This window comes from Phyllobates terribilis, unplaced genomic scaffold, assembly GCF_046119375.1.
Source record: "Phyllobates terribilis strain yellow unplaced genomic scaffold, ASM4611937v1 Scaffold_5__5_contigs__length_657084704, whole genome shotgun sequence".
NCBI classification, from domain to species: Eukaryota; Metazoa; Chordata; class Amphibia; order Anura; family Dendrobatidae; genus Phyllobates; species Phyllobates terribilis.
The window spans coordinates 238,613,784-238,902,141 of record NW_027362765.1 but is presented as its reverse complement, the minus strand read 5'-3'; the positions used below and the strand labels follow the sequence as shown (position 1 = coordinate 238,902,141).

Here is a 288,358-nt window from a genome sequence, read left to right as displayed (position 1 = left end):
ATTAAAACAAATAAAGCTATACTCACCCCCGAGGCCCCGGCGTGGCTGCAGCGCTGCTTCCTGGCTGGTTCCCGGCTTCCGGCAAATCGCGAGACAGAGTGGTGAAGGGCCTGCGGTCACATGACTGTGACGTCACCGCAGGTCCTCAAGCGATGCCGGCATTCAGAGAAAAGCCTTCGGAAAGGTGAATATAAACTTTATTTGTTATTTTATTCTTTTTTACAGGTACAATGGTACCGAGGTCGGGATGAGAGTCTCCTCTCCTCCAGAACTGGGTACCATCCGCACATAGAGACGCATAGAAGCCGCTTGTAAAAATGTACAGTCGCGGTTTCTATGCGTCTCAATGCAAGTCAATGGCGGGAGTTCCGCTGCGCTTCCGCAAAATTAAATGACATGCTGTGGATTTTTGTACGCAGCATAAACGCTGCGGAAAAATCCCTAGCATGAGCATAGAACATGCGGAATCCCCTTGGGGACCATGGGGTGCGGATTACCTAGCGTTTCACAAGCGTTTATGCTGCGGAAATTCCGCAGCATAAACGCTTGAAAAACGCTACGTGGGCACCCAGCCTAAAAAAGCGTGTAAAAAAATGCAAGTAGCCTAATTTACCTAACAGGTGCAGAAATGGTGCAGAAAATCTGCAACATCAAAAGCTCATCATGGGAACGTAGCCTTAGTTTTAATCCAAGTAGAAGAATTCACAATGCAGTCATGCTGATCAAATATACAGTCATGACTGAAAGTGTTGGCACCCTTGAAATTGTTACAGAAAATTAAGTATTTCTCCCAGATAATTGCTGCAATTATACATATTTAGTTATACACATGTTTATATTCTTTGTGTGTATTGGAACAACACAAAAAAACTGAGAAAAAAGGGTAAATTGGACACAATTTCACACAAAACCTCAAAATTGTTGGCAACTTAATATAATATTTGGTTGCACGCGCTTTGGAATAAATAACTGCAATCAATCGCTTCCTATAACCATCAACAAGCTTCTTACACCTCTCAACTGATATTTTGGACCACTCTTCTTTTGCAAACTGCTCCAGGTCTCTCATATTTGAAAGATACCTTCTCCCAACAGCAGTTTCATGTCGGAATGGCCTGGACATTTCTTTGATAGTTGAGGCCCCGCTGGGTAGCATGCATCACTATGTTTGACACCTTACCAACGACCTTGTTGACGACTCAGACACAGAAACTCATAGGCGTGCATCGTTATACAGATCGTTACGGGTCGCTGCATCGTTGCTGCGTCGTTGGGAAGATCAGACTGTTTGACATCTCACCAGCGACCACATAGCGACGCAGCAACGATCCCTGACAGGTCGTATCATTGTCGGGATCGCTGTAGCGTCGCTTAGTGTGACAGGGCCTTAAGATCTCTCCAGAGGTGCTCAAGGTCTAGGTAAATTGTGGGTCTAGGTACACAATTTTTGCTTGCATAGTAATCTGTAAAATAGTATTACCCACATACAGTGAGGAAAATAAGTATTTGATACACTGCCAACTTTGCAAGTTTTCCCACCTACAAAGAATGGAGAGGTCTGTTATTGTTATCGCAGGTACACTTCAACTGTGAGAGACAGAATCTGAAAAGAAAAAACAGAAAATCACATTGTATGATTTTTAAATAATTAAATGGCAACACCTACCAACCAGCAAAAATTCTGGCTCTCACAGACCTGTTAGTCTTTCTTTAAGAAGCCCTCCCACTCTGCACTCATTACATGTATTAATTGCACCTGTCTGAACTCGTGACCTATATAAAAGACACCGGTCCACACAATCAATCACACTCCTACCTTTCCATCAAGGCCAAGACCAAAGAGCTGTCTAAAGACACCAGGGGCAAAATTGTAGACCAGCACAAGGCTAGAATGGGCTACAGGACAATAGGCAAGCAGCTTGGTGAGAAGGCAACAACTGTTGGCACAATTATTAGAAAATGAAAGATGCATAAGATGATCTTCCTCGGTCTGGGGCTCCAGGCAGGATCTTGCCTCTTGGGGTAAGGATGATTCTGAGAAAGGTCAGGAATCAGCCCAGAACTACATGGAAGGACCTGGTCAATGACCTGAAGAAAGCTGGGACCCACAGTCTCAAACTTTACTGTTAGTAACACACTACGCAGTCATGGATTAAAATCCTGCAGGACAAGCAAGGTCTCCCTGCTCACGTCAGCACATGTCCAGGCCAGTTTGAAGTTCGCCAATGACTATCTGGATGATTCAGAGAAGGCATGAGAGAAGGTGATGTGGTCAGATAAAACCAAAATATAACTTTTTGGTATCAACTTCACTTGCCGTGTTTGGAGGAAGAAGATGGATGAGTACAATGCCAAGAACGCCATGCCAACTGTGAAGCATGATGGGGGAAACATCATACTTTGGGGTACTTTTCTGTAAAGGGACAGGACGACAGCACCGTATTGAAGGGAGGATGGATGGGGTCATGTATCGCGAGATTTGGCCAACAACCTCTTTCAGTAAGAGCTTTGAAGATGGGTCGTGGCTGGGTCTTTCAACATGACAATGACCCAAAACACACAGCCAGGGCAACTGAGTTGCTCTGTAAGAAGCATTTCAGGGTCCTGGAGTGGCCTAGCCAGTCTCCAGACCTGAACCCAAGAGAAAATCTTTGGAGGGAACTGAAACTCAATGTTGCCCAGTGACAGCCCTGAAACCTGAAATATCTGGAGATCGGTATGGAGGAGTGAGACAAAATCCCTGCTGCACTATGTGCAAATTTGGTCAAGAATTACAGGAAACGTCTGACCTCTGTAATTGCAAACAAAGGTTTCTGTGCCAAATATTAAGTTCTGTTTTTCTATTGTATCAAATACTTATTTCATGCAATAAAATGCAAATTAATTATGTAAAAATCATACAATGTGATTTTCTTGATTTTTTTAAGATTCTGTCTCTTACAGTTGAAGTGTACATACGATAAAAATTACAGACCTCTCCATTCTTTGTAGTTGGGAAAACTTGCAAAATCGGCAGTGTATCAAATACTTATTTTCCCCACTGTATAACAACACAAAATTAGAACTTGGAAATGGTACACTACATTATACTGGTAGTGGAAAAAAGAGAACCACCGAATGATAGGTCCAATCATACAAAGGATTAAATAAATCACTTTATTTATGTAAGGGTAACAAGTGGCACTACATGCAAAGAGAAAGTCGCATTGTAGAGTCCAAAACACAGAAATAAATACAGAGTAAAATTACATGATGAGCTGCATAATAAACATAATGGTAATGCAACAGGTACAAGTATTAGAAATATATATATATATAGAACGAGTCCCCCAAGCATCCCCTAAGAATCTAGGAGAAAGAGCAGAAGTATGCTCAAGGATACAGAACAAGAAAATGGACAACCAATATATATAGAAGTACTATGTGTACTGTAATACTGACCATATCTATATCAAATATCCAATATATACGTACAAGCAATACCAAAGGGACAACATACAATCAATTGGAAGAATATGTATGGGAGAAAGATGTGTAGCGTACCTGTGTAAACAGCAGCCAGTGTGAGTGGCACTCTGCGGCAAACCCCGACGCGCGTTTCGGACACCACGTCCTTCGTCAGGGGGTACCGTCCATATGAACCACCATGTATTTAAGGGGGATGTGACCAATTGTGAGTCATGACATATTTGATTAATGTGACCCGTAATCGGAATCACATGGGGACGCGTGCGCCCGGCTGTATGCCGGTGGATGGAGACAGGAGGCGTTAGTGATGCGCGCATGCGCCGTCAGGAGGAACCGGAAGCCGCGGGCGCCGCGTCATGCATCAGCTGACACCGGGTCAAAAAAGGCCCGAGTCACATGATACATAGAGACGCGCGCACCACAGCTACCCGGAACACAGACAGGGCATGCGCGCGACGCCGGCCAGATCCCCATAGCAACTAACGCGTCATGAAAGGAAGCTACCGTATGGGATACACAGTGACTGGAGACGAACCAGACCAGCGTAAGAAAGATCAAAAAACGGCGTTGTGATGCAGGAGATCCACCAGAAAAAGGAAAAGGGAAAGTATGGAATAACACAGGGGAAATGAGCAGGGGGAATGAAAGATGTGGACAAGATAAATAACACAATGAATAAGGAGAGAGCAAAAATGTGAGTAAGATGCGCACAAGCAATGACCAAAGAATAAGCAACGTGAAGATAAGGAAGGTGAAGATAAATTAGTGGTGTATATGAATATATGTGAATAATAAGGAAGGAAGGAAAGGAAGGAAGGGGGAGAAGAAAAAGAGAGAAGCAAAAGAAAGATAACAAGATCGATAATAATATAAATAAAAAGCAACGTACACGTATAAATAAGGTGTATGAGTGTAAATAAAAGACCACTCAAAAGAGTGGAATGATAAGTGACAAATGTGACGTGAGAAAATATATATATATAAGAGCCACAGGATTAAATATATAAATAAATATAATATATCAATATAACACTAAATAAATACATATCATATGTTAAAAACGTAAAATGTTAAAATATATTGTACATTTTATATACTGTGACAATGTGTAGGATCATGTGGAAGTGAACATTAAAAAGAGGACAGAAAAAAAACGGAAAGAGAGGGAAAAGAAGGAAGAGAGGGAGAAGGGGGGGGGAGAGGGGAGGAGAGAAGGGATATAATAAATCAAAATAGCAATAGATAAATACATATCGTATGTTAAAATCATAAAAGATAAAAATATATTGCACATTTGAATACTGTGACATTGTGTAAAAACGTATAAAAGTAATCATTCTGAAGTGATCAAAGGGTAACATAATATAAGAAAGGACAGAAGGAAGGAGTGGGGGGGGGGAGAAAGAGAGGAAAAGGGAAGGGGGGGGAAAGAAGAGGGGACAAAAACAAGATAGGGGAAGAGAATACAAATGGAACGTGGTGGCAAAATTGGTCTTCAGTTCAGGTCCATCAAGACGCGAAGTCCCAGTCTGGCATAGCAACAAGGATCACATCACTAAAAACTAAAAGAGATAATAGAGAGAAAAAATTAAAACCAAATAAAATCAAATAAAAACATAAGCACAACATTGGTTCAAGGACTATGTGGATCACAGGAATGGGACATAACTGATGTTTTCGTTTAACCCGTACGGACACACTGTTTTTAGTGTCCAGATCCAACGTGTTTCGAGTTGGGCCAACAACTTACTGATTTTTCCCCCTCTAATATTTGGTATAATCATGTCAATCCCAATAACTTTAAGTAATGAAGCATCACATCCATGGAACTGCTTAAAATGTCTTGGTAATGTTTTCAAGAGGGATAGATCATTAATTTCCTTCGCTGCCACAATGCCCAGAACATGTTCACGTACCCTTACCTTTAATTGGCGGGTTGTTAACCCCACATAGATCAGTGAGCACGGGCATGTGGCATAATATATTACAGCCGTGGAGGTACATGTAATCTGTTGATGGATATTATATTCTGTAAGACCATCTGAGCTGTAAAATCTATCAGATCTCCCCACGTTAGGACAAGCCACGCATTTCCCACAGGGACGACAACCATTGTATATTTTTGCTCTAGATAGTCACATGTCACCAAAATGGTGTCTGTGTCTATGTGGAGCCCATCAATTTTCTTATTGACATATTGAAAAGGAGATTCCTGGAAAGAGGGTACAGTCATCGTTCTATTAAAAGGGCATTTAATAGGGCCAGACATACTTCTAGACATTTGGCACTGTACTCTAAGAAAATGAATGCGTCAGATAAAACTGTCAGATTTATCACCCAACATCATGGACAGATTAATCTGATGCGCCATTTTCTGGATAAATCATGGCCCATTTTATTATCGGATCCAGTCCTCTCTAAATATTTAAGTCCAAAACCTACCATTACTTTCCGCAGGTCACGTAATTTACGTGACGACCTAGTGAAAAGTCATTATATAAATGCATCTACATCATTTCTATCTAGAGCAAAAATATACAATGGTTGTCGTCCCTGTGGGAAATGCGTGGCTTGTCCTAACGTGGGGAGATCTGATAGATTTTACAGCTCAGATGGTCTTACAGAATATAATATCCATCAACAGATTACATGTACCTCCACGGCTGTAATATATTATGCCACATGCCCGTGCTCACTGATCTATGTGGGGTTAACAACCCGCCAATTAAAGGTAAGGGTACGTGAACATGTTCTGGGCATTGTGGCAGCGAAGGAAATTAATGATCTATCCCTCTTGAAAACATTACCAAGACATTTTAAGCAGTTCCATGGATGTGATGCTTCATTACTTAAAGTTATTGGGATTGACATGATTATACCAAATATTAGAGGGGGAAAAATCAGTAAGTTGTTGGCCCAACTCGAAACACGTTGGATCTGGACACTAAAAACAGTGTGTCCGTACGGGTTAAACGAAAACATCAGTTATGTCCCATTCCTGTGATCCACATAGTCCTTGAACCAATGTTGTGCTTATGTTTTTATTTGATTTTATTTGGTTTTAATTTTTTCTCTCTATTATCTCTTTTAGTTTTTAGTGATGTGATCCTTGTTGCTATGCCAGACTGGGACTTCGCGTCTTGATGGACCTGAACTGAAGACCAATTTTGCCACCACGTTCCATTTGTATTCTCTTCCCCTATCTTGTTTTTGTCCCCTCTTCTTTCCCCCCCCCTTCCCTTTTCCTCTCTTTCTCCCCCCCCCCACTCCTTCCTTCTGTCCTTTCTTATATTATGTTACCCTTTGATCACTTCAGAATGATTACTTTTATACGTTTTTACACAATGTCACAGTATTCAAATGTGCAATATATTTTTATCTTTTATGATTTTAACATACGATATGTATTTATCTATTGCTATTTTGATTTATTATATCCCTTCTCTCCTCCCCTCTCCCCCCCCCCTTCTCCCTCTCTTCCTTCTTTTCCCTCTCTTTCCGTTTTTTTTCTGTCCTCTTTTTAATGTTCACTTCCACATGATCCTACACATTGTCACAGTATATAAAATGTACAATATATTTTAACATTTTACGTTTTTAACATATGATATGTATTTATTTAGTGTTATATTGATATATTATATTTATTTATATATTTAATCCTGTGGCTCTTATATATATATATTTTCTCACGTCACATTTGTCACTTATCATTCCACTCTTTTGAGTGGTCTTTTATTTACACTCATACACCTTATTTATACGTGTACGTTGCTTTTTATTTATATTATTATCGATCTTGTTATCCTTCTTTTTCTTCTCTCTTTTTCTTCTCCCCCTTCCTTCCTTTCCTTCCTTCCTTATTATTCACATATATTCATATACACCACTAATTTATCTTCACCTTCCTTATCTTCACGTTGCTTATTCTTTGGTCATTGCTTGTGCGCATCTTACTCACATTTTTGCTATCTCTCCTTATTCATTGTGTTATTTATCTTGTCCACATCTTTCATTCCCCCTGCTCATTTCCCCTGTGTTATTCCATACTTTCCCTTTTCCTTTTTCTGGTGGATCTCCTGCATCACAACGCCGTTTTTTGATCTTTCTTACGCTGGTCTGGTTCGTCTCCAGTCACTGTGTATCCCATACGGTAGCTTCCTTTCATGATGCGTTAGTTGCTATGGGGATCTGGCCGGCGTCGCGCGCATGCCCTGTCTGTGTTCCGGGTAGCTGTGGTGCGCGCGTCTCTATGTATCATGTGACTCGGGCCTTTTTTGACCCGGTGTCAGCTGATGCATGACGCGGCGCCCGCGGCTTCCGGTTCCTCCTGACAGCGCATGCGCGCATCACTAACGCCTCCTGTCTCCATCCACCGGCATACAGCCGGGCACACGCGTCCCCATGTGATTCCGATTACGGGTCACATTAATCAAATATGTCATGACTCACAATTGGTCACATCCCCCTTAAATACATGGTGGTTCATATGGACGGTACCCCCTGACGAAGGACGTGGTGTCCGAAACGCGCGTCGGGGTTTGCCGCAGAGTGCCACTCACACTGGCTGCTGTTTACACAGGTACGCTACACATCTTTCTCCCATACATATTCTTCCAATTGATTGTATGTTGTCCCTTTGGTATTGCTTGTACGTATATATTGGATATTTGATATAGATATGGTCAGTATTACAGTACACATAGTACTTCTATATATATTGGTTGTCCATTTTCTTGTTCTGTATCCTTGAGCATACTTCTGCTCTTTCTCCTAGATTCTTAGGGGATGCTTGGGGGACTCGTTCTATATATATATATATTTCTAATACTTGTACCTGTTGCATTACCATTATGTTTATTATGCAGCTCATCATGTAATTTTACTCTGTATTTATTTCTGTGTTTTGGACTCTACAATGCGGCTTTCTCTTTGCATGTAGTGCCACTTGTTACCTTTACATAAATAAAGTGATTTATTTAATCCTTTGTATGATTGGACCTATCATTCGGTGGTTCTCTTTTTTCCATGTGTGTTACCGAATGGTCTGCCATTCCTTATTGGTCCATACACTAAGCACTTGACATAAGTTTGACCAGGCCAACCTACAGGTGATAGTATGGTCTGTGTCCTGTGCTTTAAGATTCAGTGTTTTCTGTCTCTCCATTATACTGGTAGTGTATAGGGTAGCAGAAACAATATAAAACATTCAGGTTAGGCTGGTTTCACACCAGCTCTTTATTTACATCCATACGGGGATGTCAAAAAAGATCGAAAGAACAGAGTGTAGCAGACTCTGACGCTTTCGTTCTTGTCACCATTGATTCTCAATGGTGACAAACACGAGTGGAGGTGCCACTGTTCGGCTCTGCTATGCAGCGCAGTTTTCATTTTGACAACCTGAAAAAAGCTGCATGCAAGGTTTTTAGGGCTGTGAAAATTACTAGCCCCCCCGGATGGAATCGTCAGCCATCACTATGTTAGTGAATGACTGGTGAGTCCACTTTTCACACTAACGCTAAACAAACGATTCAGCACATCATAGCATTAATGTGAAACTGGTCTTACCTGAGTTGAGTTGCAAGAAGTCCAGCGGTGTAGGTTTTCTTGCAACTGCTGCAGTGAACCTATTCATTTTTATGGGATCCCCATGACCCCGTGACCCATGTGGTGCCACCAATGTCGCCCCCGCCTAACAGGATTTAGAGAGCTTTTCAGACAAACGCTTTACAGCAGCCACGTAGGCCACATAGGCTAAACAAAATGGACTGGAAGGTACCCAATTGAATTGCATGTGAAAGTGATCTATACAAGGGTCTGCAAGATAAGCTTCAATAATCAATGAACAAACTATTAGCGCTACCATATATAAATTATCACCGCAATACCACGTGGTGATTACGTTTTCATAAACCAGGACGTCAGCTGTGCACATCGGTGTACTAATCCAGCCATCTGTGACACCGTGCGCAACCTTTGCATACATTCAAGAGGTTCCTGCTTCTGCTGTATCTTAAATGCAGCTATTATTTTATATTCGGACTTAGTTAATCCTTTGAAAGGCAGTGGAAGTAAGTTATCAGTGAGACTCACTGCACAATATAGCTGCTGCAATAATCCTGGGTATCACCCGAGTACGGACCTATATTGCATGGAATCTGGTCCAGTCATGTTTGTTATCTTTGGAGTGTCATCTGTTACTCCCTGACCATTTTGATATATAAAATGCATTAATGTTGCATATCTATACCATATGCTTACCTGTGACCAATCTAGGTTGTACAGGCGATTATTACTGATTCATAAAGTGTCCATTTTAGCCAAACTGCGAATAGTTTATTCACCATAGCAGAGTGGTAACCATGATAAACAGCGGGTTACTAGGTGCGCGTGTGCCCCTAGTAACCCGCTGTTTATCATGGTTACCAGCCTGCTCCTGCTTCAGCAGGCTGGTAACCAGGAGCAGGACATCGTGGAAAGATTCTTTCCACGATGTCGCTGCTCCCCTGATCGTTGGTGAGCCTGCCTGTTTGACAGCTCACCAGTGACCACATAGCGACGCAGCAACGATCCCTGACAGGTCATATCGTTGTCGGGATCGCTGTAGCGTCGCTGAAGTGTGACGGGGCATTAACAAGTGCTACTTTTTATCTACCATACTTTAGACAAGCTTTAACAATTACCTATTGTGAATCATGGAGCCTGTGGTATTTATACACAATGCTGATATCACTCAGTCTAATCCTATCTGTAATAATATCAGATAAGTGCAGCAAACTGATTTGTACAGACCAAGAAGTGGCGGCAATTATTAAATGTACGAAAACCAGTGCACTCCATGATTTTATGTAATTTTTTTAATACAGATACTGACATGTAAAATGAAAAACAACATCAGCAAAAACACTACCAGAATTACCATTTTTTCCCTTTTTTACCCCACACAAATCAAGCCCTTACATAGCTCCATAGAAAGACAAATGAAGTTAAGAGGCAGTGATGAAAAAAGACAATTACGTACTTATTTTTGAAAATCGGAATATGTAGTATAACATTAAAAAAATAATTATTTGTTATCTCTGTAACTGTACTGACCCACAGAATAAAGTAACGTTGCAAAATTTACAACATGAAAAATCAGTGGCGGTATTGCTGTTTTTCCCAACCCCCTCAGAAAGAGTTAATAAATTAATCTGTAAGTTATGTGTATCCCGAAATGGTGGCACCAAAAGCTACAACTTGTCCCGCAATAAACAAGGCCCATACAGCTACATCAATGGCAAAAAGTTCTAGCTATTGAAATATGAAGAAATGACAAAAAAAAAATACTCGACCACCCCCTAAAATGAACCGAGCGGCAGGTCAGACATGGGTGCAGCCGCTTCATTCATTTCAATGGGAGTTCCAGCTATTTCCGCAACTCCCAGTCAAATGAATTGAGTGGCTGTACATGTCTGACCAGCAGCTCTGTTCATTTCATAGGGCGGTTAGAGTTACGGGGCCCCTGTTCTCAGGATCAGTGGGAGTTCTACTTCTGGGACCCCACACTGATCACAAGAATGAGGCCCCTGTAAATCTCATCGCCCCCTGAAAAGAGCGGAGCAGCTGATTGGGCATACGTGCAGTCGCTCGATTGAAAGGGCCAGCTCACACGGCAGATTTTCAAGCAGAATTTTGGGGCAGACAGGTCCTTTCTTGGCACGACAGCGGCTAAAACCCACCGTTCCGCAATCCTCATCGCTGTCTCCCACAGAGATGATTGGGAGGCATGAAGGAAGCTGCTGTCATGGACATTCAGAGGAATGTCGGTGTGGCTGTCCGCACCAAACTTCTGCTTGAAGATCCGCCATGTGAACTGGCCCTAATAATTATCCCATATTTTGGGTATAGGAGATAAGTATTAGGTTACTAGAATATCCCCTATAAGACAGGCAACTGTACCTTATTGCAGTCAGACAGGCAGCAGTCAGGGTTGAACTTAGTAGTATTTAGTAGTTTGCAGGCAGGCTGCAGACAGAGATGGCCTCCAACTTCACACTGCACGAGCAGGGAGGGGGGCACAAGTAGAGTAGCGCGTGGGTGGGCGAAAGGGAGGTCTGATGGGCGAATGGGAGGTCGGACGGGCGGGCGCATGCACGCAAATGATCACTTTCGGGCCTTCAACTATTGCATATAATGTGCCGCAAGTGGTGGCAGCTTAGGAACTGAGAGTAGGCCGCCAGCATCTATCATCACTAATGTCAGATGTGGCTGGCCCTCTCTGCTGCGGCCATACAATGTACACTGCTCAAAAAAATAAAGGGAACACTCAAATAACACATCCTAGATCTGAATGAATGAAATATTCTCATTGAATACTTTGTTCTGTACAAAGTTGAATGTGCTGACAACAAAATCACACAAAAATCATCAATGGAAATCAAATTTATTAACCAATGGAGGCCTGGATTTGGAGTCACCCCCAAAATTAAAGTGTAAAAACACACAGGCTTATCCAACTTTGATGTAATATCCTTAAAACAAGTCAAAATGAGGCTCAGTATTGTGTGTGGCCTCCACGTGCCTGTATGATCTCCCTACAACGCCTGGGCATGCTCCTGATGAGGTTGCGGATGGTCTCCTGTGGGATCTCCTCCCAGACCTGGACTAAAGCATCCACCAACTCCTGGACAGTGTGTGGTGCAACGTGATGTTGGTGGATGGAGCGAGACATGATGTCCCAGATATGCTCAATCGGATTCAGGTCTGGGGAACGGGCGGGCCAGTCCATAGCTTCAATGCCTTCATCTTGCAGGAACTGCTGACACACTCCAGCCACATGAGGTCTGGCATTGTCCTGCATTAAGAGGAACCCAGGGCCAACCGCACCAGCATATGGTCTCACAAGGGGTCTGAGGATCTCATCTCGTTACCTAATGGCAGTCAGGCAACCTCTGGCGAGCACATGGAGGGCTGTGCGGCCCTCCAAAGAAATGCCACTCCACACCATTACTGACCCACTGCCAAACCGGTCATTCTGAAGGATGTTGCAGGCAGCAGATCGCTCTCCACGGCGTCTCCAGACTCTGTTACGTCTGTCACATGTGCTCAGTGTGAACCTGCTTTCATCTGTGAAGAGCACAGGGCGCCAGTGGCGACTTTGCCAATCCTGGTGTTCTGTGGCAAATGCCAAGTGTCCTGCACGGTGTTGGGCTGTGAGCACAACCCCCATCTGTGGACGTCGGGCCCTCATACCACCCTCATGGAGTCCGTTTCTAACCGTTTGTGCAGACACATGCACATTTGTGCCCTGCTGGAGGTCATTTTGCAGGGCTCTGGCAGTGCTCCTCCAGTTCCTCCTTGCACACAGGCAGAGGTAGCGGTCCTGCTGCTTGGTTGTTGCCCACCTACGGCCCCCTCCACGTCTCCTGGTGTACTGGCCTGTCTCCTGGTAGCACCTCCAGCCACTGGACACTATGCTGACAGACACAGCAAACCTTCTTGCACAGCTCGCATTGATGTGCCATCCTGGATGAGCTGCACTACCTGAGCTATTTCTGTGAGTTGTAGAGTCCGTCTCATGCTACCACGAGTGTCAAAGCACAACCAACATTCAAAAGTGACCAAAACATCAGCCAGAAAGCATTGGTACTGAGATGTAGTCTGTGTTCCCCACCTGCAGAACCACTCCTTTATTGAGGATGTCTTGATAATTGCCAATAATTTCCATCTATTGTCTATTCCATTTTTACAACAGCATGTGAAATTGATTGTCAATCAGTGTTGTTTCCTAAGTGGACAGTTTGATTTCACAGAAGTTTGATTTACTTGGAGTTATATTCTGTTGTTTAAGTGTTTCCTTTATTTTTTTGAGCAGTGTAAGTAGCTGTGGCTGTGAGTGAATGGGGCCCCGGGGCTTAATCAAGCAAAGTAATTAGCCCGGGCCCCAGCATGCCACACAGTCTGCCAGGCTGTTTATACAGTGGCTCCGCAGTGTGTCTCATCCAGTCTGGGCCCCCCTCTTTGCTTCTGCTCATCGGGTCCCATACACCAGTAATGCCCTGATGACGGCTCTTGCTGTTTGCCTAGGGATACGTCCAGTAGTTCTTTTATGACAGGTCACAGATGCTAAGTACATACAGTGAGGGAAATAATTATTTGATCCCTTGATGTTTTTGTAAGTTTGCCCAATGACAAAGACATGAACAGTCTATAATTTTAAGGGTAGGTTAATTTTAACATTGAGAGAATATCCAAAAAAAATCAAGAAAATCACATTGTATAAATTAGATAAATTTATTTGCATTTTGCAGTGAAAAATAAGTATTTGATCCCTCTGGCAAACAACACTTAATAATTGGTGGCAAAACCCTTGTTGGCAAGCACAGCAGTCAGACGTTTTTTGTAGTTGATGATGAGGTTTGCGCACATGTCAGGACTCAGGAGGAATTTTGGTTCACTCCTCTTTGCAGATCATCTCTAAATCATTAAGATTTTGAGGCTGTCACTTGGCAACTCGGAGCTTCAACTTCCTCCATAAGTTTTCTATGGCATTAAGGTCTGGAGACTGGCTAGGCCACTCCATTACCTTAATGTGCTTCTTTTTGAGCCACAAAAATAAACGCGCAAAAACAAAACATTCCTCTGTCCGTAAAGGGATTGTCCAGCCTTAAGGTTCAAGCTCCCGGTGTTGGGAGCGGTCAGGTGTGTGACAACAAGTATGCGATTTGCATACATGCGGTCACGTGCCGACTAAACATGCACGGCCTCGCCCAACAGAAGTGCATTGAGAGAGGCAGGACACGTCTAGTTGGAATGTGGTCAGAAGTATGCAAATCACATACTTGCAGTTCCCGGCGCTGGCAAATCCTGACAGCATGCACTGTGCATGCTGTGAGGATTCACAAGTCTACAGTCTACAGTCACATAGAATGACTGCAAACTTGAACCCCAAGCTTGGACAACTCCTTTAAAGAGGATCTTTCACCTATTTGGGCATGTTAAACTGGTTATATCAGGGAATTGAAATTAGAAAATTAAAACTATGTTTTACTTAGCTATTATTCCGTGTTGTAGCCAGTTTACATGCTAAAAACTAGTAAAAGGATCTGATTCATGCCCAAATGAAATCGGATCCTGGATTATTAAAGGGGTTTCACAGTCAAAAATGAGAAGTCTGCAGTCACTCTGTGACTACAGATTTGTGACTCCTCACAGTGCATGTTCTTTTAAGTTTATTGTCCTCGTAACTGCAGGAATGTTTTAGTGAAAAACAAACTGTGCAGACAAGATGTAATTCATGCTCTTCGCAGTCTGGGCAGCATGAATCAGATGATAGGTTCCCTTTAAGGAACATAAACAAAGACTAGAGAATGTTATAAAATAAAGAAATAACCGTGGGCATTATGTGCTATTCATCATTCACATGGATGTTGCAGATGATCACTGGCATCAGTGGTAATGCTCATATGTATAGCATGTGATTGCTGAAGTCAGTGGCTGGCTACACTGATAAGGTGACTAGCAGAAAAAATCTCCGAGCTGTTGGACCACCAGAAAGACAGCACTGGAGCAATGGGAGAATTAACTGGAAAGGAATGGTTATTTCTTGAGTTTTACTAATAGATCTTTATAACATTCTCCCATGTTGGCAAAGTTTCTTAAAATCACAGAAAACCTCTTTAATGTATGTTCCCACGTTTCATTGTTATGGCATTTTTTTGCCCGGGAGACTGTGTGGATGATGTAGGGACGCAAGAAAGATGGCATCGCAAGAAGAAAGGAGGCGCCGGACCAAGACGAGTGACACCCCTCAGACCGGACCACCCCCCAGGTCAGTACAATAAAAGCTCTTTTTCTTGTCTTGCAGGTCAGATCGGGGGCTTATATACAGCATTATAGAATGCTGAAAGTTGGTGTCGTATCTCGTATCAGTGACAGGTTCGCTTTAAAGAGAACTTGTCATCAGGTCAAAAGTGACCAGTTTTTTTTCTTCATTTATTCCCACTGCTCCCCTGAGTATTCCATTTTTTTTCCTTTAAATCCACCATACAGTTATAGAGATTTTTGCCTTTTTATTTAGTGCTAATTTTCATGGACTTTACAAGGGGGAGTGGCCCACAGGATTGTCCGGGGGAGTGTTTTTAGGTTGCTCTGCATAATTGCCCCGTGAGCCACACCCCCTTGTAAAGACCATAAAAATTAGCACTGAATAAAACAATTCATATCCCTGGAACCATATTGCACACTTAAAAAAAAAATCAGAATACTTAGGGGAGCAACCGGAATAAAATAAGAGCAAAAACTGATCACTTTTGACCTGATGACAGGTCCTCTTTAAGGGAGATGAGCTACAGTACTGTGAGAGGTGGCAGCGCCACGTTGGCCAAGCTGAGCCAGGAAAAATAGATGCTTGTTTGGCCAATAGTTATCTGCTATTTATGGCCAATAGAGTTGGTGCAAATCGATTTCCAAGACCTGGTCCATCATCAACCTCGGTGATCTGTGGCCACTGGATGGGAGCCCTGGGTGACACCTCCTACCTCCTGGCTTTCACAGCTCTGCTTTTCATTAGCCGGCCTCACATGACATTTAGTTGTTGCATGATATATATGTGTCATTGTTGCCAGGCCAGCTAATCAAAAGAAGAGCCAAGGATGCTGGGAATTTAGACAGTTTCTCAGAGCTCCTGTCCAGTGGTCACAAACTAATGTGACCAATGGACCAGGTCCTGTGAATCGATTCACACCAACTCTAGCAGGAACCATTTATGGAACCTAGAATAAAAACAAAATTAGCAAATACCCTGCAGTAAGTGAATAGTAATAGTACATGTAAATGACTTAGGGTACTTAGATGACACTATTTTAATCAAAAGAGCATAAAAACCGTCCCACTGCGGCAAGGTGTACCCGATCCGGATTGTTCTATCCCGAGTATTCCACCTATGTGCCGGCGGCCTCAATAGATGGGGACAGAGCAGACCCCAGACCTAACTGCTTGGCATCTGCCTGTGGAAAGCTCCTTTCAATGGATTCACATCTAGCAAGAACCATGTTTGTCTGGGTTTCCTCCCACACTCCAAAGACATCCTGATAGGGAATGTAGGGTGTGAGCCCAAATGGGGACAGTGATAATGTCTGTAACACACTATGGAATAGCGCTATATAAGGCCACGTTCACACGTTCAGTATTTGGTCGGTATTTTACCTCAGTATGTGTAAGCCAAAACCAGGAGTGGGTGATGAATACAGAAGTGGTGACGTGTTTCTATTATACTTTTCCTCTGATTATTCCTCACCTGGTTTTGGCTTACAAATACTGAGGTAAAAAACTCTCCAAATACTGATAGTGTGAACGTGGCCTGAGTAAAATAGCTGTAAGAGCTGTGACTGCCGCCATATTCTGTCACCCAACTTTCCCAGGAACAGATCTATTTATTAGTGATGTAGTAATATATAATCTCCTAGCCCGGCCTCAGACAGGCAGTCATACACAAAGTCCACAGAAGCTAAGGTCTGCAGGACTGACCGCGCTGACTCCCACCTCCCTCCACTCCTCCAAGCTCCCAGCAGCCCCCGCTCTCGTGTACCGGCATGCATTGCGCACGGTGTCCCGTCTACGCTCTCTGGTTTGGGACTCCCTCACTGTAGGAAGATGGCGGCGGAGCGGCAGTCGGGAGCGACGATGGAGGAGAATAAGGAGAACGAGCGGCCGGTAGCAGGAGGGAAGACCGCTGCGCTAGGGGACACGCTGGGACTGGAGAGTATCCTGAGGCCGGGACGTGAGAGCGGCCGGGACCGCGGGAGGGTGCGGGAGCTGAAGGCTGACGTGTCAGTGCAGCAGTGGGACAGTATGCAGCACCGGGGCTCCTGGCTGAGGCCTGCTGTGCGGAGCCATGGCTGCTGCCCGGCCCTAGACATGTATGTAGACATTAGTGAAGAGCTGCAGGGCAGAGGGGGAATCCTGTACACAGCTGACTGTGACATCTGCTCCCATAGGGATATTCCTTAGGTTTAATGTATTCTTTATAGTAAAAAGTTATCCCCTCTCCACAGTACAGGGAGTAGTTTGCTGATAGCTGAATGTCCGACCACTGGGACCCCAGAGATCCTGAGATCGGGGCTCTGCAGGCCAATGCTGGATGGAGCAGAGCACACGTGTTTGACCTCGGAGTACAGCACTTGATTATTTCTGTAAGTCCAATAGACAATGAATGGGACGGAGGTCAAGCATGCCCCCCACTGCTCCAGTATTGTCTCACCGCTTGCCTGAGGGCTCTGCTGTTTCAGAAGAAGACATGCTGGTGACAACAAATAAAATAAGTTGGGATTTCTAGATAAATGTAATATTTTGTCTGGGGGGTATCGGACAAAAGACCCCCAAATGGTTACTAAAGAGATCCAGTTAGCTCTCCTGACGGGACTGTTTGTGAATTTTGTGTTTTCTTACTGAAATTCTGTGCATGGTATGTTAGAAGTCTTCCTTTGCCGTTCCTCTGTTCGGATAGGGACACACTGCGTCTGTCAGGCACGTGCAATTAAGAGTAGAGATGGGAGAATTGATTTGTAAAGATGGGGTAATCTGTGACATCTGGACGGGAGCCCTGCGAATTTCCTTACCTCCTGGCATTCCCAACTCCTCTTTTGATTAGCGTGGGGTGGTGAGACGCACACATGCTGTTGTGCCAGCCTGTCCAAGGAAAAGAGTGCCGCAAGGTAGGGAGATCTTCAGGGCTCCCGTCCATCGGTCACAGATTACCGAACTGGCAAATATGTTAATTAAATATAGTATATTATTCATTGTCTAATACTGTAAAGCAGAGGTGCGCTGGACAACTAATGTGTACATAGAGCAAGATCTGATATGGCAGTTATATATGGAGGAGACAGATTTAATGATGAGACCTTTGGTTCCTCCTTTATATGAATACCCTTAACGCAACCTACAGTCCTGCAAATTATTAAGGAATCCCAGCAGCAGCATGGCATGCGTCATGGAGACTTCCAGAGATACAGGTAAGAATGCCTCCTCCACAATTATGGGGCAGACTTATTTTACCGCCATGAGATTTTCCTCTCTTAAACTTATTATGAAGAATTGCTGTACATCCTTAGAGATAAGTGCTAAATTAAGTTGCCAATGTAAGCCGAGTGATTTCTTTTGCTACATTATCATTATTTTATTTTTTATTATTGACTAGAATAATCTGAAATTAATGATTGGCAGCTTTATATTTTAGGCTTTGGAAGGGACTCAGGATTCATGATTAAAGATCACTGTATGTTACTGCTGCATTGCAGCATTGGGCAATTGCGACCCATAAGGTATTGCGAAAGCATAAAAAAAAAAAAAAAAAATTGCAACTTGATTTTTGTTGTCACGATACATTGAAAGTCACAGTTCGACTCCCTCCATTCACTTACAGTATGCTGCGATGTAGTAGCTGCACATCCTGTGTAATGGCCTAGGTTGCCCTGTGACTTTAGCCTTAGGAGAAAAAAAATAGAGATTGGGTGCCTGTTTTTAACTGGAATGTCTGACCTGTCCACAGCTGCTCCTAAGAAATGTCTGGACAAGTGTGTCTTAGCCTTGTGGTTGAGCGATGTTCACACTGAGCTTTTAGTGGAATTCAAAAATCATGAGTTTTTCAAGCAAAACTGCTAAAGGAAAATATCTTGTTTTGGGGCATATTTGGAGAAGTATTTTTTCCTGAAGCATTCTTAGTAGCCCTTTGATTGGATGACGTTAAGGTTGGAGAGATTTCCTTCAGGATCCTCTTCAAAGAAGTGGCATGCACTTTTTTTATTCCCCCCCCCTACAAGTGCTTTTCAAAACCTCTTCTGAAAAAAAGGCTAAAAAAAACTATGAACAGTGAAATGGATTTCCCATAAAAATGAATTAGAAGAACTGTCCAAAAGTTTAAGTAATGTTTTTAGGGGGATTTTGGTGAGGATCCGATTTGGAAAAACTCAGTGTAAGCATACCCTGAGGCCACGGCTCTACTATCAGTATCTGGTCAGTATTTTTTCTCAGGAGTGGAAGACAAAACCAGGTGAGGAATAATCAGAGAAAAGGTATAATAGAAACAAGTCACCAATTCTGCATTTATCACCCACTCCTGGTTTTGTCTCCCACACCTGAGAAAAAATACTGACCAAATACTGATAGTGGGGCCGTGGCCTAACAGAGGATTGCCAGAGATAGGCTGTGTGCCCACGTAGCGTTTTTCAAGCGTTTATGCTGCGGAATTTCTGCAGCATAAACGCTTGTGAAACGCTAGGTAATCCGCACCCCATGGTCCCCAAGGGGATTCCGCATGTTCTATGCACATGCTGCGGATTTTTCCGCAGCGTTTATGCTGCGTACAAAAATCCGCAGCATGTCATTTAATTTTGCGGAAGCGCAGCGGAACTTCCGCCATTGACTTGCATTGAGACGCATAGAAACCGCGACTGTACATTTTTACAAGCGGCTTCTATGCGTCTCTATGTGCGGATGGTACCCAGTTCTGGAGGAGAGGAGACTCTCATCCAGACCTGGGTACCATTGTACCTGTAAAAAAAGAATAAAATAACAAATAAAGTTTATATTCACCTGTCCGGCGGCTTCTCTCTGAATGCCGGCATCGCTTGAGGACCTGCGGTGACGTCACAGTCATGTGACCGCAGGCCCTTCACCGCTCTGTCTCGCGAGATGCCGGCATCCAGGAGCCAGACAGGAAGCAGCGCTGCAGCCACGCCGGGGCCTCGGGGGTGAGTATAGCTTTATTTGTTTTCATTTTTACGGTCACACTGTATAAATCCATGCTGTTTGCATGGATTTATACAGTGTGACCTAGTTGTCAAGCACTTTCCAAGTGATGCTATCGCCTGGAAAGCGCTTGTCAATCTGCATGCAGAAACGCATGTGGATCCGCATGTATTCTGCAGGAAAATCGCATGCACAATCTGCATGTGTTTTTTTCTGCCAGGGAGATGCAGAAATGCTGCAGAAATTTTCTGCTTCATTTCTGCATCGTGGACACATAGCCATAGGTTCCACATACACATTAGATATCTATCAGACAAACGATCGTTCACCTGACCACTCTTTCCTGACTCTCCCAATCAACAGGAAGGCTCAGCTTGGCTGAGTGCTCCCATATTCCCTCTGAGAGAGAGCCGCTGCCAGGGAGAATAAAGGATTGGCCTTTGGAATTCCAATGTGCCGATCCTTCTCTTCCCCTGCCTTATCTGTAGGTGAAAGGTCAGGGAACCCCCATACTTTAGACTGTCAGCTGTTATCGGCAAGTTACATAGGTTGAAAAAGACCTAGGTCCATCAAGTTCAACCTTTCACCACCAATTTGGCCGACTTAAGTCTAACGTGTATGTGGGCCGGGGCTGAGTCAGTCAAATCAATAGTGGCCAGCTGACTAATACGTCATTACTTCTTATGATGGAAAAGCTCTTTTAATAAAACAAGAGTTCACATTAGATAAGTATGAGCCAGTGCTGGCCCTGGTAAAAAATAATTCTGAAACCAACAATATTAAATTGGATTCCTAAAGGTTTTATGTCCCACTACCTGTGAGTGATGTGGGTTTTGTTTGTACTTTTTAGGGGCTACTGTTCACGTCGCTTGAGACGTCTGAGAAAAACTCTTAGTTTTAAGATGGGAAACAGACACAAATTTACTGGAAAAAAAGTGACTGTAGAGATGCTATCTGATAACAGGTATGTTCCACGTTTCCTATCAGCCAGGTCTCCTGCTTTATTTCTGATATCATGGACATATAGCAGCTGTATGTTGTGCACAATGATTCTATATATTTGCCCAGTGATCGGAGACGAATCCATATCCACCGCAGAGATATCCCATATACAGTGGTGGCCAAAAGTATTGGCACCCCTGCAATTCTGTCAGACAATACTCAGTTTCTTCCTGAAAATGATTGCAATCACAAATTCTTTGGTATTATTTTCTTCATTTAATTTGCTTGCAAGGAAAAAACACAAAAGAGAATGAAGCAAAAATCAAATCATTGATCATTTCACACAAAACTCCAAAAATGGGCCAGACAAAAGTATTGGCACCATCAGCCTAAGGCTGTGTGCCCACGTAGCATTTTTCAAGCGTATATGCTGCGGAATTTCCGCAGCGTAAACGCTTGAAAAACGCATGTATATCCGCACCCCATGTTCCCCAATGGGATTCCGCAAGTTCTATGCACATGCTACGGATTTTTCCGCAGCGTTTATGCGGCGTTCAAAAATCCGCAGCATGTCATTTAATTTTGCGTTTCCGCAAGCGGAATTGCCTTTGTCCAATGCATAAAAAACGCAAGGCAATTCCGCATGTGGAAAACGCGTGATAAACGCGCGAAAAATGCGCGATAAACGCGTGCGGAACTCCGCATGCGTTTTTCCGGGAGAGGACTTGCATTTATGCAGCAGAAATTTTCTGCTTCATAAATGCAACGTGGGCACATAGCCTAATACTTGGTTGCACAACCTTTAGCCAAAATAACTGCGAACAACCGCTTCCGGTAACCATCAATGAGTTTCTTACAATGCTCTGCTGCAATTGTAGACCATTCTTCTTTGGCAAACTGCTCCAGGTCCCTGATATTTGAAGGGTGCCTTCTCCAAGCTGCCATTTTGAGATCTCTCCACAGGTGTTCTATGGGATTCAGGTCTGGACTCATTGCTGGCCACCTTAGAAGTCTCCAGTGCTTTCTCTCAAACCATTTTATAGTGCTTTTGGAAGTGTGTTTTGGGTCATTGTCCTTCTGGAAGACCCATGACCTCTGAGGGAGACCCAGCTTTCTCACACTGGGCCCTACATTATGCTGCAAAATTTGTTGGTAGTCTTCAGACTTCATAATGCCATGCACACCGTCAAGCAGTCCAGTGCCAGAGGCAGAAAAGCAACCCCAAAACATCAGGGAACCTCCACCATGTTTGACTGTAGGGACCGTGTTCTTTTCTTTGAATGCCTTTTTTTTTTTTTTCCTGTACACTCTGTTGATGCTTTTTCCCAAAAAGCTCTACTTTTGTCTCATCTGACCAGAAAACATTCTTCCAAATCGTTTTAGGCTTTCTCAGGTAAGTTTTGGCAAACTCCAGCCTGGCTTTTTTATGTCTCGGGGTAAGAAGTGGGGTCTTCCTGGGTATCCTACCATACAGTCCCTTTTCATTCAGACGCCGACGGATAGTACGGGTTGACAATGTTGTACCCTCGGACTGCAGGGCAGCTTGAACTTGTTTGGATGTTAGTCGAGGTTCTTTATCTACCATCCGCACAATCTTGCGTTGAAATCTCTCGTCAATTTTTCTTTTCCGTCCACATCTAGGGAGGTTAGCCACAGTGCCATGGGCTTTAAACTTCTTGATGACACTGCGCACGGAAGACACAGGAACATTCAGGTCTTTGGAGATGGACTTGTAGCCTTGAGATTGCTCATGCTTCCTCACAATTTGGTTTCACAAGTCCTCAGACAGTTCTTTGGTCTTCTTTCTTTTCTCCATGCTCAATGTGGTACACACAAGGACACAGGACAGAGGTTGAGTCAACTTTAATCCATGTTAACTGGCTGCAAGTGTGATTTAGTTATTGCCAACACCTGTTAGGTGCCACAGGTAAGTTACAGGTGCTGTTAATTACACGAATTAGAGAAGCATCACATGATTTTTCAAACAGTGCCAATACTTTTGTCCACCCCCTTTTTTAGATTTGGTGTGGAATTATATCCAATTTGGCTTTAGGACAATTCTTTTTGTGTTTTTTCATTGAAGACAAATTAAATGAAGATAATACCAAAGAATTTGTGATTGCAATCATTTTCGGCCACCACTGTATCCAAGAAATCCAAGTTGTTCTTCAGAATATTCTTCTGTAACATAGTTAGTTTCTTGCAGGTATCTACTGCTCATTTTGATGGATGCGGAGAGAGCTTGGAGCTATGCCATGCAGCTTAAAATGGAGGCCAATACTGAACCTCGTAAACGTTTTCACTTGGTATCCCGGCTGCGAAAGGCGGTAAAGCATGGAGAGGAGCTGGAGCGGCTGTGTGAAAGTGATCGTGTTGATGCAAAAACAAAGCTGGAAGCTCAGGTACCACCAGATGTACCAGTGTAGTGAAAGAATAACTGCTCTGTTGGGAAGTACTTGACTTGTTAGAAGCGCTCAGACGAGTGCACTTCCTGTGCTGCTGGGATTTGTTGTGGAGTTTTTTACATCTTAAGTTTTATCTTTTTCTCCTGTTCGTCTTACTTTAACAATTTTCTTACTGGATTTTACAAAAATATACAAATGCAAAACTTTCGCTTTGAATGATGATAAAAGATTACATAACGTTAAATAGCTATCTACCGTATTTTTCGGACCATAAGACGCACCTAGGTTTTAGAGGAGGAAAATAGAAAAAAAAAATTAAGCAAAAAATGTGGTCATGATGCCCTGTTAAGGGGGAGGGGGTCTGCTGCTGACACTGTTATAGGGGTAATATCCCCCAATTCTGTTAATACTCCTCATCCTGGTATGTATAGCCCCCCCCCCCCCCCTCCCCCCATCCTCATCCTTCATCCCTGTATGCATGGCTCCCTCTCATCCCCGTCACGCTGCACAGAAAAAAAATAATTATAGTCACCTCTTCTCTCCTCCAGCGCTGTGTGCCGGAATAGTCACTGCTCCCCACGCCGGGACTGTGTGCGTGGGGAGCAGTGACCATTCATTCTCCCTAATAGCACGCGGCTCCTGCTGCGGTCAGCGTGCCCGCTATTAAAGGCCATGAATATTCACCACACCCATGGGAGTGGTGAATATTCATGGCCTTTAATAGCGGGCACACTGACCACCAAGCGCAGCAGGAGCCGCGCTGCGGCTACAGTGTGCGCGCTATTAGGGAGAATGAATGGTCACTGCTCCCCACGCACACAGTCCCGGTGTGGGGAGCAGTGACTATTCCGGCACAGAGCGGGACACGGCGCTGGAGGAGAGAGGAGGTAACTGATTTTTTTTATTTTTTTTTCTGTGCAGCGTGACTGGGATCAGGGAGTGCCAAGCATAACAGGATGAGGGAGGCCATACATACTAGGAGACGTGCTGCGGGCACAGTGTGCCTGTAATTAAGGAAAATTTAATATTCACATGGGCGTGGGGAGCAGTGAATATTCATTTTCTTTAGTAGCGGGCACAGTGTAGGCTGCAGCAGGCAGCTGCTACCTCCTGTGCCCCGCTACTCCGCGACTGTCGCTTCCTCCCTATCACCCACAGCCACAGTATTTATGTATATCGGACTATAAGATGCACCCCCCACTTTTCTCCAAAAATTTTGGAGGTATAAAGTGCGTCTTATAGTCCGAAAAATACGGTACTTAATATAGCAGCAGATCATTTTATGCTTTCTTTTAATAAAATAAAGTAAAATGACAAAATATGTAGAAGGAAAAAAAACTATAACGCAAAAGGAAGGTTGGGATAGGAAACAGTAGGGGCAATAATGTTTCCTTATAATGACAGAACATCGCTCATCTGTGAGCGCATATGATCCAGGGCGACAATATTTTGGTGAATTTACTATGTTTATCTGTTAAAATGCTGGGGAGTTTTTCGTTTTAACCCCTTCACGCCACTGCCAATTTTTGTGTGTTTACGTTTTTTCCTCCCCTTCTTCCCAGAGCCATAACTCTGTCCACATTGACATATGAGGGTTTGTTTTTTTGAAGAACAAGTTGTACTTTTGAATGACACCATTCATTTTACCACATAGTGTATTGAAAAATGGGAAACAAATTCCAAGTGCGGTGAAATTGTGAAAAAAAAAAAACCCCAAAAAAAAACGCAATTCCCACATTTGTTTTCTGAGAATTGTTTGTAAGGTGTACATTTTGCGGTAAAACTGACCCAGCAATATGTTTCTCCTCATCAATAGGATTACGGCAATGCCAAATATGTCCAGGTTTTTTTTTTTGTTTTTATTTTAGTGGTAGAAAAAATATCAGAAATTTGTCCAAAACACTTTTTGGGGTTGTGTCGCAATTTTCTCAGACTCGTAAAAATTTTATTTTTCGTCTGATGTAGCTGTATGATGGATTATTTTTTGCGGGGCATAACAACTTTTTTATTAATATCCATTTGGCATAGATTTTTTTGTGGAATTGCAAAAAAATATAATTTTGGCGTTCTTGATTTTTTTTTTTTTTTGATCGGGTTAATTGTTTTTATTATAGCGATAGTGCCATTTATTACATGGCGCTTTACATGTGAAAAAGGGGTATACGTAGCAAATACATTTACAATAATCTTGAACAAAACGAGTCAGCGACTGGTACAGGAGGAGAGAGGACCCTGCCCGCAAGGTCTCACAATCTACAAGAGATGGGTGATGCAGTGGTATGGTGGAACGATGGTTACTGCAGGTTGTACGCTTTTCGGAAGAGGTGGGTCTTCAGGTTCCTTTTAAAGGTTTCTACGGTAGGCGAGAGTCTGATATGTTGGGGTAGAGAGTTCCAGAGTAGGGGGGATGCACGGGCGAAATCTTGTATGCGATTGTGGGAGGAGATAAGGGGGGAGTAGAGAAGAAGATCTTGTGAGGATCGGAGGTTGCATGCAGGTAAGTACCGGGGACTAGGTCACAGATGTATGGAGGAGACATGTTGTGAATGGCTTTGTATGCCAAGGTTAGGGTTTTGAGCTGGAGTCTCTGGGTAATAGGGGAGCCAGTGAAGGGATTGACAGAGGGTGATGCCAGGGGGTAGCGGGGGGACAGGTGGATTAGTCGGGCAGCAGAGTTTAGGATAGATTGGAGGAGTGCGAGAGTGTTAGAAGGGAGGCCACAGAGCAGGAGGTTGCAGTAGTCGAGGCGGGAGATGAGGGCGTGCACTAGTGTTTTTTGCAGAGTCTTTGCTGAGGAATGTGCGGATCCGGGAAATATTTGAGTGGGAGTCGGCAGGAAGTGGATGGAGAAGAGCAGGGGCCTTAGGACTGTACCTTGGGGGACACCGACAGATAGAGGGCGAGATGAGGAGGTGGTGTGTGAGTGGGAGACGCTGAATGTCCGGTCTGTTGGGTATGAAGAGATCCAAGATAGGGCCAAGTCTGTGATGCCAAGAGATGAGAGAGTCTGTAGTAAGAGGGAATGGTCCACTGTGTCGTAGGCAGATTACAGGTCGAGGAGGACAGTAGTGTCGCTTGGATTTGGCAGTTAGTAGGTCGTTGGTGACTTTAGTCAGGGCAGTTTCAGTGAAGTGGTGCAGTCGGAAGCCTGATTGTAAGTGGTCGAAGAAAGAGTGGGAGGACAGTTCAAGGTGGACATGTTGTTCCAGTAGTTTTGAAGCATAGGGGAGGAGTGATATGGGGCGATAGCTAAACAGAGAGGATGGGTCGAGGGAGGGCTTTTTTAGGATGGATGTGAGGCATGTCTGAAACATGAGGGGAAGACACCAGTTGTTAATGACAGGTTGAAGAGTTGGGTTAGGGTGGGAATGAAGACTGTGGTAAGTTTAGGGATTAGGTGGGATCTGATTGGGTCAAGTTCACAGGTGGTGTGGTGTGATTTGGAGAGTTAAGGGGGAAACTTGATCTTCTGTAATGGTGGAGAAGCTGGTTTTGGAGGAGGAAGGTTGGGTAGATATGAGATGGGGTTGTGGGGACTTAAGGCAAAAGCTTTGTCTGATGCTGTCAGTCTTCTGCTTGAAGAATGAGGCAAAGTCTTCGGCTGAGATGAGAGGGAGGAGGTGCTGGGGGACGGAGGAGAGAATTGAAAGTGTTGAATAGCTGTTTGGGGTTGTGAGACAGGGATGATATGAGAGATGAGTAAGTTTGTTTTGCTGCAGTGAGTGTGGACTTGAAAATAGTAAGGGATTGTTTGAATGCGATGAAGTGCTCATTGAAGCGGGACCTTTTCATCTCCGCTCAGCAACCCTGGAGGCCTGTCACAGTCCTTTTAGTCAGTTGGTGTGCCAGGGTTGTCTATTGATTGTGCGAGCTTTTGTGTGTGAGAGGGGCGACCGAATCGAGAGCTGCAGCTGTTGTGGTGTTATGTAAAGCAGCAGTAATGGCTGCATCGTGTAAGGAACTTATGTCTGTAAGAGGGAGAAGGGATTCAAAGAGTGAGTGTAGGTCAAGGTGTTTGAGATTTCTGCGAGGGTGTGTACGTTTGTGGAGTGGGGATTGTGGACCTGGAGAGGAGAGGGAAGAGAATGTAAGTAGGCTGTGGTCAGATAGAGGGAGAGGTGAGTTAGAGAGGTTAGATAGGCAACAGAGGCGGGTGAAGATGAGGTCCAGTGTGTGGCCATCTTTGTGGGATGTGGTGTGACACCTTAGCCCGTCTAATTAATGACGAGCTGTGGTGTGCCTTACACCACAAACCTTACTCCAGTCCTTACCTGGAATAAGATTTATGAAGAGGCGCACACCACTTTTCACACCTTTCACTGACTCTTTAACCTGTTAGGATTAAGATTTGTAGGTGTCACTTTGGCATATCCAACAGATATTTTATATGTTCTGGAATGGTACAATTTTAATGATGATTGTTTTCCTGGCCAGCATCAATTCTCAAGGTGACACCAGGGCAGTGCTGTTATGATCCAGATGTATTTTTCAGGCCCAAAGCATGTAAATGGATCCCAGCATGATGGAGAATAGGAAACATCACAGTTAATGATAAAAGTTTGGATGTCTGAGGTTTCTTTTCTTCCTTTGCAGGCCTACAGTGCATATCTTAATGGCATGCTGCAGTTTGAGCTGCAACAGTGGCAAGAGGCCATGAAAGCCTTCAACAAGTGCAAGTGAGTGCCGTTGGGGTCTGTCTGGAGGGCATATTTCTGGAAAGACTAATAAATCTCATCTTTATTTTTTTTTTTGTATTTTTCATAGAACCATCTATGAGAAATTGGCCAGTGCTTTCACAGAGGAGCAGTCTGTGCTGTACAACCAAAGAGTAGATGAGATATCGCCAAACATTCGCTATTGTGCCTACAACATTGGTAAGTGGTAAGGTTTCCTACATGTCACATGTAGGGCAGGATGTGAGAGTCATGGAATCCATTCTGATTAACATGATGACCTTAAATATTTTAGGGGATAAGACAGCTATGAATGAATTAATGCAAATGAGGCTGCGTGGTGGAGGTGCGGAAGGATTGCTGGCAGAGAAGCTGGAGGTATGTTTTTTTTTTTAATGTCCCTAATAAAGGAAATATTTTATTAAAGGTATTTTCAGGACTTGTATATTAATGACTTACCATCAGTGTCTTATCTGCAGGGTTCTGACACCCGGCACACACACTGATCAGCGGTTTACAGCTTTCACTTCTGGTCATACACAGTGTACAGAGCCAGAGCAGCACAGTTCTGCACACTGTGTAGTGGTCGTACTCGAGTGCTGCAGCTAAGCTCTTACTTTACTGTACCCAAGAGCAGCCACTAAGCAGTGTATTGAGCTGTACTATTATGGCTCTGTACACTATTCATTCAGCCAGCGCTGAAGCTGCTAGCAACTGATCATTGGTGTACCTGGTGTCAGATTTCCACCAACCTGATATTGATTACCTAGGTCCTGGACAAGCCCTTTAATTTAAATTTAAAAAAAATACTGAACTGCAATACATTCCTATAGTTGTCAGGGCAGTGGACCTCTTAATTGGACTAGAATGACAACTGCAGTCAGATTTCTTGCTGTGGGCATTACGTTCATTTTATTTTCAGTAATAGCTTTCCATATATCCACTTAAAGGGGCTATTTGCATACTCTTGCAACACAATTGGCAATTACTTACCCCCTGCAGATCCAGTGCTGCCTCTTCATTGCTGCTCCCCATCTTTGTTAACATATCAGCAATTATGATGTTAGGACTACAGCAAGTGACCGCTGCAGCCAATCACTGGTCTCAGCAATGATGCTGATGTAGATTGCCCAAAAAATGCTTAACCCAGTGATTGGCTGCCGCATTCATGTGCTTGTAGTCATGACGTCACTGCTGTTTCCATGTAAAGAAAGACTGGGGCAGCAGCAGTGAGACAGCGCTGGAGCTGCAGCAGTTAAGTAATACTGATTGTAATACTTTTGCCCAGAGAGCGCCTATGCATTCATAACATTTATAGGTGGAAAAGCTCTTTAAAATTTGTAACCATTACCGAATGTTCCTACAGGCTCTTTTGGGTGTAAAAATCCAATGTGTTTTTTTATGAAAAATCCACGTCGGCAACCATGCATTTTTTTTTAGGGAGTTTTAAGTTCTGATGTGGTTTTTTTTTTTTTTTTTTGCTTGTTTTTTACTTGGCTTGTTTGAGGGATCCACATCAAAATAGTGACCTGTGATTTATTTTTTTTTCTTTTTCAAGGCTTTGTTAGACAAAAAAATATAACTGTGTGAACAGCAGTGTGGATTTCCCATTCAAGTCATCATGAAGCTAGTTTAAAAAGTATTTGAGGTGGCTTTGCATGTAGATTTTGGAGCACATCTTTCATAGTCCACATAAAAACCCCTCAGTTTTAACTTACCTGTTGGGTATGTCCACACTGGGCTTTTTGAAAACATTGATTTGTTAAAATTTTGTTTATGGGGTGTTTTGGTCTCTTATTGATATAGGTACATTTTCCAGTTTAAAACAATAGGGAAGTGTAAGAGTACTTGCAAATTATGTAGCAGAGTCTTCTCCAAAGTCCTTATAAAAACTACTTGTGGTATTTTATGGATTAAAGTACATCTGTCTACTTATTAAGAGGATTATTAGATTATCCTTATAAGGATATATGTCATAAGGGATCTCCCCTCCTTGAGACCACCTCTCTGTCCTGGAATGGAGACCTGTCCTAGGAGAACTGTTATTGTTGATGGAGTCAAATTATTCTTGTTACCTGGATGACCATTTATTGGAATGACTACAGCTATTTGCCAAGGATTTTGGGAGTGGGATGTCTAATGAGACAACGTCTGTAATAATGCAGCATTCTTATGAGTGCAGTAATCACCAAAATCCTTGCCATTCAATAGGCTTGAGATTAGTGTGATTGAGTGTAATTAATGGAGATGTTTTGTCAGCGAGCTCTTAAGTCCTCATACACATTAGACTAGACTAATGTCAGCCTAACCCACAGATAACGACTGATTTGGCCAACAGTCAGGAGAGAGAGGTGCCAGCCAAACCATCGATCGGCCGACAGCCACCTAATGTGTTTGGGGGGCTACTTTACTCATGTTACAGAAGGTGAGACCTATGAAAGAGGTGACACAATGTAGTTTGGTGTTAAGATGAGATTTGATTAGATTAACTGGACCTTGCTGTATCCGGATATAGTGTATATGGACCGAGACTGCAGCTGTAGAAGGGATGCAAGGACTGTATCTTGGGTAAAAGGGAGGTTATGTAATATTGGAAGACCACAATGGTCGTAGGGCCATACATTTGATGTCTGAGGATGAGAGTACCTGGAATTGGACGCAATGATCCGCCCTGTCATAGGCAATGGCTAGGTCAAGAAGGATGAGCAGGTTGTTCTCCAACCATTAGGTCATCAGCATCTGTAGTGATGGAGGTTGGTTACTATTTTAGCTAGCCTGCATGAGACTGAGGGTGCAAGAGAGGTGATTTCCTTTATTGCTGTTACATGTGGTAATAGGACAATGTATTAGGTTCTAGGTAAATGTCAGGATGTGTAGTGAGTTGAGGCTATGCATTTCAGGTCTCTCTCTCCTGCAATGCTCCTCTAATGTGTGTTGTACACGCAGAACACTGTAAATTGAAAATCACAAACCATTGTATACAATGTCACATATGACAATAATCATTTGTGAGGAATTACATGTCCAACCCAAGGAAATCCCTGCAGCAGAGAGCACTCTTGTGTTTGAGCTGTGACTATTCGACTATATAGCGGTGACGTAGAGCTATGAATGTACCCGTGTATCCTGATGACTGAGTGTCCAGGTTATGTATAGGAAAATAACTGAGTGATCCTATATTGATGTCTCATCATACTATTGTTTTGCAGACTCTTATCTCACAGACAAGGGCAAAACAAGCTGCTACCATGAGTGAGGTGGAATGGCGAGGGCGTACTATTCCTGTGAAAATTGATAAAGTGCGAATTTTCCTCCTTGGACTGGCAGACACAGAAGCTGCAATTTCACAGGTAAGGATAACAGACAGCATTAGAAAAATGCCAAAATATATTTTAAATTGTGACAGACTATTTTTAAAAAGAAACCGCAAAAGGGAAGCTATGGATTGTATTAACTACACCACTCCTGGTAATTTATTGTTCTATCAGTTTCTTAGAAGCAAAGTGGCCATTAATATGGTAGGCTGTAAAATGGCTGTCTATCTTTGCCGGTCTATCACATTCTGAGCGTTAATCCCCTGTAGTTTGGTAACGTTTCTGGTAGATGTCTAATGTTTATAGCAGCGTTCCCCAGCCTGTTGCAAAACTACAACTCCCATCATGATAAGCTGAACACTGTCAGTGCATGATGTGATGTCCCATCCCTATATCTTCTAAAAGCATATGACTATCATAAAGGGGTGTACTACTTACTGTAGAGTCCAGCTATTGTATAACTATGGCTCAGCATGCAGTGACAGCCGTAGGTGGCGGAGTTTGTAGTCTATTGTTTCCCTCAGGATCTGCTGTCTGGGGAGATTCAAGACACCCTCCTACACCAATGATTTTCTGGGCCCATCTGAAATCAGGTGTCTCGGACACAGTGTGTATGGCTGTCTTAATAGTAGGTTCATCGTTGGCATTTCAGGGCATTACATGAATGCATATTTGAAAAGCCAGCAGGTTACATGCCACTTATGGCCGCTGCACTGGAAATGTATGGCAGAACACCTCTTCCCTTGGTGATAATTACTTATAAGACAAGCTGGTCTGACATCTATTTAACCCCTTCCCGACATGGCCAATTTCCTTTTTTTTTCTTTTTTTTTTTTTTTCTTTTTCATTTTTTTCCTCCCAATCTTCCAGGAGTCATAACTTTTTTATTTTTCTGCTCACATACACATGTGAGGGCCTGTTTTTTTGCAGGATGAGTTGTACTTTTGAATGACATAATTCATTTTACCACACAGTGTACAGCAAAACGGGGGAAAAAATTCCAGTGCGTTAAAATTGCGAGAGTTGTTTTTGGGAATTGTTTTTACAGCCTACATTGTGTGGTAAAATTGACCTTTCAATATGATTCTCCTCATCAGTGTGACTCTGATGATGCCAAACTTGCCCTGTGTGGGTTTGTTTGTTTGTTTGTTTGTTTTTAGTATTTTAATGATGAAAAAAAAATCAGAAATTTGACAAATTTCTAATACTCTTAACGCTTTCATTTTTTGGTCAATATAGCGGTTTGAAGGCCAGATTGTTTTTATTGATACCATTTTGGGATAGCTATCACATTTTTTATCGCTTTTTGTTTTTTCTCTTATTGTAGTGAGAGAAAAAAATGCAATTTTAGCATTTGGTTTATGCTTTTCTGCACAGTATTTACTCACTATTATTTTTATATTTTGATAGATTTGACTTTTCTGGACGCGTCGATACCTCATGTATTTTCTCTAACCACCCTCCACGACAGCACGACAGGAGGATGACTCCCCACCCAAATAGGGACAGGAAACACAAAGCGGTCAAATAGCCTTTCCCACACCCTTTCTCCAGTGTTTTTCCTGTCCCTATAGGGCAGGGTTCCCCAACTCCAGTCCTCAAGGCCCACCAACAGGTCATGTTTTCAGGATTTCCTTAGTATTGCACAGGTGATAATTCCATCATCAGCACAGGCAATAGTTACATCACCTGTGCAATACTAAGGAAATCCTGAAAACATGACCTGTTGGTGGGCCTTGAGGACTGGAGTTGGGGAACCCTGCTATAGGGCATGTGGAGGTCCTCCTGTGGTGCTCTGCGGCCGGTGGCAGAGCCTACGGTATACTTGAAACTCTGGCTGGCAGTGGAGGACAATTACTGAACTTTCCTCCTTGTTTGCAAGGTCTAAGAAGCTTTCAGTATATGTATAATGCATTGCAATGCTGTTACATTCCAATGTATTATACCTGCAAACAGAGTAAAAAAAATTATAAAAAAAATGACACTAATAAATATACTTTTATTTAAAAAGCCAAAAATAAATAAACCAAAAAAATACACATTTGGTATTGCCGCTTCCAGAACAACCCAATCTATAAGTGTCACACTAGTTAACCCCTTCAGTGAACGCCGTAACTATGCTTTTTCATCATTCTGCTTGAAAAAAAGTGGAACAAAACTCTATCAAAAAGACGAATGTATGGTATCTCTGTAAACATCATCTTGTCCCGCAAAAAAACAAGCCGCCATACAGCTCCATCAGCGGAAAAATAAAAGTTATACCTCTCAGAATAAAGTGATGCAAAAATGTTTTTTTTTTCTATAAAAGTTTGTGTAAAAGCACAAAAACATAAAAAATTACACAAATGAGGTATCGCTGTAATTGTACTGACTCGAAGACTAAAGCTGCCTTATCACATTTACCACATGCAAAACAGCATAAAAAAAAAACCCATAAAACAATTCCTGAAATGTTGGTTTTTGTTCATTTTGCCGCCCCAAAAATCTGAATAGAAAGCGATCAAAAAATGTCATGTTCCCTAAAATAGTATCAATAAAAATGTCAACTTGTCCCGACAAAAACCCTCACATGACTCTTGTTGGTAGAAATATAGGAAAGTTATAGCTCTCAAAATATGGCGACAGCAGCCGAACATAAAAACCTGATATAAATTTGTAATCGCACCGACCCGAAGAATAAAGTCGCCTAATCGCTTATACCGCACGAGGAGCGGTCTCCCAGAAATCGCAGTAAGGCTCGGCTCACATTTATCCTGCGCTAAGCGCTTACATCAGGGTTTCTGTGTAAATCTCTGAAATACTTGATTCAGACGGAAACCCCAATGGAATCTGGGGCTAAAACAAAATTTTTATGGTAAAAATTGTATTACTTTTTCTTCACTGCCCAGTGTTATAAATTTCTGTGTCACACTCTTGGTGTCAATATGATCACTGCACCCCTAGATTAATTCATTGGGGGATGTAGTTTGTAAAATGGGGTCACTTATGGGAGATTCTGTTGTTCTGGGGCTCTCCCCAGTGGGTCATGGCACCCGCAAACCATAACAGTAAAATCTGCACTATAATATGGCACTCCTTCCCTTCTGAGCTTTGCACTGTGCCTCAAAAGTAGATCCAGATTACATATAGGGTATTGGCGCACTCAGGAGAAATTGCATAACAAACTGTGAGGTCCATTTTCTCCTAGTAGTCTTTATAAAAATTAAAAATTTGGGGCTAAAACAACATTTTAGTGATTAAAAATGTAATTCTTCTTAACCAATGGTATAAAATTCTGTGAGGCACATGTGGTGTCAATATGCTCACTGCACCCCTAGATGAATTCATTGAGCGGTGTAGTTTGTAAAATATCACCTATGGGGGGGGGGGTCTGCTGTTCTGGCACCTCAGGGGCTCTGCCAATGTGACATGGCACCCTCACACCATTCCAGCAAACTCTGAACTCCAATATGGTGCTTCTTCCCTTCTGAGCTTTGTACTGTGCCTCAAAAGTAGTTTTCGACCACATATGGGGTAATAAGGTACTCAGGAGAAAATAGACCTCAAAATTTGTTGTGCAATTTCTCCTATTACCCTTGTGAAAATAAAAAATCTGGTGCTGGAAGATCATTTTTGTGGAAAAATGTGTTTTTGTTTTTTTTCTTTCACGGCTCTGTTATAAACTTGTGTGACGCACATGGGAGTTCAAAATGCTCACCACACATCTAGAAAGTTAATGTTCATTTTCTTCCTTCTACATTGCTTAGGTTCCTGTAAAGTACCTGAAGGATTAATAAACTTCTTGAATGTGGTTTTGAGAACCTTGAGGGCTGCAGTTTTTAGAATAGTGTAACTTTTGGGTATTTTCCGTCATAGTTTGAATATTGTGAAATTTTCCAAATTTTTGCCAAATTTACTAGTTTTTCACAAATAAATGCAAGTCATATTGAATTTTTTTTACCACTATCATGAAGTACAATATGTAACGAAAAAACATTCTCATAATCAGTGGGATCCGTTGAAACGTTCCAGAGTTATTACCTCAAAGTGACACTGGTCAGATTTATAAAATGAGTCCCTGTCCTTAAGGGATTAAAGTGGCAAGCCGTAAATGTACAATTTTCGCTAGGAAGCTTTCATCCTCCCGTAGGAAACCACTATGCCAGGGATGCACTGATAAGGACGTTAAAGAGCAACAGCCTTCCTTAACCACTTTACTGCCTGTGCCGTATTTGTACGCACAAGGCTGCTGAGCCCTCACTTAACCGGGCACATGTCAGCTGATTCTTACATGGAATCACGATTCACCCGCGGCTGTTAACATGTTAAATGCCGCTGTCAATCTCTGACAGCGGCATTTAACATCGCCGCGCCGGAAGCGCGTCACTTACCCCGCCCATCGGTGACCCTGTCAATTGATCGCAGGTCACCGATGCTTGGGCATGACAACCCTGGGTCTGCAGCAGATTCCAATGGTTGTCATGAGCTGATCGCTATGAGCGCCACCTAGTGGTCGGCGCTCATAGCACAGGACCATTTCTGCTACACAGAGGTGATCAGACAAATGCTGCTTCTAGTCTCCTATGGAGACTATAGAAGCAAGCAAAAAGTGAAAAAAAAAAAATGTTTTTAAAAAAAAAATATATAATAGTTTAAATCACCCCCCTTTCACCCCGTTCAAAATAAAATAATTTAAAAAAAAACTACACATATTTGGTACCGCCGCGTTCAGAATCGCCCAATCTATCAATATAAAAAAAGAATTAATCCGATCGGTAAACGGCGTAACGAGAAAAAAATTCTAAACACTAGAATTACGTTTTTTGGTTGGTGCAACATTGCAATAAAATGCAATAACGGGCGATCAAAACATCGGATCTACCCCAATATGGTATTAATAAAAACTTCAGCTCGGCTTGCAAAAAATAAGCCCTTACCCAGCCCCAGATCCCCGAAAAATGGAGACGCTACGGATCTTGGAAAATGGCGCCTTTTTTTTTTTTTAAGCAAACTTTGGAATTTTTTTTTCACCACTTAAATAAAAAAAGAACCTATACATGTTTGGTATCTATGAACTCATAATGACCTGGAGAATAATAATGGCAGGTCAGTTTTAGCATTCAGTGAACGTGGTAAAAAAAACATCTGTGGTATTGCACTTTTTTTGCAATTTCACCGCACTTGGAATTGTTTTCCCGTACACAATATGGTAAAACTAGTAATGGCGTTGAAAAGTACAACTCGTCCCGCAAAAAATAAGCCCTCACATGGCCATATTGACCAAAAAGTAAAAACGCTAGGGCTCTGGGAACAAGCGGAGCAAAAAACGAAAATGCAAAAAACAGAAAATCCCAGGGTTGCAAAGGGATTAAGGGAATCTGTCAGCAGGTTTTTGCTACCTCATCTGAGAGCAGCCTGACATAGGCAAAGACAAGCTGAATCCAACGATGTATCAACGATTTCTGGGTGCTGCCGATCTGACACAATAAGGGCTCTTTCACACGTCAGTATTTCCGGTACGTGTGGTGACAGTTTCCACACGTACCGGAGACACTGGCACACGTAGACCCATTCAAATGAATGGGTCTGCGCACATGTCAGTGTGTTTCCATGGCCCGTGTGATCCACATGTAGACATGTCCGTTTTTAGCCAGCAGCACGGATCACACGGAACCATTCAAGTCAATGGCTCCGTGTTAACACGTACAGCACACGGATGCCATTTGTGTGACACGTACCGGAGTTTGGGAATCAGCGATACAGTTAGCACTGTTCCCAAGTGCCAGGTGCTGAACGCTGCCCTCATCATTGTCCCCTGGTGGTGCTGCGATCTGCACTAGCAGGGGATAATAATGAGTCGTAGTTTGCTCCCTGTGTCTCAACGTGGAAAATTAAGAATAAAATAAAAAAATCCATATACTCACAATGCCCCGCTGTAATCCATACGACCGATCAGCAAAGGTGCCAGGGAGAATGTCTCCTGCAGTGAGCGGGCCCTGGAGCTGCGCTCAGTGAGCGGTGTCCTGTCACTCACTGAGCGCAGCGGAGGTCCGGGGCCGCTCGCTCCAGAAGTCATTCTCCCTGGCTCCTCTGCTGAGTGGTCGCATGGATTACAGCGGGGGACACTTAGGACAGTGAGTATATGATTTTTTTTTATTCTTATTTTTACAGGTTGAGACACCGGGAGCAGACTACAACTCATCGTGATCCCCTGCTGGTGCTGATCGCAGCGCTGGCAGGGGACAATGATGAGGGCAGCGTTCAGCATCCGGCGCTTGGGAACAGCGTTACCTGTACACTGATTACCAAACTCCGGTACATGTGCTCCTGATGTGGCACACGGTTGCCACCCAGGTGGACACGGATACCTCCAGTACGGGTTATTCTGGTACTGGAAATATCCGGACGTGTGAAACAGCCCTAAGTGTTTTTAGATTTAGCATGAAGCAGAGCTCAGACGCTGACCACATCAGGCTCTCCGTGTACAAAGTCCTTAGACAGTGAGCTCCCTTTCACAGGAGGATGAGCGTGGGACCAAGGCTCACAGACCAGCTAATCACAGCAATGATAAGCTACTAGTGCTAAAACAATAATTGTGGAGCTTGATAAGAGGCATTGCTGAAATCTGTGTTTTAACTCCTACTTCATGCCGTCTTTAGATCACACAGCAAAAATCTGCTGGCAGATTCTCTTCAATGGGAGAAATTAAGGAGATGGTTTGCCAAAAGATTCAATCTTCTCTGGCCTACTTTTCCCAATCCGCATCCCGGGCTCCTTCGGGGGCTAAGGAGAGAAAAATTAGTCTAGAAGAGGATTCGGACTCAGACTCTCAGGGAGATCGTATATCTGTTCCCGAAGAATTGCTGGAAGATGGAGAATTAACCTCAACCCTGGACTTGGCCCTGAAGAACAAGAAATATTATTTCTTATCTAAAGATATGGAGGAACTCCTTACAGCAGTAAGGAATACTTTGGAAGTGGAAGAAACGAAGGCCACTCAGACGGTTCAGGGACGAAATGTTCAGTGGGCTCAGATCAAAAAAAAAGATGGTATTTCCTATACACGAAAATATTCAAAGTCTGATCTTGGATGAGTGGGAATTCCCTGAGAAACGATAATTTCAATATAGGCACTCCCAGAGAGGATGTACTAGCTCCCCTGCCTCTTCTGCAGAAGGCCACAGAATTCCTGCAGATGCGTCGGCGGAGTTGGTGAGATGTTAAGTTCTGTCAAACTCCTTGAGGTGAGCACTCTGAAATTGTGGAATGGAGATGTGGTTTCCAAAGTTAAGCTTTGTTCCATTCCTTTCCGAGGAGAATACATGTTCGGCCCGGCACTAGATGATTTACTAGAAAAGGCCTCAGATAAAAATAAATCTTGCCCGAACTGAAACTCCAGAAGGAAATCCTTTTATCCACTACAGAAGCAGCCCCTTCAATACAGAGGGAAGGAAAAATCGGGATGATTGAGTTACCCCAAAGGGGGACAAGCAGACACCTTTTTTCGCTCAGAACCAGTGACAGGATAAACAATGATGCCAGAATGGTAGTGGGCCAGATCTCTGGATTCTTCCCCCAGTGGCTGACTATTTGTTCAAATCAGTGGATCCTGAAATCTGCCAGAGGAGGAGTAAGAATAGAGTTCTCCTCCTATCCCCCGCAAAGCATGAAAGTAACTCTCCTTTCTTCCCAGGAACTATGAAATGCCCTGATGTGCTGTTTCCTGGATTTGCTCTCTTCTGGAGTAATCTCTCCAGTTCCAGAGCGAACAAGGGAGCGGTCATTATTCCCAGCTATTCCTTGTAAGAAAACCAAGCAGAGTTTACCAATACATCACCTACAGAATGTTCATGATGGAGTCCATAAAATTTACCGTCCCCCTGATAGGGGAGAACTTTGTTATTGCAACCATCAACTTACAAGACTCCTATTATCATGTTCCCATCCATCCAGCCTACTGGAAATTCTTAACATTTGCGGTTACCCAAGGAAGGCAGATGGTAAACTTCCAGTTTCAATGTTCTGCTGCTCAGAATATTAGCATCTAGTGGTTACAAAGATCATGGCGGAAGTAGAAGCATTCTTCAGAAAGCAGGACATCTGCATCGTTACTTTTCTCGATGATTTCCTGCTCGTGGCCCCATCTGTACCGCTTCTCAGGGAACACCTGCAGAGAACTATTCAGATTGACATCCCTAGGGTGGCTGGTGAAGCCTCACAAATCAGACTTGGTCCCTTCCACCAAGTAAACCTTCATAGGTATCCTGTTGGACTCTTGAGATCCAAAATAGCTTACTTACAGAGCCAGAGGACAGCGTCCTTAAGATTTCACATGTCAGTCCTGGGTTCCATGACGTCAAGCATTCAGGCGGTGGCCTGGTCACAAGCCCATGTCAGAGTTCTGCAAACCTACATCCTTTCAAGCTGGGACGAATCCCGGAAATTTTTGAGCAAGAAGATCCCTGTGCCTGATCGAGTAAAGTCCTCTCTCACCTGGTAACTCAGTCCAAGAAATATAGAGAAAGTAGTCTCCTGGATTCAGAATCCTCTGACAATGATAACAGGGGATGCCAGCCAAAGAGAATGGGAAGCTATGATCTCCCAAACTTCTTTCCAGGGGATCTGGATATAAAAAATCAGCTGGCGATCCTCCAACTTCAGGGAGCTTAAAGGTAGTAGAGGAAGCCCGCAGGTCAGCAACGTCCATAGTACAGGGGACCCATGTAAAGGTTTATTCTGACAACATGACCGCATTAGTTCACCTCCGCCATCAGGGGAGCACAAAGTACAAAGATATAAAGTCAGTCTCAATAAGAATTTTCTCTTGGGTAGAGGAACATCTCCTTTCTATATCAGTGCTTAAAGGCTTGCCAACGTCCAAGCTGACTTTTTGAGCAGGAAGGATGTACATCCAGGCGAATGGAGTCTAGATATGAGGACTTTCCAAATGATAACCAAAAGATGGGGCCATCCAGAAGTATACTTATTTGCAGGCCATCAGAATGCAAAGTTAGATAGGCAATGCATTTCCACAAATTTCGGTCTGGCTACTTGGCTTCTGAGTTTGCGATCCTAAAAGTTAGGGGCCTCTCAGGTAAAGTCATACATACCTTTCAAAAAAGTAGCAAACAGACAACAAATGCCATTTATGGCAAGATGTGAAAGACCTTTTGTATCATGATGTGGCTCTAGTCCTCCGGACCACCTTTATCTGGACATTGTCCAGATCCTAGATTTCCACAAGATTGTATGGAAAAAGGCCTAAAACTTAGTGCCCTCAAATTTGAGGTTTCAGCCTTAAACTCATTCTTTGATCAAAGCTTGGATTAGGGAGATTCATGACTGCAGCCTCCTGTGTACACCTGAGATTGACCAGCCTAATCCCATCCTGGGATCTGAATATCGTCCTTAAAGGGCTAACACTGCCTCCATTTGAACAAATATCCTCAATAGACCTAGATAAACGATCCTGGAAAAAAGCCTTCCAGGTAGCAATTACAACAGCCAGGAGAGTTGGTGAACTTCAGGCCCTCTCTATCAGGGAACCCGATCTGAAGGTTCTAGAATACAGTTATTTTCCATCTGGACCCATCTTTTTTGCCCAAAGTGACCTTGGAGTTCCACAGGTCTCAAGAAATTGTTTTTTTCCTTTTTTCAAAATCCAGCAAATGATAGAGAAAAGGAGTTTCATTCCTTAGATGTACAAAGAGGGGACCTTCACTACCTTCAACGATCGGGATCTCTTTGTTCAGCTCTACAGTCAAAACAATGGGAAGAAGACATCAAAAGGTACCATTGCCAATTGGATTAAGAGAGCAATTTGCAAAGCGTATGGAAACAAGACTCTTTTGCCCACAGAAAAACTTACAACTCAATCCACTACGGCTGTATCTGTCTCCTGGACTGAAAGAACAAGCTCTTCAATTGAGCAGATCTGCAGAGCCGCTACCTGGTCCTTGGCCCATACCTTCTCTAAACTTTATAGACTAGACTTAATGTCCATTAAAGATTTGGCCTTTGTGAGAAAAGTTCTCCAGGCTGTTGTCCCTCACTGACATTATTCGTTGGTATTTCTCCTGTGGTGCTGTCGTGGAGGGTGATTAGAGAAAATAGAATTAGACTTACCGGTCATTTTGGTTTCTAAGAAACCTCTACGACTGCATAGGTAATTTCCACCGTTCTGTTTCTTTCTTGTATTACTTTAATTCGTTGTTTAATATACCATGGTGGTCCTTTAGAAAAACACTGGAGAAAGAGAGTGTGGGAGGGGACTATTTGACCTCTTTGTTTCCTGTCCATATTAGGGTGGGGAGTCATCCTCCTGTGGTGCTGTCATAGAGGGTTCTTAGAATTAGACTTGCCTGATAATTCAGTTTCTATTTTATTACTTTTACTGGGGAAAAAGAGGGTTACATAGGGTGAAAAAAGACCTAGGTCCATTAAGTTTAATTTTCTTCCACCAATTATACATTTTGTCACTAATTTAACTATAACCCACAATATTATTATTGCCGAGGAAATCATCCAGCCCTTTTTTAAAAGCTTGATTTAAACTTTTGTTTGTTTTTCATATATTTTTTTTAAACTTTTTTTTTTTTTTTTTTTTTTCTTTTTACTGTATTTATTAGCCCCCCCTAAGGAAATTTAGAACCTGCGATAGTGTGATCGCTTGTACTATACACAGCAATACTACAGTTTTTCTGCATATAGTAAAAATCATGGTCTCCTTTTTGAAGCCCGGCTACAGGCTTGTTTTCAAGCGAGCTCCATAATGACCGGCATGGCAGATCTTCAACAGACCTCCCTCCCCAGCTGTCAAAGCAACCAATCGGCGCCCTGCGATCACATTTGGGGAGCACCGATGGGTGCATAGAATGACACGCCAGTGTGCTGTTAGAGACCATGAGACACTCCACCTGTGGCTGTTACAGGGCAGTCCTGGATGTAAGGACTCATGCACACAACTGATTTTCTCATCCAAGTGCTATCCGTGGGTTTCACAGATAGGATATTCTATGGGACTGTGCATGTCTGATTTTTTTTTTTTTTTTTTTTTCTCTCCCCTTGGAACGAGTGGTCTGTGGGAAAAATCGGAGACTTTTCTGATTTTTCATCCGAGCGTAGGATATCAAAATCTGCCATGCAAGTCTATGAATCAGTGAAGAAAAAAAAAAAAAAATGGACCGCTCTCTGATAACATCTGATTATGGTGTGGTCCTATTTTGCAGGCTGACAGAATGGAGGAGGAGGAGGAGAAGCCTTTTTTTTCTCTCCACATCCGAGAAAAACTAGGATTAGATTAATCAGCCCATTTTTCTCAGATGTGGAGAAAACGGTTGTGTAGCCCTACTGTAGCAGCCATTACCTGCCGGGTGTAGGACGAGGCCACTCCATACACTTGGTACCGACTTGCTCCGTACATCTAAGGCGGATGTCGGTAAGGTCTTAAAGAATGATTCTTTTGTGGGACTGCCTCTTTAAAAGGGGTTATACAGGACTATTCTGAATGACCTATTCTTAGAATAGATCAATATGGTAGTCCTGGACAACCCCTTTAAGCACAATAGAAATTATCAGTCATGGGTTATACACTGTCCCTCACTTTATTGTTAAAGTTACTGAGATGATATCTTTTATAAAAATAAAATCTAGTGAGTGATGCTTTTTTACATTGTCCTATCAATGGTTTACATGGATGATCTCTAGGTGTGTGATGATTCCCAGACAAAATGGTTGAACATTGCTTGCCGGTGGTTTAATATACATTTATTTCTGTCTATATGTTGTAGCCTCCTGAATACTGTGACGTTCTTAAAGACTCACACCCACTGCGTTACATAAAATGTCTTGTATAAATCTTCATTTCTACTTTTTCTGACTACATAATGTTTTTCTAGCACTTAGCTGCATATTCGCCCATATGCAATCACAGTAATCATTGCAGCGGTGACCCCGGTTTGTTTACTGACTTGATCATGGCCCCATAGTAGAATAATATAAAATAAAGCAAAACATACGATTTAAATAGAAGCACTTTCAGGTCCGCAGCATAATACATTAACTGTGGTATGTGGCCACTCTTACATGGTCACTCATGAATTAAACCCGTCCTGTCTGCTCTGAACAATTCATTACGTAGTAAGTGCACACATTAAGGAAAAGCATAAAACCACTTAATTCCTTTCTTTCCCTTAGATGGAGGATATTTGTTATAGCTGAGAGCATTAATGTGTGCTTTACATATGACACTCCTGTCTATAAGCTCACATGTGGATGTTACCATAGCAGTGTGGGGTCCTGCTGAAGGCCCCTGTCGCCACTATTTCTGTGGTTCTGATATTCCTTCATAAGAGATCAAATTATCAATATTACAAAAATTAATAAAGGAAATAAAATTGAATCACTCCTTATTTTCCACATCCCAAAAAACAAATTTAAAGAAAACGCATATTCTGTATTGCAACATCCGTAAGAGTCCGATCCATGGGAGTTAATGTTCAAAAGTGAAACCTTGCATCATTCATTCATGTAAGCAGAATCAGAGGGGCCCCAATGATTATAATGGGGTCTGTCTTGTGTCCATTTTTTGGAACAGAACAAAATGTCAGCCTTTTTTCCATTCCAAAATTGAACTCGGACGTACCCTATTATAATCATTGGGGGTCCTTTGCTTCATTTTGCAAAACTGATGCTTTGGCTAACTTTTCCATGTCTGTTTTTTAAAACGGAACAAACAAATAGTGCAAATACAGACATGCTTTGCTTATATAGCGCCAACATATTTCACAGTGCTTTACAGATAGTCATCATAACTGTCCACATTGGGGCTCACAATCTAAATTCCCTATCAGTATCCCTTTGGAGTGTGGGAAGAAACCCACGCAAAGAACATACACACTTATTACGGGTGTTGTCCTTGGTGGGATTTGAATCCAGAGCCCCAGTGCTGCAAAACAACAATGCTAACCACTGAGCCACCATGCACTTAGCCTACCAGTCTGTAAGATAACAATTAGTAATGGAGGGGAAAGAAGTGTTAACCCTTTCAAGACATATGGGGAGTCACATCATATGTTTTGTCCCTAGGCTCACAAGCAGAGCTGCTTCTTTCCGGGCTGATGGCTGATTTATTTAGCCATCATCTGCCTCTAACTCCTGGTGGAGCGGAGCTCTGCCTGTGGCTTTTAACATGTTAAATGCCGCTGTCAAATCTCTGACAGCAGCATTTAACACGCAATGGCAATGGGTGTGTCATGCCATGTGCCCATCAGCACGCCCGAGACATGATCGCGGAGCACCGATGAGTTTTCATGACAGTCGGGGGTCTGCTGAAGACCCCCATGCCTGTCATTACGATACTCCTATGAGATCCTGATTTTAGCTATGCATAGTAGTGCTGATGCCATGTATAGAGAAAGCAATTGGAAGATCGCAGCTCCAAGTCCTATAAGGGGACTAACAAATACAGTAAAAAGTGAGAAAAGGTTTTTAAAAATATTTTAAAAAATATATAGAAGTTTGCCCCTTTAAAAAAAATAAATAAAAAAAAATACACATATTTAGAAATGTCCAATCTATCAAAATCTACAGGCTACAGGCTGATCCAACTTTGATGTAATGTCCTTAAAACAAGTCAAAATGAGGCTTAGTATTGTGTGTGGCCTCCACGTGCCTGTATGACCTCCCTACAACACCTGGGCATGCTCCTGATGAGGTTGCGGATGGTCTCCTGTGGGATCTCCTCCCAGACCTGGACTAAAGCATCCGCCAACTCCTGGACAGTCTGTGGTGCAACGTGATGTTGGTGGATGGAGCGAGACATGGTGTCCCAAATGTGCTCAATCGGATTCAGGTCTGGGGAACGGGCGGACCAGTCCATAGCTTCAATGCCTTCATCTTGCAGGAACTGCTGACACACTCCAGCCATATGAGGTCTGGCATTGTCCTGCATTAGGAGGAACCCAGGATCAACCACACCAGCATATGGTCTCACAAGGGGTCTGAGGCTCTCCTCTCGGTACCTAATGGCAGTCAGGCTACCTCTGGCGAGCACATGGAGGGCTGTGTTTCCCTCCAAAGAAATGCCACCCCACACCATTACTGACCCAGTGCCAAACCGATCATGCTGAAGGATGTTGCAGGCAGCAGATCGCTCTCCACGGCGTCTCCAGACTGTCACGTCTGTCACATGTGCTCAGTGTGAACCTGCTTTCATATGTGAAGAGCACAGGGCGCCAGTGGCGACTTTGCCAATCCTGGTGTTCTGTGGCAAATGCCAAGCGTCCTGGACTGTGTTGAGCTGTGAGCACAACCCCCATCTATGGACGTCGGGCCCTCATACCACCCTCATGGAGTCGGTTTCTAACCGCTTGTGCAGACAAATGCACATTTGTGCCCTGCTGGAGGTCATTTTGCAGGGCTCTGGCAGTGCTTCTCCTGTTCCTTCTTGCACAAAGGTGGAGGTAGCGGTCCTGCTGCTGGGTTGCTGCCCTCCTATGGCCTCCTCCACGTCTCCTGGTGTACTGGCCTGTCTCCTGGTAGCGTCTCCAGCCTCTGGACACTACGCTGACAGATACAGCAAACCTTGCCACAGCTCGCATTGATGTGCCATCCTGGAGGAGATCCCAGAGGAGACCATCCGCAACCTCATCAGGAGCATGCACAGGCATGTAGGGAGGTCATACAGGCACGTGGAGGCCACACACAATACTGAGCCTCATTTTGACTTGTTTTAAGGACATTACATCAAAGTTGGATCAGCCTGTAGTGTGTTTTTCCACTTTAATTTTGGGGGTGACTCCAAATCCAGGCTTCCATTGGTTAACAAATTTGATTTCCATTGATGATTTTTGTGTGATTTTGTTGTCAGCCCATTCAACTTTGTACAGAACAAAGTATTCAATGAGAATATTTCATTCATTCAGATCTAGGATGTGTTATTTGAGTGTTCCCTTTATTTTTTCAAGGTGTGTATATATATATATATATATATATATATATATATATATATATATATATATATATATATATATATATATATATATATATTATAGAGAGAGATTGCTTTCGTCGGTGTTTTTTTTTTAATGTTAAAAGTTAATAAAAATTTCAAACTGCGTAGATACTTTGAATAATTTGTTCCATAAATATTACAAACTTTGGCTGCCTCTTGTATATGTTTTTTGTCTACCTAATCATTCCTAGTCTAGATAACCACCCACTACTATGCTTACTTAAAGTGGTTCTAGTTCTTCAATGGATAAAATTTACATAGTGCTTGTAGAAACAGCAACTTTCAATTTACCTCTTATTAAAAATCCTCTCTGTTCTCAAGAACGGAGGAAATTTTACTTCCATAGTGTACTGCTTGTTGCCAAGTTAACCAGCCACCATGCAATCTCAGAGTATTTACCGCATGTTTTTATGCTATAGAGCAGGGGTGCACAACCTTTTTTGGTCCAAGGGCCCCATTGTCATACTGAACTAATACAGGGGCCACACTAAAACTTAGAGGTATTATCTTCTGTGACATTTGTCATGTCGAAAGTATATACCATAAATGTCTTGGGTACAAATTCAATTTACAGGACTCTTATCTCCCCCAAACAGTACTATAAGGCTGTGTGCCCACAGTGAGCTTTGATACTGCAATTTTGAGCGAAAATACGCAGTGTCTTATAGTTCCAGCAAAGTGGATGTGATTTATTGAAATCTCATGGCCCTTGTGTTTTTTTTTTTTCTTCTTCTCTGTGACTGACTTGCAAGTGCATGTTTCAAATGCACAACATGTCAATTTCTCTTTCAAGGTCGCTGAGTTTTATGGTGGATTTTCCCCATCGAAATGCATTAGATGTGCAAAATCTGTAGGTAAAAAAAAAAACACATGTAATCCACACATGACTATATCAATAAAGTTTTGTCAAAGGCAGTGTCAAAAACGCTATAAAAACACTGGATGCTAGATATGTCGGTAATGTAAGCTTTACCAGTAACACTAGATTTTTGGAGTTGCCAAAAGAATCTGGCTAGGGAAAGTCTATCCTGTGATCCAGTCTGGGGTTTATACACCTATTAGCAGTTGGGTTAGCGCCGCAGTGTGGAGTGTGTTGAGACTGGAAAAAAGCAGAGTGTTGGTTACTTTGCTCTGCGAAGAATGGTGTCCTGGAGCCAAACAGGTGTTTGGTGAACACGTTTAATACAAGTGTGAGCTGCTGCTGGGAATTCAGAGGGTAGTGATGCTGCTATATTTCTCTCTTCCTTCTGCTTGAAGTAAAGCACTGTTTATGCTATCCTTTGATACTGAAGGAAGGCTGTTTTAGTTTTGGAGCCATAAAGTTTATGATGGACCATAAACTACATGCTGTTTTGATATAAAACCCTGTGCCACATGTATTTAAGTGGCTACCCCAAGAGCGTGAACCCCTACATAAGGATACTCATTGAACGTTGTTCTTTTCCTTTTAGGCTGAAGATGAAGAGGCTAAAGAACGGTTGTTTGAGTCTGTCCTAAGTGAATGTAGAGACGCTATCCAGAGTGTGCGGGAGGAACTGAAAACAGAACAGGTATTGTGCATGATCATCTTCCGGTCATCTAAGGACAATGGGTGGGTTTTAATAAGTCTTGTATCTTTATCTCATACATTACATGCATTGTGCTTTCAGAGGCAGAGAGATGCTGTAATGGATGGAGACATGGGCAAAGTTTCCAATCTGCAGTACTTGCACAGGTATGTGAAGGTAGTTGTGTTTTTATAGGTACATCATAGTGATGCAGTTGAGTGATAAATGATGGACACCTGAGTAGCATTTGATATTAGATCCGCCAACATCGGTGTATGTGGTTCAGCACCAATCAGGAATGAAGAGTGATACAGTTGTATTTCTTTTAGATGCAGCTAAAGTATCATTTACGATCTTTAAAGTGAACCGAGCAGCATGTATCAGATGCTGGATACAGTATTTCAGCCATATATGGTTAACTCTGAAATACTTTGGCGTTTCAGAGTAAAACATAGTTTAATAGCTGCCTGGCTGTAGATTGGTCGGAGAGGCAGGTCTTTGGCGCCTTCTCTCCCTATACCCACACGCAGGAAGGAGCCTGTCACTCCAGGTCGACTGGCAGGGAGAAGCTGCCTGTCCGACTAAGCTCCAGTGTGACCATCCCCGCCAGCTATCAATATATGTTTTTTCCATAAATGCTGCAAAGTTTCAGCGTTTATACAAATCTGGTTGAAATCTCACAGCCAGTGCCCGATCCACGGTCTGCTTGTATCAGCTGTTAGGTTCCCTTTGATGTACTTCTAACCTTTCCATCATTCCTTACACAATATCACAGGAACTAGTAGGAGATAGAAGTGCACTGTATTAATGATATATTATGGAACCAGGACTATGTTGGAATTAAAAGAAGCCATTACTGCTAACCGTGTCTTCAGCTGTAGTAATACTGTTTAGGTTTCTCAGGTTTTGCTAATAGGTATACTTTACTATAGACATGAAACCCTTGTGTTATTTTCTTCTTGGCCACTTTTTTAGAAAGCTGTTACTTTTATAACGGTACATATAATAATGTACATAATCACAAATTAGAGGGAAATAAAACTTAAAGGGGTTGTGTCATCATAAAAGGGTAAAATTGCTTAGTGCTTGTAAAATCCAGCAGGTTTGCAATTTATATCTAATTAAAAATCCTCTGTTTTCAAGAACAGGGGGATGTTTAATTGTATAGTTTACTGCTCATTGCCTAGGTCACCCGCCTTCTGTACAGTCTGTCAGCGGTGACCTGTTCCCTCTGTAACAAGTGTGTGTGCGAGTACGTGCACAAATTCTTTTCTCCTGAGTTTGGAAGAACTGCTCTGAAGTTGGTTGATCACTGGACCTGGCCATCTTCCCTGTCCCTGCACTCCTGATGCTGCATAGGCCATGCTGCCTCTGCTCTGACATGGGCGAGTGCTGCAAGTCCAAACTGTCAATCATTTAAGAGCAAACAGGAATCCGGGGGGCAGAGGAGCTGGGCACTCCTGAAGGAGGATCCTGCGAGCAACCCTTTTACCTTCATTAATAGACCAATTCAGTAAAACCATATTGACATGGATCCTGGATGATGACCGTTTAACACGAGCTTCAGAGGATGTCCCATTGAAAAGAACAAAGATGGCTATAATAGTGGTGTAATTTTTCATTTTAAATTGAACCTTCTGCCAGATGGGAACTCCAGTCTGAATCTCTTCTCTTCGCAGTTACCTGTCCTACATCAAGCTTTCGACAGCCATCCAGCGCAATGAAAGCATGGCCAGTGCCCTGCAAAAGGCACTGCTCTGCCAACCTCAGGCTGAAGAGGATGGCAAGAGAACTCCACGTCCCCAGGACCTCATTAGGCTTTATGATATCATCCTGCAGGTAAGTAACTGAGCATAACACGAATGCATGCCTTTCTGTGCTAAGCATTGAATAAAAATAGGCTATACCTTCCTGTCACCAGTTTCTGTACAGATGCAGGCATAGCCATGGTTATGGACTACAGAGGCTGTGTGTGGTTTGATCTTGCAGACATGTGTTAGTCTCTTCCTTCTGTCTCCTACTTTTTAACAGAAGAGGAGGCAGACAGAAAAAGGGAACCATACGAGTACTGCATCCAACTACAAAGTAACCGAGGCAGCTAAAATCCATATTATATGATAATGGGGTTATGCTGCAGAAAAACCTGGGCATGAGGAGCAGAAACTGTGCTCCAGTGATGGCAATAAAGCCCATCATCTCCTTCATGCTGTTTTTCTATTACAGAATCTGGCTGAGCTGACACAGCTACCAGGCTTGGAGGAAGACCAAAGCTTCCAGAAGGAGATTGTCCTTAAGACCCTAGTGTACAAAGCATACAGGTATGTGTGCTGAGGTCATGAGGACTCTTGAACTAATACTGAATCTATGTAGAAGTCATTTGGATATATAATATGTTGCTGTATGTCACTATGGCTCTTCTGGCAGGTGTTTCTTCATTGCTCAGTCCTATGTCCTGGTGAAGAAGTGGAGTGAGGCCCTGGTGCTATATGACCGGGTGCTGAAATATGCAAAGGAAGTCAAAGCTCAGGCTGGAACGAAGAAAAGCAATTTCAAGGTAATCCTTCTGACCCTTAGGAAAATCAATCAGAATAAAAGTAATATATTACAGAGACCTGAAAAATGTAAGCATCTTTTGGGGGGAAATCGGTGTTGTACCAACAGATTTTCAGTAAACTAAGGCTGTGGTCTGGTTAATTTGTGTGTAGGGATGGCTGCACCTTACTATGGTAAATTTTGTGATTCCAGGAACTGCCGGATGTTCAGGAGCTGATCAAGCAGGTGAATGCAGAGAAGTACTCCCTGCAGGCTGCAGCCATTCTTGGTGAGTTTTGGCTTTCAGAATGCAGTTATCTTTAATCATATTTTTTTATTTAAATTTCAAATACCATAACTTTTTTTGTTTGTTTTCTGCTGAAGTAGACAAATGAGGATTTGTTTTTTGCAAGTCAGTTGTATGTTTTAGGGCAGAGTCAGACAGCCATATAGATTGGCCAGTGGCTTTCCCGACCCAAGTGAGACAACTGCAACTATTTCTATGCAGTCGTCCTTCTCAGGTCAGAGCTGTGGGTCAGTCCGTGCACTGCGTTCCGATCCCGCTCCAATTTATACGGTCATCTGACTCTGCCCATAGTAGTAGCTATACATTTTTAGTAGTAATTATAATTTTTCTGGGGGTGGATTAGATTTGTACAATTTTTTTTTTTTTGTTTTTCTACTGTTGTCCAATAAAAACACCTTTTTACAGAATCTATTTTGTGTTGCTGCACTCAAACACCTCTTAGATTTTTTTTCCGTTAAGCTGAGTGATGGTTTGCATTTTTGCTCAGAGACCCCCCCCCCCTCTGTGAGGCAGAAGAGAGGCAATCTGGTTTACTTGAGCCATCCAGTTACTGATGACCCATCCTCTTTAATGAATAATTACAATGGGAATCTCCGGAGTGTTTCTTTAACATTGGATCCTCCCTTGTTGTTTATCTAAGCAATAATCTCATTCTTTTCCTCAGAGCCATTTGAAGTTCCCTTTTCTCAGTGTATTAGTTGATGTGTTTTTTTTTTTTCTTTCTTCTAGATACAAACGACATTACCGAGGAGGTTTCACCCTCCCAGACTAAAGAAAACAAGGTAGGTTGTTGTATTTCAGCTGCCAAGAACAGAATCAAACTGCTAAAAAAAAAACAAGTTTGAAGCCAGTCTAAACCACCTCTAGACTTGTATAATATAAAGTGCAGCCCCTGATCATCTACTTACTCCAGAGTTGCTTTTTTGGAGACATCCCTGCTGCTAAAGTGTGTGTCTGATTATGACTAGTGTAACATTGTAATGAACTGCCCAAGAGACTAAACAGACAGTGTGGCTGATTCATCATAATTTTTATGCAAGAAAGTGTTGAAAAAACTTTGAAAAGTCACAGAGTTGTGCAAAAATATTATGACTTTGCAAAAATTGTAATCTGCTACGCCAAACTGGGGAATGGACAGGGAGCAACCACGCCCCCCTATCCAATTCCTCAAAAATGCCTTTGTTTTGTATGGCAGCAATGCTACTCTAGTCTTTGACTGGAGTAGCGTTTCTGAAGCTGTGCACGTAAGCGCACTCCACTCGGAATATAAGCCAAATTCAATGTGGCATGCATGCGTTACACCAGTATTGATGTATCGGCCTCAGTGTTTTCTGCACAGACTCTTGAATAGCTCATTGCATCACCGTTAAGAAGGGCTGGCTTCAGTTGCTGCCTAGCAGAATTGTGGTAGATCACTGCATTTTTGCAATATTTACTGTGCTATACCTACACGTAACAAACTAGTGGATGGGACTGACCCCAGTACTGATTCTCATTTTGTTCTATATTGCAGCCTCTCTTGGACCGTTTAGACAACTTCTGCCTTGACCCATCTCTTGTGACTAAACATGCCCGCCTAGTGCCCTTCCCCCCAGACTTCCATCCCATACCTTGTAAGCCACTCTTCTTTGATCTGGCCTTAAATCATGTTGCGCTGCCATCTCTGGAAGACAAGCTGGAGCAGAAGGCAAAGAGCGGATTGACGGGTTATATCAAAGGCATCTTTGGTTTCCGAAGTTAATGAGATAGAGAAAAGTGGAGGGTGGTTACTGCTTACGTGTCAGCGGCATAGTTTATACTCTGTGAAACGCACTTCGTGGAGTTGAAGTTTTGCCCTGAGCTGGTTGTAACGATTACTCTGTGTTTTCTAGAGATCAATAAATTCCTTTTAATTTATTGTGATAATGGTCCTTTCTGTATTGACCAATATTGGGAGAATTTGTTTTCAGTTTCACATCAGCTCTGTTTTTGGAGCAGACAAAATATCATTTACATTGTATAAAAAGTGGACCTGTTACCAAGACTGCAAATAAATGCTCATTTTAGTTAATCTACTTAACGTTTTTGGAGCTTTTTACTTTATTGTCCATATTTTAAAATTTGGGCTCTTTCACACTCTCCTTTTTTGTGTTCTGGTGTTTTAAAATGCATAAAAACACACATTTTAAGGGTGCTTTTGGTGGTGTATTTTGTGCATGCATTTTTTTTTCCTTCCTTTTTTCAATTCCAACAGCAAAACATATAGGGAAAAAAATATTCAGAGCATGTAGAGTCTTTTAAAAAATGGCCCAAACCAAAATGCGTTGTAGGTAATGTCTTTTATGTTGCACTATACAGTAACATCTGGATTTCTGGCTTCAAAAATTGCAATACAAAATAATTATATGGGATATTTCATTACCCAAGACACTGTTAACGAGACAAAATACCAAAAGCTATTGCATTTATTACACACGAGTCGCATTAGGGGGAATGCATTATTTTCATGAATGAATTCTCTCAAAAACTAGAACAAGTTCAGCAAAAATCCATTCAATAAACTTTGGCTGGGATCCACAGACTTGTATAGGAGATTCTCATCTGAGACTTGGAAGAGATTAGTTCATTCTCCGATTGTCTGTGTGAAAAAAAACACCCATCTGAATAGCCCTATTTGATTACATTGGCCAATGTGCTATCCGACTTACTTGGATAGCACAATTCCTTTTATATACGCTTGTGTGAACGAGCCCTTAGTAATTTCACTCAGACTGGTTGCTAGTATATCCAATCTGTGCTAAGTATTGACGAGTTGTGCGTTCACATTAATTGCACCAGTGTTCAGCAGAATGATTCCTGACATCCTCCTCTGACTCCTTGCATTGATAAGATGTTTACATCTATAGGATCCTATTTTACTGCCTTCTTTCCTGTGAATAACGTTGACACCACCGTGGAAGAAACAAACCGCCCTTCCAGGACCCCCCCCAAGTAAATACCCGCTCACTTGATTTTATGCTGCACCCAAAGGTCTAATTTCCATCCATGGAAGCTCCAATTCTGAACGCTCAAGTGTCTGTAATAAAGAGATCATACAGTCTATGAATACAGGAGGCACTCTGTGTAACAGTATGTGTGCGAAATATGTCCAATATGTGAGTCTGTGGTGCTGTTTCGTGTCTTCTCATATTAAAGGGGTTGTCCACTGCTCGGCAGTCCATTCTCAATCCCTTTGTTTTAGAGTGAAGGAACACCATGAGAAGGGGTTGCCCGAGTTGTGGACAATCCCATTAAGTTGGTGGGAAACTCTTTTGGAATGAAGGATCAATTATTTGTGATGGGTGTTTAAGCAGTATTCCCTCAACACAAATGTAGAAGGGCTAAGTCTGACTCTTATGTATTCTGCACTAGGAAAACTGTTTACACTATTTTATGATAAAACTACCATTGACCAGATGGCGATGTAGCCAATTATGTCAGCTAATTTGGTTCTGCTACATCTGTGCCAGTACTGATAATTGGGTTACTACAGGCAGAAGAATCGGTGTAGAAGAGGCAGAGGGCTCGGCTGCTGACGGTGCGTGCTGGCATTCACTTCTCTCAATGAGTCACTGTTTCATCTGGGTTGAACTTTAGGAGTAATTTCATGCTAATGCCTTAATGAGAGGTAAAATATCTTTTTTTAGCCAAATACCACACCTGAGGTGCACCCATTCGGCAGACTTTTTTACATTATGTATTAGTTACACCTTAATGATGTTTTGGTGGTTTTCAGACATTTGTACACCTGCTCAGTAAAGTATATTCTAGGCCCTATATGATCACTGACCTATATAATGACTGGGCATATTGTAACCAATATGACGGAATAAGTACACACAGTACATTTTTCTTGTGTCACTAGTGGTAAGAATTTGCTTTTGCCGCTTGATATGAGTTATGCCTGATCCAGTGCATTGGCGATTGCCTCTTTCCCCTCTCACATTCTCAGTCTCTTTATGTATAGAGTTGCCTATTTACAAGACTGGCTGCTTTTTTCAGTGCCGCCATGTCTGGAATTACTGGTAACTTCCAATATAAACAATTACCACATTTTTCTAATTTCATACATGTTGTATTTAGGGTGCATTCACTCACAACTGCATTTTACATCCTGTGTTGGGGCCACAATGCCCGGCCCAAATACAGTTCTCCTAATGTGAACCTGAAAAAACTTCTGCATAGACTTAGTTTAGTTAAGTGAAGATTTTACAAAGAAAAAACTTACAAAAACTGCATCAAGATTGTAATGAATGGACAAGGCTCCAGATATTTCTGCGTTGCTTTAAGCACATGGCTAGTTATGTATGGTAAATGCTCTCCTATTAGTAAGAGTACCTGCAACGCATAATGAAATACGAGCAAAATATGCAGTTTTTGTAGGTTCTAGTAGGTGGGGCATGATGATATATCTAATGCTAGGTATTCATTTAATGCTAGGAATGTGTTGTAGCAAGCGGCATTTTTTAGCAATATGCAGGATGCGGTCACGGACACACAGGATTTCAGGCCGAGCTCGGTATGCGAGTGTAGAATGTCTTTGTACAACAGGCTGAGAACTGCCTTCACCTACACAGTGACTACAGCGATCCACAACAGTCTCCGGGACACTTTATACAAAGGCACTGTTGAGACTCATTCTGCTCATGCCTAAGTAAACAGAAGTCACTCCGGAAAGTCAAGTGTTTTCACAATAATCTTTATTATTTTCTGGGACTACGCCCTCACATTGCATAACTCGCCCTACCTGTGAGTAAATGTGAGGAGGTTGTTTGAATTGGTTATGTCACACTCTGACACACTGAACGTCCCTATTTCATGGAGTTATTGAAACATGAGTGATAATTATATCACATGCATGCCCAACCTGAAAATCTTTGTGGCACACACTTCTCTTTGAGGTGTCACATAAATATATGGGGGTGAGGTCATGTGAGTAAATCAGTTCTTGGGTGATCCATTGGTCGACACTGTACCTATAGGTGGAGAAGTGTTTTTCAGCTTAGGCCACAGCCCCACTATCAGTATTTGGTCAGTATTTTTTCTCAGGAGTGGGAGCCAAAACCAGGAGGTGATAAATGCAGAATTGGTGACTTGTTTCTATTGTACCTTTTCTCTGATTGTTCCTCATCTGGTTTTGCCTCTCACTCCTAAGAAAAAATACTGACCAAATACTGCAAATGGGACCGTGGCGTTAAAGGGACTGTCAGCACAGAACGACTGTTCAAACTAAGTCCCGCCGCTTGGTGCTCCACAGCGGGTTCAATCATTTAACTACGCCTTCCCAACTTCTTGCTTTACCTCAGTCTCCACCCCCTCTACTCTGATTGACAGCTCTGGCTTCATAGAGACAGAGAGAGCTGGAAAACAAGCAGGTGGGAAGGTGTACTTAAATGATTGGCCCCGCCTTGAAGCATTGCGCGCCTGTACTTGGTTTGAACAGTCATTCTGTGCGGATAGTCCCTTTTAAGAGAAGTTAAACATTCAATCATTTTTTTTTTGTTTTTTAAATGCACTTTAGTTACCTGCACGTCCCAAAATACGGTTGAGAAGTGTACAGCTTGGAAGGTAGCAATGCATGTATGGGTTCAATAAGAACTTTGTTAAATCCGTACTCCGTTCTGGATGTGCACACTACTCTACTGTGTTTTGAGTGATCGGTTGGGTTCCCAGGACACGACTCCCTACTGATCTGCAGGTAATTAGTGCATATATATATAAAATTAAAAGAAAAAAAGTTAAATGTTTAGTTACTATTTTTGAGCGGTGTTAAAGTCTTGTACTTAGCTGTTTTAGGCAATCCCACAGAGAATGAATGGCACTGCAGTGCACATGTTCGGCCACTGTTCCAGTCAGACTCTGTTCTCTGGATCATTAAGGGTCCCAGTGGTCAGAAACCCTCTGATCGGCAAGTTATGAATTATCCTATGGATCCATGATTATGTGTAAACATAGGAAGTCTGTTCATTAACCTACAAAGTGGCTCGGTCCTTAAGGGGTTAAGCTGTTGAGCCTCAAGCTCTAGTGATGTCATGGGGAAAATTTTGTGTACTTGATCTGTACTGCATGATCTGACTACAGGCAGATTATATTGATAGCAGTGTATTTCTATGTACAATGTCTGTATTTGTATTCTAGAGGGAGAATAAGAGATTGCTAAAAAATAATGATGAAAAACACTTGATAATGAAAAAAAAATTGGCATTTTTAATGAGGTTTAATCATCACAAATCAGCAAATAACAGACATATTTGATGTCCCAGTAATCGTAACGACCTGCACAACACGATTTATGGGGATCAGTAAATTGCATAAAAAAATGGCGTGGTTGATACTTTTTATAGCTTTAATAGAGAAAAAATAATAAAACTAATAATGAGGCCATGTTCACACGTAGAGTAAATGCTGCTTTTTTTCTGCAGGAGTCCGCATCACACAACGCAATAACAATCTTCTCTGATTACTGTGCATTCGCTGCATTTCTTTTATGCTTTTTACCGCTTATTTGATGCGATTTTGGTGCAGATATGAAGCGGAGTTTTGAACGCTTTTTTTTAAAAGTACAGAAAAGCTTTAATTCTGCACTTAAAAATGTAACGGCATTTTTTCCTCATGCTTTCTTTTTTTTTTTTCAGAAGAAGCCTGTAGAGAAAAAATGCACCGAGACTGCAGAATTCAGCAGAGTCTTCAGATCATGAAATCACATCCACTGTGCTTTGAAATGTATACCTTGTTCACAAGTAGGGAAAATGCTGCATATTTTCAGCTGCTTTTTTTTTTTTTTTTTTTGCACTAAAATTCTGCTGTTTAACTGTCCAAACAAAGTGGATGTAATTTCATGAGAACTGCGCCTATTTTGGTGCTTTTTGCTCTCTTGTCTTCTATATGGAGCCAAATAAAACGCTTGTAAAAAAAAAAAAATGCAGTTACCATATTTTTCGGACTATATAACGTACCCCAAATTTTGGGTGGAAAATAGAAAAAAAAAATAAAAAAAAAAATGAGGGTCCGTCTTATAATAATAATAGTTTTTATTTTTATAGCGCCAACATATTCCGCAGCACTCTACAAATTTTAGGGGGGACATATACAGACAATACAGAATAAGCATATCTCATATCGAAAGGAGTGAGGGCCCTGCTCGCAAGCTTACAGTCTATGAGGAAATAGGGGAGACACAAAAGGTAAAAAGTACATATATTGTATAATGCAGCCTTGATATACTAAATAGGATAAATAATAATACATGGACTGGTCGCCAGCCAGTATGTGTACAGTCCTGACAGAGGCTATTAAGTGCATGGTTGGTATGAACCTGAAGTTGAAGATTTTAATATGGGGGAAAACTGGGACGGACAGATAGTGTGTTTAGGCGATACGCCAGTCTAAAGAAATGTGTTTTTAGGGTTCGCTTGAAACAGTGGGTATTGGGAATTAATCGAACTGTCCTGGGTAGTGCATTCCAAAGATTTGGCGCAGCACGCAAGAAATCTTGGAGACGGGAGTGGGAAGTTCGGATTATGGAGGATTTTAGTTTTAAGTCATTTGCAGAACGGAGGGCACGTGTAGGGTGGTAGATTGAGACAAGAGAGGAGATGTAGGGGGGTACTGAAGCATGGCTTTGTGAGTAAGCGTGATAAGTTTAAATTGAACTCTATATTGGATGGGCAACCAATGCAATGACTGGCACAGGGAAGAGGCATCGGTGTAGCGGTTGGCGAGGAATATGATCCTGGCTGCTGCGTTAAGGACGGATTGGAGAGGGGAGAGTTTAGTAAGAGGGAGACCGATTAGTAGAGAGTTGCAATAGTCAAGACGAGAATGAATAAGAGCTACAGTAAGAGTTTTTGCCGAGTCAAAGGTGAGAAAAGTCCTGATTCTTGGGATGTTTTTGAGGTGTAGATGACATGAACGAGCGAGTGATTTGATGTGAGGAGTGAAGGAAAGATCTGAATCAAAAATGACCCCAAGACAGCGGGCTTGTTGCTGGGGAGTAATGGTTGAGCCACAAACGGAAATGGCAATATCGGGCACAGGTAGGTTAGTGGAGGGAGGAAAGACGAGTAGTTCAGTTTTTGAAAGATTCAGTTTTAGGCAGAGGGAGGACATAATGTTAGACACAGCAGAAAGACAATCACTGGTCTTTTGTAGTAATGTAGGGGTGATGTCTGGAGCAGAGGTGTATAATTGGGTGTCATCAGCATAGAGATGGTACTGAAAACCTAATCTGCTGATAGTTTGTCCAATAGGAGCAATGTATAAGGAGAAAAGAAGGGGGCCTAGGACTGATCCTTGAGGAACCCCGACAGTAAGGGGAAGTAGGGAGGAGAAGGAGCCGGCAAAAGACACAGAGAAGGAGCGGTCAGAGAGATAGGAGGAGAACCTGGAGAGAACAGTGTCCTTGAGGCCAATAGTGCGGAGCATAGTGAGGAGGAGCTGGTGATCCACAGTGTCGAATGCTGCAGAGAGATCCAGGAGAATCCGCAGGGAGTAGTGACCATTAGATTTAGCTGTTAGTAAATCATTAGAGACTTTAGTGAGGGCAGTTTCAATAGAATGTAAAGAGCGGAAACCAGATTGTAAAGGGTCAAGAAGAGAGTTGTCTGAGAGAGAGATTAGACTGGAGTGGACCAGGTGTTCCAGGAGTTTAGAGATAAAGGGAAGATTGGAAACAGGTCTGTAGTTGGCCATGCAGTTCTGGTCAAGGGATGGTTTTTTAAGTGATGGTTGTATGCTGGCGTGTTTAACAGAAGAGGGAAAGATACCAGATGAGAGGGAGATGTTGAAAATTTTAGTTAGGTGAGTGGTGACAGCTGGAGAAAGGGACTGAAGGAGATGTGAGGGAATAGGGTCACTGGTGCAGGTGGTAGGGCGAGAAGATGCAAGGAGCCTGATCACTTCATCTTCCGTGACTGGTTCAAAGTCAGAAAATGAGCAAGATACAATGTGGCGGGGGAGAGCATGCATAACATTTGGGGATTGGGAGAAGATTTCGTGTCGGATATGGATATTTTCTTTGAAATAATTGGCCAGATCGTCAGCGCTGAGGTCGGTGGTCGGGGCCTGTGGTGTTTGATTGAGGAGAGAATGAAACGTGTCAGAGTCGTTTAGGATTATTGGATAATGAGATGATGAGGTTGTTAAAGTAGGTTTGTTTGGAGAGGTGAAGGGCAGAGTTATATGTTTTCAGCATAAATTTATAATGGAGGAAATCTTTGGGCAGATTAGATTTTCTCCACAGCCTTTCAGCGCACCTGGAGCACCTCTGGAGAAGACGTGTTTGAGGCGTGTGCCAGTGTTGTCGCCGTCTATGCTGAATTTTTCTTTGTGTAGGAGGTGCGACTTCATACAGGGCGCATAGCATTATTTTGTTATAATGCTTCAATGCAGAGTCGGGACATGAGAGGGAGGAGATTGGGGCCAATGATGATTGCAACCTTTTTATAAATTTCTGGGTGTTAATGGCGCGTAAATTTCTATAAGTGTGGACGGTGGGGGTGTCTTGAGTAGAGTCACAGTTCTTGACAGAGAATGAAAGAAGATTATGGTCAGAGAGTGGAAGGGGAGAGTCAGTAAAGTCATGTACTGAGCAAAGCCGGGAGAAGATCAGGTCCAATGTTTTCCCGTCTTCATGTGTAGGAGAATTAGCAAGCTGTGAAAGGCCGAAGGAGGAGATTAGTGATAAAAGATGCGTGGCAGATGGGGAAAGAGAATCACCAATTGGGATGTTAAAATCTCCCATGATTATCGTGGGGACGTCGCAGGATAGAAAATTTGGAAGCGAGGCAGCAAAATAATCCAGGAATTGACGGGGGGGACCTGGAGGGCGATAGACAACCGCCACTCGCAGGGAGAAGGGCCGGTAGAGTCTGACTGTGTGGGCCTCAAAAGACGGGAAGATAAGGGAGGGTACTGGGGGGATAACCTGAAAAGTACATTTTGTTGAAAGAAGCAGACCAACACCTCCCCCCGATCTGTTGTCAGGTCACGGGGTATGAGAGAAATGTAGGCCACCATAGGAGAGAGCTGCAGCGGCGGTGGTGTTCGACTGCTGGATCCAGGTTTCAATGAGAGCCAGAAGGTTGAGGGAATTAGAGAGGAAAAAGTCATGGATGTAAGAGAGTTTATTACATGCTGAGTGTACATTCCAAAGGGCACAGTTGAATGAGGCAGAAGATATGCAGGGAATATTGAGATTAGCAGGGTTTCTGAATGTAACAGGGAAAGAGTTAGTGTTATTATTACTGGAGGGTCCTGGGTTGGGAGAAATATCACCTGCGACTAAGAGAAGGAAGATACAGAGAGTGAGCAGATGGTTGAGTGATTTGTGAGAGCGTTTCCTGTGTTGTATGGTGGGAATGAATGGATCTGTGTGGTATAACATTGTGAAGAGAGCATGACAGCTGTACATAGGAGAAGAGAGGAGAGAGGGGTTAATATGGATGAAGTGTGTAGAATTTGTGGGAGAACGGTGAATGTGGATGATTGTAGCAGCAAGAATACAAATGGCACAAATACAAATGGTGAATACTGTTTGCAAAACAGATGGCCTGAAAGCAAGTTTGTTTAATTGTCTTGCATGTCGTACCTGTCTCCTGCCCTGTCCAACTGCCATATCTAACTGCCAATGCACTTTGATAACCTATGGCACTTCGATAAAGTATGCATAAATGCTATATGCATAAATGCCCCCGCATAAATGCTGCCCCTTGACTATCTCTCAATATATAGGGACGTATCTGCTTAGATCTACACAGATTTAACTCGTTAGCAATCAATCAACTAGCTTAAGACAACAGGAGACAATAAAACTGCAGAAAAAAAAAACAGACTGGCAACTCAACATGGATCATAAACTGTTACTTTAAGGTCATCACACTTACTTTATCATGGATTAAACTATGTAGATGAGTGAGATATATATACCAGTGATTAGCTGCAGAGCATTGCAAGTAACAGGGAGATAATGTAGATTTCAGCAGAAAAATCACGGAGCAGAGGAGTGAGATGTATATACCTGAAAGAAGAGAAGAGAGATGAATATTAGAACTGCCATATCTAACTGCCAATGCACTTTGATAACCTATGGCACTTCGATAAAGTATGCATAAATGCTATATGCATAAATGCCCCCGCATAAATGCTGCCCCTTGACTATCTCTCAATATATAGGGACGTATCTGCTTAGATCTACACAGATTTAACTCGTTAGCAATCAATCAACTAGCTTAAGACAACAGGAGACAATAAAACTGCAGAAAAAAAAAGCAGACTGGCAATTCAACATGGATCATAAACTGTTAAAGCAAGTGTGATGACCTTAAAGTATCATGGATTAAACTATGTAGATGAGTGAGATGTATATACCAGTGATTAGCTGCAGAGCATTGCAAGTAACAGGGAGATAATGTAGATTTCAGCAGAAAAATCACGGAGCAGAGGAGTGAGATGTATATACCTGAAAGAAGAGAAGAGAGATGAATATTAGAACTGCCATATCTAACTGCCAATGCACTTTGATAACCTATGGCACTTCGATAAAGTATGCATAAATGCTATATGCATAAATGCCCCCGCATAAATGCTGCCCCTTGACTATCTCTCAATATATAGGGACGTATCTGCTTAGATCTACACAGATTTAACTCGTTAGCAATCAATCAACTAGCTTAAGACAACAGGAGACAATAAAACTGCAGAAAAAAAAAACAGACTGGCAACTCAACATGGATCATAAACTGTTACTTTAAGGTCATCACACTTACTTTATCATGGATTAAACTATGTAGATGAGTGAGATATATATACCAGTGATTAGCTGCAGAGCATTGCAAGTAACAGGGAGATAATGTAGATTTCAGCAGAAAAATCACGGAGCAGAGGAGTGAGATGTATATACCTGAAAGAAGAGAAGAGAGATGAATATTAGAACTGCCATATCTAACTGCCAATGCACTTTGATAACCTATGGCACTTCGATAAAGTATGCATAAATGCTATATGCATAAATGCCCCCGCATAAATGCTGCCCCTTGACTATCTCTCAATATATAGGGACGTATCTGCTTAGATCTACACAGATTTAACTCGTTAGCAATCAATCAACTAGCTGAAGACAACAGGAGACAATAAAACTGCAGAAAAAAAAAACAGACTGGCAACTCAACATGGATCATAAACTGTTAAAGTAAGTGTGATGACCTTAACACCTTAAGCCCCGAGGGTGGTTTGCACGTTAATGACCAGGTCAATTTTTACAATTCTGATCACTGTCATTTTATGAGGTAATTACTCTGGAACGCTTCAACGGATTCCCCTGATTCTGAGATTGTTTTTTCGTGACATATTGTACTTCATGATTGTGGAGAAATTTCTTCGATATCACTTGCGTTTATTTGTGAAAAAAACGGAAATTTGGCGAAAATTTTGAAAATTTTGCAATTTTCAAAATTTTAATTTTTAAGCCCTGAAATCAGAGAGATATGTCACACAAAAGAGTTAATAAATAACATTTCCCACATGTCTACTTTACATCAGCACAATTTTGGAACCAAAATTTTTTTTTGTTAGGGAGCTATAAGGGTTAAAAGTTGACCAGCGATTTCTCATTTTTCCAACAAAATTTACAAAACCATTTTTTTAGGGACCACATCACATTTGAAGTCACTTTGAGAGGTCTTTATGACAGAAAATACCCAAAAGTGACACCATTCTAAAAACTGCACTCCTCAAGGTGCTCAAAACCACATTCAAGAACTTTATTAACCCTTCAGGTGCTTCACAGGAATTTTTGGAATGTGGAAGAAAAAAATGAACATTTAACTTTTTTCACAAAATTGTTACTTTAGACACAATTTTTTTATTTTCACAGGGGTAACAAGAAAAAATGGACCCCAAAATTTGTTGTGCAATTTCCCCTGGGCACGCAGATACCCAATATTTGGGGAAAAAACACTGTTTGGGCGCACGGCAGGGCTCGGAAGGGAAGGAGCGCCATTTGACTTTTTGATTGTAAAATTTGCTTGAATAATTAGCGGACGCCATGTTGTGTTTGGAGAGCCCCTGTGTGCCCAAACTTTGGAGCTCCCCCACAAGTGACCCAATTTTGGAAACTAGACCCCCCAAGGCACCTTTCTAGATGCATAGTGAGCACTTGGAACCCCCAGGTGCTTCACAAATTGATTGGTAAAAATGAAAAAGTGAAAAAAAAGACACTTTTTCATTTTTACGAATCAATTTGTGAAGCACCTGGGGGTTCCAAGTGCTCACTATGCATCTAGATAGGTGTCTTGGGGGGTCTAGTTTCCAAAATGGGGTCACTTGTGGGTGAGCTCCAATGTTTGGGCACACAGGGACTCTCCAAATGCAACATGGGATCCGCTAACAAATTGAATGGAAAATCGGCTCAAATTGTTAGCGGACACCACGTTGCATTTGGAGAGCCCCTCTGTGCCCAAACTTTGGAGCTCCCCCACAAGTGACCCCATTTTGGAAACTAGACCCCCAAGGCACCTTTCTAGATGCATAGTGAGCACTTGGAACCCCCAGGTGCTTCACAAATTGATTCTTAAAAATGAAAAAGTGAAAAAAAAAAACACTTTTTCATTTTTATGAATCAATTTGTGAAGCACCTGGGGTTCCAAGTGCTCACTATGCATCTAGATAGGTGCCTTGGGGGGTCTAGTTTCCAAAATGGGGTCACTTGTGGGGGAGCTCCAATGTTTGGGCACACAGGGACTCTCCAAATGCAACATGGTATCCGCTAACAAATTGAATGGAAAATCGGCTCAAATTGTTAGCGGACACTACGTTGCGTTTGGAGAGCCCCTCTGTGCCCAAACTTTGGAGCTCCCCCACAAGTGACCCCATTTTGGAAACTAGACCCCCCAAGGCACCTTTCTAGATGCATAGTGAGCACTTGGAACCCCCAGGTGCTTCACAAATTGATTCGTAAAAATGAAAAAGTGAAAAAAAAAACACTTTTTCATTTTTATGAATCAATTTGTGAAGCACCTGGGGGTTCCAAGTGCTCACTATGCATCTAGATAGGTGCCTTGGGGGGTCTAGTTTCCAAAATGGGGTCACTTGTGGGGGAGCTCCAAAGTTTGGGCACACAGGGGCTCTCCAAACGCAACATGGCGTCCGCTAACAATTTGAGCCGATTTTCCATTCAATTTGTTAGCGGACACCATGTCGCGTTTGGAGAGCCCGTGATGTGCCTAAACAGTGGAGCTCCCCCACAAGTGTCCCCATTTTGGAAACTATACCCTTGAAGGATTTTATTAAGGTATATAGTGAACATTTTGAACCCATAGGTACTGCACAGAATTTGTTTACATTAGGTCATCATATTGAATAAGTTGTCATTATTCTTGAGCGCAAGTGCTCGCTACTTGAGTTTGCATCGGGTACTCAGGTATGCACCATATACAGCGTGTGCTCGAGTGACATGCTCGAGTCCCTGCTCCGCATGTTTCACGGTTATTAGACACCCAAAAAAAAAACATGCGGGAATCGCTCGTGCATGGCAGGCAATCCCCGTAAAGTTTTTTTGGCCGCGAAGCATATGAGGCAGAGACTCGAGCATGTCACTCAAATACCCACGATACTCAATGCATAACAGAGCACCCGATGCAAACTCAAGTAGCGAGCACTTGCGCTCAACACTAGTCGCCATATCGTCATCTTTTTTCTTACTTTTGAAAAAAATCCCAACCCCAGCCCTAACCCTAGCACAACCCTAACCATAGCACAACCCTAGCCCCAGCACAACCCTAGCCCCAAACCCAGCCCTAACCCTAGCCCAATCCTAACCCAAGAGTTTATTTTTGACGCCGTTCCTTGTGCGGTATAAGTGATTAGACGACTTTATTCTTCAGGTCGGTGTGATTACAGCAATGCCAGAATCATATGGGGTTTTTATGACTGACAGCTGTCACACACTAAAAGACGCATTTTTTGTAAAATCTAGTTTTTGCATCGCCATATTTTGAGAGCTATAATTTTTCCAGATTTTGGCAGACAGTCATGTGACGGCTCGTTTTTTGCGGGATGACTTGACGTTGTTATTGGTGCCATTTTCAGGCACGTGACATTTTTTGATCGCTTTCTATTCCGATTTTTGGGAGGCAGAATAAACAAAAAACAACAATTCAGGAATTTTTTTTTTTTTATTCTGTTCCGCGTGTGGTAAAATTGATGAGGTAGCTTTATTCTTCGGGTCAGTACGTTTACAGCGGTACCACATTTGTATCATTTTTCTATGTTTTGGCGCTTATACACAATAAAAGCTATTTTATAGAAAAAAAATATTTTTTAGCATCGCTTTATTCTGAGAGCTATAACTTTTTTATTTTTCGGCTGATGGAGCTGCATGGCGGCTTGTTTTTTGTGGGACGAGATGACGTTTTCAGCGGTACCATTTTTATTTATATGCGTCTTTTTGATCGCGTGTTATTCCACTTTTTGTTTGGCGGTATGGTGATAAAGCATTGTTTTTTGCTTCGTTTTTTTTTTTTTACCGTGTTCACTGAAGGGGTTAACTAGTGGGACAGTTTTATAGGTCAGGTTGTTCCAGATGCGGCGGTACCAAATATGTGTACTTTTATTGTTTGTTTGTTTTTTTTTATAATAATATTTATTGATGGGTACATTATATTTTTATTTTTGGTGGATTATTTTTTTTATTTTTGCAATTTTTTTTTTCCATTTTCAGACAGTTTATACACTTTTTTACTTTGTCCCACTCTGGGACTTTCACTTTTTTTTCTCTGATCGCCTGCATGGCACAGGAATGGAGCCATCCAGGCTATCAACGGTGCACAGTGTGAAGATTGTTTGGAGATGCACTGCGCATGTCCAAACAATCTTCCTGCTGTCTGGTGACCCGGATGTTGTCATGATGACATCAGGTCGTCATGGCAACACCCGGGAAGCCTTTGCAGACTGCGCTGGAAGCCGGAAGAGGAGGTGAGTATCGGCGATCACCTCCCCTTGCCCCCGCAATGCCGCGATCGGCTGCGATCGACTTCGATCGCAGCATCGCGGGGGTTAATGTGCTGGGAGCAGTGCAGGACCGCTCCCTGCACATAGTACCGGGTGTCAGCTGTGACAATCAGCTGACACCCGGCGGCGATCGCGCCCGCACAGCCTGTGTGCGCGCGCGATCGCCATGACGTACTAATACGGGTCTGGCTCTTAAGTCCCAGGGCACAGACGCGTATTAGTACGTCAGATGTTGCTAAGGGGTTAAAGTATCATGGATTAAACTATGTAGATGAGTGAGATGTATATACCAGTGATTAGCTGCAGAGCATTGCAAGTAACAGGGAGATAATGTAGATTTCAGCAGAAAAATCACGGAGCAGAGGAGTGAGATGTATATACCTGAAAGAAGAGAAGAGAGATGAATATTAGAACTGCCATATCTAACTGCCAATGCACTTTGATAACCTATGGCACTTCGATAAAGTATGCATAAATGCTATATGCATAAATGCCCCCGCATAAATGCTGCCCCTTGACTATCTCTCAATATATAGGGACGTATCTGCTTAGATCTACACAGATTTAACTCGTTAGCAATCAATCAACTAGCTTAAGACAACAGGAGACAATAAAACTGCAGAAAAAAAAAGCAGACTGGCAATTCAACATGGATCATAAACTGTTAAAGCAAGTGTGATGACCTTAAAGTATCATGGATTAAACTATGTAGATGAGTGAGATGTATATACCAGTGATTAGCTGCAGAGCATTGCAAGTAACAGGGAGATAATGTAGATTTCAGCAGAAAAATCACGGAGCAGAGGAGTGAGATGTATATACCTGAAAGAAGAGAAGAGAGATGAATATTAGAACTGCCATATCTAACTGCCAATGCACTTTGATAACCTATGGCACTTCGATAAAGTATGCATAAATGCTATATGCATAAATGCCCCCGCATAAATGCTGCCCCTTGACTATCTCTCAATATATAGGGACGTATCTGCTTAGATCTACACAGATTTAACTCGTTAGCAATCAATCAACTAGCTTAAGACAACAGGAGACAATAAAACTGCAGAAAAAAAAAACAGACTGGCAACTCAACATGGATCATAAACTGTTAAAGTAAGTGTGATGACCTTAAAGTATCATGGATTAAACTATGTAGATGAGTGAGATGTATATACCAGTGATTAGCTGCAGAGCATTGCAAGTAACAGGGAGATAATGTAGATTTCAGCAGAAAAATCACAGAGCAGAGGAGTGAGATGTATATACCTGAAAGAAGAGAAGAGAGATGAATATTAGAACTGCCATATCTAACTGCCAATGCACTTTGATAAACTATGGCACTTCGATAAAGTATGCATAAATGCTATATGCATAAAAAGTCACCGCCCCTCTGACCTCTCCTCCTGCTAGGGGAGAAAGAAATGGTAAATTGGCGTGGATTGGGGTGGGGCCAGGGTCGTGGCCAAAATTTGCTGCAGCGCGCTATGTACACCATATGATCTGTCCCTCTTTCTGATCTTCAAAAGTTGGGAGGTATGCCTTTGGATGTATGGGAAACCAGAGAGCTTTTCAGGAGGAAGTCTCTCCATGACACGCCAATATTTTTTGTCCTGACAACATGGGTATCTCCTAGAGTTTTGGCCCCTTACTAAAAACCAGAACGGCCATTTTACTTCATTCTTACCCGGGACGTCAGACGCATGCACTTCTCGCTGCGTGGAAGAATCACATTTAATTTCCGGGGAGCCGCCCCCCCCCGCCCCCCCACAGAATCTGAGACCATCACCTCGTGGTTTTGCTATTATTTACCCCTTTTATTTTAATAACTGTTTTATGCATATATGTAAATTGTCTCTTTTATAATATCTTGTATATCTTTTGTAAACACTGCCCACTTTCGGGAGTAAATCATTATTATTTACCAGCTTTGTTCTTCTTGTCCTATGTCGAGCAAACACGTTCCTCACCCGCGATCGGTGGTGGCATCATACTGTGTATTTATGTGATATTGTGGTTTGAGGGTGGCTGGATGGAGGTATATATACGTTCCTGGAAGGAACTGGTGGTATATATACGTCCTGTCACATCACGTGCCACAATAGTTGACATAAATTAGAGCAGCTGCGCCCTGTTGCTTATCCTCGGTCAATACCGTGTTTGACCAGCAGGATAAGGGGGCGCCAGAGGGCTGCAAGGTTTGACCAAGTGTGTTTTCCTGACAATTAGTGGCAGCGGTGGGATCCTCACCTACTGTAACCTCACCCATCCCTTGTAGATTGTGAGCCCTCGCGGGCAGGGTCCTCGCTCCTCCTGTACCAGTCGCTGTCACATTGTGTTCAAGATTATTGTAATTGTTCTTGTATTATACCCCTTTTTATAGTCTGAATAGGTATCTTATCCAGGGGGGGTGGTGGAGCGGGGGGTCACAGGTGGCAGGGTCCCTCGGAAAACCGGTAGAAGTGGAGGAATACTGCGGACCCGGGGTGCTCCAGCAGAGGGGAATTGCGGTGGTGGTGGAGTAGGATCGCAGGGCCCTCTTTTCCCTCCCTCAGGAACCCAGTGGCGACAGCAGAAGAGGTGAGATGCTGCGGGGCTGGTGTCTGGCTGTCGGCAGTGAGGGAGAGTAGCCATTTTCCTTTAGATCACGGATTCAGGAAGATGGCCATTGCCACCGGAAAAGCAGGGCACGCCGCTCTGCCTCACCGCTTACAGCCAGACACCGGCCCCCCAGCATCTCGCCGCTTCTGCTGCCGCCGGGTTCCTGAGGAAGGGAACGGGAGGGCCCTGCTTCCTACGATCCCACTCCACCACCACTGCAACTCCCCAGTATGTTCGGACCACGAGACTCACACCCCCCCATTTTCCTCCCAAATTCGGTGGGAAAAAAGTCACCGCCCCTCTGACCTCTCCTCCTGCTAGGGGAGAAAGAACTGGTGGATTGGGGTGGGGCCAGGGTCGTGGCCAAAATTTGCTGCGGCGCGCTATGTACACCATATGATCTGTCCCTCTTTCTGATCTTCAAAAGTTGGGAGGTATGCCTTTGGATGTATGGGAAACCAGAGAGCTTTTCAGGAGGAAGTCTCTCTATGACACGCCAATATTTTTTGTCCTGATCGCAGCTTTTTTTGGCATCTTTGGCCACTCACTTTTTTTGGTTACTGTTTTTTTTTTTATTGTATTGAATAAACTATTGCACAACTTCTGAAACCTTCTAAAGAATGATCAGGTCACTTCTTTCAACTGCTTCGCATGTTTGGAAACCTGATGAAGCTGTTAAAAGAAGCTCCAATGACTGAACATATAACTGACTACATTACATTGCAGTGCATATGTTCATTCTTGTTAGCTTTTAATTTAGTGCTTTCTCAGGCAGGTTACAGAGTGGATTCACCTGAAAGAGATGTCGTGTGCACATAACTTAAGTATGACACCTTATTATGAACTTGAGCTGAAGTTCACTAACAGTTCTGCAAGGAATTCTACAAATTTTGAAAATCTTTTTCACAATGCAGTTGTGTCCATAGGTAGCCAATATACGCCCACCAACCATCCCAACCACAACGTTGTGAAACAATAGGGATAACTGTATATAGAAATATTCTAGCCACTAAGCCCCAGGCATTCTTCTTCCTTCTTCTACTGAAAAGCCTATTCAGATATATATAGATCCTAAGTTTATTTAGTTAAAGCTTGTGCTGAGCTTTTCCATGGAGTTCTGTGGTTATTGCTATGTTCTTGACAATTGCTGTGCATGAAAAAATGTTGGGGATTCTGATCAAGGCCTCCAACTTTTTTATGCTATAAAATTGATTTAAAGACTTTTGCACTACATTTTTGTGCAAAATAATTGCAGCCTTTTTACCTCTTGCCACTTTTCAAAAGTCTTAAGGAAGGATAGGGTGTAGCCGTTCCACCCCATGGCAAAGGTTACTTTTACGTGCAATTTTTTGGCTTTAACATGACTCTTTACTTTACATTTTACTAAATTTTAAGAAGCCTCATATTGATTCATGAATTACCAAGTTCAAAGAAGCCCTCCCATCAAAGTTTTTATCCTCTTAATATATTGCAATCATATTATATAGCATTGTGTACTTACAATTGCTAATTTTGTCTTTCCACCCAGTTAATTCTTCTCTTTTCTCTGCTCTATGTAGAAACAGTCATTTTTCCATGCATGAGTCATTCCCCTCTTAAACTCCTGACCCAGCTGCTCCGCTCCTCCCCCATGCCAGGGACTTTTGCAGCTGTGGCACCCCATGGGTCCGGTTGCCACAGTGGCATTGCCTCTCTCACAAAGGGTGATGCCATGCCTGGAAGCAGGGGTCCCCTAATCAGGTACACCAGCATACAACACTTTCCTGGCTCCAGACCAGAAAGGGGAGCCCCTCCACTTAGCAACTGGAATCTGGAGGCGGGGTTAGTAAGAGTTAGTGGAGAGGAGTTGAAGACAGGACAGCAACGAGGAAAGACCTGGGGAGTGGAGCTGTATGCCAGCTCACCCCAGAGGAGAGAAGCGCAGAAGAACCGGACACCGGAGTCCGAGGTTGTGGGGCGCTGAAGGCCCAGAAGCAGAAACCGGAGGGCAGGAGACTGCAGGTCTCCTGGCCCCATCAGACGCCCGGCGACACAGCAGCACCATAGGGCCCAGCACCGCCACGTGGGGAGCGACACATAAGGAAGGCCCGAGCTGCCTGCCATACGGGTGAGGAACAGACGTTTTACTCCGGGACGAGGGCCGCAGCATAGCTACAAGCAGCAGGGCCAAAGAGGTTAGTGTAGAGAGAAGGCTTACAACTTCACCTGGCGAGGTGGATCCCCAACTTGCTTCCAGGCCGCCCGGACCTCTACTACCAGCTAGTACCCGTGCCTTGGTCTGCTTAACAACCGCAAGTAAAGATGAGAGGAAACTGACATTAAGTTGTGTCCTAGAATTATTGCTGCACCATCAGCAGCCCTGCACTACACAGCAACAGCAACATCTACCCTATATAATCACTACATCTTGCCCTGGGGCTAATCTCTATCTCTAGCTCTCTCTAGCTATCTCTCTCTAGCTCTGTCTGTAGCTCTCTCTCTGTCTGTAGCGCTCTCTGTCTGTAGCTCTCTCTCTCTGTCTACTGTATAGCGCTCTCTGTTTATAGCGCTCTCTCTGTCTCTCTCTGTCTATAGCGCTCTATATCTATCTCTCCTGCATTAGGAGGAACCCAGGACCAACCGCACCAGCATATGGTCTCACAAGGGGTCTGAGGATCTCATCTCGGTACCTAATGGCAGTCAGGCTACCTCTGGCGAGCACATGGAGGGCTGTGCGGCCCTCCAACGAAATGCCACCCCACACTATTACTGACCCACTGCCAAACCGGTCATGCTGAAGGATGTTGCAGGCAGCAGATCGCTCTCCACGGCGTCTCCAGACTCTGTCACGTCTGTCACATGTGCTCAGTGTGAACCTCCTTTCAACTGTGAAGAGCACAGGGCGCCAGTGGCGACTTTGCCAATCCTGGTGTTCTGTGGCAAATGCCAAGTGTCCTGCACGGTGTTGGGCTGTGAGCACAACCCCCATCTGTGGACGTCGGGCCCTCATACCACCGTCATGGAGTCGGTTTCTAATCGTTTGTGCAGACACATGCACATTTGTGGCCTGCTGGAGGTCATTTTGCCGGGCTCTGGCAGTGCTCCTCCTGTTCCTCCTTGCACAAAGGTGGAGGTAGCGGTCCTGCTGCTGGGTTGTTGCCCTCCTACGGCCCCCTCCATGTCTCCTGGTGTACTGGCCTGTCTGGACACTACGCTGACAGACACACAGCTTGCCACAGCTCACATTGACGTAACATCCTGGATGAGCTGCACTACCTGAGCAACTTCTGTGGGTTGTAGAGTCCGTCTCATGCTACCACAAGTGTGAAAGCACAACCAACATTCAAAAGTGTCCAAAACATCAGCCAGAAAGCATTGGTACTGAGATGTGGTATGTGGTCCCCACCTGCAGAACCACTCCTTTATTGAGTGTGTCTTAATAATAATTTCCATCTATGGTCTATTCCATTTGCACAACAGCATGTGAAATTGATTGTCAATCAGTGTTGCTTCCTAAGTGGACAGTTTGATTTCACAGAAGTTTGATTAACTTGGAGTTATATTCCGTTGTTTAAGTGTTCCCTTTATTTTTTTGAGCAGTGTATATATACAGTACAGACCAAAAGTTTGGACACACCTCATTTAAAGATTTTTCTGTATTTTCATGACTATGAAAATTGTACATTCACACTGAAGGCATCAAAACTATGAATTAACACATGTGGAATTATATACTTAACAAAAAAGTGTGAAACAACTGAAAATATGTCTTATATTCTAGGTTCTTCAAAGTAGCCACCTTTTGCTTTGATGACTGCTTTGCACACTCTTGGCATTCTCTTGATGAGCTTCAAGAGGTAGTCACCGGAAATGGTCTTCCAACAATCTTGAAGAAGTTCCCAGAGATGCTTAGCACTTGTTGGCCCTTTTGCCTTCACTCTGCGGTCCAGCTCACCCCAAACCATTTCGATTGGGTTCAGGTCTGGTGACTGTGGAGGCCAGGTCATCTGGCGTAGCACCCCATCACTCTCCTTCTTGGTCAAATAGCCCTTACACAGCCTGAAGGTGTGTTTGGGGTCATTGTCCTGTTGAAAAATAAATGATGGTCCAACTAAACGCAAACCGGATGGAATAGCATGCCGCTGCAAGATGCTGTGGTAGCCATGCTGGTTCAGTATGCCTTCAATTTTGAATAAATCCCCAACAGTGTCACCAGCAAAGCACCCCCACACCATCACACCTCCTCCTCCATGCTTCACGGTGGGAACCAGACATGTAGAGTCCATCCGTTCACTTTTTCTGCGTTGCACAAAGACACGGTGGTTGGAACCAAAGATCTCAAATTTGAACTCATCAGACCAAAGCACAGATTTCCACTGGTCTAATGTCCATTCCTTGTGTTCTTTAGCCCAAACAAGTCTCTTCTGCTTGTTGCCTGTCCTTAGCAGTGGTTTCCTAGCAGCTATTTTACCATGAAGGCCTGCTGCACAAAGTCTCCTCTTAACTGTTGTTGAAGAGATGTGTCTGCTGCTAGAACTCTGTGTGGCATTGACCTGGTCTCTAATCTGAGCTGCTGTTAACCTGCGATTTCTGAGGCTGATGACTCGGATAAACTTATCCTCAGAAGCAGAGGTGACTCTTGGTCTTCCTTTCCTGGGGCAATCCTCATGTGAGCCAGTTTCTTTGTAGCGCTTGATGGTTTTTGCAACTGCACTTGGGGACACTTTCAACGTTTTCCCTATTTTTCGGAGTGACTGACCTTCATTTCTTAAAGTAATGATGGCCACTCGTTTTTCTTTACTTAGAATTCGTATTATGGCAAGAAAAAAGCAGCTAACAGTCTATTCAGTAGGACTATCAGCTGTGTATCCACCAGACTTCTGCACAACACAACTGATGGTCTCAACCCCATTTATAAGGCAAGAAATCCCACTTATTAAACCTGACAGGGCACACCTGTGAAGTGAAAACCATTTCCGGTGACTACCTCTTGAAGTTCATCAAGAGAATGCCAAGAGTGTGCAAAGCAGTCATCAAAGCAAAAGGTGGCTACTTTGAAGAACTTAGAATATAAGACATATTTTCAGCTGTTTCACACTTTTTTGTTAAGTATATAATTCCACATGTGTTAATTCATAGTTTTGATGCCTTCAGTGTGAATGCACAATTTTCGTAGTCATGAAAATACAGAAAAATCTTTAAATGAGAAGGTGTGTCCAAACTTTTGGTCTGTACTGTATATACATATATATACACACATATATACATATACACTCATATATACAGTGGGAAAAATAAGTATTTGATACACTGCCGATTTTGCAAGTTTTCTCACCTACAAAGAATGGAGAGGTCTGTAATTTTTATTGTAGGTACATTTTACCTGTGAGAGACAGAATCTAATGCAGAAAATCACATTGTATGATTTTTAAATATTTCATGCAATAAAATGCAATTTCATTAAGTATTTGATCACCTACCAACCAGCAAGAATTCTGGCTCTCACAGACCTGTTAGTTTTTCCTTAAGAAGTCCCCCTACTCTGCACTCATTACCTGCATTAATTGTGCCTGTTTTAACTTGTTACCTGTATAAAAGACACCTGTCCGCACACTCAATTCAATCACTCACTCCAACCTCTCCAACATGGCTGTATAAAAAATATTTTTAAAAAATCGCTCGTTAGGCTTCAAAGGAAATCTGTCACACTCCTCACAATAGCCAGGACATTCCCAGCTGCAATCTTGTAGGCACTGAAATTAAATGTGAAATATCGGAAGTTCTATAATTCCGATTGTGATGGGACACATATTTTTAGCGGTGGGACTAACTAGCCGGTGAGCTGTAACGCAACGCATTCCTTAGTGAACAAGGGATCTTGTGGGAAGGAACATTTTTGTGATAATCTAAGACCCTTAGGTACAAGCTTTTCAGCTATATAACATCTTAGAAACATAATATCAATATGATTTACAATCTCAGTCTTACACTTGTTTTCATACTCTGAAAAGAGTTTGGACATTTGTTGCTTGTCTACTTCATTTAAAGGTTGAGAATTAGTGTCAGTATTCAATGATATGCTATTGTTTGGGAGACCCAAAATTTCTGATATAAGGAGTTCCCTGTGACACTCCCGATTAGTATTAAAAAAAAATTCCATGTTGGTCTAAATTGTAGAAAATACAATATAGATTCAGACCATAACCATTAATGAAACACAATTTAGATATTGATAATCAAATGGTCCCGTAGGACCCGGTGCTCTATACAATAATAATGCAGCAATTAGCAAGAAGATAATGGATGACCAGGGTGATTGAGCAAAAGGGTTAATAGAAGATCTTAAAAAATTTTAATTTGTCAGATCACAATCTAACCAATGATGAGGCTCTACTACTTGAATGGGTCTGTCTTTTTGCCCTAATTCTCCAACTAATGTGTTCTCCCTTTATCTTAATGATTTTTTAAAAAACTAACCATACAACGACACTTCTTATTGAAAGAGAGAAGAAAAAAGGTTATAACTTCACCCCCAAAAAACCCACAAAACCCTCCCCTTATAAGCAATTCAGATGTTGAACCTGTACACGTAGACGTATATGGGCATCCGAGCAAATTTTATCCGTTACATCATAAAGGCCCCCACATTGAAACATTCCAACAACTCATCTTAAAGGATATCCGGTCCTTTGAGCATTTGAAGATTAGGGATAATTTGAGTCTCGGTGAGAGACGAGCCGTCACTTCACTTAGGGAGAATCAAAATCTCATCATAAAAAGTGCAGATAAAGGGGGTGGTGTAGTATTGATGAATAGAGGTTGGTATCTTGGGGAGGGAAGAAGGATCCTGAATGACCATGATTACTATGAAATGTTGTCGCATGACCCATCCGTTTCTATATTTTTTAAATATAAAGAACTTGTAAAAACTGCATATGCTAATCGTCTCCTAAACGAAAAAGAGAAGAAGTTCCTAGATATAACACAATGCAGGGTTCCCTTCTTTTACTTCCTCCCCAAGATACACAAAAGTCCTACTAACCCCCCCGGCCGTCCAATCATCTCGGGCATTGGTTCTATTACCAGCAACCTTTATCATTATGTTGACCTTTTACTTCAAAAATACGTTCTCAAACTTGATTCATATTTAAGAGATTCTTCCCAATTGATCAAACTCCTAAGAAGTCTCCCCCCATGAACAATTGTCTTCTTTTGACTCTTGATGTTAGTGCCCTTTACAGCAACATATCCCATGAATTGAGGTTAAAAGCAGTCGAACATTTTTTGCTGGCTGATAATATCCCAATAGAACAAAATAATTTTCTTAAGACGTCCATTATGTTTATACTGAACAATAACGTGTTCACGTTTGAAGGGGTGGTCTACCGTCAGTTGAAGGGCTGTGCGATGGGGACGAGATTCGCCTCTAGTTACGCTAATCTGTTTATGGGGGGTTTTGAGTCCGTCTTCATCGCCCTATGGTGGCGAGCCATGTGTTTATTTATTGTCGTTATATAGACGATTTATTCTTCTTATGGAGGGGCACAAGTGAGAGTGCACTTAAATTTGTGGATGAGCTTAATTCCAACTCGTGGGGTTTATCTTTCACAGAAGCCATTTCTGAAACTGCCCTCCAATTTTTGGCCTGATGGTGCAGTTTGATACTATGGGAAGATTGTTCACATCAACCTTTTTCAAACCAGTGGATGTCAATAGTTAGCTGAGGTTTGATAGTGGACATCTCCCAAAGTGGATCACTATTGTCCCGTATAGACAATATTGGAGGGTCCGCAAAAACTGTACTAAAGATTCTGAATTCTTCGTAGAATCAAAAATATTGTGGAAACGATTTATACCGAAGGGTTACCCCAAAAGACTACTAAATGATGCTTTCCCTAGGACTAGAGTTTTCACCCAGGATATTTGCATTGATAGGATAAAATCACCCACTGGTAAAAATAAAGTGGCTTCAGAATTGGCTAGATGGAGTATGGTTAACAATCCAGAGTCACAGTTCAAAACATTCTGAATAAGTTTTGGTTCATTTGAAGGATGATCCAATTTAGGGCCATTTATACCCAACAAACCAAGTATCATCTATAGAAAGAATAAAAATCTACGAAGTTTAATTGCACCTAGTAATACATCCCTGAAGTCAAAAACTCAGTTACCGCAGGATAGTTTCCGGTTGGGTTGCCATCCTTGCAACACGCCAAAGTGTTTATGTTGTCAAGCCATTTAGAATGCCACCCAAAAGATTTTTTCATCACAGACTACAGGAAAAAAAAATTATATTAAATATGACATGACTTGTCAATCAACACATATAATCTACTTATTGTAGTGTACATGTGACCTTCAGTATGTGGGCAGGACGATACAAACCATGCATGCACGTCTTAATAAACATAGACATAACATCTGAATAGGTTATCAATTACATAGTTTATCTAAACACTTCAGTATCGTCCATCAAAAGGATCCAGGAGTTATGAGGCTTACAATTATTGATCATGTACCAGATACTGTGTCAGACCGATTGGCGAGTTTAATTAATAAGGAGAGTTTTTGGATTTTTAAACTTGGCACGTTAGCCCCTGAAGGTTTGAATTTGGCCTTTGAAAATGTGGTTAGATCCTAGTGACTCCGTCTTTTCTCTTCCCCTAGACTTATTGGTGATTTTATCCTTTATTCTCCCTTTTCATCATCATTTTTATCATCATTGTTATATTTGGAATGCGTCACAATATATAATATTTCATCTTTGTGTTTTTAATATTAATATTAATATTGTTAATTTCAATATTTTTTATCAATATGTATTGCTATATTCTGTGACTTATCCATTTTGTTCTTTAATTCTGAACTCATGTGATTGTTGTCCAGGTGCTCACATTAGAAGTGCATGCACACTAGCACATGAAGGGTTCTTTGAACCCATGATTAACTAATTTGCCTGTGAACCAATCATTGTGAAACTTTGCCTATAAATGTTTTTCTTGTGTTCATATCCTTGTACCACCTGATGAAGATAGTTTGGCTATTGAAACGCGTTGTGGAGAGGGCTTATCAAATGTTTTAGCCCCATTTCTGTCTTTTAGTGATCAATACAGTGCTCCAGAGACAGCTCTTGTTTTTCCTTCAATTTGCCATGTTTGGTCTCTAAAGAGAGGTAAAATCGCAATAAAAAAATATGGCATTCTTTGCTACCTTCTGTGATCAACCAGCGATGAGTTATCGCAGAAACTAGAAATTCAATAAAACCATGAAGGGCGGAGACCAGCCCATGCGTGGTCATCACAGGGGAGTGTGTGGGCAGGGCCCCCCTTCGGCATAAAAGATCAAGCCGAATATGGGTCTACGCTCGTGCCGTGAGATACATGTTTGTGTAAGCAGGGGTCCCGTTCCGTAACGGCCAGACTGTAGTGCTTCCCTCCAGCTATACTGAATCGTCTCTGTGATCGGTCTAGTAAGTGTCTTCTGTTAATCCCTTTTATTTTGTGTAACTGTATATGTTGTATTGTCTTGTCCCCCTTTGAAAAATCTTTTGTGAAAAATCCCCACGAAGCCATATACGCTACCTGAAAGCAGGCATCCAATCAGGCCTGTGGTGGATTTTCTATAAAAAAAAAAACAACAAATCTGCTTGGTGGTGGCAGCGAATAATCTTATTGGTTTACCGTGAAGCTGGCAGTGACCGTACGGGGGCATATACACATATTCGATGCATTGGAATTCAGAGGTGTGTACGCCATACACTCACTGTCGCTTGCCGATAGCTACGTAGTGAGTAATCGGGATCGTGCATGTCCATAATCCCTGACAAATTGGGGGCAAGCGGTGGAATATTGTATAATAACCCCCGATGTCGTCCTGACAATGGCCAAGACCAAAGAGCTGTCTAAGGACACCAGGGGACAAAATTGTAGACCTGCACACTGCTGAGATGGGCTACAGGACAATAGGCAAGCAGCTTGTTGAGAAGGCAACAACTGCTGGCACAATTATTAGAAAATGAAATCACAAGATGACTGTCAATCTTCCTCGGTCTGGGGCTCCATGCAGGATCTCGCCTCAAGGGGTAAGGATGATTCTGAGAAAGGTGAGGAATCAGCCCAGAACCACATGGGAGGATCTGGTCAATGACCTGAAGAGAGCTGGGGCCACAGTCTGAAACATTACCTTTAGTAACACACTACGCAGATATGGATTAAAATCCTGCAGGGCACGCAAGGTCCCCTGCTCATGCCAGCACATGTCCAGGCCCATTTGAAGTTTGCCAATGACCAACTGGATGATCCAGAGGGGACATGGGAGAAGGTAATGTGGTCAGATGAGACCAAAATAGAACTGTTTGGTATCAACTTCACTCGTCGTGTTTGGAGGAAGAAGAAGGATGAGTGCAACCCCAAGAACACAGTTCCAACCGTGAAGCATGGTGGGGGAAACATTATTCTTTCAGGGTGCTTTTTGCAAAGGGGACAGGACGACTGCACCGTATTGAGGGAGGATAATTGGAGTCATGTATCGTGAGATTTTGTCGAACAATCTCCTTCTCTCAGTAAGAGCATTGAAGATGGGTTATTGCTGGGTCTTCCAGCATGACAATGACCTTAAACACAGAGCCAGGGCAACTAAGGAGTAGCTCTGTAAGAAGCATTTCAAGGTCCTGGAGTGGCCTAGCCGGTCTCCAGCCCTGAACCCAATAGAAAATCTTTGGAGGGAGCTGAAACTCAATGTTGCCCAGCAACAAGCCCCGAAACCTAAAAGATCTAGAGAAGATTTGTATGGAGGAGTGGGCCAAAATCCCTGCTGCAGTGTATGCAAACGTGGTCAAGAACTACAGGAAACATCTGACCTGTGTAATTGCAAACAAAGGTTTCTGTACCAAATATTATGGTTTTTTTTTATTGTATCAAATCTCTCGATTCTTTGTAGGTGGGAAAACTTGCAAAATCGTCAGTGTATCAAATACTTATTTTTCCCGGATATAGATTATATAACATTATACTGCGTATATATATATATATATATATATATATATATATATATATATATATATATATATATATATATATAACCACACACATATATGTATAACTTACATAGTCTCCTCTCATTATATATATTGCCGTCCCTTATTACACCGCGCTCTCTCTTGTACAACACAGTTCCTTACATAGTCAGTTATTTATAGCACCCTGTTCTTTATTATATGCCATCCTCTCTTGTTAGATATACAGTGGCATGTAAAAAGTTTGGCAGCCCTGGTCAAAATCACTGTTATTGTGAACAGTTAAGCAAGTTGAAGATGAAATGATCTCTAAAAGGCCTTAAGTTAGAGATGACACATTTCCTTTGCATTTTAGGCAAAAAAATATATTTTTTTCATCTTTTACATTTTAAAAATTACAAAAAGGAAAATGGGCCGCAAGTTTGAGCACCCATGGAGATTTTTGTGTGTTCAGATAACTTTGACCAAGGTTTCAGACCTTAATTAGCCTGTTAGGGTTATGGCTTGTTCACTATCATCGTTAGGAAAGGCCAGGTGATGCAAATTTCCCAGCTTTATAAAAACCCAGCGTCCTCTAACCTTGTGCCAAATAAACAGTAGCCATGGGTTCTTCTAAGCAGCTGCCTAGCATGCGGAAAATAAAAATGATGGAGACCCACAAAGCAGGAAGAAGGCTATAAGAAGACAGCAAAGCATTTTCAAGTTGCCCTTTCCTCAGTTCGAAATGTAATTAAGAAATGGTAGTATACAGAAACAGTGGAGGTCAAGATAAGGTCTGGAAAACCATTCACAATTTCAGTAATAAACGGAGGGCGCTATAAATAACACAAATAGCAAGAATATGCTATGTTAGGGACAGCACTGTATATAACAGCAGAGGACGCTTTATAATAAGGGACCGCCCCATACATAACTAGAGAGGATGGTATGTAATGAGGGACAGTGTTATACATAATAAAAGAGGAAACTATGTAACTAAGGCACTATACATAATAAGTGAATACGCCATATACTAAGGGACAGTGCTATACATAATAAGGCTACATTCCTGTATCCATGTGCAGTGTTGGTGTGCTGCCTGCTTTTACAAATGTATTGAGCATGTCCTATTCTGAGCCTCAAAATCGGATAAGAACAGGACAATCTCTGACCCTCATGGATCTCCTTCTCAGTTCCGCGATTTTCACAAATGTGTGAATAGATTTATAAAACTCTATGAGTCTGTGTGTCGTGTGATAAAATCTGGCAGCACATGGACATATCACAGAAATGTGAGAATGCAGCCTAAGGGATATTACAAAAACAGTAGTGTATCAAATAATAGCAGTCCAATATGACTAACCAGATTAATCACTGTTTTTGGTATAAATGATATTACCACATGTCAAACAATTTACCAGTTGGCACAGTAGATTCTAAGAAAACCAACACACTCAGCATCCATGATCTGCATGTTTTTGAGTCTGTGTATGTGAATAATTAATTGAAAGGGAGTGTGTTCAAAATAATAGCAGCGTGGAGTTCAATTAGTGAGATCAATCATTCTGTGAAGAAACAGGTGTGAATCAGGTGGCCCTTATTTAAGGGTGAAGCCAGCACATGTTGTAAATGCATTTCTCCTTGAAAGCCTGAGGAATATGGGTTGTTCGAGACATTGTTCAGTGTACAGTGTACTTTGATGAAAAAGTTGATTGGAGAGGGTAAAACTTATAAAGAAGTGCAGACAATGCTAGGCTGTTCAGCTAAAATGATCTCCAATGCTTTTAAATAGAAAGCAAAACCTGATGAAAGTAAAATTATTCTTTTTGAGTTCAAGTGCCGCAGAAAGTTCGTCAGACGACCCCCAAACTCTGCATACAAGCCATGGTACACTCTGAAGACAGTGAAGCATGGTGTTGCAAGCATAGGCGGATTATAATGAGGGCAATATTGGCTACCGCCCGGGGCCCTGAGGCTCCAGGGGGCTCATGAATTGCTCCCATTATAATGCGCATTTTTTTCGGTCACCGCCGCGCTGGCAAAGGTTTAGATGATCACCGCTGCGGGCCCGCAGCTGTAAGCGGTTTGAATCATACTGTGTCGCCCCGCCCTGCCAGTGCCACATGACGCTCCCATCTGGCCGCCACGGCTGTATATTCACTAGCACGGGCGTGCAGTTTAAATGCTGTTGGTACCACCCAGCCTGACGTCATGTGGCAGGGCGGTCCCAACATCATTTAAATTTCCCGCCGGCGCTAGTGCATATACAGGGCTGCGTGATGCAGCCAGCATGTCTGTGAGTGGCTGTTTTGAACTTTAGGACCGCCCTGCCACATGACGTCAAGCAGGGCGGTCCCAAAGTTCAAAGCAGCCACTCACAGACACGCTGCATCACGCAGCCGCTCCCATCCGGCCAGCTGCAGATCCACCGGGTCGGGCAGTTTGAATGATGCTGGGACCGCCCTGCCACATGATGTCAGGCAGGGCCCAGCTTACACAGGGGCGCGGCATACAGGCAGACAGTGGTGGGGGGGCCCCGGACCGCTCCCCCAGCAGCGGTGCACGGCCGCTACTTCTTCTTCGGCCAGGCCAGCACTGCACCAGTTAACTTCCCTGTGCTGGCCCGGCCGCGTCACAGCTAGGAGACACGGCCCTGTGCGCGGCCGTGTCTCCTAGCTGTGACGTCACGCAGTGCGCGCCTGGCCTGCACTGCTGCAGCCTGCATTGGAGAGGAGCAGGAGGACTGGAGCGGAGAGGAGCAGGAGGACTGGAGCCAAGCTGGGGGAAGGTGAGTATGTGAAAGTGAGTGAGAGTGAGTGAGTGTGTGTGTGCAGGCAGACATAATTGTGTGATGTCTGTTTATATGTATTTTTGTGTTTCAAATGTGTTTATGCGTGTATGTGTGTGTATGTCTGTATATGTTTGTGTGTGTGCGTGACTGCGTGCAGCCTCCTGCTGAGTATAGATGGCGCCGTGCGGCCTCCTGCTGTCTCTGGGGGGGGCGTCGTACGGCCTCCCGCTGTGTATAGATGGCGCCATGCGGCCTCCCGCTGTGTATAGATGGCGCCGTGCGGCCTCCCGCAGTGTATAGATGGCGCCGTGCAGCCTCCCGCTGTGTATAGATGGCGCCGTGCGGCCTCCCGCTGTGTATAGATGGCGCCGTGCGGCCTCCCGCTGTGTATAGACCGCGCCGTGAGGCCTCCCGCTGTGTATAGACGGCGCCGTGCGGCCTCCCGCTGTGTATAGACAGCGCCGTGCGGCCCCACGCTGTGTATAGACGGCGCCGTGCGGCCCCCCGCTGTGTATAGACGGTGCCGTGCGGCCCCCACTGTGTATAGATGGCGCCGTGCGGCCTCCCGCTGTGTATAGACGGCGCCGTGCGGCCTACCGCTGTGTATACAGTAGACGGCGCCGTGTGGCCCCCCGCTGTGTATAGATGGCGCCGTGCGGCCCCCCGCTGTGTATCGATGGCGCCGTGGGGCCTCCCGCTGTGTATAGATGGCGCCGTGCGGCCTCCCGCTGTGTATAGATGGCGCCGTGCAGCCTCCCGCTGTGTATAGATGGCGCCGTGCGGCCTCCCGCTGTATATAGATGGCACCGTGCGGTCTCCCGCTGTGTATAGATGGCTACGTGTGCTCCATATTGAGTCATACAATTAATGTAAGGCTATGTGCCCACGATGCAGAAATGCTCCGGATTTTTTTTTGAACGTTTCTGCATCTCCCTGGCAGAAAAAACGCATGCGGATTGTACATGCGTTTTTCCTGCCAGGGACAAGCGGAAGTGAAGCGTTCTTCACATGCATTTCTGCATGTGGGTTGACAAGCGCTTTCCAAGCGATTTTAGCATCACTTGGAAAGTGCTTGACAACTTGGTCACACTATATAAATCCATGCAACCAGCATGGATTTATATAGTGTGACCGTAAAAGAATGGTAAAAAATAAATATATAATTACCTTCTGATGGCCTGCCGACGTCAGCGGTCGCGTGACCCGTCACATGACTAAATGACGTCACGGCAGGTCCTTTTCAGACCATTGCGAGCTGCCAGCAAGCCAGGACGCATCGGATAAAGACACCGGGGGCCATCAGAAGGTAAGTATAATATTTATTTTTTATTTTATTCTTTTTTTACAGGTTCTATGGTACCCGGGTCCGGAGGAGAGTCTCCTGTCCTCCACACCCGGGTACCATCCGCACATTGAAACACATGGATTCTGCATGTACAGATGCAGTGATGCGGATTCCATGCGTTCCAATGCAAGTCAATGGCGGCGAAAACGCAGCGCTTCCGTAAAATAATTGGTAATGCTGCGGATTTTTCCGCAATGATAATCCGCAGCGGAAATTTCCGCAGCATGTGCACAGCACATGCGGATTATCATTGGGGAACATGGCAGACCTTCTACCAAGCGTTTTTTAAGTGTTTCTGCAGCGGAATTGCCACTGCAGAAACGCTTAAAAAACGCATAGTGGGCACACAGCCTAAAAAAAATTATTATAATTAATATTGTGTCAAATTAATTTCACGTGAACTATCCCATGATCTATCACAGGGGATCATGTGACATGTGATACATCACGTGTGTGTGTGGGGGGGGGCCGCGCCTTCTAAATTGCTACTCTTAATCCACCCCTGGTTGCAAGCATCATGATATGGGCATGTTTCTCTTGGTGCCGGACCTATTTACCGCATACCAGGGATCATGGCCCAGGTTGCATATATTAAAATGCTTGAAGAGGTCATATTGCCTTTTCTGAAGAGGATATGCCCTTGAAATGGGTGTTTCAATGAGACAACGACCATAAACACACCAGTAAACTAGCAAAATCTTGGTTCCAGTCCAACAAAATTGAAGTTATGGAGTGGCCAGCCCAATCCCCAGACCTTAATCCGATAGAACACTTGTGGGGTAACATCAAAAATGCAGATTCTTAGGCAAAGCCAACATATGCCAAAAAATTGTGATATGTAGTCAAAGCATCCTGGGCTGGAATAACAGTTGACAGGTGGCAGAAGTTGGTTGACTCTATGCAATATACAGTAGATGTGAAGCAGTTCTAAAAAACTGGTGGGTATACAACTAAATATTAGGTTAGTGATTCACAGGAATGCTAAATCCTCAAAGAAAGAGGACGTATTGTGAGTTTGTAAAGACAAATGCAGACACTGCTATTTTTTAGACCAGCACAATATTCATTTTTTGTTATTTCCTGTAAAGTAGTTAAAATTATATACATTTCTCTTCATGTTTTGAATTAGAAAACAGTGTGCAATGTTCCCAATGAATGGAAATAAAAACTAGTATAACGATTTTGTGCTTAACTCATGTTTTTGAACACACTGCTATTATTTTGAACACTACTGTAACATTATCACTCCAAATCACAGTTCAGATACAGAACAATATTTACATCCAGTGACCGCTGACGTTTTGTCTAATTAGAGTGTTTTTTTGTTGCTTCTTCTCCATCTGGTCAGACCTTCATGTCAACATCTTCCAGGCAAAACTCATCTCGACACGATATTCCCCGCATCCCTGAAAATAACAAGGTCACATATATTGTATACATACATACATACATACATACATACATGTGTCTCCCTCGCACTGCACCCTTGACTAAATATAGGTACTCCACCATTAATATGCTTTTAGCCACGCACCAATCAAAATATAAGGTGATAAGCAGCACTGTGCCCCCCATTAACTATGATCTCCACCGCTCAATAAACATAAATGATTCAGTCTCTGTGATTCTTCCCAATTAACTATATGGCTATGTGCACACGGAAAATATACAAGGTTTTATAGTACAAGCAAAGTGAATGAAAGTCCTGAAGTCTCATGCACACGTTCCTTATTTTTTCCTTGCAGATTAAAATCTCCAGTATATCAATTCTTGCAGTGTATTTCAACCACACTAATGAGTGGGGAAAAACACGCAACAAAAGCATGTAAAAAATGTGACAAAAAAATGAATTTTAGGCAGCGTTCTTCCTGTCAACACATTAGTATATGCAGCAAAATTGTCTGCTGCAAATATTAAATGTGTGCACAAAGCCTTAGTCCTTGTCCTGTGTCCCCCCCCCATTCATTAGAAGTCCTTTATAGCATCATAATGAATTTGGGGGTAGGAGAAGACATCAGGTACTTAACATCCTCCGCCACCTCCCAATTCTTTGATTGCATATTCTCCCACCTTTCAATTCATTACAAAGTGTCCTATGCACCTTTCCCCCTCCTCTTCCACTCCCCAATAAATTGCAAGTTCCTGATAGTGCCATAACGAATTGTGGGATGGGGAGGACATCAGGGACTTAGCACCATCCTCCACCACCCAATTCATTTTACATCCATATCTTATGTCCTCTTCCACCTCCCCCTGCTCATAAGTCCATTATAAGTCCCCCTTAGTCCCATATCAATCCCCACCCTCTATTGTCCTCTCCACCACCCCCAGTTCCATATCAATCCTCACCCCCTATTGTCCTCTCCACCACCCCCTCATTGTCCTCTCCGCCACATACCTCATTGTCCTCTCTCTTCCACACCCCCCATTGTCCTCTCTCTCCCCCACCCCCTTCATTGTCCTCTCTCCCCCACCCCCTTCATTGTCCTCTCTCTCCCCCATCCTCTTCAGTATCCTCTCCCCCCCATCCTTCATTGTCCTCTCCCCATCCCCCTCATTGTCTTCTCCCCCACATCCCTCATTGTCCTCTCTCCACCCCCCCATTGTCCTCTCTCTGCCACCCCCTCATTTTCCACTCCCCCATGTCCCTCATTTTCTTCTCTTCCCACCCTTCTCATTGTCCTCTCCCCTACATCCCTCATTGTCCTCTACCCACCCCCCTCATTGTCCTCTCCCTCACATCTCTTATTGTCCTCTCCCTCACTCCTCTCATTGTCCTCTCCATCACTCCCCTCATTGTCCTCTCCCCCACATGCCTCATTGTCCTCTCCCCCACACCCTGATCTCCCTCATTGTCCTCTCCGTAGTGGATTGGGGAAAAAAACACACTCACCTCTCTGTCTGTTCCTCCAAGGTATCACTTCTTTCTTCTTCGCCGGCAACTTTCTAAATGACACAGGCGTGCAGCATGTGACATCATCAAGCCTCCTGTGCCACAGAGAAAGCACCGGGCAGGAGCCTGAGGACGGATTCCTGTGGCTCCACTACAATTTTTTCCTGTAGGCAGCGGGGTTGCAGGATCGCTCCCTGCCCGGCCCACCGCATATGATGAGGACAATCTGGCCATGGGCCCCCCAGTGCCTTGGGCTCTGAGCAACATGCCAGATTGCCCTCATTATTACCGCCCTGCAAGGGACCCCCTCCAACTCCGGTCCCTGGTGCAGCTGCGCCAGCTGTATGTCTGCCGCTGAATAGTAATGCCCTCCCTTATTGAATCCACTACTGTTAGTACTGGTTTGGCACCTGCCAGCAGAGTGGTTGGTGTAAGCCGGATTAAATCTTTGGAGGAATATTTGATTATGGAATTTTTTACCGTGGCACTTTTTGTGTTTTGGATATATATTTGTCATCAGTTATCTATTTCCAATCTGTGACTGTATTCACAAAATTTTTTAGACTCGTGACTATCATAGCTGGGGTGAAGGTGGGACATTGGTTCTACCCTTCCTCCATTACAAAGATTGGGTGTGGTTAGTATCATATACATTTAAGGACAAGTGACACAAGGTATTTATGCCAGACTCTACAGGGCGTGAGCTGGTATCAGGCAGTCTTTGTTTTAGAGTAGAAGCGTCTTAGAAAGAGCCGGCTTGTCTGTTTGGTTTCTGGGAGAGTCAAAAGCATTGCAGTAACTCGGTATACCAGGAGAGGACAGGAGAACAAGCTAAAATTTGTGTCCACTGTCTATAGGTTTCAAAGAAATCTATTTTTCTTGCATTGATTTAAATGCAATGTATCACCTGTATTATTTTTTAATAATGAAAACCATATAAACACAGTACATTATTTTTTCCTATTTTTTTTTTAAGCTGCAGAATTTGTTATTCTATGATTATGCCTTTTGCCGTAGCTTCTGCTAACAGCATTTAGAAATATGCTATACACCAGCAACATGGATCATAGTCCTCAATAGACAGGATCTGACTCATTGACTGCTATGGGGGAGCATTATAGACGTGATCTGGGCGGAGGTCATTGTGCTGGGAGGGTTGTGATAATCACCAATTGTGAATGGTACATGTTATGATGTCTACCTATGGGCCATGATAAGGAGATGATTACTGAAAAGTCTAATCAGTCTAATAATAAGTTTAATTGCCAGAGTGAAATTTGCAAGATTTTAGTTTGTTTTAAATGCAGATATCAATGTGGAAAATTAAAATTTATGCAATGACCAATTTTCTTTAACATCGATAATAGATTACCTCTTATTTCAATTAGCACTATTACCTAATAGTTTCCTATTTTAAGTGGTCCACAGTAGCTGTCCAAGCAACTTTCCAAGTAGCTTCAAAAGGCAGAGATGTCCCAATTCATTACTGTGTCCAACAGTCTTGTGATCCCTATTGCGATGCTTGCAAATTGCTCTGAGGACTGCAAGTCAACGGCGCGCATAGTACAGTGCCTCCAAAGTACTTCACAGATGTTCCTCCCCTTTGTCTTTGATTGACACTCTGTTTCAGGGCTCCATTCCTTTTAGTTTGAAGAGAGGAGAACAGCAACTGAACTGTAGGCAGGGCAACATATCTGCTGGGTTGGAATAAGAGAGAACCTGTGAAACAGACATGCCCTGCCGTGACTGCAATGGTAAGAAAACAAGTGGGAGGCGTCCCCAGCGGCTGGAAGGTGAATAGCTTGAGAAGTAAAACTTCATTCACTCTCTATCAAAATGTCGAGGACAGAGCTCAGCTTTTTCCAGTAGCCCCGTAGAGAATAAATGCAGTAGCCTTTGAATATGCGCACTGCTGCTCCATTCTAATGTTGATAAAAGTACTGCGTTGTGCTGAACGGTCAAGATCTCAGCTGTCAGAACCCCACTGATCAATGAGTTATTACTTGTCCTGTAGATAAGTGATAACGTCATTTCACTGGACAAACCCTTTTAATGTACGGCCCCAACTTTGTGTCAACAATTTTAGGTTGGCCTCTCCTGTTTCAGCATGACTGTCTCCTTGTGCACAAATGCATAAAAATGAATTTGATATAGAGAATATAGAGTTACCTGCACAGAGTCCTGACTATAAACCCATCGGACAGCTTTATGATAAATTGGAATTCCAACATTTAGCCAGTTTCTTCTATCATTGCAGAGCAAAAATTCCCACAGACACTACAAAATCGAATGGAAAGGTTTCTTAGGAGTCTGGAGGCTTTTATAGATGAAAATGGGAACCCAATTCTAAAATAACTCCTATGGTTTTGGAATAAGATGTGCAACAAGCTCAGATAGTTATGAAGGTTGGGTGTCCGCATAATTTTGTCCATACATTGTACATCTAGAACATAAATTTGACTTGCAACTATTTAGCATATGATTAGTTATGCAGATTCTTGTCATGTCACTGCATTGTTACTATTTTGCTCCTGGTGGTGGAAAAATCTTTTTCTTCCGGTATACTACAAATTACAACCTGTTCTCACATTCCTCAATAGCTCAGGGTGTTATTAGGTTTATTTCCAAGCGAAAGGTCACTGGTTCAAATCGAGGAGCAGCCATGAAGAAGATTTCACGAGAAAAGAGAAACAGCATCATCCAGCTCATTGATAGCAGTCTCTCGGCCATGAAAATTTCCAAACTGCATCATGTGAGTGCCATGACGGTTGGAAGAATATGAAATGAAGTTAGTCCATCCATTCAAAAGCAAACAGGTGGACGTCCAGGCAAAATAGTGTAGTCAACAAGTTGGTTCATCACAAGGTCTATCAGTTGGTTGCTCATATGCTTCGTAATAATGAGATCAAGATGTCCATGCAAGCATCGTGTGACGCACATTACACAAGTCTGGAATGGTGGCCCAAAAAATGGTGAAGAAGCCTTGACTTCAATGTCGCCATAAGCAGCGTTGGCTCGAGTTTGCAAAAAGTATGAAAAGTGGACAGTGACAGTAGAACATTGGAAATTGGTGATTTAGAGCTACGGGGCGAAAGTCAATAGACTAGGCTCTGATGGGTGCCAATGGGTCTGAAAGAAACAAGGAGAAAAGAGGCTAACTCGAGTACTATGGATATGAAAAGGACAACATAGTGTTCCAGCAGGACAACGAACCGAAGCATACATCGAGATTGGCGAATAAATAGTTCAATGAAAATGAAATAGAGGTGCTGGATTACATCACATAGTCCCCAGACCTCAACCCCATCGAACACTTGTGGGTAGAAATTAAGAAAAAGCTGTATACATACACAAGTGAGTCAACCAGTATGCACCATCTTTGGGAATGTGTAGAAGAGATCTGGGATTAGAGTTCGGTCAAGACATGCTTGAATCTGATTGAGAGCATGCCCAGAAGGATTCAGGCAGTGTTGAAAGCCAAAGGTGGATTTACAAAATAATACAAATTAAAATTTTTATTTTTATTTTTTTAATATTTAATTTTTATTGAAAGTTTTGACATAAAGTAAAATTCAACACAAACAAAAATGACAACCCAAGTGCCAGGCTTGGTAAGTGATGGGACTAATGGTAAAAGAAATACATACTAAACAATTCTATTCAATGAACAAAGCGGTTGAAATATGGTAACGTAGAATGATACTAAAAAGAACATAGAAAGAAAAAGCCATCATCTGAGAAGTGAATAATATTACTGGTGTCTATCCTAACTAGAAATATGGAGCTGGCCTACATTATCTTTGAGATCCTCCAAAATATACCAAGCAGTATTAATGAAAGGAGTTACAGTATTTTTTTTCTTCTTGAAAACAGAACTTCAGAATAAATTGTTTCTACTTCAAGAGAAAATTTCCTGCTTGCGAATCTAAATTACTGAATGCGTCTCTCTTTTCAAATCTCCATGCAATGTTTCATTTGAACTCATAATTCTGGGATGGAGGGAAAAGCGCGTTCCAGCCAGAGTTTACGAATTATTATTTTTTGCTAGAAGCATTAAAGTATATATCAATCTTGGAGGACCCTTTAATTGGTTGGTTTTGATACCCGATCTGTACCAGTAGTGTAAAGGGGCTAATTGGGGAGATAAAAAGTAGTTAGAGCCCCAGAGTATAACAGTAATATCTGAAACCAATTTTCAGAAGGAAGCTATCTTGAGGCAATGCCATAGACCATGGAATAGGTTGGACTTGGAGAGGTGACACTTGGGACAAACGGGTAATGTATCAAAGTGAGAGACTTTTGTTGGTATATTAAGGGCATAAATTGTCCTGTGCATAATTTTAAATTGTGTTTCTCTCCACAATTCAGAAATAATAATTTTCCTAAATAAAAGCCCAGCCCACTCTTACTTTGGTAGCAATATCAACATCAACTAGCTGCGACTTCTAGTATTTATAGAAGGTGTCTTTGTATATCCCCTACAAGTTAGGTTTCATCAATGCATAAAGTGTTGATATTGAGTGGGTATGTATTGGAGATAATAAGATGGAGTCTAGCTCATTTTGTTTCACTTCTAAAGTAACCTCTCGTAAGTTGGCCATTATGGAGAGTCTGATTTGTTCAAACTGCAGATAATGGGACTGGGCATGCTTTATATTGTCCTAAATTTTCAGTACATGTCATCCATCTAGGCTCATTTGGGTGGAGAAGGTGGTAGTAGTGATGAGCGAGCACTAAAATGCTTGGGTACTCGTTGCTCGGGTCGAGCAAATTGGAGTACTCGGGTGCTCGACCCGAGCAACGAGCCCAATGTAAGTCTATGGGAAACTCGAGCATTTTTCAGGCGGCTCCCCCCGGCCATCTGCAGAGGGCCTAAAAATTGCCCAAATCGATGGGAACAGTGCTCAAATGACATGGGAACAGCATGGGGAAGACCCCTGGAAGCACCTCTGACTCCCAGATCACTGCTGTCAGCAATGTGGTCAGAGTATTACACCACTTTTACGGAATCACAATAAAACATACAAAAACGAAACCAAAATGGATTTTCCTGGGAAATATGTTAAGGAACATCCTTTCCAGGGTAATGACTTGTATATAAGGCAAAATAAATAACCAAAAACAAAAATACTCCTCCACAACTTGGGCTATGTTCACACGTAGCGTTTTTGATGCGTTTTTGCACTTTTGAATTGCTTTCAACCAAAACAAATGCATTCACCAGGAAATGTCATTTTAACATTTTACAACCTTATCTGGCCATGTGGTGTGTGACACATCATCAGACACATGCATACAGTGCTGAAAAGACATGGGAACAGCATGGGGAAGACCTCTGGAAGCATCTCAGACTTGCAACAATCACCGTCCACGTCCTTGTCCCACTGCAGCGTTCAGTTGTCCCTACCCCATTCCTTGGAATGCAAGCGCAAGTATGCAGGCAGCCACCCACCCACAGGCTGCAATACTATACTGCCAAATTTTTGACAGCTGCTTGTACTTTAAATGTGGCCTTTTAACCTCGTGGAGGCGGAAGCTTTTCACAACCTCATGCCGGCAGCAGCCGGGTGTCCATACTCGGTCCCCAGCCGCCACTATATTTCCCGGTATCGCCTCCGCCTTCCACAAGCACGGGTCCCACAACATTACAAGTGCCCTCCCCAGTGCACTTACTGAGAAGGACTGCCTAACCACAAACACGTGGACAGGTGAATGTGGCCCGGGACGGTACGGAGCCAGTCCACAACTTTTTTTGCTGAGAGTTGTATTTAGCTCGGTGAAAGGACTGGCATAGAGAGAAACCGTATCTACCCTGCGTGTCATTTCTCCCAGGAAGTCCTCTAAAGCTGCTTGCACTTGAAATGTGGCCTGAACATTACTGCTGGTACTTTTCTGTGGGAATTTGCTTGCCTCCTACCAGCCTGGAATATTTCCAGCAAACTATGGTATGATGCCATGGTATTAGCACTGCCCCCAGTACCAGTAGTGAAGCCATCCCCAATTTCCTTCTCAGGAATTTTATTTGGTAGACTGAGTGGCTGCCCAAATACATTTTCTCACAAAGGAGCTGAAGATAGAGTGGCAGTAGGTGCAAGTTTCTCCAGCCTGTTAGATATTAGAGGGTGAACGGCAGCACATTGGATCAGTGGTTAGCACTGAAGCTTTGCAGCGGTGGGATCCTGAGTTCAAATCCCCACAAGGACAACATCTGCATGGACTTTGTATGTTCTCCCTGTGTTTGTGTGTGTTTCCTCCTCAGTAAAAAAGCAGCCATAGAGTGTCCGGGAACCTTCCCACACACTTTTCTTAGCCAGGACTGCTTCTCGGCAGGGTTGGACGGTCCCACCAGAGAATCCTCTGGTGTTCCTTGGCTTCTAGCACATGAGAGTTCATGATAGCACTAACTTTGCAGTTGCTATGGGGCTCTTGAGCGGGTGAGAAAGGTTAGCCCTCAGAATCAAATCCTCTGGTGGGCACAATGTTTTTCAATCCGAAACAGCTTCTCAGTGGGAGTTGTATTTCACCACAGCAATATTCTTTAGCTCGGTGAAAGGACTGCCATAGAGGGAAACCGTATGTACCCCGGCTGTCATTTCTCCATCACCAGGTTCCGCCCATTGTCACACACGACCATGCCTGGCTGTATGTTCAGTGGTGAGAGACACAGATCAGGCTGCTGTGCTACAGCTTTCAACAACTCTGCAGCACTGGGCGGTTTGTCAATTAAGCATTAAGCATGTTATCTTCAGCACAGCCTGTTGCCGCTTGGCCAAGGCAGTGCTGCAGTGCTGTCAGCTTGTGACTGATGTGATCATTTCGGAGATGGAGGAGGAGGTGCATGAGCTGAACAATGTGATTACATTGAGGTTAAATTGGTGACGCTGTTTTTTATACTAAAGATAGATCCTATTGTTTTGGGTTTTTTTACGCTATTTTTTAAGACAAATGCATTCACCGGGAAATGTCATTTTAACATTTTACAATCTTATCTGGCAATGTGGTGTGTGACACATCATCAGACACATCCTTTTTTATTTATGATGGAGGGACTCTGAAAGTCATAAAGCCTATTTTTACAGGGACATCAGGCGGCCCTTCCTAGTGAATGCAAGGGCTGGCAAAAATTTGGAGGCACTTCAATGCCCCTTGAAAGAGACGTGGAGGAGGGCCTCATAAAAAAAATGTTCCCATTAGAAAGGAGCGGGCCTCCTATACTTGTAATGCCCATGCACTAAGTGTATGGGCTGACAAACATTTAGCCCTGGGGGGTATACATGAACATACTGCATAAAAAATTTTTTTCACGGGCATTATAAACACCCTTTAAAAAAATTATGGGGGTGTTGCATCACGGACCACGGTCACCCTGGTGATATGGTGGTGGAGGATGAGAAGAAGGAGGAGGACAAGCACAAATAGACAAAATCAGGAAGCGTATACCCATGTGTGAGTGTAAAAAGGTGCATGGGAATACACCTCCCAAGAAAAGATACTGGATTTGAGTTTATGTTACGCTGCTATCATTCGGTGGTGTTGAGAAGTCCGGCCCAATCCAGCCCTTGTTCATTTTTATAAGAGTCTTCCTGTCAGCATTTTCAGTTGACAGACGGATGCGCTTATCAGTTATAATTCCACCAGCAGCACTAAAAACCCGCTCTGATAAAATGCTGGCGGCAGGGCAGGCCAGGACCTCCAAGGCATAGAGAGCCAGTTCATTCCACGTATCCAGCTTGGATACCCAATAATTATAAGGCACAGAGGAATCACGGAGGACGTTGGTACGGTCGGCAACGTACTCCCTCAGCATCTTCCCAAACTTTGCACTCCTTGTGAGAGTACCCCGCGCCTCAGGGCCTGTGCAATGGGAGGGTCTGAGAAAACTCTCCCAGAACTTTGACAGTGTTCCCCTGCTTCTGCTGGATTGAAGTTGTGTCTTTCTCACCTGTACTCCTTGGTTGTCCAACGAAATGTGCCCTCTGCCGCCAGCGTTTTCAGATAGGAATTTTTTTAATAGTTCCGCAACAAGGGCCTTCTGGTACTGCCCAATTTTTGTAGACCTGTCCGCCTCAGGAATAAGAGATATAAAGTTCTCCTTGTAGCGTGGGTCTAGAAGTGTCACCAACCAGTAATGCCTGTCACCCAAAATTTTGAGAACGCGAGGGTCATGGGAAAGGCAGTGTAACATAAACTCAGCCATGCATGCCAGACTACTAACAGGCAAGACTTCCGTGTCCTCACCAAGAGGATGACTGACTATGCTCTCCTCCTCCTCCTCCTCTCTGTCCTCTGGCCATCCACGCTGAACAGACGGTATGACAGCTGTGCAGGTAGTACCGTCTATAGTGCATGAAACTAGCTCTTGTCCTTCCTCCTCCTCCTCTTCCTCATTGTCACCCAATCCACGTTGGGATGAGATGAGGCTTGGCTCTGTGTAATCACCCTGTATGGTTCCTTGCTCCATTTCATCGTGTTCCGCCTGCAATGCATCCTCTTTGATTGTGAGCAGAGAGCGTTTCAGAGAAGAAGGATGGTGACGCTAATTATGGCGTCATCGCCGCTCACCATCTTGGTGGAGTCCTCAAAGTTTTGGAGGATGGTACATATGTCTGACATCCATGTCCACTCCTGAGGTCTTATGTGTGGAGTCAGAACTGAATACCGACAGCCTTGTTGATGCTGGTACTCAACAACTGCCCTCTTCTGCTCACAAATCCTTCCCAACATCTGCAGTGTAGAGTTCCAATGCGTGGGGACATCACACACCAGTCTGTGAGCCGGAAGCTGCAAATGCTGCTGAAACACAGCAAGGGTGGCGGAAGCTGTAGCTGACTTTCTAAAATGGGCACACAGGCGGTGTAATTTAACAAGAAGATCTGGCAGCTCCGGGTAGGATTTGAGAAACCGCTGAACCACAAGGTTAAGCACATGGGCCAGGCATGGTACGTGTGTGAGCTCGCCTCGCCTCAGAGCCGCCACCAGGTTCCGGCCATTGTCACACATGACCATGCCTGGCTGTAGGTTCAGCAGTGTGAGCCACAGATCTGCCTGCTCTTTCAGAGCTGTCCACAACTCTTCAGCATTGTGCGGTTTTTCACCTAAGCATATTATCTTCAGCACAGCCTGTTGCCGCTTGGCCGAGGCAGTGCTGCAGTGCTTCCAGCTTGTGACTGATGTGGTCATTTCGGAGATGAGAAGGAGGATGAGGAGAATGAGGTGCAGGAGCTGTAGACCGTGGGGGCAACCCTGATTGACCTAGGGCCCGCAATCCTTGGCGTCGGGAGGACGTGTTCCGTCCCAAGGTCCGACTGGGTTCCGGCTTCCACTATGTTAACCCAGTGTGCCGTCAGCGAGATGTACCATCCCTGCCCACAAGCACTTGTCCACGTGTCCATGGTTAGGTGGACTTTACCGGTAACTGCGTTGTTGAGAGCACGGCTGTTTTGGGACACGTGCTTGTGTAATGCGGGGACGGCACACTGGGAGAAATAGTGGCAGCTGGGGACCGAGTACCAAGGGACGGCCGCCGCCATCAGGTTGCGGAATGCTTCCGTCTCCACGAGCCTAAAAGGCAACATTTCAAGCGCAAGCAGTCATGAAATGTAAGAATTTAGTAGTGTGGCCTGTGGGACGTTGGCTGCATATTTGCGCTTGCGTTCCAAGGACTGGGGTATGGACAACTGAATGCTGCGCTGGGACAAGGACATGGACGTGCTTCCTGATGCTGCTACTTGAGAGTGTGCAATGCCAGGTGCAGGGCAGGAGGCGTCTTCGCATGCACCATGGACAGGGGATTGGCTTGCATGCACAACAGCGGAAGAAGCAATGGTGCCACCCGCAGACACTGTTCCTGGACCCTGGGGTTCGGCCCACTAAGTCAGGGGGCTTTGCTGCCATGTGCCTGATCATGCTTGTGGTTGTCAGGCTGGTCGTTTTGCCACCCCTGTTGATGCTGGCCTGGCAGGTGGTGCAAATTACCTTTTTGGGGTTATCGGCAGAGTCTTTAAAAAACAACCAGACTCGGGAAGACCTAACAGTTGTACTGGCAACTTCCTTCGTGTTGGTGTTCCGGGGAACAGTTGCCTGCCTTCTGTCTGCAGCCACCACACTGCTTCTTCCTGCCTGTTGGGGCGCTCTGCCTCCCTCCCCCTGTGTGCTGCTGTCCTCGCTCAGCATGTCCTCCTGCCAGGTTGGGTCAGTTACTATATCATCCACCACCTCGTCTTCCACTTCCGCACCCTGGTCCTCCTCCCGACTTTCTGGCAATTGTGTCTCATCATCGTCCACCTCTTGTGACACTTTCCCACCGTCGCCTTCGTGTGACTGTGGCTGCTCAAATATTTGGGCATCGCTACACGTGATCTCCTCTTGCCCCGCTTCAAGTGGACCGGGCAAGAGGCCCGAATCTATAAATGGAAAAGTGAACAGCTCTTCAAAGTGTCCAAGTGTGGGAACAGTTGTCTCTGGGTACTCGGCATGGTGGGAGGAAGGAGGATCAGGGTGAGGAATATGCGGTCCAGACTCACGGCTACTGAGACTTGACCATGTGGAAGACAGGGTGGTGGTGGTGGTGGCTAAGTGACTGGAAGCATTATCCGCTATCCAACCAACAACCTTTTGACACTGCTCTGGGTTCAATAGTGGTGTGCTGCGGTCCCCTAGAAATTGGGACAGGAAGGTCAGGCGAGAAGATGTGGGTGTTTGTTGTGGCACAAATTTGGCTTGCCCACGGCCTTGTCCTCGGCCTCTGCATGCACCATTACCATCACGTCCAGTTCCCCGTCCCTTGCCATGTGCCTTGCCCATTTTAAATGGAGGACAGTATCTTCCACGCGCACTACAAATGTCTGAGTTTGGCGCGAGATTATATGTGATCCATGTGATAGAGAAAACAGAGTTTTAAATACCTGGCCTGTAGGTAAGTAGTTTGAACTGCAAACTGGTGTGAATTGCTTCAATGACACACTAAAGGAAATTTTTAATGGAGGCCAGAAATGGCAGTATTTTCTGACAACATATATGTGATACGCTTGACTGAGAAAACAGAGTTTTACATAGCTGGATTTCTAGCTCTCTAATATGGAAAGGACCTTGCTGTATTCTGCTGTGCCAACAAGCAAATGGCGCAGAAAAAATGGTGTTCTCTGGATTACTTTTTAAGCAAATAATGAGAATTAAGATCCAAAGAAAAGTATTCCTGGCCCCTGAGACCTGGGCCTTTGTACAGAAATATCTAACAGCAGCAGAAGGCAGAATTGGAATGGAGCCTCTTGTGCTATATGCACTGCAGTCTGCTATATACACTGCCTGCCTATACACCCTGCCTGCCTGATATCTCTGCAGATAGATTAGTCCTCAGAAGGACTGTTTGTTAAGATGGATATGTGTAATGTAAGGTTTTTCTCCCTACACTACCTAATACACAAGCAAATCTGTCCCTGACGCAGCAGCACCTCTCCCAAAATATGCAAATGGCGCAGAAAAACGGTGTTCTCTGGATTGCTTTTTAAGCAAATAATGAGGATTAAGATCCAAAGAAAAGTATTCCTGGCCCCTGAGACCTGGGCTTTTGTATAGAAATATCTAACAGCAGCAGAAGGCAGAATTGGAATGGAGCCTCTTGTGCTATATGCACTGCAGTCTGCTATATACACCGCCTGCCTATACACCCTGCCTGCCTGATATCTCTGCAGATGGATTAGTCCTCAGAAGGACTGTTTGTTAAGATGGATATGTGTAATTTACGGTTTTTCTCCCTACACTACCCAATACACGATCAAATCTCTCCCTGACACAGCAGCAGCTCTCCCTACACTGTCTGATCCGGAGTGACTGTGACGAGCATGGCGGCGCCAGGTCTGATATAGATCTGATGACGCTGTGCGGCCAGCCAATCACTGTAATGCCCACAACCAACATGGCTACGGCATTACAGTGCATGGCAGGCAATCCCTGCATGTTCATTGGCTCTCTAAAGAGCGCCAAACATGCAGGGAGGGGACCCGAGTTCCCGCCCGAGCAACCCGGAAATACTCGGCGAGCACCGAGCAGTAGCGAGCATGCTCACTCATCACTAGGTGGGAGATATCATTTATGCCAGCCTGACGTCATGCTGAGAACAGTTTATTTTCCATGCCCAAATTTAGGTTTGGACCAAATGGGAAGGTGTTTAAAAGCTCTAAATGAGAAACCTTACTTTTTCCTCACTGCTTTCCATTTGGATATTGCATCTTTAAATATTATTGAGTGTTTGAGCATAGGAGGTAGGAGTTGATATGGAAAATTTACATTTTTAGGAGCAAAATTGTAACAATGCAGTGACGTGTCAAGAATCTGCATAACTAATCATAAGCAAAATAGTTGCAAATCAAATTTCTCTATGAGATAGCCAAGATAATTGTCTATAAAATGATGGTAGTCTCACGTTTGAAACAGTAGTGGATGATGAGATATGGAGCCTGAAAATCAAAAGTTCAAAACATTGTTAACCTTTTGCTCATCAGCGTAATTATATAATACTGTTTTACCGTTGCTGAGTAAAAAAGATATGGGGTGATCATGTTAAAGGGGGTAGTGCCAAACCTGTATATAGACTGTGATCACTTGAATGGGTCTGAATTGCAAACAAATCCAAATGGAATTAGGCCCTTTTATTTACGGTGATTGTGCCCCAGTATGTCAGTTTGGCAGAATTAGTAGCACCAAATAGGAGCCAAGGTTCTCTAGTCTTAGATATATTTCACTGGCGTCACAATTAATTTATTTTACATTATAATATATATGAAATTAGTTCATTATTGTGCATGAGAACAGTCATAATGCATTTCTCCTGTATTGGAGAGTATATATCCTGGATCTAGTGCCTTGGTAACAGAACAAAATGTTAATTAGCAAGAGAAACTGAATTTGTTTTCGTAATTGCAAATTGACCATTAATAAGTCTGGCAGTGAAATTTTGGATTATATGGAGATAAGGCCAAAAAAGGTAATAGGTATTTGAGGTTCACCCACCCAGATGGGCGTTTGAAGGTTTCAACACACATTCCAGGAGTGAATCGCTAAGACGCAACTTGTGAGTCAAACAGATTCTTTAGCTGTTCGTCACTCGGTGGACAACCCTCATGAACAAGTGCACAAACCTGATGAGCGAGTACTGTAACTAGACCACTGATAATATACCCACTTGGTTTCCTGTGATTGTGGCTTTTGCAGATTTTTGATATTGTATTATGCTATATCCTTTGATACCGGCCAAAAGTGACCAATTTTTATTAACCATCAGCAACTCTGGGTTAGGTGTCAGTGTAAATTTGCCAGTCTTAGCCATTGAGCTCTTTTACAAGAACTCGTCAGAAAATTTAGGTTCAAGTGGTGCACTAGGTCAGTGAAAATATGGATGATCTGTTCACTGGTCAAGAATTATCCTGCACTCTGTGCACTTGCAGTTTCATGTACCTAAAGATTTAGATCCCCAGTTCACCAAATGATATTTGCCTGAATTATGGTGTAAAACAGTTTGATATTTCGCAAAACTTTTGAGCAGCTCTTTGAAAAGTGTGCAGAATTTAGGTAGAAGGGGGCATGACTGAGTGCGGCAGACAAATTTATCATAATTTATGCCAAAAAGAAGTGTAAATTGCAAACCGAAATCTATTCCAGTTTCTGGCTGGAGTACATTTCTTATGATGGTGCACAGCAACTGAAAGATGCATCCAATTCATTAAGAGGTGCATGCCAGCACGCTAGTCTACATTCTGCGCCAGGCACTACCTTGTAGTTCTTGTGTAGCGCCCCGAGGGTTCGGTTGCTACAGGGGTATTGCACCTCAACCAGAGGTGTGGTATTCCACTCCGAGGTAAGGATGGAGTATGGACCAGGGCTCAGTTAGCTGCATACACCACACACACCCCATTTCCGGGGGACAGCTCTACGGTGCTCCCATTTATATATTTATGTAGGCACATCTGACTATGTCCCTGGCTGGAGTGGGGAGGGGGGAGGAAAACCCAGTGGTGTAGGAGCAGATAGGGGTTGGGTTCTAAGCATAGGTAGGAGCTCATTGGGTGCAGGTCACCTGAGCTCACACACAGAGGAGGAGGTATAAAAGGTGGGCACCATCTTAGTTCTGGGACAAGTTCAGTGGAGAAGTGACAGGGAGCAGAGGCTCTGTAGGAGCTCTGCTCAGAGGCAGGCCTAGAGAAAAGGCCAGGGCCAGAGAGGAGGAAGGAAGGAGAAGTAGGCCTGGAGAAGAGGCCGAGGGAAGGGGGAGAAGAAGGAACAGGAAAGAAGGAGAAGAGACAGAGAAGTAGAGAGGCTCAGGAACAAGAAGGCAGAAGGGACCCTAAGAGCCCGTGAGATATCGGGTGAAGGGTCAGGCAGAATAAGGGTACCGGATCCCAAGTTGGTGGAGGTAAATAATCCCTCAGCCAAAGACCGGAGGTCGTGATCATCTCTTGGTGCGACCCCCCGCCAAACCTGCTAGGAAGGCACCATATAGGATAGCGGGAAACGGGGCCCACATTTGCCCGCATAGATCCGCGGCAGCTGAACAGAAGTTTGGTCACTGGTGGGGCATGAGCCAGAGAAAGGACAGAAGGGAGTCCTGTGCCATACTCCTGAATTGCCTGAGGGTTGACCGAGCCCCTCACCTGGTGGACGCAGCACGGCTTGGGCAGTCATTACCGGCGGAAGTGACTTGGATATCAACTGTGAGTAAAAGACCCTGGACTGCAACACGTTGTCTCTGTGTTTCTTACCACGCCAGCACTAACGGTACTGGGACGCCCTGCACCACAACCCCCACCATCTACGCTCACTGCCCTGAGGCTACACTCCTCCCGTGGGGAGTTATACTATTCTCTGCTGCACCCACAACACCAGCCTCAGCGGTCTGCCCTGCAGCGGCGGTTCACTCTGACCGCAATCCACGGGTGGTGTAGTCGGACATTTAAAACCCTACAAATAGACTGCCACAACGTTTGGTCTGACCACCCTGAGCCACGGACCGGGTTGCCACTACTACCCCCAATATTGCCCTGTTGCCCGGCTCTGAGTGCCCCACGGCCCAGGGGGCGAGTCACTTGCATGTGCTGAAATAGCCCTAACCACAGATTAGATGATGGAAACTCGGACCCATGCTGCCTGAAAGGCTGTCGAGCACTTCACATTCCTCCTAAAGAACCGGACAGAGCAGAGTGCAAATTACCTACAGAAGGGAAAGTGTGCTGAAATAGAAAGAGATCCAAGAGTGAGTAAAACAAAATACAAAACAAAGGACAAAGAATGTACTGTTAGATAATATGATGCATACTTCCTAAAAAGAAATAGAAGATAGGTGCAGAGTAAAGAACATAAACAGCAAAGAGATATACCCTAGCTGGTCTTTCATTGACTGGCTTAAACTACAGCAGTATGGCTGGACATCCAAATGAGACGGTCACCAACAGGAAATACCAACCGGGGAAAAGTATATAACGCCACACCCGAAAGATGATCTCTGGTATGTGGTAAATAGGTCCGGCACCATAGCAAGAGAAACATGCCCATATCATGATGCTTGCACCACCATGCTTAACTGTCTTCAAAGTGTACTGTGGCTTGAATGCAGAGTTTGGGGGTCGTCTAGCGAACTGTCTGCGGCCCTTGGACCAAAAAAGAACAATTTTACTTTCATTAGTGCACAAAATGTTTCTCCATTTCTCTTTAGGTCAGATGATGTGTTCTTTGGCAAATTGTATTTGCGGCGCCCCGCGGGTTCGGTCGCTACAGAGGTATTGCATCTCAACCAGATGTGCAATATCTCACTTCCAGGTAAGGATGGAGTGTGGATCAGGACCCTGACACCTGCATGCATTACACCACATTTCCGGGGGGCAGGGTGACCGATATGCTCCAAGTAGAGCACGACAGTCCCTGTCCCTGGCTGGAGTGGGGGGAGGGAACACCGAGGAAGGGGGAACCCTGTAGTGCAGGAGCAGGGAGAGAGCAGTTCCTGGGTGCACCTAGAAGGAGGTATAAAAGGTGGGCACCATCTTAGAGACAGAGAGAGAAGTTGAGTTCAGACAGTGATGAAGAGGGAGCAGGAGGTGGGAGCAGAGGCTCTGCATGGGCTGTGCTCCACAGGCAGGCCTAAGAGAAAGGCCGGAGCCTGGAGGAAGCAGAAGGAAGGAGAGGGAAGGAAGAGGAGCGGAGGAGGCTCCAGGAACAAGGAACGAAGGGACCCCAGGGGTGTGGACCGGCGAGTCATCACCGCACGCCCGAATCTACCTGCGTAGAAGGGTCAGGCCAAAGGGGAAGAGCGGTCCCCAAAACTAGTGGAGACGGGGAACTACCCTCAGCTAGAAACCGGAGGCTGTGACATTTCACGTGGCGCAGCCCCTCGCTACACCCGCTAGGAAGGAACCATATAGGGTTAGGAAAACTGGCGCCAAGGTTTACCAGAGAAGGCCCGAGGCAGCTGGACAGATGCGAGGTCACTGGCGGGGTATGACAGGCCATAGAAAGGACACACAAAGGGGGTACTGTGAAACGCTTCAAAGTTATCTGGGAGTAGGCTGAGCCCCTCACCTGGTGAGCAGAGTGCGACGAGGGACGTTATGACCAGCTGTAGTAACGTGGATAAAGAACTGTGAGTAAATACCCTGGACTGCATTACAGATCTCTGTGTCGTTACTGCTGCTCCCGCGCACCATCACCCCAAACATCCACACTTGCTGCCCTGAGGCTACACTCCTCCCATGGGGAGTTATACTATCCCCTGCTGCACTCCCAACACCAGCCTCAGCGGTCTGCCCTGCAGCGGCGGTTCATTCTGACCGCAATCCACGGGTGGTGTAGTCGGACATTTAAAACCCTACAAATAGGCTGCCACAACGTTTGGTCTGACCACCCTGAGCCACGGACCGGGTTGCCACTACTACCCCCAATATTGCCCTGTTGCCCGGCTCTGAGTGCCCCACGGCCCAGGGGGCGAGTCACTTGCATGTGCTGAAATAGCCCTAACCACAGATTAGATGATGGAAACTCGGACCCATGCTGCCTGAAAGGCTGTCGAGCACTTCACATTCCTCCTAAAGAACCGGACAGAGCAGAGTGCAAATTACCTACAGAAGGGAAAGTGTGCTGAAATAGAAAGAGATCCAAGAGTGAGTAAAACAAAATACAAAACAAAGGACAAAGAATGTACTGTTAGATAATATGATGCGGGTGGCGTAGTCGGACATTCGGTATAGAGACCGCCATTTCAGTTGACCACCCTGAGCCACGGGACTGGGTCCCCGCCACACGAGGACTACAACCCCCAGCATCCGCAACGGGTCCGGTTCCGGGTATCCCCACACACGCGCGGCCCAGGGAGCGCGTCATATCCGCTTCAATACATGTCTTATTTTTAACAGTGGGACTTTGCGGGGACATCTTGCTAAGAGATTAGCTTCAAACAGGCGTCTTCTAACTGTCACAGTACGCACAGGTAACTTGAGACTGTCTTCCATTTTCTTCCACATCTCTATGGGTTTTGCTTTCCATTTTAAAGCATTGGAGATCATTTTAGCTGAACAGCCTATCATTGTCTGCACTTCTTTATAAGTTTTACCCTCTCCAATCAACTTTTTAATCAAAGTACGCTGTTCTTCTGAACAATGTCTCAAATGACCCATATTTCTTGTGCTTTCAAGGAGAAATGCATGTACAACATGAGCTGGCTTCACCCTTAAATAAGGGCCATATGATTCACACCTGTTTCTTCACAGAATGATTGACCTCACTAATTCAACTCCACAAAGCTGTTAATATTTGAACACACTCCCTTTCAATTCATAATTCAAATACACAGACTCAAAACCATGCAGATCATGAATGCCGAGTCTGTTGGTTTTCTTAGAATCTACTGCACCAACTGGTAAATTGTTTGACATGTGGTAATATCATTTATACCAAAAACAGTGATTAATCTGGTTAGTCATATTGACTGCTATTATTTTGAACACTACTGTAAATGGTTTGTCAACACATGCTTGAGCCAGCCCCTGCTGCCTCTGATGAGTTGCCATAGCCGCCAGACACCACCATCTCGGTACTCCTGTGAAGCCAAAACAGCAAAATGAGAATTTTGTTAAAACTTAACTTTTAATAAATGTTGCGGAATAAATTAAAAAAATGGCATGTCTCAAAATAGACAAAACAAAATCAACACCACACACCTAAAATTGTTCATGACCTATCTAGTGAATGATTGATCTGGGAAAAATGGAGGAAAACTCAGCACGTCTAATTTGCACAGATACAGAAAGGTGCGCAACCTGACCATTGCTCAATGAAACAATAATTGCGCAAAGATCCTTCTACAATAGAAGATATTATTGAAACAATTGCGGCCCATAACATTTATGAACATAACTACGCTCTTAAAACCAATAATATTGCAAAATACAAAAAAAAAATTGGTCTCTCTGGAATAGAAAATTTGGCACAACTTTGATCTAATTGTTTAGCAGTACCACCTCTCAGGCAGTAGATAAGCTTATAGGTATCATCTAAACATCAGAATTTAGTTGTATTTGTTGAGTATAATATTTACCGGTCAATTGTTTGAACATTAAGTAGTTGACCCCCTATTTTTCTTTCCCTCTTTGTCTGTTTTCCTGTTTCCTTCCCCCTTTCCGCCTCATCCATCCCTGTTATTTTGTTCATACCTTTATCTCAACTACCTAGACTTCTTTTTCCTACACTCCCAACCCTGTTGTTTTGTAGTTAATAATAATTTTTAACAGTTATGTTTGAAAATCTATTTTGTTATTGGTAAACCCCAAAAAAATAATTGGAAACAATAATTCAATCTTACTGGCCATAGTAATCATCATGAGCAGAAGGTCCATTGGGAGCTTTGTGGAAGATGATGAATGAGAAAATAATCCGATCCCTAGTTCACCCTATGTCACTACAATGTTGCTTTCTTGCCCCCTTGTTATATTTCCCATCCTGACAAAGGCAGTTCCTGGGTGTATTCCTGTCAATATGAAACCATAATTTTTCTGTACTATCTTCTAATGCATTTCTGGTCCATTAATAGACAACCCCTGCTTAATTACTTCAGTTAAATCATTAAGTAGAGGTTGTCCAGTCGTGGACCAGCCTTTTAAGAGCATATTTATAGGCGGTTTTAAGTACCTGATCTAGATAGCACCTTGCTTGCAACCTCACATATCAAAAGACTGGTGGGCAAATTCTCAGAGCAAAAACATCTAAGATGTAAATATTACCCTTTTGGAATGCCCTTCTAGAGTGGGCATGGGTGATGGCTTTCACACCTGTGTAGGACATGTCGATGCTGTCTGTTTGTGACAGACCACTGTTTTCCATAGTCCACTGGGGTTCTTAGATATCAAAATATACAAAAAAGGTAATTCATATTTATTGGTTTCAAAACTGAACCGTAGGCATGTGAGGCTTTCAATGTATCATGCAAAGGCTATGCCTGTCCTTTTCTAAATGACGCTTATATATCTGGCCCACATCTCTATCTCTACCTTTGTCTCCACATTGTTGTCAACCATGAAGACGCAGGTCACCGCCCACCAGCCCTAAAGCAGATTTGCAGTCAGTGCTGGAACGTGCTTACAACTGCCGCTCACTGTGTAATGAGCGGTGACTGTAGCCACGTCAGACGCGTCTCTATAACTGAAAGCCATCTGCTCCTGGGGGGAAGAAAGTTAATTTTCTCCCGGGACTAACACTTTCAGTACGGCAGTTGAGCAACTTTCTAACCCAATCTACTTGCAGATTAACAGCGTTATCTGACGGGACAGGTTTTTTCTTTTAATTTAAAAAAATAAACATTACATGTTTGGTATCGCCTGAGAATCATGTTGTCTAGTCCATTTCACCACACAATAAGCACCATAAAAGCAAAACCTAAAAACATTCTCAGCATGAAATATTCACACTGGTGATTATATTGGTGGCAATGTTGTCTATATAATGTGACGTATGATCTTCCTTTAACGTATCATTTTCATCTATTTGTTGCATACTAATACTATATAAAAAGCTACTGTAAATTGACCTTTTTTTTACGAGCTACAGTTTTTTTCTTGGACTTAAATTATACTATGAAAGGTTAATGGAAAGAACACTCTTTGGAGCCATTAGCTGAGTATAATTGACAGGACTTTTTTGAATTATTGGTAAAGCTAAAAACATTGTCAGATTTCTGTTTTGTTTTTTGTTTTTGCTTTTCTTCACCATTTCACTTCACGTGGGTTTTTTTTTCCTTATTTTTCAATACATATAATGGAAAAATGAATGTCATTAAAAACTTCATCTCTTAATAAAGTTGTTATAGACCCAGTCTACGTACGGGAACTCTTACCTCTCTATGTACCAGATTAGATGTATGTTATGTATTTGTGTCTTGAAGAATCAAATAAAAATGATGTTGAAAAAAAAAACAAAAAACGTCATCTCTCTCCAAAATACAGAAAAACCCCTCCAGTGGCTATGTCGACGTAAAAATAAAAAAGTTCTGACTCTTGGAAAAACGGGAAGAAAAAAACGAAAGCGCAAAAATAAACATTTCTTGCGACAGGAAGAAGTTAAAAATACTAATGAACTTTTTCCTGTATGTTTTATTTATATAGCATGTTATTGGAGCATATTTCAATTTGGGCTCACCTAATACATTACCCAGTAATTTCCATTCATACTTGTTTTTTTCTGGTTTTAAGCAAATAAACCTCTAAAAGGTATATGCACACAGACATTTTCTGAGGAAAATAATAAAACACTAGTAGTTGAGGCCATGTTCCCAATAAAGTGAAGTGCTGCATTTTTTCTGCTGCGTTTTTTTTTTTTTTTTTTTACTGAAAATCTGCTCCATTTAATAGTTTAAGAAAAGTGGATGTCATTTCCTAAAAGGTCATGCCCATCGTGAGTTTAAAGATGCTCCATTTTTGTGTGTTGTTGTCATCATAGGCTTCTATGGGGAGCCTGAAAAAATGCATGTAAATGTAGTTGACTTTTAAAGTTGAGAATCCCCTTGTTTTTGCACTAAAAATCACATAAAAATGTATAAAAAAAGTGCATAAAAAACATCAAAAACACAAAAAAGAATTTGTATTGCTAGGGCATATTTTGGTGTGGATACCTGCAGAAAACATGCTGACAAAAAGCAGCAGAAAAATTGCAGCATTTACACTAAGTCTGAATACGGTATGAGTCAAAAAAGCTCAAAAACACTATGGTGGTGTCTTTGTGGCCTTATTGAGCCTTCTCATTGAGTTCAATTAAAGAGTACGGAGCAGCTTCATAGCGGAAAATGTCTGAAAAATGGTCAGGTCACTCCATTTACACTGTTAGCATTGTAGAAAAACTGAAGCTAATTAAAAATTCTTAAAAAAAATGAACATAGGAAAAGCAAGCTGTTTTTCAATAGAAATTAATAGGAAGAGTCTTTCAAGCATTTTTTCAAGCGTGTTGTGGAGCGGACCCACTCCAAGAGACTCCTCAAAAAGCTCCTTCTGAGCATAACCTTAGTAATTGTCTATTGCCAGAAAGTGAACAACATAATAGAGGTGTTAAAAAAAACAACAATATTCCATAATCCTTGATTCCTCCACAACTCCTCCTCCAGTTGAAGGTGGGCATGTACTTGTGAGTGATGTCACCCACTACGCCTCCCTGTTCCATTCACTTTCTCAGGGCTTGTGCACATGACCCATTTTCTCATACGAGTGTTATACATGCTTTTTTCGGATAGCACTCATACCTATGATATTCTATAGGCTTTTGCACATGTCCCACTTTTTCCTAAGACCAAGTGATCAGCGGAAAAAATCGGAGACATGTCCCATTTTGATCTGAGTGTTGGATCATAATCAGCAATGCAAGTCTGTGGGTCTGTGAAAAAAATCGGACTCAACTCGGATGACATATACACCATTTACTGACAGTAGTAAGATTTCTTGTAGTGGCGCATGGCATGAAAGTTCGGACAAATTCATTAGGTGCACACCTTTTAATAAATTGGTGCCTTTACTCCAGCATGCTCTTAATCGACAGGCATGCAAAACTCTAGGCTTGATGAATCAGGGCCAAAGTGTATGGTCACACTGGTCGAATAGGTGGCAAATTTTCCAATTTTATTGCAAAACCAGGGTAAGACTTTCAAAATTTGAGTGGCTCTGTGATTTCCACAGCCTAAATCTGCAGCATTTTCACAATGAAATTCACACAATTTGGAAATGCAATATGTGAATGTATCCTCGGACCACTGCTCTCCCCCCACCCCTGAACAGACAATTATTATTTAGCTTTTACATCATATGCTGTAAAATGATGGTCTACCGATGTGTGGTTAAATTTCTCCTACGTTTTAAGATTTAGGTTTGTTGTCAGTGAATAAGAACATTTTTCTTTATACCCATAATGTTAAAATTCAGGACAGACCTAAAAACATCTAATACATAATTAAAATACAAAGAAGAGGACTCCCCCCACCTGATGACAGTAAACTGCTCATATCAACAAAGTTACTTTTTTTTTTTTTCAGTAATTTTCTCATTTTACTTCATTCAGATGGTTGATGTCTGTCCCTCTGTAAATGACAATACTACCAGGCAGACATAAGTAAAAGTATTAGAATACCTGAGCATTGCATTCATATGTGTTTGTTGAACACACCTTTCTGAAAAAGCCACAGCCACCACTTTTCTAACACTTTTTCAGAAGATTTTGGAATGTGGCTGCAAGGACCTGCATCACTTCATCCAGAGAGTTAGAGAGGTCAGGCACTTATGCTAGGAAGTAAGGCTGGGCACGCAGTCAGCATTCCAGTTCATCAAGTATTTGATGAGATTGATGTGAGGGTGTTGTGCAAATGGGTGAAGTCGGTCCACGCCAGACTTTGCAACTCTATGTCTTGGATCTCACTGCGTGTATAGAAAAGTATATTTTTGTTGAATAAAGAGAGTGTAAACCATACTCTAGAATATTACTGTACACTTACATGAGCATTGGGTTACATTACCATTGGCATTTTTTGCATTGGAAAAAAAAGCATAGTGGCAAAAAATACTGCAGGATTAGTTGCGGAAATGCCGTGCATTGCAAAGGGTGAAATCTGCAGTCATATAAACAGCTATGCTGTGGATTTCCAATAGGATTGTATTAAATCTAATTACAATTCTGTAATAGGCAGCAGAAAATCTGCATATTCAACGCGTTGAATGTACTTGTACTCGCTGAGGATATTGTTAAAGGAGAACCGAATAAATATACGGTAAATATATCTATACAGACACATACAGTAAAGACCAAAAGTTTGGACACACCTTCTCATTTAAAGATTTTTCTGTATTTTCTTGACTATGGAAATTGTACATTCACACTGAAGGCATCAAAACTATGAATTAACACATGTGGAATTATATACTTAACAAAAAAGTGTAAAACAACTGAAAATATGTCTCATATTCTAGGTTCTTCAAAGTAGCCACATTTTGCTTTGATGACTCTTTGCCCACTCTTGGCATTCTCTTGATGAGCTTCAAGAGGTAGTCACCGGAAATGGTCTTCCAACAATCTTGAAGGAGTTACCAGAGATGCTTAGCACTTGTTGGCCCTTTTGCCTTCACTCTGCGGTCCAGCTCACCCCAAACCATCTCGATTGGGTTCAGGTCTGGTGACGGTGGAGGCCAGGTCATCTGGCGTAGCACCCCATCACTCTCCTTCTTGGTCAAATAGCCCTTACACAGCCTGGAGGTGTATTTGGGGTCATTGTCCTGTTGAAAAATAAATGATGGTCCAACTAAACGCAAACCGGATAGAATAGCATGCCACTGCAAGATGCTGTGGTAGTCTTGCTGGTTCAGTATGCCTTCAATTTTGAATAAATCTCCAACAGTGTCACCAGCAAAGCACCCCCACACCATCACACCTCCTCCTCCATGCTTCACGGTGGGAACCAGGCATGTAGAGTCCATCCGTTCACCTTTTCTGCGTTGCACAAAGGCACGGTGGTTGGAACCAAAGACCTCAAATTTAGACTCATCAGACCAAAGCACAGATTTCCATTGGTCTAATGTCAATTTCGTGTGTTCTTTAGCCCAAACAAGTCTCTTTTGCTTGTTGCCTGTCCTTAGCAGTGGTTTCCTAGGAGCTATTTTACCATGAAGGTCTGCTGCACAAAGCCTCCTCTTAACTGTTGTTGAAGAGATGTGTCTGCTGCTAGAACTCTGTGTGGCATTGACCTGGTCTCTAATCTGAGCTGCTGTTAACCTGCGATTTCTGAGGCTGGTGACTCGACTAAACTTATCCTCAGAAGCAGAGGTGACTCTTGGTCTTCCTTTCCTGTCCTGGGGCGGTCCACATGTGAGCCAGTTTCTTTGTAGCACTTGATGGTTTTTGCAACTGCACTTGGGGACACTTTCAAAGTTTTCCCAATTTTTCGGACTGACTGACCTTCATTTCTTAAAGTAATGATGGCCACTCGTTTTTCTTTACTTAGCTGCTTTTTTCTTGCCATAATACAAATTCTAACAGTCTATTCAGTAGGACTATCAGCTGTGTATCCACCTGACTTCTGCACAACACAACTGATGGTCCCAACCCCATTTATAAGGCAAGAGATCCCACTTATTAAACCTGACAGGGCACACCTGTGAAGTGAAAACCATTTCCGGTGACTACCTCTTGAAGCTCATCAACAGAATGCCAAGAGTGTGCAAAGCATTCATCAAAGCAAAAGGTGGCTACTTTGAAGAACCTAGAATATAAGACATATTTTCAGTTGTTTCACACTTTTTTGTTAAGTATAGAATTCCACATGTGTTAATTCATAGTTTTGATGCCTTCAGTGTGAATGTACAATTTTCATAGTCAGGAAAATACAGAAAAATCTTTAAATGAGAAGGTGTGTCCAAACTTTTGGTCTGTACTGTATATCAGACTATTTCTGTGCTCATCTGGAAAGAAAGACAACTTTAGAAAAAAAAGCTCAAATGGAGTTCATTGGAACTCCATTTGAGTCACAGCAATCAAACAAAACTCCGGCAGTGTGAACATGGCCTAAGCCTTACTCCAATCTGTACAGCATTGCCAAGTACTGGTAGAGTTCCCTGAATTATAATATCTATATTTATTACAACATGCCAACATATTTAATAGTAAAAAGAAATTTGAACACTTATCTGAACTCTTTCCAGAGAACAGAACTGTGAAATGCCATGTTAGAATGGAGCTGTGGCTGTGCATTCATGTACAGTGGCTATAAAAGGTTTACACCCCTCTATTAAAATGCCAGGTTTTTGCCATTTAAAAAAGTCATACCAAAAATAATAATTTCAGAACTTTTTCCACCTTTAATGTCACCTATAATCTGTACAAATTCAATGAGTAACAAACTGAAATCATTTTGAGGGAGAAATTAAAAATAACAAAATTAAATTAAAGTGGTTGCATAAGTGTGAACACGCTCTTATATAATAATTGGGGTTGTGGTTGTGTTCAGAATTTGCCAATCACATTTAGGCTAGGGTCACACGAGTGTATATTTTCTCATCCGAGAGAATAGGGTTAATTATGCAAATCACACTCTGAGAATTAGAAGAAAATGGAGAAATTTTTTTTCCCATCCCCGCCACAGCACCATAGAGAGAGAGTGGATCCACTCCCAAGAACAAGAAACCTACAGATTTAAAAGGCAGAGCCTCATTTCCTGCTTCAGTGGTTTCCTGTCCTTGAACGCAGACCTGCAGTCCCTAGTGTTGCTAGAAATATTCAGTGTTTACTTGGCTCCAGGTCGCAGGGAGTGGATTCAGGGGGTAGGTTGGAGCAGTCGCAGGGGTTCTCAGTGAACACCCAGCTGAGACGCTGCTCGGAGAGATGCGACGCGCAGTGGTCCCTTTCCCGACGACGGCAGTGATGCGTTTCCGGAGCAGTACGCGCGTGCATGCGCTGAGGGGGAGAAGATAGTGACCTAGCGCTGGAAAATCTGACGTCACTTCCAGGGGACGCAGCCTAGGGGGCGCAGCCATCCCAGAGGAGGGAGATCTGAAAAAGGGCACAGAAGCAAAGCACCTTCAGTGTTATAGGAGAGTGGATTTCCTATACCACTCCTTGCCTGCAGTATGGAAGAGGAAAGCCAGGCCAGGGATCCTGTTAAGGAAGCAGACCCTCCATACATTGTAGCTCCTGTCTATTGGGGTGGATTAGTCAAATACTCTACTGGTTTCAGGGCTAATGCTGTCTCCCCGTAAATGCATTTTTTACAGAACAAACCTAGGAAACCTAGGCACAGAATCAAACAAAGAATAAAGTATATGCACTTTGTAAAGCCAAATTATTACTGTCATATGATAAAAAGTTGTGTCAACATTGCATTAAAAAAACAATGGCAGAAGAATCCTCATCCCTCATTCCCTCATGAAGAACTTGAAAGTGATAATTAAAACAGAGGTCAGGAATTCACTTAAGGGACTTAGGAGTAGAACCCCTTATATTCTAACTGAGAAACAGAATGGTTTTGAGGATACATGTTACGTCGAGAACTTGGAAGATGGAGAATTAGAAAGATTCTATTCAGATGTTTTATCTTCGTTCTCCTCAGATGATAATGAAGACCATCCTTGTTTTCCAGCAGAAGATATGGATAAATTAGTAAAGGCGATAATGGCCACAATAAAAATAGAGGATGTTAAGGAACTCAAAAATATACAGGATGTAATGTTTGGGGGGTTGGAGGTGCAAAAGCAGAAATACTTTCTAGTGCATAAAAACGTGTCCTTCCTAATAAAGAAGGAATGGAAGAAGCCTGATAAAAAAAAGTCCTTAATTCTGAATAGGGTTAAAAGAAAATACCCCTTTGAATCCGATATTTGTAACTGTTGGGGTAAGGCCACCGAAATTTATGCAGCCATTTTGCATGTATCTCGCAAGTTGGCTTTGCCCTTTGATGACACGGGCCTTCTGAATGATTCTCTGGATAAAAGGGCAGAAAGCTTCCGCAAGAGGGCCCGGGAGTCATGTGCAGCAGAATTCAAACCAAACAGTGCAGCGGCATGTACAGCAAGATCTCTAATGTATGACTAGATCAGCTTCAATCTCAGATTAAAAATAAATATCCGCATGATCAGATTTTAGCCAGTTTTCCAACTATCCAAAAAGTGACTGACTTTTTAGCAGATGCTTCTGCCGATGCAGTAAGGCTTACGGCCGGCTCGTGCTCCTTATCTAATTCCGCACGCCAGGTTCTTTGGTTGAAAAATTGGCCAGGGGATCTTCAATCTGAAAGTAGGCTATGTGGCGTTCCTTTGCAGGCCAGCCCTGGATGAGATCCTGGCAAAAGCAGCAGACACCAAGAAAGAGTTCCCCGCTAATTCCTTTCAGAGAAGATCCTTTCATCCACTGGGAAGGAGACAGTTTGTGTCAACAAAGACCAGAGATCTGAGATGGAATGTCCCATGGGGGCCAAGGGGAAAAGCTTCCTTTCCTGCAGATCCCTTGAAAAGATCCGGAAGAAAATGATGCCAGGGCCAGACCCCAGGTAGGTGGAAGACTGAAAATGTTTCTTCTTGCCTGGTTAAAAAACTCAAGAAACAAATGTATTTTATATACCATAGGTCAGAGTTTGAAGCTATAATTCAGCTCCCGGCCGCCAGAAAGATTCTTAGTTACAGAAATCCAGTCCTCAAAAGCAGGTCAACAGTCGTTAGATCAGGAAGTCTGGTCTTTGGGCAGATTCCGAAATCATAAAAAGGGAGAGGATTCTACTGTTCTCTCTTTCTATGGAGAAAGTCAGACCTCCCTTTAAGAGCTTTTGTGAACCTTAAAGATTTAAATCGCTGTTTAAAGGTCAAACATTTCAAAATGGAAACAGTAGGAACGACGGTAAACCTTATTTTTACAAAATGCTACATGGCAATATTGGATCTCCAAGATGCATATTACCACATACCTAACCTTCAGAAACATCAGAAATTTCTAAAGGTGGCAGTAAATATCCAGGGGAACTGACTTCATTTTCAGTTTCAGGCTCTTCCCTTCGGGTTGTCCATGGCCCCAAGAGTGTTCACAAAAATAATTGCGGAGATGTCAGCCCATATCAGAGAAAGAGACATATTGTTCATTCCATATTTAGACTCCTTTCTGATAGCTGGAAAGACAAGGTTAGACTGCAGTCAGACAGTAAAATATGAATCCTAGCTTTCTTAGGATGGCTGATAAATGTGAAGAAATTAAGGGTGATTCCAGACCAGAGGCAAGTTTTTACTGGGAATCCTTCTGGATTCGTGCAAACAGAGATCCTTTCTTCCAGAAGAAAAAGTAGCCAAAATAACTCTGGATAATTTTTCTGGAAAAAAATCTTTCCAGCCTGATCAGGAACCAGATAATCTCACTGAGGGGTGGTATGTCCATCCTATGTGTCAGAATCACAGGTCAATGCTGAGATTTCAAACCTAGGAGGCAGGTTATTTAAAGACTGGAGGCAGACAGAGGGGATGGATAATCCTAAACAGGGAGGAGAAGATGCATTACAAAGTCCTGCCCCTGTGTTCCAAAATCTAATTAACAGAAAACTTCAAATAGTGATTAAAGAACAACAACAAAGTGGATGTCATCACCAAAGGTATCAATTTAACCTGTAAACAGTGCCATTACAACCCATGTCTTTACTTTACATTAAAAAATTGTGACAGGTTCTCTTTAAATTTGGCCAACAGTGACATTACCTGGACATCCCCCAAAAATTGAGGACAACAATGATTGGTCTGGTAGACTGCCAGCAGGCCTACAGCAACATTAAAGGAGCTTCAGGAATTTCTGGCAAGTACTAGTTGTGTACTGCATGTACCAAACAAATCCTGTATCCTTCATATGTCTGGCCTGTGGGCTGGATGGCAAGTAAAATAAAGAAAACATGTAACCTGGTATATTTTGCTAAACCCTACATCAAGTCTGCCAAAAGCTTATAGGAAATGTGTTATGGTCTAATGAGACCAAGGTTGAACTTTTTGACCATAATTCCAAAAGGTATGTTTGGTGCAAAGCCAACACTGTTCGTCACCAAAAGAACAGCATACCCATAGTGAAGCATGGTAGAGGCAGCATTATGCTTTGGGGCTATTTTTTGGCAGCTGAAACTGCAGCTTTAGTCAGGGTGGTGGGAATTGTTAACAATTCCAAATATCTGTCAATATTATAACAAAATATTCAAGCCTCTGCTAAAAAGCTACAGATGAAGAGGAATTTCACCTTTCAGCACGACAACAACCCTAAGCGTACCTCCAAATCAATAAAAGAATGGCTTTGTCAAAATAAAATTAACGTTTTGGAAAGGCCCAGTCAGATCCCAGACCTGAATCCAAATGAAAACCTGTGGATTGATCTGAAGAAAGCTGAACATAGGAGATATCCTCTGACAGATTTGGAGCGCTACTGCAAGGAAGAGTGGGCAAAGATTGTCAATTATAGATGTGCCTTGGTAATAGACTCCTTCTCAAAAAGACTGAATTCTCTCTTAACTTCAAAGGATACTCTTTATGTTTCAATTTAATAATGCAGCCTATGGGTGAAATGAAAGGTGGAAAAAGTTCTTCTTAGTATGATATTTTTATATGGCAAAAACCTGACATTATAACAGGGGTGTGTAGACTTTTTATGTCCACAGTATACTGCGAATATGTCAAGAAGAAAACATTAAACATTGTCATGATGTCAAACTAGAAAAAGTAGGGAAAGGAAAAAATGGGAATGGAGACATCTGCTGTGTTTTGCCAGATACCTTAACAGTATGTACCATTATTTGATTAGAATTACAAAAACTACACTACCGTTCAAAAGTTTGGGGTCACCCAGACAATTTTGTGCTTTCCATGAAAACTCCTACTTTTATTTATCAAATGAGTTGCAAAATGAGTAGAAAATATAGTCCAGACATTGACAAGGTTAGAAATAATGATTTTTATTTCAAAGAATAATTTTCTCCTTCAAACTTTGCTTTCATCAAAGAATGCTCCCTTTGCAGCAATTCCAGAATTGCAGACCTTTGGCATTCTAGCTGTTAATTTGCTGAGGTAATCTTGAGAAATTTCACCCCATGCTTCATGAAGACCCTCCCACAAGTTGGATTGGCTTGATGGGCACTTTTTGCGTACCATACGGTCAAGCTGCTCCCACAACAGCTCAATGGGGTTGAGATCTGGTGACTGCGCTGGCCACTCCATTACAGATAGAATACCAGCTGCCTGCTTCTTCCCTAAATAGTTCATGCATAATTTGGAGGTGTGCTTTGGGTCATTGTCCTGTTGTAGGATGAAGCTGGCTCCAATCAAGCGCTGTCCACAGGGTATGGTATGGCGTTGCAAAATGGAGTGATAGCCTTCCTTATTCAAAATCCCATTTACCTTGTACAAATCTCCCACTTTACCAGCACCAAAGCAACGCCAGACTACATTACCTCCACCATGCTTGACAGATGGCGTCAGGCACTCTTCCAGCATCTTTTCAGTTGTTATTCGTCTTACAAATGTTCTTCTGTGTGATCCAAACACCTCAAACTTTGATTCGTCTGTCCATAAAACTTTTTTCCAATCTTCCTCTGTCCAATGTCTGTGTTCTTTTGCCCATATTAATCTTTTCATTTTATTAGCCAGTCTCAGATATGGCTTTTCTTTGCCACTTTGCCCTGAAGGCCAGCATCCCGGAGTCGCCTCTTCACTGTAGACGTTGACACTGGCGTTTTGCATGTACTATTTAATGAAGCTGCCAGTTGAGGAGCTGTGAGGCGTCGATTTCTCAAACTAGAGACTCTAATGTACTTGTCTTGTTGCTCAGTTGTGCAGCGGGGCCTCACACTTCTCTTTCTACTCTGGTTAGAGCCTGTTTGTGCTCTCCTCTGAAGGGAGTAGTACACACCGTTGTAGGAAATCTTCAATTTCTTGGCAATTTCACAAATGGAATAGCCTTCATTTCTAAGAACAAGAATAGACTGTCGAGTTTCACATGAAAGTTCTTTTTCTGGCCATTTTGAGAGTTTCATGGAACAAACAAATGTAATGCTCCAGATTCTCAACTAGGTCAAAGGAAGGTCAATTTTATAGCTTCTCAAATCAGCCAAATTGTTTTCAGCTGAGCTAACATACTTGTGCAAGGGTTTTCTAGGGTTTTCTAAACATCCATTAGCCTTCTTACACAGTTAGCAAACACAATGTACCATTAAAACACTGGAGTGGTGGTTGTTGGAAATGGGCCTCTATACACCTATGTAGATATAGCAATAAAAACAAGACATTTGCAGCTAGAATAGTCATTTACCACATTAACAATGTATAGAGTGTATTTCTGATTCATTTAATGTTAGCTTCATTGAAAAAAAAAATGCTTTTCCTTCAAAAATAATGAAATTTCTAAATGACCCCAAACTTTTGAACGGTAGTGTATATTATAATCCCTGCAAATCCATCCAATAAACCACATACAAAAGAGCATGAAAAAAATCAGCCATGACTTTGTAGATCAGTCATAACTTAGAAGGTACATTATTGCATATTTCAACTCCTATTTTCTAAGGTATGCTTTTTGAGTACCCAGTAAACAATCTGGAAATTGTTAATATTGTTTTTATTACACTTCAAATCTGTAGCTTGTTTTGTAGAACATAACACAGTGTATCTGTCAGAGAACAATGATAATTTAGCTATTGTACGAGAATTATTGCCTAGTACAGGTGGCTTGCCCGGTTAGCAATGAGAAATGTGCTCTTTCAATAGCAAAAATATAGGAGAATTTAGCATTTGGTAAAGACAACATAAGGCTAAATTCACACATATACATTGCTCTAACTATTGTGAGACCGAAGGACTCACTGTGGACTCTAACTGACCTCCATTCCAGCAGTATTAGCATTTTTCAGATGTTCACAAAAGCGTGGTCTGCCACACTTTTGTGCATGTTTTTCTGCAAATGACTAAGGGCTTATTTAGAAGTAAGTTTCGTATGTATGCTGTGTTTTTCTCACTGCCAAGATGGAGGCCAATTCTTAAGACTTTGTCAGCATCCTTTTGGAATCCTTTTTCTTGGGGAGGCTGATGAAAAAGCAGACACAGTGCTCAGTGGAGAGTACTGTATATGTATCAACCTACCCTTTGCCAGTATAGTACAAATTTGACATTATTCTTGATCTCAGATTCTATAGAAAAGTCTCAAAGTCTAAAATGAGATCTTTTGGGCCAATTCTCGATCCAAGTAAATTTTTCTTTTAAATCCTAATCCTGTTCCATCAGAACTTTCACATGAGCTGACGTTGTACGTGTTATGCCTTCGATCTCCCCAATCTGCTCCATAACATTTTGCATATCATCTCTAACAGTCATTATATCCAAGCAAACATTTCCTAGTTGCATTTTGAGAGTATTTATTGAGGTGTTTGTAAATCTAACAGTGGCAAGTATTTCCTCAAGTATTTTAATCCCCTTCCCAGACTAATACAGAGGGTGCAAGTAAAGCACACAGACTATTATGCAAATGTGTATGCTATACCTACCATAGCAGTCATCATATTCTTCTGAAGGAACTGAGTGTCTTAGTTGTGTAGAAATAAAAGTCTCACCACCCTTTGAACTGAAATTTGTAGATCTTGCCCTTACTTTTTCTATTTGCAGTTAAGATTCCTTTGTGCCGGGCACACGTTCATCATTGGCTCTTTTGACAGACATTGAAAGTCAGCAAATTAATCTTCAGTTCACATCCATTCCAATAAATATATTTCTCCTTGCACTCTCTTAGCAAAGAATACTGTAGACTGCTTTGATCAACCTTGTAGCTCTTCAAGCCACGCAGCCAGTTACTTTTATAACCCTTACAGAGATTGTTCGGCCTTAGGATACAAGTCTGTAGTCACTCTATTTGTCTGCAGACTTGTGAATCCTCACATCTCGCACACTGCACGCTGTCAGGATTCTCCGGTGCCTGCAAAGGCAGCTGCGAGCACGTGACTGCAAGTATGTGATTTGCATACACGTGGTCATGTTCCGACTAAATGGGTGTGGCCTCGCTCAATGCAAGTGTATAGAGTGAGGCCGGACAAGACTAGTTGGAATGTGGCTAGAAGTATAGAAGTTGTGACGCACCCCCTGGGTAGTGTGTGCACGTGTGTGGGTTACCCGGAGCCGGGTCTCTGGGGGTTGTAGTCTCTGTGGCGGTGACCCGGTCCGTGACTCAGGGCGGTCAAATCAGTGGCAGTTTTTTATATGTTTTAGGTTAATGTCCGACTACGCCACCCGTGGATTGCGGCTATTATGAACCGCCGCTGCGAGGCAGTCCACTGAGGCTGATGGTGTGTGCAGCTGAGATAGTATAACTCCCCACGGAAAGAGTGTAGCCTCAGGGCAGTGAGTGTGGATGATGAGAGTGATGGTGCACGGGTGAAGCAGGAACGACTCAGAGTCTTTGCAGTGCAGTTCAGGGTCTTTACTGATGATGATAAGGCAGACCCTCCCGGGACTACAGGCTAGCATAAGGGGCCTGGTCAGTCTGTGAACAAACAGGAGTTCCCCTGGCCAGGTGGAGTTGTAGGCCTCCCCGTCTATCTGTACTCTTCCTGGCTACCTTACTGTAAGCGAGCGGAAGTAGCCCACGTCCCTGAGTATACCGTGTGGTGCTCACCCGTATGGCTGGTGACTTGGACCCTCTGGTAGCTTCCGCTCCTCGATGGCGGTACCGGTCCCTTGTGTGTGACTGAGCCTCCGGGCTTCCTATGGCCAGAGGACCTGAAATCCCCTGCCGGCTGGTTTTTGCTGCTGGATATACAAGTCCTCACAGCCTCGGACTCCTGTGTCCGGACGTAGTGTCTTCAGCCAGGACGAGCAATATCTGCTTCTAGTCCCTCCCACTTGCTCTCAGACGTAATATTTCTATTACTGTGGTAACCAGACCCCTGAGGTGCCACAGTTGCATACTTGCAATCACATGACCACCCGCTCCCGGGGTCGGCACCAGAAGATCCTCACAGCGTGCAGTGCGTGCTACTGCCGACTTGTAGCCCAAGGCCAGACAACCCCTTTAAGTAACTGGATCAGAAAATCAGTTTCTCCTTTCAGAGGGTAAAATTGATTGCGCTCCAGTGCACACTACTCAGCAAAACCGTATCCGGTCACTGGGTCCATTGATGTTGGCCATCAGCACTTCCTACCACAGCATCCCCATCCCCAATAATAAATAAAAACCTAAATAACAAATACCAAGACCAATAATACCGGCATACATTGGTTGTAAAGTGGTAGTTCTGCAGACTAACAGATTGCAGTACAGATCACTCCAGCAATCAGCAGTGAGACCCTCCAGCAAGCAAATATTTATAGTGACCAGATTGGAGGTGATAACTAAGTTTAGACTGATATTTCTTTTGTCTGGTGCTGATGTATTATACAATGCTAGGCTATAGATATGCCACATGTCCTGTTGCTTTCAGCACTTGCTGCTTGCCGTAGGCCCTGTAGTACCTTGTTATACACTGTACTGTACTAAGGGTCCCGCAGCCATTTCCTCTTGGGATCAATGCAGCACTTCCTCCCAGCTAATATACACACTCGTGGTGCTACTGGGTGTTCCTAGCTGTCACCTATTTTTAACCGGCCTCCTGTGCTGTGAAGTTCACCTGAGTCACCACACCCTTGTCCTGCCCCCTTCCATTCTCCGTGCTCTGAAGAAATACCAATCATTTTTTCCAAATTCTGCCGTACTGCATGTTTTCCTTTCTGGGCCTGGAGAAAGAAGGTGGAGGGAGAGGATTCCTCAGGGCAGTAACTCCACTCCACACCTAGAAACAGGTATAAAGAGTGAACTAAACTACAGAGTCCATCCAAAACCACCGCGGTCATAGCTGTACTTATGCTGCTGTGTGTATCTATAGAGCTGGGATTACATATTGTAACTTAATGTAGATCTGGAAGGATAAGTCCCATTGGCCGGGACATATTCACTGCAGATCAACTGTGGCAAAACTAAGGCTGGGGCTATATGGCGACTTTGGTAGTGACACAGGATAGATGGTCAAAAATCACTGTCTGGCACTGCTAGATTGCAGCACAATGCAGCTAATGGGGTCTCATTGCGACCCACAAGGTACCAAAACGGCGACAAGCAAGTAACAAAAAGGTGGAAACAATTGGATTTTTTTCGCAACTTGCTTATCGCACTCACATCACTTTGCAATACAATTCACCTTCTCCATTGCACTGTGGTCTAGCAGCAGCATGTAGTAATTTTTGGCCGCGCAATGTGATGGTGTAGCCTCTGCCTAAATTATGCAGATTTTGCTGTGGATCCTGTTGCAGATTTACTGCATATTACACCCTTCATGATGCAAAGGTGAAGTCCATAGTAAATAATTGACATGTCAAAACCACTGCGATGGTCAATGTATACTGTGGACTTGGATTTTCTCTGCAGCGTGTGAAAATTTTGTCAAATCTCAGGCACAATGCTGGTTTCATAATACACAACACACTTTCTGTCTAGAAAATCGACACTGAAAATGCATTGCATATATGACCATGTGAACGTATCCGAAAGGTAGAATACTGGGTTAAAAAACATATCAGAAGTGTCAAAGTAGCCTTTGAACATAAAAAAAGGAGGTTTCAATTCACCGACAGCAAGGAGGGATTTAGAAAATGGCTAGGGAAAAAGTTTAAAGAAGCACTCCTATCAAAGTTTGTATCCTCTTAATATATTGCAGCCATCATATTATATAGCACTGTGTGCTTACAATTGCTCATTTTTGCCTTTCTACCCAGCTAATTATCCTCTTTTCCATTAGGTCTATGACATCACATGATTAAAAACAGACTAGCTGAATCCTTCTAAGCTCTATGTAGACTTTGCAGTGATGTAGAATTGTAGTTCTAATGATCACTCATGCAGGGAAAAAAACTTCCTGTTTCTACATAGAGCTTACAAGTATTCAGCTAGTGTGAGTTTAATCATGTGATGTCATAGACCTAATGGAAAAGAGAAGAATTAACTGGGTAAAAAGGCAAAATGAGCAATTGTAAGTACACAGTGCTATGTAATATGATGATTGCAATATATTAAGGGGATAAAATCTTTGACAGGAGGAGTGCTTCTTTAATGAAAACTTGCAATAGTACAATTGTAAACGGAAGATCATTTTTCCGAGGGTAAACCACAGATCCCTGCAGGTGTTTATGTCAAATAATAATTTGGGTTGAACTAGAATATACACAATGGGATTTAATGGTTGAAAATACACATCTATCATGATGTTTAGTCATGTGCACTGCCAGTCTGAGTCATCTGCATTACCAGTCTTTCTTCAATGAACCTTGTACTATGGTCTGGTAAAAAGACATTGATGGGGGAAGCAGCAATGCAGAATAATTCACAATACATTGATGATTATTACTATTAGTATTATTATTAGAAAAGCAAAATATGTAGATCAGATTTTTTTTCTTCATTTCCAAACTCACAAACTAGTTCTGAATTAGCATAGTTTGTGACTGAAACTACCACTCCTGCCATTTCATCAGTATTACCTTCATCATAAATATTTCATCACAGAGGAGGGATATATTTTCCGGAATGAATAAGGCTAATAAGAATGCAGTATAAGTGTGGAGTTTCCATTTGCTCTCATTGAAAGCAGTTCTCCACCCAAATACAGGGATACAATTTATCATGTTTCTGTCCTTGGGTTACAATGTATTTCACTTGTTAGAGCGGTAGTTAGTGATTCAGTGCTTATCTTTCTACAGTAACTATGGCTTTAGTCATAGTCAGCCATACAATGACATGTAGAATATCAATGAATAAAATGCATGCTGAAGTAAACTACATAAACTAATGTCAAAGGGTCAGTTGTTAGGTATGATGTGGAATGTAAGTGCCTAATACAGCGTAAGACCTGGTTCATGTTGGAATATACAACAGCTGCAGGCTTATGTTGGAGAGACTATGCAGAGCAGACAGCTGATTGCTCTGTGTTAATTGCTGTAGCTTGTTGATTTGTGTGTGGTTCCCCTGTAAACTCTACTGTATAGCCCTTTTGGTTTTCTTTGTGTCAGGTTTTTCCATGTTTCCTACATGTTGCTGATCATAATGAATATAATGGTTGCTGTATGTCCCAAGTAAGACTACTGTATTCATTCTCCCACAATGTCTGAGTGCTGATAATTCTGCTGAAAGCAGAAATCTGCAACAGTTCACACTTCAGTTCAGAGCCTTGTTGGAGATCTTGTCTGAATTTTTAATGCCAAGATTAATACATAGCTTTATTCCTGCTGTTAAAATCCTTATAAAACTATAAAAAATCAGTTTGGATCCGTCACTGGGCTGTAGCTTCCACTATGAACACAACCGTTGAAACATGCACATGGCTGTATTACAATTCACACTGGTAATATGGTGCCAGAAGAAGGCACACAAAGTATCTAGATTGTTGCATATTTAGTGCCACAAACTGGAAACTCTAATACTACCATATTTGTGGCAGAAAGTGCCAGGTCATCCTTCTTCCCAATGAAGGGAATAGGATAATGGCTGACTGTTTAATGACACCTTGAGTCTATTCTAAGTAATCTGTAAAGTGAGTTATGCTCCAAATACCAGTAACTTCTTCTAATAATATTATATGAATAATAAGAACAGTCTTGAACTGGGTGCTGAGAGCCCACCAGTAACCTTCACTGTGAGGGCCACTGATCAGCTACATGTGAATATTACATTACCCTCATTCACACATTTATCCATGCAGCTATATAATAATAAATTTGGTAGCTTGTTAAATGACTGATGAGATTGTCTGTACCTAGTGAATCTAGTGTTTTGTGCCAACTACTGCTCGTTCAGGGGGTGGGATGCTCACGCCTCCGATGTGGCCCACCAGGGGATTCACCTGTTCCCCGATGGGCCAGTCCAAGTCTGAATAAGAAGGTTTCTATGTCTTTTCAAGATGCAAGGGTGTTCCTGCACCTCCACACACTGCAGTGGTTTTTGAGAATTATGCTGCCCAGTGTCAGTGTTGTACAGGCATTACGGTAGGTAACATGTTTTGTACTCTGTTTTATGATTACAATAGGAGAAAAAGTATTTTACTATATTTTATGGACACTGTGTTTGGTACAATTTATGGTAAGACATTTTATAAGCTCTGCATAGTTATACCATATAACTAAAATTCAGCCTTGTTGGCTCATTATTGTTTAACTAATTATGTAATCACAATACTACCATTCACATTTAACGTTTCTAATGTGTTAAAACTAATATACCTAAGGAGTTTAAAGGGTTTTCTACCCGAGACAGCTTTCTTGGAAACACAATGACTACAGCCCCACTGAAGATGCAACTCTTTTAGCCAGAATGAAGCACTGCATTAAAAAGAGCACCTCCCAAAAGTAGAACACCCATCTCGTGTGTATTAGTTAGGTGGGCCCTTTCTCGTAATCATCACACTCTCAGGGACACTTTTAACCCTTTTGTTTTTTCCAATCTTGATAGTTGTGTAATGGAAGACATTGGTGCCATTCCGCTATGATATATCACCAATGTCCAATCTTTGGGGTCCTGCCAATCTCTAGAACACTATGGCACCATCAAAGTGTCCTGCCATTTTTTTCATTTGCTTTTGGCTTTTCAAAGTTTACAGACAGTTGTAAGGCCAGCCATTATAGTCAATGGTTGTACATGCAGCTACAAGGAAAAAGCCAACTAGAGTCGATAATCTACGATGTAGCAGGACACTTTTCCAAAACCACTGCTCCCTCATTCTACTGATTGCTAAAGGTTAGACCAAGGCCAATTGAACACAGGGGGCATATCCTAAAGTTATCTTTTGATAAGACAGCCTCATTATGATTAATTTTTGGCTTTGTAATCCTTAAGGATTATTGGCTGTCAATTTTTAGCTAAGCTGTCCAAAAAAAATGTAATGGTTGAGAAACCTGTTTAAGAAATCATCTCTGCCTACAGGACAGCCAATTGCAAATGCAAAAAAAAATCAAGTGTGCAATAGGCTGCCATAAATCTAAAACTTTACTAATAGCCCCTCATTAGACACATAACCATTTTTATTTTACATCTTCATTTCCAAAACATACGTAATTCTCCTCCTAAATATGTCATGAATAGTATTGACAATATGCTCTTAAAATGAGACACTCTCCCTGGGTGGGGACATCTTTCTGTCCTACGCAACTGGTTTAGCAAGTTAGATGCACATTCTGCTCTCATTGCCTAGGCTAGAAGTTTTGGGAGGAGCCTGCTGTTTCTGTACTGTCCTGTCTTACATACCTCTTCTTCTCTGCTTGTCACTGTCAGGTTCTCAGGTGCAGCGAACACTCGGACAAAGGCTCCAGGACCACAGGGAGGGACAGCAAAGGGGGCAAGAGCAGCACCATGTTCAAGGGACAAAGCAAGTCACCTACCAAGTCACCCACCAAGTCACCAAACAAGTCGCCTTCAAAGTATAGCAAGTGAGTCTGGGATGCAGGGTGGTTATCCAAATTGTATAAGTCGTGATGGCGGCGAACCTCATTGCAATAGGCCTGTGATCGGTCCTGATTAACTCCCAACCACTGATGTTCTGCATTCTACCGCTGGTCTGGTATTGGCATCTGTTTCCTATAGGCAATCAATTCTGGAATCCACATTTTATTTTATGTATTTATTCATATTATTATTAATTATTATTATTATACGTTTAGAATGAAGTTGACATTGCTTTTCATGATGACATACATATATATGTAGCAAAACTAGGTTTGTTATTTGGCATAACTGATTGTGAGATAGCAAAGTGATGTCTGCGGTTTCATATAGGACCGTATACCTACTACATAATCTCTTTATCCTAGTACACAGATGAGAACGGCATATTCAGCTGCTATATTTTTGTTATTCTTCTCACGATTCAGAAGATGATTTCAATATTGCAAAAAAAACAAAAAACAATAATAATTATAATGCAGAAGTGAATTACAAAAAGTGTCACTTATAATCGTTCTGATCAATAGAAGACTACGAAACTTCAGAAAAGAACTGCACCAAAACAAATTTTCCCAAATAGTTCAGATCTTTTACTTAAACGTCAGAATGGAATCTTATAGAAACAAGTCAAAATTTATGAACTGTCCGAAGCAAAGGGGTTAATCCAAAGGGCTGCTGTGATTCAGGACAGTATTGGGGTGTTGTCTGAATGGAATGGTAAAGGTGACACTGAAATTAGGCGGTGACAGGAATGCTGGGAAGAACCAGAATAGCAGGTAGACAATGAATCAAAGCCAGCAACACCCACCCAGTCTCCAATATTCAACCTGTTTGAGGAGCTTGGACCACATAACCTTCTTATTATATATACTGTATCAGAGTATCACTGTTAATCATTTGCTACAATGGTATCTAAACAATCTGCTGTGAGCCAAATCTCTCTTATAACCTAATATTATGTTACAGTGTATCAGGAGGCAGAATGTAAGCCAGACTGTTTAGCTCAGGATTGTCTAGAATGACTACTGTTGCCAATTTAGCTTTGGAAAGTACACAGTCTATAGGGGCATTCAGCCTTTGGATATCACAAGAATGCTGCTATTCACTGTCAGCAAACAGAGATCTTGGCAATGGAGAAGAATTTAAATATAAATGATATTAAAGATTTCCAGAATATCTCATGCTACAATAAGCAAGCTCAATTCTCAGAAACCCCTTTTGTGGACTCAAAACCCAAATCCGTTAAGAGCGGATGACTTCCGTGTTACAACTCTTTTCAATGGAGCCCGGTACATTGAATGGCCGACTCTAATCCACATTAACGGATTAGAAAAGGATATGCACTTAGTTTACCAGAACGGGCAGAAGGATCCAGGCTGCACACAGCGTTTTCCGATCCTGCGCTAAGACCAATTAGGCAAAACAACTGATACGCTGGATGACTGGGAACGATCCCATATTAATTCATGGGATCAGTTCCTGTTTTGGTTGCTCTCCAAAGTTTCTGTACCATGCCAGAGAACAAAACACCAGATGGCCGCACGAATGGAAGAGAGGCCTAAAAGTAAGGCTTGACATGATAAACCAAAAAGTGCTTTCTTTGAAACAAAGAAATGAAGAGGGGTTGGTTCCAGCTACTGAGCGGCTCCGTCAAAGCTCAGTGGAGTGTGTTCGAAACACGTTGCCTTTTTGCTCATGCAATATGGAATCTATTTTTAATGTACACTAATAAATAATTATTTTTTAAAAGAGCTGGAACAAACCCCTCTTCATTTCTTGGATTCATCATGTTTGGCCATAACAGAATTCTGTGCACCTACATGCCTTGAGCCAAAACGGTGAGCTGGTTTTCCAAATCCTTCTTTGCACTTGTTTTCTTTGAAAGGCATAGCCATTATGTACTGGACCCTGGTGCAACAGCTAAACCTTGGTCTGCCACCTAAACACCAATGACATCACGGAGCATTGTATCTAGTGACAGCAGATATAGAGTGTATAAACATAGTACATCATATTCATTTATATAGTGAAGAAGTGCTGCCTAACATGACCTCCTTATAGACCTAAACTCTCTATGTGAATGGAAGGATTAATGGACCTGCTTGGAAAATTACACCCTATCTAATAAATAACCATCTAATCTCCCAAGAGTCGGACAGACACGCAGTACTGTATCAGCTGCTGCAGGGAAAATAAATAGCCATTCAGTGCAGTACAACATTTTCTGGGTTTGCCAAAATGCTAGCTGCTGATTCTTGGTGGCTCCAAAAAGTGCCCTAGCTTAAAAAAGGGTGGTCTACTCCCCATGACATTTTTATGGTCCTATGTAAAAGGATAACCCCTTAGATGCTATTTATGGGTTCGGTAATTTTATTTTTTGTTTTATACAGCTACATTTTTTACATCGGTAATATGACCTTAGCTTCCACTGGAATGGACATGCTGGGATTTTCAGTTCTGTAATACGTTGAGGGCCACTACCTGTCATAGACTTCCTTGAGTAACGTAGGAGGCATCTAGAGATACCATGTAAACACACTTTATTCCACAATTAAAGATTTTTTTATTAGGGTGTGTTTGTATGCTGCAGATTCCTGAGCAAGGTTGGGGCAATAAAGAGCACAATATAGGTGGTTTTATGTAATCTTCTCAGGACATGGGAGGACATGGGAGATTTGATTTAATGCAGTCAAATAAATATCACTGTAATTGCTTTGCATATTTTTTAACTTTCGGAAGACATATCTAATATTTGCATCCTATTTGCATTACTTTGCTCTATATTCTTTTTTCTATTAGTTTTCTTCAAAAGCCCTTGAGCTAGAAACCAGCCAGGAATTCAGAATATTTTGTGCTCCCTGGCTGGTGGACAAGGCGCATCACGTGGCTCTACTTCTCGTTCTCAGTTTGTAAGACTATCTGCCAGCATTTCTCCATAAGTGCCGCCTTCAGTCTTGACCTCTTGACTGGAGTGAGCCGATTCCCTTTAGTTGGATTTGAAGTGATACAATCAGTTCAGGTGTGGCTGAACTAAGGTATGAGGAATTATTGGTTCTTCGGTAAAAAAAAAAGAGCTCTATATGCCTGGATACGGAGGTATACTAAGGCGCCATAGACTTCTATAGGGTTGTATATTAAATGAAATGGTACCACAAGGCAATCTTAGGCAAAATACAATTTGAAATTGTATTTTGCATGAGACTTACTGGTGTGCACTGCCATTATTCGTATAGCTATTGGTCTTTTTCTTTGTAGGTGTATTTTTTTGTTATACGAGCACGTATCACTTAGAACAGGGGTGCGCAAACTGCGGCACTCAATGCCATTCTGTGCGGCCCTTAAACTACTTGTAACAGACAGTCTTGTATGAGTACGGCTACTTGCATGTAGTTTCCATTGCAGAGAAAAGAGAACCGACATACAGGCATCTATGTGCCCCCCATAAATATTAGGAGAATGAGGTCCCTTAACACGTGTTTGGCACTTCGAAAGGTGTTAGAGGTGATAGTCTCCATTAGTTCAGTTTACAATGGAGGGAGGGGAGCCACATGCACCCATTGCCTTCTCATCTCTGAAGTGCTAACTAGGTGAAAAGGGCACCCCATATTCTTCCCACTTTCTGGACTCCTACCTATCAGGCATTTACACATATACTTTTGCTAATACTCCTTTAAGTTTTATTGTGGCCTTTGGGAGTTTTCTATATGACAATTTATTTAAGTTTGTATTTTACTTTCTTATAGCGCCATTAATTCCACAGCGCTTTACAGACACTGCCAGCACTGTCCCCATTGGGGCTCACAATCTAGATTCTCTATCAGTATGTCTTTGGAGTGTGGGAGGAAATTGGAGGAAACCCACACAAAAACATATAAAACATATATACTCCCTGTAGATGTCCTTGATAAAGAGAGTACACTGTACTTGTCTGTTGGTTTGCCATATATAAGCAGGCAATCTTATCTGCTTTATTACTTTTGTAAGGTAGACCGTAGGTATTGCGGGTTCAGTTTGACAACCAATATGGCTGCACTTGTAACTTTTGGATAAATGATTTCTTCAACTGAATAGAAAGCGTTACAATATCCCTGTAATTTAAATGACACCATTACTCACAGTGATTTCTTTTAATTTTGCTTCTGTGTGTCTATGGACTACTACATATCTTTTTCATTAATTTGGGTTTTCATTTTTGATTGGCTTATTTAAAATTTATGCATGTAATTCCACTGGTTTTAACGTTACCACTGTTTGTTATATTCATTAAGTGCGTGACCAGTTATGGTGTTAGTCTTCATGATGTTTATTTCTTCGTTACCACTGTTAATATTATTTTATGCTATTTAACCCCTCTACATCTCCTATTATGGCACTTGGACATCACAGTGGAACCCACCAACATATTAGATTTAATGAAGGAGCACTGGAAAATCTCATGCATATTGCAGCACCAGCATTGTGGATGCGATCTTACAAAGTGGTAAATTAGCCTGCACTACAGATTTAACACTCTGCAATGCAAAAGGCAAAAATCCCATATGCATGTACCTTTTATCTGAATTGGCCTCATGTAGTATGTACCTGTAGCGAAATGCGTGACTGCCTTCGGATTCTCGCCAGAGCTTACAGCAGTTGGCTGCATTTAGACTACTTACATAATGGAAGTGTTGGGTAGTTATCACCATGAGGATGAGAGTCGCACTTTGCATGTTTAGTTATAGCTTGTAACTATAATTATAACCCTAGTTACATCCCAATACTAAAGGCAAAGGATTTGGGTATCAGATCAATATATATGATAAATAATATAGCAATGGACATGAAATACGTTTGTCATGGGAAGTGCACACTGCGCTGTATAGTGCAGGCTAAGGTGTGGCTTTTAGGCTTGTCCCTTGAACCACAAAATATGTATCATCCAGTTTGACAGCAAGTCACCCAGCCTGTGATCACACCCTTTCGCACTGCTGGCCACAATAAACATGTAGGAGCCTCACGTTTCCCCAGAACTTGTTACCTTTCAGCATTCTTGTGTACATGATAGGTGGGAACTGTGGAGTGGACTGAATTTTGCTTAGAGCCTTATTACTCTCATTGCATATTATGAATTATATTGCTCCTCTCTCTAAGAACATCTTACACTATAGGGTGCCACAATGCTAATAGTTTCTTCAGTTTCCTCTAGTGTGTTCTCAGATACACCCAATGGCAATACCAAGTTAGAGGGGTTTTTCAGGCTCAAAAGAAACTTCTGCAACACGCACACTGTCACAATCCCTCTCTCTTCTCATTGCGAGTAGGCAGCCGTGTGTCCGGTTTGTGATTTGCTTACTTAAAGGCACGCAACGACTAGATTCTCACCTGCTTCTCTCAATAGAATACTGAGAGAAGCGGATGAAACTTTAAGCCCAGGAACCCTTCCCAAAAACCTCAGATGACAGTATATAATATATAGAGCACAAGTAGATTGAAGATCATTACAGTAAAATGGCAAGCAATGAATCTCTCTTGATGGACTGGTATTGCATAAAGCTACAATTTTTTTTATACCAAAGATATGAAATTCTATTGCCAAACCCCAGGAACTTATTTTCAGTATTTAGGTTAATTCTTCAGTTGAGTGACAAAAATAATACGAGCTCTACAATCTGATAATAAAGCACTGGTCTTTTTTGTTAGAAGAATCCCCAGATATGACACATGGATTACATATAGTGAGTAGACGTATCTTCATATTATTATGGATGCAAGTGACACGTACTCAGCTGTTGCTTCCAGGTTTTTATATCATGTGAACAAATCAGCAATGATTCATGAAGTGCAGACTGTAATAAAATGTCAAGAAAAACTCACTGACGGAGGGAAACTTTCTAGTTGTGATGTTTAGTTTTTAGCTGAAGTTTGTCTTCATCAGTGTTCTAGGATGGATTGTTTCACCTTGTGGGGACAGACAAGGTGGTGTAGACCAAGCAATTCTCCAGGGGAAATTCCGCTGAAAAAAACGCACCAACATTTTTTCAGTGTTTTTGATGGCAAAATAGAACGGGGTTCTTGTTTATCACAGAACTTTATGTCCATGCATAAATAGAGACAGAAGGACAGTGAAAAAAACCGCTGAAAAAATGCAGCAAAAAAAGAGCATAACCTGAACTTTTGACGCAGCTGATTTCCTGCCAGGGATTAGATTTTGCTGCAGATTTGTGATGCTGAAAAACCCAACATATGTGTGAACATAGCCTTATGGTCAAATAAGTAAAGCAGGCCAACTCTCCCCTAACATCTGCTGTTAGATCAAAGATTGGGTTGCTAGTCTTTAACATTCCCAAATCTTTTGTTCCCTTCCCTGATGATGAGAGAGACCAAAGGATTCTACCTATAGTACCCGGGACCCATGTGCTCTTGGCCCATCTGACAATGCATGTTTAAATGAGAGATAGCTGAATGATCATTTGGCCAACTGTTGACAGCCTACAGTGGATAGCATGTTTAGAGGGTGACTAAACATTTGACCTACTTTTTAAAATTTTAGGCCCTTTAACTACCTGCAGAACAGTGGGGGTCCGGGTCCTGAGACCCTCAACAATCGCTTGTAATAACTCTGAGAAATGCACAGCTCAGGAGGCAGAAGCACAGTTCAAGAAGCAGACAGCTCCTTTGTGAGCGAGTGCACAGATCAGAGTATGGATTCAATGAAAAGGCATAGGCTGTGCACTCCTGAGCTGTGCATTTCTCAAGATTTTTTCAGTGATTACTGTGTGTGTCAGAACCTAGACCCCTACTGATCTGCATTTAATTAAAGGGCCTAAAAATATAAGAAATACATGAAAAATGTAGAATCTCTAAGCTGTACATGTTCAAATTCATATTTGGGCACTTGACTGTGCTACAACCATGGCCAAAAACTGCAGGGTATGTCTTTCTGTAGCATTTAGCTCCATTTCCACCTACATGTGAATTTACAGCACCGGAAAAGAAAGTGCTTTTAAAAAATTGAAGGAGCAAGACATTCCTTTTGTCATTATTAGATGTATAATTAAAGTTGGGCTACCCCTATAAAGATTAGATAATCGATGGATGGACAATCTAATGTGTATGAAAAACTTAAAAGGGAAAATGTACATTCAAGTAACTTTATAGAATAGGCTGTCATTTATGTTTGCACGAGAAATAACACAATTTGCAGCCTTTATAAATCTTGTAACCTGCATTTCTCATCAGTTTTCCCCTCTGCAGGTTCTATCTCTAATCTATAATTGACTGTAAGCTGGTGGGTGGAGACCAGCTGAATTAAGTCTTACATGCACAATACAAACACATAAATGAATTCCTGCTTTCTCTGTGCAGGAATTAAAAAGCATTACTGAGCCATGTAGCTGTGAATCCAGAACTGGGATAAGCTAGCTAGAATCTGCAAAATCTCATTCTCACACCTCTTCCCTTCCACCTCTCCATAAACTTCAATAAGCAGTGTAACTTGACACCTCCGGAAACTGATAGTCCCTCTTGTCTTGAGTAATATAGATTTGAGTTTCTTTTATCAGGCTGAATGATGAATTCAGAAGGCAAGGGACAGAAGAATAAGTGGCTCATAAATGGAGAAAGAAGCATATTTCTCTGATAAGACATATTACAAAGTGCAATATGCAAAGTTTTTTTAAACATTTCTAATTTAATTCTGAGCGTTATGAAAAGAGCCAAGAACCACCCTCCATAAGTTAGAGTCCCAAAGCTCGAACCTGCACCGCTCATTGTATAGCATGTGGTAATGACACAAATGTGTAAAATCGCAATACCCCTCTAAGTCAATGTTATTTATTATTTTAATACTTTATCACTTGGCACTACACTTTTTAAGTTTCATATTTAAAGGTGAAAACAAGTTATTACCTGTCCACAGAATAGGTGATAACTAATGGATAGGTAGGATTGCGACCGCTAGGACCCGCAATGATCCACAGAGTGGAGAATTTTTATCCTCATTACAAAATGAACCAACAAGTTGGATGCTTGACCGCTGCTCCATTCATTCTCCTTAGGGCTGCTGGGAAAAAGTCGAGAGTAGCGCTCAGCAGCCCCATGGAGTATGAATAGTGATGTTTGAGTATGTGCAATGCTTCTTCATTCTAAAGTGGATAAAAGAGTGCAGGTTCCAGTGGTTGGATCCCCACCGATCAGTAAGTTATCACTGATAGGCTGTGTGCCCACGTAGCATTTTTCAAGCGTATATGCTGCGGAATTTCCGCAGCGTAAACGCTTGAAAAACGCATGTATATCCGCACCCCATGTTCCCCAATGGGATTCCGCAAGTTCTATGCACATGCTGCGGATTTTTCCGCAGCGTTTATGCCGCGTTCAAAAATCCGCAGCATGTCATTTAATTTTGCGTTTCCGCAAGCGGAATTGCCTTTGTCCAATGCATAAAAAACGCAAGGCAATTCCGCATGTGGAAAACGCGCGATAAACGCGCGAAAAATGCGCGATAAACGCGTGCGGAATTCCGCATGCGTTTTTCCGGGAGAGGACTTGCATTTATGCAGCAGAAATTTTCTGCTTCATAAATGCAACGTGGGCACATAGCCATAGGATAGGATAACTTGTTTACACTGGACAACCCCTTTAAATGTCACTTTTCTTTTCTCTAGGGCGACTGCCAATGAACTGGCTTTGTTGATCTCTCGCATGCAGAAAAATGCAGACCAAGTAGAAAGAAATATTTTGGAGACTCACCAGAAGCTGAAGCAGGTATGAACATGACTTTTTTGGAGAAATGTATCAGAAAAGCACCTTGGCTGTAACTAAAATTGTTAAGAAACCATAGAAAATGTTATTAAATAACATAATTAGTATCAATACTGTTAACACATACCATAAAAAACATGCTACAATAAAAATAACAACTTTGAAATTCAAAAAAGCAACCTGATGGATCCTTAATAAATCTTACATTATAATTGTTTTATTAAAATTTAATATTTTTGTATCTCATGCCATAGTTCACTAACTAACCTGAGGCCCCACTCACACTACTGGGGTCATTCACTATAATGGTGTCATATTCTAAATTCACAAGATTATATTTATTTATTTTTTACTTTTTAGGATGCCAGTAATTACACTCTGAAGAAGTCATTTGTACATCAGCAAGAGAATGCAAAGAACCTAAAGGACTCTGAACTCCTGCTTAAAGATCTTTTCCTTGATGTGGACAAAGCAAAGAAACATGGCCACCCACAAGCCGAGGAGATAGATAAGGAGTAAGTAAGAAAAAAGGAGCCTATACACAAAAGATCAGACTTAATGGAAATAGCCGATTTAGACTATAAGGATCACCTTCTGGCTGGATGGATGGATGAAATGAACGATCATTCGTCTTGACTGGCGAATGCTCATAATCATTCAAAACTCCAGTCCAGACTGTTAGATTTTTTATCCGATGATGTTATTGATCTGCACAGGTGACCAATAAACGAACGCTCTGTAATCCAGATCATCTGCTGTAATTTTGCTTAATTGCCTTTCCCCTAATCATTGGCCGCCAGTTATTCTCTTATGACATTGGACATATATGGCTCCATTGAACAGCACCATTACATAACGTAATCTGAAGTTATATGGGACCATGAACGAACGATCGTTGAACAGACAATGGTTTTCTCATTTGCCGATTTTCATCTAATGTGTATGGCCATCAAACCATATTAAAACCTTAATTGTTGAGTTCCAGTTAGAAAATGAAAGTGAATAATACTGGAAAATAGGCAGGATGGTAAAGTTCTAACATTTATAAGACAACTTCAGATACCATAGTTATCTTTTCTTCTTACAACTTGTCTCCAGCATCCGCCAGCTCCATGAGCGACTTACTGGTGAGTGTGCAGAATACAGAGACGTGTACGAGAAATATAATATCACGCCACCTGAGCCAAAAGTCAACTGGCCACAGATCCTAGCCACCAAAAAGGTATAGTTAGAAATCCTATTTATACATTTTTCTTTGTCCAGTCATTAACTTTATAATTGCTGTACAGGAAGTAGAGTGGGATTTCAAACATATAAACAATAAAATATAAGAAGTGCAATAAACATGATCTTACTTAGTGACAGAAGCACAGACAGCCCTGTCCTCAAGGGCCTACAATCTAGGAGAGAAAGGAGAAATAGAGATGAGAGGGAAAGCTGCTTATACAGTTGTGTAAAATTATTATTATATACAGTATATATATAATTTTTTTTTAAATCTGAGTTTGCTTTTAAAGGTTTAGATGATGGAAAGCAAGCTGATATGTTCGGAAGTTTCAGAGTATAAGAAATACATCTTAGAGACACTGGTCCACATTTATCAGAAATGGTATAATCAACACCAAATCTTTAGTGTATTCACGTGAACTCTACCAGTCCACATTTAGCAACTGTTGTACCATTGTGATACATTTGCATAACATTTCCCATTGTTAGATAAGAACCTGAGCGGATGTGACAAACGTCACAAGTTAATGCTAATTTTTTTGCCCTGCAAATTGTGACTTTTTTTCTGCATTGTAATTGATACGCTTCCCAATGTTGCAAAAGAGTGGGAGACCAATGTGTCAAATGCCACATGTTACTGTACAATTTTTCACAAATTGTAACTTTTCATGGATATTAAAAAAAAGTCATAACATAAGTGCATTTGTTACACACCTTTTTTAAAAAAGCTATAACTGGTCTAGAATATATGACTTTTTTCTCAGATTATGTTGAAATACAATTATATATATATATATATATATATATATATATATATATATATATATATACAGTTATATGAAAAAGTTTGGGCACCCCTATTATTCTTAAGCTTATTGTTTTATAAAAATTGTTGTTTATCAACAGCTATTTCAGTTTGATATATGTAATAACTGTTGGACACAGTAATGTTTCTGCCTTGAAATGAGGTTTATTGTACTAACAGAAAATGTGTAATCTGCATTCAAACAAAATTTGACAGGTGCATAAGTATGGGCACCCTTATCATTTTCTTGTTTTAAATACTCCTACCTACTTTTTACTGACTTACTAAAGCACTTCTTTTGGTTTTGTAACCTCATTGAGCTTTGAACTTCATAGCCAGGTGTATGCAATCATGAGAAAAGCTACTTAAAGTGGCCACTTGCAAGTTGTTCTCCTGTTTGAATCTCCTCTGAAGAGTGGCATCATGGGCTCCTCAAAACAACTGTCAAATGATCTGAAAACAAAGATTATTCAACATAGTTGTTCAGGGGAAGGATACAAAATGCTGTCTCAGAGATTTAACCTGTCAGTTTCCACTGTGAGGAACATAGTAAGGAAATGGAAGAACACAGGGACAGTTCTTGTTAAGGCCAGAAGTGGCAGGCCAAGAAAAACATCAGAAAGGCATAGAAGAAGAATGGTGAGATCAGTCAAGGACAATCCTCAGACCACCTCCAGAGAGCTGCAGCATCAACTTGCTGCAGATGGTGTCATTGTGCATCGGTCAACTATACAACGCACTTTGCACAAGGAGAAGCTGTATGGGAGAGTGATGCAAAAGAAGCCATTTCTGCAAGCACGCCACAAACAGAGTCGGCTGAGGTATGCAAAAGCACATTTGGAGAAGCCAATTTCCTTTTGGAAGAAGGTCCTGTGGACTGATGAAACCAAGATTGAGTTGTTTGGTCATACAAAAAGGCGTTATGCATGGCGGCAAAAAAACACAGCATTCGAAGAAAAACACTTGCTACCCACAGTAAAATTTGGTGGAGGTTCCATCATGCTTTGGGACTGTGTGGCCAATGCCGGCACCGGGAATCTTGTTAAAGTTGAGGGACGCATGGATTCCACTCAGTATCAGCAGATTCTTGACAATAATGTTCAAGAATCAGTGACAAAGTTGAAGTTACGCAGGGGATGGATCTTTCAGCAAGACAATGATCCAAAACACCGCTCCAAATCTACTCAGGCATTCATGCAGAGGAACAATTACAATGTTCTGGAATGGCCATCCCAGTCCCCAGACCTGAATATCATTGAACATCTGTGGGATCATTTGAAGAGGGCTGTCCATGCTCGGCGACCATCAAACTTAACTGAACTGGAATTGTTTTGTAAAGAGGAATGGTCAAAAATACCTTCATCCAGGATCCAGGAAATCATTAAAAGCTACATGAAGCGACTAGAGGCTGTTATTCTTGCAAAAGGAGGATCTACTAAATATTAATGTCACTTTTCTGGTGAGGTGCCCATACTTATGCACCTGTCAAATTTTGTTTGAATGCTGATTGCACATTTTCTGTTAGTACAATAAACCTCATTTCAAGGCAGAAACATTACTGTGTCCAACAGTTATTACATATATCAAACTGAAATAGCTGTTGCAAAAACACCAATTTTTATAAAACATTAAGCTTAAGATTAATAGGGGTGGCCAAACCTTTTCATATAACTGTATATATATATATATATATATATATATATATATATATATATATATATATATATATATATACATACAGGGGTGGATTAAGAGTAGCAAGGGCCCCGGGCAGTTTAGAAGGCGCGCCCCCCCCACACACACACACACACACCTGATTTATCACGTGACATGTCACATGATCCCCTGTGATAGATCATGTGATAGTTCACGTGAAATTAATTTGGCACAATATTAATATATTATAATATTTTTTTTTAGGCTGTGTGCCCACTATGCGTTTTTTAAGCGTTTCCGCAGCGGCAATTCCGCTGTAGAAATGCTTAAAAAACGCTTGGTAGAAGGTCTGCCATGTTCCCCAATGATAATCCGCATGTGCTGTGCACATGCTGCGGAAATTTCCGCTGCGGATTATCATTGCGGAAAAATCCGCAGCATTACCAATTATTTTGCGGAAGCGCGGCGTTTTCGCCGCCATTGACTTGCATTAGAACGCATGGAATCCGCATCCCTGCATTTGTAGATGCGGATTCCATGCGTTTCAATGTGCGGATGGCACCCGGGTCTGGAGGACAGGAGACTCTCCTCCGGACCCGGGTACCATAGAACCTGTAAAAAAAGAATAAAATAAAAAATAAATATTATACTTACCTTCTGATGGCCCCCGGTGTCTTTATCCGATGCGTCCTGGCTTGCCGGCAGCTCGCGATGGTCTGAAAAGGACCTGCCGTGACGTCATTTAGTCATGTGACGGGTCACGCGACCGCTGACGTCGATAGGCCATCAGAAGGTAATTATATATTTTTTATTTTTTACCATTCTTTTACGGTCACACTATATAAATCCATGCTGGTTGCATGGATTTATATAGTGCAACCAAGTTGTCAAGCACTTTCCAAGTGATGCTAAAATCGCTTGGAAAGCGCTTGTCAACCCGCATGCGGAAATGCAAGTGAAGAACACTTCACATCCGCATGTCCCTGGCAGGAAAACGCATGTACAATCCGCATGTAAAATCCGCATGTACAATCCGCATGTAAAATCCGCATGCGTTTTTTCTGCCAGGGAGATGCAGAAACGCTCAAAAAAAAATCCGGAACATTTCTGTATCGTGGGCACATAGCCTTACATTAATTGTATGACTCAATATTGAGCACACGTAGCCATCTCTACACAGCGGGAGGCCGCACGTAGCCACCTATACACAGTGGGAGGCTGCACGTAGCCATCTCTACACAGCGGGAGGCCGCACGTAGCCATCTATACACAACGGGAGGCCGCACGGCGCCATCTATACACAGCGGGAGGCCGCACGGTGCCCCCCCGGAGACAGCAGGAGGCCGCACGGCGCCATCTATACTCAGCAGGAGGCCGCACATAGCCATCTATACACAGCAGGAGGCCGCACGGCGCCATCTATACACAGCGGGAGGCCGCACGGCGCCCCCCCCAGAGACCGCAGGAGGCTGCACGGCGCCATCTATACTCAGCAGGAGGCCGCACGTAGCCATCTATACACAGCAGGAGGCCGCACGGCGCCATCTATACACAGCGGGAGGCCGCACGGCGCCCCCCCCAGAGACAGCAGGAGGCCGTACGGCGCCATCTATACTCAGCAGGAGGCCGCACATAGCCATCTATACACAGCAGGAGGCCGCACGGCGCCATCTATACTCAGCAGGAGGCCGCACGGTGCCATCTATACACACCAGGGGGCCGCACGGCGCCATCTATACACAGCAGGGGGCCATACGGCGCCATCTATACACAGCAGGGGGCCGCACGACGCCATCTATACACAGCAGGGGGCCGCACGGCGCCATCTATACACAGCGGGAGGCCGCACGGCGCCATCTATACATACTGGGAGGCCGCACAGCACCCCCCCAGAGACAGCAGGAGGCCGCACGGCTCCAACTATACTCAGCAGGAGGCCGCACGCAATCACGCACACACACAAACATATACAGACATATACATACACGCATAAACACATTTGAAACACAAAACTACATATAAACAGACATCACACGATGATATCTGCCTGCACACACACACATATATACACATACACACATACACACTCACCATCCCCCGGCTCCATTCCTCCTGCCTGCTCTGACTTCTCCGTTGCAGCAGTGCAGGCCGGGCGCGCACTGCGTGACGTCACAGCTAGGAGACACGGCCGTGCACAGGGCCGTGTCTCCTAGCAGTGACGCGGCCGGGCCCCGCACAGGGAAGTTAACTGCTGCAGTGCTGGCCCGGCCGGAGAAGAAGCAGCGGCGGCCCCTGCTGGGGGAGCGGTCCGGGGCCCCCCCTCCCGCCACTGCTACCGGTATGTGCCGCGGCGGCCCGCACATATAATGAGGGCAATCCGGCATTAGACACCCCGCCCGGAGCCGCGGGCCCTCTGCAGGCTCGGGGCCCCGGGCGGTAGCCCGGATTGCCCTCATTATAATCCGCCTATGTATACATATAAGTGGAGAATCAGCACCAGCCATTGGATAGTGATTACTATCACCTGTATGGTGAGACAATACCAACGCTTTAAGGTTTAACAGGTGGTGCAAGAAATAAGCAAGTAAGTCCATATACAGTTAGGTCACATGTTAAGGAGCTGAAACTCCTAAACCCTTCATCCAATTTTAATGTGGATACCCTCAAATGAAAGCTGAAAGTCTGAACTTCAACTGCATCTGAATTGTTTTGTTTAAAATTCATTGTGGTAATGTCTAGAACCAAAATTAGAAAAATGTTGTCTGTGTCAAAATATATATGGACCTAACTGTATGAGCTGCAGAAAAAAGAATGAACAGCACTCTACATAACTTGTTAGTAAAAAATATGTCCTTTACTCCATGTGGCGGGACAGTCGTCAGACAAGTAGGGGGAGCGGGGAAGAAGAACAGATAGCAGCCGTTTCGCGCTTGCACTAGCGCTTCTGGACTCGCAGAAGTGCTAGTGCAAGCACGAAACGGCTGTTGTCCATCCTTCTTCCCCGCTCCCCCTGCTTGTCTGACGACTGTCCCGCCACATTAAATACAGGACAATTTTTACTAACAAGGTATGGGGAGTGCTGTTCATTCTTTTTTCTTCAGCTCATATATGCAATTATATAAATGTTGTACTTCACAGCAAAAAGTTAACCACCTCTTTTCTCATCATTTTTAAGTTTTGGCATATATACTAAAAAATTGTGTAATAAATGGCACAACATATTGATAAATTTGGCATTTATAACAATGAAATGTCACAATTTGTGCAAACAACAACAGACAAAAGAGCATAGAAAGCCTTGTAATGATCGGAGATTACTTGTTGGGAGGTATCAGGAGATTCGCTCAGAGGCGTATGGCTGGGACACTGTCAATGTTAATATTTTGAACTGAATTCTATAAGCAATGGGTAGCCAGTGTGTGGTAGAGACAAGCGGTGTAGACGGAATAGGGGAGAAGGTCATGGATTGAGCAGGCAGCAATGTTAGGGATAGACTGGAGGCCACAAAATAAGATATGGCAATAATCTGCAGCACATAAGTGGCAGCACATAAGTAGGATATAATGAGGGCATGTAAGAAAATTTACATTGATTTGAGAATGAGAACAGAGTAGATTTAAGAAATATGAGCTGGCAAGAGGACAGCATCAAATCGGCACTAATCCAAAGGCAGCTGACTTGTGAGTCTGGGGAAAGTATGGACACCATTACTGTGCATTGATTCCTGTTTGTGTGAAGTACCAGATATGGTGCAGTATGGAGAAGGTGTGTAAATTACACATAACCATACTCTATTACCGCATTTTATATTTATTTGATGCTATTTCCAGACAGCGATTGATAATGCTACATATGGACCCAGCCTGGCAGATGTGGAACGTCAAATTGCTGAACACAACCTTCTGCAGAGAGAGATTGATGAGTATGGGACAGACATCCGCGACCTCCCTCAGGTAGTTATTCCTCATTATTGCATACTACAGAATATTAATTCAGCGTGAAGCTCATGGCAACAGAATTTCTTTTATCAAGTTGATTCAGGTTTAGGCCTTGGCGTGTCATTAGTCCTGGAGGTTGGATCCCCATCGATAGGACGTTGATAGCTTATTTGATATGTCATCAATACTATTGGTGGAAAAAAAAATATTTTTACCGGAATATCATAGTAATTCAACTGGTAGCGTGGGTTTGCCTTTCAGCCTATACGGAGGAAACTATCAGCAAATCCTATGGTGCTCTTTGATCATTCTATTGAACAGAAGGAACATAGATGAAAGAAAAACAAAAATAGACTGACCCACTCTACATACCCACTGCATGTCCAGAACACTTGGCATCAAAGGGTCTTCTAGGGCCTCTTAGAGTTTTCTAACCTACTTCGCATGAGTGACTCTGAGCCTTAGAACTAATAATGCAGGAATTGGCTTCATCAGAGTTCTGAGATTGTGAGGGAAAACGTGAAAATCTAAGCCTCACACTAAAACTGCTATTACAGTATATTTATATGTATCAGAGGAGCTGGTCATTTGTATATATTAAAATACACAGAGGTCCAACATTTTGCTTTTTAGCTTTGAACTGATGTGGATTTTATTCTTTGATCTTTCAGGATCACACTGCTATTAAGAACCAGTATCGTAGCCTGCAGGTAAGGTATCACTCTACTAACGCAGTTCACTGCATCTCAAATACTTTTAACTTCTGTGAGGCTGATCTGTTATTTTCATCTACAAAAGCGAAATCTTAAAGGGGTTTTTCAAGACTTACCGTAAGTATTGACCATTTGTTAGGATAGTTCATTGTCCTGTGCTGATTAATTATCAAACATACAGTGGCTTGCGAAAGTATTCACCCTCCTTGGCTTTTTACCTATTTTGTTACATTACAACCTGTGTTTAAATATTTTTGTAATCCAATTTGTGTGTGATACATCAGCACTAAATAGTCTAAGTTGGTGAAGTGAGAAAAATATAGGCATAAATTAAATTTATGGGATCAAATAATTAAAAATTGTCATGTGCACATGTATTCACCCCTTTTGCGATGAAGCCCCTAAAAATTTCTAGTGCAAGCAATAACATTCATGAGTCACTAGCTTAGTGAAGGAAAGTCCACCTGTGCGCAATCTAAGTGTCACATGGTCTGTCAGTATATACTCACCTTTTCTGAAAAGCCACAGAGGCTGCAACACCATTAAGCAGGAGGCTCCACTATCCAAACACCATGAAGACCAAGGAGATCTCCAAACAAGTCAGGGACAAAGTTGTTGAGAAATACAAGTCAGGGTTAGGTTATAAAACAATATCCCAATCTTGAGAGATGGCCGCCCACCAAAACTATCAGCCCTGGGAAGGAGGGCAATAATCAGAGAGGCAGCACAGAGACCAAAGGTAACCCTAAAGAAGATGCAGAGTTCCCAAGCAGAGACTAGAGTATCTGTCCATACGACCACAATAAGCCTTACACTCCATAGAGCAAAAACTGTCCAATTTTGACCTGAGATTTGAGATTTTTACGTTGTAAAATAATTTGTAGCATTATTTCTGACTACAGGAAGATTCAGCATGGCGGGGCAGGCACCTGGGCAGCTTGTACAACCACCTGCATGGATGCACAAAAGAGCTGCTCTACCTGAGTGATGAACAAAACAAGATCCTTAAACAGGACTGGAGTGATCAAATCTCAGATCTGCCTAGCACTCGCAGGCAATATGAGGTAAGCACCTATCAATCTAAATGTTTAAACCCCTATCAGGTATGTGGACTGTACTGTCTGCATGTAGGATAGCTCATACAATGGTTAATGGAGACTTCGACCCAGATTTATCATTTGCGATTTATTGAAGTCCTCTTTTCTTTTTTGCTTTATGGTATTCACCAACATTTTTTTTGCTCCAAATTCTTCAAAGTCATTCATTAATATGGTACAAAATAAAAAAAAATGCTCATTTTTATTTTTCTCTGTGTTTTTGCGACTTTTTAGTGCAAAAAGTCGCAAATCCTTTAAAAGTTGCATGTTTGTCTAAAAATGCATCATCAAAAACTCCGGCAGAAACTTTTCTCCAGGCAGAGACAAAAGTCAGATGCGACAAAAAATTGCAACATTATGTAAAAATCGCATTTCATGATTCGTAAAAAGTGGTTCAACTCTTAAAGAGAGTAAGGCAGAAATACTAAAGCCACTAAATAAGAGCAAATTTATCCACCATACACATGAGACTAATGTTAGCCGCACCTGCCGATATGGACACTCTAATGTGTATGGCGACTGATCATCAGGGGAGATGTCGACTGGGTATGTCTGATTTCGGACTGCCAGTGTCATTGTTCTCTCCGAGATAAACCCCCCATCAGAGATGTCTGTCGATGGCTTTCTTATAGAGAACACATGGAAATCCCATGGGAGAGACGGCCAAACCATCAGCCGAATATCGTTCGTCCGACAGCAGTCTAATGTCTATGGGGGCCTTTACTCCAAAAAACTAGAGAAACAACAATGATGAATCGGGTCCTTTGACTGTTACCCAATTTGTGTCTGCTTTAACATAACAGGAAACTAAAGATGGTTGACCACAATAAAGAAGCACTCTAGAGATTAATTTCTCCATCTGATGATATCATAGTGCAGTGCGATGTTTCACAAGAACCCATAGACTTATATGGGTGCGTACAATCCGAATTTCGCATGCTGCGTTTTTTTTTTCAGTCCGATCTTCATCCGATCAGAGATGAAAAAAAACCGCATATGAGCACACACTCCGATTTTTTTATCGGATTGCATTCATCGGATTTAATCGCAAGTGTGAGCGAGCCCTTAGTCTTGTGTTCAGATAATACCGCACCCGCTATGAAGCTGGAGGTACTGCTGTTCCTTCCCTCCATGATTTTCTCAGCTGTGTTAGCTCCAATCGAGCAAGCACAGAAAAGAAAAACATTTTGGGAACTGCCGAGCGACGCATGGTGCAGAAGAAGCAAAAAGAAAATCCTAAAAATTAAGTTCTCACAGTAAAAAAATTTTGGAAGCTCTCTTTTTTTCCCCAGTAAGATTATAAGTGAAGTGTCATTCTTATCATTGCAGCGTTTTAAGACAGAGGATTTGCTGCCCCAGGAGGAGACGGTGAACGGCCTGCTGGATGATGGCGACAGAATGGTAGAGCTCAAACATCCCGCTGCCAGCTGCATCCAGGTATGCCACCAAACAATCACTGCCAGAAATTTTACTGCTCAGAACAATAACATTACAAGTCATAAGAAAAAATGTTTGTTTTTTTTGCATATGCTTTTTTTTCTAGATATTTATGTATACTTTATGGAAAATTTGCCACTGTCTGCTATATAATTGCCTGAAAAAGTGCATAGATTTACGTTACATGGTTGGGGTGCATCTACTTATTCTGAAATTGTGACAGATTTTCCATCTGAATTTGTGTTGAGAGAATCCATAGTGGAATAGAGTAGCAGCAAAGTAGATGAGATTTAAACAAACTTCATCCATAAATTGTAGAAATTGACCTAGTATGCGGATTCTTAAAATCCCTAACGTCAGTAAAACATAAGCACTGCTATTGTGAGGGTGACCGCAAGTGGAGGAGGGCTCAGAAGCTGAACTCTAGCCACACATCAATGATGCTGGCACCTGTGTCTAACAGCAGCGACCGGAGCTGAACTCCCATCGCTGCTGTAAAACAGTAAAAACGCCGCTGTCAATCTCTTACAGTATTTAAATAGGACCTATCACTTGCTCAAAAAATTTAGTCAAATCGCTTATAAAAAATCCCCACATTCCCCTGAATCTGCGGCTCATTTCCATTTTGAGTTGTGTCACGCCATTGCTGAGATATTCACATTTGTTTCTTCTGGGGTGCAGTATGTGAAATCTATGTTGTAGAGCAACTTTGCGTTTCTTCTCTTGGCGTGTGCTTTCACCCCCCCTCCTAGATACTGCCAATCACAGTTCAGCAGCATCTAAGACTGATAGACTGCTAGATCAGATGCTGAGCTGTGATTGGCAGTATCTGGGAGGGATGGGTGAAAGCACATGCCCCAAGAGAAAACTAGGAAGAAATGCCCAGTTGGCCTGTAAGCAGAAATTTCACATACTGAGCTCCAGGAGAAATAGATGTGAATATTTTTGCAATGGAGTGGCACAGTACAAATCAGAAAAGAGTGTCAGAATTGTGGAAGCTCAGCAATTTTTAAAAGGTATTTAACTCAGTTTTTTTAGCAAGTGACAGGTCATCTTTAAATGGCACCGCCCACGACATAACCATGGAGCCGAGGGCCTGCTGAATGCATCCAACTCTGCCATATTGATAACTCATGTGAAACTTGGCAATAGGAGACAATTATTTTCACTATATACTGCAATACCTATATGGATGGGTTAATGTTTAATTTCATGGTGGTACAGAGAAGAATGGGGTGTCCTGTTCATCATATGAAGCTGTACTCAATGAGCCACAGTTCTCTCTATAATCAGCCAAAGTCTATGAAGATTGTGATGCCCCTCTTGTCAACTGAATCCATACTATGAGACCTTTTAGTTTTTTTTTCTTGCTAAAAAGTGCATTTTAAATCCTCAAAAATGCATTACTAGTTACTGTTTTAACACGTTTGCATTTCATTGGGGAAAATCTGATCATTAATGTTTGTATTTCAGGCCCATGATGAAGCCCTGAAAGGAGAATGGCAGAACTTTCTGAACTTGTGCATCTGTCAGGAGAACCATCTAAAGAATGCAGAAGAATACAAGAAGGTAAGGAGTTTTGTATTAAAGTGTTAGGCTCAGCTTAGGCAGATTTCATACATATGCATTTCACAGTCTGCTTTTACATAGGCATATATATGGCTATTTAGTTCGGGTCAGGAGGCCCGCTGCCAGTCAGGAAATCACGGTCCATACATGGATTGTGAAACTCAACCATTTGAAGCCAGCCTTACATAGGAAATCAAAAGGAATGCAAAACTGTTTCTATGTTTTGGATAACCAGAATAGTGTGGCTAGCAAAGTAACTTATGCAGTCAAAAATAATGAAAACCCCCAAGAAAAGATAACAGACATTATTATATGTCTATAGCATCAGTTATTCCGATTCATGGCTCTATTAGGAGTATAATATAGCAGCCCAGAGGCCTAGCTACTGTATAGAGGTACTAGAACCAATATAAAATTTAAGAGAGTATTCTTCTCCACAGTAAAGTCCATTGAAATCTCAATGTTCCTGGTGAGTTAGCTTAAAGCAGAACCTCCTGGTGCATTACTGTAAAGCAGAACCTCCTGGTGCATTACTGTAAAGCAGAACCTCCTGGTGCGTTACTGTAAAGCAGAACCTCCAGGTGTGTTACTGTAAAGCAGAACCTCCTGGTGCGTTACTGTAAAGCAGAACCTCCTGGTGCGTTACTGTAAAGCAGGACCTCCTGGTGCGTTACTGTAAAGCAGAACCTCCTGGTGCGTTACTGTAAAGCAGAACCTCCTGGTGCGTTACTGTAAAGCAGAACCTCCTGGTGCATTACTGTAAAGCAGAACCTCCTGGTGCGTTACTGTAAAGCAGAACCTCCTGGTGCGTTACTGTAAAGCAGAACCTCCTGGTGCGTTACTGTAAAGCAGAACCTCCTGGTGCGTTACTGTAAAGCAGAACCTCCTGGTGCGTTACTGTAAAGCAGAACCTCCTGGTGCGTTACTGTAAAGCAGAACCTCCTGGTGCGTTACTGTAAAGCAGAACCTCCTGGTGCGTTACTGTAAAGCAGAGCCTCCTGGTGCGTTACTGTAAAGCAGAGCCTCCTGGTGCGTTACTGTAAAGCAGAGCCTCCTGGTGTGTTACTGTAAAGCAGAACCTCCTGGTGCGTTACTGTAAAGCAGAACCTCCTGGTGCGTTACTGTAAAGCAGAGCCTCCTGGTGCGTTACTGTAAAGCAGAACCTCCTGGTGCGTTACTGTAAAGCAGAGCCTCCTGGTGTGTTACTGTAAAGCAGAGCCTCCTGGTGTGTTACTGTAAAGCAGAACCTCCTGGTGCGTTACTGTAAAGCAGAGCCTCCTGGTGCGTTACTGTAAAGTAGAACCTCCTGGTGTGTTACTGTAAAACAGAACCTCCTGGTGCATTACTGTAAAGCAGGACCTCCTGGTGCGTTACTGTAAAGCAGAACCTCCTGGTGCGTTACTGTAAAGCAGAACCTCCTGGTGCGTTACTGTAAAGTAGAACCTCCTGGTGCGTTACTGTAAAGCAGAACCTCCTGGTGCGTTACTGTAAAGCAGGACCTCCTGGTGCGTTACTGTAAAGCAGAACCTCCTGGTGCATTACTGTAAAGCAGGACCTCCTGGTGCGTTACTGTAAAGCAGAACCTCCTGGTGCATTACTGTAAAGCAGAACCTCCTGGTGCGTTACTGTAAAGCAGAACCTCCTGGTGCATTACTGTAAATCAGAAGCTCCTGGAGGGTTAACATTAAGCAATGCCTCCTGGTGCGTTGGTGCAAAGCAGAACCTCCTGCTGCGTTACTGTAAAGCAGAACCTCCTGCTGCGTTACTGTAAAGCAGAACCTCCTGGTGTGTTACTGTAAAGCAGAACCTCCTGGTGCGTTACTGTAAAGCAGAACCTCCTGGTGCATTACTGTAAATCAGAAGCTCCTGGAGGGTTAACATTAAGCAATGCCTCCTGGTGCGTTGGTGCAAAACAGAACCTCCTGGTGCGTTGATGCAAAGCAGAACCTCCTGGTGCGTTGATGCAAAGCAGAACCTCCTGGTGCATTACTGTAAAGCAGAACCTCCTGCTGCGTTACTCTAAAGCAGAACCTCCTGCTGCGTTACTGTAAAGCAGAACCTCCTGGTGCGTTACTGTAAAGCAGAACCTCCTGGTGCGTTACTGTAAAGCAGAACCTCCTGGTGTGTTACTGTAAAGCAGAATCTCCTGGTGCGTTACTGTAAAGCAGAATCTCCTGGTGCGTTACTGTAAAGCAGAACCTCCTGGTGCGTTACTGTAAAGCAGAATCTCCTGGTGCGTTACTGTAAAGCAGAACCTCCTGGTGCGTTACTGTAAAACAAAACCTCCTGGTGCGTTACTGTAAAGCAGAACCTCCTGGTGTGTTACTGTAAAGCAGAATCTCTTGGTGCGTTACTGTAAAGCAGAACCTCCTGGTGCGTTACTGTAAAGCAGGACCTCCTGGTGCGTTACTGTAAAGCAGAACCTCCTGGTGCGTTACTGTAAAGCAGAACCTCCTGGTGCATTACTGTAAAGCAGGACCTCCTGGTGCGTTACTGTAAAGCAGAACCTCCTGGTGCATTACTGTAAAGCAGAACCTCCTGGTGCGTTACTGTAAAGCAGAACCTCCTGGTGCATTACTGTAAATCAGAAGCTCCTGGAGGGTTAACATTAAGCAATGCCTCCTGGTGCGTTGGTGCAAAGCAGAACCTCCTGCTGCGTTACTGTAAAGCAGAACCTCCTGCTGCGTTACTGTAAAGCAGAACCTCCTGGTGTGTTACTGTAAAGCAGAACCTCCTGGTGCGTTACTGTAAAGCAGAACCTCCTGGTGCATTACTGTAAATCAGAAGCTCCTGGAGGGTTAACATTAAGCAATGCCTCCTGGTGCGTTGGTGCAAAACAGAACCTCCTGGTGCGTTGATGCAAAGCAGAACCTCCTGGTGCATTACTGTAAAGCAGAACCTCCTGCTGCGTTACTCTAAAGCAGAACCTCCTGCTGCGTTACTGTAAAGCAGAACCTCCTGGTGCGTTACTGTAAAGCAGAACCTCCTGGTGCGTTACTGTAAAACAAAACCTCCTGGTGCGTTACTGTAAAGCAGAACCTCCTGGTGTGTTACTGTAAAGCAGAATCTCCTGGTGCGTTACTGTAAAGCAGAACCTCCTGGTGCGTTACTGTAAAGCAGAATCTCCTGGTGCGTTACTGTAAAGCAGAACCTCCTGGTGCGTTACTGTAAAACAAAACCTCCTGGTGCGTTACTGTAAAGCAGAACCTCCTGGTGTGTTACTGTAAAGCAGAATCTCTTGGTGCGTTACTGTAAAGCAGAACCTCCAGGTGTGTTACTGTAAAGCAGAATCTCCTGGTGCATCACTGTAAAGCAGAACCTCCAGGTGTGTTACTGTACAGCAGAACCTCCTGGTGCATTACTGTAAAGCAGAACCTCCTGGTGCATTACTGTAAAGCAGAACCTCCAGGTGTGTTACTGTAAAGCAGAACCTCCTGGTGCATTACTGTAAAGCAGAACCTCCTGGTGCGTTACTGTAAAGCAGAACCTCCTGGTGCGTTACTGTAAAGCAAAACCTCCTGGTGCGTTACTGTAAAGCAGAACCTCCAGGTGCATTACTGTACAGCAGAACCTCCTGGTGCGTTACTGTAAAGCAGAACCTCCAGGTGTGTTACTGTAAAGCAGAACCTCCTGGTGCATTACTGTAAAGCAGAACCTCCTGGTGCGTTACTGTAAAGCAGAACCTCCTGGTGCGTTACTGTAAAGCAAAACCTCCTGGTGCGTTACTGTAAAGCAGAACCTCCAGGTGCATTACTGTAAAGCAGAACCTCCTGGTGCGTTACTGTAAAGCAGAACCTCCTGGTGCATTACCGTAAAGCAGAACCTCCAGGTGTGGTACTGTAAAGCAGAACCTCCTGGTGCGTTACTGTAAAGCAGAACCTCCTGGTGCGTTACTGTAAAGCAGAACCTCCTGGTGCGGTACTGTAAAGCAGAACCTCCTGGTGCATTACTGTAAAGCAGAACCTCCAGGTGTGTTACTGTAAAGCAGAACCTCCAGGTGTGTTACTGTAAAGCAGAACCTCCTGGTGCGTTACTGTAAAGCAGAACCTCCTGGTGCGTTACTGTAAAGCAGAACCTCCTGGTGCGTTACTGTAAAGCAGAACCTCCTGGTGCGTTACTGTAAAGCAGAACCTCCAGGTGCGTTACTCTAAAGCAGAACCTCCTGGTGCGTTACTGTAAAGCAGAACCTCCAGGTGTGTTACTGTAAAGCAGAACCTCCTGGTGCGTTACTGTAAAGCAGAACCTCTTGGTGCGTTACTGTAAAGCAGAACCTCCTGGTGCGTTACTGTAAAGCAGAACCTCCTGGTGCGTTACTGTAAAGCAGAACCTCCAGGTGCGTTACTCTAAAGCAGAACCTCCTGGTGCGTTACTGTAAAGCAGAACCTCCTGGTGCGTTACTGTAAAGCAGAACCTCCTGGTGCGTTACTGTAAAGCAGAACCTCCTGGTGCGTTGGTGCAAAGCAGAACCTCCTGGTGCATTGGTGCAAAGCAGAACCTCCTGGTGCGTTACTGTAAAGCAGAACCTCCTGGTGCGTTACTGTAAAGCAGAGCCTCCTGGTGTGTTACTGTAAAGCAGAACCTCCTGGTGCGTTACTGTAAAGCGGAACCTCCTGGTGCGTTACTGTAAAGCAGAACCTCCTGGTGCGTTACTGTAAAGCAGAACCTCCTGGTGCGTTACTGTAAAGCAGAACCTCCTGGTGCGTTACTGTAAAGCAGAACCTCCTGGTGCATTACAGTAAAGCAGAACCTCCTGGTGTGTTACTGTAAAGCAGAACCTCCTGGTGCGTTAATGTAAAGCAGAATCTCCTGGTGTGTTACTGTAAAGCAGAGCCTCCTGGTGCGTTAATGTAAAGCAGAATCTCCTGGTGTGTTACTGTAAGGCAAAACCTCCTGGTGCGTTACCGTAAAGCAGAACTTCGTAATACATTCGCGTAAAGTAGGACCTCCTGGTGCATTAGTGTAAAGCAGATCCTCTTGGTACCTATGTAATAAGGATAGTACTAAATGACAGCATATAATTTAAGTAAACTAACAATTGCCTCTATCCTCTTTGTAAAGTTCCATGATGATGCAGACTCTGTGGCTGAAACCCTGAATACTGTAAAGAAAAACTTGGACACCAAATACTCCCAGCCCAATGCACAGGTGCCAGGGGCAGTATCTGAGCTTCTTCTACAGCTGGAGAAGGAGGATAAGCAGTTGGTCCAAGCTGAGAAGGCCGTGTCTGAACTCAAGCAAAGAGCCCCAGAAATTATTCCTATCAAACAGAGGAGGATTAGACCAAAGCAGACGGTTAATTTGGAGGCCATCTGTGATTGGGATTCAGGAGATGTATGTTTCCCATGTAATTCTTGAGATTTATGAAAATGTGTACAGTATAAACATGAGTTAATAGTGTGCTAAACCAGAAGTCCACAACGTTTTGTTAATTCATACTGAATTTTAAAGGGTGTGTGCAGCATCTCTCTCTTCTGCCCAATCTGACATTCGGTGCAGAGAGAGGCTGTTGGACACTGGTTGAGACAGCTACAGGTGCAACCGGTGGACAGGTATTGTGCATGTGCACTATTGTAATTGAGAGGGAACTCACACATTACCTGCTAAGCATTTGTTTGCTTCCTGAGCAACTCCTCCAACATGGCTTGCAGCAGTGCCTCTCAATATCCGATGTTAAATCAGGTCAAATGGAAAAGGCTTACATTACAAATTTACATGAGTTTTTCACCTACTGTTCCTAAATTCTTAAATCCTGTATGTGGTCTAGTATTTTTAATTTAATGTGAGAAAGTCATCCAATTCAATCCAATTTTCTCAAACACTGACGTTGCCCAAATATTATAGCTCACCCCTCATACAGTGAATAAAGGTAGAGAAGAGGAAGTCAATTACATTAATCATATTATGAGAAATCAAGCAGAAATAGGTCCAGATTGGACTGATCAAAGAAAGTCTATAGATCAATGTCTAATCCGCTCCTCTCCTTCAGGTCCAGCTAAACAAAGGGGACACATACACACTGAAAGATAACAGCAAGAAAGAGAACTGGGTTGTACAGGGTTCTGGTGATGGAGGAACCAAGGATGCTCCAGCTGCCTGTTTTACCATCCCTCCACCAGACCCAGAGTCTACTGACAGATTAAAGAGGTGAGTAGTACATAAGAATGGGAGTTAATTGACCATCCTAAAGGATAATAGTTATGAAAACCAAAAGAGTTTCTGTATTGGGCAGGATGGAAAATAAGAATGGAGGGTGACCTCTTACATGGTTATGTCCATAGTCATCAATATGTCGGTCCCTGTTCATGATAATTAAGATTTCTTTTGGGCTCAGTTATTAGTTGGTTCATCAATTGTTTCTTTGATGCATTCCTACTGTCTATGACATATCTACATTTTCTAATCCTGGTCCATATGTTTTATCAGGTTGGATGCCGAATTAAATGATGCGAAGAGGAAAAAGGCAGCGGTGCAAAATACTTTAAAATCGAGCAGCCGGGAGCCTCAAAAAGCCAGTCAGCTGGGTAAGAGGCTTATTCAAGCTAATACATGTTCAGTTGTTCAGTGTAAAAAGCTAAGCCATCCCAGTATTTTAAGCCAGGGATATTGTGGATATGACTCATCAAAAAGTTTGTCCTGTTTCCGATTTTTACATTAATATGTTAATTATCATATTTTTACACCATCTGTACAGCTCCAGTGGGTGGTGCCCCTATACCACCAACTCGCACGTCAAGTGTCTCCAGTGAGGACCCTCAAGGAACACAGATTCTTAATAAGTTGAATAAAATCTACGGAGACCTACAAGGCACCGAGCAGGAGGTATTGACAAGGTTGCGCACCCCTGTGAACAAAGCGTCACCAAACCAGGATCTAACCGGGAGGCTAAAGGAGCAGGAGGTGAGTGCGGCAAATCTTGAGAGCCGACAACAAGTTTCATGCATTTTATATCTTGTCTTGTTTTTATCATATTTTTCACGTATACTTTCAGTAACTATATGTGTAGTGTCCAGAAAGAGGGAAGATGATGTTGAAGCATAATCTGCATGCACATACTTATGACATACATACACCAAAAATGTATAAACCCGTCAGAACTGTCACAATAACAGCATTTATGTGTTGTCCCAGGGAACTGCCCGGCGCCTCCAAATGATTGCATCAGAGACGGATTCTGCAAAAAGAGAATGTGAAAACTTCCTGGCAAAGAAACCATCAGGACCTGCAGCCACTCAGCTGCCTACAACACTGGCCAATGTGAACAACAAGTACAATGATGTCAAAACCCTGTCATCACTCTATGGAGAAGAGTAAGTGTAGAGACGTGTACATAGTTTACTTTCTCTATCAAATATAGCAACAACATATTTCGAAGCACAGTATCATCGCGTATATCAGCTCCAGTCTCCAATTGGGCTCACAATCTACACTCACTAGGGTCAATGTCATCTAAGGTTTCCTAACCTATGGATGTTTTTTGTAGTGTGGGATGTAACTGGAGAAGTCGGGAAAAACCCACATAAACAATGGGGCTGTTGCCCTTTGTCAGATTGCAACCCAGGACCCCAAGTGTTGCAAAGCAGTAGTACCGTATGTACTAAAATTTTCACAGCATCCTCCCATATTTCATAAAGTACAAACCATGTTCAGGGAATTAATATGGCGTAAACAGCATGCTCGAATAAAACTACAAACTCTCCAACGTAATAAGGATGAGGGAGGACTGGCCATTCCTGATCCATGGCTGTATTTTATTGCATTCCAATTACTACACTTCCATGGATGGGGAAGTAGAGATGACATGGGTAAGTCGGGGGCTCTTATTTTACAGAATATGAAATGGACCTCACCTCTGTGTCTCCTGGAGTCTAGGATTTCTCCCGGAGGGAATCCTGTTACACCCACTCTGGCGTTAGTCTATAAAGTGTGGGAGAGAGGAAACTTATAGGTATTAAGGGACTCACCAAATACACAACGCTATGGCATAATCCCAATTTGGGTGAAGTATCAAAGTTAAAGGGTTTTTCTGATTGCGAGCAAAAAGGGATCTGGTCGGTAGAACAATTATTTACAAACTCTGTCCATAAAAGTTTTCAACAGCTCCAAGGGGAATTCAATTTATCGCATAACATTTTTTACCAATACCTACAAATCCGTCATGCTTTTTCAGCTCTAGAAACTGTTCTCAAATTATCTCCCTGTAAGGCCCAAAGGCTCTCTCAACTATATTTATTTCACAGAGTATACAAAACTCCAAGCTTTTTACACAAGATAGGATATTGCCATGATGCAAAATGCCCTAGGTGTGGGATTGATGAGGCACATTTGATGCATATGATGTGGGAGTGTAGACAGATAGGACCATTTTGGAATGAGGTCATATCCTTGATAGAAATGGTGTATGGAGAAAAAATTGTTAACAGATCCCCGTATATGTATATTGGGAATATTTGAGGATGGAGTGGATCCCGACTTGCCCCTATTCATAGGTATCTCTTGTATCTTATTTCAAGCACGTAAACTGCTTGCATTTCACTGGTTAGACACACAAACTCCATTTATGGGAGAGCTGCAACGAAGGTTAAATAATATAATCTGGTTGGAAAGAGGAGTCCATCATAAAAGTAACTCTATTCGCAAATACAAAAAGATATGGAGTCCTTGTTTGGATACTCCAGAGTTGCCCACAAATCTTCAGATTAGAGATAGAATATTAACGCTGCTATCCCTTTGTTAGTCACTTTTTTATCTTCTTCCCCTTTCTACGAATGTTGTACTCTGTTATTCTAGAACTGCTCTGAAAACAGTTCTCTCTGGAATGTTGGGATTTGGGTTTAGGGTGGGTTAGGGAATTAAAGTTGAGATAGTTTGTTCATGTTTTATACTTCGGAATTGCTATGTCATTTATGTTACTTGAAAGATGGAAAATTTGTATTTGGAGTTTTTCAATAAAAATTATTTGATTTAAAAAAAAAAAAATTCACATCAGCCATTACATTGTTAATACACTCTTCTTACAGAGCTAAAGCATCACTGAACTTAGAAAATCAGATTAACAAGACAGATGATATGATCAGAGGCTTTGAGAGTTTCTTGGCACAGGATGGCGTTCTTCCTTCTACATCCAATGGTATCCAAGAACAAGCCAGTCAGATTCAGGTAAGACCTTATTGTGTCTTTAGGGGTCCTCACAATAAATAAAAGCCCACAGTGTTGAACAGCTGTCATAATTGTACATTAGTCATGGCTTATATCAAAAGGAGTACAAGTCTGGTTTAGTAAAAACTTGTATTCCCCATAAAATAATTTTGTGGTATCTTTTTTCAGACCTCTGTATTATGCCTCCCACTGTTATTCCCCCCTGGAAATGTACAAATAAACTTAACTGGGAGTTAACCTTCTTCTTGTCAATAAGGTGTGTCTCTGAACACTGCCATTGTCCGATTGGACAGTGCCACAGTGTGTAGTGACACGCCCCATTGGTAAAGCAAATAGTAACACCCTGTTGTCCAGGAGAGATAACAGAGGACAAAATGCTAAGCCACTGAATATGTTTTAGAAAACAGGAGAACGCTTTTTCTTTCATTGACTTTATATAGTTTTTTTAAAATTAATATTTTGTTTCCTCCAGAAAATGAAGAGAGACCTTGTGGACAAGCAGGACAATCTCCTGAAACTAAACCGGAGCTTAAAGGACACAGAATTGGCATGCAACTCCCTTCAGAGTAACACTAATGAGCACAGTCCCGATCTGCCAAGTCAGCGCATCCAGGTCCAAAAACTTAATGACAGATACCATGCTGTTGCTGACCAGCTGGACCAAAGGTAAGACCGTGTGGTGACAAAACAAAGGTGCCAAACTCTGCTATTGCGTCAGTTAGATAGATGCTACGTGAGCAGACTCATAATAATCGGGCTCCAAAATTAAGGAGATTTTGTGATTTTTGGAGGCAAATATTTAAGAATGTCATTAAGTATGGACCTGTGGTACTGGGTTCATAATCAAAAAGATATATAAAAGGGTTCTTCTCTTTATTGATATAATATAAGATGCCATTAATGCATAATCATTATCAGTGTTGGCCCAACTGCTGGGATTCCCATGGATCATGAAATTTTGTACCGTGGTCCTTTCTTGTTCGAGCTGTGTGTCTGGTATTGGAGTTCAGCACATTTAAAGTAAATGTGTCATACTAAAGATATGAATGACTGTGGTCCTGTGTCTGGTAGAACTTGAGATTCCAGTAGTCTAGATTTCTGGCTACTCACTATGACTACTACAGAGAGGCAGTAATTGCGATAGTCATGGAAAGAATGTCATGGCTGAATAAAGCATTTTGGCTCTGACATCATATGAAAAGCAATGATCTCATTTAAAACTTTTGAAGGGGTTAAAGATTGCAAGTTGGTTAGCAAGTAGACCTCCACTGACCACAAGAATGGGGTTTATATAACCCCCGCCTTAAAAAGACAGGGGTCAAGCATGAGTACTGCCACTTTATTGTTTAGGCGGCTGTTGAGGTAGCTGAGGACAGCGCTTGGCCATTTTTTGGAAGACCACAGACCTTGACTTGAGCGGCAGCTACATGCTCAACCACAGTTCCAATTAAAAAGTGATTTAGGATCCCCAGTTTCATATTTGGGACCACCAGCGACCAGAAAGTTATCAACTATCTTCTGATTTGGTCATAAACATTAGGTTTGCTTTTAAAGTGATATATGCTTTTTTTTTACTAATTGCTTTTTAATAAGGCTTTTATTTTCTGATGTTAGATTCAGTTATTCTATTTTTTGTACACTATTATGCGGGCAGCCATTCTACCTGAGTAGCCACATGGACAGTAGGAAACAATATACTGGAGCTATTCATTGACTTTGTGATACAGATGTGTCGTAGGCATGCTCCATGACCTGTGCAGAGGTTATTGCGCAGGGAGGGGGAGGTGGGCTGTGATCTATTGTAAATATTATCATTCTGTGTAGAGATGAGTGCATCAATTTGCCCTGATCCTGCAGCCACATCAGTATTCCATGGCCGCTGGATGGTCCTATGGGATCCTAGGATGCCCCCTATCTAATGGAATCCCAGGCAACTCTTCTGATTTGTAGATTCAGCGTGATGTGACACGTGCATGACATGGTGTCGGGACTACTAATCAGAACACTCATAGAGAATGCTGGCAGGTAGAAAGCAGTTCATAGAGATCAAACCAGCAATCTCTCCCTCAAAAAAATATAAACTAAAGAAAAAAAAATATTTACATAAAAACCTCATTTAAATTATTTTCAGATAATTCTTTCCCTTTGCCAACTTCTTTATGAAATGTCAAAATTACTTCTTGAAGCCATTATTTTTCAATGTTAATTCTGTTATCAGAGAGAACTGTTCTGTATTTGACTTTTTTTTTTTTAACGTTCAGTGACTAAGACGACTAAATTCGATGTTCTTACCTTTAGAGAGAAGATGCTCAGGGATACCAATTTGCCTTACCAGCAGTTTAAATCCTCCAGTGACAACCTGGAATCCTGGCTGAATGGTCTTCCACGTAACCAGATTACACCATCAGATTCTCCTAGTCAAGTCAACTACAAACTCCAAAGCCAGAAGGTAAGAGGATTGACATATGTAATAAATATGGAAGGCACAAGGATAAACTTCATACACAGTAAAAGTGCAAATATATTATATATATTCACACACACACATATAGTATATACAGTGGGTACAGAATGTCTTCAGACCCCTTTAAATTTTTCACTCTTTGTTTCATTGCAGCCATTTGGTAAATTCTAAAAAGTTCATTTTTTTCTCATTAAAGTACACTCTGCCACCCCATCTTGACTGAAAAAAAAACAGAAATGTAGAATTTTTTTCCAAATTTATTAAAAAAGAAAAACTGAAATATCACATGGTCATAAGTATTCACACCCTTTGCTCAGACACTCATATTTAAGTCACATGCTGTCCATTTCTTTGTGATCCTCCTTGAGATGGTTCTACTCCTTCATTAGAGTCCAGCGGTGTTTAATTAAACTGATAGGACTTGATTTGGAAAGGCACACACCTGTCTATATAAGACCTCACAGCTCACAGTGCATGTCAGACCAAATGAGAATCATGAGCTCAAAGAAACTGCCCAAGGAGCTCAGAGACAGAATTGTGGCAAGGCACAGATCTGGCCAAGGTTGCAAAAGAATTTCTGCATTACTCAAGGTTCTTATGAGTACAGTGGCTTCCATAATCCTTAAATGGAAGAAGTATGGGACCACCAGAAGTCTTCCTAGACCTGGCTGTCCAGCCAAACTGAGCAATCGTGGGAAAGGAGCCTTGGTGAGAGAGGTAAAGAAGAACCGCAAGTTCGCTGTGGCTGAGCTCCAGAGATGCAGTAGGGAGATGGGAGAAAGTTCCACAAAGTCAACTATCACTGCAACCCTCCACAAGTCGGGCCTTTATGGCAGAGTGGCCCGACGGAAGGCTATCCTTGGTGCAAGAAATATGAAAGCCCACATATTTTGCTCAAAAACACATGAAAGACTCCCAGACTATATGAAATAAGATTCTCTGGTGTGATGAGACGAAGATAAAACTTTTTGGTGATAATTCTAAGCGATATGTGTGGAGAAAACCCGGCACTGCTCATCACCTGCCCAATACAATCCCAACAGTGAAACATGGTGGTGGCAGCATCATGCTATGGGGGTGTTTTTCAGCTGCAGGGACAGGATGACTGGTTACAATTGAAGGAAACATGAATGCAGCCAAGTACAGAGATATCCTGGATGAAAACCTCTTCCAGAGTGCTCTGGACCTCAGACTTGGCCGAAGGTTCATCTTCCAACAAGACAATGACCCTAAGCACACAGCTAAAATAACAAAGGAGTGGCTTCAGAACAACTCTGTGACCATTCTTGACTGGCCCAGCCAGAGCCCTGACCTAAATCCAATTGAGCATCTCTGGAGAGACCTGAAAATGGCTGTCCACCGACGTTCACCATCCAACCTGACGGAACTGGAGAGGATCTGCAAGGAAGAATAGCAGAGGATCCCCAAATCCAGGTGTGAAAAACTTGTTGCATCATTCCCAAGAAGACTCATGGCTGTACTAGCTCAAAAGGGTGCTTCTACTCAATACTGAGCAAAGGGTCTGAATACTTATGACCATGTGATATTTCAATTTTGCTTTTTTAATACATTTGCAAAAATGTTTACATTTCTGTTTTATTCAGGCAAGATGGGGTGCAGAGTGTACATTAATGAGGAAAAAATGAACTTTTTAGGATTTACCAAATGGCTGCAATGAAACAGTGAAAAATTTAAAGGGGTCTGAATACTTTCCGTACCCACTGTACATTCAATTGATTATGCATATGGTTTAGCTCTAGAATAGTTCCTACTGTTAAATGGGTTATATTAAGTCAGTAGAAAAAAAGTCTACTTTCTTCCGAACATGGGACAATGTTCCCATGCATAAATGAGACCTAAACTATAAAATAAATCATACACACATCTATTATGAAAGTAAATAACAGATAAAGAGAATTAGATGCACAACAGAGTTTGGTAAATGGCCTTCTAAAGTGTGTGGACATCTTTAGGCCACGTGCACAACTTGAGTACTTAGTGAGTTTTTTACCTCAGTATTTGGAAGCCAAAACCAATAGAAACACGTCACCACTTCTGTATTTATCACCCACTCCTGGTTTTGGCTTACAAATACTGAGGTAAAAAACTCACCAAATACTCAACGTGTGCACATGGCACATGGCCTTAATGTAACAAAGTAGGCAGAGTAGTGTCACTGTAGCACCAGGCTTTTTCCTACGTACTATCCTGAGTGACTCGGGAGTCCAATAGAGGTGAAAATGTCTACAACCAGGGACTGGCTGGCAAATTTTGGCCTAGGAGGAAAGCATACAGCAGTAGCCCATGAGCAGCGGCACAGCCTCATTGCGCACGCGCGGGACCAGCGGCCGGACATGTAGAAATGCGCATGCGCCCCACAGTGTCAGCGCTCGCCGGGAGCAATATTAAAACACGTGGGCGGCACCAGCAGTGAGTGAATGCGACGCCGCCCCTGACTGAATGAGAGAATCACACCTCTATGACTGAATACGAGCAGCTAGGGCAAAGTGTATATAATGTTATAAAATCATTATATTACCACCGATTTTAATGAAAAAAGCTTGTTAGTGATGCACATTGCTTCACTAACAAAGCAATGGGAGCAGTGTACATACATAGCAACTAGGACATGACAGGGTCCCTTTAAAGCCAGGGATGTCAAATTCAAATACACAGAGGGCCAAAGTTCAAAGCTTGGACAAAGTTGCGGACCAATCTTGATATTTATTAAAAAAGTGTCTACAATTGAGAAAGTTTTTCTTTATCAAATATAACGATTAATTTAAAAATTATAGTGGAATATTATATGTTATGTAAAAGCAGTAAAAATCATATGGCCCAATGGCCTAATTTAAATATGTAATTTAACACAGGATAAAAATCCTTGAATGAAACAGATAATAATGTATGATGCAAACAAAGTGCCCCCAAACACAGTATGATACCCCCACAGTGACTTCCTCCACACTCACAGTATGATGACCCTACTGTACCCCTCTCCCTCAATCCCCCCAACAAAGAATGGTGACCCCACCACAGTTTGATTCTCCAACTGTAATCCCCACACAGCCCCTCATACAGTATAATGGCCACAAAGAGTCCTCCATACAGTATAATGGCTACAAAGAGTCCTCCATACAGTATAATGGCCCCCACATAGTCCTCCATACAGCCATACAGTATAACAGGCCCCACATAGTCCTCCATACAGTATAATGGGCCCCACATAGTCCTCCATACAGTATAATGGGCCCTACATAGTCCTCCATACAGTATAATGGGCCCCACATAGTCCTCCATACAGTATAATGGGCCCCACATAGTCCTCCATACAGTATAATGAGCCCCACATAGTCCTACATACAGAATAATGGTCCCACATAGTCCTCCATATAGTGTAATGGCCCCACATAGTCCTCCATACAGTATAATGGCCCCACATAGTCCTCTATACAGTATACAGGGCCCCACATAGTCCTCCATACAGAATAATGGCCCCACATAGTCATCCATACAGCCATACAGTATAATAGGCCCCACATAGTCCTCCATACAGTATAATGGGCCCCACATAGTCCTCCGTACAGTATAACCGTACAGTATAATGAGCCCCACATAGTCCTACATACAGAATAATGGTCCCACATAGTCCTCCATATAGTGTAATGGCCCCACATAGTCCTCCATACAGAATAATGGCCCCGCATAGTCCTCCATACAGAATAATGGGCCCCGCATAGTGATCCGTACTGTATACATGGCTCCGCATAGTGCTCCGTACTGTATATAGGGCCCTGCATAGTGCTCCACACTGTATATATTGGCCCCGCATAGTGCTCCATGCTGTATATATGGCCCCTCATAGTGCTCCGTGCTGTATATATGGCCTCGCATAGTTCTCCGTGCTGTATATATGGCCCCGCATAATGCTCCATACTGTATGTATGGCCCACATAGTGTTCCATGCTGTATATATGGCCTTGCATAGTGTTCCGTACTGTATATACAGTGCTGGCCAAAAGTATTGGCACCCCTGCAAATCTGTCAGATAATGCTCAGCTTCTTCCTGAAAATGATTGCAATCACAAATTCTTTGGTATTATCTTCATTTAATTTGCTTGCAAGGAAAAAACACAAAAGAGAATGAAGCAAAAATCAAATCATTGATCATTTCACACAAAACTCCAAAAAAGGGTCGGACAAAAGTATTGGCACCCTCAGCCTAATACGTGGTTGCACAACCTTTATCCAAAATAACTGCGAACAACCGCTTCCGGTAACCATCAATGAGTTTCTTACAATGCTCTGCTGGAATTGTAGACCATTCTTCTTTGGCAAACTGCTCCAGGTCCCTGATATTTGAAGGGTGCCTTCTCCAAACTGCCATTTTGAGATCTCTCCACAGGTGTTCTATGGGATTCAGGTCTGGACTCATTGCTGGCCACCTTAGAAGTCTCCAGTGCTTTCTCTCAAACCATTTTATAGTGCTTTTGGAAGTGTGTTTTGGGTCATTGTCCTGCTGGAAGACCCATGACCTCTGAGGGAGACCCAGCTTTCTCACACTGGGCCCTACATTATGCTGCAAAATTTGTTGATAGTCTTCAGACTTCATAATGCCATGCACACGGTCAAGCAGTCCAGTGCCAGATGCAGCAAAGCAACCCCAAAACATCAGGGAGCCTCCGCCATGTTTGACTGTAGGGACCGTGTTCTTTTCTTTGAATGCCTCTTTTTTTTTCCTGTACACTCTATGTTGATGCTTTTTCCCAAAAAGCTCTACTTTTGTCTCATCTGACCAGAGAACATTCTTCCAAAATGTTTTAGGCTTTCTCAGGTAAGTTTTGGCAAACTCCAGCCTGGCTTTTTGATGTTTCGGGGTAAGAAGTGGGGTCTTCCTGGGTATCCTACCATACAGTCCTTTTTCATTCAGACGCCAACGGATAGTAAAAGGTTGACACTGTTGTACCCTCGGACTGCAGGGCAGCTTGAACTTGTTTAGATGTTAGTCGAGGTTCTTTATCCACCATCCGCACAATCTTGCGTTGAAATCTCTCGTCAATTTTTCTTTTCCGTCCACATCTAGGGAGGTTAGCCACAGTGCCATGGGCTTTACACTTCTTGATGACACTGCGCACGGAAGACACAGGAACATTCAGGTCTTTGGAGATGGACTTGTAGCCTTGAGATTGCTCATGCTTCCTCACAATTTGGTTTCTCAAGTCCTCAGACAGTTCTTTGGTCTTCTTTCTATTCTCCATGCTCAATGTGGTACACACAAGGACACAGGACAGAGGTTGAGTCAACTTTAATCCATGTTAACTGGCTGCAAGTGTGATTTAGTTATTGCCAGCACCTGTTAGGTGCCACAGGTAAGTTACAGGTGCTGTTAATTACACGAATTAGAGAAGCATCACATGATTTTTCAAAGGGTGCCAATACTTTTGTCCACTCCCCTTTTTAGGTTTGGTGTGGAATTATATCCAATTTGGCTTTAGGACAATTCTTTTTGTGTTTTTTTCATTGAAGACAAATTAAATGAAGAGAATAATACCAAGGAATTTGTGATTGCAATCATTTTCAGGAGGAAACTGAGTATTATCTGACAGAATTGCAGGGGTGCCAATACTTTTGGCCAGCACTGTATGGCCCCACATGGTGCTCCGTACTGTATACATGGCCCCACATAGTCCTCCATACTGTATATATGGCTATATGGCCCCACATGGTCCTCCGTACAGTATAGTGGGCCCACATGGTCCTCTGTACAGTATAATGGGCCCCGCATGGTGGACCTGCCTGGGGGGCAATTGCCCCTCTGCCACCCGGCCCAGCCCGCCCCTGTCTACAACTAATCAGATGAGTTCTTTAGTAAATAATAAGCTTTCAAATGTATCATTACTGATTTGAAGGTATTAAATTATTTTCACTGGCAAAATAAATAAACTGCATAATAGCTAACAAAGAAAGAACATCCAAAATCAAAGGAAGGAATTGTCTGCGATTACATACAGGGTAGTAAGGAACAATGGAGGAAACTAGGCAGAAAGGCTCCTCACATTTCCTCTCTACGGGTACCAAAGCAGTTTCATAGATTTCTACAGTATAGTTTTAAACTGGTGGCAACACATTAGACATATAATGTATTATATATCATTGTATATATCATTCTATCATTGCAGAGGCTGATAGAGGAGATCCAGAGGAAGGAACCAGAGAAGAAGAATATGGTGAAGCTCTCCAAAGACTTGTCAAATTCTCTTAATGTAAGTTTCATCCTGCTTGTTGCTAAATGAACTCTACGACACAAGACACCAAACTGTAAAGCAAAGGGGCACAATCTTTTTTTGGTCCAAGGGCCACATTGTCATACTGAATCAATTTGGGGGCTGCACTAAAAATTAAAGGGGTATTACCTTCTGTGACATCGAAAGTATATATCATAAAAGTATGCTAGTTACAAATTCTACTTACAGGAGTCTTCCCTCCAAATCAGCAATCTAATGGTATGTTCACACTGAGTTTTTTGACACGGATTTAGAAATAGATTCTGCTCCTGAATCCACATGAAATACTTTGAATAAATTTCCAGCTGATTTTAATGGGAAGAGCTCCTTTAGTGCACACAGTACTGATTTTTTTTTTTCACGTTATTTTGAACATTTCAGAGTAAAACTAATATGAAGCTTATTCAGAGTATTTGAAGCATTTTTATGTGGACGTGCAGTAAGATCCGCTTCTCAATCCTTATAAAAACTGTGTGAATAGGCCCAAAAGAGATCATGCGTATGCATGGCTCTCTACAATAGATCATGAGATTTTGGCTTACTGCCTGAATCAGAACTCCCATAGACTACAGTGGAGCGAGCCCCAGACACGGAAGGCCCCTGTCTAATTCACATGCTACTTTTTGGAGCGCCAAACAGGTTGAGAGACCCAAATCTCCAGATGTAGAAGTCGCCATTGATCCATATAGGTCTTCACAGTGCATCATTAGTACTTGCCAGTCCCTGTTCCTCAGCTGCTGTCACTACTCTTCTGTGTGTGGCTGCTCACATGTAGTTGACATGTCTGACAAACATTTTTCTGTCCATATCGTTGGGGACCGCACAGAATGGCATCGCAGGCCGCATGTGGCCTCCAGGCATCAAGTTGTGCACCCCTGCTGTTAAGGAATAAAAGACCACAAAGTTCCCCTTGGGATGAAATAAAACATGGAGTTCTGATCACTGGACATTGAATTGGAACACTGATCACCTTTAGGTTGTTCTAGATTAGACACAATGCCAGTGACAGAGTGTACTTAAAAAAGGCTTCAATATATTAGGAAGCAAGGACTGGGCACACTTCCTCACTTAAAGGGAATCTGTCAGCAGGTTTTTGCTATTATCTGAAGACAGCATGCTGTAGGGGATAAAACACAGATTTCAGCAATGCCTCTGTTATGTGGTTTTGTTTACTTGTAATGACTTTTAGCACCTGGAGCTCATCATTGCTGGGACACAGCAGCACATGCCTGGTGGTCCAACACACCCCCTCCTGTGATAGGCACCTCACTGTCTATAGACAATGTACAGTCATGGCCAAAAGTTTTGAGAATGACACCAAAATTATATTTTCACATGATCTGCTGGCCTCTGGTTTTTATTAGTGTTTGTCTGATGTTTATATCACATACAGAAATATAATTGCAATCATATTATGAGTACCAATAGGTTATATTGACAGTTAGAATGAGTTAATGCAGCAAGTCAATATTTGCAGTGTTGCCCCTTCTTCTTCAAGACCTCTGTAATTCTCCCTGGCATGCTCTCAATCAACTTTTGGACCAAATCCTGACTGATAGCAGTCCATTCTTGCATAATCAATGCTTGCATTTTGCCAGAATTTGTTGGTTTTTGTTTGTCCACCCGTCTCTTGATGATTGACCACAAGTTCTCAATGGGATTAAGATCTGGGGAGTTTCCAGGCCATGGACCCAAAATCTCTATGTTTTGTTCCATGAGCCATTTAGTTATCACCTTTGCTTTATGGCAAGGTGCTCCATCATGCTGGAAAAGGCATTGTTGGGCGCCAAACTGCTCTTGGACGGTTGGGAGAAGTTGATCTTGGAGGACATTCTGGTACCATTCTTTATTCATGGCTGTGTTTTTAGGCAAGACTGTGAGTGAGCCGATTCCCTTGGCTGAGAAGCAACCCCACACATGAATGGTTTCAGGATGCTTTACAGTTGGCATGAGACAAGACTAGTGGTAGCGCTCACCTCTTCTTCTCCGAATAAGCTGTTTTCCAGATGTCCCAAACAATCGAAAAGGGGATTCATCAGAGAAAATGACTTTGCCCCAGTCCTCAGCAGTCCACTCCCTGTACCTTTTGCAGAATATCAGTCGGTCCCTGATGTTTTTTCTGGAGAGAAGTGGCTTCTTTGCTGCCCTCCTTGAAACCAGCCCTTGCTCAAAGAGTCTCCGCCTCACAGTGCGTGCAGAAGCACTCACACCAGCCTGCTGCCATTCCTGACCAAGCTCGGCACTGCTAGTAGTCCGATCCCGCAGCTGAAACAGTTTTAAGATACGGTCCTGGCGCTTGCTGGTCTTTCTTGGGCGCCCTGGAGCCTTTTTGACAACAATGGAAGCTCTCTCCTTGAAGTTCTTGATGATGTGATAGATTGTTGACTGAGGTGCAATCTTTGTAGCTGCGATACTCTTCCCTGTTAGGCCATTTTTGTGCAGTGCAATGATGGCTGCACGTGTTTCTTTAGAGATAACCATGGTTAACTGAAGAGAAACAATGATACCAAGAACCAGCCTCCTTTTAAAGTGTCCAGTGATGTCATTCTTACTTAATCATGACTGATTGATCGCCAGCCCTGTCCTCATCAACACCCACACCTGTGTTAATGGATCAATCACTAAAACGATGTTAGCTGCTCCTTTTAAGGCAGGACTGCAATGATGTTGAAATGTGTTTTGGGGGTTAAAGTTCATTTTCTGGGCAAATATTGACTTTGCAAGTACAGTAATTGCTGTTAAGCTGATCACTCTTTGACATTCAGGAGTATATGCAAATTTCCATTACAAAAAATGAAGCAGTAAACTTTGGAAAAATTTGTATTTGTCTCATTCTCAATACTTTTGGCCATGACTGTACATACAGAGCCTGGTGTGGGTGGGGCTAGCTTTCTCACCTCTGCTTCATTGCAAAATCTAAAAAATCTGATTGTGTCAGAACAGCTGCACTCAGTACTCTAAGTGATACATCGTTGGATGAAGCTTCTCTTTGCCTACATCATGCTGCTCTCAGGTGAGGTAGCAAAAACCTGCTGACAGATTCCCTTTAAGGTTATTGAGACTATGCATCTGAAAGCCTCATCTGCTTTTTTGCCAGAATATGAGGTGTAACCTGATGAAATTAAATGGTTGCTGTGCACATAACTTTTTGAACAATGCCTAAAGGGAACCTGCGGTGTGTGCACTTCTAGCAACTACTTCATCTAAAAACTAACAAAAATAAACACCAAAATCTAATATTTGCTAGAGAATCCCAAGTTGAGAGTGATATAAACAGCTTTTTCTTTCTGAGTCTTATGGCCTTTTGCCCTCTTAAATCAAATCAAATGGAGCACTTGAATACCCTTTAGACCTCCACCTATTAGCCGAATGGAGGGCCATTACAGTTTATCCATGCACACCAGTGTACAATCTTAGGTGTGGATCAAGCATGGCTGAACTGCAGTGCCAAGTACTATGTACTCACTTCTAGACCCACAATAAGGGGCCCTTTCATTTTGATGATTTGTGGGGTTAATGGTGGACATAGTCTCACCCAACAAAAACATATCCCTAAAAATGGGTCATGAATTCTAAAAAAAAAAAAAAGAAAAGCTGCAGTGTTTCTTTGAAACCTACCACATCTCAGCTAATATAGATTTACAGTATACACACAACTGAAATGCCTAAAACCATGTTAATTTCTTATAGGACTATGAGGCTCAGGCTGATCGATATCGTTCTACCCTGGATCCCTCCATTGCCTCCGCTCCTCGTAGAACATCCAGCAATACCTCCCTTCAGGAGAACATTGAAAACAAGGTTGGTCTTTCTTTCCAAATTCACATGAAGGAGGAATAAATTAGTGTGCAACCTTAGCATCTGATTTTTCTTTCCAGGAAAAAGATTTGGTAAAACGGTATACAGAGGCAACAGTGGAGAGCAAGCAGCAACTAAATCAAATGGAATTTGCCAAGAGGGTTCTAGATAAGGTAATGGAAAATTCACAGCTCTTGTTTTTAGGTTTTCCATTTCTTTCTCCATCCCTTTAGTGGTGGAATAGTAGAAATACTATTAATTTACATTAATTTACATAGCCAACCATAAAACAATATGACTGTTCTCCAAATTAGTCCATTGTGGGACCCCAAAATGTAAGCACTTTGATGACTGCATACAATTTTCAATGCATTTTGATTTAGTTTAGAGGAGTAGAACCTAGTAATTTTTACTCCTTGGAAATTCTGAGATCTTCATAAAATAAATACTGTACAGGACTAAGGTAATCAATATCAGATTAGTGAGGGTTAGACTCTCGTCGGCATCGGAGTACGGCCACCACACGGTGTACTGAGCTGTATGGTGTTCTGGCTCTGTACCCTGTGTACATCCTGCAGTTCTGTGATCAGAAGACAGGTGATTGAATATCAAAAGATTCAGAGATTCTGGAGAAATCCTTGTGTACAAAGGACAAATCCGATGGTCAAGATTGGATGCTTGTGATCTCAGGCCCTTTGCATTTTACACAATGTTCCAACTTTTTGGAAAATAAAAGACACGCCAATAACACGATACTGTATGGAAGATGGGGTGTAGGTTTAAAACAGTGGTAGAGACTTACACCTGTGATAAGTCAAACAACTGTATTGGCATGTAATGGGTACTTGATCTCCACCGGAATCACTTTTGGTAGTTGGAAATAAGGTGATTAATGTGCAGAAATATCCAGTCGAGGAGCCAGTCTTAGACTGGAGGAAATAACACCCAGGACAGTGGTGCTTCTTCATTCCATAAATTATGTTTATTTTGTCTTAAAATAATACAAGGGAGTTACTTTGTTTTTTTAATACCTCCACCTCTGGGGCCATTTTCCATTTTTTTCTTCCCCTTCTTCCAAGAGCCATAACTTTTTTTAGTGTTCCATCAATATAGCCATATGAGGGCTTGTTTTTTTGTGGGACAAGTTGTATTTTTGAATGACACCATTTCACTTTAAAATATAGTGTACTGGAAAACAGGAAAAAATTTGAAAGTGCGGTGAAATTGCTAAAAAAGTGCAATGTCACAATTGTTTTGTTTTTTTTTTTTATTTACCATGTTCACTATATGATAAAACTGACCTGGTAATATGATTCTCCAGGTCAGTAAGAGTACACAGTTACAAAACATGTATTGTTTTTTATTTTTTGAGGTGAAAAATATTCTGAAATTTGTAAAAAAAAACAACCACATTTGCTTCTGTCTCTATTTTCTGAGACCCATAGTTGTTTCATTTTTCGAAATATGGGGCTGTGTTAGGGCTAATTTTTTGCGCTCTGAGTTGATGTTTTTATTGATACCGTTCTGGGGCAGATACAATGTTTTGATATCCTCTTATTACATTTTATGGCAATGTTGTGGGCCCATATATATAATCTCTGATGTAATTTTTGTTTCTTTAGTCAGATACCCAAGATGGAGTCCAATTATCAATGCAGCACAACTTGCGCTCAGAGAACACATTGCGATCAGCAACGGAATCCGAAACCTTGGCAAAAAATCTGGAGGAGGAGAAAAGGAAGGTAGCAGAGGTACAGCAGACACTGGAGGAAAACAGAAAGAGGATACTTCTGCTGAAGACACAGAGACCTGTGGAAAGACTGGAAGAAAAGGAAATGGTGCAATACTACAGAGAACCTCGGCTGGAGAGTGAACTAGCAACTCTAAAGAACCAAGCAAATAGTGCCTCCAGGGATAGGGAAAATACACAGTCTGAGATAGAGGTGGTTAGCAAGAAGCTGGTTACTCTAGAAAACCAGAGGAAGAGCATCAAACCACAGCTACTGACAAAAGAAGTCACGGAGATAGAAAGAGATGCCAATCTAGAGGCTCAAGCCCAAACCCTTAGAAAAGAGATTAAACAACTAAAGGAAGAGAATAATTCAATCACACTAGAGTTAGAGCGCTTGAGAATGGAAGTAATGGTACTGGAGCAGAAACAACCTAATGTGAAAGAAAAAGTAGTACTGAAAGAGGTAGTAAAGGTTGAGAGGGATCCAGAGATGTTAAAGGCTACGAAGGCACTACAGTTGCAGATTGATGATGAGAGCTTCCGCAGAAAGTCTCTTCAAGAAAACATTGTGAAACTCAGAACTAAGACCGAAGAACTGGAGAGACTAATTGAGTCTGTAGAACCTAAAGTCATTGTGAAGGAAGTAAAGAAAGTAGAGCAGGACCCAGAAATCCTAAAGGAAGCTGCTAGGCTCAAAAAAGTAATAGAGGAAGAACGTAACAAAAGTGTGACTCTGACCCGGGAGTTAAGCGAACTACAATCAAAATATGCGCTAGTGGAAAAGCAAAAACCCAGGGTAGAAATAAAAGAACGGGTCAACGAAGTGTTTGTTGTCCAGCCAGAGACAGAAAAAGAAATTTCCAGGTTGAAAATTTCTTTGCAACAGGTCAATTCCAAAAAATCTTCCTTTGAAAATGAACTCAACACAACACAAAGTGAAATGTTTGTGCTGAGATCACAAAAGCCGGTGGTGGAATATAAAGAAATTGTCCAAGAAATTGTTAAGTTAGAGAAGAGCCCAGAAGTGATGAAAGAAATTGAAAGAGTGAAGTCACAAATTAGAGACCTGCAGTCAACAAACAACAGGTATCAAGAGCAAAAATCCAAGTTAATCAAGGAGAGAGATGACTGGAAACAAGAACGGTCAAAGGTAGAAACAAAGGTGGTGAACAAAGAGATTGTCAAGTATGAAAATGACCCTGTACTGATAAGAGAGGCAGAGCAACTGCGCCAAGAAGTGCGCAATGAATCTCAAAACAGAAGAGAAGTGGAAGATCTGGTTTATGACCTACAAAGCAAGTACATGTTGCTAGAAAGACGGAAACCAGAGGAGCGGGTAGTGGTTCAAGAGGTAGTTCATTTACAGAAGGATCCTAAGGTAGCAGAAGAACACTATAGATTAAACCGGACTCTAGACGAAGAGGTTGGCAACAGGCGTCGCCTGGAACGTGAGGTACAACAATTACGAACCCAAGTGGAAGAAAAGGAGAGACTCCTGAATTTCCAGGAAGAAAGAGATAAAAAATTGACTGCAGAAAAAGAGTTGCGGCAGATCACTCTCAGAATAAAGGAAATTGAAGAAAGCCCACCACCCGTACAGGAAAAGATTGTAATGGAAGAAGTAGTTAAAGTGGAAAAGGACCCCATATTAGAGCAATCAGCTAATGCCCTCCGCAGTGATCTTGATAAGGAAAGGACACAGATACTCAACATTGAAAGGGAATGCAAAAATCTACAGGTCAAGGTTGATATCTTACAGAGGGAGAAGTCATTAGAAAAAACTATTTACAAAGAAGTTATTAGAGTGGAGAAGGATAAAGTGCTGGAGAACGAGTGGGCCAGATTACGAGAGATGTGTAATAAGGAGCGTATTGCAAAGCAAGACATGGAAGATGAGTGCAGAAGACTGAAAGAAAAGATCGAAAGGGTAGATGCTACGAAAAACACATGGTCAAAGGAAGAAGCTGATCTTCAAAAGGCCAGACTGCAAGCACAACAAGAAAAGTCATCCATAGAAAAAGAGTTACTGGAATTGAGGAGGCAACAGCAGCAAAAAAGTGTTTTCTTGAGCAAAGAATCGGAGTTGTTGACACAAAAAGCAGAAAATGACCGTCAAAAGAAGATGCAACTGGGACAAGAGCTCTCTCTTTTGGAATCCAAAATTCTAAAAGAAAAAGATTGCATTTATGAAAAGGAAAGGAACATCAGAGAGCTGGTGTCACGTGTAAACCGAGAGGAACGCAATCAAGAGACTCAAATGAGGGAGACCAATGTCTCCACAAAAATATCCATTCTGGATCCTGACAATGGGAAGGAAATGTCACCATATGAAGCTTATAAGAGAGGCATAATAGACCGCCATCAGTATATCCAGTTGCAAGAGTTGGAGTGTGACTGGGAAGAAATTTCTACAATGGGCTCCAGTGGTGAAATTTCAGTTCTCCTAGATAAAAAGAGTGGCAAACAATATTCTATTGAAGATGCTCTAAGATCCAAAAAAATCACAAAAGAGGAGCTGGAATTATATCGGGATGGAAAACTCCCAATTTCAGAATTTGCCTTGCTTGTGGCTGGAGAAAATAAGCCCCAATCAATGTCAATTGGATCTATCATTGGATCCAAGTCCCCAGTCACCTCCCCCTCCAGCCAAACCCAAAGTCGCAGCTTTTTCACACAAAGTGCACCAAAGGTTTTTCATGACGACACCTTTCCCATCGCTGGTGTATATGATACCAACACAGATAGCAAATGCACAGTCAGGAGTGCCATAACAAGAAAACTGTTAGATCCCTCAACTGGTCAAAAGCTTCTGGAAGCACAAGCAGCTACTGGGGGTATAGTCGACATTATTAGCAAAGACAGATATTCAGTTAATAAAGCAATAGATAGAGGAGTGATAGATAGCAGCAATCCACAAAGCTTACTTAATGCCCAGAAAGCTTTTACAGGTGTTGAGGACCCAGTCACCAAGAAGCGCCTCTCAGTAGGGGAGGCTGTGCAGAAGGGTCTAATGTCCAAGGAAACAGCCATGCCATACCTAGTAGTTCAGCATCTTACAGGGGGCATAATTGATCCTAAAAAAACAGGCAGGATTCCACTGTCAGAGGCAACAGAGCAGGGTCTGATTACCAAAGAACTGGCTGCTCAGGTCCAAGATGAGTCGACATATGAAAAGAACCTCGTAGATCCTTCTACTAAAGAGAAGGTGAACTACAAGGAGGCCATAGCACGATGCCGGAGAGACCCAATAAGTGGCCTGCTTCTGCTCCAAGGCGCTTCAGAGAGCTTTCAGCATGCTGTATACCGCCCTGTGAATGTTATACCTTCCTTGACATCCTACAAGTACTAGTGGTGGTGGTTGCCTCTCATATCTGTGTTTTTATTTCCTGCTAAGTAAGTGTACCCTGTTTAATAATAATATTGTTCCTCTGAGGAAGAAATTATGCCTGTGGTGTATATTGCATGTCTTGTGCTGCTCAATAAACTGGAACTTATCTTTATTATATCAAAACTAGAGAGTCTGTTTTTCACCATTACACTTGCAATGGCCAGTTACTGCTACAAATGTAATGCCAATCTATGTATTATAAGTTGGTGCACAATAAGGTTGAAGATGAAAAACATTAAAAAGGGCCAAAAATAAAAAAAACTCCACAAATTTGGTACACAAAACACAAGGTTATTATTCTGATTGGAGAAATGTAATTTGTCCCATGTATTCTTGGTGGCCAGCTACACATTCAGAAAATCTAGTGTATGGCACAGATATAGTCATGTATGTAAAGTCATCTATATATAAAGGACAAATATGGCAAACAATGAATTCACATCATAAAGTACTGTATATATGCTATATACATTAATTGTCTTTTAGGTGTAAATAAGTCAAATAGGATCTTAGGCCAAATATCTTTAAAATAAAACACTCAACTTCTTCACTCAACTTAAAAAGTAAACAAATTACCTAGTAATAAAACACTGCAGATCTGACAAGTGCTGGTGCCAGAAAAAACTATGCATAACAGGGAATCTGTCAGCAGTTTTTTTTCTATGTAATCTGAGAGCATCATTATGAAGGGGCTAAGAGCCTGATTCCAGTGATGCGTCACTTATTAGGCTATGTGCTGCTGTTTCAATAAAATCTGTGTTTTATCAGCAAGAGAGTATCAATACAGGACTAGTGTGTCAATTCATCAAAACTTTTATGCCAGAAAACTGACGTAAAAGCTTTGAAAAGTCGCAATCTTTTTTTAGCGCAAAGGGGAGTTGGCAAAAATGTTGTGAGTTTTGGCATTTTTCTGTCAGTCTGACTAAGCTCCACCAAAATGGGGGGAATCTGGGCTTGGCCCCTGCCCGCCGTCAAACGAAAGAAAAATGCCGCTGCTTTGTACGACGGAAATGGCATTTCTGACGCAGCACACAGAGGCGCATGCTAGTTAGAAGAGGCACTAAATTAATTAGGTATTGTGCGCCTGTTCTGAATTCGACCCATTCTATTTCTGCAAGACTGGCGTAGTGCGATTGTGCGCTGCACCAGTCTTAATGAATCGGCCCCTAGGGGTCTTGTGCCTCCTAGTCAACTGCTCTGTGTAACTCCGCCCCCACCACTGATTAGCAGCTTTCACTAGATATACAGCATACACAGAAAGCTGCCAATCAATGGTGTGGGCGGGGTTATACACAGCTCAGCATTCAGAGCTCTGCTAGATCGTAACTGGAGAAAACAGTGATTGTATCAAAAAGACAGCATGCAGACAAGTAAGTGACACATCGCTGGAATCAGGGTCACAGCCCATACATTATGTCGCTTTCAGGATTACATCATTAAAACCTGATGACAGATTTCCATTAAAAACGGTGCTCACAGGTCGGATTGAGAGGTAGTTTGATAGCGGGCCACTCTACAAAGACTTCATGCAAATCGATCACATAAAGATCTCATCTTCAAGTGATGTTCTCTTCTGGTAAGGTTTCACTGAGTTTTTATTATAAAACGTAATGGACTGATCGTGAATAGTTACAATAGGGAACACTTGTTTTTTCTTTGATGTCAATTGGCTCATGTCACTTTGCCAACAGACAAGTTTAATTACATAAGATGTTTCAAGGAGGATTTACAGAAAGAAAAGACTCATCTAGTCATAGATTCATTAGTCTTTGTAATATAGTAATTGGAAGCAATCCTATCCCTGAAGCCAAATAGCTGCTGAAATATGCGGCGCGCCTTGTACAAGTAGATACAGAAACCCTCAGAAACAAAATGTGACACCTCACATACGTAGGTGACTTCTTTCCAGACTTTTATACAACATTTGCTCAGCCCCTACCCCGGCTCTTTTGTGAAAAAGGATATTCCATATCAGTTACTATTAGATCACAGTCTACGCACCGACGGGAAAACATCAAAGGCTAAACGTCTTATACAATAAGCCCATTTCCTAAATTGGGTTTAGTTGTTTGTTTTGACTGCTTCTCTCTCATGAAAGTATCTTCTCTGTTCTTCTACGGCATTCTGCAAAAGGGAAAGGTCTACACCCTCAATACAGGCCAGCAGGCGAGTACACAGCACAGGATGCGCCTCTGAAAAACAAAAGTGTCAGTACCAAAGTTAGCTAGGAAAGGGGTTAAAAGGGAAGTAATGGTCACACATTTTTTTAAAAATCTAATAGTCTTCATTAACAATTTGTATTTTACACAAAAAACTGAGACATATAAGAAACAAAAGACAACCAGTCATCCCCCTCCATCTCCCCAGTCCCAAACCCAATGCAAACAGTCTGATGACACAAATTCTCACAATGAGACAATAGATCTCAGACAGGTATTATATGACTGCACAATATAATACAACATCACATCATCCCAGAATAGACAGAATGCATGCTCCGACATCACCTAGAAGTCAGAAAACGAACAAAAGGCCTCGCAGGCGTACAGTGCATCAAAAGAATAGCAATTATATGTTTATAACAACCATGAATATACCTTGACATCTAATCAAAAGAACAAATACGATTTTTTAATTGGAACAACCTTTCTCATAATAGTTCAAACCTGGATGAAGAGGCAGTTATCCAGCAACTCGTGAAAGTGACTTAAACAATAGCCTTTATTTAAAATTAAAACCATGAGACCATAGTGCAAATAAAAGCGTACAGAGGCTTACGCGTTTCGGATACGTAGATCCTTATTCATAGCATAATACAATGTTGAAATGGAAAAACTTTTAAGGCATATGGAGAAAGAAGCCGCCCACCGACATCACCTGTTCAGTCCAGAGTCTCAGAAAACTCAGTTTTAACCCTAAATGAACTGACTGTTTCTATTTTAAAGGGGAAAAAAAAAATAATAATAGTTCAAACCTGGAGTATTTAACGATGCATCTCAAATTTTATCATATTGATGAGGTCTACCTCTCTTAATATATACACTTTTATTCATAAGAATATTATTGACCCTAGTAATAAATTCTCGATTTTCTGATAGTCAATGTATGGTAATCAGCTTCCTGATAAAATACAAGAGTGTGGCAATTGTCAGCTTTCCATATTATCCATTTGGAGATCACCTACATATCATAAAATGCACACCGGTGGAATTATCATTTCAGTGGCATATTGAATTAAGTTCAAGACTACACTGTGTGCCGAATTATTAGGCAAATGAGTATTTTGATCACATGATACTTTTTATACATGTTGTCCTACTCCAAGCTGCATAGGCTTGAGAGTCAACTACCAATTAAATAAATCTGGTGATGTGCATCTCTGTAATGAGGAGGGGTGTTGACTAATGACATCAACACCCTATATAAGGTGTGCTTAATTATTAGGCAACTTCCTTTCCTTTGGCAAAATGGGTAAGAAGAGAGATTTGACGGGCTCTGAAAAGTCCAAAATTGTGAGATGTCTTGCAGAGGGATGCAGCAGTCTTGAAATTTCCAAACTTTTGAAGCGTGATCACCGAACAATCAAGCGTTTCATGGCAAATAGCCAACAAGGTCGCAAGAAGCATGTTGGCCAAAAAAGGCGTAAAATAACTGCCCATGAATTGAGGAAAATCAAGCGTGAAGCTTCCAAGATGCCATTCGCCACCAGTTTTGCCATATTTCAGAGCTGTAACGTTACTGGAGTATCAAAAAGCACAAGGTGTGCGATTCTCAGGGACATGGCCAAGGTAAGGAAGGCTGAAAAACGACCACCTATGAACAAGAAACATAAGATAAAACGTCAAGAATGGTCCAAGAAATATCTTAAGACTGATTTTTCAAAGGTTTTATGGACTGACGAAATGAGAGTGACTCTTGATGGGCCAGATGGATGGGCCAGAGGCTGGATCAGTAAAGGGCAGAGAGCTCCACTCCGACTCAGACAACAGCAAGGTGGAGGTGGGGTACTGGTATGGGCTGGTATCATCAAAGATGAACTTGTGGGACCTTTTCAGGTTGAGGATGGAGTGAAGTTCAGCTCCCAGACCTACTGCCAGTTTCTGGAAGACAACTTCTTCAAGCAGTGGTACAGGAAGAAGTCGGTATCGTTCATGAAAAACATGATTTTCATGCAGGACAATGCTCCATCACATGCATCCAACTACTCCACGGCGTGGCTGGCCAGTAAAGGTCTAAAAGAAGAAAAAATAATGACATGTCCTCCTTGTTCACCTGATCTGAACCCCATAGAGAACCTGTGGTCCATCATAAAATGTGAGATCTACAGCGAGGGAAAACAGTACACCCAGTGTCTGGGAGGCTGAGGTGGCTGCTGCACGCAATGTTGATCGAAAACAGATCAAGCAACTGACAAAATCTATGGATGGAAGGCTGTTGAGTGTCATCATAAAGAAAGGTGGCTATATTCATCACTAATTTTTTTAGTTTCTGTTTTTGCATGTCAGAAATGTTTATTTCTAAATTTTGTGCACTGATATTGGTTTTCCTGGTGAAAATAAACAAGTGAGATGGGATTATATTTGGTTTTTATTAAGTTGCCTAATAATTCTGCACAGTAATAGTTACCTACACAAACAGATATCCTCCTAAGATAGCCAAATCTAAAAAAAACCCACTCCAACTTCCAAAAATATTAAGCTTGGATATTTATGAGTCTTTTGGGTTGATTGAGAACATAGTTGTTGATCAATAATAAAAATAGTCCTCTAAAATACAACTTGCCTAATAATTCGGCACCCAGTGCAGTGTATTGTTCAGTATGTTTGTAGGCATGGACAACTCCATAACTGTGCAAAATGTCTGCTTCCTCTGTAACGCATTTTGGGCAGTTTGAATCTGCTCGTAACAAATCCTTAAATGAGATTATCTAATTTTTTTTTTACTATGTGCCTAAAAAACTAACAGAGGGGTAGTTGCCATCTACCTGCCTTTTCTATCCGATGCCAGCTCAGAGCAGTCACTGACCGCTCCTGCCGGCGATTTGGCTGCTCCATTGTCAACAGTGCAGCTCTTCTTCCATGCTGCTGTGCTGACAGGGAGTAACTGCTGGCCTCATGCTGACTGACAGCAGCTTTCCACAGTTACACAGCAGGGAGCCAGATATTAATCAGCATGATGTCGGCAGTCATGCCCAGTCAACAGAGCAGAGCAGAAAAGAAGCCACTGCTCTGGCAACATGATGTCAGTGGAAGCTGCTGAATCGTCAGCAGGAGCGGCCTATGACCGCTCTGTGCGGCAGAGATTGGTTACACGTACAACAGGCAGGTAGTTCTTAGGCACATTGTAAAAAGTCCTGGATAACCCCTTTAAACATGACATGTCTTGTACACTCTGTATACAACATGCAAAAGTCATTTAGTTTTACAAAGATATTTTAGAAATGTATTCTATAATTGAAAACCATATTTCCTCTGTAATGGGCCCCAAGACTTTTGCCCATTGGTCTTTGAACTTCAAAATGTGTTTTGTGAGATTGGAATATATAGAAGATTACTATAAATAATAGCTAAAAATCCCTTGGCGCATCTCAACATTCCTATCATAGCCAACACACCATCTACTTGGACAAGTTGCAAATATTTATAGAGCACATTAAGCTGTGAAAAGTATTCCTTCTGTAATTGTTTGAATGTTTTAAAAGATACCTTCTTTTAATAAATGTGTCACATATCAGAATCTTACCAAAACAGGATAAAAACGCGTTTAAAATTTGGCTGCATTGCTGGAAAGAGGTTTCTTGCTGCGATAATCTTAGAAGGTTCTTTATTATCCACTACAAGTTTCAATGCCGTACTGGCATCTATATCAAGAGTAATCGATGTAAATACTTTTATGCCCAAAAATGACAAAAGTATTCTCGGAGTGATACCATCATTGGCTATTTATGGCTAAACTACTAAACTAGAGGAGGAGTTTTTGTCATCTTGCTCTATTAAACCTCTAGCATACTTCCGCTACATTGATGATCTGCTAATAATCTGGACAGGATCAAAAGATGATCTGCTGACCTTCCACGATAACTTCAACAGGTTCCACCCAACCATCAAGTTCACCCTCAACTTCTCAAAATCTTAAATACATTTTCTGGACACGACCATATACATCAAAGACAACACCATACAAACATCAATTTACCATAAGCCCACAGGACGTCCGGCATATCTTAGATGGAACAGCTTTCATCAAAGACACACAAAAAAATCAATCATCTACAGTCAAACTCTGAGGTACATTCGAATCTGTTCAGACAGCAAGGACAGAAAACTACACCTGCTATCACTGAGGAATACATTCCTACAACAAGGATACCATCCACTGGTAATAGATGAACAGATCCACAGAGCTACAAGGATACGAAAAAACAGCCTCCTGGATTACAGAGGGAGGACAACAACAGGGTACCTCTTGTGGTCACATACAACCCCCACATGAACATCCTAAGGAAAATTGGTGCTGATCTCCAACCCATATTCCACAGGGACCACAAACTGAAAGAATTATTCCCAGGACTACCACTTCACTCCTACAAACAGCCCCCTAACTTAAGGAATCTCCTTGTCAGAAGTGCCATCTCATCACCATCAGTGACGGCACATTCCCATGTAAAAACAAAAAATGCAAATCTTGTACCCACATATTACCATCAAATACAGTCTGCATACCAAACACAAATCAGGACTACAAAATCATGGATGTCTTTTCATGTACATCCTTCAATGTGGTGTACATGATACAATGTACAAGGTGTCTATATTGGAGCAACTATGCAAAAACTGCAAATGAGAATGAATTTACACAGACACACTTAAGAATGAACTGGACACGCCTGTGGGAAAGCATTTCTCTAGCCTGGGACAATGTATGACAGATTTAAAAGTCTTAATACTGAAAGGTCATTTCATAGATGGCAGGAAGAGAAAAATCTGGGAATTCAAATTGATAAGGATGTTCAATTCCTTAACAACAGGACTCAATCTAACACCTGGGTTTATGACTCACTACATGGACACAATTAACACTTCCAGATAATTAAACATCCCCAGGGCCTCTTCTCCATTTGCAACAAAAAAATCCTAATTTGATCTCCTTGATTTATCAGTAGAAGGCATCAGCCCTTACACCTCATGAACAAATGTTTGCTGTAACATCTCTCAAATGTTGTTCCTTGTACCTTTTGAATTAATTTGTAATATTGCCTGACAAAGGAGCCTCTGTGCTCTGAAAGCTTGCATATATATTTTTTGTCCGGTTAGCCAATAAAGGTATCACTCCGAGAATACTTTTGTCATTTTTGGGCATAAAAGTATTTACATCGATTTTTCTGGCTAACACTGTATCACAATATAACTTTGTATTGTACATCATTATCAAGTGTAAAAAACCTGTCTTCACACAACCACCTAAGGTGAGCAAACCTATTGTTTTTATTGTCTCCTATATTAGGGTTTTTCCCTATTGTGCGTTCTTCCTTCACAGTCACGGTTTCCTCAGATTTCAATCCCTGACTTCTTGCCAACATTCAAAACCTTGTAAGGATATAGATTTCGGAATGTTAACGATTGTTTCAAATCAGTGTATATTTTGTAAAGGCTGTAGTATTTCACAACTGCTTAACCTTATGCCATACTTTTTCAATTAGTACCATTGTAGGAGAATTGAGTACCGTGGGAAATCTGCCTGCTTCGGAATTAGAAAGTAAAAAACCCGCTCTCACTATATATCATGGAATGTTACCCACAGAGCTTGAAATAGAGGTCCCCCCCCAACCCAACAAATGTTGGCACTGCGACGCCAAGTAGTAACCACGGATTTGGTAATGCTAATCCACCTTCATCTTTGGATCTTTGTGTTGTGATTCCAAGTGGTTGTCCCAAGTTTCACCAAATAAATTTCTAAACAGAGCATTTATTTTATAGAATCTATTTTGAGGAAGCCAAATTGGAGAATAAGAATAATTTCAATCAAGTTCACCCATCCCACTATTGAAAGGTATAGTATGGACCATGCTGTGATCTTTTGTTTAAACTTTAGTAGCAGGGGTCATTCATATTCCATCATTTTTGAAGACTCCAAAATATCAAAATACTTGATTTGAGCTACTGTCTGCATTGGGATATCTGCACACGGTCTATGAGTAGGCAAAGAATCCCACTGGCGCAGGACCGACTTGTCCCAGTTTATTGTTACACCAGAGATTTCACTAAAACTAGAAATAATTGTCTTCGTACTACTCAAAGACTCACGCACGTTCCCCAAAAACAAAAGCAATTTAAACTCACCATCCATGGTGTCCAGCTCTCCTAGGGCTAAGTAGTATGATCCGAGTTGAGCAGAAAAGGGCTCTACAAATTGCGTGTTCAAGTGCAGTTTATGCTGAGCTGCAGAGTGATGAGCTGTGAGAACTGCTTCTGATCGAGCAGAGTCATAGCTGCTGAGTCTGTGTGTAGAGAGACACAAAGGCAAATCACCTACTTTAAAAACAGTAACGACTCTGTAACTTTGTTCAGAAGCCACTCTAGCATTTTATATAGCGCTGTACTGGTGCACTCTGCAAGGGTTCTGTATTTTTCAGACTATGGTGTGGACATACCCCTGGGTAATGTTAAGAGATATCTCCACTGACTTCAATAGAATCTATCAACCTTAACCTCTTCCCAATGAAGCCAATTTGCTTTTTAACTCTCCATCTTCCAAGGGCCATGACTTTTTTATTTGTCTGCCGACATCAACATATGAGGGATTTATACTGCCGACATCAACATATGAGGGATTTATATTTTGTGGGACGAGTTGTACTTTTGAATTATTTTAACATACAAAGTACTGGAAAATGTGAAGTACAGTGAAATTGCAAAAAGAATGCAAATCTACCATTGTTTTTTGTTTATACGGTGTTAATTTTATAGTCAAAATGGCCTGGTGTGATTCACTACGTCAGTATGATTACGACAATACCAAACTTGTCCAGTTTTGTTTTTTGTTTAGTGGTGAAAAAAAATTTGGACATTTGTAATAAAAAACAAATTATATATATTTATATTCTTTTGTTTGTGTTACCCTTTTCCCAAGATAGATAAAACATTTTGATCACTTACTGCATTTCTTTTGCATAGTTGCGGAGACCAAATAAAACTCAACTCTGGCATTTCAATTTTTCATTTACTTATTGGGTAAATTAATTCTGTTCTTTTGATAGACAGGACTTTTACTGACGTGGTGATACCTAATATGCTTATTTTTTTTAATTTTCATATCTTTTTAAGATGGGGGAAAATGGAGGTGATTTCAATTTTTTTTTAGGCCCCTTAGGGAATTTGAACTTACACTCATCTTATATCTAATATACTACATAATGCAATACATCGGTATTGCAGTATATAGTAAAAATCACAGTCTCCTACATAGTCCAGCCATATGCTGAGTTTCAATGAAACTTCGTTTTGTCAGGCACAGAGATCTTTAGCTGACCCATTTCTGCTATGGTAACCTGTGAAGAAAAGGCACCAGGGGGGCCCCACAGAATCCCGCTGTCGCCGCTTCTTCCGATGGATCCAAACCCCACCACCCGCCTGACGTCACACTACGCCAGACGGAGCACGTGATACGGATCTACCCTTTGCATCAACGTGACGTTCCGCACCCCCTCAAGGATGCCTAAGGTAAGATCGGCACAGTTCTACACTGTCAGCTCCTGTCCACACGGGTACAGAGAGGCACCAGGGGGTGAGACAAGGTGGTCTAATCAGACGATGACATGGTCCCACACTCCTAACAGGCTGAGAGGCTCTTTCACTACCAGTGAAGAAGAGCCTTGTCGGCCTGGATAGAGCGGCCACCAGTTTCTATGTGATATAACAGACTTATATCGGGCTAGAAACCAGCCTGGCAGCGCGTAGTGGAACCGAACAACAAACGTGAGGTTCATGGTTCGAGATAAAAGACCAGCCCGAGATTAAATTATATATTTAATCGCCATAAGGGCTCACTAAACAATCTAATATATACTCAAGGTTATACATATACAGTGGTCAGAGTTACAAATACAAAAGCATAGTACATCAAGCACAACAGATCTTAAAAGTCAATTACCGGTTAGATGGAAAGCATGGATCGGGGGTTGGGCGACCACATGGGGAAGAATGTGTGCCCTGCTTGGTTGCTGGACTTGTCCCTCACGTCTGCATGTCACGAGCTTCCCCAGGGAAAAGACAATAGGCTTTTGCTACACAGACCTTCCAACTCTCTGGGAACTCCTTCTACCTGCCCCCTGTTGAGCCCAAGTCTCCACCCACTGTTCCTTCCTGGCTAAGACACTTCCAGAACTAACGTGGCCCATACCTCCTTACTGGATGGTCCCAGGGAACCGGTTCTGGTGTCAAAGGACCCGGCCGGGCCCCTGCTACGTGTGGGTACCAAACACAGCAGTTGTAGGAGGTTCCAAAAGGCTATCTCCTCGTCTCTACAAGCTAGAGTGGGCTAGGATTCAGTCTAGCATTTGCTATCTTCCCCTAAGCTAGAAAATCCATTTTGTGAAGAGCTGGGAGATATAGTTCTTCCACAGCTCGGTATTGAAATATAGTACCTTAACAAAAGAGCACGTTAGTGATCAAACAAAGGGACATTCTGTCAGCAGCTGCAGGTGCTGGGGGGCGGGGGGTTTCTCATCCCCCTTTGCTTGCAGCAAAGGTATTTAAAAGAGTCGGATTTCACCATGCCTAGAGATCTGACAACCAGGGCACATGTGATTGTTCTAGAATATTCTTCACATAACCCATCAGCATCTTGTGATTGTATCACAAGGTGGGTGGGGGTGGGGGGATTGTGCTGCAAGAGATTGACAGTGGCATTAAGGAGGTTAACAGTAGAGAGTGGAGCTCAGTACCACACACTTCTCTTAGAGGAAGATGATGGCTATTTAACACAGACATCTCCTGCCGAGAATGCGTCCAGCCAAGCCTTTGAGCCTGCTTCATACACTCGCTCCTGACTTGCACTGTGCTTGTATGGATGAGGCTGTATATAGCGTGGGCTGAGAGAAGTGATATACTGCAGGATGGGGCTGTGTATAGAGGGGCTGAAAGGAGTGTTGTACTGAAGTATGGGGTTGTAAGGAGAGATATTACATGAGGGGGCTGTAAGATATACTGTAGTTTAGGACTGAAAGCAGTCTCCTGTTGCTGAGAGACCACTGATGTGAAACTGCAAATGCTGCTCATTTGATGCATATGACAGAGGATTATCTTCTACCATATGAAATGATTGATCTGTCAGCAATAGGCAGCAAACAACAGTGTGTGAGCTGGGGGGATTCATTAGTCTGCAGTCACACAGAGTGACTGCAGACTTATCAATTTGGACAGGAAAACCCCTTTAATTCATGGGATCTCCCCTTTAATACATCCAAAGTCATGTAAAACTGATATAGAAGAACACTTTTTTTTTGTATTTCATTAAAGCAGCCCTATATCCAAGTGTTATAAAGAAATTTTGTTCTCATTAAAGGGAAACCACCATGGTGATCAATGTGTCTGGTTCCTAAAATTCAGATGGTCAGGGTATACGATCAAGGTTTGGCATATAGCATTATATATTAATGGTCATACATATTTTGGGCCCCCTCTGTTTTTTTGTGTTGCCTTCTGCTTTACTGTATATAGTATTCTACCTACAGTCAATAAGAAACAACAGAAAATCAATTTATCTAAACTGTGGCAACAAAAGGTTTAAATAATAGAAGAAGATAAAGATTCCAACCTTCCGAATGTCCTCACGGCGGATCCAGCAGCCACATCCCCTGAGCTGATCTCCCACACGTAGCGATACAGCGCTGGAGCCGGGAGCATCCTCCTCATGTACCTCCTATTCAACAAAGCAAGGCTTACATTACATACCCCAAATTGAAGGTTACCTGTTATATCAATTTACATTATTAGCAGTATGTTTCTTATCCAACAGGGCTAATTTTTGATGCTTTATAAGTTTTTATGCTAAATGTATTTAAGACTTTTGGGCAACTTTTTTTCTCGAATAACCCCTCACGACAGCAAACCGGAGGATGTAACCCCACCTTAATAAGGACAGGAAACACAAAGAGGTCAAATAGTCTCTCCCACATACTCCCTCCAGTGTTTTTCCTGTCCTTATTAGGATGAAGAGGTCATCCTGCAGTGTTATGTGCCGGCGACAGACACTTAGGGGAAAAGGAGATTTCTGTGTACTCACCGTAAAATCTCTTTCTCTTAGCCTCTAATTGGGGGACACAGGACCTTGGGTTATGCTGCTGTCCACTAGGAGGCGACACTATGCTTATCTGAAAAAAAGATAAAGCATGGCTCCTCCCCTGCAGTATACACCCCCGGGCGGCATTAGCCTACTCCAGTTTTGTGCAAAAGCAGTAGGAGAAACGTAACATATATAACATATATAGCCATTCACAACCTGTCTCCTCCATATATCTCTGACCTAGTCTCCCGTTACATACCTGCACGCAACCTCCGATCCTCACAAGATCTCCTGCTCTACTCCCCTCTTATCTCCTCCTCCCAACCGTATACAAGATTTCTCCCGTGCTTCCGCCCTACTCTGGAACTCTCTACCCCAACGTATCAGACTCTCGCCTACCGTGGAAACCTTCTAAAGGAACATGAAGACCCACCTCTTCCGACAAGCCTACAACCTGCAGTAACCACCGCTCCACCATACCGCTGCATGACCAGCTCTACCCTCACCTACTGTATCCTCACCCATCCCTCGTAGATTGTGAGCCCTCGCGGGCAGGGTCCTCGCTCCTCCTGTACCAGTCGCTGTCACATTGTGTTCAAGATTATTGTAATTGTTCTTGTATTATACCCCTTTTTCACATGTAAAGCGCCATGGAATAAATGGCGCTATAATAATAAATAATAATAATAATAGCATAACCATGCCTATAAAAAAGACAACTATGTTGGAACTCAAAGGAAAACCAATATGAGAACTCAACTTAAACGGCCCTGAAGGGCAACAGGGTGGGTGCGGTGTCCCACAATTAGAGGCTAAGAGAAAGAGATTTTACGGTGAGTACACAAAAATCTCATTTACTCTGTCGCCTCATTGGGGGACACAGGACCTTGGGACGTCCTAAAGCAGTCCCTGGGTGGGAAGCAATGGACGAATATTATGTAGACAGTTCCCTACGATTGGGATACCGCAGCCTGTAAGACACGTCTGCCCAGGCTCGCATATGCTGAGGACTGGGTATGAACGCTGTAGTGCTTAGTAAACGTGTGTAGGCTGGTCCAGGTGGCTGCCTTACACACTTGTTGTGCCGAGGCCTGGTGCCGAATGGCCCAGGAGGCCCCTACCGCACGTGTACAATGTGCCTTAATACCTGCTGGAAGAGGAGAATTTTTGAGGCGGTAAGCCTCTTGTATGGTGGATTTAATCCACCTGGCAAGGGTAGCCTTAGAGGCTGGCAGACCCTTGCGAGCACCTTCCTGAAGGAGGAAAAGAGAATCAGATTTTCTGAAGGACGCAGTCCTAGACACATAGATACGCAATGCCCTAACAAGGTCAAGCGTATGCAAAGCCTTTTCCACTCTATGAACCGGAGTCGGACAGAGGGACGGTAAGGAAATCTCTTCTTTGAGATAGAAGTTTGACACAACCTTCGGGAGAAAGGATGGAACCGTACGGAGAACTACCTTATCCTGGAAAAAATTCAGGAATGGCTGTCTACAGGAGAGTGCCGTGAGTTCAGACACTCTACGTAGTGAGGTGATGGCCACGAGGAAAACTACCTTCTGGGATAGAAGACGGAGTGGAACCTCCTTAAGAGGTTCAAAGGGTGCTTCCAGTAGTACTGTGAGCACCATGTTAAGGTCCCACGTTTCTAGTGGTCGTTTGTAGAGGGGAACCAATCGTGAAACACCCTGGAGAAAAGTTCTGACTTGCGGTCTGTGAGCAATGCTTTTTTGAAAAAGTACAGACAGAGCTGATACCTGGCTTTTAAGGGAGGCCAGAGATAGTCTGGCTTCCAGGCCCGATTGAAGAAAACCGAGTACCCTAGGTAAGGAGTAGGGTAGTGGGGCTTGTTTACAAGAATCGCACCAGGTAAAGAAGGCTTTCCAGGTACGGTAGTAGATCTTGGCAGAAGTTGGTTTTCGTGCTCTGATCATGGTTGCAATGACATTTTGCGGAAAACCTGCCTGTGTTAGCACCCAGGTTTCAATGGCCACGCCGTCAAACTGAGGGCCTCTAAGTTCTGGTGGTAGAACGAGCCTTGTGACAGAAGATCCGGGTGGTCGGGAAGACGCCAGGGAACGTCTGCAATGAGTCGTACGATGTCGGCGTACCATGTACGCCTGGGCCAGTCCGGAGTGACTAGGATGGTTGGAACTCCCTCCTGTTTGATCTTTCTCACCACTCTGGGAATCAGGTTCACGTCTGGAGTGCCCCAACGATGGCAGATCTGTTGAAAGACTTCGGGATGAAGAGCCCATTCTCCCGAGTCTACTCCTTGCCGGCTGAGAAAGTCTGCTTCCCAGTTGTCTACACCCGGAATGTGGACTGCGGAGATAATAGAGTCCGCTTTCTCTGCCCAATGGAGAATGTGTGTCATTTCTTGCATCGCTCGGGCACTGCGGGTCCCCCCTTGGTGATTGACATATGCTACGGCCGTAGCATTGTCCGACTGGACTCTGATGTGGGAGGCTGCCAGTAAGTGCTGGAATGCTCTCAGCGCCAGTAGAATGGCACGGATTTCCAGGATGTTGATGGGCAATGTTGCTTCCGCTGGAGACCACTTGCCCTGTGCCCTGTGGTGTAGATGTACTGCACCCCAATCCGTCAGGCTTGCGTCGGTGGTCAGGATCTTCCATTGACCTGGGAGAAAGGATTTTCCTTTTGTAAGAGAGGACCGGTTGAGCCACCAGTGAAGGGACTTCCTGGCTCACAACTTCAGTTGGAATTTCCTGTCGAGGGAAGAAGGGTTCCTGTCCCATGACCTGAGAATGTCTAGTTGGAGAGGTCTGAGGTAAACCTGAGCAAATGGAACCGCTTCTATTGCCGCCACCATCCTGCCAAGGACTCTCATTGCAAATAGGAGAGATCGGGAGGATCTGTTGAGAAGGGTGCGTAGCCCGATCAATGTCCCATTGGCTGATGCAGCTAGAAGAATATCTTTCTACGGGTACTCCCAAAGAGGACATTATAGCATCCCTACTTTTCCTTCAAAAAGCAACGAGATTTCTACAGAAACATCAGCGTAATCGGTAGTGGTAGCAAGATCATCAGTCTTATCAAATTCTGTGAGGAGTGCACTCTGATTTAAGTCCTGGAGTGGGGATGTGACTTCGAAGGTGAAGCTATGCTCTATTCCATTTAAAGGGAAATACATGTTTGGACCAGCTCTCGACGACATACCAGAGAAAGTCGGAGATAAGAAAAAAGCCCTACCTGAACCTAGAAGTTCGAGGAAAAGATCCTTTTGACTTTCTCAGGAACAACCTCTTCAGTACAGAGGAAACGGGAAGTCAGGAAGGTGGAGCTATTCAAAACATGGACGGGGCAGAAATCTTTTTCTCTCCCAGGGCCAGCATCAAAATAAACCATGATGCCAAAATAGTAGGGGGTTGCATCTCAGGATTCCTTCCCCAGTTGTGCAAGCTGTGCACAGACCCATGGACTCTAAAATCAGCTCAAGAAGGAATAAAAATAGAATTTTCCTCCTATCCCATACAGAGAGTAAAGATGACTCAACTCTCCTCTCCAAAGCTACAATCCAACTTAATAGTCGGTCTAAAAGGCCTTCTATCCTCAGGTGTAATCTTCTTGGTTCCAGAAAAGGAAGAGAACAGGGGACACATCTCCAGACTCTTTCTCATAAAGAAACCAAACTGGTCTCATCAGATCATAATAAACTTGAAATCCTTGAACCAACACACAGTATACAGGTGGTTCAAGATGGAGTCGGTCAGATCGACAATTCCCCTGATAGGGAACGACTTTGCCATGGCTACAATCGATTTATAAAACGCATACTATCACGTCCCTATTCACCCAACCTATCGGAAGTTCCTGAGGTTGGCAGATGTCCAAGGAAGACAGACGGTACATTATCAATTTGACAACTTTCTGCTTGTGGTCCCCTCGATGCCGTTACTCAAAGAACATCTGCAAACAACAATCCAAATTCTGACATCCTTGGGTTGGCTAGTGAACTCCAAAAAAAAAAAAATCGGATATGGTTCCCTCCACAACAAAGACGTTCCTAGGGTTTCTGTTGGATTCCCACAATTAAACATCTTTTAACCAAAACAGAAACAGATCCAATTAAGATCAAGGATAAGCATACTAAGAAGCAGGAAATTGATATCAGTAAGGTGCGCCATGTTAGTCCTTGGCTCTATGACATCCTGCACCCGAGCGCATACCAGAACCCTACAGACCCACATTCTTGCAAACTGGGATGGATTCCCAGAATCCCTAAACAATAGTCGCTCAGGTAAAAAGCCTTTATATACTGGTGGCTCAGTCTAGGGAACCTAATCAGAGGCATCCCCCAAAACTCTTTCCAGGGACTTTGGTCAAGGAAGATCAGCCAGGAATTCTACAATTTCAGGGTACTGAAGGCAGTGGAGGAAGTGCACAGATCGGCAACATCTCTGATGCAGGGCACCCACATAAGGGTCTATTCAGACAACATGACTACAGTGGCCCACCTATATCATCAATGAAGGACGAGACATGAAGACCTGAAAGCAATGTTGGGAAGAATATTTTCCTGGGCCGAAGAACACCTTCTCTCCCGATCAGCCCTCCATATAAAAGATTCAGTCAACGTCCAGCCCGATTTCCTTAGTAGGAGAGAGATTCACCCAGGAGAACGGGAGTCTAAATCCCGAAGTCTTCCAGATTTTGACCAAATGGTGGGGTCATCTAGAAGTAGATCTTATCGCAGGATACCAGAACGATGCCTGCCTGGGAGTGGACACGTTTTCCCACCAGTGCAAATTCAAACTGGCGTATGCCTTCCCTCCAATTCCAATCTACCAAGAACTCTGCAAAAAGTAAGAACCGAGAGGGCCAAATTGATCCGAGTAGCACCACTTTGGCTGAAAAGAAGCTGGTTTGGCACCTTAACCAACCAATCTGAGTGTAGATGGTCCCCTGATCCTTACACCAATCAGAGACCTCCTTCACCGAGGGCCAATTCACCATCCAGACCCAGAAAATCTACACCTGGCGGTCTGTCTTCTGAATTCTCAATTTTAAAAACCAAGGGCCTCTCAGAGTCATTAGAACTCCTCAAAAAAGCAGGAAACCAGTAACGAACGCCATATATCATAAAATACGGAAGACCTTTGTATCATGGAGTGCACCCGAACATCCAGATCCTCGGCAACCAAACAACGCCCAAATCCTGGATTTTTTACAAGAAGGCCTAGAGAAGGGTCTCCAGTACCCTCAAGGTCCAAGTGGCAGCATTAAGTTCCTATTTTGACCAGAGCCTGGCCAGGCATCGTTGGCTGAAGAGATTTATAACGGTAGCCTCTCGCCTTCGTCCTGGAGTAGTAAACTTAGTCCCCTTCTGGGATCTTTACATTGTCCTTAAAGGACAGACATTTCCACCATTTGAGCTCTTATCAGCTATAAAGCTGGACAGATTATCCTGGCAGACAACCTTCCTTGTAGCTTACAATAAGAAAGCACAGCAGCACACTGTAAGGGCCAAGACATGTGCAAACACTGAGAACATAAGAGCTAAACCGCATCATTGCTAAATAAAATCTACTTACAAAAAATGAAGGCTCTTAGCGCATAAATTGGCCAATTCATGTATGCCCATCAACCACGACAAGGTAGCCTCCGCATGATGGGTATCTATCCTCCTAAACATGCCTCTCTTGCGGAGGCTACCTTGTCATGGTTGATGGGCATACATGAATTGGCTAATTTATGCGCTAAGAGCCTTCATTTTTTTTTAAGTACATTTTATTTAGCAATGATGTGGTTTAGCTCTTATGTTCTCAGTGTTTGCATATGTCTTGGCCCTTACAGTGTGCTGCTGTGCTTTCTTATTGTATGTTATGCAGTCATTGCAGAATGCACCTGTTCACACTATATGGAGGTGCTGGTCAAGTTTTTTGTTTTCTTGCAGCCTTCCTTGTAGCTGTCACCACAGCCAGACGAGACAGTGAACTACAGGCTTTCTCAATTAACCAACCATACTTGAGAATCCTAGAGGACCGTCTCATTCTTCGTCTCGACTCATCGTTACTGACCAAGGTAGTCTGAGTTACACAGATCTCAAGAGATAATTCTTCCCTCCTTCTGCCAGAATCCGGCAAACAAAAATGAAAAAGAATTCCACACTTTGAACGTATGAAGAATGGTCCTTCATTACCTTCAAGAAAAGCAGATGTGGAGAAAAGACCAAAATCTGTTTATACAGCTTTATGGCCAGAATAAAGGGAAGAAGACTTCCAAATCCATGATTGCCAACTGGATAAAAAGGGAGATTACAGAAGCATACCAGATCCAGAATCTGTCGCCTCCGGAAAAGCTCACGACCCACTCTACTAGAGCAGTTTCGGTCTCCTGGGCTGAGAAAGCCAGCGCTTCCATCGAGCAGATCTGCAGAGCTGCTACCTGGTCCTCGGTCCATACCTTCTCAAAACATTATAGGCTAGACTTAATATCTGTTTAGGATTTGGCCTTTGGGAGAAAAGTTCTCCAGGCAATTGTCCCTCCCTGAACATTACTCTTTGGTTTTACTCCAGTGTGCTGTTGTTGGGAGGGGGGTATTGGAGAAAATAGAATTAGACATACCGGTAATTCGGTTTCTAATAACCCACCACGATAGCACGGGTAATTCCCTCCCCTTGCTTGATTATTTCTTGCATTGTTTGAATCAGTGATAATAAATATAAGTTGAAGCATTCATACTCTTGTGGTCCTTAATAATAACACTGGAGGGAGGATGTGGGAGGGACTATTTGACCTCTCTGTGTTTCCTGTCCCTATTAGGTTGGGGTTACATCCTCCGGTGTGCCTTCATAGTGGGTTATTAGAAACCGAATTACTGGTAAGTATAATTCTATTTTTTCAGTTTACCATATAATTATTGTCAAAAAAAGACTAAAATTTTGCAGTTTTCACCGGTTCGCAATAGTCTTGCTATGTAAAGATCTACTGTGATCAGTCATCTCATTAAAATTACAGACAGGTTTTAATACAACACCTCTTTAATAAAGCCGGCCATACAAATTAGTTGGCTGTTGGCCAAACGATGCTTCAGCCGAACCTTAGCCCAACAGCCATCTCAGCAGGCTTTCCCATATGCGCGCTTCTGAGCGCTCGTGTTCTTTATGAGAAAGCCGCTGACAAACATCTTTACCAGTGGCTTATCTCCAATAGAACAATGCGATCAAGAGATTGAAATCACACATGTCTGATCAACATCTGCCCCGACCATCAGTTTGTCGGCACCCCCATACACATTAGGGTGTCGGCTGAAACCATCAATATCACTGGGTTCAACCTTAAAGCTGGAGACAAATAAGATTACACCACAGGCAACATGGTGATGGGGCAGCTCATCTGCGTCAACCTCGTCAGCCTTCACCTTTCAAATCTGCCTAAGGGCTTGTTCACACTCATAGCGTTTTTAATGATTTCTTTTTCATAAGGAAGAAACCAAGCATTTTACAATTACAGCAAAATGAAACATATTTTTAAAATCTCAATCATAAGGTCCATTATTTTTTTTGTTTGCCATTTTTTGACCTGTGGTGTATTTTTAAAAAAAAAAAACATTGCATGGTAACTCTTTCAGTGTCTTTTTTATTACAGTTATTCTGCCGCTGGCATTAAAAAAAAAATCCACGCACGCATACTTACCGCTGTGGTTATCAGGCCATAGCCAGTATTTTTCATGCAGAAAAAAAAGCCTGACCATACCATAAAAGAAAAACTGGCCATATTGTAACAAATAGTTTAAAAATGAATACCATCATGCTGTACATATGTACAAAATCACACATATTCACTCTCACTCCACAGGCGTGTACATACAACACTCTCAATTGGTGCATAAATGTCTCCTGTTATCTAATTGGGATTAAGGTCATTATGGTTAGAAGCACAAGAGGGTTGGAAGAAAGAATACAGTTCAATGGGTGTTTGCACATGGCAGACAATAGTGCTTTTTGCAATCATTTTCATAAAAACACATGGACAACTGACATAGTGTACTTACGACCATATTGTTTGTATAAACTCTTATGCAGGGCAGTAGCAGCAGGATTCCCTCACAGCTTTTGAAGCAAACAGGCAGAAAACAGGATCCCTGGGGTTCTTCACTACACACATTTAAAGAGGTTGTCCCACCAACAAAGTACACTTTAACCCTTTGACCCCCAGCCTGTTTTCAGCTTCCTGACCAGGCCAAATTTTACAATTCTGATCAGTGTCAATTTATGTAGTAATAACGCTGGAACGCTTCAACATATCCCAGTGATTCTGAGACTGTTTATTCGCGACACATTGTACTTTATGTTAGTGTTAAATTTAGGTTGATATTTTCACAAATAAACAAAAAATATTGTAGGAATTTTTGCGAAAATTTAGCAATTTTCAAACTTTTAATTTTTATGCCCTTAAACCAGATAGTTATATCACACAAAATAGTTATTTACCACATGTCTATTTTACATCAGCATCATTTTTGAAAGAAAAAAATTATCAGGAAATTAGAAGTGTTAAAAGTTGATCAGCAATTTCTAATTTTTCCAACAAAATTTACAAAACCAATTTTTTTAGGGACCACATCACATTTGAAAAAGCTTTGAGGGGCCTATATGACAGACAATACCCAAAAGTGACAGCATTTTAAAAGCTGCAACCCTCAAAGTGCTCAAAACCACATTCAAAGTTTATTAACTCTTCAGGTGCGTTACAGGAATGAAAGAAATTTGGAAGGAAAAAAATGTTAATTTTACTTTTTTCCACAAAAATGTTGTTTTAGTCCCAAATTTTCCACTTTTACAAGGATAACAGGAGAAAATGGACCGTGTAGTTTGTTGTGCAATTTCTCCTGAGTACGCCAATACCCCATATGTGGTGAAAAACTACTGTTTTGGGACACAGCAGGGCTCGGGAGGGAAGGAGTAACATCTGACCTTTTTTTTTTTAATGCAAAATTGGCTGCAATCGATGCCATGTTGGCAGAGCCCCTGATGTACCTAAACAGTGGAAACATCCCACAAGTGACCTCATTTTGGAAACTAGACCCCTCAAGACATTTATCTAGATGTGTGGTAAACACTTTGAACCCCCAGGTGCTTCACAGAATGCTATAACATTGAGCTGTGAAAATAATAATAAAAAAAAAACATTTTTCCCACAAAAATGTTGCTTTAGCCCCAATTTTTTTTTATTTCCATAAGGGTAACAGGAGAAACTGGACCCCAAATTTGTTGTGCAATTTCTCCTGAGTACGCCGATACCACATATGTGGTGGAAAACTACTGTTTGGGCGCACGGCAGGGAAGGAGCAAAATTTGACTTTTGGAACGCAAAAAATTGGCTGGGATAGATACCTGACGCCATGTCATATTTACAGAGCCCCTGATGTGCCTAAACAGCAGAAACCCCCCACAAGTGACACCATTTTGGAAACTACGCACCTCGTGAAGTTTATCTAAATGTGTGGTGAGCACCTTGAACCCCCAGTTGCTTCACAGAACTTTATAACAATGAGCTGTAAAAATTAAAAAAAAAAGCAAAGAAAAAACTTTTTTCCCACAAAAATGTTGCTTTAGTCCCAAATATTTTATTTTCACAAGGGTAACAGGAGAAAATGGACTCCAAAATTTGTTGTGCAATTTCTCTTGAGTACGCCGATCCCCCATATGTGCAGAGAAAGAGAAAAGGAAGGAGTGAAGTTTTGGAGCGCAGACTTTGATGGAATTGTTTGCGGCGCTATGTCGCCTTTGCAGAGACCTTGAGGTGCTAAAACAGTAGAAACCCCCCACAAGTGACCCTATATTGGAATTGACCTGGTGTTTCCCTGGTATGTGAATTTTAGAATGTGTTGGCATATGCAAGTTGTGTAGAGTACATTAGGTTGGCATATGTAAGTTGTGCAATAAATTAGAATAAATCATGAATAAATTCAGTAATCCATGGATGAGTGGTACACTTTGAAACATTCTTTTATGCATAGGGCAGATTTTGCATTGCCAAGTGGTGTATTTTCTTATTCCTCTTTTGAAAAAAAATGTGCTGTTCTGGCCTGGGCATCATGATAGCACATAAGCATTATACATTGCCATCTATACAATGTGCACGGCCAGCTTCATGTACCACACTTTTGTTTTCTGCATGGCACTGTAGGGCTGGAGGACTTGATCAGAGAGATCAATTCCACTCATGTTCTTATTATACCCCAGGACACATTCTGGCTTGGGGACCTTTGTAGAGGTACCTCGTACAGCGGTGAGGGTGCTGCCATCCATAGTACAGTGTCCATTTTAGGACATGATCAGATATCAAAATCAAACATCAGAATGATGTCAGTTTGAGGCTACATACCCTGTCTGACAAGTGATCCTGACAAGTGACTTTTACAACTGTAATAATAATTTAAAAAAAAAGTCACTGTTCGCTGATGAGACTTGAACCCAAAATTCTGTGTCCAGAAGCCAGTGCACTAACCACTAAGCTATAAACTCAGTTGAAGAAACCGAGGAGTTCTATTTGGTTATATGATTTTTAGTGCAAACCTGTCTGAAACTCATTGGGACTTAATCACATACTGCAAGCAAGCCAAATTCAAGTGATGTTTGATTTTGATGTGTGAGTCTGATGTGTGACTTTCTTCAAACATAATAAAAAGTTGAGCGTCCCTACTAGGACTTGAACCCAAAAGCATACATTTCACAGTCAGCACACTTACCATTGAGTTATACACTCATTAAAGAAAAGTAGGCATTCTACTTGGTTATGTTATTTCCAGTGCAATCAGGACTTTCACATAGACATTATCCAAACTAAATTGAAATGATGTACGGTACAGACCAAAAGTTTGGACACACCTCATTTAAAGATTTTTCTGTATTTTCATGACTTTGAAAATTGTACATTCACACTGAAGGCATCAAAACTATGAATTAACACATGTGGAATTATATACTTAACAAAAAAGTGTGAAACAACTGAAAATATGTCTTATATTCTAGGTTCTTCAAAGTAGCCACCTTTTGCTTTGATGACTGCTTTGCACACTCTTGGCATTCTCTTGATGAGCTTCAAGAGGTAGTCACCGAAAATGGCTTTCACTTCACAGGTGTGCCCTGTTAGGTTTAATAAGTGGGATTTCTTGCCTTATAAATGGGGTTGGGACCATCAGTTGTGTTGTTCAGAAGTCAGGTGGATACACAGCTGATAGTCCTACTGAATAGACTGTTAGAATTTGTATTATGGCAAGAAAAAAGCAGCTAAGTAAAGAAAAAACGAGTGGCCATCATTACTTTAAGAAATGAAGGTCAGTCAGTCCGAAAAATTTGGCAAGCTTTGAAAGTGTCCCCAAGTGCAGTTGCAAAAACCATCAAGCGCTACAAAGAAACTGGCTCACATGAGGACCGCTCCAGGAAAGGAAGACCAAGAGTCACCTCTGCTTCTGAGGATAAGTTTATCCGAGTCACCAGCCTCAGAAATCGCAGGTTAATAGCAGCTCAGATTAGAGACCAGGTCAATGCCACACAAAGTTCTAGCAGCAGACACATCTCTACAACAACTGTTAAGAGTAGACTTTGTGCAGCAGGCCTTCATGGTAAAATAGCTGCTAGGAAACCTCTGCTAAGGACAGGCAACAAGCAGAAGAGACTTGTTTGGGCTAAAGAACACAGGGAATGGACATTAGACCAGTGGAAATCTGTGCTTTGGTCTGATGAGTCCAAATTTGAGATCTTTGGTTCCAACCACCGTGTCTTTGTGCGACGCAGAAAAGGTGAACGGATGGACTCTACATGCCTGGTTCCCACCGTGAAGCATGGAGGAGGAGGTGTGATGGTGTGGGGGTGCTTTGCTGCTGACACTGTTGGGGATTTATTCAAAATTGAAGGCATACTGAACCAGCATGGCTACCACAGCATCTTGCAGTGGCATGCTATTCCATCCGGTTTGCGTTTAGTTGGACCATCATTTATTTTTCAACAGGACAATGACCCCAAACACACCTCCAGGCTGTGTAAGGGCTATTTGACCAAGAAGGAAAGTGATGGGGTGCTATGCCTGATGACCTGGCCTCCAAAGTCACCAGACCTGAACCCAATCGAGATGCTTTGGGATGAGCTGGACCGCAGAGTGAAGGCAAAAGGGCCAACAAGTGCTAAGCATCTCTGTGAACTCCTTCAAGATTGTTGGAAGACCATTTCCGGTGACTACATCTTGAAGTTCATCAAGAGAATGCCAAGAGTGCGCAAAGCAGTCATCAAAGCAAAAGGTGGCTACTTTGAAGAACCTAGAATACAAGACATATTTTCAGTTGTTTCACACTTTTTTGTTAAGTATATAATTCCACGTGTTAATTCATAGTTTTGATGCCTTCGGTGCGAATGTACAATTTTCAAAGTCATGAAAATACAGAAAAATCTTTAAATGAGAAGGTGTGTCCAAACTTTTGGTCTGTACTGTATGAGTTTGATACCTGACTTTCTTCACATATTAGAATCAAATTCAGAAGGACTTCCAGACACCATGAGTATTTTCATAGTAAATCTCAGTCATAAACCAAGAAAAAACATCTTGCAGCATCATTTGAGCTTATGGCAGACTGGTAACTCTCTTGCCTCACAGAGTGGATGTTCTGAGTTAAATTCCCAGGGGCAGAAAAATAAACTTTTGTTTTTTAAATGATGCTGGCGAGCACACAAACTTTAGTGATGTTTGGCTTTGATATCTGACTTTTCCCACACATCAGAATAAGAATCACAATTACTTTTAGACACCCTGAGTATCATCATGGTTAATAAAAAAACAACAAGAAAAACCTGTAGGGACACTGAACTTTTTATTATTATTATTACTATTACTATTATCCTTTCAAACCAAAACTATGTGACACAGATATCTTACCATTAAACTAGAGGTTCATTATTTGATTATTTAGGTAGTGATATATACCGTATTTTTCGGACTAAAAGACGCACGGGACCATAAGACGCACCTAGGTTTTAGAGGAAGAAAATAGGGAAAAAAATGTAAGCAAAAAATGTCGTCATGATGCCCTGTTATGGGGGAGGGGGTCTGTTGCTAACACTGGTATTGGGATAATGTCCCCCAATTCTGTTAATATCCTCCATCCTGGTATATATGGCCCCTCCTTCCTAGTATAAGTGGCCCCCATCCCCATCCTGGTATGCATGGTACCCCTTGATCCCCTTTTCTGGTATGCATGGCACCCCTTGATCCCCCTTCCTGGTATGCATAGCACCCCCTGATCCCCATTCTAGTATTTATGGCACCCCTTGATCCCTCATCCTGGTATGCATGGCACCCCTTGATTTCCCATCCTGGTATTCATGGCACCCCTTGATCCCCCATCTTGGTATTCATGCCACCCCTTGAGCCCCCATCCTGGTATGCATGGCACCCCTTGATCCCCCATCCTGGTATGCATGGCACCCCTTGAGCCCCCATCCTGGTATGCATGGCACCCCTTGATTCCCCATCCTGGTATTCATGGCACCCCTTGAGCCCCCCATCCTGGTATTCATGGCACCCCTTGAGCCCCCATCCTGGTATGCATGGCACCCCTTGAGCCCCCATCCTGGTATGCATGGCACCCTCTGAGCCCCCATCCTGGTATGCATGGCACCCTCTGAGCCCGTTTCCTGGTATGCATGGCACCCCTTGAGCCCCTAACTGGTATGCATGGCACCCTCTGAGCCCCTTTCCTGGTATGCATGGCACCCCTTGAACCCCCATCCTGGTATGCATGGCACCCTCTGAGCCCCTTGCCTGGTATGCATGGCACCCCTTGAGCCCCTAAATGGTATGCATGGCACCCTCTGAGCCCCTTTCCTGGCATGCATTGCACCCCTTGAGCCCCCATCCTGGTATGCATGGCACCCACTGAGCCCTCATCCTGGTATGCATGGCACCCTCTGAGCCCCCATTCTGGTATGCATGGCACCCTCTGAGCCCCCACCTTGGTATGCTTGGCACCCCTTGAGCCCCCATCCTGGTATGCATGGCACCCCTTGAGCCCCCATCCTGGTATGCATGGCACCCTCTGAGCCCCCATCCTGGTATGCATGGCACCCTCTGAGCCCCTTTCCTGGTATGCATGGCACCCCTTGAGACCCTAACTGGTATGCATGGCACCCTCTGAGCCCCTTTCCTGGGATGCATGGAACCCCTTGAGCCCCCATCCTGGTATGCATGGCACCCTTTGAGCCCCCATCCTGGTATGCATGGCACCCCTTGAGCCCCCATCCTGGTATGCATGGCACCCTCTGAGCCCCTTTCCTGGTATGCATGGCACCCCTTGAGCCCCCATCCTGGTATGCATGGCACCCCTTGATCCCCCATCCTGGTATGCATGGCACCCCTTGAGCCCCCATCCTGGTATGCATGGCACCCCTTGATTCCCCATCCTGGTATTCATGGCACCCCTTGAGCCCCTTTCCTGGTATGCATGGCACCCCTTGAGCCCCCATCCTGGTATGCATGGCACCCCTTGAGCCCCCATCCTGGTATGCATGGCACCCTCTGAGCCTCTTTCCTGGTATGCATGGCACCCCTTGAGCCCCTAACTGGTATGCATGGCACCCTCTGAGCCCCTTTCCTGGTATGCATGGCACTCCTTGAGCCCCCATCCTGGTATGCATGGCACCCTCTGAGCCCCTTGCCTGGTATGCATGGCACCCTCTGAGCCCCTTTCCTGGTATGCATTGCACCCACTGAGCCCCCATCCTGGTATGCATGGCACCCACTGAGCCCTCATCCTGGTATGCATGGCACCCACTGAGCCCCCATTCTGGTATGCATGGCACCCTCTGAGCCCCCACCTTGGTATGCATGGCACCCCTTGAGCCCCCATACTGGTATGCATGGCACCCCTTGAGCCCCCATCCTGGTATGCATGGCACCCTCTGAGCCCCCATCCTGGTATGCATAGCACCCTCTGAGCCCCTTTCCAGGTATGCATGGCACCCCTTGAGACCCTAACTGGTATGCATGGCACCCTCTGAGCCCCTTTCCTGGTATGCATGGCACCCCTTGAGCCCCCATCCTGGTATGCATGGCACCCTCTGAGCCCCCATCCTGGTATGCATGGCACCCCTTGAGCCCCCATCACGCTGCCCACAAAAAAAAAAAACAATCATACTTACCTCCTCTCTCCTCCAGCGCTGTCCTGCTCTGCTGCCGACACTCTCACTGTGTGAGCCGTGCATGGCAGGGCGCTCATGGTGTCCCTGCCATGCGCCCTCACACAGTGTGAGAGCGCGCACACTGTACAGCAGCACGGCTCGTGCTGTCGCTCTGCGGTCAGTGTGCCTGCTATTAAAGACCATGGATATTCACTACAACCCATGGGAGTGGGATATAGGGAATATTCATGAGCTTTAATAGCGGGCACACAGACCGCAGAGTGGCAGCAGGAGCCGCGCTGCGGTACAGTGTGCCGGCTATTAAGAGAAATGAATATTCATTGCTTTCCACGCCCATGTGCGTGGGGAGTAGGGAATATTAATTTTCTTTAGTAGCGGGCACAGCGTAGGCTGCAGCAGGCGACTGCTGCCTCCTGTGCCACGCTGATCTCCCGCTGCCATTCCCCCACACCCACCACCATGCACAGCCAGGTATATAGTATTCGGACTATAAGACTCACCCCCCACTTTCCTCCAAAATTTTGGAGGAAAAAAGTGCGTCTTATAGTCCGAAAAATACAGTAATAATAATTACATAGCAAAAGTAAATTGGGAGTTTGCAATCAGTTCTTGGGTGGATGGAACGAAAAATTTACAATAAAGAAATGTTATCATTAGACCCCTTTAAGAAATTATGCAAATGTACAGTCACTTGGAAATAGATATGTAGAAAATGAGTGCCTCCCAATTTACTTTGGCTATGTAATTTACCATGCAAATAGACAGCGTGTCTGAAACTCTTAACACATTAGGATGACAATCAGAATGTCAGATATTAAAAGTAAAACACCCCTGTAGTTTGTGTGCTAAATAGGCATAATTGAAAAATAATAATATTCCAATTTCTATTGGGATTTGAACCTTGATATCTGTAGTTCCTGAGGCTGGTGCCTTACCATTGAGCTATCCAGTCAAGTGATAGTAACCGGCAGCTTTTCTTGTCTTGTGAGATCAACCATGAAAGTACTCAGGGTGACTAAAAGTCATTCTGATGTTTGAAGAAAGTCACACATCAGAATCAAACATCATTTGAATTTGGCTTGCTTGCAGTCTGTGCATACGTCCCAATGAGTTTCAGACAGGTTTGCACTGAAAATCATATAACCAAATAGAACTCCTAGGTTTCTTCTACTGAGTTTATAGCTCAGTGGTTAGTGCACTGGCTTCTGGACACAGAATTTTGGGCTCAAGTCCCATCTGTGAACAGTGACCTTTTTTTAAAATTATTATTACAGTTGTAAAAGTCACTTGTCAGGATCACTTGTCAGACAGGGTATGTAGCCTCAAACTGACATCATTCTGATGTTTGATTCTGATATCTGATCATGTCCTAAAATGGACACTGTACCTATGTATTGCGGTCAAGAGAAGGACATTACTCTTGTCCTTATACTTGACCACTAACATGTTGTCGCTACATTGGGCTCTGCTCTCACCCTTTCTGAGCAGCCACCCAATTAGCAACCAAGGGAGGCCTCTCTGGTTTCTGCTCATAGTACTGCAGGCTGCGGGTAGCTATGACAGAGGGATCTGAAAAGAGGAATGCTGATGTAGAGATAACCTTGATCCAACAGTGGGTGCACCAAATCCCACACAATTTTCCAGCTCACTCCAAGAACAGGGGGGGGCATTCTGAGGGTTGAATCCGGATGCCCTTCCCTTCATGAACCCTAAATCTGTGGGTGTATCCTGAAGAACTCTCACACAGCTTGTAAATTTTCAATCCGCATCTTTCCCTGTTATTGGGCAGGTATTTCTGGAATTTGAGCATCCCCTTGAAGTGTATTAGGGACTCATCTACGCAGATGTCCCTTTGACGAATGTACACCTCAGCAAACTTGTTGCTGAAGTGATCAATGACTGACCGAAAAGTTGGTCAAAGTTGTGATCAACTCAGGGAGGACATTGTGCATTATCACTTTAAGGCCACGGCCCCACTATCAGTATTTGGTCAGTATTTTTTCTCAGGAGTGGGTGATAAATGCAGAATTGGTCCACTGGTTTCTATTATACCCTTTCTCTGATTGTTCCTCACCTGGTTTTGGCTTCCACTCCTGAGAAAAAATACTGACCGAATACTGACCAAATACTGATAGTGATAGTTTTGCAATAAAAACAATTTTAACAATTGGATGTTTAAAAAATGTCCCTGGGCTGATATAATCTTATAAATGTGTTCCTGCTATGTACTATTCAATGGCTGTAACTGACCATACAGAAACATGGTCTGATCATACCACAGCTCCTGGGTAGAGGAAGAAGCAAAAGACTATACAGACAGGACAGCAGGGGATCACAGCTGATGGTAGCTGTGGTATGATCAGACCATGTTCCTGCACTGTCAGACACAGCCATTACACAGTACATATCAGGGGCACATTTTTTGTAGTACATATCGGGGAGGAAGGGGGGCCAGAGGTGGAGGGTATGGCCTCCTCCTGGTCTCAGTACCCTTGGGCTAAGTGCACACTGTGCGTTTTTGAGGCATTTTTTCCGCACGTAAATGGGCCAGAAAATGCTAGGGAATCCTTGTGCCAGCTAATGTAAAGACAATCCTGAAGTGCTGTGCACATGATCAGGAATTTTCCTGTCAGGATTGTCATTTTGTTTAAATCTGCAGCATGTCAATTCTTGTGCGTTTCTGCAGTGTTGTTCACTCAGTGACTTCAATAGTCAGTCAAATCCGCAGCAAAAGCGCAGGTATAAAAATATCAGCGGATTTGCTGCGGATGTTTGCTGCGCATTTGACTGACTCAATTCAAGTCAATGAGGCAAAAAAGCAGCAAAAACGAATTGCCCGTGGGAGAGTACTCCTCCCATCATCCTACAGCCGCTCCCGCTTATAATAGCAGGAGCAGGCGCAGCTAAGGTGAGAAGTAGTCTTCTCAGCTGGTGTCTGTGCACAGTGTACAAAAAAAAAAGTTAAATTGCTATTAAAATAAAAAACACTTTATACTCACCTATTCGCCGCCATCACGAGTGTCCCACGGCAATCCGTTCACCTGGCAGAACGCTATACACTAACGGGAGCGCGATATTATCAGCCTCGGAGGGGGGCCACGATCCATGGCCCCTTCCCAGGCTATTAATATCAGCCCGCAGCTGTCTGCCTAGCCTTTGCTGGTTAGATTTTATAGGGGAACCCAACATCAATTTTTTTGAGGTCCCCCTGTAATCTAGCCAGTAAAGGCTAAGCAAACAGCTGTGGGCTGTTATTAATAGCCAAGGAATATTTGTGGCTAATGGTCCTTTCCCCGGCTAGTAATATCAGCCCACAGTGGTTGACTTTCTGCTGGTTATGAAAATCAAGTGGGAGCCCACGCCATTTTTTTAATTTAAGGGTATGTGGCCACGATCCGGACGTAGCAGTGCTTTTTTATTTTCGCTGCGTCCAGAACGCTGTGTTCTATTGAACGCAGGTAAATCCACATGTATTTACTGAACCATGTGGATTTACCGCATTCAATACATTTTAGTGGTCAAATTTCCGTTGCGGAGACTAGCGGCTCCGCAAGAGAATTTGACATGCTGTGCTCCTGAAAGACGTGTTGCATGTCAGTGTCCACGGGTGATCCACAGACTCAGATGCACGCATAGTGGACATGGGATTTCTAGAAATATCATCCACTAAGCTGTAACATCTGGCCGCTGTGGGTTTGCATAAATACGCAGCGTCAAACCCACAGTATTTCCTGATCATTGGCACGTACCCAAACTCACCCGCAGCATGTAAATTTTGATTAATTGAAATGTCATTACATGCGGTGGATCCGCATGTACTGACAAAACAAGTGAGGCATTAGGAGTAATGGGATTAGGTGTGGTTGACACCAAACCCTAGCTTTAGTAATGAAGAGGTGTCAGCCAGACATCCTCATTACTAAGTAAAGAGTTAAATAAACACACACACTGAGAATAAAATACTTTATTTGAAATAAAACAGACACATTCTTTAATCATTTAAATTAACCAATATACTAACCCCAGGTCTGACGGTAATCCAAGGGTTAAAGCGATGTCCCACGTTTCTTTTTTCAAATATCTTTATTTAGCTCCAAAAAGCATTCATTGCTGTACAAAAAAAGATAAAAACACACATAAAAACTCACTAAAACACGCATTTTTGCTCTAGCGTTTCTGCTGCCAAGAGATGCAGAAACTGTGCAGAAATTTCTGCAAATACTGAACGTGCGCACATAGCCTTTTACACCCATCTTTCCCATACAAGGATGTAATTGTGAATTACGCCTGGTTTTCTTTTCACTCTTATTCAGAGGAGGCTTGGTGTGGCACATGCAGAGGCAGAACATAGTGCTTAGGGACCATCCATTATAAAAGGTACACCTTGATGTGGTTGGATGGCTTTTGCGCTCTTTGATCAAAAAAGCTAACTAAGTACTTTTCGTTTTTAACTTTTATAGCAATATCGAGTTCATGTATTTAATAGTCGCAATGTGCTGACGCATCGTGTATGTGTGTGTTTTAAAGCCAGTCTTGATCCAGGGTTCACTGTGGTAAGATGCACCAAATTCACTACAAAGAATCATGGACTGGAATACATTTCTGCTATAATCAACAAAACATAGTTGGCATAAATTATAGTGAATCTCCCCCAAAACTTCTTCCCGCTTTGCAAATCGCTGGATGAGCCAGAAAAAAATTTATCTAAAAAAAAAAAATTACAGTCTTGGCCCAACTGCACAAACATTTGTGACTTTTCATTGTCACAAAACAGTATAGTATAATACTTACAGAAGTCTCCCATGTAGATTTTTTTTTACTAAATCTGTGTAAATACACTGCTCAAAAAAATAAAGGGAACAACAGAATATAACTCCAAGTAAATCAAACTTCTGTGAAATCAAACTGTCCACTTAGGAAGCAACACTGATTGACAATCAATTTCACATGCTGTTGTGCAAATGGAATAGACAATAGATGGAAATTATTGGCAATTATCAAGACACCCTGTGATGAAAGCCGGCCGGTGGGTGCAGCTCTCTGGCGCCCCCTTACCTCTCAGGTCAGTCAAGGTACTGCACCTAGAGAAAGTAGTGCCAGGAAGCTGCAACCAGCGCAGGGAACACGGTAGTGTGTTATCCCTTCAACGTCACTAAACCGTAACGTCACTACACAGCACAACTCGCTAGCGCCCTCTTAGCCTCAGGTCAGTCAAGGAACTGCACCTAGGATAAGCGGTCGCCAGGGAGACTGTCCTGTAACCTACTGGGTATCGGGGCCCTCTGTAGTGAGGGCGGTATATATATCTTCCTTGGCCGCGCCAGGAATATATATATATATCTGAACCTCCGACCGTCACTACCAGCCTTCCCCAATCCCCAGTTGGTATGCTGCCACCAGTCCCTATTTTAGATATACGCCCAGTCCGTGAATGGGCCTATATCGGGTCAGGAACCAACCCTGGGTAGCGTTTTTGGCTTGAGCCGAGCTCACACGGACGTGCGTTCGTTATGCAGAATAAAAGGCAGGCCCACAATTACTTGAGGTAATTGATTATAATAATACACTAGATACACGATATACAACTAAATATACACAGGTATAAGGTCAGGCTAAACTATACAACAATGGAATACAACACACAGAATCACCACAGCATATCAGTTACCGGTTTCTTGATTTTCTTGTGACGCAGGGAGAGGATTCTGCGATCGCAGGCACGGTTCTTTGTTACAGGCTGAGGCCTACCACCGCATGGTCAAACTGCTCCTCCCCTTGGTGGCCTCAGCTGGTGCTCAGATGTTCAGCACACCACTCTTGGGTCAAGACTGACTTGTCTCTTGTCTGTCCTGCTATCTTACCTGCCCCGTCCCGCCCACTGCTGGTGAGGTCAGCTGGCTCAGTCTCCACCCTCAGGTCTAACTTCGATCAGAAGCCCAAATTCTATGGAACCCAATAACTTCTTCTGGGATGGTCTCATGATACCCCCAGGGGTTCCCATGGATTCGGGCCGCCGTAACCGACCTTTTGATATCAATTATGATACCATACGGTCCTCAGGAATGGCTCCGCGCTATATCTTGGCTTCCAGAGCACGTACAAACGTCTACCGCGGAGGCTTGTGTGCGCAATGGCTCCGGGACGCCGTGATATTTTTTTATTGGCCCATCCCACGCAACATGCGTGTACTATTCATGTTTCTATATCTTATGCCTCCATGCTTGTGACAGACAAAGAAACTAGTCCTATGGGACAAATGGTCAGGTACAGATAGACGAAGCACCCCCCCCTGCTGGCTGTGTTTCCTCTCGAAGTCTTTGAAGCTCCTAGCATTCAAGTGTTAAGTAGGCTTCTTATCTTACAGGAGCCTGGATGGGGGGAAACTATCTAGTTGACGTTTTAACAGAAGGTCCCAAGGGTGGGGGCTGCTGAAGTGTGGCCATCCCTGGATATGATTTATCATTACCAAGATGGCGGCTACAGGTTCATCACACACCCTCTCAATAAAGGAGTGGTTCTGCAGGTGGGGACCACAGACCACATCTCAGTACCAATGCTTTCTGTCTGATGTTTTGGTCACTTTTGAATGTTGGTTGTGCTTTCACACTCGTGGTAGCATGAGACGGACTCTACAACCCACAGAAGTTGGTCAGGTAGTGCAGCTCATCCAGGATGGCACATCATAGAATGGTAGAGTTGGAAGGGACCTCCTGGGTCATCTGGTCCAACCCCCTGCTCAAAGCAGGATTCACTAGATCATCTCAGACAGATGTCTGTCCAGCCTCTGTTTGAAGACGTCCATTGAAGGGGAACTCACCACCTCTCGTGGCAGCCTGTTCCACTCATTAATCACCCTAACTGTCAAAAAGTTTTTTCTAATATCTAATCTGTGTCTCCTCCCATTTAGTTTCATCCCATTGCTTCTAGTCTTTCCTTGTGCAAATGAGAATAAAGATGATCCTTCTACAATGTGACAGCCCTTGACATATTTGTAGACAGCTATTAAGTCTCCTCTCAGTCTTCTTTTTTGCAAGCTAAACATTCCCAAATCCTGCAACCGTTCCTCATAGGACATGGTTTGCAGACCAGTCACCATTCTGGTCGCTCTTCTCTGAACTTGCTCCAGTTTGTCTATGTCTTTTTTAAAATGTGGTGCCCAAAACTGTACACAGTATTCCAGATGAGGTCTGACCAAAGAGGAGTAAAGACCGATAATGACTTCACGTGATCTAGACTGTATGCTTCTGTTAATACATCCCAGAATTGTATTTGCCTTTTTTGCTGCTGCATCACACTGTTGACTCATGTTCAGTCTATGATCTATTAGTATACCTAAGTCTTTTTCACATGTACTGTTGCTTAGCTCTATTCCTCCCATTCTGTATATGCTTTTTTCATTTTTATTGCCCAGATGTAGTACTTTGCATTTTTACCTGTTAAAAACCATTCTGTTGGTTGCTGCCCACTGCTCCAGTTTATTTAGGTCTTTTTGAATCCTCTCTCTCTCTTCTCTAGTATTAGCTATCCCTCCTAGCTTTGTGTCATCAGCAAATTTAATCAGTTTACCCTCAATTCCTTCATCTAAATCATTGATAAAGATGTTGAACAATACAGGTCCCAGGACGGAACCCTGTGGTACCCCACTTGAGACATTCATCCAGCTGGATGTGAAGCCATTTACAACCACCCTTTGAGTCCGATCACTAAGCCAGTTATGAATCCACCTAACAGTTGCCTGGTCCATTGCATACTTGGTCATTTTTTCAATAAGGATGGTGTGAGATACTTTGTCAAATGCTTTGCTGAAGTCAAGATATACTATATCTACAGCATTTCCCTGATCCACCCAGTCAGTGATTCTGTCATAGAAGGAAATTAAGTTAGTCTGACATGACTTGTTAGTTACAAACCCATGCTGACTCTGGTTAATCACTTCATTCTTATCCATGTACTTACATACATGTTGTTTAATAATTTTTTCAAAGATCTTTCCTGGTATAGAAGTCAGACTCACCGGCCTATAGTTCCCTGGGTCCACCTTCTTCCCCTTTTTGAAGATAGGAACAACATTTGCTCTTTTCCAGTCTTCTGGGACTTCTCCTGTTCTCCAAGAATTTTCAAAGATTATGGAGAGTGGTTCTAAAATTTCTTCTACGATCTCCTTCAGTACTCTGGGGTGTAATTCATCTGGACATGGAGACTTGAACTCATTTATGTTAGCTAAATATTCCTGCACAATCTTTCTGTTTACAGATAACTTGGATTCCTCTATTCCTTTAAAAGGACAGTGAAGATCAGTTGATGTTACATTTTCTTTCTGAGAGAAAACAGATGCAAAATAGGAATTAAAAAGTTCGGCCTTCTCAACATCCTCTCTTACCATTTCTCCATTTTCATCCTGTAAAAATCCTATAGCATCTTTGACTTTTCTTTTACTTTTGACATACCCCCAAAATCCTTTTTTATTGCTTTTGACATCTCTTGCAAGCCTTAATTCATTGTCAGCTTTAGCTAACCTGATACGTGCCCTGCAGGATCTGCAGACTGCATTATAATCTTCTTTAGATATGCCTCCCTCTTTCCATTTAATAAACATTTCTTTCTTTCTTTTTAGCATGTGTTTAAGTTCTGTGTTCATCCATCCTGGTTTCCTTAAATGCTTCCCATTCTTTCTACTTTTCGGGATTGTTAACGATTGTGCTTTGAGAATCTCATTTTTAAAAATTTCCCATCCTTCCTGGACATTTTTGTCCTTAAGGACATCCAGCCATTGGATCCCTCCTATTCTCTTTCTGAGTCTCTTAAAATCTGCCTTTCTAAAATCTAACCTTGAAGTTTGAGTCTTCACATGTCTTCCTCCTCTAGTTATCCAAAATTCTATAATAGCATGATCGCTGCCTCCTAGGGTCCCAGCCACCTTTACCTCCTCAACCATTTCCTCCCTGTTTATAAGGATTAGATCCAAAGTAGCAGATCCCCTTGTTTTCTCCCCTACCTTTTGGAAGATAAAGTTGTCAGCAAGAGAGGATAAGAATTTGCTTGACCTGTTAGTTTTACTTGAGAGAGATTCCCAACAAATGTCTGGATAGTTGAAATCTCCCATGACCACTACGTCATATTTTTTGGAGAACTTGGTCATTTGATACATAAAGAGTTCATCCATATCTTCAGCTTGCCCAGGTGGCCTGTAGTAAATGCCTACAATGGTGTCCTTTCCGTTGTTCTCTCCTTGTATTCTTACCCAAACAGTTTCCACAGAACTCCAAGTCTCTGAAGCTTCAATCTCTGTGCAGATATATGCTTTTCTAACATACAATGCAACACCTCCTCCTCGTTTATCAAGTCTGTTTCTTGCAAATAAGTTGTATCCTTTTAGCCTTTTATTCCAATCATGTGTATCGTCCCACCAAGTTTCAGTGATTCCAATGACATCATATTCCTTTTCCTGCATTAGTAGTTCCAATTCTCCTTGTTTGTTGCCCATGCTTTGTGCATTTGTATAAAAACATTTTAGTTTGTGATTGGTTTCTCTTCCTCCCATATTTTTATTTAAATTGTTTTGTCTTTGTTCTTCTTTTCAACTTCCAGTAGCAGAGATCTCAATAGTATTTGTCAGCTGTATGGCTTTTTCTGGCCTTTTGCTTCCCTTCCCACATTGTTCTAGTTTAAAGCTCTTCTGATGAGTGTAGCAAGGCGACTTCCAAATACATGTTTTCCAGTCTTTGCAAGGTGCACCCCATCTCTAGCAAGTAGTCCATCGTATAGGTAATTCATTCCGTGATCCAGAAATCCAAATCCTTGTTGACGGCACCATCGACGTAGCCAGTTGTTCACCTGTAGAATCTTATTCCACCTCATTGTTCCATGGCCATCCACTGGGAGGATGGATGAGAAGACCACCTGCGCTCCCAATTCTTTCACTTTCTTGCCTAAGTCTTCAAAGTCACTGCAGATGGTTTCCAGGTCCTTTCTTGCGGTGTCATTTGTCCCCACATGTATTAGCCGGAATGGGTAGTGATCTGTAGGTCTGAAGAGTCTTGATATCCTGTCAGACACATCTTTAATTTTTGCTCCTGGAAGACAGCACATTTCTCTTGAGGTTATGTCTGGTCTGCAGATAGCGGCCTCTATTCCTCTTAACAGGGAATCCCCCATGACCACCACTCTCCGTTTTTTCTTCACAACATTCTTCATTCTCCATCCAGGAGGATTCTGAGGGCTTACAAGGTTATTCATTGCTGGCAAAGTCTTATTTTGCTGTATTTCTTCATGGTTCTCCTGCGTGAGAGCCTGGTACTGGTTCCTGAGCAGTATGGGTGCTGACTGCCTCTCGATCCTCCTGCTTCTGTGGGTCACATGCTTCCATTCCTCTGTTTCGTCAGGTGCAGTTCGAATTTCTTCTCTTTCTGAATCATGAAGAGATAATTCTGCTCTGTCTAAGAACTCTTCACCTTCCTTAATGATTTTCAAGGTAGTTAACCTCTCTTCTAGATTTCGCAACTTTTCCTCCAACAGGGACACAAGCTTGCATTTCTGGCATGTGAAGTTTGGCTTTTCCACTGGCAAGTCTGTGAACATGTAGCAGGATATGCAGCTCACCAAATGGGTCCTGGACTCTTCCATGTTCTTATTGTTAATGTTCTGAAAACAGTGAAAAAAGCTTAAAAAAAAAAGCTTCAAAATGCGGTTTACCGATGTCCTCTTTTCGGCTCCAACAGCCAAAATCCAGTGTTCTTTGAGCTCGCGGAGACTCTTCACTTACCCCAAAATGCAGTGGGAATATGCAAATTATCTCCTCAGGACTCCTCCCCTGGTTTCCCTCTGAGGAAGCGACCCCTGGTTGTCGCAGAACGCACGTCGGGGTACACCAATGCATCTGTCTTTCCACTGATGTCCTACTGATCACCTGGTAAGCTCAGTAATGAACTTTAACAATTACCAAAGATAGCTCCTCGCACTATGTACTTATGATATATGGTTAATGTGTTAGTCCTGGTCTAAGACTACTTATTTTTACCACTGCCACTCTATACATTTATTCCAGGACTGACCTGTTTCACTGCCATATGAGTGCAGACCTGGCTATATTTTACTCTCTTTATCTCTAAATGAGTTTATGAGCTTTACCTGTGTGTAAGGGCTTTATGATGTCAGTGGTCCATTGCTGCCATTTTTTATGCACTTCCACTTTTCTATTCATTATATGTACAATTTTATATTTATTAAATGATGTAATAAAATTAATTATATGCCGATAAAACTCTCTTTCCTCATTTGATAGTGTATGTATGTAGTATAGTGTCTTCTCTGGGATCCAGCGGTGTTCTGCTCCTCTTCTCAGTGATGTCACTACACTTCTGATACACCGCCAAGTTTTTCAATGTGTCAATGCTGTCATTTTTGCAGCGGCTCAGTCTCCGGGATCTTTACTCTGTACTTTCAAGTATACACATTGGAGATGTATACACATGAGATAGAACATGTGCACAGTAAAGTCATTATAATGCTAACTGGCTGCCTTACTGAAAATGCGGCTACCGGGAGAATAAGAACTTACTTCCTCCCAGGAGCCGCCTGCTTTCAGCCATCGAGTGTGCAAAGCGTGGCTAAAGTCACTGCTCAGTACACAGTGAGTGGCGTACATAGGAATGCCCTGGGCACTTTGATTGGCAGCCTGCTGTGCAGAATGAGCTGTCAGTCAGAGAGCAGGAGCTCACAGTATAGTGAGCGGTGCTGTGACAATCAGTGTAGCCACTCCGTGCACGCCCACATGACTGAAAGCCGGCGGTTCCTGGGAGAAAATTAGTTCCTTTTCTTTCGGTAGCCAGACTTTCAGTAAAACGCCCGGGCAGCACTGTAACGCTATGTATGTGCAGATTAACCCTATATCGGAAAGTAAATAGAATTTTCTGTGGTGCAGGCTCCTTTTAAAGGGGTTGACCGGTACTTTTAAAAAAATGACAGTGTGTTTTAATGATAAATACAACCTTCTTTCTAATTACCTTGCGCTGCTGATACTGCCTGTGAGCGGCGCTATCAGTGGCCGCTCACAGGCATCACGTGACCCCGCGCTGACGTCACGACAAGTGAGGCGTGACTCAGCACTGGGGTCCCCGCGGTGGCTGCTGGGTTGTGGGTGGGGTTATTCCCCTGCGTCACACCCAGCACCCACCGCGCGCCGGGTGTGACGCAGGGGAATAACCCCGCCCACAACCCAGCAGCCACCGTTGGAACGTGGAAAAGGGACCCCCGGATGCAGCCGCAACTTGTCGTGACGTCAGCGGATGTCACATGATGCCTGTGAGCGGCCAGTGATAGCGCCACTCACAGGCAGTATCAGCAGCGTAAGGTAATTAGAAAGAAGCTTCTATTTATCATTAAAACACACTGGCATTTTTTTTAAAGTACCGGACAACCCCTTTAAACACCGACACTCAAACTGCACAGTAAGAAAGATGGGTCTAGAATTATTTTACATTTCACTTCTGTGAGGATTGTTATATTGTAATGATGTATTGTAATAAAAGAGGGGGGTACGCGACCTAATATGGTTTTTGGGGGATGCCTTCTACAGTAAACAGTGGGGTTAGTGGCATCTTATGGGCTCTAGGGGGGTTCCTCGGCCTTGTACGGTTTATACTGAGGGTCCTCTGCTTCACATGGCTTAAGGGTGGGATCACCAGCCTTATAGTTTTTAAGGGGGTTCCCTGGCCCCGTATGGTTTATGGGGGGCCTTGTACAGTATACAGGGAGGGTTAGCAGCATCTTACAGGCTATGAGGGTTTTTTTCGGCCTTGCATGGTTTATAGTGGGGGGTTCATATAGCTTAAGGGTGGGGTCACCATCCTTATATAGTTTTTAAGGGGGTTCCGTACGGTTTATGGGCGTGGAAGGTCTTCGGTCTTGTACAGTTTATGTAGGGGGAGCTCTCACCTTGAACTGGGGGTGGGGGTCTTGCTTTACACAGTTTAGGGTGGGGGACAGTGCATATGACAGTCAAGCATTATGCATGCTCTACCTCAGTTAGTGTCTGCTACTTACTGTAGGTATCAGGCTTCTGCACCTTGCCACTCAGCGTGTACTGGAGGCTGTGCACACCTGACAACGTCCTGTGGCACCAAAACTCCTCAGCCCACCTTGTTAAAAAAAAAACCTTCCCCGTCAGGAGCGGTGCACTTCGGGAGTTGTAGTTCCCCGGCTTCTCCTCCTCACCCGCTCTGGGCACGTGACGCAGGAGGCGGCGCAGCCCTGTCACATGTAATAGGGGGTAAAGGCCTGCGGTGGCAGTTGCAGAAGTGACAGCTGAGCGATGATGAATCCTGACCTGAGCAGGGAGAGGGCCACCGCCTCCTTCAACCCGGAGACCATCACATATGTGCTGGATGGGAGCCCAGAGAGGACCCGCAGGAGGAGACAGATTGGTGGGGACTCTATGGGGTGGGGGGAGTGGGGAAGAGTAGTCACTGGTGTATGGGGCAGGCGGGATAGTGGGCATTCTAACACAGGCAGGCAGTGCTTGGCAGGGGTAGCACAGCCTCTTTGCACCTGCTGGCTGTAGGATCAGGTACATTGCTTCTTGTTGCTGCATTATAATTAAAGGGGAGTTCCTGACCACATGTCCTGATCTGTGCAGATACCTCTGATGCTGACTTGCAGAAGGAAAAGACTGTCATCTTTGACACAGCTCAGAGATTTCTGACACAGCATTGATTGAATAACCCTTTGGATTTCCAGTGGAAGAAGTCTCTGAGCAGTGCCATAGAGTGCTGTGTAGAGGATTTTCAGGAAATCGGTGGTGATCTGAGACCGCAGTGAGATAACGTAACTAGATTTCTTGTTTGAAAAGCTCTGACATCTCCATGACGTCCATTGGGGTACTTTTAGAGCAGTCTCTGACCATACCCTGGGTGTGTGGCTTATACACAGGCAGACATTTATGTGTCATTATAAGGTGCAGACTGTGTCCTCTTTATGACCGTACTTTTATATTGACTGTTGCAGAAAACCTCGTGATCAGTGACCCTGAATTCCATCATGAAGACCCCAACTTCTTGTCCCGCAGTGAACGCTATGAGCTGGCCATCAAGAAAAGTTCTCAAATGGTCCAGAAGATGCGACAACATGGAATATCAGACCCTGAAGAAATCTACTGGTTCAAGAGGTAAGAAACCTACCGGCTGATATCATAAAAAGGTTTTATAAGGATATCATGTAGGTCAATCTCACAGGACAGGTGAAAAGTGTCTGATCGCTGCCCCACAGATCGCAATGAAGAGGCGGTCAAGTACGCACGGTGTAGCTCCATTCAAAGCCACATTGTGCATGCCTGACCGATGCTCCATTCAAACGGATATAGGACCCACGTTCTTGTGATCAGTGGGACCCTCAGCCAATAGGCATGTACTAGCACGACTGCTGCAGCTGATCACTAACTGCAGGGGTTTGTCTTCTTGGTCAACATTTCACCTCTGACCAATGATGCACTGTTGTGGTCACTTGTCCAGTATATAGTATCATTGATGCTGCTAAGTAAATATAGACTGCTGGGAGACAATGTAAATGTTAGTGCCGGCAATATGAAAAGCAGTTTTACTGGGGTTTTCCAGTAAGTTGAACTACTAATTTAAGACATAATGGAAATCTCAGCAATTCTCTTAATTTTTCCTGAGCCATAGACCAATATAAGATAAGATAATTCTGTATAGGTGTCCTGCACTGGCTCCCGATATATAGGTGAGATGTTCTACATCATTGTATATATTTGCTGTCTGTTTAGATCGACCTTGTGTATGACGATAAATCCGTGTAGTTTGGAGTTTGTACAGACTGACCGTGTAAATGACTGTAAAATCTAATCTTTTCTGCAGATAAAGTCATATAAACGGTATGCTCAGGTCACAGAGCCTGAATTGTACCTTACTCCAGAGTCCAGAATGAAACTCCTCTTTGTACATTGTACTTGGCTCCTGGCGGTCACAGCTAGAAGTAGTGCAGCGTATGCTGTATATGGGATATAGCTGGGATCTAAAGGTCCCCATACACATTAGACTAAAATTGGCTGAATCCGACGATATCGGCAGACACTCTGTGTATGGGGACCTCCCGGCTCTCCCCCGACTGATGAATTCGGGGGAGATGAGGTTTATAAGGTTTCAATTTAAGTTCTCTCACCTTTTTGTTCTCCAGGAGATCAGCCATGGCCAGAACTGTCAGTAAGCATCTTTCTTCACTGTCCCTAAGGCTACGGCCCCACTATCAGTATTTTTTCTCAGGAGTGGGAGCCAAAACCAGGTGAGGAACAATCAGAGAAAGGGTATAATAGAAACAAGTCACCAATTCTGCATTTATCACCCACTCCTGATTTTGGCTCCCACTCCTGAGAAAAAATACTGATCGAATACTGATAGTTGGACAGTGGCCTTAAAAACACTTCATCGCTCTGCTGAGCCCAAAGTTCATGTGTATGTTTGTACAAGGAAGGCGAGAAAGATATCTGATGGCCCAATAAGCGCTCAGTCGTCAGCCGCCATAAGTGGTTGGCCGCCTTACTGACAGCTCTGTTGTGTCATCCTTTCTGATGTTCTGTCTCTTGAACACTTATCTCAGGGTATCGGTCATTTACGTGTATGGACTGAGTTTATACCTGTTCTTCAGTTAATAATAATTTAAAAAGTATTTGATAGTAATTGAGTTTTGTGACTCCTTTTAAAATAAGGGTGAAAACTCAAACCTTCTGCCCCTCTATTCACATGATCATAGAGAAGAGGAGATTAATCAGAGATGCACAAGAATTTGTGCTGTTCCTCCATATAACTGTTTCTAGTAGGTACAGAAACAGCTGAATAGTCTACTTGTAGGGCGCCAGACATCATCACTGTCCCCATTGGAGCTCACAATCTAAATCCCTACCAGTATGTCTATGGAGTGTAGGAGGAAACCGGAGAACCCGGAGGAAACACAGGGAGAACATACAAACTCCTTTCATATGTCGTCCTCGGCGGGATGTTAAACTTCCACAAGGGAACATTTCAGGTCCCCAAAGTGTTGCAGACCAACAGTACAGCAGCCAATATGGAGATTACGACACAGCGGATCATATGTAAGCTGTCAATCACGCTGAGGAAGTCATGATTAGAGGATCCCGGTCACGTCTACTCTTGGGGTGGGGGAAGAGGCACCCCTCTGCACTATTCCTGCACTCCTTAGCATATTGTGAGCCGCAGAATAAAAGTTCATTTTTAAAACATAGCAAGGTTTGTCTGCAACATAAAAAACGTTATTAGAACAAAGTTATTATTACATGGTATGGGGAAGCTCAGGGGACTTGACAGGTGTCCTATAATTACTACCCTGTGCATAGGTGATAAATGTTTTTGTCTGAAATCCCCCTTTTAAGCATAATTACTGTGGATTTACCTGCGGATTTGGCAAGGTAAAATTCTTACCGAATTATAGTGATCATGTTTGAGATTTTTCCATATTTCACCTACATGTTGTAGACTTTTTATGTGAGAAATCGACTTGCAATACTGATTTTCAGATCCATAGTATGTCAATTTCTGCGGTGGATTTTCATAGCGGATCTCACTCCTTGCAATATAGCGAGGGCACAATTTGCTGTAAATGCATGCAGGATTTGCAGAAGATTCACCACAGATTCGTGGCCGTCTGGGTGGGCTTACCCTTACAATGCTGGTGAAGTGGGCGGCACTCCATTTCAAATTCCACCCAAAAAACTTATGTCCTTATTGGCCATTGTGAACAAGCGGCAACGTTTCGCCTCAAGAGCAAGTGAGCCTTTGTCAAGCCTACTGTAATAATGAGATTTTTGTTGGATCTGGTGTAACTCCTTTTAGAGAAAAATATGTTTTATTAATGTAGATTATCATTATAATGACGTTTTATTGGTTTCTAACACTGTACTATATGGTCCATGCTAATTAGTGTGGATGCAGGCAGTGTTATCCATCTCCTGGAATGGAGAGAGCTGCCTCTTTGTTTCTTCTTCTCTGATGTCACGTAGGCTGACTGTGGGATGTGTACACTGGCTGTCACCTCTGTACACACTCCTCGCAGTCACCTGTAGATACCTTGGACTTCACCTCTGCTCTAGTACTGTAGATGGCATTCCGCCATGTACACTGCCATCTGCCTGACTGATCCTTGCTTTGCACTAAGTAAATAACTGCACCGACCAAAGTGCTATGTTATTAATGGTCCCTCCCAGCATCAAAGTGCAAATATGTAGAGGTTAACGTTACGTGGAGTAAAATGGTCACGCTCGTTGCAGTTTACATTTTAATATTACAAAGTACATGAAAGGATCAGACTCTGAAATATGGCTGATGACTACTATACAAGGGTGTTCTATTATAGTTATTCAAATTGTCTCTTCAGAGAGGAAGAGGACCAGAACTCTAGTGCCACCTACAGTATAGGAAGTAGCGAGCCTAAAAGTCAATATCGACTCTTTAACGAGCCTTGTCACATGACTTAGGATTAAAGCCAAAACCAAATTCTCAATTTGCAGACACTGTGTTTCGGGGTACTGCCCCTCATCAGTGCCAAGTGTGAGATCTGGTTTGGCTGGATGAGAGGCGTCTGACCGGGATACGAGGGGTAAAGTTTCTCCTCGCGGAGAGTGACATGTCATGCCTGACATGCGAAGTCATGCACAGTGGAGGATGAGGAGGATGGAGAATTTTGCAGCTTTTTTTTTTTTGTCCATGCTGCATCTGTGCTACCACCACCTCTTTTTATTTCCGTTATTTGTACAAAAGTCTGCCCTCATTTTTCTGAATGGAACTACAGAAAACATAGATGAGGATTTACTCGGATATCTGACACCTGTGTAAATGGGGCTCTATAAATCTGAGAGGGAGCTATGTAACCATGTCATCCTAAGCCTCCTGATTCATTAAAGGAGTTTTCCTATGTAAGATATTTACAACCTAGAAATGGGATATGCTATAAATGTCCCAGTGGTGGACCTGCATCTATTCTGAGAAATGGTCCCCGTGGTGTGGTACCATAGAATGGAGGGGTGGCTGCTAAAATTGACACGTGTGGGAATCTTACCTTGCTTGGTGTACACACAGCAGGTGACGCTGTTGGGGTCCGGAAACTGCTGCAGGTGGGACGGCCTTAAAAAAGGCATGCAATTTTGGAAAGGACATGGCATGATTGAGAAGAAGGTTGAAGGGGGCAGTGGGGAAGCATTTTAAAAGCTACAACACATTTTCTTTAGAGTTGAATTTAGTTCTGGAAAAACCCAGAATAAAATTGTGGATGACTATCCAGTTCAAATCTTCTTGGAAAACTGGATGGGCATTATAATGGCTCCAATACTTGTTTTGTAACCTTAAAGGGGTATTCCCATCTCCAAGATCCTATTCCAGTATGTAGTAGTAGTAATAATAATATTTGCAAATACTTCTAACTAGAAATGTAGTATAGTTCTTCTGATTCGCTATGTCCCTTACCCCAAGTGCAGCGCATTGCAGTAGCTTAAATATACATGGTTACGACTGCTCACATAGAGACAGTTAGTTGATAGTGGTCATAACCATGGATACCCAAGCTACTGCAATGCCCTGCACATGGGGTAAGCGACATAGCAAATCAGAAGAACTATACTATATTTCTAATTAGAGGTATTTGCTAATAATAATAATAATAATAATATTTATTATTATTAATTATTATTACACCTACTACATATTGGGATTGGAGATGGGTATACCCCTTTAATTACTATAAATGCACTATTTAAAAAAAAAAAAAAAAAACTTGCATCTTATTCATCCATTTCTATATTTATTTATTTTTATAATATGTCCTACACCAATCTGCTCATCTTTTGACCTTTGTCTCTCCCCTATAGAACATGTCTGGGCTCTCAGACGGATCCCTTGGGCTTACATTACAGCATGTTTAGCAACATGCTACAGAGTCAGTGCAATGAATCACAAAGCAAGAAGTGGCTGCCTCTTGCCAAGAATCTACGAGCCATTGGCACTTATGCACAGACCGAACTGGGACATGGTTAGTTTTGAACTGGGCAGAGTGGCAAGTGGTACTGGCAGTGCCAGGAGAGACCTGCAGGCATAGCGGAGAGGGTGATACGGAGTTGTAGTGACTAGGGTGCACTTGGCTAGTGACACTTTAGTGCTGCACTAATCCTGTTTTGTAATCCCTAGGTACAATCCCTAACCCTAAAGTTGCTGCCTGTGACCCACACTATGTGACTATTAATGTAAAAACAATTGGCCTCCTATAAAAAATGTTCCTGTGCTGAGATAATCTTATAAATGAGCCCCTGCTATGTACTGCGTAATGGCTGTCTTTGACCATGCAGAGCTGCTCCAGTTTATGGTCGGCACATACCACAGGTCCTAGCGAGGGGAGGAATCCTAAGTCACTTATGATAAGTAAGTATGCAGATGAAACATCAGGGCTTTGAAGCTGATGTGTTTCTGAAGTTACACATTTCCCTGCCTGTGTTATCACAGGAGTGATTGTTTTTGCCGGGTCCCAGTTCTGTGAGCTCATCATAAATAAAATCATTAACACATAAGCTCAGCAGCTGTTGGAGCTCCTTTGTCACTGGCTTGATTTATGATGAACTCAGAGGGCTGAAGATGCAGCAGAAACACTCACTCCTGTAATAAAACAGGCAGGGAAATTTGTAACCTCAGAAAGCATCATCTGTGAGCCCCTGCCGTTTTGTTTGTATTTTCCCTTATCATAAGTGGCTTATTCTCTCTCCCCTGGCCAAGAGCTGAGGTATGAACTGACCATGAACTGGAGAAGCTCTGCATGATCGGACACCACAAATAATAGTACAGTGGGTACGGAAAGTATTCAGACCCCTTTAGATTTTTCACTCTTTGTTTCATTGCAGCCATTTGGTAAATTCTAAGAAGTTCATTTTTTCTCATTAAAGTACACTCTGCCACCCCATCTTGACTGAAAAAAAACCCAGAAATCTAGAATGGCAAAGGATTCCCAAATCCAGGTATGAAAAACTTGTTGCATCATTCCCAAGAAGACTCATGGCTGTATTAGCTCAAAAGGGTGCTTCTACTCAATACTGAGCAAGCAGTCTGAATACTTATGACCATGTGATAGTTCAGTTTTTCTTTTTTAATAAATTTGCAAAAACTTCTACATTTCTGGTTCTTTTCAGTCAAGATGGGGTGCAGAGTGTACTTTAATGAGAAAAAAAATGAACTTTTTAGAATTTACCAAAAGGCTGCAATGAAACAAAGAGTGAAAAATTTAAAGGGGTCTGAATACTTTCCTTACCCACTGTATATAGCCGGGTTACATTTATAAGATTATTTCAGCGCAAGAAACTCTTTTTTTTTTTCTTAACACCTCCAATTGTGAAACTTATTATTATTTCAAGATCTGTTGTTAAAATGTAGTTTGTTTGTGGGACAACCCCTTTAAGGTATCCTGTAACACCCACTTTTTAGCCATCAGTGTGGCGTAGCTATCATTTTCTAACAAATACACTGCGCTGATTCTGGCTTTTTAAGGCTAGAGCTACATGCCAACAGGTGTCATACAACAAAGGCATTTGTGCAACTTGTCTGTGACTTGCTGTCGCGTGACTATTTTACAGCTCTGGATTTGCTCTAAACAAAGCAGCCATGTTTCAGACAAGTCGCATGCAAGTTGCAGGTCTTGTGCAACTTGCTTTGAAGACTATGGCAAATCTGTTACTTGCTACAGGAAATTAAATGTTTTTGGAAATATTTGCAACTTTGTGTCATGGGTCGCATTGCGACACCATTATATATGATGTCGTAATGTGACTCTACAAATGTCACCGTGTAGCATTAGCCTAAATGTGACTTTATGAAGGTGTAAAACCCTTTGAGAGGGTTTGTAGGCTCATTTAGAGAAGCCAGTAATAGAATGCTTCTTTTCAATCAAATGCTTGTTCGCTGTGTATCAGCTTATGCAAACATACCTGCAATGACCCAATGAGCAGACAAAATGCTCGGTCGTCGAGTAATTGATTGCCATGCCGAAATTTATTTTTATCGTTGTCCGCAACAGATTGTCCTGTGTAAACAGAAGATGTGCTGCTTATAGCAATGATAATCTATATGCACAGAACAATTGTACGAACGCTCGTTCTGTTTACATAGAATTCTGGTTGGCTGCACAGTCGCCAATCAGCTTGTTTATAGCCAATGGGTAGTTGTTTTAATGAGTACCGTCGGCTTTTCTAAATGGACCCCTAACTCTTTGCATACTACTGCTGCAAGTATGAAGAACAGAGATACACGAAGCCCATACTGGGTCCTCAGCACCAAGGTCAGACGGTGAGGCCCATTTAGAAAATAACTCCAATATATATAGAAACAGGAGAAAACGGAGTATGTGATATAGGAAAAGCATAAATATTTTATTAAATGTACAAATGTAGAAATGGCTTACTTTAAAAACAGGACATATTGAAGGGAATAGATACCCTGCACATTTTATAGACAAAAAGTGATGCACAAAAACATATGACACATTGTTCCCCAATGAGAATATGAGGGATGGCAGCACTTTGTAAGATATGCTGTTTCCAAAAAGGTCACTGGGTGAAGTAAGCTCCGACTACTAGTAGAAATGTCTACATGATACTATTGCCAAGTGGCCAAGAAATAATAGTGGCAGCTGAGCAACTCTTACCTAGATATGTGCAGGGATAAGAGAGGAAAAATGGGTGAAGAAGGGTCCCCCAGTCAATCCCTGACGCGCGTTTCGCGTGCTATACACATTTCTTCTCAAGGGGAGGGTTCCAGTATGGAGAACAGTTAGAGGGAACACCAGGCATGTGGTAGAATACTGAAAGTTTTATTGGCCTCTTAGTTACTAATATTAGGGAATCGATTGAATTTTTTTTTTTTTTTTTTAAGTCCTTCCTACTGTTCCTTATTTATCCCTGCTATACTCCTATTAAGTTCCTCCCCAATCATGTAGTCAATGTTTAAAATGCCAATGAAGACAGTTTACTGTACAAAAGATGAACAAATAATTTTGAAGATTTGCTTCACTAGTCAGCCTATTTCAAATGATTGTCCTATTTTTCACTTGTGTTAAAAAAACAAAAACTAAAAAAAAACGGAAATATGGATCTGTAATTATTTCCGTGTTACCTGTTTTACTCATAGAAAATGTCTCCTGTAACTTATTTGTTGTCCCTTATTCACTTTCTTGAGCCATAACCTGGATTTGTACAGCGATGTAGTGTGGTTGAATACAGACTTCAATAAACGTGCTAAAAGCGTGCATTTTAACAAACCGTCATAAGTCCGGAGACATGGACTGGAATGTGCTGATATATCAAATACAAAATCTATAAGATGAAGTAATATAGGAATTTAGACATTATGTAAAATACTGTACTAGTCACGTGCCCTGTGTGAACCTGGTCTTGCTCTGCCATGACGGGAGTTTTTTGGCATATGTATATAATGATTATTTTCTTATTGGTCACTGTTGCAATCAATGTAAATGAAGTAGACTCGCTAATATTTCAGCAGTGTGTTCATTCTCCTATTTGCTTTTGTGCCTGGACAGCATTGCCTTCATTTGGATAACTGGGCAAAACCTCATCCATGTCCTAAACGGTACATTGATTTGTGTCCTTTTAAAAGCAGGTATATAACAAACTGTATAGGTGCTGAGGATCCAACACTACAAAAAGTAACACTGAGGGGGCAGGATCAATATGGAAATTTTGACCTGGCAAGAAAAAAAAACTTGCAATGGTGCCGTTCTTTTTATTACACTTGCACCACATGGGCAGCAGCTAGGGTAAAGCCATGCTATAATATTTCTGTTTCATTAAGTCTTGATAGTGATGAGCGAGCATGTTGTATTACCCCTTCGGCGAGCACGCTCGGGTGCTCGCCGAGTATTTTGGCATGCTCGGCATTTTTTTTTTTTTTTGTAGTGTCGCTGCGCCTACTTGTGTCACGGCTGTTTGAGAGCTGTCTGTCTGACAGGCAATCTCTTCATGTGTGACAGCTGTCAAGCAGCCGTGACACATGCAGGCGCGGCGACCTTAAAAGAAATGCCGAGGCCGAAGGGGTTAATAGAACATGCTCGCTCATCACTAGATATTAACCAACACCGGATCAAAAAGCCCATACTAAAATAAACAACCACTTTGATAGAGTTCCCAAATACAGATCTAGACCTATAAATAAATAACTCACCAAAACTTATGATAATGAAAAATAAAAAATCAGAAGCATAAATATATAATTCTATTCATTACAATACACAAAAACAGAAGACAAACTATAAACAGACCCCATAAAACCCGAAGAGAAAGAGAGGGGAGAAGTGTGGTCAACGGTAAGGAAGGGCTCGCTCCCACTTGCGATGTAATCGGACGAATGCCATCTGATAAACCGGATTGCATTTGGTCCAATGTTATTCTATGATTCTGTGCTCATAGGCAGGTTTTTTTCAGCCAAACAATAATGTCTCTCAGAACAAAAGGTGCTTTTGATAAAGTGAATTCATTGTGCCTGGGTGCAGCCTTTACCTACTTATGAAATGAAAAGGAAGCTTGTGCCATTACAATTGATGAAAAAGGAAATGTACTACGGAAAAAAAAAATGCATCTCTCTGCAGCACAGCCACCATTAATCTGTGTATTATTTTACTTAAAGGGGTTTTCTCACAAACAAAAGTTCATTTTAATAATTGTCTGTGTCTGACCGTGTACGGAGCATACCACAACTCCTGGGCAGGGGAGGAAGCAAAGGAAAGTATACTGACATTACAGCAGGGGATCACAGAGGATTCATTTTGTGAGGTAAAACATTGTTTAAAAGCAGGCGGTGAAATGCTAATATTGTAATAAGGACTTAAATATTTAGATATTGTGTTCACGTTTATAAAACACCTTAAAGGGGCTTGCATTAATCAGAGCTGATTGCAGGAGCTCCCAAGTTATCACCGAGATCATGATGTTGTAATTTTTAGATGAATTCTCATGTTGTGACTGATCTTAAATACCATTTTAGGTCCAACATATGTGCTGTCTTGATAAAATACCTTTAAACAATTGGAGCTCTATTTTTTTTTTTTTTTTCAAATACAGTGTTCCAAATCCCATACATACAGTTAAAAATGGTTACCTCTTCAATGCCCTGCAGAATAATAGTTGTCCGCTCCTAAAAATGTCATCTCCTATATCCATAAGACTACTGAAGCCACTCACTGAGCTCTGCCGTCTCAAAGTCCTCATACATATTAGACCAACGTCAGCCGAACCCACCTATATCAATGGGTTTAGCCGACAATATAATATATAGGGGGCCCCCAACAGATGATCGTCTTGGGAGATAAAGATCTGACATGTTGGATTACGGACTGCCGATCCTTTTATTCTGTAAGAGATTAGTTGCCACCAGAGACGTCTGGCTTTTAAGTCGTGGGCCAAAAGTAGGTAAGGTGCAGAAATGCTAGGTCCTTTGAGGGTAGTTTTGCTGACCCAGTAGCCTGCAACATGGAGAATCTACACACTGTGATGGTGTTCGAGTCTATCATCTGTTAATTTCATGTATGACCTGGTCACTTCCATGTGTGGGATTCATTTCTTGAAGGGAAATAAAGTAATTTTACCTTGTAGATCGATACTGCATTGCATCTTATGTTACATTTAGGCTGCGTGTCCACGATCAGTATTAGTACTGTTTTGGACGCCGAGCAACCACAGTGGATTAGATTACTTGGAATCCCATGCCCAATGTGCTTCTTTTTTACGCTGCGTAAACTGACCTGCGGTGCAGGTTCCGAGCCGCAGCATGTCCATTTCTCTAGTGGAGACGCTTAGTCTCCTGTGCGTAGTTTCCCCATAAACTTGCATTAGATGCGGTAAATCCGCAGTTTACGAAAAAGCACATGTGCTGTCAGTGCGTCTACGCAGGTGTTTTTACCCTGGTTTTAATAAATAATAAAAAAAAAATGATGATAACCAGCCAAGGTAAAGCAGACAGTTGCGGGCTTATATTAACAGACTGGGAAGGGCCCTGGTTATTGGGCCCATCCTAAAAATACCAGCCCACAGCCATCCCAGAATTGGCGCATCACATTAGATGCCCCAATTTTGGCTTTTTGCCCTGGTGCGGTGGCAATTGGAGTAATAGTATTTGGTGTTGATGACAGCTGTAATTTGTCAAAAATAACAGCTGGCAACAACCACTGGAGTTAGTAATGAAGATCCATCACCCCCATTACTAAGCTGGTAATTTTAAAAAAAAAAGTACATTTATTTTTTCTGTGTGTTTTATTTATTTGAATAAAGACACGTCCCACACTTTCGCTCTTTCACCAATTTAATCACTTTACTGCTATTCATATTTCGGCAAAGACTTTGAGGAATGTGGATTAGTTCAGAGGACCTGCGCGTCAACATTTTAACTAATAAATTGGTGAAAGAGGGAAAGTGTGGGGGTGTCTTTATTTAAATAATTTTATTTAATTTTTTTTCTGTGTGTTTTATTTTTTTATTACCAAGTTAGTAATGGGGGTGTCTGATGGACACCTCTCCATTACGAACACCTGGGGTTGATGGCAGCTGTGATTTTTGACAAATCCACAGCTGTCATCAGTCCCAACTGCTAGGGCGCAGCCAGGCCCATTAATGGTGAGCATGTGAGTTGGGGCTTTGCACCTCTGCGATGCACGGATAGGGTGTTGGGCATCCCGCCTAATCGAATAGTAGGGCCGTGTAATAGGATGCTGACTAGGCACGGTGCCGCGTGTGTGTGAATTGCACCCTACTGCAAGTTTCATCTGTGCAGTTTTAGTGCTAGGCGGTCGCTCCTCCAGTGAGAGTGGGTGAGAGTGATTGTTCATCAGCATTCTGCACCTGTGTTACCTCCTTCTAACAAAAGGGGGCCGGCTGCGTCCTGGTGTGCATTTTTCTTGAAATCTTGGCTGGTAAGTACCATTGCCTTTTTGCTATTTTCTCATCAGCCCCAACTACTATTACCCCGATTGCCATCACACCAGGGCAATCGGGAAGAGCCAAGCAAAGCACCAGAATCCGCTATTGTGATGCGCCAATTCTAGGATAGCTGCGTACTTGTATTTTTAGGATGGGATTGCCCCAGTAACCAGGGCCTTTCCCAGCCTGATAATATAAGCCCGCAGCTGTCTGCTTTACCTTTGCTGTTTATCAAAAAATAGGGGTGACTCCATGTAAATATTTTTTTTATTTATTGGGTTAATCCATGTACAGTAAACTACACATGCACGGCACTAATTATATATCACACGGATATCTATCTAAATAGAAAAAATCAAAGCAGCACCAGCAAACAGTTAGGGGTGCAAAGCCTCTCGGGCATAAACCAATCCTCCAATATGCGTACAAAAATGAAGGTAGCACTCCCAATTTTGAAAAATGTAATGGCATTTCGATTTAATTGAGGACCTTTCTTAAGCTTGATTTTTGTACCTATATCTATCTACTCCATATTTAACTATATAGCAAAGAGCGGCAAAAACGCAATTGAGCTGAGGTGCGGGATTTATGTTGAAATTCAGCTGCATGAAAGCCTGAAAAAACACTGATTGTGGGAACGTACTCTTAGTGTTTTGTTCATTCATAGTGCTTCATCTGTCTGGCCTGGTGAACCTTTACTAATACAGTCCTAGATTTATATTTCTATTGATCAAAGATTGGTAACTCTATTTTATTGATCCTGTCTAAAGGAGGTTAACCAATGAATCATTTTATATTTGTTTCTTTTCTATGAACAGCTGCCGATGTAATAAAAAAATAAAAAATTCTCTCTGACAATCCACCGCTGGCCCTCCAGAGGAGCTCCCTGTCGAGAAAAGACAGAGTGCTGCGGGAGGGTCAACGATGGATCAATAAGGAATAGATTGTATACATTTTTCATTATATTGGCTGCTCTTTCTAAAATGAAAAAATTAAATAAATACGTTGGATAATCTTTTAAGTGGGCCCCCCATGACATCTGGTTATGGGGTAAAATGATTGGGGTTGGCACACCAATTCAGTCTTCTGTTTTTCCACAGAAATCAATTCACTTACCATATTATTCTCTCTCCCTCTCTCCTCTCTGTTCTTTCTTATAAAATCACTTCACCATTCGATTTCCAAATTTCTTCACACCCTTTTGTACCTTCTGTCTGGTGATTGCCCGATTTTTCCAAAACTTCCTTCTACCCCATCCCCATCCCCATTCCTCTGCAGCTTTGTACATCAGGGCCGTCCTGAGCCCCTTGACCTGCACTTAGGCATGTTCTTGCCCACTCTACTGAACCAGGCTACTCCCAAGCAGCAGGATCGCTTCTTCATGCCTGCCTGGAACCTGGAGATCATTGGAACATACGCCCAGACTGAAATGGGACATGGTAACCAACTCTTTTGTCACATATGAGCTGATCATGGGTTTTATTGTAACAATATTCAGGTTTCCCACATATTTAAATTATGTAGTTTAGATGTTCTGCAGGTTTCTCTGGGAGGGTTAGCACTGCCATGCCCTTTACATTATTTGGGAGGTATTAAGGGTTGTTTTATCTGGATTTTGTTTGATATCCTTTTTATAATTAATTCCAGGAACCCATCTGAGAGGACTGGAGACAACAGCCACCTATGACCCATCTACGCAGGAGTTCATTCTGAACAGCCCTACTATATCCTCCCTCAAGTGGTGGCCTGGAGGGTGTAAGAGAGTGTTGGGGTGGAGATTGTTGGTTTGGCTATCATAATTGAAGGTTTGAGGGCCGTTAAAGGGGTTCTCCAGCACTTAAACATAGTAATTAGAATAGGCTGTCAGCGTTTTAATCTGTTGATGTCTCACCTCCACCTTCTGAAGATCAACACAATGAAGCCGCTGTTATGTTTCTAAAAGGGTTCCTTTCCCTTCAGTGTGCTGATCATCAGCGGTACTAAAGGGGGAAACCCTTCCGTGATCATACCTTGATGGCTTATCCTAAGGGTAGTCTTGGAGAACCCCTTTAATAGTAGTACCCATTGGTATTGGGGAAATTAATTATTGTTTTTTATACATAGTGGGTAAAACCTCCAACCATGCTGTAGTACTGGCACAACTCTACACCCAAGGAGAATGCAAGGGTCTACATGCTTTTATTGTTCCTATTCGTCACATTGGTACCCATGAGCCTTTGCCAGGTGAGTTTTATTTAAAATGCACTGCAAAAACCCATTAAATAAATGTAATGGTCTTATGTGTTGTGTTTCTCTTGGCCATCCTATCTCCACTAGGTGTGACTGTTGGAGACATCGGGCCCAAGTTTGGATTCGATGAAACAGACAATGGTTTCTTGAAATTCGACAAAGTCCGCATCCCCCGAGAGAACATGCTGATGAAATATGCACAGGTAAGACACTGCACACACATAATAAGGAGAAGGAATCCACAAATTGTCTCGCTTCACCTGTTCTGAGAAATATTGAATAGACAAGTTTGCATTTTTCATAAAAAGCTGTTTTGTTTTATGGTAACCTGCTGAACTTCTGCATAAGTGGACATAACCTTTAGCATGTGATTAATGTGAATATAATTGCTTATCAAATTCCCCTTTTCTCTTAAGGCTATGTGCCCACGATGCAGAAATGCTGCATATTTTTTCCTCTTCTCCCTGCCAGGAAAAACGCATGCGGTTATTACATGCGTTTGTCAAGCGTTTTTGCATGCATTTGTGCATGCGGGTTATCAAGCACTTTTCCAAGCGATTTTAGCATCACTTGGAAAAGTGCTTGACAACTTGTTCACACTATATAAATCCATGCAACCAGCATGGATTTATATAGTGTGACCAAGTTAGTTAAAAAAGAATAAGAATGGTAAAAAAGATTATACTCACCTTCCGATGTCCTCCCGGTGTTTTCTCTGCTGCGTCCGGTGACTTGGACGGCTTGCGGTGGTGTGAAAGACCTGCGGTGACCTGTCACATGACTCAATGACGTCACATGACTCAATGACGTCACATGACTCAATGACGTCACGGCAGGTCCTTCACATCAACGCGACCCATACAGCAGACCAGATGGAGGGGAGAAAACTCCGGGAGGACACCGGAAGGTAAGTATAATCTTTATTTTTTATTTTAAATTATTTTTTTTTACAGTTTCTATGGTACCCAGGTCTGGATGAGAGTCTCCTCTCCTCCAGACCTGGGTACCATCCGCACATTGAACCGTGTGATATCTGCTTGTGCAGATGCAGTGATGCAGATGTCACACGGTCCAATGCAAGTTAATGGACATGCTGCGTATTTTTCCGCAATGATAATCCGCAGCACAGCACGTGCGGATTATCATTGGGGACCATGCGGCACGTAATACCAAACTTTTTTTTAAGCGTTTTCGCTGCGGAAATTCCATGGCAGAAACGCTTGAAAAATGCATAGTGGGCACGCAGCCTAACGCCTCTTCTTTTTTTTTTTTTGATGCCAACATGTTTCATTGATGCTTCGTCATCATACATCCCCTCCTTTTTATGTGCAGCAATTCTATATATTCCTCAGGTGGAACCAGATGGAAAATATGTGAAACCACTCAGTGATAAGCTGACCTATGGTACCATGGTGTTCATCCGCTCCATGATTGTAGGGGACTCGGCTCGGAGCCTCTCCAGAGCTTGCACGATTGCTGTCCGCTACAGTGCTGTAAGACATCAATCTGAGATCAGACCTGGGTGAGTATTCACTGTGTAAAACTTGCCATACCAGTATGAAAGTACAAACTGTGCTCCTAGAGAACCCAGGAGGGCTTGGCCGAGCTGCACGTTCCTGTGTACGAGGGAGTTGGCTGTTGGCCAACAGCCATCTAATGTTTCTGTACCATAATTGACTTTGTATACTTCCTCTTTATTCTGCAGGGAGCCTGAACCACAGATCCTGGACTTCCAGACTCAGCAATACAAGTTGTTCCCACTATTAGCCACAGCTTATGCATTCCAGTTTGTAGGCTCCTACATGAGCCAAACCTACCATAGAATAACAGGCGACATCCATCAAGGGAACCTGAGTGAGCTTCCAGAGGTGAATTTAGCTGATAGAGTGATTTCTGGTGACCAAGTGTTACATCAAATACTGTACATGGTATATATAGAATCGCCCGTGCATAATGTGATAAATCTTTTCACAGCTTCATGCCCTTTCTGCGGGATTGAAAGCTTTTACTACATGGGTGGCAAACTATGGTATTGAAGAGTGCAGGATGGCATGTGGCGGGCATGGATACTCTTGCAGCAGCGGAATCCCTGACATTTATGTGACATTTACTCCTGCATGTACCTATGAGGGGGAGAATACAGTGATGATGCTGCAGACAGCCAGGTAAGCATGGGGCTCACCAGAGGGTTAAATGGTACTGCGATTAAAAACTGGCATACTTATACGTCCCTGTGTTCCTGCGCAGGTTCTTGTTTAAAAGTTATACTGCAGCTTTGTCTGGAGAACGCCTTGGAGGAATGGTCTCCTACCTCAATGACGTGTCCTCGCAGCGCGTGCAAGCTCAACCCCTGGCTGGACGATCCTTGGTGACGGACATCAATGATCTGGGGAGTCTAGTGGAAGCCTATAAACAACGGGCAGCTTGGTAGGTAAAATGTGGGATGGCAAGGCATGCTGAATGCATTGAATTACTTATCTGTAATAATAATGAATTGGGTTATATCGCCCAGCATCCTTCTTGCTACATTATCCCATAATAGGTAATTTTAGATCTCCTAGTGGAACATTCTTAATAGAGATTTCCTAAGTCAAAACTTCCACCAATTAACCGGTGTAGATAGACGTTACAAAGAGCTCCTCTCTCTTGGACCTGACATTACACACTCTGTTAATTTTAATGGAAACTATGAAATGCTTCATCTGTCCATGGTATTATCTTCAGATAGTAGAAACCCTCACTGTTCAGCAAAACCTATTTTCTCCCTGTTCCAAAAAAAGCGTGGATACACAGCGAAGATGTACACAAACAGTCATAATAGGTACTTCATCATGGTCCTCGGTGAGTTCTACCCCAAAATACACTTTTATGTGATAGAAGGTATTATACACAGCTTCTTTTGCGTCATTAAAAGCAAGAAGCCAATACATTGATTATAACAGCAACAATAAAGTGTAGATGCATTATGTCATATTCGTATCCACTTAGAAATGTGCTGGGATCACTGCGCTTGTTCACACCTAATAATCAAGCGCATTGGTATAGATAATCCAGTGCGTAATAATGCGTTCTCTTTATCTTTAGCAGATGGACTTCTCATCACACCTTCAGTCCCTACAGAATGTTCTAGGATTGAGCCTGCTGAAAACATTAAATGAATTTAGGGCAACCAACTACTGTTCTCAATGAGCATATATGACGTTGGATTAATTTATGCAGAAGGTGGATCATCTTGCCGATGTAGTTGAATCCGCAAGGAAAGACCACCACATAGACATGATCCGTTCTACAAGTTAGAAAGTCACGGACTCTAAGACACAGCGGGCCGATATTTATTATTTTCTGTCTTCAGTAGTGGATAACATGACAATCTGCCGCATCTATGAATACTTATCAGGGCAAAATCATCGCGCCATCTCTTTCTCTTCTCAAAACGACCTCTCACCATTTATGAAAGGACGCAATGAGCTTTAGTCCGGCAATTACTGCAAGAACAGTATCCAATTCAATCATATGCCAATTTTTGTTTAAGACTGACCTGATTCTCTATGGCGTAGGACTGAATTAGAAAGAAATTACAAGTCTCCTGTCTTTTTCTATTTTCCTGGATTGCATCAATTTGAAACTTTTTATTACGGAATAGGTATATTGATGATAATAGTTTGTGGTGCCGATGCAATGTCATTTGCATACTTTGTCATGTGAAATCAACCGACAGTGTTTTCAATATGAAGTTGACTGCACGCTGGGGCATCAGAAAATCTAATTTACTGATTTCATGGATTGATCACCAGTGGCTGTGATGAAGCCGGTATCTGGCAATGCATTGCACCATTACAAAGGTTATCACCCCGTGCATATGAAAATATCACTGCCTTATAGTCATTTTCTGAGATTACGCAGTATATAGAACTCAGATGAAAGATTCAAAGCTCTGGCTAGCTGTAGAAGTGAAGAACAGATAAGTGTACCAATATGTTATCAGGGAAATCTGCTTTTTACTGAGAAGGGAAATGACAATTGGTGCTTAAAAGATTCTATGGAGGAGTAGGGGAGCTAGAGGCAGACACAGACAAGTTCTCCCAAAATGAAAGTTACACTGCAACTTGCACTTCAATTCTATAGTAGAAAAAAAGTAGCAGGAGAACTAGCAGCAGAAATTCTGTATCTGCCTTTAGCTCCTCACACTCAACTTCTCCATAGAATTTTATGAGCAGCGACTGTCTAATCTCCTATCTCAGTAATGGGAAAATCTATCTTTACTGGATAGAGATTTTTACAGCTTTTACCCTTGAATTGAAATTGAAAGATCAATCCAACAGGGGAAAGAAACCTATTTTGAGAGAAATATATTACAAAGGTGCTTATTTTTATACATCTACTATTGATTTACAAAATAAAGAGTAACCGTCATTTTAATTCTTAAGTGAAAGGGGATACCCTCTATAATTGATCAAGCAATAGATCGTGCCCAGTCACAGGACCGGAACACTGTTGTATAATCCAAGAGCCTGATTTATTAAGAGCAGAAAGCATCTAAATTGGGCAGAAGCTATGTTATTCATGTTCCAGTAATATCTGTCTACACCGTGGGCTGGCATAGATTTGCACTATGCAGTAGGTTGCACCCTCCCCTTCCACTGAGCTCCATTCCCTTTTTAATTTTTTTAGGTGCCATGAGTAAGTGGAGAAAGTTTAAAAAGCTGCAAGTTTCAGCATAGAAATGGTGTGCACCACAATTGGCAACTTTTTTTACTCCAGTTTCTGACCTAATCACAATAATGCTACCCAATGTGTCTGTGCTTCATTTTTGCTGTTACAATCCAATGTTTTACTTCTTGCTTTTGATGATGCTGCAGAGGAATTGAACACTGTGTGCAGTCAATACAGTTAGCAGGCTTGGACTGGCCCACAGGAGAACAGGAGAATCCTCTGGTGGGCCCCTGTCACTCTCTTATATGAGCAGTACTTGGCACAATATACTTTATTCACTATATACAGACAAAGGCAGAATCTTTTTCCTTTACCAATCTGCCTATTTCATTGTTATACACACTTGTGATTGAGGATAATGTCACATTTGCATGTAGTTGAAAAGTGGGGCCCTGGAGTTGGTTACTGGTGGGCCTTTGGCGCCCCAGTCCGACATTGACAGGTACGGTTATTTCTTTATCAGACCTTATATCTGTTATGACTGGTAATTCATTCATTTCCATGTCTATATTATAGGCTAGTCGTGGCTGCATGCAAAAACGTCCAGTCTGATCTGAAACGAGGGAAGCGTAAAGAAGATGCTTGGAACAAAAACTCTGTGGATCTGGTCCGGGCAACTGATGTAAGACCAGATCTTCAATAGTTGGCCCTCTTTATATCCAGTAGTTGACTTTCTTACTACTATAATACTCTTTATTTTCCCTTGATTTCCAGGCGCACTGTCATTATGTGGTCGTGAAGCTTTATGTGGACAAGTTGTCAGAGGTCTTAGATGTGGCTGCTCGTCGGATCTTGAGCTCACTCTGTCTCCTCTACACGCTGCATGGAATCAGCCGAAATACTGGAGACTTTCTGCAGGTACGTGTGGAAGAGAATCCTCCATGTGAGGTGACAACGATAGGCAAATGGGGCATGTTTGAAGATTAATTGGCGCACAACCAGCGGCATAGGGGCCATATGCGGCCTGCAGTGCGGTCCCCAGTCATCTGACTCCTCTATGTTCAGTAAATCTCAAACTATGGGGATAGCTGTGCTTAGGAGTAGTACAATCATGAATTTGGCATTCGGACCAAAAAAGTGCTTGGCCACTTCATATCTGGTTAGAGTAACCATCATTTTAATTTTGTTTTTATCCCATAAATCAATATTACATGTGAAAATAATACACTTTTGTAATATATCTTATTAGAGAAATCCACTTCTTTCTCCTCCTAGACTTCTCTTTCATTCTCAATTCCCAGGTAAAATGTCTTTAAGTGAATGCAGATTTTTCCCATGACTGATCTAGGAAATGACAGTTAGTGCTCATAAAACATCTATGGAACTTGCAGAAGAATGTCTGTGTCTGCCTCTTGCTCCACCCCGTCTGCATAGAATTTTAAAAGCACCAACTGCCATTTCCTATCTCAGTAATGTGAAAATCTGTCTTTACTGAATAAACATTTTACCCATGAAATTATAGTGAAACATCAATCGAGGAAGAGAAATAAGCAGATTTCTCTCAGAGATGTATTTCAAAGTTGCTTATTTGCATGCTTACTATTGATTTTATGAAAGAAAAATTACTCTTACTCTTCTAGTTGCTTGCTTTGATAATGTGTCAGCCTGGAAGAAAGATGTCTATAATGTATGGTTATACTCTTGCCATTTTTTCAAAAAAAATGTTTACGTGTACATAGACATTGCACCAGGTAACATGGGATTAACGGCATTTTTCCTCCTTGCAGGCTGGCCTCCTGGCACCTGCCCAGTTGGAGCAGGTACAGCAGCGGATTAAGGATTTGTTGGCAGTAGTCCGGCCTAATGCAGTAGCTTTGGTGGATGCATTTGACTACACAGACACTCAGCTGGGCGGTGTACTCGGGAGATATGATGGAAATGTCTATGAAAACATGTTTGAATGGGCAAAGAAGTCACCCCTGAATAAAACACAGGTAAGGGACTTTTCCACAAACCTCGAAATCTGTTACATAATTCCTAGTTTAGAGGTTCGGTAACTTTGGTATCCTTGGGTGGTAAATGAGTATGACTGCTACACTGGTAGTTCCACCACTGTGAAGGCGATCACTGTAATATCAGCTATGGTCTAGGGCAAAAAAAGGACAAAATTATAAAGGGAACCTGTTGAGTCATTTTTAGCAACTAAACTGTCCCTCGTTTGTTAGTGATCCAATATTGCATCACTAACACGTTGTTTTCAATCAAAACTGTGTCGTAATAATCTCCAAAAATCACTTTGTATAGTACCTTCTCTTTCAGTCATAGGGGTGGTGCTTCATTTTCTTTCAGTCACGGGCTCGTCATATTGTTGATGCCCACGCACTCTGATGTTCCAATGCGCCGACTTCACGGGAATCTGCTCTAAAATCACAGTGACGAGCGGCTCCCCGCTCTGAATCTTGGTACCCAGCTTCATTGACTGTGCGCATGTGCCAGAGCCGCTGCGAGTCACGGGCTCTGTGACCACACTCATCACTGCGCAAGCACCGGGAGGCGCTCATCCTGTGGTTTTAGAACAGATTCCCGTGACGTCGGCACACCCCAGAACATCAGAGTGCGTGGGTGTCGACAATGACGAGCCCGTGACTGAAAGAAAACAAAATGCCACCTCTATGACTGAAAGAGAAGGTACTATACAACCATGCAAAGTGATTTTTGAAGATGATTACAGTGTCATTTTGATTGTGCATCACTAACATGTGCGTGGTTTGCATTGTTCCCTTTTAATAGTAACTAAATCTTTTTTTTCATTAACCAACAGCACAAGTGATAATGAAAAACTTTGCAAATATCAGATTACACAAATATGCCCCCCCCCCCCCCAACTATCGGTCACTTTTTGTCCCCTGCACGGATCATTCGAACACAGACTTTAACATCTGCTACCCTTAAAATTGCAAAAAAGGTACAAGAAGAAATTGTTTAGACTATAAGTGCAGGGAGAAAAAATACAGGATAATACAACTCTGTCTGCACCTAGCCTTTATACAACTTACATTAACTTTAGTAGGTGTATACCACGAGCCTCAGATAGTTGTTTACCCCTCTAGGTGTTGGGTCACTTTGTCTCTCTTTTACTTTAATTTGATCCCTTTTGACTTTTATTCTGTTTGGCAGAGTATTTCCTGAGTCAATGTTCCTGCAGCCGAGCACCCATCATCGGCTATAGTAATCCGGACATGAGAAACATTACATGATCTGTTGTCTAAATGTATTTAAACTAATGTTGCTTCTTTTTCTTTCCAAGGTTCATGCGTCCTTCCATAAATATCTGAAACCTCTTCAGTCCAAGCTGTGATTCATCTTCTAAAGAGAAAGGAAACTGGACCAACGCAATTAATTGTATAATTTTTTTAGTTTTCTTTGCAAATATCTTTTCTCCCATTGATTACCTTAAAGTAATGTTAAGTAGGAGGAGTAAGCCTATGGGAACAGTAATGGTTTACTGTTTTTCCCCTTTTACTGCTAGTGTCACTTTATATTTTCAACAGTCCGCCTATACGGAGTGACCTAATGACATGCACTCATTTTTTTTTTGTCTAAATCTTGCCTTGATTTTAAACACCCAACCCGTCCCTGTTCTTCAAGGATGCCATCTTGGGGATTATGGGGTCTCTAACCAGTAGACATATTTAAAATATACAATATTTTTCTGCCGGAATGAACTGTAGAGTGTCTTAGAATTTGTTGGATATTCTAGACAAATGGTAACTACTATATCAGTCTAAACTGTCCGACCACAAGCTACACGTCTGAAAGAGAAAATTGTCACGTCACTCTTTTGGAAACTGGTCGCATACTAGAAACTCTAATTGATGCAATAATAATGTATGTAACAGTCTAGATTTCTTATGTGTCTGCGTCATTATTTCATTGAACGGGTTGCAGTTTGTCGGTCTATATATTATAAGAAAATTAAAGCAGTTGTCACGTCATAGACAAAAAAAAAAAGGCAAAACTATGAAGTCAAAATGGGAATGTAAGAAAAAATGCATTTTCAATGACATTCAGCAGCCAAGTTGTTCATTTGCTTTAAGCATGTTGTCTACTAGTTCAGCAAAGTTTTCAGCTCGTCTGTTCCCAAGAAAGTTCTGCACTTGTGCAGAGTGTACTTTAATGAGAAAAAAATTAACTTTTTAGAATTTACCAAATGGCTGCAATGAAACAAAGAGTGAAAAATTTTAATGGGTTCTGAATACTTTCCGTACCCACTGTATCTTTAGTTAATGATGACATATCTCTTACCAGATCATCTAAAGCTGTTGGCTCAGCAAGTGCGGCTGACCCTCCGATTGTACTGGATCAGGAATAACATCATGCCAATCAACATGTTGTTCTTCATCAGGATCAGAACCATCCGTTTCAATTGCTGTTCTTGCTGCAGGAGGGGCCGGCACTGGATTCTCTACATTGTGTGGTACTGGTTTAAGAGTAGACTCAGTCAGGATACACAATTTATGACTTGTTTCTCTTTGAATATCCGGCGATTTTAATCATGCAAAAATAACAGTGTGAATGGTGATTTTTCTGCTCACGCCAAATCATCGGCACTGCAAAAGCCATTCCTTTCCTTTTACCATACAACCAATGCGTTAGCCCAGAGTAACACACAGTGCAACAAACTTGGGGGGCTCAGATTTTCTCTTGATCTCCACTTTGACAGTCAAAGTAATTCTTGCGCTGATCATAAGTAGTGTATTTGCTACATCTGTAGCAGAAATTGTCCGGATTGTTAACACATTTGCATCTGTCAATCTTGAGTTTCAAAACTGATAGCACTATAATAGATCTCAGCTTGCCTTATATACTTGCTGCTGACATTAGCCAATAGACTTGTCTGAGCACATCCGGGCATGTCTGTTAAAATATTTCTTATATATAATGCATTAATATTATATGTGAATAGGCTTTGCATGTATAACTTAAAATCTAGAGGTGTCAGGCAAAGTCGGAGTTCATATTTGGAATTGGTGCGTTCAAGTTAGTATAAATTACGTGTTTTTCTCTCAATAGCAAAATAATTGTTGCATGGTGTAATGAAGAGGCTTCCACCAGCAAAACGCCATACAAAGCTTTGATGGGAGGAAGCATACCCCCTCTCCGACACCTCCGTAGTGTAGCAAGCAATGTTGGAGATGGAATATTTAACTGCAGGGGTGAGACAAAGGTTGCAGACTAGCCACAAGAAAAGTAGTTGGGCCACCTTGCTGATGAGACACCCCCTTGGGGCGTGGAAGTGGGAGGGAGAGGCCTGATCGCAATAGAAGACTGGTGATGGATCGCCTAAGAGGACCCCTTCCAAATCACAAACAGACCCCCGAAAATGCTGCAGAAGAAAAGTGATAAAAGATGGAAACACAACTTCGCAGGAGTAATTTTGAAAAGGATCCAAGGTGCAAATAGCACGCTAGGACAAGTGAGGAGACTGACCCCAGGTAGAAAAAAAAAGAGTGAAATGTTAAGCTGACCCAAATAAGGCCACTATTCCCTGGTAAATGGGTATGAAAGGAGATTGCATATTCAACTTTCTTTGGGCACTCACTAGGTCACCCAACGGTAGCTTAGCAGTACTTTGGGGATATCTGCACTCTGCTGCAGCAGGAGCCATGGGGGACAACTAATCGGTGAAACAGTGGTGCCCATAGGGCAGTTCCCTACTGTGGCGTGCATGGTGTGACCTCCTCGAGAGGATGAAAAGAAGGTGAGAGACCTCCAAATCACTTAACAAAAGGAAAATTCTCTCACACAAGGTTGGGTCTGCCTATGTTAGACACAAGGCTTAAACTGAGCGGCCTAGTATCTGAGGAGAGGGCATTGCTATGTCCCCTACTACTATCAACAATAAATTATTTTCTAGTCATATCTTCAAGTTGCTAAAGCAAGTAATGCCTAAATCTACATTTTTTTTGAAGATTAAGATCATTTTAGAAAATAAACTCTACTACCACATAACATCATAGGCGATGGAACACTTCCTCCTTGCCTCTGACATTGCTCGTCTCCTTTGCTATCACTTCAGTACAGAAGAGAGCACACAAATCACTCTCTCCTCGCCTCTGCCATTGCTTGTCTCCTCTACTATCACTTCAGTGCATGAGTGAGCACACACAAATCACTCTCTCCTCTCAGCTGATATCCCTACGCAGCTATACCCCAGAGATGTCAACAGAGAAGAAAGAGGGGGGCTACCTCCTGCAATCAAGAGGATGAAAGGTATCTTGGAAGCTACCACACTCCTGAGGTAAGAACTAGGAAAAGATAATACCAGAGGAAAAAGGAAGTAGAATAGACTATGTAGTATAGTAGGCAGCATGGGGCACAGTTCACCCATTCAATCATTACCGGAAGCACAATAGAAAAACCCACAGAAATAAATCAATTAGAAAAGCATAGAAATGCTTCAGAACATATAGATGGCAGCATCTCATGAGGAGCACTCACCGACCACGGCCACGTGAGGGAATTTCAGTGCAACTTATCATGTATCATGAGAATGGATGTGTGTGAGACCATGGGCAGTCCACTACAGTCCGTTATGTGCTAGACATTTAGTGTGCAGTGTAGCTGTGTGTAGTTCCCAGCTTCACTGTGTGCAGCCGGAGCCATTCGTCACACTCGTCACTGTGTGAAGCCACTCGTCACAGCGCATGCGCGGTTCTCAGAGCAACAAGCGCGGCTGGCCATGACCTACTGTGCAGGCGCGGCAAAGTCACGTCAGCGCAAGCCGGGAGCAGAATTCAAATGGCGTGTGCGGTGCCAACCCTGACTAAATGCGAGGAATCCCACCCCTATGATTAAACGAGCAGATTTGATAAAAACATATAAAGTGGGTTTTACACATGTTATTAGCGCCGATTTTAATGAAAAAAGCGTGTTATTCATGCACATTACATCACTAACAACGCAATGGGGGAAGTTTAGATACTACACAGGACGTGACAGGTTCCCTTGAAAGGGCTCTTCTAGGAAAAGGACAAAAAAAAGCAGGATACAGAGGCAACTCCTCAAGTGACAATTTCCTCTTCATCTTCTAACTCTGAAGGCAAAGGCACTTCAGATACGTTTAATAATTTCTCTATAGATGACCTATAGTTATTTCAAAGTGAGCCAGTACCATCTCTTATAAAGGAAGATAAAAAAGCAGTAGAATCTAACAAAGAGACAGCCTGTAAAGCCAGGAAGCAAAGATTGTTAAGATAGAATAAGGTGTACAGAAAATAGTCTAACTAAATGTCTTCAGAATGAATGAGCAAAGCCAGAGAAAAATATGGATCTAGGAGACAGCTTCACAGCTATATATAAAGCAAACCAGTCCCCCCTAGGGTTGAAGAGTCCTACCTTCTCAAAAACTCTATTGACAAAAAAGTGGATTCTCTTCTGAAAAATAATTATATAGTAGCTCCTCCGCCCCTAGAGTCGTTTTAGCAATTGTTTAGACACCAGAACTATGAGTATATGATTTAGCCAATTGTCAAATGATGTGGGATAAGGTGTGTGACAAAGTTACTGGCAAAGTACTGGAGGGCAGATATGCTTCACTGAGGCTATTAGCTTCAGTGATTTGAAACCTTGAAGTTTGCTCCAGCACACTAAGCGCTGAGAGGGGTTAATTGGCCAGTTTTAATGGGCTAGGTTGTATGTGAACAGTTGTAGAGCAGGTGGGAGGCAGTTCACCATATCTCTACTCCGGCATGTTGTCTGGGATATAAAAAGCCAGCCTGTTGAATCATGTGGTGTTCAGTGTATATGGAGAGGCTAGCTCCATGTAACGGGTCTGGGAGGCGGAACCTCTGAGCTACTATACAAGGGGGCGGTCCTTGTAAGGGAGCGGGTGGCGACCAGGCAGGCAGTCACAGCAGGTGACCGGGACAGTCTCTGGAAGAACGGGCAGGAGATCACGGCAAGTGACTGGGGCAGTCTCTGGGTGAACGGGCAGATGGTCACGGCAAGTGACCGGGACAGTCTCTGGAAGAACGGGCAGATGGTCACGGCAAGTGACCGGGGCAGTCTCTGGGTAAAGGGTTGGTACGACCTGTGGCGGCTGATGGTAGACGTGAGCTCCCAGGTGAGCAGGCGAGAGTCTCTGGATAAACGGGTGGTCACAGCATGTGACGGCGGAGCCTCCAGGAAGACCAACAGACAGGCGGCAGATGAGCGCTCCCAGGTGAGCGGGCGAGAGTCTCTGGATAAGCGGGTGGTCACAGCACGTGACGGCAGAGCCTCCAGGTAGGCTAGCAGACAGGCAGCAGATGAGCGCTCCCAGGTGAGCGGGCAGGAGTCACTGGACAGGCAGGTGGTCACAGCACGTGACGGCGGAGCCTCCAGGTAGGCTAGCAGGCAGGTAGCAGATGTGCGCTCCCAGGTGAGCGGGCAAGCTGGTCCATAGACAGACTGACAGGAGTTGGAAGGCAGACCGTCGGACCTCAGGCAAGCAGGCAGGTAGCTGATGTGCGCTCCCAGGTGAGCGGGCAAGCTGGTCCTTAGACAGACTGACAGGAGTTGTAAGGCAGACCGTCGGACCTCAGGCTAGCAGGCAGGTAGCGGAATATCAGGCAGGAATAAGACAGCAAGCTGGCAGGAATCTGGCAGGTATCTGGCAGGTAACTGGCAACGGGACCTGAGGGCTGAAGCAGAGTAGTGAACAGTGCAACAACATTGCTCGGGCACCTCCATTTTGGAGGAGGTGCCTTATATATGGTGAAGTCCTCCGGCCATTGGCCGGGGACTCCTTAGGACGGCGCGCGCGGCCCCTTTAAGAGGGAGGGAGCGCGAGCGCGCCCTAAGCACAGTGGCCGGGAAGGAGCGCGCACTGCCAGCAGAGCGGGAGGAGGACGCCGGGCTCGGAGCAGAGAGGTGAGGGGAACAGCGTCCCTGCCTAGCAGAGGGCAGGGACGCCGACGCTACAGTACCCCCCCCTTTAGGCCCCCCCTTTTTTAGGCCAGACAGAAATTTAGCTAGGATGAGAGGGGCATGGATGTTCTCCCGGGGCTCCCACGTTCTCTCTTCAGGACCAAACCCCTTCCAATCTACTAGAAAAAAGGTCTTCCCTCTTACCCTTTTGGTGGCCAGAATGTTCTCTACCTCAAATTCGTTTTCAGCGGAAACCGGAGCAGGAGGCGTGCCTGTAGACTTGGAAAAAGAGTTAAGTACCACAGGTTTGAGGAGAGATACATGGAAGGAGTTAGGGATCCGCAAGTTGGCCGGGAGTTTCAATTTATAGGCCACCGGGTTGATCTAACTTATAGGAAGGAATCTTGAGCCGGACATACTTGGACGAGAGCCAGACCTTATCCCCTGGACGGAATTGAGGAGGATCCAGACGTTTTTTGTCAGCATGTCTTTTCATACGCTCGGATGACAGAAGGAGTGCGGACCGGGTACTCTCCCATATGGAGGAAAATTTGTTAACAAAAGATTCCGCAGCCGGATTGTCCACCGAGGTGGAGACGGGAAACGGGATCCGAGGATGCTGACCGAAGACTACAAAAAACGGGGATTTGGAGGAAGATTCGCTCTCGTGATTGTTGTACGAGAATTCGGCCCATGGCAGGAGATCCACCCAATCAGAATGGTGGGCATTAACGAAGTGCCGGAGGTAACTGGTCAGGTTCTGATTGATCCGCTCCACTTGACCATTAGACTGTGGGTGGTAAGCGGAGGAGAAGTCCAGGGTGACGTCTAGCAGTTTACAAGTGGCTCTCCAGAAACGGGAAGTGAACTGTACCCCACGATCCGACACGATGTGACGGGGCAGGCCATGAAGACGGAAGATGTGGCGGATAAAGTCTTTAGCCAGCTCGGGTGCAGACGGGAGACCAGGCAGGGGAATGAAGTGAGCCATCTTGGAAAAGCGGTCAGCAACCACCCAAATGACCGTACAACCGGCAGAGACGGGAAGATCAGTTATGAAGTCCATCGCTATATGCTGCCAGGGGGCAGCAGGTACTGGCAGAGGAAGGAGGCGACCGGCTGGCAGGTGTCTCGGAACTTTGTTGCGGGCGCAGGACACACAGGCAGAAACAAAGTCTATTACATCCTTGTGCAGGTTAGGCCACCAGTAGTGCCGGGTAATAAGCTGGAGGGTCTTTTTCTGACCGGCGTGGCCAGCTAGTTTAGACGAATGACCCCAGTGTAGGATCTTCTCCCGATCAGGTACCGATACGAATGTCTTACCGGGAGGGAGACGATTTAGACTCACGGGAGCCACCTGCATTACTCTGGCGGGATCGATGATATGTTTAGGTTCCTCCTCGAGGTCAGATACCAGAAAGGATCGGGACAAGGCGTCCGCTTTGATGTTCTTGTCAGCCGGGCGAAAATGTAGAACAAAATCAAAGCGAGCAAAAAACAAGGACCACCGGGCTTGGCGCGGATTAAGTCTCTGGGCATGCTGGAGGTAAGCCAAGTTCTTGTGGTCAGTGTAAATTATTACCGGATGAAGAGCCCCCTCGAGTAGGTAACGCCACTCCTCTAATGCCAGCTTGATGGCCAATAACTCTCGGTCTCCTATGGAATAATTGCGCTCTGAGGAGGAGAAGAGTTTAGAGAAGAAGCCGCAAGTTACCATCCTCCCGGAAGATGATTTTTGAGTAAGTACCGCTCCGGCTCCTGAGGAGGAGGCGTCAACTTCCAGGAAGAACTGCTTGTTGCCGTCCGGGCGATGCAACACCGGGGCGGAAGAGAAGGCCTGTTTTAAGGAAAGAAAGGCCTCCTCTGCTTCGGGCGGCCACTCTTTGGGATTAGTACCCTTACGGGTGAGCGCGGAAATTGGGGCAGTCCGGGAAGAGAAGTGCGGTATGAAGAGGCGGTAGTAGTTGGCGAAGCCCAGGAACCGCTGAATGGCCTTCAACCCCTCCGGTCGGGGCCATTTCTCGATGGCAGACAGTTTCTCTGGATCCATTCGTAGGCCGGTCTGAGAAATAATGTAGCCCAAAAACGGAAGCGAGGTCTGCTCAAAGAGGCACTTCTCATATTTAGCGAAGAGGTGGTTCTGCCTGAGCCTGAGCAGGACCTGACGAACGTCCCTTCGGTGAGTCTGGAGATCCGGAGAGAAGACCAAGATGTCGTCCAGGTACACCACAACGCAGGAGTAGAGAAGGTCCCGGAAGATGTCATTGACCAACTCTTGAAAGACGGCAGGAGCGTTACAGAGACCAAAGGGCATTACCAGATATTCATAGTGGCCGTCCCGGTGTTGAATGCCGTCTTCCATTCATCCCCTTGACGGATACGAACCAGGTTGTACGCCCCACGGAGGTCCAGTTTGGTGAAGATTCTAGCCCCCCTCAGGCGATCAAATAATTCTGGAATGAGCGGAAGGGGGTACTTATTCTTCACCGTGATCTGGTTAAGGCCTCTATAGTCTATACAGGGACGGAGAGAGCTGTCCTTCTTTTTTACGAAGAAGAAGCCTGCTCCCGCCGGGGAGGTAGATTTCCGGATAAATCCCCTGGCCAAATTCTCCTCAATATATTCGGACATCGACCGGGTCTCAGCAGCGGACAATGGGTAAATACGCCCACGGGGAGGAGTAGTACCGGGTAGCAGGTCGATAGGACAGTCGTATGGTCTATGAGGGGGTAATGTCTCTGCCTCCTTTTTATTAAAGACATCAGCAAATGACCAATAGGGAATCGGAAGTCCAGGTAGATTAGTTGGGGTAGGAGAAGGACGGACGGGATGAACAGGAACCAAACAAGTCTTATGACAGTCCTGTCCCCAGCGAAGGACTTCTCCGGTCTGCCAGTCAAGCACGGGTGCATGTCTCTGGAGCCAAGGTAGACCTAGTAAGAGGGCGTGAGAGAGTCCAGGCAGAACATGAAAAGAGATGCTCTCAGAATGCAGCATTCCCACCTGCAGAGTTATGGATTCGGCGATGAGTTGGATGGGACGTGGTAAGAGGCCCCCATCCACAGCAGCGACAGATAATGGTACAGCCAGAGGTTTGGTGGGAATGCGGTATTTTTCTACCAGGGACTGTGAAATAAGATTCCCGGCCGCTCCAGAGTCAAGTTGGGCTAGTTCGAAATAACGATTCTCCCCGCAGATAATAGAGACTGACAGTAGCAGAGATGGAGAGGATTTATTCTGGTCTAGGTCGACCTCTCTGAGCGAACCTAGACACAGGCGTTTCCCGACCTCTCCGGGCAGGTACGGATCCGGTGCTCCTTACTGCCACAGTAGAAGCAGCTCCCCTCGGCACGGCGTAAGTCCTGACGGGTTTTGACCACCTTGGTCTGGTCGACCTGCATAGGCTCAGGAGAGTGTACCTGGGGAGAAACGGAGGGAGTGACTGATTTCTGAAAAGTAGGAGCTAGACGTGGAAACCTCCTCTCACGGGTGACCTCTTTGGCACGCTCCTGGAACCGTAGGTCAATCCGGGTGGCAAGAGTTATTAGGTCATCGAGAGTGGTAGGAATGTTCCGACCGGCAAGTTCATCTTTAATACGGCCGGACAGACCCTCCCAGAAGACGGATACCAGAGCGTCGTTATCCCAGGCCAGCTCCGAGGCAAGGGTACGGAACCGTATGGCATATTGGCCCACGGTGAGACTTCCCTGACGGAGGCGTAGCAGAGATGATGCGGATGAGGTCTTCCGTCCGGGTTCGTCGAAGACTTTCCGGAAAGCCGTGAGAAAGGCAGGCAAGTCGGACACCAGGGGGTCTCCTCTCTCCCATAGAGGATTTAGCCAGGCCAGGGCCTCCCCGGTGAGATGGGACATGATGAAAGCAATTTTGGCCCGGTCGGAGTTAAACTGGTGGGACAATAGTTCAAAGTGCAGGGTGCACTGATTTATGAAGCCCCGAGCCTGGGCGGAGTCGCCTCCGAAGTGAGGAGGTGCAGAAAGCCGGGGTCCGGGGTAGGATACCATGGTATTAGTAGGCAGTGGAGCTGCCGGATTGCGAGTCATGGCACTGGCGGAGGTTGCTGACGGAGCAGTCAGAGTGTCCAGGCGAGAATTGACATTCCGCAGGTGACCTAGGATGGACTCCTGTTGGGACCTCTGACGGGACAGTTCATGACACAGGTCCGAGAGCGAGGGAGCTTGGGTGCCACCGGGTTCCATGGCCCGAGCAAACTGTAACGGGTCTGGGAGGCGGAACCTCTGAGCTACTATACAAGGGGGCGGTCCTTGTAAGGGAGCGGGTGGCGACCAGGCAGGCAGTCACAGCAGGTGACCGGGACAGTCTCTGGAAGAACGGGCAGGAGATCACGGCAAGTGACTGGGGCAGTCTCTGGGTGAACGGGCAGATGGTCACGGCAAGTGACCGGGACAGTCTCTGGAAGAACGGGCAGATGGTCACGGCAAGTGACCGGGGCAGTCTCTGGGTAAAGGGTTGGTACGACCTGTGGCGGCTGATGGTAGACGTGAGCTCCCAGGTGAGCAGGCGAGAGTCTCTGGATAAACGGGTGGTCACAGCATGTGACGGCGGAGCCTCCAGGAAGACCAACAGACAGGCGGCAGATGAGCGCTCCCAGGTGAGCGGGCGAGAGTCTCTGGATAAGCGGGTGGTCACAGCACGTGACGGCAGAGCCTCCAGGTAGGCTAGCAGACAGGCAGCAGATGAGCGCTCCCAGGTGAGCGGGCAGGAGTCACTGGACAGGCAGGTGGTCACAGCACGTGACGGCGGAGCCTCCAGGTAGGCTAGCAGGCAGGTAGCAGATGTGCGCTCCCAGGTGAGCGGGCAAGCTGGTCCATAGACAGACTGACAGGAGTTGGAAGGCAGACCGTCGGACCTCAGGCAAGCAGGCAGGTAGCTGATGTGCGCTCCCAGGTGAGCGGGCAAGCTGGTCCTTAGACAGACTGACAGGAGTTGTAAGGCAGACCGTCGGACCTCAGGCCAGCAGGCAGGTAGCGGAATATCAGGCAGGAATAAGACAGCAAGCTGGCAGGAATCTGGCAGGTATCTGGCAGGTAACTGGCAACGGGACCTGATGGCTGAAGCAGAGTAGTGAACAGTGCAACAACATTGCTTGGGCACCTCCATTTTGGAGGAGGTGCCTTATATATGGTGAAGTCCTCCGGCCATTGGCCGGGGACTCCTTAGGACGGCGCGCGCGGCCCCTTTAAGAGGGAGGGAGCGCGCGCGCGCGCGCGCGCCCTAAGCACAGTGGCCGGGAAGGAGCGCGCGCTGCCAGCAGAGCGGGAGGAGGACGCCGGGCTCGGAGCAGAGAGGTGAGGGGAACAGCGTCCCTGCCTAGCAGAGGGCAGGGACGCCGACGCTACACTCCAGAGAGAGGAGCTTGTGCTTGTATAACATGAACCATGTGTTGTGCTAAACCCTGAGCGGCCGGATTTCCATGGAAGTATGGACTATGCTGTACAGTTATTTTTGTTTTGCCGTTATACCAGAATGGCCGTGTTTGATTTGATGAACTTTGTTAGTTTATGTAATTTTTATAATAAACCAACAAAATATTTAAAGAGACAGTGTTCCTGAATCTACCTTCGTGTGCAGCCGAGTGAGCCGATCTACCACAGATGTTATATGGAAAGAGATTTTGGATAGACTACCGGTTATAAAATCTGCTGCAGACTCTTCTATGTGATGCAACGCTTGATATTTTGATGTGCTCCTCAAAATCTCAGCCTACAGCTACAGTAACTTTTCGAGGAGAGCATTGTGGCTCAAGCAGTGCATGGGTGATATTCAATAAAAAAAAAACATTTTTGTTTCCTGCACTTTCAACATTTAAGTCTGTATGGTGTGCAGTTAATATGTATATATACTCAAGTGTCTAGGTGAGGGCAAGGGTTTCTCTTTTCCACAACCTAAAAGAACCTTCAAGCCTTTTTGCACTCAAAGAAGAAGGTCCCACCAAATTTAAACAAAGATACTTTGAAAGAAAACTGTTCAGACTAAAATCTGCTGATTTGGACACCACAAAAAATAAGTCGTCCTTCTGTAAAACTTCAGAGTTATAACACCATTATAACACCTAAGAAACAGGCATTCCTCACATGTATTAAAGCTGTCAAACAGTCGCAAATCATGCACACAGATTGACTAAAACATAACACCCGAGCACGCTGAAGATACTCGGGAAACACCCGAGCATGCTCGTAAATCTCGAGTAACGAGCATGCTGGCTCATCACTAATACCTTACACATTCCAATTTTACCAGCCCGTTGCAAATTTCTTCAGTTAGCTATATAAGTGAGATCTCAAGCATACCATTTTAAGTTCACCTGCCTACCCTTTGGCATCTCGATGGCTCCGAGAGTCTTCACCAAAGTAACAGTAGTGCTTGCTGTAGCTCCAAGGTTACAGGAAATATATGTAATTCCTAACATCGATGACGTTTTGTTGAATACATTATCTCAGAAAAAAAAAAGTGAATCATCTTCAGATTTCTCTAAAATTACTAACATCTCAGGGGTTCTTTATTATTCAAGCTAAATCTCAACTATCACCTTCCAAAGAAATGATGTTCTAAAGGGAGCTTTCACATTGCGCTTATCTTCACGTTCGTGGGTCCCATCGGGGCTTGCGTCCAAACTGTTATGATCTGCTACAGAGACTAAGGAAAGACAGGAGATCTGTCCCTACAATAGAACTAAACTAGATCCCTACGATGTAACGGGGAACCTGATCCTGCGATCAGACCCGCTAAAGTCCTCGGCTAGTCTGTACGAAGACCTATAGATGTGAGGGAGGTATCCCTACAAGAACTAGGGACTGGGATAAGTTGGACACCTCCTAGCAGAAATAGTAGCAGTCAAAGACAAACACACAACAAAAAGCATAGAGGTCAGAAGACCTAGCAAAACTAACAGAGAACGGCAACAGAGCACCAAGCTAGCTCAAGAGTAGTAAATACAATGAAGTCCAGCAAGGCAAGGAGTGCGGAGCCGGATTAAATAGGCAAAAATGGTCATGTGACCAGCAAACTAAAAAAAAACTAACAGGAGAGTTCTAACAGTACCCCCTCTTCTAAGAGGATCCTCTGGATCCCCTAGGCCCAGGCTTACCAGGAAACCTCCTGTGAAACGCTCTGACAAGTCTGGAAGCAGAAACATCATCCGCCCTCACCCATGAGTTATCCTCAGGTCCGAAACCCTTCCAAGCGACGAGATACTGCAAACTCCCTCAATACCGTCTAGAATTTAGGATGCGGGAAATTTCATATTCCCCGTCCTCCACCACCGGAGGAACAGTGGCAGAGGCGTCACCATCGACACATCAGCTTTTTTCAATAGAGAAACATGAAACACCGGGTTAATCTTCCAGGACGTAGGGACCTCCAACCTAACAGCAGATTGGTTAACTATCTGAAGCACCTTAAAGGGCCCTACGAACTTGGGACCTAATTTTTTAGAAGGAATCCTCAATCGCAGATTCTTAGAGGACAACCAAACCATGTCACCAACAGCAAACAAAACCTCTTGCCGTTTCCTATCAAAGTACCTTTTAGATTTTTTGTTAGCCTCCTGAAGATTACCACGCACATCCGTCCAAACTCTCTCCAAATCACCAGAAAAACTCTCCTCCTCAGGCACAGCCGAAACCAATTTGGAGAATGACCCAAAAGACGGATGTCTCCCAGAACAACAAAAAAAAGGCGAACACCCAGCAGAAGAGGATGTATGGTTGTTAAGAGCAAATTCAGCAAGTGGCAGAAACTCAGACCACCCCTCTTGATTGTCTGCCACAAAACAACGCAAGAACTGCTCAACATCCTGGTTCTTCCTTTCTGTCTGGCCATTAGACTCACGATGATATCCGGATGAAAACGACAAATGAACTCCCAACCTGTCACAAAAGGCACGCCAAAAACGAGCCACGAACTGAGGTCCCCTATCAGAAACAATGTCAGTAGGAACACCATGTAGTCTGACAATTTCCTTGACAAAGGCCTTAGCGAGTGTCTTAGCGCAGGGCAGTTTGATGAAGGGAACCAAGTGACACATCTTGCTAAAACGGTCCACGACCACCCAGATGACCGTGAAACCTTCAGAGGGGGGAAGGTCAGTAATAAAGTCCATAGCCAGATGTGTCCAAGGTGCACTAGGAACCTCCAGAGGGCAAAGCAACCCCGCAGCAGGAGCATGCGAAGACTTGGATCTTGCACACACAGTACATTGGCGCACCCACTTAATGACTTCCTTCTGCCATCCAGGCCACCAAAAACTGCGACCCACAAGTCTCTTGGTCTCAGAAATTCCTGGATGACCTGCCAACCGAGACTCATGACACTCAACAAACAAATCTCTCCTAAAGGTCCTAGGCACAAACAACCTCCCATGGGGAGTGTTAGATGGGGCATTCTCCTGAGCTTTAAGAATCTCATCCTCCAAAACGGAGTCCAAAGCAGCAATCACAACACCTTCTTGTAAAATGGTCTCCTCTTCCTCCTCAACACCGACCATGGGAGAAAAGCTGCGAGACAAAGCATCCGCTTTAACATTCTTGGTACCCGGGATGTAAGTAACGGAAAAATTAAACCGCGAGAAAAAAAGTGCCCACCTAGCCTGACGGGCATTCAAGCGCTTGGCAGCATCAAGATAGATCAGATTTTTATGATCAGTGAAAACCTGAATGGGAAATTCAGCACCTTCCAAGAGGTGACGCCAGTGTTCAAATGCGAGTTTAATCGCCAGCAATTCCCGATTACCAATATCGTAATTAAGTTCAGTCTCAGAAAATTTCTTTGAAAAAAAGGCACAGGGATGTACTCCATCCTTGTTTTCCTGAGACAACACCGCACCGACCCCCACCGAAGAAGCATCAACCTCAACCAAAAACGGCTTAGTCACATCAGGCTGCATAAGGATGGGAGCAGAGGTGAACCTCTCCTTTAGAAACACAAAAGCTTCAATGGCCTCAGAAGTCCACTGAACCGCATTAGCACCTTTCCTGGTGAGATCTATCAGCGGTTTGACAATAATAGAAAAATTTTTTATGACTTTTCTGTAATAATTGGCGAAACCCAAAAACCTCTGTATCGATTTCAAACCAATAGGCCTAGGCCATTCCTGCACAGCTTGAACTTTAACCGGGTCCATCTCAAAACCTTCACTGGAGATAATGTAGCCCAAAAAACTAATTCTCTGTACAGCGAACTCACATTTCTCCAGCTTAGCAAAAAGCGAATTGTCCATTAATAACTGTAATACCTCACGTACGCTCCGCCAATGAGACTCCAGATCAGGCGAATAAATCAGAATGTCATCCAAATACACAACCACCTTTTTGCCGATTAAAGGTCTAAGGATGTCATTAATAAGATTCTGAAAAAATGCTGGAGCATTGGTAAGACCAAAAGGCATCACCAGATTCTCAAAATGACCCACAGGAGTGTTAAAAGCAGTCTTCCATTCATCACCCTCCTTCATGCGCAACAAATTGTATGCCCCCCGGAGATCAATTTTAGAGAACCACTTGGCCCCCACTAACTGGTTAAATAAATCAGGAATCAATGGCAGTGGGTAAGGATTGCGTACAGTAATTTTATTAATCTCACGAAAGTCCAGACAAGGACGTAAACCGCCATCTTTCTTTTTTACAAAAAAAAATCCAACAGCCACAGGAGACTTGGAAGGCCTAATGTGACCGGCGGCCAAGCTTGTCTGTATGTATTCCTCCAAAGCCTTTCTCTCAGGAATAGTCAGATTAAATAAACGACTTTTAGGAAGAGTCGCTCCAGGGACAAATTCAATGGTACAATCATAATCTCTATGGGGAGGCAAAATTTGCGACTCCTCCTCAGAAAAAACTCTCCAAAAATCCTGAATAGGTACAGGTAATTCCCCTTTTTCCACAGCAGCAATGCGCCCGTTACAACACTTGTTATAACACTTAGGGCTCCAGGACTTAATTTCATTGGTAGACCAATCCAATACAGGATTGTGCAATTTTAACCAGGGTAACCCCAATATTACTGGAGAAGGCAAATTATCCAATACCACCAAATCCAAATTCTCTTGATGAATACCATTAATAGTGAGGGGAAATTCACAGACCTTGTGAGTAACACTCTTCAAGGGAGAGCCATCAACAGAAACCACAGAAATAGGGGATGACAAAGTTTTAGGTTCTAATCTAAGTTTTTCCAAGAATCCCCCATCAATCACATTCAGAGTAGAACCACAATCCAAAAATACCCGAAATTCAATTAATTCATCCTGAGCAGCAGTAGTGGCAGATAGGAATACTCCCTTAGAATTTAAACAGGCAATACGGGCATGACTGACCATTTTTTTTCTTTCTTCATACGAAGCACACAGCTCTTATTAAAATGACCAGAATTTCCGCAATAGAAGCACAGGCCTTCAGAAAGCCTGCGGTCTTTTTCCTGAGAGCGGGGTGCCATCGCCCCAATCTCCATCGGCTCTCCATTGTCAGCACAGACCCTCTCAAGACTCGGAGCTGACATAGCAGAGGATTTGCTCTCATTAATCCTTGCACGCAGTCTCCTGTCCACCCGTATAGCTAATTGCATTGCCTCCTGCAAGTTTCCAGGTGTGGGATAAGCAATCAGTAAATCCTTAACCCTTTCACCTAGCCCTGCAAGAAACAAGCTTTTCAAAGCTGAATCGTTCCACCCCACCTGGGCAGACCACCGACGGAAGTGAGAACAATATTTTTCCACATTACCCGATCTCTGCCTCAAACGTCTTAATTCAGACTCAGCAGATGAGACACGATCAGGATCATCGTACAACAAACCCAAAGCAGAAAAAAAACTATCCACTGATCTAAAGCACGGATCACTAGGTTGGAGAGAGAAGGCCCATCCCTGAGGATCTTTGCGCAAAAGTGACATTATGAACCCTATGCGCTGTGATTCATCACCAGAGGATCCGGGTCTCAAACGAAAATACAATAAACAAGCATTTTTAAAAGAAAAAAAAATCTTGTTGTTCGCCAAAAAATAAATCAGGCAGACGTACCTTTGGTTCAACAAAATGTGCTCCAGGACAGCTACTCACGTGTTGTTGGAGCTTGACCACCTCCAGAGAGAGTCCCTGCAAGCGTTGAGCCAAATCTTGAACCGAGACCATGATGGAAAACTGGGTGTCTTTCCTTAGAGAAAATTTTTTTTTTTTTTTTTCTTTTAGGGCTGGACTTACTGTTATGATCTGCTACAGAGACTAAGGAAAGACAGGAGATCTGTCCCTACAATAGAACTAAACTAGATCCCTACGATGTAACGGGGAACCTGATCCTGCGATCAGACCCGCTAAAGTCCTCGGCTAGTCTGTACGAAGACCTATAGATGTGAGGGAGGTATCCCTACAAGAACTAGGGACTGGGATAAGTTGGACACCTCCTAGCAGAAATAGTAGCAGTCAAAGACAAACACACAACAAAAAGCATAGAGGTCAGAAGACCTAGCAAAACTAACAGAGAATGGCAACAGAGCACCAAGCTAGCTCAAGAGTAGTAAATACAATGAAGTCCAGCAAGGCAAGGAGGGCGGAGCCGGATTAAATAGGCAAAAATGGTCATGTGACCAGCAAACTCAAAAAAACCTAACAGGAGAGTTCTAACACAAACCCCCCACAAAATGTGATTTGGACATATGTTGTGACAGAGCGAACGTGCCCTTTGTCGTGCATTATTTTCAGGTGTATACGCCCACTGGAGGCGGATATCCAGACCCAGTCTATTGAGACACAGTTTCTCCAATCTGGATTCAAAAGGGTTCAGAGTTCAACACCCATAAAACTCCCTTTTTGGCCACGAGTGCCTACCTGTACTGCTCTTTCTTAAGTCATCATCTTATATGTACATTGATTAAATCTATTAAGAATCTTAGACCACCTTTCCTGGCTCCGCTGCTTTAGTCTTGGTTCTCAAAGTCTTGCAAGATTCTCCTGAATAATCCTCAGATTCTTCTAAAATGACTAACGTCTCATGGGTTCCTTATCAATTAAGCCAAATCTGAACTCTCACTTCCAAAGAACTGATGTTCCTAAGGGTGCTTTCACACAACGTTCTGTGTCCCCGTCGGGGCATACGTCCTAAAATTCCCCGCAAAACGGGGTCTGAACGTATGCTCTGACAGGACCATAGACCGCAATGGTGATGGCAGAGCGAATGTGTGCTCTGCCGTGCACTTTTTCTGGGAGTGTACGCCCACAGGAGGCGGACACTCAGACGTAGGCTGCTGCGTCTAAGGGTGTTTTCACATTGCGCTTATCTTCAAGTTCATGGGTCCCGTGGGGGCTTGTGTCCGAACCCACCTGTAAAATGGGATTTGAACTTATGCACCGATGGGGCCATAGACTATAATGGTGCTGGCAGAACAAACGTGCACTCTGTTGTGCATCATTTTCGGGCGTATACGCCTAATGGAGGCGGACACGCACACACAATTTCTCCAATCTGAATTCAATAAGGGGTCAGAGCTAAACACCCTTAAAACTCAATTTTTGGCCATGAATGCCTACCTGGACCTCCAGGTCACCATCTTATATGTACATTGTTTAAATCTAGTAAAAAATGTATTAAAAACCTTAAACCACCTTTCCTGGCTCTGCTGCTTTAGTCTTGGTTCTCAAAATCTTGCAAGATTCTCCTCTTGAACCAAATCAAGAAGTTGTACTCCTGGTCCTATTTCCTAATCCTGAAAGCGAAGCGCAACAATGTTTTCATTTGCTAGATGTCAGAAGAATCCTCCTGGGATATGGAAAATCCAGCAAAGATCCATTTTTCCCATGTGATTTGAATAAAAGGAAAATGTGTAAAGTGTCACAAAGTCATTGGCAGAATACTGGAGGGGATATATGCTTCACTGAGGCTATTAGCTACAGTGATGTGAAACGTGGAAGTCTTCTCCTGCATGGTAGGTGCAGAGAGGGTTAATCAGCCATATTTTAAAGGGCATGTTTTGCTGTTAATGGCCATAGTGCGGGCGGGAAGCCATTCACCATATCTCCACGCCATGGTGTGGTCTAGGCTGTAAATAGCCAGCATTGTGACTCAGGTGAGGGTCAGTATCTGGAGAGACTTGCTCCATAGAGGAGCTTGCATGTGTTGTGCTGAACCGTGTGTGGCTAACCCTGAATGGCCAGACCCCGGCCGATATATGGGCAGTGCTGCATCTTTGTATTTTGTTTTGCCGTTATGCCAAATGGGCTGTATTTATTTTACGAGCTCTAGGTTGGTTTATGACGTTTTAATAAACCAACCCAAAGCTTAAAGAGACAGTGTTTCGTGTCTAGCTCCATGTACAGCCGAGCAAGCAGCTTTACTACAGGTGGTGGTAGAATTGCGGGCAGCACTCCCAGTGAACACGTGTGAATGTTACAAGAGGCTGCATGTCCTGGGTGAAGTCTGCCATAAGCCAGCAAGAGATGCCGGACAAAAAATGGAGGAATTAATTAAGCATCTGGTGCAAGCACATCAGGCACAGCATCAGCAGCAGCTACAGCAACACAGGGAGCAGCAGTAGCAACAGCAGGTGGCGCAACAGGAGACCACTAAGCTGCTTATGCAGCAGCTCCAGCAGCAACAGGACCAGCGCAGACAACAGCAGCAGATTGATTTGCTCACTGAGGCGATTCATGGCAGGGCGACAGCTCCAACTCTAAGGTCAGTGGATGACTTTTCCATTCAGAAGGCGGTAAGGGGAGTTCCGCAGAAAATGACCCCGGGTGATGATGTAGAAGCCTTTCTGACGGTATTTGAGAGGGCTACCGAGAGGGAAAAGCTTCCGCCAGAGCAATGGGCAGAGGTGCTGGCACCATACTTGACAAGGGAGCCCCAGAATGCTTACTATTACTTGGACTTGCAAGACGCCAAGGAATATGGAAAACTGAAATTTTGGTGCGCTTGGGGGTGACAATGAGTGTCAGGGCGCAGTGGGTCCACCGCTGGGCGTATCACCGTGAGAAACCCCCTCGCTCCCAAATATTTGACTTACTGTACCTGGTCCAAAAATGGTTGCAGCCAGAGTACTTTACCCATGCGTAGAGGGTAGAGCGAGTGGCTATGGACCGGTTTGTGCATTCCCTGCCAAGGCCAATACAGACGAGTTGCCCAGGGTGATCCCTGGAACACTGATGAACTGGTTGGTCTGGTCGAGAGGTATCAGGGGGCCGAGGGTTCCTTGGGAAAGCAGCCCACTCCATACTGGGAAACTCACCAGGGGGTGGAGGCCCAAAAAGTGGTAGGGCATCCAAGGTCCAAAGGGGTGGGGGAGGTAATGCCCAAGGTCCCTGCGGGAGATATTATATGCTGGAGATGTCACAGCCCAGGCCACATAGCTGCCTGCTACCCCCTGACCCCTGAGCAAATGGAGTGTAGCCTGGGACGCCAGTTTTCTTACTATGCCTACCCTGCAGTGTGGACTATCAGCCCGGTGAGGGGCCACAGTCATGTCCCGTGACCATAAATGGGGTACTTGTGGCAGGACTCTTGGACTTGGGGAGTTTGGTGACTCTGGTAAGTGCCACACTTCCCCACCAGTTGATCCCCAGAAAAAACATGGGTGTATGCTGTATTCACAGGGATGCCAAGGACTACCCTGGGACCAGGGTGACCATAAAAACTAACTGTGGGGCCATGAGGTCCGGGTGGTTAAGGACCTACCACACCCAGTAATAATAGGGCGAGACTTTAGCCTGTTCTGGGACTTATGGCGGAAAGCAGGGGTACTACGCAACCCAGGAAGGAGCCAATTCCACCATGTTGAAACCCCAACGCAGTCGGAGACTGATAAATTCCCCCTGTGCATCCTTGCTGGTGACGAGGACGAGACGGTGACCCCAGAGGCCGAGATTCCAGAGTTGGGGGTTTCTGTGGGGAATTTTGGTATTGCACAGATGCAGGATCTCACATTGAAAAATGCCTTTGAGAATGTGTTTGTAATAAATGGGGTTGCTCAAGAGCCGGGGGCTGACACCAGGTTCCCATATTTTACAGTAAATGAGGAACTCCTGTATCGGGTCACTAAGCCGAGAGGGGAAATGGTAGAGCAGTTGGTGGTGCCGGGTCCCTAGAGGCGTAAGGTATTAGACCTGGCCCATTCTCATGTCTTAGTTGGGCATCTGGGAGTAGACAAAACTTGGGAGCGGGTCCTGCAGAGGTTCTACTGGCCTGGATGTCACAGGGAGATTGTTAATTACTGCCGGTCCTGCCCCACTTGTCAGCTAACTGCTCCAGTGTCCCACTTCAGAAACCCTCGAGTGCCATTGCCTATTATAGAGGTCCCATTTGACTGGATTGCCATGGACCTTGTCAGGCCCTTGGTTAAGTCCGCCAGAGGCAACCAATATATCCTGGTGGTGCTGGACTATGCAACTCGGTATCCGGAAGTGATATCACTGAGAAACTTCTCCACAAGGAGTATAGCCAGAGAGCTAGTCCATATGTTTTCTTCCGGACGGGCCTGCCAAAGGAGATCCTGACGGACCAGGGAACTTCTTTTATGTCCAAGGTAATGAGGTAGTTGTATAAAGCTCTCCAGATTACACAGCTCCGGATGTTGGTATACCATTCGCAGACGGACGGCCTAGTGGAGAGATTCAACAAGACATTGAAGTCTATGCTGAAGAAGGTCATGGAGAAGGAGGGGCGAGTTTGGGATTGCCTACTGCTGTACCTGCTGTTTTCCATCAGGGAAGTTCACCAGAGCTCTACGGGATTCTCACCATTTGAACTGCTGTACGGACGGCATCCTCAGGGACTTTTGGATATAGTGAAGGAGACCTGGGAAGCAGAGGTTACACCTCACCAGAGCATCATCGAGCATGTGACCCAGATGCAGGACCGGATCGAGAAGGTGATGCCTATTGTGAAGGAGAGCCTCCTCCAGGCACAAGAAGCCCAGGCAAGGGTCTACAATCGAGCTGCAAAGCTGAGACAATTCAGCCCTGGAGACCGGGTATTGGTGTTAGTACCGACGGTTGAAAGTAAATTTCTGGCCAAGTGGCAAGGGCCGTACAAGGTGGGTGAGAAGTTGAGTGGCGTCAACTATAAAGTCCACCAGCCAGGAAGAAGGAAGCCATAGAAGATATACCACATCAACCTGCTTAAATCATGGCGAGACAGGGAACCGGTGTAAGCTATTTGTCTGGGGGCCAATCCTGAAGTCAGGGTTGAGGAGGTCACAGTGGCAGAGACACTGTCACCGACCCAAAAGCAACAGTGCTGAGAACTGCTTCAGCGAAACTGAGACCTGTTTTCGGAGTTGCCAGGATGTACGCAGGTTGTGGAACATGAGATCCTGATGGAACCGCATGTACGGGTGAACCAGAGGCCATATCGAATCCCCGAAACCCACCGTGAGGTGATCTCCAAGGAGGTGTGGAGAATGTTGAACCTGGGTGTCGTCGAGGAATCAAAGAGCGGCTGGTCCAGTCCCATTGTTCTTGTGCTGAAGCCAGAGAATGGCGGTTCTGTAATGATTACAGAAAGCTAAATGAAGTGTCTGAATTTGACGCGTATCCGATGCCCCGGGTAGATGAACTTATTGGAAGGCTAGGGTCATCACCACCCTGGACCTAACAAAAGGGTACTTGCAAATTCTCATATCTCCAAGTGCCAAGGAGAAGACTGCTTTTCTACACCCGACGGTGTTTTCAGTACACCAGGATGCCGTCTGCAGGGAGCCCCAGCTACCTTCCAGAGGGCCATGGACCGGATCCTAGTCTCACACAGGAAGTACGCCGCTGCTTACCTAGACGACATTGTGACCTTCAGCCCAGATTGGGAAAGTCACCTACAGAAGGTCCAGGCAGCTCTGAATGCGCTGAGGAAGGCCGGCTTTACCATCAACCCGAACACTGTCGGAAGGGGCGAAATAAAGCCGCAAGTGAAGAAGGTGGAAGCAATCCAAAGTTGTCTGCAACCGGCCTCCAAAGAACAAGTTCGAACAGGACTTGTGGGATGCTATTGACGATTTATCCAGAATTTCTCCAACATAGCCGCACCCCTGACCGACCTGCTTAAAGGTACGAAGACGGCAATGGCAAAATGGTCTTCTGAGGTGAAGATGGCATTCCAGGATTTGAAGCTCGCTGTGTATAAGCAGCCGGTTTTGATTGCACCTGACTTCATAAAGGAGTTTATAGTCCAGACGGATACCTCAGAAGTCGGGGCAGGAGCCCTGTTGTCTCAAGAAATAAACGAGGAGGAACATCCCATTTTATATCTAAGTAGAAAACTCTCAGCCTGTGAGAAAAACTATGTTATTGTGGAAAAAGAGTGCTTGGCCATCAAATGGGCAGTTGACTCCCTGAGGTACTACCCTTTAGGCCGGAAGTTCAGGTTAGTGTCAGACCATGCCCCCCTGAAATGGATGAGGGAAAGGATGGGGAAGAATGCCTGCGTGACTAGGTGTTTTCTAGTGCTCCAGGACTTTAGTTTTTCAGTGGAGCACAGGCCTGGGAAACTACATGGTAACGCAGATGCCATGTCCAGACTTCCATGTTTAGCAAGGGAAGGTGCCAAAACCCCCGGTTTTGGGCAGAGGGGGAGAGTATGTGACAAAGTCACTGGCTGGATACTGGAGGGGAGATATGCTTCACTGAGGATATTAGCTTCAGTGATGTGAAACGTAGAAGTCTTCTCCTGCATGGTAGGTGCAGAGAGGCTTAATCAGCCATATTTAAAAGGGCATGTTTTGCTGTGAATGGCCCTAGTGCGGGCAGGAGGCCATTCACCCTATCTCAACCCCAGGGTGTGGTCTGGGCTGTAAATAGCCAGCCTTGTGACTCAGGTGTGGGTCAGTATCTGGAGAGACTTGCTTCAGAGAGAAGCTTGCATGTGTTGTGCTGAACCGTGTGTGGCTAACCCTAAGTGGCCGGATCCCGGCCTATATACGGACTGTGCTGCATCATTGTATTTTGTTTTGCTGTTATGCCAAATGGGCTGTATTTATTTTACAAACTCTAGGATGGTTTATGACGTTTTAATAAACCAACCCGAAACTTAAACAGTGTTCCGTGTCTACCTTTGTGTACAGCCGAGCAAGCCGCTTTACCACAAAAGTTACAATTAAAATATATAGTTGAAGATAAGTTATAAAAATATGTATACAGGGTCTCTACGAATGTGAGACAGGGATCTGACCTGTTGCAAAAAAAAGTACAGTATTTAATTAAAAATACTGGCATACAACCATTGATCTTCTGTGCACTTTCAAACCTAGATAAGAATCAATAATGTTAACGCATAAACAAAATGTGGAAAATGTACCTGAAATTTTTGTTTCCTGTAGCCCTTATGCACAGGCAACACACAAAAGGATCAATGACACTTCGTCTGTCCGGATAAACGAGACATATTAATTAGCAGTTCATTAAATTAAGCCATTTATCAAATTATTCCCCCTATAAACACACTACCAAAGCGAAGGTGAGACGTATGGTAGCAGTAAATAAAAAAACATGGGAGGGATGTTGTGCTGCCTAGGGACTACAGAAAACAAAAATTTCAGGTAAAGTTTTTAGGCAGCACACAAAGGAGACTTAGAAAGCAGTAGAAAGAAAAAAAAAAAAGGGCGGGACTAGTGGTTAGATGTCTCCATTAACGCTCCTCAGAAGCCCGAGCCTGTAGTGTTTCACAAAGATGGATGCAGATGAGCATGTAGCTCCTTTGCATATTTGAAGTAAAGGAACATAACACTTCTCTGCCCAAGAGATAGCGGTGGTACGGGTAGAGTGAGAATGGAGATTCAATGGAAGGTCAAGACTTTGTAGAAGGTAACAGTCTAAAATGATTTCTTTCAACCACCTGGCAAGAGAGGTTGCTGTTTTTTTCCCCTTATTAGGACCTTGAAACTGTAGAAAAAGAGCCTGTAAATCTCTAAAGGCACTGGTTCCCTTAAGATACTCTATGAGACATCTCTTAACATCTAGGAGGAGTAGGTTACTTTCAGGATCAAAATCTCAAGAAAGAACAAGTAAAGAGATTTCTTGATTCAGATTTGCACAGGAGGGCACCTCTGGTAGAAATCCTGGCATTAGAACTATGCTGTTTGTTAACAATCTTAGATATGGTTCTTTGAAAGAAAAGGTTTGTAGCTCCCCAATTCTCTTTGCAGATGAGATATTTACTAAAAATAAAATTTTGCAGGATAGAAGCTTAAGACTAGCATTTTTGAGAGGTTCAAATGGAGGTAGACATGTGTGACAGAGTACAATTGACAAATCCCAGAAAGTCAGAGGATTCAGAGGATTATGAAATGATGGCCTCAATTTTCTTATTGCTCTAAAGAATCTAGAAATTAGAGAGTTGTTAGAGAATTTTCCTTCTAATTTCGCAATAATGGCTGTCAAATGTACTTTCAATGTATTTGGCTTAAGGGCTTTTTGATAACCTTCCTTAAGAAATTGTAGAACTGTGGTGACATTTTCTCCATCCCAGTTATTTGAGACGCACCACTCTCTAAACATACGCCATACTCGGAAATAGACTTTGAGGGTAGAAGGCCTTCTAGAAACTAGTAACGTTTCTGTAATTTCCTTGAAGAGACATTAGTTCATCAGAACTTGCCACTCAATCTCCACGCCATGAGATATAAATACTCTGGGTTGGGGTGGTAAATTCCTCTCTGACAGTGCAGGACCTTCCGGCACAGGAGTTTCCAGTATCTTCTGTTCGATTACGTGGAGCTGAAGCGTGTTACATAATTGAAGGAAAGGACGTCAATTGCAAATGGACAGTCTGTCCTCTTCAGGGAGCAAAAACTTTTTGAACTTTGTACTCTGGTCTGTCACCATCACATCCAATATCAGATCTCCAAAATGTCTGGTGATCTGCTGATAGATTTTTGGATTCAGGGCCCCTTTTCCCAGATGGACTAACAGTTGGGAAATTTGCATCACCTGGTCTTTCCTAGTGATGACAGTGAACAAGCCAACACCCTAACAAGGTCTGAAACATTGGTCAAAGTTATCCGACCACACAAATCTCCAAAGGTGCCAAAACTTTTGCATTGGCCCATTTTCCTTTTTGTAATTTTTAAAATGAAAAATGTAATCTTCCACTTGCTTAACTGTTAACAGTAATTTTGACCAGGGGTGGCCAAACTTTTATATGTCAATGTATTTGCAAATAATAAATTATAATAGCTGTAATACTTTCTTTATCACCTATATCTTCAGAAAACACAGAATTTCGGAAAGGAAAATAATCTGTTTGTTCATTTTAGGGGTCTAAACCAAGGCAAGAAAGACAGAAAAACCACTTTCGGTAGATGGATCAGAGATTTCATCTGTGATACTTATCTGCTTAATCACCGAGATCCACCGTTGCCAATCAGAGCTCACTATACCCAGGCAACTTCCACATCTTGGGCTGAATTGGTGCATCGTCCATTAGAACACATCTCCAGAGCCGCCTCCTGGTCATCTATGTCTACCTTTGTGAAGCACTATGGGTTAGATGTCTTTGAAACACGGGTTTCAACCTTAGGCAAAAGAGAGTCTGAGCAAGCTGTTGGTTCCTGTTCTCTCCCTTAATATTTGTTTATTACTTTTCAAATCCGATTATGTGCTGCCATAGGACGTCCTGAAAAAACTAATATTTACTCACGTGGAATTAGCATTTCTTGGAGCTTGCAGGTAGCACAGTTTTCCCTTCCTTTTTTTAAAATTATATTTGTTATTGCTGCAATAACATATGTGGTATGATGCATTCTTACTCCCTTTATTGAGTAGGGTAGAGGGAGGTGTTGTAGTTAATTGTGGCTAATTATTTTTATTACTTAACCTATCTTCTGTTCCAAACAGAGGTAGGGTATTAACCAATTACATGGTGCCGACGGACTCCAGGAAATGAAAATTTCACGTGAGCAAATTGTAGACTGTATAACCACTGCAGATAAATAATATACATGGTCATGTTACAGGGTTATTCCCATCATTAAAAGTTACAAGCTATTCAAAGAATATGCTATCATTTGCATATCAGTCTGGACTCCCACTGATCCAAATGGAGCTCTGAAATCCCCCAATGGAGCAGAACACATTTTTTTAAGAGTCCGAGAACTGTGCTCTACACCCAAGTGTGCATAAAAAAAGTGACAATTGCCCAAAAAAAAGTGCACTAGGATATGATCAAACGCAGCCCTCTCCAAAAAGAGAAAAGCCCCCAATAAACCAATACCAGTCCCTCTGAGCCTGAAGACCACAGTGAGGGTCAGGAGCTAGTGTTCTCCCCTAGCTGAAGCCAATGGAGATCCAATCTCACTTCCAGCATTTGCCTGGGCTCCCACCCAAGCGAGAACTAGGAACCATCTAGGTCGGCTCCGCTCCCAAAAGAGGAGAGCCAGGGGTCAGATGAAGGAACAGAACACTGGCTGTGCATACGGGCCACAACTCCATTAAATTTTTAGGAGCTCCTGGAAAAAGCCGGGCATTGCACTTTGCTGTCTCATCAGCAGTCTCATAGAGAATATACTGGTGGGGTGCATGCGTGGCCACCACTCGGTTTGGATGGGACATTTCAGAGCTCCACTCTTGAGATAAGTTGGTGTCACAGATGTCAGACCCCCAATAATCCGCACGTCATATCTTATCCTTTGCACGCTTGACAACCTTGAATATTGGGAAAACCCCTTTAAGGCACACATTAATGTTCACATTAATGTTGTTGGTGGGCGTAGACCCCCTGCGCCACTGGTCGGGCTTACCCTGGAGGGGCACGACTAAATGTCTATCGGGTCTTCACTAGAACCTCTGATGATGAGGATAGGCCAGACCACCGGTAGACACCAATTATTACTCCAGGGCAGTCCTTGGGACTGCAGCAGCTGACAGGAGGGTCAGAGACTTGGGTACGGGTTACAGGTGGGCGAGACAGAAGCGTAGTCAGATGGTTTGAGGGGGGACCAAGCAGAACAAGTTCAGAATACGTTGCCGAGGTCAGGAGCAGATAGATCAGGGTTAAATAGAAAACAAACCGAGTCGAGAACAGGTGAGACAAAACAGGAATAGATCTATACAGGGAACTAAAGACTGAGCTACTAAGAACCTAAGTTCAGGCGAGGAAAAGAGAATGGAGTCGCCTGATATATCACCTTCTGTCATCAGTATTTTGTGCTTTGCATGTTTTTTTGCACAATAGAGCATGTCACTTTTTTCATGAAAAAACGCCTAGTGTGAACATAGCCTTAAGGTATCGCCTTAATTTAGCGATTTTTTGTCCAGAATTTTAATAACCCATTTATTGTTTGGGTAAGTGGTACTGTACATGTGCAAAGTACCATCCACATGAATACAAGGACCCAACGTTTACCAGGACATTGCCCAGAGCTTCACATTTCCTCAGTTAGTTTGCCTTCTTCATACAGCATCCTTGTGCCATTTCTTCACACCTGGCCGTTATCATAATGTAAAAGAAAACATGATTTATTAGTCCAGGTCACCTTCTGCTGCTCCATTACCCATTTTTGATGCCTCCATTGTTTGTGCTTTCAGCAGTGTCTGAAAATTATGGAAATCTAGCAGTTAAGCAACTCTTTCTACTAACCCCCTAATCCCTACACCTAGTAAAGAACTCCTCATCTCTCCCTCCATCCTCCCCATTCATCTCACCTCCTCCTCAGAACTATTTCTCAATATTCACTCCTGTGTCTCCAAACACAGACAGCCGCCTCATGCCCTCTCCTGCTCCCACCTATTAACACTTTCCCTGCTCCTTCTGAATGCTGGCGATATCTCTCCAAATCCTGGCCCTCCTCAGCACATCCCCACAGTCACTTCCACCTCCTATCCACGATCGGTCACAAACTCTCGCAACTTTTCAAACCTTATACCGATCCGCCCAGCTCCCAATTCCCCAGTCTCACTAACTGGAGCTCTATGGAACGCTCGCTCTGTCCGCAACAAACTTTCCTACATACATGATCTTTTCATTACTAAGAAACTCTCCTTCCTCGGCATCACCGAAACCTTGCTCACCTCCTCTGACACGGCCTCCCCAGCTGCACTTTCGTACGGTGGATTCCATCTTTCTCACACCACCCCCCCTCCAATGGCAAGCATGGTGGAGGAGTAGGTTTTCTCCTGTCAGATAACTGCTCCTTCACCCAAATCTCACAGCCACTCTCCATTACTCTCCCCTCTTTTGAGGTGCACTGTGAACGCATCTACTCCCCCTCCAACCTCCAACTGGCCGTCATTTACCGCCACCCAGGACCAGCCACCACCTTCTTTGACCACTTCACCACCTGGTTGCTTCATTTCCTTTCTGCTGACATCCCCACTATCATCATGACTTCAACATCCCCATTGACACTTCCCACTCATCTGTCTTCTAGCTTCTATCCCTCATTTGTTCCTTCAGCCTTGCTCAATGGTCTTCTGCCCGCACTCACAAAGATGGCCACACACTGGACCTCATCTTCACCCGCCTCTGTTCCCTATCTAATCTCTCTAGCTCACCTCTCCCTCTTTCTGACCACAACCTACTCACATTCTTTTCCCTCTCCTCTCTAGGTGCACAAGCCCCACTCCACAAACTTGCACACCCTCGCAGAAAACACCTTGACCTGCACTCACTCTCTGACTCCCTTCTCCCTCTCACAGGCATAAGTTTATTACACGATGCAGATGCTGCTGCCACTTTATATAACACAACAGCCGCAGCTCTCAATTTGGTCGCCCCCCTCACACATACCACAGCTCGCCCACTCAACAGGCAATCCTGGCACACCAACCTGACTAAAGAACTGCAAAGGGCCTCCAGGGTTGCTGAGTGGAAATGGAAAAGGTCCCACTCCAACTAGCATTTCATCGCATTCAAACAGTCCCTCACTACTTTCAAGTCCACACTTACGGCAGCAAAACAAACCTACTTCTCATCTCTCATATCCTCCTTGTCTAACAACCCTAAACAGCTATTCAACACTTTCAATTCTCTCCTCCGTCCCCCAGCGCCTCCTCCCTCTCCTCTCATCTCAGCTGAAGACTTTTCCTCATTCTTCAAGCAGAAGATTGACACCATCAGACAAAGCTTTTGCCTAAAGTCCCCACAGCACCTCCTCATATCTACTCAACCCTCCTCCTCCAAAACCAGCTTCTCCACCATTACTGATGATCAACTTTCCTCTTTACTCTCCAAATCACACCTCACCACCTGCGAACTTGACCCAATGCCGTCCCACCTAATCCCTAACCTCAACACAGTCTTCATCCCAACCCTAACCCACCTTTTCAACCTATCACTGACAACTGATGTCTTCCCCTCATGCTTCAAACATACCTCGATCACACCCATCCTCAAAAAGCCATCCCTTGACCCATCTTCTCTGACTTGCCCCATATCACTTCTCCCTTATGCCTCAAAACTACTGGAACAACATGTCCATTCTGAACTGTCCTCCCACCTCTCCTCCTGCTCCCTCTTTGACCACCTACAATCTGGCTTCCGACCGCACCACTCCACTGAAACTGCCCTGACTAAAGTCACCAGCGACCTACTAACTGTCAGATCCAAGCGACACTACTCTGTCCTCCTCCTCCTGGACCTCTCATCTGCCTTTGACACAGTGGAATACTCCCTCTTACTACAGACTCTCTCATCTCTTGGCATCAAAGACTTGGCCCTATCTTGGATCTCTTCATATTTAACAGACAGGACATTGTGTCTCCCACTCACACACTACCTTCTCATCTCGCCCCCTATCTGTCGGTGTCCCCCAAGGTTCAGTCCTAGGACCCCTGCTCTTCTCCATCTACACCTTCGGCCTGGGACAGCTCATAGAGTCCCATGGCTTTCAGTATCACCTCTATGCTGATGACACACAGATCTACCTCTCTGGACTCGATATCACATCCTTACTAACCAGAATCCCACAATGTCTGTCTGCTATTTCATCCTTCCTCTCTGACAGATTTCTAAAACTTAACATGGATAAAACTGAATTCATCATCTTTCCACCGTCTCACTCAACCCCCCCAACTGACCTATCCATCAAAGTCAATGGGTGCCCACCGTCCCCATTCCCGCAAGCTCGCTGCCTCGGGGTAACCTTGGACTCTATAATCTCTCCTTCAAACCACATATCCAAGCCCTTTACACTTCCAGTAGACTCCAACTCATAAATATCTCCCAGATCCGCACATTCGTCAACCACGAATCTGCAAAAACACTAGTGCACGCCGTCATCATCTCCCGCCTCGACTACTGCAACCTCCTGGTCTGTGGCCTCCCTTCCAACACTCTCGCACCCCTCCAATCTATCCTAAACTCTGCTGCCTGACTAATCCACCTGTCCCCCCGCTATTCCCTGGCCTCTTCTCTCTGTCAATCCCTTCACTGGCTCCCCATTGCCCAGAGACTCCAGTTCAAAACCCTAATCATGGCATACAAACCCATCCACAACATGTCTCCTCCATACATCTGTGACCTAGTCTCACGATACTTACCTACACGCAACCTCCCGATCCTCACAAGATCTCCTTCTCTACTCCCCTCTTACCTCCTCCTCCCACAATAGCATACAAGATTCCTCCCGTGCATCCCCCCTACCTCAACATATCAGACTCTCGCCTACTCTAAACCTTCAAAAGGAACCTGAAGACCCACCTCTTCCAACAAGCCTACAATCTGCAGTAACCATCGTTGCACCATACAGCTGGACGACCAGCTCTCCCCTCACCTACTGTATCCTCACCCATCCCTTGTAGATTGTGAGCCCTCGCGGGCAGGGTCCTTACTCCTCCTGTGCCAGTCGCTGATTTGTACTGTTCAAAATTTATTGTAATTGTTTGTGCTATGTATATCCCTTTCACATGTAAAGCGCCAAGAAATAAATGGCGCTGTCAAGGTAAAATATATATATTATAGAAAATCAATTTGTTTCTTTTAATAGATTACCTAATCAGTGTGAATTAATATAGAGATGATGGAATAATCCATGCGTATGTATGTATGCAAATGTGTATATCACATGGATTATGTTAATAGTTAATGAATATATAACTAACAGTTTCTATTCTTACTGTAGACATGAACAGCTAAATGATTTCCTGGGAATGACGTAAGCATGTGCATGGCTGATAACAGAGAGATTCATGTCGAGTTGGCAAAGATGGCGCTGAGAGACGACTTCACCCCTCCCATCAGAATTCCTAAGGCGTTACTGAGGCCAAGAGATACATGGATGAGCAAATTGCAGTGTGCCAAGCTATCAGAAAGAGCAATGAATTTTACTAATCCCACCTAGAAGTAGAATACTATATAACCCCATGTCTACGTAATAAAGTATGCCATTTTGCGTGGTTCAGTCTCTGAGTGAAGTTTTTCAACCAGATTAGCAAATCTGGTTAATTAGCTTCTTTGCATTCACTCGGACATCTTTAATTTGGAGGAGAGCAGTTACCTAGTGTATCTTAAATTGGTGAAACCTCCACAAATGGTGCCGTGACTCGGATCACACTCGAGGGGACTCTGGGTCTTGGGGTGCCCATCACCGGACCACCAAGCCGGGATTGCTCAAAGCGAGAGCCTGATCACCTCTCATCACTGAAAATGGTAAGTCTGCAGATTTAATTAATCTGTAGTGCTTATTCGTATTTTGAGCAGTCTCTGGTGAGTTTGTGGTGTCTAGATTGGCCCTTAGGGAGAGCGCCGTGCGACTGGGCGGGTCCCCGCTGTGTGATTCCAAGAACTCTGGTGTGTAGTCGCTCCTGGCTAATTACTGCTGTGTTTTCTGAGGTGTTCCGTCCCATTAGAACGATCTTTGTAAGCAGGGGCGTACAAGTATACACTTGAGAATTTAGGAAAATTTCTTTGTTTATAACGCGGGCACGCGGGGAGTGACGTTGCTGATAAGTCGTGTATTAAGACGCCATTAGGGCGCGGGCATGCGGGGCCTCTATTAAGTCGTGTATTAAGTCGTGGAACACGCGGAGAGTGAAGTTGCTGAAAAATAGTGTATTAAGACACCATTAGGGCGCGGGCACGCGGGGGTTAACCAATCCTCTATTAAGACGTGGAATACGCGGGGAGCCAACTGCATCGTTAAGCCGTATATTAAGACGTCACTAGGATGTGGGTGCGCGGGGTGTTCAGTGCTTCATTAAGTCGTAAAAGAATCAATTCAGTGCTTGATAGGGAGTGTACGGACCTGTTACAATTCTACTTGTGTATCAGCTGCCTGGTCTGATCATAAGTCTTAGGGGACAACGCCTGGAACCAAAATCATGGAAAAACTAAAGACATTGTTTGTGTTGCAGGGGTTGCTCGATCAGGAGCGACAGGACCCCAAAGATATAGTTGCTAGAAGAGAAGGAAGGAAATATGTAGAGAAAACCAAAAAAGTAATGTCATTGTGTGGGTTGTACCCGGAGGGTAGATTACAGTACGATATGTTGAATGCAGCAATTTGTGAAAACAGGGGAAAACTGGAAGATAATGGGTTGTTGCAAAGTGCATACATGTGGAAAAAGGTTGCGCTGAGTTTATCGAAAGAAGGGTTTGTGGAAATTGAGGATAGGGATAACAAAGGGAACATAACTGGTTATTTCTATGTTAGAGCGATGCGTTCGTCACCGCCCTATAATGGCGGCGCAGTGACTTGTTGGGTGTGTTCTAATTGTGGCCAGAAGAATCCATTGTCAGCAGATTATTGTGTTGCATGTCACGCGCCCCGTCCAGGAGGCCCACCCCTCGCTACTACCCAAGTCACTCCTAGTGCCCCATCCTCATCCGTTATACCTATGTCCGCCCAAAGTTCCAACCCTTCCTGCAACCGCCATGTTACTACACCCATTGCATCACCTCCGGCCTCTGACCAGATGTCAGTGGGTGTGCTCCTTCCCAGTGGTACACACCCTTCCTGTAGTGTGCTTCCTTCCGGTGGCGGCCATCTTGGCGCACCCGGAATACAGGCCACAATACACACTACACCGGTAACATCAACCGCAACATTTACTCCTATACCAGTGTGTCCGGTTGTCACTCCGGATGGTGCGTACTATGTCCCAAAAGACTATGTCCCTCTCTATCCTCATTTGCCTAGTGCCGAAACTCTATTTAATAGTCCAGAGTTCCGGCAGGCCCTTAACCGAAGGAGAAATACTATTGAACCGGAGGAGCCGTGGGATGAAGAGGCGGCAGCACCACCACCACCACCATCAGCGTCCACACCAATAAGCGATCCAGAAGGTAAACCGGTTCGTGTGACATTTCTTACACCAATATCAGAATTCTCTCTGGATCGGGAGGATTCCCGTGCCACCCTTTCAGATGAAGAATACCCACAGGTGTGGAAACCATGGACAGAAAGAATGATTTGGAAGTCATCAATGGTATTAACAGCAGGTCTGGGGGATCTGGTAACACAGGGGGTCGGTGCTATAGTTAATGCAGCAAACCCTAGATTACAACATAGGGGAGGAGTGGCTAAGACTATTGTGTAACAGCATTGTGCATTCTTCAGGATCGGTCGAGGCAACAGACCTGGTAGCCACCAGACCAGGGAGATTACCATGCAGGCTTATCATTCATGCAGTAGGTCCAGTGTATGATGAAGATCATCATGATCAGTGTGTGACACAACTTAGAGCTACAATCAACAATATTCTGAACTATGCTAGAACAAGGAACCTTACTTCTATTGCTCTTCCTGCTATAAGTAGAGGACTAACTACGTTGGAGGAGATAAGACTAATCAGCAATGACTATCATAAATCTCAAATTCTCACCCGAGCTGTGGAAAGTGCCCCAGCTAGATCAGACCCACTCAGCCGCCAGATGACCTCAGAAGAAAACCCAAATGAACTACAACCCCTGGCAATAATTTAATAATTTATCGAGTGATTAGTCAACTACCTGACCCAGACAGACACCCTATGGTGTTCTACAGAAGAATCAGACAAATTCAACAAACTTATTCAGCCACTTGGAAAGATCTTCATGAAATCACTAGCATTAAAGCGGGAGATGCCTTTTGGACAATAATTCAAGTAGCTCTGAATGACAGCTAAGTGACAGACAAGGAGACTTTCAGGAGGAGCTTTTTGTCAACAACTTCAGCAATGGGCCAAGGAGCGGCTCACTCTCATCTACCAGTGTATTGGACTGTACTCAAGAATCAGGGGAGAATGTTGAAAAATTTTACACCAGAATCCATACTCTGTTCAAGGATCAAGGGTTCGATGAAGGTCAGAGGATCCAACAGAATCTGCTAGTCACTTCATTTGTTAGGGGACTCAGAGAGGAAATCTCAGCAAAGCTTACAGACTCCAGGCCAGAATACGTGGACATGTCCTCGCAGAAGGTACTCCTTATTGCTAAAGCTATAAACAATTGAATGCTGTACCAAGGCCTGCTCCAGAGCCTGCTCCAGCACCTGCTCAAGAGATTTACCCTATGAATCGCTTATTTTTGATGATTTCCTTTGATGTGCGGGAGTGGATGGAAAACCACACTCATCCTGACTAACATTTCCATTGCCTATTGGGAAGGAACAAAAGCTGCTGGCCAGATTGCTCGTTTCAGACACCTGCCGCTTAATTTGTTGGGAGCAGATCTACTTCAGAAGTTAAATGCTCAGATATCATATGATGAGAATGCAATGCATCTAGATGTCTCTACTCCGTTATCATTAGAGGAACAAACAAAGGGTACATGCCCTCCCATTGTGTGTCATCCAATTTGCAATAACCGCCATACCACAGCATTATCTTGACTGCATACCACCTGAACTCTGGTCTCAAGGTCCTGATGATATAGGCCGGCTGCCTGTCCCGCCAGTCCAAGTTTTCCTGAAAGAAGGTGCATGGATTCCCAGACTCCCACAGTACCCACTGAAAGCAGTCCAAGAAGCGTCATTAGATGCCCAGATCCATTACTCAAGAAAGGAGCATTAATTCCCTGTGTTTATCCTGCTAATACTCCATTGTTTCCAGTGAAGAAGAAAACTGCAAGAGGAGAACTGGATAAATTTAGGATGGTGCAAGATCTGAGAGCTGTGAATGCAGTTACAATCCTGGAGACCCTAGTGGTGCCAAATCCACATACTTTACTCAGTGAAATTCCCCCTGAGGCAACGCATTTTACAGTAATCGACTTGGCAAATACCTTCTTCAGTGTGCCTCTGCATCCAGACTGTCAGTATCTTTTTGCTTTTACACACAGAGGAGTACAGTACACCTGGACCGTTAAGCCTCAAGGAGCTCAGAACTCCCCTCATCACTTCACACTGGCCTTAACTACCTGTCTCCAACCCTGGAAGAGTGAGAACCCTGAAGTAACATTGATACAATATGTCAATGATCTACTCCTCTGTTGTCCTGATGACCAAACTTGCCACAGGTTCAGCTATTCTTTGCTCCAATTTCTGGCCACCATCAGATGCAAAGTTACTCTGCGAAAGCTACAATGGTGTTGTGCCAAAGTTGTGTTTTGGGTTATTGCATATCCCAAGGTACTAAGCATCTCACTGAAGAGCGGAAAACTGCCATCCATGACATCCCGTACCCGAGAACTGTCAAACAACTCCAAGCTTTCCTGGGAATGGCCTCATGCTGCAGGCAGTGGATCCCTAACGCGTCAGTTCTCATGCAACCGCTATTATTATTTATTATTATAGTGCCATTTATTCCATGGCGCTTTACATGTGAAAAAGGGGTATAATACAAGAACAATTACAATAATCTTGAACACAATGTGACAGCGACTGGTACAGGAGGAGCGAGGACCCTGCCCGCGAGGGCTCACAATCTACGAGGGATGAGTGAGGATACAGTAGGTGAGGGTAGAGCTGGTCGTGCAGCGGTATGGTGGAGCGGTGGTTACTGCAGGTTGTAGGCTTGTCGGAAGAGGTGGGTCTTCAGGTTCCTTTTGACGGTTTCCACGGTAGGCGAGAGTCTGATACGTTGGGGTAGAGAGTTCCAGAGTAGGGCGGAAGCACGGGAGAAATCTTGTATACGGTTGTGGGAGGAGGAGATAAGAGGGGAGTAGAGCAGGAGATCTTGTGAGCATCGGAGGTTGCGTGCAGGTATGTAACGGGAGACTAGGTCGGAGATATATGGAGGAGACAGGTTGTGAATGGCTTTGTATGTCATGGTTAGGGTTTTGAACTGGAGTCTCTGAGCAATGGGGAGCCAGTGAAGAGATTGACAGAGAGGAGAGGCCGGGGAATAGCGGGGGGGACAGGTTGATTAGTCGAGCAGCAGAGTTTAGGATAGATTGGTGGGGTGCGAGAGTGTTAAAGGGGAGGCCACAGAGCAGGAGGTTGCAGTAGTCAAGGCGGGAGATGATGAGGGCGTGCACTAGTGTTTTTGCAGATTCATGGTTTAGGAATGTGTGGATCAGGGAGATATTTTTGAGTTGGAGTCGGCAGGAAGTGGAAAGGGCTTGGATATGTGGTTTGAAGGAGAGTTCCGAGTCCAGGGTTACCCCAAGGCTGCGAGCTTGAGGGACTGGGGAGAGTGGGCAGCCATTGACGTTGATAGATAGGTCAGTTGGGAGGGTTGAATGAGATGGCGGAAAGATGATGAATTCTGTTTTGTCCATGTTAAGTTTTAGAAATCTGGCAGAGAAGAAGGATGAAATAGCAGACAGACATTGTGGGATTTTGGTTAATAAGGAGGTGATATCGGCTCCAGAGAGGTAGATCTGTGTGTCATCAGCATAGAGGTGATAATGAAAGCCATGAGACTCTATGAGCTGTCCCAGGCCTAAGGTGTAGATGGAGAAGAGCAGGGGTCCTAGAACTGAACCTTGGGGGACACCGACAGATAGGGGGCGAGATGAGGAGGTGGTGTGTGAGTGGGAGACACTGAATGTCTGGTCTGTTAGGTATGAGAAGATCCAGGATAGGGCCAAGTCTGTGATGCCAAGAGATGAGAGAGTCTGGAGTAAGAGGGAATGGTCCACTATGTCAAAGACAGATGACAGGTCTAGGAGGAGGAGGACAGAGTAGTGTCGCTTAGATTTGGTGGTTAGTAGGTTGTTTGTGACTTTAGTCAGTGCAGTTTCAGTAGAATGGTGCGGTCGGAAACCAGATTGTAGGTGGTCAAAGAGGGAGCAGGAGGAGAGGTGGGAGGACAGTTCAGAATGGACATGTTGTTCCAGTAGTTTTGAGGCATAGGGGAGAAGTGATATGGGGCGATAGCTAGACAAGGAGGATGGGTCAAGGGAGGGCTTTTTGAGGATGGGTATGATTGAGGCATGTTTGAAGCATGAGGGGAAGACACCAGTTGTTAGTGACAGGTTGAAGAGGTGGGCTAGGGCTGGGATGAAGATAGTGGTAAGGTTTGGGATGAGGTGGGACGGAATTGGGTCAAGTTTACAGGTGGTGAGGTGTGATTTGGAGAGTAAGGAGGAAAGTTGATCTTCAGAAATGGTGGACAATGTAGTTTTGGAGGAGGAGGGTTGAGTAGGTGTGGGGAGGGGCAGTGGGGGCTTTAGGCAAAAACTTTGTCTGATGGTGTCAATCTTCTGCTTGAAGAATGAGGCAAAGTCTTCGGCTGAAATAAGAGGAGAGGGAGGAGGCACTGGGGGACGGAGGAGAGAATTGAAGGTGTTGAATAGTTGTTTAGGGTTGTGGGACAGGGAGGATATGAGAGATGCAAAGTATGTTTGTTTTGCTGCAGTGAGTGTGGACTTGAAGGTAGTGAGGGACTGTTTGAATGCGATGAAGTGCTCATGGGAGTAGGACCTTTTCCATCTACGCTCAGCAACCCAGGAGGCCCGTCACAGTTCTTTAGTTAGGCTGGTGTGCCAGGGTTGTCTGTTGATTGTGCGAGCCTTGGTATGCGTGAGGGGGGCGACCGAATCGAGAGCTGCAGCTGTTGTGGTGTTGTATAAAGTGGCAGCAGCATCTGCATCATGTAAGGAACTAATGTCTGTAAGAGGGAGGAGGGCTTCAGAGAGAGAGTGTAGGTCAAGGTGTTTGAGATTTCTACGAGGGTATGCAAGTTTGTGGAGTGGGGATTGTTGCCTCAGGGAGGAGAGAGAAGAGAATGTGAGTAGGTTGTGGTCAGAAAGAGGGAGAGGCGAGTTAGAGAGGTTAGATAGGGAACAGAGGCGGGTGAAGATGAGGTCCAGCGTGTGGCCGTCTTTGTGGGTGGGTGTGGAAGACCACTGAGTAAGACCAAAGGAGGAAGTGAGGGATAGAAGCTTAGAGGCAGCTGAGAGGGAAGTGTCAATGGGGATGTTAAAGTCGCCCATGAGGATAGTGGGGATGTCAACGGAGAGGAAATGAAGTAGCCAGGTGGTGAAGTGGTCAAAGAAAGTGGTGGTTGATCCTGGGGGGCGGTAAATGACAGCTAGTTGGAGGTTGGATGGGGAGTAGATGCGCACGCAGTGCACTTCAAAAGAGGGGAGAGTAATTGCGGGCGGCAGTGGGATATGGGTGAAGGAGCAGTTTTCTGAGAGGAGGAAGCCTATTCCTCCACCGTGCTTGCCGGTGGAGCAGGGGGTATGGGAGAGGTGGAATCCGCCATACGAAAGTGCAGCAGGAGAGGTTGTGTCGGAGGGGGTGAGCCAGGTTTCAGTGATGCCGAGGAAGGAAAGTTGTCAGTGATGAAGAGATCGTGAATGTAGGAAAGTTTATTGCAGACAGAGCGAGCGTTCCATAGAGCTCCTGTTAGTGGAACTGGGGAAGCGTGGGCAGGGCGTATAGGTCTAAGGTTAAAAGGGTTACGAGAGTTTGGGATAGATCGTGGGTAGGAGGTGGAAGTGATTGTAGGGATGTGGTGAGGAGGGCTTGGAGAGATGTCGCCGGCAGTAAGGAGGAGCAGAGAAAGCCTTATTAGGTGGGAGCAGGAGAGGGCATGAGGTGGCTGTCTGTGTTTGGAGACAAAGGATTGTATGTTGCGGAATAGCTCTGAGGAGGAGGTGAGATGGGTGGGGAGAATGGAGGGAGAGATGAAGAGTTCCTTACTAGGTGTAGGGATTAGGGGTGGTTGAAAGAAGTGAAGGATTAAGGGGGTGAGAGTGAAAACAAAGACAAACATTGTTTACTGTGACTTAGTATCTAGTTACCTTCAGGTTCAATTCAGGATTAATTCAAATTTCAGACACTTCAGCTCATGGACACTTAAGCTGAGGGACACAGACTCCTAGTTCTCAATATATGGGCTACAGAATGCATTCAGCTGTGAAGCAGATGGGAGTGGTCTGTGCTAATCTTGATCAGCTGATTAGATTGAACCAGATGCTGGATGCTCAAGACAGAGTAAACAAGGCCATAAATGAAAGTGGGGGGTGGCTGGGTCACATACCAGTGGGAAATAGGGGTAGAGAAATATAGAGAAATCTGCATGGGAGTCAAGACGGAAAAGTTGGGTGACGTACCATTAGAGAATTGGAACAGAACGGTATAGGGAAGACAGCATGGAATTCAGCATTTGAAAAGTTGGGTGACGTACCTGTAAGAGGAATGGATAAACAGATGCTGATTAGAGTGCGGTGATGGCAGGTAAGGTACAGTCTGCATGCATCATATTATTCAGGATTAATTCAAATTTCAGACACTTCAGCTCATGGACACTTAAGCTGAGGGACACAGCTATATGATCGGGTCCACTCTTCTGAGCTTGACCTGCATTTTGACCAAGAAGCTGAGGATGCAATGGACCAGCTGAAAGAACTCATCATTTCAGCCCCTTCACTGGGGATTCCCAACTATGAATTTCCATTCTTTCTATTTGTCTCTGAAGCGTGTGGCCATGCCTCAAGAGTTCTGGCACAAAAACATGGAGGCCACATCGGATATTTTCCAGTAAATTGGATCCAGTGGCGCAAACAGCTCCAATATGCCTCAAAGCAGTGCTGGCAGCTACAGAACTCCTCCACAGAACAGCAGATGTTGTACTTGGCCATCCTACAACTATACTGGCCCCTCATGATTTGAAAGCTATCCTTGCACAAACCCAGCACAACCATCTATCTATGCAACGTTGTGTCAGAATCCAATGTGAGCTCCTTTTACCAGAAAATATAGCTCTTCGGCGATGTACTGTCTTGAACCCCTCCACTCTGCTTCCTCTGTCAAGGGGGGACTGCTCTGAAGACTTAGGGGGGACCTCAGAAGACCATGAATACCTGGATTTGAGTGACCATGATTGCTTTAGGTCATGAAGGCAGAAACCTCTCACCTACCTACTGTATCTGAGCAGCCACTGCCTGAAGCGGATCTGAAACTGTATACTGAGGGTCCAGATACGCAGATGAATATGGAACTTACCATACCGGATATGCGGTGGTGACCCCACCAACAGTTGTTTCTGCTGGACCACTACCATCTTATATGTCAGCTCAAGAGGCCGAACTATATGCTCTGACCGAAGCCTGCAAGTGCGCAGAGAGTCGAGTGGCCAATATCTACACGGACTCGAGGTACGGATTCGAGATTGCCCACGACTTTGGCCTGATATGGGCCCTGAGGGGCTACAAGACAGCCAGTGGAGCTCCAATCCGGAATGCAGCGGCAGTGAGAAGTCTGCTAGAAGCTCTGAAGTTACCTAGTCAAGTGGCTGTGATCAAAATTAAGGCTCATGGGAAACTGAATTCGGAGGAAGCCAAGGGGAATCATCTGGCTGACATTACAGCAAAAGCAGCAGCTATGGAACCAATATTTCCAGAGGAAGCAGAGGTGTCGGGGGGTACGGAGGTGTTTGTGCTCACCAGAAGTCAGAGACAATGAGGGGATGAGGAAGAAATGGGAATGAGAAATTTGGGGTTGGAAGAAGAAGAGGAGGAAGATGAAGAGGAGCAAAGACTGGAAGAGAATCCGGAACACAGGACTTTAGTGGATCGGCAGAATGCGGTAACAGAAGAAGAAAAAACAAGGACGGATCGGATGGGGAGGAATGTTTTGTAATGACGGAATCTGGAGAGTGGGAAGAAGAATATGTCTGCCAAGAGCACTGTATCCTGCAGTGGTTTAGTGAGCTCATGGAAAGGTACATAGAGGGAAGAATCAGATGATTTCAGCTATCAATAAACTCTATATTGTACCCAAGATCTCAGTTCTTGCTACAAACTATACTAGGAGCTGTGACTGAGATTTGTAGCACTTGTAATACTGGAAGAACAGAACATGTGCCAAAGAAGAAACTGGCAAAGTCACAGTATCCTTTCCAGAGAATCCAAATTGATCATATGCAATTACCCAAGAGTGGAAGATATGAATATGTTCTGGTGGTGGTGGATATGTTTTCCGGCTGGACAGAAGCATACCCAGTAGCCAACATGACCGCTAGAACTACAATGAAAAGACTTCTGGCAGAACTTATCTGCAGATTCGGGATTCCAGAAGTGATTGAAAGTGATCAAGGACCCGCCTTCACTGCAGAAGCTACCAAATCAATCTGGGAGATGATTGGGGCGGATTTGGGCCTGCATACTCCTTATCATCCTCAAAGTAACGGCAAAGTTGAAAGGATGAATGGCACTTTGACAAACAAAATTCTTAGAGCCAGTAAAGAATTGTCACTTCTATGGCCGGAGGTGCTGCCTATTGCCCTATATTCAGTCTGAAATACCCCGAGACAACCCACAGGGCTCACATCATATGAGATCTTGTTTGGGGGGCCACCCAGAATGGGTCGATATTACCCACAGCAGCTTAGTTCAGGGAATGATAAGCTTGTGAATTTTGTTGTTGGACTTGCTAAAGAGTTAAAACTAACACATGCTACAGTGTACTCTTCTATTCCAGACTCAGATCTTGAACCAGGTACTCACAGCATCCAGCCTGGAGATTTTGTCTGGATAAAGAGTCACGTGCGAGGCGCACTGGATGCCAGATTTGAAGGGCCCTACCAAGTGTTGCTTACATCACCTAACGCTGTGAAGGTCGAACATCATGGGTCCACGCATCCGACTGCAAGAAGGAGGACTCAGACCCGCAACCCTAATGTTCCTTTTTCTGATGACGGTAGCTATGGGGGAAGCCTTTGTTACGGTAACACGTGCATTCCAAGCAATTATTACTAAAGAGAATGATATTCCAGTTTTCTGGTACAACACTTCCTTGAATGTGGTTACTTTCCAATTTGATTATTGTGGGATAGTATCTTGTAGGGGGTATGAGACAGTGGCGTACCGCCAAAGGCAGCAGACCACGCCACTGCTATGGGGCCCCTGACCGCGGGGGGCCCGTGAGCCGAGGGGCCCCAAGCAGCGGGGGGACGAGTTGTATAGGTGAGTATTGGTGGATAGTGGTGGGGGGAGGGAGGTTGCGGCGGAGCGGAGCACACACAGTAGCTGCTGAAGCAGCTATCACGTGTGCCCGCTGCTAAAAGGGACATGAATATTCCCTCTTCTCCACACCCATGGGAGTGGAGAAGAGGGAGTATTCATTCTCTTTAGTAGTGAGCACGGAGGAGCGCTGAGTCGCAGCTCCTGCTGACAGTGCCTGCTACTAAAGAGAATGCATATTCACGCTTCTCGACGCCCATAGTCCTGGCATGGAGAGGAGTGAATATGCCGGCAGCAGCAGCTCACCTCGGTATCTGAGAATGCGCGTTGCTCAGATGCCGACATGAGCTGCAGCAAACAGGACGCAGCGCTGGAGGAGAGGTGAGGAAGGAAGGTGAGTATTAGTGTTTATTTTTTTTGTGTGTGCAGTGATTGGGGGATGAGGGGGCCATATATACCAGGATTGTGGGTTTGGGGGGCCACACATACCAAGATTGAGGGATTGAGGGGACCACATATACCAGGATTGGGGGATTGAGGGGGCCACGCATACCAGGATTGTGTGATTGAGGAGGCCACGCATACCAGGATTGGGGGATTGAGGAGGCCACGCATACCAGGATTGGGGGATTGAGGAAGCCACACATACCAGGATTGGGGGATTGAGGAGGTCACACATACCAGGATTGGGGGATTGAGGAGGCCACACATGCCAGGATAGGGGATTGGGGAGACCACACATACCAGGATTAGGTGATTGAGGAGGCCACACATACCAGTATTGGGGGATTGAGGAGGCCACACATACCAGGATTGGGGGATTGAGGAGGCCACACATACCAGGATTGGGGGATTGAGGAGGCCACACATACCAGGATTGGGGACGCCACACATACCATGATTGGGGGATTGAGGAGACCACACATACCAGGATTGGGGGATTGAGGAGGCCACACATACCAGGATTGAGGAGGCCACACATACCAGAATTGGGGGATTGAGAAGGCCACACATACCAGGATTGAGGGATTGAGGAGGCCACACATACCAGGATTGGGGGATTGAGGAGGCCACACATACCAGGATTGGGGGATGAGAGGTGCCATATGTACCAGGATTGGGGGATGAGCGGTGCCATACATACCAGGATTGGGAAATTTACTATTAGCTGCTGCATTTCCCACCCTAGGCTTACACTCGAGTCAATACGTTTTTCCAGTTTTTTTGTAGTAAAATTAGGGGCCTCGGCTTATACTCGGGTCGGCTTATTTAAAATATACGGTATTTTAAAAATCAGTGAGTACGTGGTGCCCATAATACTGCAGGACTGTGGGGTGCATTATACTATATGGGGGCTGCATTTTACCCTATGGGGTGTGTAATATACTGTATGGAGGACTGTGGGGAGTGAATTATATTCTATGGAGGACCATGGGAAGTTCATTATACTATATGGAGGATTATGGGGGGCGTATTATACTATATGGAGGATTATGGGGGCGCATTATACTATATGGAGGATTATCATTGGCTTATTATACTATATGGAAGGCTATGTGGGGCCATTATAATATTTTGAGGGCTATGTGGGGGGCCATTATACTGTTTGGAGGGCTAGTGCAGGCCATTATACTGTATGTAAGCCCATTATAGTGTATGGAGGGCTCTGTGGGGGTCACAGTTGAGGGATCATACTGTGTTGGTGTCACCATACTTTGCCTTGGGAGTTGAAGTGGGGTACTGTAGGGTCATTATACTGTGCATGTGGAGGCTAATGTGGAGGAATGCACCATGGGGGTATCATACTGTTTTTGGGGGGCACTTTTGTTGGCATCATACTTTATGGGGAAATGAAAGAGGGATCTAGGACTTTAGCAGGAGGAAAATTACTATGTAAAGGCTGGAAAGTTGTGAGATCTGCTCTTCTCTGACACAGACAAATATTTATTTATTTATTTGGGGGGGGGGGGCCAATTAGAGCTTCTGCTATGGGGCCCCATGATTTCTATGTACGCCCCTGGTATGAGAGATAGAGTTGTGACTGGTTAAGAGCTTTGTGGGTGGACGCTGACCAATATATCTGTGTTACTGACAATTACTGGGGACAAAAATGTGATTACTGGGGTGCTGTTGGGTGGAACGCAGGTGACTACGGCTGGGGAATGTGCCTTAACTAAAGCAATAATGTCTGTTTACCTTATACCTGAGTCCCAGGAATCCAAAGAGGAAATAAAGGCTGCGTTTGCAGGTACATACAGGGCCAAGAGAGAAGTTAACCCCAAAGGCAGTTTTGACCTACATATATACCGTATATTGATGTTCTCGGAGTGCCTAGGGGGGTGCCAGATGAATTCAAGGCCCGAGACCAAGTGAAGGCGGGATCTGAGTCCATAATACCATAATAACCGTTAACAAGAACGTAGATTGGATAAATTACATACAGTACAGACCAAAAGTTTGGACACACCTTCTCATTTATAGAAATTTCTGTATTTTCATGACTATGAAAATTGTACATTCACACTGAAGGCATCAAAACTATGAATTAACACATGTGGAATTATATACTTAACAAAAAAGTGTGAAACAACTGAAAATATGTCTTATATTCTAGGTTCTTCAAAGTAGCCACCTTTTGCTTTGATGACTGCTTTGCCCACTCTTGGCATTCTCTTGATGAGCTTCAAGAGGTAGTCACCGGAAATGGTCTTCCAACAATCTTGAAGGAGTTCCCAGAGATGCTTAGCACTTGTTGGCCCTTTTGCCTTCACTCTGCGGTCCAGCTCACCCCAAACCATCTCGATTTTGTTCAGGTCTGGTGACTGTGGAGGCCAGGTCATCTGGCGTAGCACCCCATCACTCTCCTTCTTGGTCAAATAGCCCTTACACAGCCTGGAGGTGTGTTTGGGGTCATTGTCCTGTTGAAAAATAAATAATGGTCCAACTAAACGCAAACCGGATGGAATAGCATGCCGCTGCAAGATGCTGTGGTAGCCATGCTGGTTCAGTATGCCTTCAGTTTTGAATAAATCCCCAACAGTGTCACCAGCAAAGCACTCCCACACCATCACACCTCCTCCTCCATGCTTCACAGTGGGAACCAGGCATGTAGAGTGCATCCGTTCACCTTTTCTGCGTCGCACAAAGACACGGTGGTTGGAACCAAAGATCTCAAATTTAGACTCATCAGACCAAAGCACAGATTTCCACTGGTCTAATGTCCATTCCTTGTGTTCTTTCGTCCAAACAAGTCTATTCTGCTTGTTGCCTGTTGGTAGCAGTGGTTTCCTAGGAGCTATTTTACCATGAAGGCCTGCTGCACAAAGTCTCCTCTTAACAGTTGTTGTAGAGATGTGTCTGCTGCTAAAACTCTGTGTGGCAATGACTTGGTCTCTAATCTGAGTTGCTGTTAACCTGCGATTTCTGAGGCTGGTGACTCGGATAAACTTGTCCTCAGAAGCAGAGGTGACTCTTGGTCTTCCTTTCCTGGGGCGGTCCTCATGTGAGCCAGTTTCTTTGTAGCGCTTGATGGTTTTTGCCACTTCACTTGGGGACACTTTCAAAGTTTTCCCAATTTTTCGCACTGACTGACCTTCATTTCTTAAAGTAATGATGGCCACTCGTTTTTCTTTATTTAGCTGCTTTTTTCTTGCCATAATACAAATTCTAACAGTCTATTCAGTAGGACTATCAGCTGTGTATCCACCAGACTTCTGCACAACACAACTGATGGTCCCAAACCCATTTATAAGGCAAGAAATCCCACTTATTAAACCTGACAGGGCACACCTGTGAAGTGAAAACCATTTCCGGTGACTACCTCTTGAAGCTCATCAAAAGAATGCCAAGAGTGGGCAAAGCAGTCATCAAAGCAAAAGGTGGATACTTTGAAGAACCTAGAATATAAGACATATTTTCAGTTGTTTCACACTTTTTTGTTAAGTATATAATTCCACATGTGTTAATTCATAGTTTTGATGCCTTCAGTGAGAATGTACAATTTTCATAGTCATGAAAATACAGAAAAATCTATAAATGAGAAGGTGTGTCCAAACTTTTGGTCTGTACTGTATATTATAACCAACAACGATTTGTCAATTACACCAAAGATGCCTTACAAGGGATAACTGACCAACTAGCACCCACATCTACCATGGCCTTCCAAAACAGAATAGCTCTGGATATGTTACTTGCAGAAAAAGGAGAGGTATGCAAAATGATAGGTGAACATTGTTGTACTTATATTCCAGACAATACCGGCCCCACAGGGAAAATTACTAAGGCTCTCAAAAAAGTGACAGATTTAAGTGAAGAACTGAAAAGGAATTCAGGTGTGACTGATCCCTGGGATAAATATTTTTCTTGGATGGGAGATTGGAAGAGTTGGTTAATCCAAGGGGGAATTATTTTACTAAGTGTCATAATTCTAATTTGTGTATTGCTGATCTGTGTGATTACCTGTGTCAATAGGTTAATTGCTAAAACAGTAGATGCAGCAGTAACTGTCAGCGTCTTGTCCGAGGAGTCTAATGCAGAGGCCTATGAACAAACAGTTCCCCTTAGAACAAAGGTGTTGTACCAGAGAGATTACCGGAAGTAAATGAGTTTGTAAAGTTAATATCCATATGTCTGTGTTAGGGGTGGCCCTCGATTACCCAGTCACTAGATCTTTTAGGGTCTCCATCCCTTTCCTGTAGGTCTCCGTTTGAGTTAGATTTAGGAAACGTCGGTGGGTCCGTCTAAAAGGGACAGGGCACCTGCCACATCGTAGAGTTCCAGAATAGTCTTAACATAGGGTCAATTCCTTCTCCCCCTCTGATTTTTAGCATATGGATATTAAGGCTGCATGCCCACGATGCGTTTTTTATGCGTTTCCGCTGCGGAATTTCCGCAGCGGAAACGCATCAAAAACGCATGGTAATCCGCACCCCATGGTCCCCAAGGGGATTCAGCAATGTCAATGTACATGCTGTGGATTTTTCCGCAGCGTTTCTGCAGCGCTCATAAATCCGCAGCATGTTCATTAATTTTGCGGAAGCGCAGCGGAAGCGCCGCCATTGACTTGCATTGAGACGCATATAATCCGTGTCTGTACATTTGTACACGCGGATAATATGCGTTTCAATGTGCGGATGGTACCCAGTTCTGGAGGAGAGAAGACTCTCATCCAGACCTGGGTACCATTGTACCTGTAAAAAAAAGAATAAAATAAATAGTTATATTCACCTGTCCGGCGGCTTCTCTCTGCTTGCCGGCAGCGCTTAACTTCCAGGACCTGAGATGACGTCGCGGTCATGTGACCGCAGGCTGTTTCGCGAGAGCCCGGCAACCAGGAAGAAGCCAGGACGAGCGCGACAGCACACGAGGCGGGGCATCGGAGGCAAGTATAGCTTTATTTTTTTATTTTTACGGTCACACTATATAAATCCATGCTATTTGCATGGATTTATACAGTGTGACCTAGTTGTCAAGCACTTTCCAAGTGATGCTATCGCCTGGAAAGTGCTTGTCAGTCCACATGCGGAAACACATGCGTTAACGCATGTGGGTACGCATGTGAATCCGCATGTATTCCGCACGTATTCTGCAGGAAAAACGCATGCACAATCTGCATGCGTTTTTTCTGGCAAGGGAGATGCAGAAACGCTGCAGAAATTTTCTGCTTCATTTCTGCATCGTGGGCACATAGCAAATAATTGATTTTAGGGGGGTCTGTCAAGGTAAAATATATATATTATAGAAAATCAATTTGTTTCTTTTAATAGATTACCTAATCAGTGTGAATTAATATAGATATGATGGAATAATCTATATGTATGTATGTATGCAAATGTGTATATGCACATGGATTATGTTAATAGTTAATGAAAACAGTTTCTATTCTTATTGTACACATGAACAACTGATTTCCTGGGAATGACGTATGCATATGCATGGCTGATAACAGAGAGATTCATGTCCAGTTGGCAAAGATGGCGCTGAGAGACGACTTCACCCCTCCCATCAGAATTCCTAAGGTGTTACTGAAGCCAAGAGATACATGGATGAGCAAATTGCAGTGTGCCAAGCTATCAGAAAGAGCAATGAATTTTACTAATCCCACCTAGAAGTAGAATACTATATAACCCCATGTCTACGTAATAAAGTATACCATTTTGCGTGGTTCAGTCTCTGAGTGAAGTTTTTCAACCAGATTAGCAAATCTGGTTAATTAGCTTCTTTGCATTCACTCGGACATCTTTAATTTGGAGGAGAGCAGTTACCAAGTGTATCTTAAATTGGTGAAACCTCCACAGCGCTATAATAATAAATAATAATAATTAAAGGGATTGTCAGATACATTGTGATAATGGGCTCATGATAGTGTGAACAAAAAATATCATGCTAAGCTACTGAACCCCTGCTGGCAACCGCCGGCTGCTGGGGTCAGCTCACTCACCTGACACCCCCAGAAAGAAGAGGAAGGGTGCATTTACATTGCTTTTTGTCCACTTTCGTTGGTCCCATCGGTGTTTACATCTAAACCCCCCGCAAAAAGGAATTCGGACGTATGTGCCGATGGAGCCATAGACTGTAATGGTGCTGACAGAGTCAACGTGCGTTCCGCCATGCATAATTTTCAGGTGTGTACGCCTACTGGAGACAGACACCCGGACGTAGTAGCCTGTGTCTGGGTGCCCGCCTCCAGTAGGTGTACACATCCGAAAATTATGCATGGCGGAACGCACGTTGACTCTGTCAGTACCATTATAGTCAATGGCCCTTCGGTGCATACTCCCGAATCCTGTTTTGCAGGGGTTTGGACATAAGCCACGACGGGATCACTGAGCGAGGGGAAGAACGCAGTGTGAAAGGGGGCTTATGCAGAACTGGGAAAGATCAGTTCATTTTCCCTCAATTGTGGAG

At 43.4% G+C, this 288,358-nt stretch overlaps 4 protein-coding genes across 8 annotated transcripts; 3 read left to right on the top strand and 1 right to left on the bottom strand.

The window, feature by feature from the left end:
- Positions 1-17,022: 17,022 nt before the first annotated feature.
- SRP68 (signal recognition particle 68) lies at positions 17,023-52,965 on the top strand. Its single transcript, XM_073683927.1, has 16 exons — positions 17,023-17,212; positions 18,398-18,464; positions 21,050-21,163; positions 23,348-23,543; positions 28,140-28,222; positions 28,311-28,420; positions 28,515-28,597; positions 31,429-31,569; positions 47,977-48,075; positions 48,175-48,239; positions 49,752-49,911; positions 50,296-50,390; positions 50,497-50,626; positions 50,818-50,893; positions 51,641-51,693; positions 52,425-52,965. The coding sequence occupies exons 1-16, from the start codon at positions 17,104-17,106 to the stop codon at positions 52,650-52,652; spliced, it is 1,809 nt and encodes a 602-aa protein (XP_073540028.1). The 5' UTR covers positions 17,023-17,103; the 3' UTR covers positions 52,653-52,965.
- A 69,266-nt stretch (positions 52,966-122,231) lies between these two features.
- EVPL (envoplakin) lies at positions 122,232-175,154 on the top strand. Of its 2 annotated transcripts, XM_073683921.1 has the most exons (22): positions 122,232-122,347; positions 126,861-127,015; positions 135,671-135,770; positions 136,128-136,282; positions 136,866-136,989; positions 143,286-143,408; positions 144,065-144,103; positions 145,009-145,170; positions 146,533-146,640; positions 148,114-148,209; positions 153,268-153,540; positions 154,196-154,353; positions 154,633-154,730; positions 154,901-155,106; positions 155,338-155,516; positions 157,227-157,365; positions 157,838-158,031; positions 159,664-159,814; positions 166,009-166,092; positions 169,804-169,914; positions 169,992-170,084; positions 171,534-175,154. In XM_073683921.1, the coding sequence occupies exons 2-22, from the start codon at positions 126,939-126,941 to the stop codon at positions 174,990-174,992; spliced, it is 6,129 nt and encodes a 2,042-aa protein (XP_073540022.1). In that variant the 5' UTR covers positions 122,232-122,347; positions 126,861-126,938; the 3' UTR covers positions 174,993-175,154. The 2 variants fall into 2 exon arrangements, with proteins under 2 accessions (XP_073540022.1, XP_073540021.1); XM_073683920.1 differs by lacking the exon at positions 122,232-122,347 and having other exon boundaries at positions 126,811-127,015.
- On the bottom strand, positions 172,618-215,758 carry TEN1 (TEN1 subunit of CST complex). 3 transcript variants are annotated; one of them, XM_073683924.1, is made up of 5 exons: positions 215,513-215,758; positions 210,486-210,788; positions 186,846-186,950; positions 183,371-183,528; positions 172,618-177,223 (listed from the first exon to the last, which is right to left on the bottom strand). In XM_073683924.1, exons 2-5 carry the CDS (start codon positions 210,539-210,541, stop codon positions 177,093-177,095), a joined length of 450 nt encoding a protein of 149 aa, XP_073540025.1. In that variant the 5' UTR covers positions 210,542-210,788; positions 215,513-215,758; the 3' UTR covers positions 172,618-177,092. The 3 variants fall into 3 exon arrangements, with proteins under 3 accessions (XP_073540025.1, XP_073540027.1, XP_073540026.1); XM_073683926.1 differs by lacking the exon at positions 210,486-210,788 and adding an exon at positions 187,314-187,401 and having other exon boundaries at positions 215,513-215,733; XM_073683925.1 differs by lacking the exon at positions 210,486-210,788 and having other exon boundaries at positions 215,513-215,730.
- Positions 215,681-239,231, top strand: ACOX1 (acyl-CoA oxidase 1). 2 transcript variants are annotated; one of them, XM_073683923.1, is made up of 14 exons: positions 215,681-215,892; positions 216,473-216,632; positions 221,355-221,515; positions 230,094-230,201; positions 230,550-230,669; positions 230,763-230,878; positions 232,028-232,197; positions 232,381-232,543; positions 232,650-232,840; positions 232,923-233,102; positions 235,905-236,010; positions 236,103-236,246; positions 237,116-237,322; positions 238,636-239,231. In XM_073683923.1, exons 1-14 carry the CDS (start codon positions 215,781-215,783, stop codon positions 238,684-238,686), a joined length of 1,989 nt encoding a protein of 662 aa, XP_073540024.1. In that variant the 5' UTR covers positions 215,681-215,780; the 3' UTR covers positions 238,687-239,231. The 2 variants fall into 2 exon arrangements, with proteins under 2 accessions (XP_073540024.1, XP_073540023.1); XM_073683922.1 differs by lacking the exon at positions 221,355-221,515 and adding an exon at positions 229,725-229,885 and having other exon boundaries at positions 215,683-215,892.
- The last annotated feature ends 49,127 nt before the right edge of the window (positions 239,232-288,358 follow it).

Excerpts from the sequence above, each read along its gene's own strand:
- TEN1 (XM_073683924.1), bottom strand. The coding sequence starts at position 210,541 with ATGTTGTTCCTATCTTCAAAAAGGGGAAGAAGGTGGACCCAGGGAACT. Across the intron at positions 186,951-210,485 it reads ACCCAGGGAACTATAGGCCG|GAGGTACATGAGGAGGATGC; the intron begins GTGAGTCTGACT and ends TTTGTTGAATAG. Across the intron at positions 183,529-186,845 it reads GCCGTGAGGACATTCGGAAG|ACTCAGCAGCTATGACTCTG; the intron begins GTTGGAATCTTT and ends CTCTACACACAG.
- ACOX1 (XM_073683923.1), top strand. The coding sequence starts at position 215,781 with ATGATGAATCCTGACCTGAGCAGGGAGAGGGCCACCGCCTCCTTCAAC. Across the intron at positions 215,893-216,472 it reads CCGCAGGAGGAGACAGATTG|AAAACCTCGTGATCAGTGAC; the intron begins GTGGGGACTCTA and ends TGACTGTTGCAG. Across the intron at positions 232,544-232,649 it reads ACCTGAGTGAGCTTCCAGAG|CTTCATGCCCTTTCTGCGGG; the intron begins GTGAATTTAGCT and ends ATCTTTTCACAG.
- SRP68 (XM_073683927.1), top strand. The coding sequence starts at position 17,104 with ATGGCGGCGGAGCGGCAGTCGGGAGCGACGATGGAGGAGAATAAGGAG. Across the intron at positions 48,076-48,174 it reads AGGAACTGAAAACAGAACAG|AGGCAGAGAGATGCTGTAAT; the intron begins GTATTGTGCATG and ends TTGTGCTTTCAG. Across the intron at positions 50,391-50,496 it reads CTAGTGTACAAAGCATACAG|GTGTTTCTTCATTGCTCAGT; the intron begins GTATGTGTGCTG and ends CTCTTCTGGCAG.
- EVPL (XM_073683921.1), top strand. The coding sequence starts at position 126,939 with ATGTTCAAGGGACAAAGCAAGTCACCTACCAAGTCACCCACCAAGTCA. Across the intron at positions 145,171-146,532 it reads GCACTCGCAGGCAATATGAG|CGTTTTAAGACAGAGGATTT; the intron begins GTAAGCACCTAT and ends TTATCATTGCAG. Across the intron at positions 154,354-154,632 it reads TCTACTGACAGATTAAAGAG|GTTGGATGCCGAATTAAATG; the intron begins GTGAGTAGTACA and ends ATGTTTTATCAG.